The following is a 233726-nucleotide window of genomic DNA, read 5'->3' as shown; positions in this document are numbered from 1 at the left end:
GACCCCTGCTAAAATGTTTTCGTTACCTGTAAAACTAACATACAAATTATTAGTACCCCCTAAAATATTGGCACAGACTAATCCAGCTATCATTAAAAAGGAAAAGGAAAGGAAAGGAAAGGAAAGAAAAGAAAAGAAAGGAAAAGAAAAGAAAAGACAAAGAGAGCTTTTAGAGACTGGAAGATAGAATAGGCTCTGCTATAAACCAGCTGTGTGATCTTGGGCAAAACACTTAACCTCTCAAACAAAGAAACTTTGTTCCCTTTCTGGGAAATAGGGGCAATATCACTTCACTGGGTTTTTGTGAAGATGAAATAAGACAAGGTATTAAAAATGTCTCACCATGTCCCCCAAATGGAGCTCTAAGATGGTTTTCCCTCCAAGCCTAAAATCTTTTTCTTAGTCCTCATTCTCCTTGGCCTCAGTTGACTTATTTTTTGTATAGGTATACAGTGTTGTTATTCCTAATACTGTTTGTTCATTATCTTTTACACCTGCATGTGGCTTTTCTCATTTATATTGCTAGCTTCCAAAGGCAGAGGCTTTATCTATGCTTATTTATAATTAAATGAAGTCATATATTTGAAAATGGTTTGCAGACTGCCAAGTGCTTTGTTATTATTCACCTCATTCCATCAACATGTTTTGAGTACCCACTGTATGCCAGTCAATGCGCCACACATTCAGGATACAGAGAGAAGTTAAGATTTGGTCTCTCATTCAAGAGTTTAGTGAAGGAGACAGATTATGATGGTATATAAATAAATTATCATACAATGAGATGTGTTAGGGGAGGGGTATGATGGAAGGCTTTGAAAGCTCCAATAATGTAACTATTTGCCTGAGAGAGACAGTGACAGAACTGAATTCCAGTGCAACCTCCACCCTTTACTAGCATGGGACTTTGGCCAAGATACTCAACCTTTAGACCTCAGATTCTGAGAACTGAGAATAAGAATACCTCCCACACAGAATTGCCCTGAGGATTAAATAAGATGATAAATGCAAAGAATCCAGCATAGTACTTCTACATAACTGGTGTCCAACACCCAAGTGCATTCCTTTTTTTCCTTTCTTTCTAGGGAAGGTAGGAAAGGCTTCCAAAGGAAATAGCATTTGAGCTGAGCTTATCAACATGAAAACTTTGCTTTCTTACTCAGGGAGGAGAAACTAACACTAGTAGATTAGCTAATAGGAATAGGTACTCTCTCCGGGGTTTCCTAGAATGAAGAGGGGAAGAATATTCCAAGCAAAGAGAACAGTATAGGTAAAGACATAATGTTTTGAGACTATGTATGTGCATTTGGGGAATGGCATATCCTTCCAGGTGGGGTAGGGTGAGGTAAACCAGTGAACCCATGGTGGGAGATGGGGCTAGAGAGAGAGACCTGGGCCAGACTGAATACCGTTTGCAAAGTTCTTTTCCTTCTGATATCTATTGTTTAGAGTTTAAACTTCCAGCTAGCCCTGCAGAACTGCAGACACACTGTCTTTAGACAGAAAAAAGTTCTCACAGGTTCACAGGGTTCCAACCCTTAAGTGGAAGCATATCAATTACAAAGATCTCACCTCCTATCTAATTCCCAAGACTACACAGTGATTTCCAAAACATGGGCCTTGATGCATAATTTATGCATTCACTCTGTAGCTTTGTAATTAAACCTGCAGAGGATTTGGAGGTACACAGCAATACTGGTACAACTCCTTGCATAAACAAGTTTATGGTGCATAAACACACCATACGGGAGTGGAAAATTGATGATTTTCAACACTCCCCTATCTATATAGCTAATGATAGATTGTGTTATGAATGTAATTAAGTGGACCCAGGGCATGTATGTACTGACAAGATTCAAAAGCATGTGAACTGATAGACCCACACAATCCTTCCTGATCCAGAGTCTACCATAGATTCCAGCTTTCTGATATTTATTATGTATGCTCTGAACTGTTCTCTAAGACATCTGGTGGAAGAAATCTGATAGTTGTCAAGTGTTCACTGTATTCTGGCACTGTGAGGATAATTTCACATTCATATTACTGAGTGCTTACTCTTTGTCAAGTGCTCTAGGTATACAGTGGAGAACAAATCAGACTTGGTTTCTGCCCTCATGTAGCTTCTAAGTATCTCAAGTAAACCTCATAATGACCCTTCAAAATCAGAATTTTAAAGAGAAGGAAATGAGAACTAGGTGAGGTCAGTAATTGGCCCCAGAGCCAACTTATACTTTAGGCAGAGTAGACATAGTATTCAGGGCCCAAGAAAATGTTTTAACATTAATTTCTTTTTAAATCAGAATTTTTAAATGAATATAATAATAATGAATATATAATAATGAATCCAGCCTGAATTATATTTGTCTTTATGCCATGCAGTGATGCACATATATTTAAATACTTTTTTTTTTTAATGGAGTTTGGGGCCCATGAAGGCAAAAGTGCCTAGGGCCTACAAAAGTCATAATATGGACCTGACTGGCCAAAAGTCACACTGCAGGTAACGGACAGAACAAAGTCAGGCAGGCCCTGGTAAGCCTGACATCCCATTTGATTAGATGCATCTAGAGGGTAGAAACTGTGCCTTCATTCCTCTCCTGGTACCTGGTTCCTAGGGGTAGCTCAATAAATGCTGAATTAGGTTGTATTAAGTCACCCCAAATTGCTTTATACGGTGAACAATGAACAGTAAATTCTTACAGATTGAAGAAAACTCTGTGAATGCTGCAAAAATCATGTGGGCCTACCCATCTGGAAAATAAACCTGTAAATGAAGCCTATGCATTTTATCAGTTTGTAGAATCTTGGGGTCAAAAGATTAAAACACACATTTTTCTTTCCTTGCAAACAAAGATGCTTATCTTATACTATATATTGGACCTCTGACAAATCTCTGATGTCAGCATGATGTCCTAAAGATAAATATAATTATGTATATAATAAAAAAATTTAAATTCATCCATTCATTTAACATTCAGTCTGTTAGGAACGGAGAATATAACAACAAAGAAGCTACAGTGCCTCTGAGGAACACATGTTTAACTTAATCTACTTGTTTCACAAAAAATGAACAGAGTCTGTGGGAATGTTACCAAAGTAGTACGGGTGATTCCAATTTATCAGAATTGAAACATAATACAATTTCTCACATTTTGAGTATAACAATGGTAGAGGTTATTAGTGTTAAGGGAGCACTCCTAATGCTTATCATCTCACTTTCCTTTCAAAACCCTGAACCCCACCAGTGCCTAGAGCAGCAATTCTCAGCTGCAGACCAGTTTTGCACACAACCCCCAGAGGGACGTTTGGCAATGTCTGGAGATATTTTTAATTCCCACATCTGTGGGGGAGTGGAGAGTGCTAGCGGTATCTAATGAGTAAAAGCCAGGGATCCTGCTAAATATCCTACGATGCAAAGGAGAGACGCCGCACAGCGAAGAATTATCTGGCCCAAAATGTCACCAGTGTTGAGGTTGGAAAACCCTGGCAGGAAGAACCAAATCCAAACTCCTGCTGGCATTCAAGGCCTGGACCTTGAATTTGGCCCTTCCCACCTTTTCACTTTATCTCCTTGTGTCTTGTTCTCCGGACCCTGCATCTTCCCAGGAACCTTATGCTCCAGCACGATCAGACAGTCACAAAATTTTAAAGAGTGATTAAGCATTGGGCTCTAAAGTGAGGCAGACCTGGCTGTGTATCTAGGCTTTACAACCTGTCAACTGTGTATCCTTGGGCAAGTTACCCACCATCTTTAAGACTCAGTTCCTTCTTCTGGAAAGTGGAGATAACAGTAGTTATTGTTTTACAAGGATCGCAGGAGATGATGCAAGTAAAGCCATTGGACGCTGTCTGGCACGTCTTTATGACTCTGGGCCCCTGTGCTCCTGCTGTTCTTGTCTTTTGTGTGTGTGTGTGTGTGTGTGTGTGTGTGTGTGTGTGCCCGCATGACTTGTGGGATCTTAATCTCCTGACCGGGGATTGAACCCAGGCCCCTGGCAGTGAGAGCACCAAGTCCTAACCACTGGACCACCAGGGAATTCCCATTCTCATCTTTTTAAGGGCACCATACTCAGGCTTCCACATTCCTAAGTGAGTTGCCTAACGGTCTATCTCTCCAGGGAGCTCAAGAATTCCTGGAGGCCAAGGACTGGGTCCTCTCTGCCTTTGTCTCCCCTTTGGCACAGCATCCTGCCCACAGCAGGTGATCAGGAAATATTCATTGAATTGCAATTCTGGCACTCCCTTTAAGAGAAGACTGCCCTGCCAATGGGTAAAAAACCTAGAATTCTGAGGGAAGCTCTTTGAAACCCTTTCTTTAGGAGCCAGTCATGGTTTCCTTTGCTGCCTCCATTTTCTCTGCCCGCCTCTCAGGGTTGGGGTTCTCCAGGGCTGGGGTACTTGCATGATTCTTGGCCAATCTCCCCTTCCTCTTCGAAACCATCTCATCTAGCTATGTGGCCTAAAATACCACTTATATGACCCCAAATTTATACTTATAGCCAGGACCTCTTCTGTGAACTCCAGATTTATATATTTTAACTGTGAACTCAATAACCTTAATTGGTTATATATTGACATCCTCTACTTAGCACACAGCAACCAAAGTGATCTTTTTAAAATATAAATCCAACAATGTCACTCCCTTCAAGGGTTTCCCACTGCACCGGTTATAAATTTTTCCCATGGCCTACAGGCCCATTTAAAACTCTTGATTTCTCACCTCTTGACATTGTCCTCCTTGCTCACTCTGCTCAAGCCACATTGGTTGTCTTTCCAATGTTCAAATAAGACAAACTTATTCCCCTTCTCTGAGCCATTGTCCTTGATGTTGCCTCTGCCTGGAACACTTGTCTCCAGATCAATACATGGCTTCTCATTCAGATCTCAACCAGTACCAGTCCTGAAGAGGACTTCCACTCTTCTCCCAGCCTATCAGCCTTCCCCCCATCTCTCTCCAACTCTCTAAGTCATAACCTTGTTTTGCTTTTTTGAATGCCTATCATTATCTGATATTTGTTTGCTTCCTTAATGATTTTATCTCCCCCCACTAGAAAGTGAGCCCCACAAGAGCAGGAAACTTGTCAGGCTTATTCTCCACTGTATATCTTCAGCACCTAGCCCAGTGCCTGGCGCATAGTAGGACCTCAATAAATAGATATTGAACAGATAAATAGTTGAATGAAGGTGCAGTGAAGGCACTGGAATGAGAAGGCTTGAGTTCTAGCGCCTGTTCCATCTCTATGTGACCTTGGCAAGTCATTTTGTCTCTCAGAGTCCATAAAGTAAGTCTCACAAGATAATACTGACCTTATAAGGTTAGTGTGAGGATCAAATGCTATAATGCATGGCAAGTTCTTGGTACAGTGCTTAGCACACAATATGATGATCAACTAATATTGGTGCTTTTTCCCCTCTTTGAGCTTCACTTGCCTCACAATAAGGGAAATGATACCAATTGCATGGTATTGGGTCTTTGTAGAAGTGATATTAAGTTACAAGTCTTTCCCTCCTCTGGGCCTTTGCACATAGTATTCCTTTTGCTCCTCTCTCCCCATTTCTTCCTGCCTGGCTAACCTTTGTTGTCACCCACTTCAGGAAGGATCTTCCTTGAGATCTCATGCTGATTTAAGGCCTCTTCTGGGCCCCCTCGGGCCCTGGGTGTTTCTGTTAGACAGACATCCCACTGTTATTGTCCTGCATAGGCCCTGTAGGTGGATGGGTAGATGGAAGAAAGGATACAGGGATAGAAGGAAAGAGGGATGGAAGGATGGAGGGACAGAGGGATGATGGAAGGAAGCATGTGAGAGCACTTCGAAACAGGTCGCACCAACAGTGAGCAGGCTGGCGGGACCCCAGAGGCCAGCCTGAGCTGGCCCCGCCCCGCCCCGCTCCCTAGGGACCCTGCCCTGTAGCTCCCTCAACACTTGGTCACCTTCCCCCCACCTCCATCCTCCAGCACTCTCAGCGCGTGGTCCCCAGTCATTGGCTGCGGTCATTATTACCCGCAAATGAGAGACAGTCAGGTGCGGGGTGCAGGTGATCTCAGCCATCGCCCCGGGGGCCCGGGCAGAGGCGGCGGCAGAGCGGAGCACCTGGCTAGGCTAGCGGCTCTCCGAGGCCGGGCGTGGGGATCCCGAGCTCCGCGAGATGAAGGGGCTGGCGCTGCTGCCACTGCTGCTGGCCACCTGCGTGCTGGGGGCGCGGGCGCAGCGCCGGCTCTCTACCTGCGCGAGGAGTTCCAAGACGGGGGTGAGAGGCTCGGCGGGGCGGGAGGGGATAGGGGGCGAAGGTAGACCGGACCCTACCTGCTCCTCCTCAGTCACCTGCCCCAGCCGTCTACAGTTCAAATCTCTGCTCCTTCCTTTCTGGCTGTGTGACCCTGGGCTAGTAGTTTACCCTGTCTACATTTTAATTTCCTTGCCTATGAAACGAGGACAGCAAAAGGCATCTTGCAAAAATTGTTATGAGAATTCAATGAGATAAGGTATTTAAAGCATCTCCCCTGGTATATAGTAGGTATTCAATAAATGCTTGTTCCCTTCCCTTCATCCTAAAAACAGAAGTGAACTCTGGAGGGAAAATATGAGCGCTAGTTGTGATAGTAAAATTTTGTGTTTCATAAAATATCAGAGCTCAGAGGATCTAGGAGATCTCCTTGCCCAGCCTCCTCCCTGGAATGACTCAGGAATATCAGAGAATTAGGGCTTATTTACCTAAGGACAGATGTTCAATGGTACTGTTTCAGCCCAGAAAATACTCTTCGTGTGTGTAGGTGTGTATGTAAAATCTGATTAGTTCTTTGAGAGTGCAGTGGATAGGGCACTTGCCTAGGAATCAGGATTGTTTGGATTTGAGTCTATATTCCACCGTGAAAGTCTGCATAAGCCCTTTCCACTTTCTGAGATTCAATTCCCTAATATGCAATACAAGTAACATTGTGTTGAGAACAAGCTGCAGAGATGGTTCCGAGGAAGCAATGAATAAGCCCAGGCAAGGGGACCGGACAGGAAAGGGTCAGGGAGAAGGTGAAACCCAAGCAGGGCTTTGAAGGATGAGTAAGAATTTACCTAAGGGGCAGGGATGGAGAGAAGGGTGTTCCAGGCAAGAAGAACAGCACGTACAAAGGTTCCCAGTTATGACACAGTTAGCAGTGGCATCTTCAGAAAACTGGAAATTGTGAAGAGGAGGGTGGTTGAGGGGAGGCTGGAGAACAGGCAGGGGCTGGATCAAGGGGGCTAAGGAGTCTGGCCTTTCGCTGAAAGCAGTGGGAGCTAGTGAAGATGGCAAGCTGGGGAGAAAAAAGATCTGGCCTGGGTATTAGAAAGAACATATCAACAAAAATGTGGAGAGTGTACTGTGAAACTGACCAAAGTTGAGACTGGAGACAAAAACACCCCAAAAACCAAGCAAGTAAAAAAACCATCTGGGAGGCTATGGTAATCTTCTTGGTGAAAAGTGGAGAGGCTTGGGGGAGGGGGTTGGTAGGGGGTATGTGGGGAGATAGGGGAAGGGGCAGACAGGAGAGATGTTTAGGATTTGGCTGAAGGGTGGGTTGCAGGAAGCCCTCAGCTTCACTGACTGGCTGTGGCGGAACCTTTTGACAAGGCACAAGCCTCTTCCAAGTGTAGGTTGCTGGTCCCCCATTTCCTAACTGACCTCAGCTATCCTATGCAGTGAACCCTGTGAGGCTAAGCTTCTGACCGTTAGCTCCTGCCCCACCTGCCCACCCCCGCCTGCCTGGGGTGGCCTTACCCACAACACAATTCTTCCTGTCAGAAGGCAGAGAACATGCACAGGTCTGCAGTCACTTCCCCAAGGACTGAACCCTCCTTGCCCAGTGTGGCAAGGGTGAAATTCCCAAGGGTGTTATTGACAAATATTTCTGAAATACTCCTTGGAATCAAGAAAAAGGGGCTCTAAGTCCCAAACCCCAAGACAATTGATCATGACCAAAATCCAGCACCTTATGTGCAGAAAAGGCTGCTCTGCCTGATATCACCTCCTCCAGGAAGCCTTGCCTAGGCCTCCGCTAGGTCCCTCAACTTCTATGCTTTCTTTGCGTCAGCCCTACTCACATTATGGTTGTCATTTACCTGATTCTCCTCTGTTTCCAGTGTCAAAGTCAGTGCCTGGCTTAGACAGGTGCCCAGTAAAGGATTATTCAATGGTTGGGGCTTCCCTGGTGGCACAGTGGTTAAGAATCTGCCTGCCAATGCAGGGGACACAGGTTCGATGCCTGGGCCGGGAAGATCCCACATGCCGCGGAGCAACTAAGCCCGTGCGCCACAACTACTGAGCCTGAGCTCTAGAGCCCTTGAGTCACAACTAGTGAGCCCACGTTCCACAACTACTGAAGCCCACGCATCTAGAGCCCGTGCTCCACAACAAGAGAAGCCACTGCAATGAGAAGCCCGCGCACCACAACGAAGAGTAGCCCCTGCTCGCCGCAACTAGAGATAGCAACAAAGCAACAAAGACCCAACGCACACAGCAACAAAGACCCAACGCAGCCTAAAATAAATAAATTTATTTTTTAAAAAAGGATTATTGAATGGTTGAACTGAACTTACACACACACACACATACACACACACACGCATCCAAAAATCACGTCCTATGAAGAAAAATGATGTTCCAAGCAATCTTCCTACAGTAGGACTTAGAGACGTTAATTTTTGATGTTCAGTGCCTACTTTAAAGGAATCAACCCAAAATGTAATTATTATGCTGAAAGGAGAGAGATCAGAGAGATGTGCTGAGGGGCTGATGACTGCGGAGGGTTGGGTAGTGGGGTCACCAGGGTTCTGAGGCTTATCCTCAGAGTAGAAGACCCAGAAACCAAATACTGTTAGGGTACTCAGACCTGGGAAGATTTAGACGCTGGCTTGTTCTTCCAAACTCATATGAGGCTGCTATACAAACCAGATGTGCATAAATTCATGAGCATCTCAGACTTAACATGTCTAAAACAAACTCTTGTGTTCTACTCCAGACTTGCTCTTCCCCTGGTTTCCTCCATCTTAGTAAGTGACCCAACCATTCACCTGGTTGTTTAGGTCAAAAGTCTTAAGAGTCATCTTTGATTTCTTTTTTATTTATTTTCCCCTCATCGAATCTAGCAACAAGTCCAATTGACTCTACTCTCAAATTATATTCTGAATATGGTATTTTTTTTTTTACCTCTCATATTGCTGCCCATGCTAGTCCAAGCTATTATCACCACTCATCTGGACTGTTGCAGGAATTTGAGTGTCTTCTCTGCTTCTGTTCCTGCTTCTCCATAGTCTCTTCTCATCTAAATTTCAGAATGCTCCTTTTGAAATATAAATCAGATTGTAGCATTCTGGAACTTAAAAACCACCACTGTCTTTCTATTAGATTTAAAATAACATCCAGGCTTCTCACCATGAACTATAAGAACCTCCGTGATCTGATCCCTGCCTGTCTCTCCAATCTTATCTCCTGCTTCTTCATTACATTCTAGCCACACTGGCTTTCTTGCTGTTTCTCAGACACTCCAGGCTCAGTCCCATCCCAAGGCCTTTGCACTTACTGTGATTTCTGCCTGGAATATTCTCTTAGATCTTTACATGGTTTACTCCTTCTCATCATTCAGGTTTCTGCTTAAATGTCTCTTTAAATGTCGGAGGGGCTTTTCTTGTTCACTCTATCAGAAAGTATCCCCCCATATACATATCTATCCCTTTGTATGATTTAATTTTTTTAAATCAACCTTTTTGAGATATAATTTATATACATAAAATGCACCCATTTGAAGTGTTTCATTCACTGAATTTTGAAAAATATAAACACCTGTGTGACCACCACCACAAGTAATATATAGAACATTTCCATCACCCCTGAAAGTTCCCTCATGAACATTTGCATGCTTAATTTTTCAGAATACTTTTCACTCTTCGATGCATTTCTTGTTTACATGTTTATTCATTGTCTTTCTTTTTCTCCTTGCCATTAGATTCACCTCCTGAGAACACAGTGCTTCTCTGTTGTGTTCATTGCTGTATCTGTAGCCCGCAGAACAAGTACATAGCAGATGCTCAATTATTTTTGAATGAATGAATGAATTGCACTGGGAAATGACCCTTTCGAGAGATCAGAATGCTCATACTAGCCAAGGCAAACACTTCCTGGTTGTCAAGGACCCAGGAAACCAAATGCAGTGAGTCAGAACTTAATCTTTGTTGAATGCTTATTGTGTACCAGTGGATTTTTTTTCTTTATACCTTATTTTATTGAATCTCTTAACAGTTCTGTCAGAAAGATGATATCTCTCTTTCACTGATGAGGAAATTGAGGTTCAAAGAGGTTGAGTGACCCTCCCAAGTTTACACAGCTAGTGTCAAAAGTGGTTTGGAGGCCAAATAGGCAAACTGGAAAGCATTCATTGCATTTTGCAGTTAAGAGACCATTTCATGACTCAGAGGAGTGGTGGGGGTGGAAGACTGCCTACAGTAGGTTGAAGGATGGATGAGGACCTGGGAAATGAACAGGACAGCCGTGGGCTATGTTTTGGAGAATGCCGGCTGAGAGAGGAAGTCATGTAGGGCTCAAGTAGGTAATTTGGGATGCAAAGGGAAAGTGAAGGTGGAAGGTTTGGATGACACAGTGGGGCTTTTGCAGAAAGGCAAATGGGCAGGGGAGGAGTGAGCAGAAAGGCAAATGGTTGAGAGGAGTGAGCAGAAAGGCAAATGGTTGAGAGGAGTGAGCAAGGTGATGGATCCACATCTCTATCAACTTTACAACCCCTGCACTTGGTACAGTGCCCGGCTCATAGAAAATGCTCATAAAATTTTGTGGAAAGAAAGATGGAGGGAGGGAGGGAAGAAGGAAGGACTGTGAGAATTAGATAGGAAGGAGACAGTTGACTGGAAAAAAATGGAGGGGATCAAAGAACAGGTGTACTTTGAGTAACAGAGCGTGAGAGTTGGAGGATAGAAAGCCACAATCATGGAGGGGGGAGTTTGGGTTTGAGATTTCAGAGGTGGAGCAGTTTCTGGTCACGATAAGGTCCAAGGTGTGAATGTAGGGGCAGATGGCTAAACTGGAATGGATGGAAGGTCACTGGAGATGGGGTGTGTTATTAATAATTGGAAACATTCAGAGACAAACCTAAATATCGATCAGTAGGGGCCCAATGAAGTGAAGTATGATAGAGCCATATAATGTTTGGAAAGTTCTTAATGTCATGGGGAAGTGTTTATGATCTAAGCTTAGTTGTAAAAGGTACAAAATTACATATAAGGCATATATTGTCACTATGTAAAATATATTTGTGCATAGAGGAAAGGAATAGATGAAGATATACCAAAATGTAAATGGTAAATAATGGAATTTCAGATGACTTTTTTTTTTTTACTTTATTTTCTACAATGAACTTGTGTTACTCTTTTAATTAAAAACTATTAAAAATGAAGAGAACTGTTCTGTCTTTCCATTTCTTTCTGGAACTGAATTTCCTCCTTTCGAACTCTAGTTTTTACAGCTAAACTGTATCTGATGCCTTAGGTAACCTTTATTAAGCATAGTTTTACTCACTAGGCATGATGCTTTACACACTCCAATTCTCACCTTCACTCTGTAAAGTAATTATTTTTCCAGTCTACAGACAGTATGACTGAAGCTCAGAAACACTGCATAATTTGTCTGAGGTCACACAGCTATTAAATGGCAAAGTTAGGATTTGAACCCAGGACTGTGTGATATCAAAACTGATTTTTCTCACATTACTCCTGCTCCCCACCCCATTGCCTCCCATGAATCTGGTACTTGAAGGCCTTCTGGCTCACATTTTAACTAGTGCCTAGCAACCCCAAGAAAGGTAAAGCTTAGATTCTTTGAATTTCAGAACTGAAAGGGCTCTGAAAGCTCATCTAGCCCCAAATGGCCTCCTTTTCCCCATTTACAGATGGGAAAACTGAGGTCCAGAGAGAGGATATGACATGGCAGGACCATTTACGGGTTTGTGGCAGAGCTTGAGTCAGGCTCCTTTCTTTCTGCTGTTTTCCCAGACTATTTCAGGCCACATTGCAACTTGGCAACTAGAGGGTTTTTAGAATTCAACCCTCTCATTGTACAGATGGGAAAAGTGAGACCTAGAGAGGAGAGGTGGTTTCCCCAAAGTCACACAGTGAGTCAGTGGCAGAGATGTTTGTTGAACCCAGGTCTCTTACCTCCATAAAGGATGCACTGGCCACTGATGCAAGCTGCCAAGTGTCAGGTGGCCAGCAGGTAATCATACCAGTGGCCTCAGGGACAACGTGAGCTTTTGGAATCTCAGACTTCGCATAAAAAAAGGGCACATTAAAATATGTGGGAATTGTGGTTGATTGAATTGGAGAATCATTGAATTAGTGACATAAACAGGTGTGAGGGGGAGAGCTAATGGTGACGGCAAAGACCATTGTCAAAGTACAAAATCAGACAGAAAGAAACCAGAATTCAGATGAGGGACTGAATGATGCAGAAGTCACAAGGTCTGTGTGTGTGTGTGCACGCGTGTGTGTGAATGTTAATTCTGTCAGTTCTCAGACTTGACCATGAAAAGTTGGCTGAAGAGACATTCTGAGACAAAGGACCTCTGTGCCCAGCTGGCTCAGGCTTGCTGAGGAACAGCCTGCTGCTTAGGCTTATGACTGATAAGCTATTGGGACCATCTGTGGATTGTGGATACTTGGACATGCTGGGCCTGAGGAAGAATCACCCTGGACAGATGCCCAAACCCAAGAGGCCTGATCCAGCTGGGCTTTCCAGGTCTCAAGTACAAACTGATGGCAAGGATCTCTCCAGAGGCTGCAGGGATGTGGAGGTGAGAGCAGGAGCCATTGTAACATACAGAAAAGGAAAAAAAAGGCTGGAGGGAAATATAGTAAAATGTTGACAATGGTCATCTTGGGAGGTAGATTATGGATATTTTTACTGCATGTTTGCTTCCTCTGGGCTTTCTACATCTTCTACAATAAATTATTTACTTTGAAAATCCAAGAAATATAAAATAAGAAAAGCAGATGATTTATTTGTCTGTCTCTCTGTTTAGACCCTGAGCTCTTTGAGGGATTATGTCTTGTTTGTACCCTGGCCTCTAGCACTCACACTGGCACAGTGTAGGTTCTCTGCAAAAATTTAAGTGAAGGACTTAAATTCTAACATAGTTCAAAAATTTAAGTGAAGGACTTAAATTCTATCATAGTTCAAACATATGGGCTCTTGTTTAATGTTCACTTTCTTAGCAAACTTGGCTATCTGCTTCTTAGGGTATAGTTGATTAGAAATGACAGCTTACAAAATGAATAGAGTACCCACTACAATACGCATTCAATGACAGCAAAAATAATAATTTTAATAGTTATTATTAATCATCATCCTATTAATTAATAATTATTACTATTATCTTAATTAATTTGGTCCTCATGCCAATCTATCATTCAACGAACTTTTATTGAGTACCTACTACGTGCACAGTATTCCTTTCCTTAAAGAGTTTAAATATAATCCTTATTTACAGATGAGAACACAGATTCAGAAAAGTGATTGACCCAAGATTCTTATCCAGTGCTATTCACCACCTCATAAAGCTTTTTACTAGTTGATAAATATCTGAGTGACTATGGTCTATGTGGCAGACATGCAGTTAGACTGGTAGACAGAAAGAAAGGAAAGGAAGTGAACAGGTAAGTTGGCAGGCAGGTAAGAGGGATGTAGGTCCACCGGTTTCACAAGAGCTGGGTAGATTGCTAGAGGCAAACACACTGACCTCAGGGAGAAGTGAGTGCTCACAGCTGGGAACAGCGGAGACAGAAAAATTTCAAAACAAACTCACACTTCTGCTGTACATTACAGCCTAGTACAGAGCTTGAGTCTTCAAGAAACTTAAAATTTTGTTTAGGATTCTCTACATAATGGGTCAGGGTCTTCTATAACGTCTACAAAACTTTTCCATTGAAAACGGTAGACAAAATGTTGGTACCTGAAGAGGTAAGCTTTAGTTTATCTAGCAAATTCTCTTTTGCAAAATAGAATCTGATGATGTTGAATAAATGTGACAAATATGTATTTTTATCTAATTATGCAAGCATTTTCTAAAGGACCTATTCGGTTCCAGGCTCAGGACTAGGTGCTGGGGAAGGCACAACTTTTACCTTCAAGACTAGAAATATTTCTCTCTTTACCTTTGATATTATGTATCTTTGTATACATATACACATACACAGATTCGGCTTCAAGTAGTACTTATTGAGCACTTACGATGTGCCTGACACTGTGTTGCATGCTGTTTCATTTAATTCTCCCAGAAACGATGAGGTAGGTAAAACCTTTCTATAGATGAATAAACTGAGTCTCAGAGAGGCTGAAGATCCTGCTGAAGCTAGTGGAAGGTATGAGGCCCTAGCCCAGTCTTCTGATTTGAACTACACCACAAGCCAGGCATCCTGGGAGGTACATTTTGGAAATGAGTTCATTTGACAGAAGAATCATTGTTATTTGGCCTCCTTGGTTCTGCATCTTTACAGACGTGGCTGTGATTATGTGCATTTATCGGCTAGATGTGGGAGCACCCAAACACCTGTTATTTTTTGTTGGCTGGATCTCTGGGGACATACAGATATTTGAACAGTTTGAAGGAAAGATTTAACAAGGAAAAAAAGATGGTAGCATCCAACCTTGGTAAATACACTGCTCTCTTCCTCTCAATTAATAAGAGCTCTCCTTGATCTGGCCCCTCTGCCCTGCAAAACCATACAATACTGCTTGCATTTCCCTTGAAACACCATGTGTTTCATGCCTCAGGGCCTTTCCACATGCAAGACATTCTGTTTGGAACACCCACTCCTACCTTTTCTTCTTTTTCAGTTCTTCTTCAGGCATGCCCTCTCTGAAATCTACCCTGACTCTGGAGGGCAGTCAGTGCTTTTCTGAATTTCACTGTCCTGTGTGTCCCTCTATCACTCCCCTTACCACACTGTATTGTAATTGTTTACTTGTCTGTCTTTTCAGACTCTGAGCTCCCTGAAGCTCGTAGGCCCCTGGAGGGACCTTGTCAGATTCAAGTCTGTGCCCCTGGTGCCTGGCATAAAATGAAAACTCAAGAAATATTTGTTGAATGAAGGAATAATGAGCCCAGGATCAGAGTACAGTAGAACTGGGCTCTAGTCTCAGCTCTGTAACTGGCAACTGTGTCCATGAGCAAGTCACTTCCTTCTCTTGGCTTCATTTTCTCTATACACAATACAAGGAGGTCAGGTTAATGACCACGAAGGGTCGTTCTGGCTTGAGCCTTTTATGAGTTAAGATGTTATGATGTTAAGAGGAAAGTATAAAACATTAAAATGGAACTTTATTAACCAGGTGACATTATTCTCCTAACAAGAAAGGCTCCTTATTTGAGGACATCTTAAACTGTGGCAAGTTAGATTTGCATCAGTACTGTTCACCCAGAAAAAATTATTAGTGATAAGAAGTTCTGAGTTCTGTTCTAACCTCTCCTATCATAAAGTTCAAGGTCAAAGCTGTAAACTGTTTCAACATGCATGCCAGACTCAATTAACATTTGTCAAGTGGATTAATAAATGAGTCAATCCATTTGTAAGGCTGAGAATCTATGGCATAGGCAACAGGCATGACCATGCATCCATTCAGTCATTCAGCAAATGTTTTTGGTGATTTACTCTGTGCTAGAAACTGGGACACAAGGGTTAGTAAAATAGTTATGAAACTTCTCAGTCTGGTGGGGAAGACAGACATTACTCAAACTATACACAAATAACTTTATTAATTACAAACTGTAAAGTACTATGGTTGATTCTTACATTTGCTGTACACTTTTTAGGTTATAAAGGACTTTTCACACACATGATTTCATGGGAAGCCATACAGTATAGGGATCAAGAGCACAGATTTTGATGTTGCAAAGGCCGGGGTCCAAGCCTGCTTACTCATTTAACTTACAAACTTTGTTCTTGGACAAGTTTCAGAGTTCCACTCTCCTCATCTTTTGAATGTGGGAAAAAATAGGACATTTGTCACAGAGCTATTATTGGACTACAATGAGATAATGCATGTAAGGCCCTCTGCACAATGCCTGACATGTAGTTGCTAAGCAGTAGCTATTATTAAAATTACACAAGCTTTTTCTCTTCATAACACTTTTCCCTGCATTCCCCCTCTCCTTCCAGAGAAGAGGCAGTATTTGAAATCAAACAGATTTGGGTTCAAATCTCAGGTGCACCACTTACTAGATGCAAAATGTAACTAATAATCTCTCTCTTAAAGCATTATCCATGGGAGTAAATGAGGGGAAATTTTCAGGGAGCCACACAAGGGTCTAACACATAATAACAAATCTTTTGACTTTGACATAAATTCTTATCCTTCATTGCGTCAACTATGGTCAGGGAAGCAGGATCCATTTCATTCAAGCCACAGCAACTTGAGGCAGGAAGAACCTGCTGGGGTCCTTCCCTCAGGAGTGATGGGTGAGGTGGTCACTGAGACATTCTGGCCTGTGTAACACGAAGATCTTGGAAGTGACAGGGGAAGACAAGAGAAAGCAAGCCCCTGGGCCTCAGGAAGGGAGGTGTTTGTTAGACTTGAGTAATAGGAGTCAACAGAGCCAGCTCAGGGTGGCATTATTAGATGTATGTTGATATGGGGTTTTCATGGGCAGAGCTAAGGCAATAACCCTAGATATTGGGTAGTTGGATTTGAGAAAGAGCAATTCAGCTACAGGGAGGAGATGAAATAAAGGCTACCCTCAAGGCCTCTTCCATCTCAAGCTGCCAAATTGCCCCATGACTCTGGGACTGTGGTGGGTCCAGGAAGTGGGAGTCAGCAACTCTGAGGCATAAAATCAGAAAGGCACTGAATGTTTGGATGGAGTGCCAGGTCCCAAAAAGAATGCCTCTTTGTCTGTATGCCATCTATGCCAAAGCAAAACAAATTTATCACCATCTCCTTGAAACTGCAAAGGAGAGTCTAAAAAGTTTAAGCAATAAAAAAGGGTAAATGGAAATTGATTGTTCAATATCATCATTACTAATTCAAGAAGTATAAAGTGATATTACTAATCTCTTTACTTGGTAAGCTAATTTTATTATTTTATTTTACTAAACATAAATATGTATAAGGGCTCAGTCCCCCAACCATATTTTCCACCAACTTTTATGAGAGTGTCTCATGCCTTTCAAACGAACATTCCTGTAGTGGTTTTCAGGATTTCACTTTCATAGGGGAGGGTGGGTTAGAGCATTAATGGAGCACTAACCATATGGTAGTGCATAAATGGTGGGGTTCAGGCATCAGATAGTGAAGGGGATTTCAGGAATACTGGAGTAATCTATTTTATTTTACTTTTTGTTTTATTTTATTGAAGTATAGTTGATTTACGATGTCGTGTCAGTCTCAGGTGTACAGCACAATGATTCAGCTGTACCTACATATATTTTTTTTTAAATTCTTTTCCTTTATAGGTTATTGAAAAATACTGAGTATAGTTCCCTGCGCTATACAGTAGTTCAGAGTTATCTTTTGATATCCCGTTACTGTTCCCATAACACTTGATCAGCCTTGGCTGTATTTCATTGTCTTTAAAAAAACATAAACCATTTTTATATGTTGCTTTTTTTCTTCTTTAACTCCATAGATGGATGGAAAAAATGATGGGTTGTATCTAAACATAGGCTGGATTATGGTAAATTTCAGCTCACTGCAGGAAAATTTTACAGAGACAAAAAATAGGGTAAAGGTAATTACTACCATTTAGGAACATACAAATTTACTGGGAGAGTTCTGACTTTTATACAACTGTTTTTGTGATTACCAGTTCGCTTCTCTTTCTTAGAATAAAAAGAAGTAGTAGAATGTGAAGAATGAAGTCTCCACAAAAATAATAATGTATTTGTTGAGTAACAGGTATTTAAAAGTAAGTCCTTAGACACATTATCCCCATTAATCTTCCTAATAACTTCATGAGATGGTTACTATTATGTTCCCAATTTTTCAGGGGGCGTCAGAGAAGTTTAATAATTTGCCCAAGGCTATATTCACAGCTGGCAAGAGGTGGGGCTGAGACCTGATTCTAGGTCTGACTCCAGGACTGTGTTCATTACCCCGGACTATACTGCTTTCCCCAACCCTAGGATTTTTAAAAATTTAGCACTCTTCACTTGAAACAGGGGAAAGCACTATGTAACCCCCAAATACTGCTCTCCCCTGGAGCTGCTTGCTACAATAGAGAACTGAGCAGACAGACCTAGAGCTATGACTTGCTGGCTGCATAATTTAGGCAAGACTTTTCATTTCTCTTAGCCTTGATATTAGATGGAGATAATAGTCATCATTTGCCATGTTCATTAGACAGGGCTGCTGTAAGAGCCAAATAATATTAGGAGGGAAGGAGGAGCTCTAGGCAATGGTTTTTTGTCTGAGAAAGCTTCTGTCCTATAAATAGAATCCATTGATTGCCTTCTGGAGTGATTTCCCATCTTCTTTCTCCTGGCTACTGTTATGAATCTCATTTTCATGTTTAGTAAAGAGGAGAATTACGAATTGGCTTGAACATTTAAAGTCTCATTTAAATCCACTCTGGAAAATTGTTTCCCGAGGAGAAGAAAACTGGAGGCTGTCTGAGTGACTCTTCTGAGGGCTCAGTCTGCACAGCCGCCCATCTACTCTCTGTTTGTTTTTTAAATTAATTAATTAGTTAATTTTTGGCTGCATTGGGTCTTCGTTGCTGTGCACGGGCTTTCTCTAGTTGTGGTGAGCGGGGGCTACTCTTCGTTGCGGTGCTCGGGCTTCTCGTTGCGGTGGCTTCTTTTGTTGCCGAGCGCTGGCCCTAGGCTCACGGGCTTCACTAGTTGTGGCACATGGGCTCAGTAGTTGTGGCTCGCAGGCTCTAGAGCACAGGCTCAGTAGTTGTGGCACATGGGCTTAGTTGCTCCGTGGCATGTGGGATCTTCCCAGACCAGGGCTTGAACCCGTGTCCCCTGCATTGGCAGGCGGATTCTTAACCACTGCGCCACCAGGGAAGCCCCCAGACGGATTCTTAACCACTGCGCTACCAGGGAAGTCCCCTACTCTCAGTTTGATTTCTTGGTTGTTGCTCCCCATACCTCATCCTACGCAGGTTCATTAGGTACCTCCTGGTTTTCTAGAAGGGTTCTGGGTACAAATGAGGCTCCAGGGCGTGTGTGGGGGTGCGGGGGAATCACACGGCTACACAGCTAAGTTTGGTAGAGTGGAAATTCAAGACTTGGTTTTCTACCTATGGGTTCAGTGCTCTTTCCTTTGTGCCCACGCCTCCCTCCATGAAGTCTTCTCTGGCTACTCTAGCCTCCCTTGAAGTCTTTGGGGAAATAAGCATACTCTTTAAAGTATAGACAGCTCCTAATGCAATATTAGACATGAAAGTGCTTAGAGCACAGAGCCTGGTGTGCAATAAATGCTCAAGAGACATCTGAATCAGGACCCTTCTGATCCTTCTGAGCAATTTAACACGTATTTATTGAGCATTTCCTCTATGCCAGATCTTTTTTTTTTTTTCTTTCGGCCGTGCCACGTGGCTTGTGGGATCTTAGTTCCCTGACCAGGGATCGAACCCAAGCCCTCGGCAGTGAAAGCACAGAGTCCTAACCACTGGACTGCCAGGGAATTCCCCTTAGATCTTTATATTAAACATGCCCCTGCTCTTCAGGAGCTTAAAAACTATTCAAAGAGACTGAAATAAACTTCATTGCAACATAATGTGACCCAACGAAGTACAAAGAGCTGTGGGATCATGAAGGAAGGACCCTCACCAAGCATGAATAATGATCGTCCCTTGCATTTTATACTGACAGTTTACAAAGTGCTTCTCACATCTCTTACCCATTTAACTTTTTCACGGGAACCCTCTGGGGTATGATTAATTATCCACATTTTGCTGATGAGGAAGCTAAGACTCAGAGAATTAAAGTGACAGAGCCATAACCAGAAAGCTGGGCAGCAGCTTAAAATAATGAAAAGACCACTAACCTGGAAGTCTGGACACTTGGCTTGTGTGTCTGTCACTTGTGACTATATGATCTTAGATAAGTAACTTTCCCTCTCTGGGGCTTGGTTTTGTCATCTATAAAATAATGTAGTTAGACTAGAAAGGCTCTAAGACCCCTTACAGCTCCGATATTCTCTGGAGGAGGAGATAAAGTCTTGGGTTGGGGGCTCTGGAATTAGATAGACTGGTTGTGTGACTCTGGACAAGTGAAATAGCCTCAATGATTTCATGATAAAGTGGAGATATTAGTAGGGCCCACCTCATAGGGTTTTTATGAGGATTAAGAGTAGTAATACACATGAATGAAAGATATTGCCTGGTAAAGAGGAAGTGTTCAACAAATGTTAGCAACAATTATCACTTATTCTAAGAGTCTGTGCTGGGCCTCTTCCTACCACAGCAGTTGTGCACGGCAGAGCCTGATTCTGGCCACCCATGGGGTCTTAATAGAAACAGAGCTTGTTTTGTAAAGCTTCAGAATAGTATTTAAGTATCTCTTGAAAATCAGAGACAGTATGGTATAAGGGAAAGAAAGAATCAGTCAAACATGTCATAAAAATCCCAGTTTAGGGGACTTCCCTGGTGGTCCAGTGGCTAAGATTCCACGGTCCCAATGCAGGGGCCCTGGTTCGATACTTAGTCAGGGAACTAGATCCCACATGCTGCAACTAAGAGTTCGCCTGCCGCAACTAAAAATCCCACATGCCACAACTAAAGATCCCTTGTGCTGCAGCGAAGATCTCACACGAGGAAACGAAGATCCCCCATGCCATGACAAAGACCCGGTACAGCCAAATAAATAAATAAATAAATAAATAAATATTAAAAAAAAAAAAATAAAGTGGGTGCATTAAAAAAAAAAAATCCCAGTTTAGTTCCTTACTAGCCTTGTGGCCCTAGGCAGGTCACTTCACCTCCCTGTGACTCAGACTCCTAATTTGTAAAAGTGAAAATAGTACCAATTTTGCAGGGTTGCTCTGAGGCTTAATAAGATATTGTGTGTAAAGCATCCAGGACATCACCTGGCATGCAGTAGGTGAGTAAGAAGGTAGCAGAGATTGGTGAGACCAAGTGCTAGGTTTCTCTGGCTGCTCTTAAGGTATTTAAATCTAAAGATTCTGTGCTCTCTGCTCTCAGGTCTCCAGACCAGTGAAGATGCCAAATTCTATGCCCTCTCCACCAGGTTCAAGCCATTCAGCAATGAGAACGAGACCTTGGTGGTTCAGTTTTCAGTAAAACACAAGCAAGGCATCCACTGCGGTGGCGGGTTCGTGAAACTCTCTCCTGACACCCTGAACCAGGAGGATATGCATTCAGAATCCGAGTATTACATCATGTTTGGTAAGCTCTCTGACAGTAGTCGCTGTCAGCCCTGTGAGGTCTTAATGAGAGCCACTGTAGTTGTAGAAAAGGCTCAGATGGAAATTTATATTTTAAAAAATTTATTGTATTAGAGTATAGTTGATTTACCATGTGTTAATTTCTGTTGTACAGCAAAATGATTCAGTTATATATGTACAGTTTTTGTATACACACACACATACGAACATACACATTCTTCTTTGTATTCTTTGGAACAGGAAATTTCTAATGTGATAGCTCCAACTCCCTCTGTGGTAAGACTCTTAGAAGACCTGAGAAAAGCAACTCTAAACCTAAATGTTAATATAGAGGTGAAGAGTCACATGGTATTAACAAGGCTACAGTACAGAGAGACACTTTCCATTTCTAAGAAAAAGAGAAAGGGATCAGAAACTGTGTAGATACCCTCAAATGTACCTATTACAATAAGGCTTTGTGCTCTGAAGGAGGTTCCTGCCCTCAGGGAGAGAAAGGCACAGAAGGTTAGGGAAATCACCTTTATCCAATATCTGTAGTGCATCCAAGTGTTGCATCTGTAACCTCAGTATACTGGGCCTCCTTGGGGGCAGTCCAGCTCTTACTTAGCTCAGTTTCAACGTGGTTGATATTTAAAAAACCAAGAAACAACAGCAACTAATCCAACTCCCAAATCATTGGTGAAGAATGTGGACTTTACTGAAGGTTTTTGCACAAATTCAGAGGAAAGGGTTAAACTACACATCATAAATCAACATTTCCTTAAAATTCTCTCTAGATATTTTTTCTTTTCCCAGGGAGCTCCAGATATCTCTCTTGCCCTCGCCAAAATCCTCCTCTTCAGCTGCTTCGTCCTTTTTCTGTCTGAATCCCTTCTCCCTCAACTCTCTTTCTTATCTATCAATCTCTTTCTTATTTTTCAATCCCTTTCTTAGGTAGACCAATAGAGCACTATGGGGGTCTAAAACATGTGTCTGCCCATCACTATTTTTTTCAGAATCTACCCTTCTCACAAGGCGCTTATGTCTGTAATGTACACGGTGGTTGTAGTAGGGAAATTGGAAATAGGTTTTTTTAATGTGATTTTTTTCCTTTTCAAATGAATATTATTTATTTGATGCTCAAACAACCCAACAAGTTTGGGCTAATAACATCTCCATTTTACAGATGAGAAAACAAAGGCAAGAAATTTGCCCAAGATGAGTAAGTCGGAAGTCAGATTTTGAACACAGTCTGCCTGGCTGTAAAGCCTGGGCTTTTTCTACTTTACCCTTTTGCCTTCTGCTTGGTGTGGACACAGGCACATGCATCATTTTTTAAAAGGCAGAATGAAGACATACTTTTACAAAGGTATTGATGAGGAGTTATGAAATCACAAAAGATGGCATGACTCAGTCCACCTGGGGGCTTTTTGGAGAAGGTATTAATTATTCTTTGAAGAATGAGTTAGATTTTAATAAGCAGAAAAGGAGATAGAGGAAATGTAATTTGGGCATAGGAAACTGTGTGTACAAAAGCTCAGAGACATGAAATTCAAATGCAAGTAGAAAAACGATGAGACCAGTGTGGCTAGAGCACACTGAGTGTGTGTGTGTGTGTGTGTGTGTGTGTGTGTGTGGTGCACGCAGGCACATGTTTAGGATAGTCAGAGAGCAATAGCATGGGAAATTAGGTAGAAAAACTAGGTTAAAACCTATTCTTGGTGGGACCTCCCTGGTGGCACAGTGGTTAAGAATCCACCTGCCAATGCAGGGGACACAGGTTTGAGCCCCTGTCTGGGAAGATCCCACATGCCTCAGAGCAACTAAGCCCGTGCGCCACAACTACTGAGCCTGCGCTCTAGAGCCAGCGAGCCACAACTACTGAGCCCATGTGCCACAACTACTGAAGCCCACGGGCCTAGAACCCGTGCTCCACAACAAGAGAAGCCACCGCAGTGAGAAGCCCGCGCACCGCAATGAAGAGTAGCCCCCCTTGCTGCAACTAGAGAAAGCCCGCGCGCAGCAATGAAGACCCAGCGCAGCCAAAAATAAATAAATAAATAAATTTATATTAAAAAAACCCCTATTCTTGGGCCTTTGCCAGGTTAAGCTCTCTGGACTCACAAATCAACAGTTTCCTTTAAAGTTTTCACAAAACAGGAAAAGCCCCAGGCTCTGTTTCTAGTTAGACTTGGGTTTAAAGCCCAGCAATGCTACTTATTAGCTGTTTGACCTTGTGCAAGTTGCTTAACTTTTCTGGGCCACAATTTTCCCAACTAAAAGTGGAGATAGTAATACCTCCTTGTGAGAATTAAATGACGTGGTATTAAGTGCCTGGCACAGGAGGGGCTTTCAGTTGGGTTTAGTCAATGGAACCCTGGCGGAAGATCACAGGGAGGGAGGAGAGTTGTGTCCCTTGACTGAAAGTCACAGCTTATCTCCTGGCTGCCCTCTCTACTGAACTCCTTTTTTTGGGGGGGCTTTGGTAACTGCCCCTTCTCCTAGCCCCTTCAAGCTTAAGGATGGGAATAGCCTGGAGCATAGCATTATTCCTTATATTTTCTCAATGTCCTGCCCCCACCATTTACAATAGTCCCTTTACGCAGGTTCGATCCCTCATCGGGGAACTAAGATCTCACATGTCGCATGGTGTGGCCAAAAAAAAAAAAAAAAAAAAACAGACAAACAAAGAACAAAAACAGAAAAAACCCAAAACAAAACAAAGAATTAAAATAGTCTCTTTATTAAATTCTCCTCAAATAATCCTAAATTTGTGAGTGCTATCTCTTTCTTGCTATGTCTGTCTTAGCCACAAAACAGGCAAACTGCCTAAAAGTGATGTAAAATCATGTATTGGGATTTAATTTCTAGGCCCTGACATCTGTGGCTTTGGCAACAACAAAGTACAAGTCATCCCTCGTTATCAAGGGAAATACCATGAGAACAACAAGACCATCAAGCGCAGGGTGAGTGTGTGGGCTGGTCTTCAGCCTAGGGGGAAGGATAACCATTTTGCATTTGTTATCTCATTTAATCCTTACAACACCCCTATAAATTAAGTACTATCATCTCCATTTTGCAGATTAGAAAATAGACCCAGAGAAGTGCTGTAAATTACAGGATTTCACATAGAAGCAATTGATCTGAAAGCCTAGGAAGTCATGTAAGCTTATCTCTTGGAACAATGCTTGCCATGGCCCACTTCCCCACTGCTAGATATTGGAAGAGATGGGGGAGGTGGGGAGTGCTGGACTTAGAAATGGGTGGTGAGTTTACCTTAGTAACATCAGGGTTAGAGAGATCTAGGTTGGCTGGAGGATAATAGCTGGATTTCATCAGCGACTCAACAGGAAATCACTGAATGCCAACTCTGTGCTGGGCCTTGGGCTGGGGATAGAGTGAGCCAGGCATGGCCTCTAATCTCACAGAACTCAGAGTCCAGTAACGGTAAGAGTCAAGCAAAGGAGAATGACTACCTAGTCTGATTGGGGTCTGTGAGAGCACAGAGGCGGCCCCCTACCCAACCTGGTGCCTTAGGAAATGCTTCAGAGAAGCACAAAGAAGTTTTCTACTGTGCTGAATTTTGAATGATGAGCATGAATTGGTCTTGTAAAGGAAGGTGACAATTTTAGGGAGGACTGAGCTACTGGAAGAGGTAATCACATGAGAAAAGTCAAGGAGACTTGAGAAAGAGTAGCACTGCAAGAAGTTTGGCACAAGTAGAGCACAGGGGAGAGGCAGAGACTGAGTCTAGAGAAGCCCCTAGGTCCTGGCTCATTGGAGAACTTGTGTTTGGGGCCAAGTCCTTCCCTAGCAGGACTGTGCATACAGGGACTCCCTGGGATCCTGCTCAGGGTAGGCATTGTGCTGGGACCTGCAGATACAACAGATGAGTCAGAAACGATCCCTGCTGTTGAGAAGCTCAGAGTCTAGTGGGACAGACAGAAAAACAGACAAGATCAAAGAATGACCAGAGCTGTGATGAAGGGAAGGATGGGAACTAGGTGAGTCCAGAGGAGTGTGTACTCAGGGGAATGAGACCCAAAGTCTCTTTTGGGTTAGCCAGAGCAATGGGATGAGGGATGTGGTACAGTGTGTTTGTGACTGTGTGGGAGGTGGCATTCAGGAACTGAGGGTCTGTTTTAGATGGTGCATTTAATGCTTGAGGTCCAACAGGGGACTGAAATATTCCTCGTTCCCTTTCTAGATCAATAAAGACACTCACCTGTACACTCTGATTATTCACCCCAATGCTACTTATGAGGTCAAAATTGACAACCAGCAAGTAGCAGCTGGGGACCTGGAGGACGACTGGGACTTCTTGCCTCCCAGGAAGATAAAAGATCCCTATGCCCGGAAACCAAGGAAATGGGATGAACGCCTACAAATAGAGGATCCTGAAGATAAGAAACCTGAGATGAGGTGTTTCACTGGGAAGCAGGAGGGGATCTTAGCTGTGGGGATGGGCAAAGGAAGCTAGGAACAATGGGGCAGAAACGGGGAGCATCTTTCCCTCAAGGAGGTGTCCAGCTAAATATTGGTATCCAGAGAGGCATTGAGGGAAGAGGGAGGCACCTCACGTTTATTGAGGATTTACTGACCCTGCTAGAAGCCTCTATGAGGACAAGGAAAGTGATGCTTAAAAAATGAAGTGACTTGCCCAGGCACACATGCATTAGAACCAACATTTGAACCTGGATCTCTTTGATTCCAAAGTTATTGATATGGGAAATATGTGGAATATACTCACTGATTCATTATCATTCACTGGAAAGCTGTACTGGATACAGCTATGAATAGAACAATCCAGGGACTGAGAATCCTCCTGGGACTCAGAATCTAGTGAGGGATACAGACAAGTACATAGATGCAGGTCACACTGTGTAATTAATGGTGAGAGTCAGGGAAGCCAAATCCTGTGGGAGCCCCAAACAGGCTCCTAACTCAGGCTGAGTTGGGGTGCAGGTGGTGTTCTGGGAAGGAGGAGGCATGCTTCAGTGATTTGGTTAACCTAGGGATTGGAAACATAGACTTTGGGGTCAGACAGATATGGTTTGTATCTGAGCTCCACCATTTACTAACTACGAAACCCCACCTATAAGCAGTTAGACCTTGGGCAAGGAATATAACTGCTGTGAAATTTCACAAACAGGGATTATTATAATACCTATATGTGAAGGTTGTTGTGATGATTAAATGAGCTAATATACATAATATAGTGCCTGGTACATAATAAGTTCTTAATACATGGCATTTATGTGTTAATCATGTGCTGAATTTCAAACAGTAAATTCATTACAGCAAGGGAAATTGATTTGGAGGAAAAATATTCCAGACCCGGAGAACAGCAGGAGTGAAGGCACATCAGTTAAGTGGAAAGTAACATGGTTATATAAAGAACGGAAAGCAGCAGTTTAGTATTTTAGGAGCATAAAGTTCAAGGTGGAGAGTGATGGAAGATGAGTTGGAAGGGTCTGTTGGAGCCAGGTCATGGAGGGCCTCACCTGCTGGGCTGCTGCTCCTGAGGTCAGAGCAGGTTCACCCTCATGCAGAGGAGATGCTCAGGGTTCAGCAAGGAGCAGCATGGCACCCAGCAACCGGAATCCATTCCGTAAGGAGAGGCCTGTACAGAGGTGGGCAGTGGCCCAGCCATGTGTAGGGAGATTCAATGGGCTCCAAACCCAGGGGGAGGGAGGTGTAGTCAGGGAATTAAGGCAGATGATCAAGCAGTGTCTGGATCTTCAGCACCCTGGGAGAATTAGGGACTAGTTTACTTCCAGACCCAACAGGCAGGCTCAGGGCAGCAAGACTAACCATAGACTCTCCCTCCTGGTGTGGACCATGCACCTGATGTAGTCAGGGTTGGATCAAGGCCTGGGGGAGAGGGGAGAGGCTGCAGGCCTCTATGCTCCCTGTTGAGTAGACCCGGAGAAGCTGGAGACTACTTAGATAGGCTGGGATCTATCAAGTCTATAGCCCCCAGGAGAGGACGCTGACTGTTAATGTCTCAGGAACCACAAAACAGCTGAGACATCCCAGGAGCTAGGGAACTTCATGCTGCTGAATGACTGTGAGTCTAGTGGGCTTGGCAGCAAAGCCTTTAGTAAGTCTGGGAAGTGGTCAGCACCAAGGTGAACTGCCAGGTAGATAGAGCAAAACTTTGGAGGCTCCAGAGCAGAAGAAATATGAACGTTAGGACAGGCCATGACTTGGAGCTCTGTCTTAGGAAATAGAAGGGACCTGGGGTACAAAGGAGGACTGATACAGATCTGGGAGCATGCTGGGGTACAAGGCAGGTCACTAATAGAGGCCTTCAGGAAGAGGGACTCAGGCTAGAAGACTTGTTCTGACAATCGGGGCACATAACTGGGGAAGGGAGAGGGCCAGGATAAGGGAAATTCCCATCTTATTTGAGCTTAAAGTAGTCAAGGTCAGAAGGATAGAGAATATGAAGAGGCACTGGAGTTGCTTAAAGGCTTTTTCTCTCCTGTATGTTTTGGATTTGTTTGCAGAGTCCTGAGCTGGGCTTTCACAGGGGTGAGGACAGGAGAGCGGCAGGGGTAGGGCGCCAGGTCCAACCCTACTGTACTCTGTACCCCAGTTTCATTCCGGCCCACCCATCTGCCCTCATGGAGGAACATTTTGTTTTAGGACTTGGAAGACTTTGAATACATCCCAGACCTGGAAGCCAAGAAGCCAGACGACTGGAATGAGGCAATGAATGGGGAGTGGGAAGAGCCCCTGATATCAAACCTGAAGTATAAGGTGAGGGGGTCTCTCCTGCCAATCGGTATGAGAAACTAGAGAGAAGAGATGTAAATTTTAATCTACAGAACAGAAACTCTGAGATCCTGTGGTCATCTTCCTCCTTTCCCCTTCTCCATAAGACTGTAGCCTCATTTGGGCCGTGTTCTCAGGGCTGTGCCTATCTGAGAGAAGGTGGTCTGGTCAAGGTTGATGCTGGGAGGCGGAGGTCCAGGGAGCCCTAGGCAAGGAATTTGTCCGGAGTGGTGGAAATCAGTCAAAGGAACATGATCAAAACAGGAAATGGGTCTGGGGTCAGGAACCGGAAGTCTCAGAAGTGGTCCAGAAAGGGGAAGGGTAGGACATGAATGAGCCAAACATGTTGGGGGAGGGTGGGGGAACTTCTTTTTAAGGGCTAAGTCCTGACCTTATGTCAGAAATGAGAGGGAACTAAAGGAATCAACTATCAAATGGTCCAGAGATAATACTGACTGAAACAAACATTGTTTTATTTGGTCACAGTTTCCTACACTGCACACCAGGAAGAGAATGGCCCCAAGTCCAGAGTCCTTAGATTGTGGGTCCCTGTGAAGCTACATTTTCTTAACATCATGAACAAACTTATGCAGAGAGCTGGGACCAGGCTCAGAATGGGTCTCTGCTACCTTGTTCTTATCCCTCTGGGTAGAAAGGGGAACCTGGAAGAGTCTTGTGCATTAGCTTGAAGAAAGGGAGAGAAGCTCAAGGAATCCTGCTCTGAATCCTTATGCCTAGTTGATTAATCTTTCTGATTGCATGAGAAGAATGGAAAAATACTAATGCTATGTTCACTCTTTGGTGCTTTGATTAGGGACAATGGAAACCTCGGATCATTCACAATCCCAGTTATCGGGGGAGTGGATTTATCCAGAAATAGACAACCCTGAATATAAGCCCAACCCAACCATTTGTCACTATTATAACATTAGTGTCCTTGGCCTGGACCTTTGGCAGGTAAATCTCTCTGGGCTCAGAGCCAGGGAAGAACAGTCCCTCTAAAGTTTCCACAAAGTAGAAAGAGCTCCAGGCTGGAAATTACAAAACTTGAGTGAGTCTTGACCTTTCTAAACCTCAAACTGTTCCTCTTTAAAATGGGATTAATTATATTCATCCTAATAATTATAATAGCTAAAATTTATTGAGTCTCTACCATGTACCAAGCACTATTTCAGAGACTTTGCAAATGCCATTTAACTCTCACTATGAAATCTCCTACTTCTGAATGTGAAAACTGACGTTCAGCAAAGTTAGCTAACTTGCCTGAAGACACATCTGGTAAGCAGAAAAGCTAGAATTTGAATGCAGGCCTTTCTGAGGCTAGATTCAGTGTTCCAATACTTTATACTGCTAGGCCGGTCCTATGTGAATCTTGGGGTAGTTCTGGAAATAAAAGGAAATCAAGAGATGTGGTAAAACTTCGAAATATTAAAATCCCCAGATAGATGTTGGGACTGATTATCCCAGCCATGATGACAAATCCTGGCCTAGCCACCCTCTTCTCTGCCAGTTACCTTTCCTGGCTCTGATTTGAAGGAAAACAGGAGGGCTCAGATACTCAGGCCTTCACAGAGTTGCTTTCTTCCAATGAGACCTGATGTTGAAAATGGGGAGGATTCTTTCCCAACTCAGGAGAAAGAGAGCACGTCAAGTGCCTGCCCCAGAGTGAAAGCTTTAGCCCAGGAGGCCTCTTGGAAACTGCAATCTATCAATGCGTAGTCTTGGAATTCCCTTGGAGAGGAAGGGAAAGTGAGCATTAATATCCCTTATTATTACCCTGTATTATGTTTGAGAGAATTGAGAATCAGAAATGTCACACGATGTGCCCAAGAGCACACAGCTAGTGCATGGGAGAGACAGGATTCAAAGGTCTGTCAGCCCGCAAAGTCCTTGTTTATTGACTACACCCACTGTACAATAGAGCCTCTAGAAACTGCAGCCACTTGACCTTGGGTGTATCCTGGAATGTTCTACAGCCAGTGAAATCTCTATCTCTGACCAGTGATTTCTACAGTTCAAGGCTGCTAAAGGTCTCTTGAACAGACACCCCCAATTTGAAGCTTTCTTGGTTTATTTATTTATTTAGACTTTCTTGTTTTCCTGACTCAGTGAGGCCAGCACACAAGTGTAAGGAGATGAAGTATGTAAATTACCATGTGCATAGTAGGGGTTCAGGAGAGAAGGAAGAAGAGAGACATATGTCCTTCTTTTGTTCCTTTTTATCTGAAGAATGTGGATACAGTTTGTACAAATTCCCATTGTTATCTCTTTTTGTTTTCAGTTGTCCCTTTTTAATAAATAATAGGAACTTTCTACATCTTGAAAAAATATGTGGTCATATTAATATGCCTTATCTGATTGTTCCCTTAAAATGCACTGGGGTTTTTTTTTTTTTTTCCACTGAAAACATTAAGGCACACACTTTAAACAGTTTCTTTGTTCATCTACAAAATTTAAAAATTATTTGACACTAATTGCTCTGAGTTCTATCTTCCTCCTCAAGTAGGCAAACCTTTCTATTTGAGAATTTAAACCATGCTGAAGGAATGTTTCTCAAACTTTAACATGCGTATGAATCACTCAGATCTTAATAAAATGCAGATTCTGATCCAGCAGGTCTGGGACGAATCCTGAGAGACTACATTTCTGAAACTCCAGCATTATCTCTTTTTTTTTTTTTGGTCTTGTGATACAGTTCTGCACAACGCTGACATCACCCTTGCAGGCATCCTTTCCTTTTAAGTTCTAGTTGGGTCTGGCACTCCCAAGTCCTACTCCACCCTACCCACTCAGCCAAACCAACACATCCAGTTTATCACAGGGTCCCTGCACCTCATTGGAAAAGCCTAGCGACTCTCAGCATAGAGATGGGCCGGAATTCTCTCACCTGCCCTGCCCCAATCCGGGTTTCCAGATGTTCTGTGAGTCCATCGCCCTCTGCATCAGGTCCTAGCCTAGCAAGCTGCTTAATCTTCCTGCTTAGTCCCTGACCCATCCTGTTCTCTGTTCCTACACTCCCATACACAGTCCCTTTTCTTTTCTTTCCTTTTATTTCTCCCTTAGGCAGAAGATACTGCATTCTTTCATCAGGACAGAGGCTAGGAGGAGATGGCAGTGAACAAGAAAATTCTTTCTCTTAGCTTTGGGACTCCTTATGATCTTTGAAGGAGTAGTGGCTCCAATGAATATAGCCTAACAGCCATAATGCAAAGCACATTGACATTCCTTAGGTCATATGGTCTGTGTCACAGCCCTGTGGGGCTGGAGGGTAGGGCTTATCATCTCTGTTTTACTGACCAGGAAGTGGAGGGCTTAGGGAGGTGACTTGGCTTGTCAAGATCCCATAGCTAGTAAGTGCCCAAACCTATACTCTTCCCATTTTATGATTCAAGTGGGACATCACAGGAAACCAGGTAACTTCCAGTGAATTAACTTTTTAGGCTTTACAGTCTCACAAAGCTTTCTCACATATTCTTTTCTCCTGAGAACTGTATGAAGAAAGCAGGGAAATTATATTTTCTTCCATTTTCCAGATAAAAACATGGAGGCACAGAAGAGATATGAGTAGACCAAGGTCCCTCCACTAGTGAGTTGCAGGAAGCAGGACTGGCCCTCATGTCCTGATTCTCAGTTGGAGGCAGAGCCAGGAGTTTAGTGTAGGGGGGATGGGGGTAAGTGAGCACCAGAGAGAACAGGGGAGATTGGAAACATTTCTCGTGCGAGTAGAAAAAATGGAAGAGCCAAAAAACGAGCAGTTCCCTAACCAAGACTGCTGACAGCTCAAAAAGAAAAAAAACAAAACAAAAAATAAATTCCAACTCACAAAAAGAAAAAAAAAACCCAAAGAAAAAAATCGTAAAGTTGCATAAGGAATTATTAAAACCAATTTTTTAAATGGCTCAGAGGAAATTAACGATCTTTATTCAAAGTGGCTATTTTGTCATTTATTTTTCTGCTGAAGGCAGGGTTGGGGGGATGATGTAAGCCAAATAAAAGTCTTTCTTATTTAAAAAAAGCAAAACAAAACAAAACTTTTTTCAAACCCTAGAGGAAGGACACATGATAACTCATGCTGCAAACTTTCTCGTGGTCATACAACGGCTCTCACACAATTAACTTGCTGATTTATTTAACATATAATGCTAAAGCAAAAAAATCCGGAATGACTCTCCTTTTGTTTCTTTTGAAACATATCCAGATACTGAAAATTATGATAATAACTATTACCATTTATCGAATGACTGTTATCTGCTAGACACTGTGCTTTACATATATTATTTCTAATGCTCATGACAACACTTCAAGGGAGTTATTTTTAATACTTCACTTATGAGGGAATAGGCTCAGAGGAGTTGAGTAACTTCCCCAAAGTCACACAGCTAGTATGTGGTTGAGCTGGTCTGTCTGACTCCATGACTGCTGCTCTTTCTATTCTGTTCCTTTATCATTAATAAACACTGAAATTATTATATACAATTGACTTGATTCATCTTTTTCTTTAATTGTAAATATTAAATATGTTATTTTAAGAAAATAGAGAATCTAAATTGTGCTTGCACTTCTTGTCAAACCTTTTCTTTTCCCCGTATTCTTTTAGTTTTTCTGATTATATTGAGGAGAGAACCTTAAAAAGGACATCTATAAGTGGCAGCAGAGACTATCAATCTGAGCTGGGGCAAGAGCCACTGGACAGCAATTTGGAGCCTAGCAGAATGAGGAAAATTTCTTCACAACCCTATGAAAGAGTGGTCACAGGCTTGGAGAACACAGAACCTTGGGAAACAGTAAAGTAACTTCTTTCTAGAGCAGATCAGCTAAGGTGGTACAGCATTCTGGACCCTCTGTGCTCTTAATCATCTTTGTATTCCCTCACTCCACCTCAGTTATTGATTAAAATCTCTGGGTCAGTGGCCTGGGAATCTGCATTTAGCAAAGCTTCCAGGTGATTTTTAAAACCTTTTGACCTAGTTCTAATAATCCCATTGTTTTCATTTCAACAGGTGAAATCAGGCTGCATCTTTGACAATTTCCTTCTTACAAATGATGAAGAGTTTGCAGAAGAGGCTGGAAATAAGACCTGGGGAATAAGGAAAGTAAGATTTTTCCCTCACTTGGATTTCCAGGTGTCTGACTCCTCAGTTGTGCACTGTTCTCTGCATTTAAAAAATCAGTCTCACAGTCATTGTCTCATTTGCTGGTTACATGGCCCTGAGAGGCAGGGTAAAGAACTTGTATTCATTGGACATCTACAACGTTGTACTTGACTCTCTGAACACTTTCCACAAGTCTTCCCACTTAGCTCTCAAAACAACCCAGCAAGACAGGTATTGTTATTCCCATTTTTCAGATGTAGGAATTGAGATTCATAGAGTATATATAAACTGTGCAAGGTCACATGCAGCCTTTAACTTGTTGAGTTAGAATGCACACTCCTTCTGTGTCACACTCCCTGCTCACAGTGGGGTGATCTAGAAGGGAGCCACTGAACCCATTTCTGATGGATGACTTGGAGAAGGAAGCAAGATGTTAGTGCTGTTTACCAGCTTCCCTGCTCTCCTAGAACTATTTTACGGGTGGAGTGATACTTAGGACAATGGCTTCTTCTTGGTGTCACCCTTCCTCCAGACCTCCTGGTTCTGCAGGAAGGGTGATTCAAGCAGGTTTGTGGCCAATGCTTGATTACCCAAAAGGCAGACGAGGCTCCTGGTTAGAGCACCAGCAAAGCACAGGCATTAAAAAGAAATTTTTGAGAGAACTTTGATACTTAGCATTTTCAAAGAAGCATTGACACAGTCATCATGGAAAAAATAAAAATGAGACTTTTTACACTTCTTAGTCTGGTTTTGTTTTGTTTTTACTTTGAGGTTGTCATCTAATATTGTTTTCTTAAAATAAATTTATTTATTTTATTTTATTTTATTTTGGCTGCGTTGATTCTTCATTGATGCGCGCGGGCTTTCTCTAGTTGCGGCGAGTGGGGGCTACTCTCCGTTGCGGTGAGCGCGCTTCTCACTGCGGTGGCTTCTCTTGTTGCGGAGCACAGGCTCTAGGCGCGCGGGCTTCAGTAGTTGCAGCACCTGGGCTCAGTAGTTGTGGCTCACGGGCTCTAGAGCGCAGGCTCAGTAGCTGTGGCACGCAGGCTTAGTTGCTCCACGGCATGTGGGATCTTCCCGGACTAGGGCTCGAACCCATGTCCTCTGCATTGGCAGGCGGATTCTTAACCACTGTGCCACCAGGGAAGTCCCAAGGACTGTGTCCTTTCTTTGAGGCCCCTCTGAGTAGTAAAATTTATGAAGACAGCTCTAAAGATCAAATTCTAGCACCTGGATGAACACATTAGAGAATCAGAAGTCCCATTTCTGACTGCAAATTTGTATTGGCTACAGTTCAAAAGCAAATTCAAAGAGTTCCATAAAGGTTGTTTTACTGTGATATAGCAGAAAGAGGGCCAGACTCAGAACCAGAAAACCTGGTTTCTAATTCTAGTTCTACCACTCACTAACTGTATAGCTTGGGGAACTGATTTAATCAGTCTGAATCTCATATTCCTCATCTAGAAGGTGGGAGCAGTAACACTTCACACATTGCTGTAAGGAATAGAAATAATGTGTGTAGACTGTCTCACACCATGCTTAGCAATGCTGTGGGCATTCAGTAGATGTTTGTTTAATCTGAACCCATTTTATTTATGAACAAATTACACACACACACACACACACACACACACACACTTCTCTCCACCCAACACATACTGAAAACTTATAGGTAAATAAACACCATACCAGAAATCTTTAAGAGTGTGGGAAGATGCCAGACATTTCTAAAGTGAGTTAACTTTGTTTATACCATCTGTAAATTATTTTGAAATTCCACACTCTAAATAGGACATAGAGAAGCAATGGGGAGAACTGTACGAAGAAATGGAAAAAAGAAAACAGGAAAAAGAGGCCAAGAAGAAAAAGGTAAAGGAGGAGGAAAGGGAAGATGACATCTGGGGAATTGAAGAAGAGGGAAGTGAAGAGGATTCTGCTGAGGAACCAGGAAATTACAGGCAGCTGAAGGAAGATGATGATGAAAGAGCATTTCTGGGTAAAAATGTAGAAGTCCGTGTTGGTCAGAAGGATGAACTATAACTGGGTAAAAAGTGGTTACTACTCAGAGGCAAATGATGTTGCTTAGAAGGAAGAATGTTCATGGTTTGGCAAAGTCTGGGGAGCAAAATTACTTGCTCTCTCTGAATGAACATTGAATTTGGATTTCTATCCCATCTCCTTTGCTCTGTATGACCTTGGGAAAGTCCCATCACCTCTTGGGGCTTCTCTTTCCTTGTCAATGGAAAGGGAGTGATAATTCCTGTTTCATGAGGCTGCTGTAAGGATTAAATTAGCTATGTGTGCAAAGTGCCTGATATAAAAAGACAATCAACAAATAGTAGCTATTACTACTTATCATTATCATGGTATTTATAAAATTAATTGACAGTAAAAAAGCCTCTGTATAAACTTGAGCCTCACTTTCAACTTATTCCAGTATATCCAGTGATTTTATTTTGTTTAAATATCTGTATTATCTAGTATTTACTGAGCAGTTCTGATAGCTGTATTTGTGGGCGATGATGCTTGATGTTTTCTTCTTGCAGGTGTATCAAGCACTTAAAAACAAAATCAGACTTCCTCTTAACATAAACAAAGATACTTTGTGAAACTCCTTTTGCTTCTCTGCTGTTTTGTGCCATAATTTTTAATTAATTATTACTTGTTTGCAGGTTTGCTGGTTTTACAGTTACCCTTTCTGTACCATCGGCTCACAATATCATTATATGCATTCACATAGCTCTTTACAGATCACAAAGCACTTTCCTATAAATTTGAGCAACTACTGCAATGTGCTCATTTAATCCTCAGAACAGCCATTGTAGAGGATACCATTATTATCTTCCTTTTACAGATGCAGAAACTGCTAAGAGGAGGCAAGTCACTTGTTCAGGGTCAAATTGCCAGTAAGGGGCGGGACCTGTATCTGAATTCAAGTTTGTCTGGTTCCAAAGATTATCCTTCCATTGCATTAGGCTGTTTGTTGAATGAGTGAGTAAATATCTATTACGACTGAGTACAGATAGTAGGCAAGTCTCACATGGAAAAAATACCCTTTTAACAAAAATAATCATAAAGTAATTTTCCTCTTTTAAAAATTTTCTCAAAAAATAAACATACAGACAAGCAGTTGCATGAAGTGTGACAGCCTTTTCACAAGAAGCTAATGTGGTTGCCAGGTGTTCAAGGCCACCATGGTTGATTCCTGGCCCTACTTACTTATCAGCTGTATTACCTTAGGCAAGTAATCTAACTTGCCTGTGGGAGTTATTTTCTGTGTCTCATTTTTCTGTGTCTCATTTTTCACATTTGCAAACTCAGCTGTGAGGATTAAATGCTGACTCTTCCTTCCTTTATTTTACTAGGACTACACCAAGGATTAATCCCAGTCTAGCTGGAGAGTCAAGCCCAGACACAATTATCATATGATAGCACAGGGCTACAAATTTAGGTCTGGAACATTGTAGGTGCTCAATAAATATTAGTTAAAAGAATGAACAAAACTCTGACTGGTGCTTTCAGGGAAGAGTTCACGAAGGAAGTAACTTTTGAACCAGCTCTTGAAGAACACATGTGTCTGTCTTTCGGAGGAGGATATGTGTGAACCAAATTTCAGAGTCAAAGAGCAGGGCACCTGTATGACAGGAGTGGGGTGGTGAGATCAGGGAGAAGCAGCAAGAACTCCTTCTTCCTTCTTTCCCGTAGGTTGGAGTCTGCTGTAGTGTCTGGGCCTTACAATCTTTGGAATGTTCTGGTTTGGAAAATTTGCCTTTGCAGGGAGGCAAAACTTTACCTCTTCCCTCTTAGGGTCTTCAGCTGGGCCTTAGAATTTAGTTAACGTAAGACAGATGAACAGGAGAAAAACATACAAATTTATTCAATGTAAGTTTTATGTGACACGGGAGCCCTCATAAGGAAATGAAAACCCAAAGAAGTGGCAAACCCTAAATGCTTTAATACTAGGTTAAACAAAGAGAGGCAATTGTGGAAAAGTAACTAAAATGTACAGGGAGGCTAAAGGAAGATAAGAATTATTTTAACAATGTCAGTTTGTGTAGAATTCTCTTGCTCTCAACTTGATGAGTGTTTCTTTTCTCCTGGTACGTGGAGGGCAGCTCCTACATGGGAGCTTTACCTCCTGTGTTCAGGAGGAAAGGGGAGATCAAAGTATCCCTTTTGTATCTGCTGTTTTTCAAGTGCCTTTAGCTTAAAATAACCCTTATGCCAAAGTGGCATATTTTGGGGTAGCATATCTTGGCACCCTTCACCTTTATACCTGTTTCTATAACATAAGAGTCCTCTCATGGTGAAAAAGAGCAAGGCTTCAGGTACTGAGTCTAAACCCTGTTTTGGGGCTGCAGGGCTGGTGTGTGAGGAATCTATGTTTTAGGGATGCCATTGTTTACTACCAATGTCTGCTCTGATTGGTCAGGCATATGTTCTACCAGTTGTTACATATTTTCAAGTATCACCAGATAAAGATACTGATTTTCATGCAGAATTCTGAGGGAGTAGTAAACTATAAAGATCCATTTGAGGGAATTCCCCGGCAGTCCAGTGTTAAGGACTCTGAGCTTTCACTGCTGAGGGCACAGGTTCAATCCCTGGTCGGAGAACTAAGATCCTGCAAGCTGCGCCGGGTGGCCAAAAAAAAAAAAAAAATCCATTTGAATATATTTTTTAAAGTTGCTGCTTTACCTTTGTTAATTTTTTACCTTTATTTTGATTGATTGTACAAACATTATTTCAGAAATTAATGTAATTTTAACTAGAAAAAATTCATGCATAGTTCCATCCATTCTGCACACATACTGAAATTTTTGTGTTTCCTGCTAGGACTTGTCTTTTGAATACCACCATTCTGCCACTGAACCATACTCCTCTAGATTGAGTTTTTCTTTTGAACTTCTGTTCATATGTTTAATTTTCAAAAGTAACAGATGTTCAATATAAAAAAATTCATATCTACAAACACATTAAGAAAAAAGTAAAAAATTTTAATTATTCCCAAATCCAGAGACATCTGTGCAATATTTATTGTCTTTTCTTCCAGTTTTGTGTTTATGCATTGGTTGACTGGTTTGACTTTGGGTTCAAGTGGTTTAATCACACTCTTCAGTACATGGCACTTTATCCTCTTTGGTCGGTGATTATCACTTTTAAATTTTATTTGTTACTTTTTGTTTTCTCTTTTACTGCCTTTCCCTTCCCCACACAAGCAACTAAGTTCTATCGGATGTAAAACTTTTTTTGGCATATGTTCTTACAAAATATGAATTTTTGTTTGCCCTGGGTGTATTTTTAATTTATGTAAATGGTATAGTGTTTAAATCTCATTTTGTTTCCTCATATTTTTCACTATGCACTGAGTTTTTAAAATGCATTCATGTTAGAAATAGACAATCTGAAAAGACCAATCACTTGTAGTGAAATTTAATTTGTAATTAAAAAAAAAACCTCCCATCAAACAAAAATCAGAACAGAATGGCTTCACAGGGGAATTCTACCAAACACATAAAGAAGAGCTAATATCTATCCTTCTCAGACTCTTCCAAAAAATTGAAGAGGATGGAACACTCCCAAATTCATTCTACAAGGGCACCATTACCCTGATACCAAAACCAGACAAAGACACTACAAAAAAAGAAAATTACAGGCCAACATCTCTGATGAATATAGATGCAAAAATCCTTAACAAAATATTAGCAATCCGAATTCAACAATATATAAAAAGGATCATACACCATGATCAAGTGGGATTTATTCCAAGGATGCAAGGATGGTTCAATATCAATCAGTGTGATATACTTCATTAACAAAAGGAAGGATAAAAATCACATGATCATCTCAATAGAAACAGAAAAAGCATCTGACAAAATTCAGCATCCATTCATGATAAAGACTACCATCAGGGCTTCCCTGATGGCGCAGTGGTTGAGAATCTGCCTGTTAATGCAGGGGACACGGGTTCGAGCCCTGGTCTGGGAAGATCCCACATGCCACGGAGCAGCTGGGCCCGTGAGCCACAACTACTGAGCCTGCGCGTCTGGAGCCTGTGCCCCGCAAGGGGAGGGGCCGCGATAGTGAAAGGCCCGCGCACCGCAATGAAGAGCAGTCCCCGCACCGCGATGAAGAGTGGCCCCCGCTTGCCGCAACTAGAGAAAGCCCTCGCACGAACCGAAGACCCAACACAGCCAAAAATAAATAATTAATAAATAAATAAAGTAGCTATAAAAAAAAAAAAAAAAAAAAAAGAGTATTCTTTAAAAAAAAAAAAAAAAAGACTACCATCAGAGTAGGTATAGAGGGAATATATATTAACATAATAAAGGCCATGTATGATAAGCCCACAGCTAACAAATTAATGGTGAAAAGCTGAAAGCATTTCCTGTAAGATCAGGAACAAGACAAGGATGCCTACTCTTGCCACTTCTATTTAACAGAGTATTGGAAGTCCTAGCCATAGCAATCAGAAAAGAAAAATAAATAAAAAGCATTCACATTGGAAGGGAAGAAGAAAAACTTCACAATTTGCAGATGACATGACACTATATATATAGAAAACCCTAAATCTCCACCAAAAAACTATTAGAACTAATAAATGAATTCAGTAAAGTGGCAGGATACAAGACTAATATACAGAAATCTGTTGCTTTTCTATACACTAATAATGAACTATCAGAAAGAGAAAGCAAGAAAACAATTCCATTTAAAACAGTATCAAAAATAATAAAATACCTAGGAATAAACTTAACCAAGGAGAGGAAAGACCTATACTCTGGAACTATAAAATCTTGATGAAGGAAATTGATGATGACACAAAGAAATAGAAAATACTCCGTTTTCATGGATTGGAAGAATTAAATATTGTTAAAATGTTCATACTGTTCAAAGCAATCTACAGATTTAATGCAATCCCTATCAAAATACCCATTATATTTTTCACAGAACTATAACAATTCTAAAATTTATATGGAACCACAAAAGACCCTGAATAGCCGAAGGAATCTTGAGAAAAAAGAACAAAGCTGGAGGTTTCATGCTCCCTGACTTCAGACTATACTACAAAGCTACAGTAATCAAAACAACATGGTACTGGCAAAAAACAAAACAAAACAAAACAAACAGACATATAGACCAGTGGAACAGAATAGAGAGCCCAAAAATAAACCCACACATTTATGATCAATGAGTTTACAACAAAGGAGGAAAGAATATATAATGGAGAAAAGACAGTCTCTTCAATAAGTGGTACTGGGAAAACTGGACAGCTACATGTAAAAGAACAAATTAGGACATTTTCTCACACCACATACAAAAATAAACTCAAAATGGATTGAAGACTTTAATGTGAGACCAGAAACTGTAAAACTCCTAGAAGAGAACATGAGCAGAACACTCTTTGACATTAATCATAGCAATATTTTTTGGATCTGTCTCCCAAGGCAAAAGAAACAAAACCAAAAATAAACAAATGGGACCTAATTAAACTTAAAAGCTTTTGCACAGCAAAGGAAACCATTGACAAAATGGAAGGCAACCTACTGAATGGGAGAAAATATTTGCAAATGATATGACTTATAAGGGGTTAATGTCCACAATGTATAAACAGCTTATACAACTCAATGTCAAAAAAACCAATCAATTCGATTAAAAAATGGGCAGAAAAACTGAATAGACATTTTTCCAAAGACATACAGATTCCAACAGGCACACGAAAAGATGCTCAACATTGCTAATTATTAGAGAAATGCACATCAAAACCACAATGTGATATCACCTCACACCTGTCAGAATGACTATCATCAAAAAGAGCACAAATAACAAATGTTGGCAAGGATGTGGAGAAAAGGGAACCCTAGTATACTGTTAGTGGGAATGTAAATTGGTGTAGCCACTATGGAAAACAGTATGGAGATTCCTCAAAAAACTAAAAGTAGAACTCCATATGGCCCATCAATTCCACTCCTGAGTATATATCTGAAGAAAATGAAAACACTAATTCAAAAAGATACATGCACCCCAATGTTCACAGCAGCATTATTTATAATAGCCAAGACATGGAAGGAACCTAAGTGTCCATCAACAAATAAATGGATAAAGAAGATGTGATATAGCCATGATTTTGTAATAAGTTTAAATGGAGTATAATGTATAAAAATATTGAATCACTATGTTGTACACCCGAAACTATTATAATATTGTAAACCAACTATATGTCAATAAAAAATAAAATATATGCTTGTTGCTGTGTGTATATCTAATCCATTTTTGATGATTACTACATAATATTTAATGACAGAACATTTACCACATTTTAGCTGTCTACTCTCCCAGTGATAGACAACCAGGTTGTCTTCAAGTCTGCACCATCATAAATAACACAGCAATGAATATGTTTCTGTGTCTGTATAAGAATTTCTTTGGGGTATATCCCAGGAGTGCAACTGTGGGCTCATAGAATATGAGTTCTTGATTTGCATAATTTATGTCAGATTGCTTTCCACAAGGCTACACCAGTCCATACTCCCACCACCACGCATAAGGGTTTCAGCATCCCCACAACCCGACCAGCTGGCATTATCAATATTTTATAGTTTAATAGATGTAAAACGATAGTACATTGCTGTTTTAATTAACATTTCACTGATATTTTTGAGCATCTCTTCATATGTCTTTTGATTTTTGGATTTCCTCTCTGTTCATGTTTTTTGCGTATTTTCTTTCTAGGGGTTGCTACCCTCTTACTTATTTGCAAGTATTTTGTGTATTAAGTATTTCATATACCTTTTCTCATTCTCTCATCTAGTTACTTTGTCTACAGTGTCTTTTGGTGAATAGAAATCTTTATTATTCATCAATACTATTGTCTTATAGTTTGTGATTTTTATAATAGGTTTTGCTTTTCCATTCCCCTCAGTCACAAACTGTAATAGTCTCCTATGTTTTTCTTTTATAATTTTATTTTTCACATTTATTATATCTTTAATCCTCCTCAAACCAGTCTTGTATGAGGTATAGAATTGATGAAATATGGTAATTATACTTTAAGCCTTGATATATCAGTTTCTGAGAGGGAGATATTAAATCTGCTACAATTATGCTTCTATCTATTTCTTCCTGCAGTTCTCTATATTTTAAGACTGTATAATTAGGTGCATCTATGTGTTTTACCTATTACATTTATGTGTTTGTTTCTTTTATGAATATGTAATGACTTTTTATCACTTCTTATCCTTTGAGACTAAAATTCCTTTTTGACAGATACTATGGTCACAACCCAGTTCATATTTTCCTGGTGTATCTTTTTTCATCTTTTTTTTTTTTTTTAAGAGACTTTTTTTTTAAATTAATTAATTTATTTATGGCTGTGTTGGGTCTTCGTTTCTGTGCGAGGGCTTTCTCTAGTTGTGGCAAGTGGGGGCCACTCTTCATCGCGGTGCGCGGGCCTCTCACTATCGCGGCCTCTCTTGTTGCGGAGCACAGGCTCCAGACGCGCAGGCTCAGTATTTGTGGCTCACGGGCCTGGTTGCTCCGCGGCATGTGGGATCTTCCCAGACCAGAGCTCGAACCCGTGTCCCCTGCATTGGCAGGCAGATTCTCAACCACTGCGCCACTAGGGAAGCCCTTTTTTCATCTTTTTATTTTTAGTCTTTCCATCTCCTTATGTTTTAAGTGTGTCTTTGATAGCCAATTTACTGTTGGATATATTTTTTAAAAATCCAATTAGTGAGATTAACTTATTTGCATTTAACATAATTGCTATATATTAAGAGTTAATCCTACCATCCACGTGCTACACACTTTTTTTTCTTAACCTCCATTTCTACTTTCTTTTTTTTTGAAGTATAGTTAATTTACAATGTTGTATTAGTTTCTGATGTACAGCAAAGTGATTCAGTTATACATATATACATGTATATTCTTTTTCATATTCTTTTCCATTATAATTTATTACAAGATATTGAATATGGTTCCCTGTGCTATACAGTAGGAACTTGTTGTGTATCTATTTTGTATTATAGTAATTTGTATCTGCTAATCCCAAACTCCTAATTTATCCCTCCCCCCTGCTATCCCCTTTGGTAACCACAAATTTGTTTTCTATGTCTGTGAGTCTGTTTCTGTTTTGTAAATAAGTTCCATTTGTATCATATTTTGGATTCCACATATAAATGATATCACATGATATTTGTCTTTGTCTGTCAGACTTACTTCACTTAGTATAGTAATCTCTAAGTCCATCCACGTTGCTGCAGATGGCAGTATTTCATTCTTTTTATGGCTGAGTAGTATTCCACTATATATATACATATATATGTATGTATATATATATATATATATATATATGTATATATATACATATATATAACATCTTCTCTATTCATCTGTTGATGGACAATTTAGGTTGCTTACATGTCTTGGCTATTGTAATTTGTGCTGCTATGAACACTGGGGTTCATGTGTCTTTTTGAATTAGAGTTTTCTCTGGATATATGCCCAGAAGTGGGATTGCTGGATCATATGGTAACTCTATTTTTAGTTTTTTAAGGAACCTCCATACTGTTCTCCATAGTGACTGCACCAGTATACATCCCACCAACAGTATACAAGGGTTCCCTTTCGCCACACCTTCTCCAGCATTTACTATTTGTAGACTTCTTGATGATGGTCATTCTGACCAGTGTGAGGTGGTACCTCATTGTAGTTTTGATTTGCATTTCTCTAATAATTAGCAATGTTGAGCACCTTTTCATGTGCTTATTAGCCATCTGTATGTCTTCTTTGCAGAAATGTCTGTTTTGGTCTTCTGCCCATTAAACTTCTGCAGGTCTAAAATTCATACATAATTTTTTTTCTTGTGGTGGTAGCCATTCACTTCAGAATCATACCCATAGATTTAAGAGAGTTCCTCCATCTCAACAGTTTGAACAAAAACCCAAACAAAAGTTCTAAGGGTGATGCTCAAAGATCTGATGCATCATGTGCGCACGTTGATCCAATCACTGTTGCTGAAGTAGAAGGTGTTTGATCTCCAAAGGAAACACAAGGTACTGTTTTCAAAAGAAGGAGGAATGAAGGCCATAAAACAATATATGTCCACTTCTTCATACTAATTCAACTTTTTAAAACCAGTTTCTTCATCTGTGAAATGGCAATGATAATACCTATCTCAAAGGGGTGATATGAGGAGCAAACTGGGTAATAGATATGAATGTCCCTTGTGAATCATACAGTGCTGTACAAAGATTAGTTATTCCTGCTCTTGCATTCCTCACATGGTATCATTAGTTTAGATATTGGTATTTATCTGTATTGCTACATAGGGAACTACCATCCTAGCCAGCATTCTCCCTAAATTGTGCTGATGTCTGTAGAACTGATTTTCCTTTTCTGAGAATAATGAATGTACAAGATGTCAGGATCATGTTTGACCCGGGAGTCAGTTTCCACCCAAATGATCTTGAAGTTGCAGGGCAGGGTAACTCGCTAGTAGACGTGCCAGACTGCACACAGCTGGAAGCTTGTTGCAATGGTGCCAAACTGGGCTCCAGTTCCCTCTCTACCTCAGATTATATTTGTGACCTTACCCAGGTCACTTTAACTCTCTGAGCCTGAAAAATGGAGGTCATAAGACCCACCACTTAAAGCTGTGGTAGGATTACAGAAGATTATAATGTAAAATGCTCTGGCCTTGGAGAAAGTCTTAGGCTTGTCAGACACAGATTCAAATCTTTATACTGAACGCTTACCAATTTTCACTCTGCTACATTATGGCTAGGTTGAGTGCAGGTTATTTTTCATCTCTGAAGTACATTGAATTTCTCTGTTTCCTTAGAGAATAACCGTTGTCCCCCTCAAAGCCCTATGTCTTTATAATTTGGACTAGGAATACTTGCCAGCAGGATAAAGTCTCCCAGGAGGTCCTGTTCTTTATGGGCAACTGAAGTTGATAATTCTGCTTTTCACATGTGAAAATTTAGATTCAGACTAAATTGAAAGATAGTAACGAAGCTGCTATGTTTATTGGAATAGGCTATGATTGCTCATAAACCTATAATAATCCCATGAATTAGGTACTAATATCCTCGTTTTACTGATAAGGAAATAGAAGGTCACATAAATTAGGTAACTTGACTAAGGTGACACAGTTGATAAGGAGAAGGTAAACAGTCTAGTGTAATGTAAGGAGGATGGACTTTGGAGTTAGAAAGATCTAAATTAGGATCCTGGCACCGCCGCTTACTAGATCTTGATCTTTGGCCCAGGGACCAAACCCCTTAAATCTCAGTTTCCTCACCTGTAAAGTGGGGATTATGATAATATCGACCTCACCTGAATGTTTTGAGGTTAAACTGAGAGAGTATACGTAATGCAGCGTGCCTGGCACATGGTAAGCGCTCCATAAATCTTTAGGCAGTGCTTGATAAGTGTCCTGGGATCCCAGAGCCCATAGAGCTCACCCACAGTGCGGCCTTAGGCAGAACTTGAATCATCATCAAGCTCCTTTAAAACATTTCACTGGACATTCAAATGGTTGGCCTGACAATCCTTTGGGCTATGATTCAAGATGAAAGTCCCAGAAAGGAAATGAAGCAGCAATGTGCAGACCACCCCCACCCACACCCTGCCCAGCACAGCTGTTTGGACCAGGACTGGGAATCTGCCCCAAAGGCAGGCAAGCAACCAACAACCTACAAATGTGGACTGGCTTCTAAGAAATGAGTTGGACAAATCAATATCTCTCTCTCAGGGATCTGACTTAGGAAACATGAAGTGACTGAGGCAATTAACAGCAATAAAAACTATAACTAACTAAACTATGACATTGAGTAAGGATATGTGTGGGAGGAGATAGAGCCTGGGCTGTCTCTATCACAGACCAAAGTGATGAGGAAGCAGAAATTATGAGTAAACAGAAGCTATGAAGTAGAAAAAGATATATTTATTCAACAAATATTTCTAGAGCCCCTTCTATGAACTAGGCACTGTGCTAGGCTCTGAATATGCAAAAGTGACTAAGACACTGCTTCTGCCTTCACAGCACTTAATTTTAGTAAGGAAGAGAGACAAAACAAGTAAACAAACAAATAAATAATTACAAATTGTTTTAAGGGCTAAAAAAGAAAACAAGTATGGGGCTTAGATAGAACATAGCAGGAAAGGAGCTACTTAAGAAATAGCATGGTGAGGGAAATTCTCTCAGAACAGATCATTAAAGTGAGACCTGCAGAATGAGAAGGAGCCAGAGAGAAGAGTATTTGAGGCAGAGGTTGTGCAATGCCTGCCAGTAAGAAAGGGCTTATTATGTACAAGGAAGCTGGGAAACAACAACAAAACAAAACAAGCCAGGTTGCTGGAGGGAAGTGAAGGAAAGGGAAGCAGCCTGAGATGAATTTAGCGGGGTAAGCAGGAAGCATGTCACAGGACCAGCAGGCCTTGGAATGAGTATTGGAGTTGGGTATTTAGTCCCAGTGTAGAGAGAAGCCATGAAAGCATTTGAGGTTGGGTAGTAACGTGATCCAGTATAAAGTGGTAGATAAGTGCAAAGGCTAAAGATTCATTCTGGGTCCAAGCCTAAGTTCTACCATTTACCAGCTGTGTGATCTTGGGCAGTACTTAACTTCTCTGAGCTCCAGTTTCCTTTTCTATAAAATTGAGGTAAATTGGTTTTTACCTCATGGAGTGGTTTTAAAGACTAAATACATATAAAGTGCTTGTAGCAAGTCCTGGCACATAATAAACACCTCATAAATGTAAGCTTGTACTGTTATTTTGTTGTTAAAAAGGTCATGGTAGCTACTAAATGGAGAATGAATGTGTGGGAGACAAAAGAGAGGCCAGTTATGAGGCAGATGAGGAGTCTGGGTGAGAGATGATGAGTGAAGGGGTGGTAGTAGAGACAGAGAAAAATGGACTCATTTGACATATTTTTGGAGGTAAAATTTTCATATATCACAGATAGATTGGACATTGTGGTTGAGGAGCACAGAGAAATCAAGAATGACTCCTAGGTTTCTGGCTACAGCAACCTGATAGAACTGATATTTACTGAGAGGGAGGAGCCTGGGGGAAGCAGGTTTGGCTGGGAAATGAGGAGTTCTATTTTAGACCTGTTACACTGTAGATGTCAGTGAGACATCCAAGCAGATGTCAGTTAGGCAGTTCGTTATAAGTTTGGAAACCAGAAGAAAGGTCTGGGATGAAGATATCAATTTAGATGTCATTAGCATAATCAGCATTTGAAGGTTTAGAAATGGCTGAGGTTGGCTAGGAAGAGAGTACACAGAGGGAAATGAAAGGAGCCAGGAGGCCCGAGGAATAACGCATTTTAGGGTGGTTGAATAGACAAGGAGAATGAGGAGAGGCCTGTGAAGAGAGAGTAAAACCGGAAGACTAGGGGAACAAAAACCAAGAGAGGAGAGCGTTTCAAGACTGTTGGAGAGGTTTGCTTAGAGTGTGGAAAGGTCCAATAAGATAAGGATAGAAAAATATTACTCACTGATGACTTTGACAAGAGCAGTTTCAGTGAAGTGTGTGTGTCGGGGGGTCACACTTCGAACAGCATCCAACAGGTTGACAAATTAACTGGAGGTGTTCTTGCTTTGACAGCACGTATAGTAAAACTGGAACAATACAGAGAAAATTGGCATGACTCCTACATACAGATGACACACAGATTCGTGAAGTGCTCCATATGTTTTGTGTATGGATCTGACTTTTGGACAATGTTAGCTTTTACATATTCAAAAAAGAAAAGTGAACCAACAAGAATGAAAGGGATCCTAAAACTGAATATAAACAGACAGAAATAAACCTAACTATATTTAAATAAGTAATATAACCATTCTGAAGGAAAATAAAAAACTGATCAGGATAACTTTTGAACACAGTACTTTGACTATATACCCTTAGTCTAAAAACAAAACAAAAATGCAAACAAATATTGAACATTATTTAATAGATTGTTTTCGGGGACTTCCCTGGTGGCGCAGTGGTTAAGAATCCGCCTGCCAGTGCAGGGGACACAGGTTCGAGCCCTGGTCCGGGAAGATCCCACATGCCGTGGAGCAACTAAGCCCGTGCGCCACAACTACTGAGCCTGTGTGCCACAACTACTGAAGCCCATGCGCCTACAGCCCGTGCTCCGCAACAAGAGAAGTCACCGCAGTGAGAAACCCGCGCACCGCAACGAAGAGTAGCCCCCGCTTGCTGCAACTAGAGAAAGCCCGTGTGCAGCAACGAAGACCCAACGCAGCCAAAAATAAATAATTAATTAATTAATTTAAAAAAAGATTGTTTTCCTTAGTGGAATGGATATAGCAATTCTGAAACTATTTGGTGTATATCATAACACTGAACAAATGAAAATAAGACGTTGATGCCGTTGAGAGCCAGAGTTCTCACTGTGGGAAAAGGGAAATGCAAATCAGGAATTGGAGAAAGAACCCTGTGGTGTTGAACTGGAATTAGAGGTACCAGTACTGAATTCATGATTAAAAATAGTTGAACTATCTTAAGCTGCCTTTCCTCCTTGGCTCTGTTTACTTAAAGGGCCTAGAAGCAGTTACTCCCCAGTAGCAATGGATATATCTGGTGCCCAGATCTTGGCTTCTAAATAGCATTCCCCACCTAAAGGGGTGCTCTTTTGGAGAGAGGGATGATTTCCAAGGCTAGACAGGGAAAATACTAGATGAACCTGGAACACGGTATTATACCAGAAAGCAAGGAAATGCTAAAAAAAAAATGAGCATGTGTTAAAAGGACACAGAAGCCAGTTTAAAGGGGGTCTCTATGGCCAAATCTAGGACAAGTTGAACAATAAAATGAATAATGACAATGATGGATTATAACCTATTAAATAAAATAAGAATCCATGAGTTTTTTTTTTTTTTTACTGGTGATAATAAACAAATATATAGATAAATAAGAGAGAAGGGAAAGATCTTGCTTACAATAGAATGCTAACTAAAAAAATGTAGATGGACTAATGGAGTTATAGAATCACCATCTTTTTTTTGGGGGGGGTGCACGGCTTGTGGGACCTTAGTTCCACGACCAGAGACTGAACCCAGCCCACAGCAGTGAAAGCACATAGTCCTAACCACTGGACCACCAGGGAATTCCCTAGCATCACCATTTTGCAACTATCATAGTAATTGATTCAGGCAAGAATTATCGGTGAATGTGGAAACCTTTGGGCAAAAGTTTTGACGAGGAACAGGATATTTACATAGTCTCAGCATACCTCTCCACAGATTACTCATTATTTACATAGGAAAAAAATACTAACTTTTTTTTTGGTGCAGTGGTTAAGAATCCGCCTGCCAATGCAGGGGACACGGGTTCGAGCCCTGGTCCAGGAAGATCCCACGTGCAGAGGAGCATCTAAGCCTGTGCACCACAACTACTGAGCCTGCGCTCTAGAGCCTGCAAGCCACAACAACTACTGAGCCCTCATGCCACAACTACTGAAGCCTGCGCGCCTAGAGCCTGTGCTCTGCAACAAGAGAAGCCACCGCAATGAGAAGCCCCCGCTCATAGCAGCTAGAGAAAGCCCGTGGGCAGAAACAAAGACCCAGTGCAGCCAAAAATAAATTTTTTAAAAATTTTGCGCCAAAAAAATACTAACTAGTGAAGACCTAGCAGATACCACCTTAACCAACTGATCAAAATGAATACGAGCAATAATGGGACCAGGTAACTCCGTATTTCTACTCACGTGACACACCATCCCATAGGTGGTATTCCTGCCCACTCCAAAAAAAGAAAAATGTAAATCTCATCATAAGGAAATAGGACACAAACCCAAATAGAGGGAAATTCTATAAAACAATGGCCTGTACTTAAAAAAAAGTCAGTATCATGAATAACAGTCTATTTTAGATGAAAAGAAACTAAAGACTCATGACAGTTAAATGCAATGCATGATTAGGGATCAAGCACTGGATCAGACCTTGTATAGGATGGAAAACTGCTATATAGGATATTATCAGGCCAATAAGTGAACTTTGAATGTGGACTATAAATAAGAATTATATCAGTGATAAAGTTCCTGAATGTAATCTTCATACTGGGGGTGGGGGTGGGGAGAGGGGTGTATAGGTATGTAAGAGAATGTCCTTGTTCTTAGAAAATACACACTGAAGTAGTTAGTGTGTTAGGGGTAAAGGCTCCAATTCAAATGGTTCAGAACTCCCCCCCCCACCACACACACATACATCTATATATTTATGTGTGCATGTGTACACATATACACACACACAGATAAAGAGACTGTGGCAAAATACTAACTTTTGGTGCCCCTGGATAAAGAGTATATGGGAATTCTTTGTAATATTTTTACAACTCTTCTGAAAGTTAGGAATTATTTTAGAGTAAAAAGTTTAAAAATAAATTGGAGATGAGTAAGTAGAAACAGTATGTAGATAACCCTTTTGAGAAATTTGGCTGTGAAGGGGAGCAGAGAAGTAGACCCAGAGTCAGGGTTGTAAAATATCTCTTCGAAGACGGGAGAAACTAGAACAGGTTTGCATGGTGATGAGAACAATGATGGGCCTCAGTTCCTCCTTTTTAAGAAGAGAGATTTGATGATATACCCTTTCCTCAGGCCCTCTAAGACTCTCCTACCTTTAGATAATGTGAGCTCCTCTGAAAACACATTTTATTCCTTAAACTTCAACCAGGAAAAGACATTTGGGCTACCACTGGAGGGCAGTACAAAATGATGCTGCATGTCATTCTGATGGTTTTATTGTTTCAGCTGCTGGAACAAAACAAAGCCCTTTACATGATTTTCTCTCAAATGTGTTACAAGAAATAAACCTCCTTCTAACGTACAACTTTTCTTTTTTTAAACATCTTTATTGGAGTATTATTGCTTTACAATGGTGTGTTAGTTTCTGCTGTATAACAAAGTGAATCAGCTGTATGTATACATATATCCCCATATCTCCTCCCTCTTGCGTCTCCCTCCCACCCTCCCTATCCCACCCCTCTAGGTGGTCGCAAAGCACCGAGCTGATCTCCCTGTGCTATGCGGCTGCTTCCCACTAGCTATCTCTTTTACATTTTTTAGTGTATATATGTCCATGCCACTCTCTCACTTCGTCCCAGCTTACCCTTCCCCCTCCCCGTGTCAAGTCCATTCTCTACGTCTGTAACGCACAACTTTTCGCAAATGTTTTACAGAAGAAAAGCCCAGCATAATTCATAACAGGAGTTTGGCAGGCGGAGTGAAGTGGTGAGAGGGTCTCATGCTTGGAAAAACGCCTGTCACACAAGTTTAATAAAGAATAAATGATAACGGAAAATTTAGAGCATGTCAGAGTTGGAAGGGACCCTAGAGAAGGATGACTGCAGCCCCCTTTTTAAAGATAACACCTTGGGTCCAGAGGAGGGGAAGGACTTGGCCAAAGCTACAATGACAGAGAAGGTAATGGTTTCAACATTTATCTGGTTAGTCTGTGAAGAAAGATGTTGTGATATCTTCAAATGACATCATAAATATAGCTTGCAAAGAGACTGACCCCATCATTGATATTGATACTGAGTTCCTGAAAAAATTGTGACACCTCAGTTGCGAGACTGTGTCCCTTCCGTCTTCCTCAACCTTGGGAGAATATGACAATTTGCCTTCCACTCTTATCTGCTGCAACCGGTCCTAATGCTCTGGACAGCATAATTCTGATCCTATCCAGGCTATTTCCCACACCTTTCTCACAGGAGCTTCAGACCCATAAGGGATCACTGTCAGGCTTTCCTACCAACATTGGGGGGGTGGAGTTGAAGGCTATTGGAAAGAAAGTGAATGGGCATGCGGCAGTCCATTGTTCGGAAAGAAACAGCCGTATCAGTGCATTTGAGGGGAAGTGATCTTAAAAGGACAATCAGAAAATCCTAGTGAAATGTAAAAACTCTAAACATGACCTAAGTACATAAAGGAAAAGAAAGACTTTAGACTGATCAAAATACAGAAAGCAATATGACTTCATATCATGCTAATAAGTAGACTCAATTACATAGAAGGCCCCTAATGTCACTATTACCTACATAAAATGTTGAGGCATTAGCCTGGCATTTTAGCTCCCACCCCATGCTCCAGCCATTGTTTCCTGAACACTCGCTGCCATGGTACAACTGCTATGATATATCAGGCTATGCTCTATACTTGCTCCATTTTGAGACTCATCTCAAATGCCACCTTCTTTGCCTGCATTCCTTTATCTGACCCTCACACTTACTTGAAGATTCTTTTTGGCTACAGCCATTGCATGTGCCTGTCTTTAGCATTCATTTCATTCTGCCTTGTCTTCTCCACTACATAGTGAGCACTTTGAGGTCTTACTACTACTATTTTTTTTTAATTTATTTATTTTATTTATTTACTTTTGGCTGCTTTAGCTCTTTGTTGCTGTGCGCGGCTTTCTCTAGTTGCGGCGAGCGGGGGCTACTCTTCGTTGCGGTGCACGGGCTTCTTATTGCGGTGCCTTCTCTTGTTGCAGAGCCTGGGCTCTAGGCATGTGGGCTTCAGTAGTTGTGGCATGCAGGCTCAGTAGTTGTGGCTCACAGGATCTAGAGCACAGGCTCAGTAGTTGTGGTGCACCGGCTTAGTTGCTCCGTGGCACGTGGGATCTTCCCGGACCAGGGCTCAAACCCGTGTCCCCTGCATTGGCAGGCGGATTCTTAACCACTGTGCCACCAGGGAAGCCCTACTACTATTATTTTAGGGATTGTTTCCATTCATTAATAATCTACCAATAATCTTTCTTATCTTTCTATACCTCTCTTGTCTTTCCAGCTCACTCACTCCAACAGTTCTTTGGTTCCTCCCTTGGCCCTACAATCTAGTGATCCTAACCCCTGTTCACCATTCCTTACCCATTTCATGTCCTCTCACTTCTCTTTTTATCCACTTCACTTCCAAGGTCCAATGTTATCATCATTCCCTTGATATGTCCTCTCCTCTCCTGCCCCGTCTTGCTTTGTTATTTTGTTTCACAAAATCCCTACGCTGGACAATCTAACTCTTCACTTACTCTCCACCTTTGGGAAAGTGGATGAAGAAAAACCCACAACTATATCAACTGGACTCTTAAAATTCATCACCACTAACCTCATGTGGGCTGTTAGTGCTACCTGGGAATCATTTTATTTTAAAAGTCCATCCACTTTCCCTAAATGATTATTTCATACCTTTTCTTTCCTCAAACTTCTGACACCTTCCACTTTCTTTTCCCTCTCAGCAGATAGCTCACCCACCTGCATCCATGCCTGCATACCCAGTCCTCTCTTTGGTACTCTAAAAATCAATCCTTTCCCCTCTGCTCCAGCAATCCTCTCTCTTACCTACATAATTAATACTTCATTTTCCAAAGGATCATCCCATCAGCTTAAAAAAGTGCTATGTTATTTCTTACCTTAAAAAACAAAATCTCTCCTGACTCCATATCCCCTTCTAGCTACCATACTTGCATCTGCTGTTCTTTTTACCTTGATTGCCACCCATCCTAGATATACTCTTGGTCAGTCTCTTACTTTAAGTCTTTTCTCAAATGTTTCCTTATCCATGAGGACTTTTCTGACCACCCTTAGACTCTCAGCCTCTCCCATATAAGCTCATATAAGCTCCCATCTATCTTTCTTCCTTCCCAAATATATTTTTCTCCATCAACTTATGATTATATATATACATATTCATAGGTATGTGTATATATGTATACAATCATAAGTAAATAAGGAGAAAATATGATTTATAAATTATATTTATAATTTATAAATATATATTATTTATTTATAATTTTATATATAGTTTATATAATTGTCACTCTTCCCCCATTGAAATATAAGCTGCATGAAGGCAGAGTTTTGTTTGTTTTGTTTACCGTTGTATCCTCAGTACCTAGAACAGTGTCTAGCACATAGTAGACTCAATAACTATTTTTAAAATAAATGAACAAATCCTCATGATAACCCTACAAGGTAGATCTATTTTTATCTCCTCCATTTTATAAATGAGGGAACTGAGGTTCAGATAGGTTAAGGAACTAACCTTAAATCACACAACTCATAAGTGGCAGAGCTGAGGTTGGAATTAAGGTGTGTTTTCCTTTAAAGCCCACAACTTTAACCATTGTGTAATACTGCCTTCTCTATATCCCTGCAATCAGTCTTCTTAAGTCTATCACCACTGCCTTTGCCTCTCTCCAATAACTTTTTTTTTTAAATTTATTTATTTATTTTTGGCTGTGTTGGGTCTTCGTTTCTGTGTGAGGGCTTTCTCTAGTTGCGGCGAGCAGGGGCCACTCTTCATCGCGGTGCGCGGGCCTCTCACTATCATGGCCTCTTGTTGCGGAGCACAGGCTCCAGACGCGCACGCTCAGTAATTGTGGTTCACGGGCCTATTTGCTCCGCGGCATGTGGGATCTTCCCAGACCAGGCTCGAATCCGTGCCCCCTGCATTGGCAGGCAGATTCTCAACCACTGTGCCACCAGGGAAGCCCTCTCCAATAACTCTTACCAGGATCTCTAAAGCCTCCATCCTTGACCCCATTGCTCCATCCTTTTTCTTGTTTTATTTATTTATTTATTTTTGGCTTCGTCGGGTCTTAGTTGCAGCACGCAGGATATCTTCGTTGAGGCATGTGGGATCTTTCGTTGAGGCGCGCGGGCTCTTTGTTGTGGTGCTCCGGCTTCTCTCTAACTGCGGCGCGCAGGCTCCAGGTCGCGTGGGCTCTGTAGTTTGCAGCACGTGGGCTCTAATTGAGGAGCGCGAGCTCAGTGACTGTGGCGCACGGGCTTAGTTGCCCCAATGCATGTGGGATCTTAGTTCCCTGACAGGGATCGAACCAGTGTCCACTGCACTGTAAGGAGGATTCTTTACCACTGGACCACCAGGGAAGCCCCTCACCGTTCCATCCTTTACACAGAGCCAGAATGACCTGTGTGTGTGTGTGTGTGTGTGTGTGTGTGTGTGTGTGTACAGTTAAGTGGTTTTTACTGTACTCACAGAGTTGCACAACCATCACCATTATCTAATTACAGGACATTTTCATCACTCCAAAAAGAAACTGTGTACCCACTAGCAGTCACTCTCCTTTTCCCCTTCCCCCAGCTCCTGGCAACTGCTAATCTACTTTCTGTCTCCATGGATTTGCCTTTTTTGGACATTTCATAGAAATGGATTCATACAATATGTGGTTTTTTGTGTCTGGCTTCTTTCCCTTCCTTCAGTGTTCATCCATGTTGCAGCATGTATCAGTAGTTCATTCTTTTTTATTGCCAAATAATAATACTCCATTGTATGGCTATACCACATGTATTTATCTATTCATCAGTGATGAACATTTGGGTTGTTTCCATCTTTGGCTATTATGAATAATGCCACTAGGAGCATTCATTTTTTTCTTTTTTTTTTTTTAAATGTGTGTTTTTTGTTTTTTTTTTTTTTAAACTTTTGGGTTTATTTATTTATTTATTTATTTATGGCTGTGTTGGGTCTTTGTTTCTGTGTGAGGGCTTTCTCTAGTTGCAGCAAGTGGGGGCCACTCTTCATCGCGGTGCGCGGGCCTCTCATTATCGCGGCCTCTCTTGTTGTGGAGCACAGGCTCCAGACACGCAGGCTCAGTAATTGTGGCTCACGGGCCTAGTTGCTCCGCGGCATGTGGGATCTTCCCAGACCAGGGCTCGAACCCGTGTCCCCTGCATTGGCAGGCAGATTCTCAACCACTGTGCCACCAGGGAAGCCCGGAGCATTCATTTTTATGTGACTACGTTTTAAATTATGTTAGCTATATACCTAGGAATAGAATTGTTGGTGCCTATGGTAACTCTATGTTTTACTGTTTGAGGAACTGCCAAATTGTTTTCCAAAGTGACTGTACCATTTTACACATCCACCAGCAATGTATGAGGGATCCAATTTCTCCACATCCTTATCAACACTGAATATTGCAACAATCTCAACGACATCACTATTTTGCATGTGGATATACAGTTGTTACTGTCCATTTTTAAAATTATAGCCATTTTAGCAGGTGTGAAGCAGTATTTCATTGTGGTTTTGATTTGTATTTCCCAAATGAGTAATGATGTTGAGCATCTTTTTGTGCACTTTTCGGCCATTTGTATATATTCTTTGGAGAAATATTGACTCAAATCTTTTACCCATTTTCAATTGGTTGAGTTGTAAGAGTTCTTCATACATTCTGGATAGTCCACTTATCAGATATATGATTTGCAAATATTTGCTCCCATTCCTTGGATTGTCTTTTCACTTTCTTGATGGTGTCCTTTGAAACACAAAAGTTTTAAACTTTGATGAAATTCAATTTACCTATTTTCCTTTTGCTGCTTATGCTTTTGGTGTTACATCTAAGAAATCATTGCCTAATTCAAAGTCATGAAGATTTACATCTATGTTTTTCTTCTTAGAGTTTTATGGTCTTACATTTGTATCAATTATCTATTTTGAGTTGCTTTTTGTATATGGTATGAGGAGGAAGCCTAACTTCATTCTTTTTGTTTGTTTGTTTGTGGTTTTATTTATTTATTTATTTATTTTTGGTTGTGCTGCGTAGCATATGGGATCTTAGTTCCAGGGATCAAACTCCTTCCCCCTGCAGTGGAAGCACGGAGTCCTAACCACTGGACCGCCAGGGAATTCCTTAACTTCATTCTTTTGCATGTGGACATCCAGTTGTCCCAGTACCATTTGTTGAAAAGACTATTCTTGCCCCAACTTGAATTGTCTTGGCAATCCTGTGGAAAATCAATGGACCATAAATGTACAGGCTTATTTTTGAAGTCTCAATTCTATTCCATTGATTTATATGTCTCCCCTTATGCCAGTACCACACTAACTTGATTACTGTACTTTTTTTTTTTTAAGGCAAGAGTTTTATTTATTTATTTTTTTAATTAATTAATTACTTTATTTATTTTTGGCTGTGTTGGGTCTTCGTTTCTGTGCGAGGGCTCTCCCCAGTTGTGGCAAGCGGGGGCCACTCTTCATCGCAGTGCGCGGGCCTCTCACTATCGCGGCCTCTCCTGCTGCGGAGCACAGGCTCCAGACGCACAGGTTCAGCAGTCGTGGCTCACGGGCCCAGTTGCTCCGAGGCACGTGGGATCTTCCCAGACCAGGGCTCGAACCCATGTCACCTGCATCGGCAGGCAGATTCTCAACCACTGCGCCACCAGGGAAGCCCGATTACTGTACTTTTATGGTAAGTTTGAAATCAGGAATTATGAGTCTTCCAACTCTGTTCTTCATTTTCAAGATTGAGTCCCTTGCAATTCCATAGAAATTTTAGAATTGTTAGTTTCTGCAAAGAAGTTAGGTGGGATTCTGATAGGACTTGCCTTGAATCTGTAGATCAGTTTAGGGAGTATTAAGTTTTCTAATCCATGAACCTGAGAAGTGTTTCCATTTATTTAGGTCTTCTTTAATTTCTTTCAATGATGTTTTTGTAGTTTTCAGTTACAAGTCTTATACTTCTTCTTTGGTTGAACATCAGCTGAAATCTTTGACTTGCATATAGAGGCAATATTGAAAATAACAAAAAAAAACTCTCTCGAACACTGAGCACCGAGGGTGTATAATTACATTTATATACAGTTAAATGCAAATATGATGCTACCATTCTATTTACATATTTTGATTTTCTGGACTGGGGGACAGAGTGGATAGTGTCTCCAGTGCAAGTATGTGCCCTTTTTTGTCTTGTAGTACCAAATGTTGCTGTGAATTGGGACAGTCTCCTCACATTTTTAAAATTTGACAGACTTACTTCAGATCCCTGTTAGGGGTGAGACAGTGTTTATCAGTAAAACTAATGAACACGGGACTGTTATAAAGATAACCAAATCCTTAATCATCATTGTCATAATCATAATGTGATAGTCCCCATTTGTAGGGCACTTATTCCCATTCCCATGTGCCAGACACTGTGCAAAGTGCTTTATAAGCATCAACTATTTAATTTTCTTAATCACTCTGATACAGTTTGCATAAAACTGAGGCTTGATGACTTTACATAACTTGTCCATGGTATTATAGCTTAAGTGGAGACCTTGATTCAATCTCAAATTTGTCTGATTACAAAGCTCATCCTCTTAACCACTGTCCTGATGTTAGGGTTCCTGGCCTATAAACTTGACTTCCTTTTGGGAGGATAAAATAGGTTCCTGATTGTGCTTTTAAAAATTCAAGGCCACTAGATTTGAAAATACTATCAACACAAAACAATAATTGTCCCATTTGCTTCCAGTGGTGATTTTGCATCTCTGAGAATCTCCAGACAGACACATTTCTCTAAGCCTCTTCTGGCCCAGCCATGATTCCCTCTGGGTATTTCCTAAAATTCCCTCCTGCATCTTCCTCTGCTAGCTCCTCCCTCTCCCATCTCCACCATGCTCCATCCCACCAAACATCTCAACATGCCCAGAACATACTTGTTCTTCTGTGCTTTGTTGACACATACTTCACCTGGAAAGACCTGGCTCTGTTGTAGGTCAATGGTCAGGGGTTTGATGAGAAGTCCCTGGAGGGTTTTAAACAGGGAAATGATAAGATCTAATGAACATTTTAAAAAGATCACTCTGTCTATTATAAGGATAACAGAGTAGGTGCAAACATGAAATTGGGGAGATTAGTTAAGGAGCTTTAGCAGTGGTCTAGGAAAAAGGTGATGGTGGCAGTGAAGATACTGAGAAATGGTCAGATCTGGAATATATTTTGAAAACAGAATTGGAATTTCAGATATATACTGGAGGTTGAGCTAGCAAAACTTGCTGATAGTTTGGATGTGGGCTATGAAAGAAAGCACAGAATCAAAGAAGAAGAGCAATGAAGGCCTGAACAAGGCATCCTCTATTTGTGTTATGAGATGTTCAATACACAGTCATCGTTTTACACTGAGACACAACTGTGATTGTGGCTTAGAAAATCTTTGACTGAAACAGTTGTCTATTTGTCATTATGTGTGCATGTGGGGTATCTTAGCTTTCTCCATGTACATGAACCTTCTAAGAGCAGGACACTGTGCTAGGTCTTTCACAAAAGTTGCATCATTTGACTTACCCCAAACCCCTAGAAGTAGGAGTTAATATCCCCATTTTACAGAGAAGGAAACTAAGACTTAATTTATGATTTCACTGCGGTTACATATTTAGTAATGGGCTGAGCTGAGACTTGAAGTCAAATTTTAAAGCCCATGCTCTTGTCACTGCAATAATTCAAAGGTACAGAATCAGAATTCCCCAAACTTTTCTCCTCATTAATTGAAGCCTCTGTTGACCTTCATGTGCCCTACTTTAGAGCCCAAGGCTGGCAAACAGGACAGCTTTGTTCTGTCTGTAGCCCATCTGCAGACTTGCCTTGTGATTTAGGGCAAGCTTCTTAATTTGATGGTGTCTCAGCATTCCCCCATGTTAAAGCAGGACTTGTAATTAGTGATGGAGACAATTCTTTGAAATCTGCAGATGAAAGGACCTGCAGCCTTGAGTGTACATATTTTCTTTCCCATGGTGTTCTTTTTGTTTCATATAGCTTTGGGGACCCTTCATAAGGAAAGGACAAAAAAAAAAAAAAAAAAAAAAAAGAAAAGAAGAAAGAAAAAGGAAGGAAATAGGACAAGTGTAAAACTGTATTTGCTTGCTTGCTACAAGCCAGTGGAACTTTGGGGACATAAATGTAATAATCTCCCTTACTCTACAGAGCTCAGTAAACATTACTAATAAATGAATAAATTTTATTCAAAAAAACTTTAAGGTAGGTCTTTTTTTTTTTTCAATATTCAGGTTCCTTTATTGGTCTCACTGAAGATCTTTAAAAATGATTTCTATTTTGTTTCCGGCTTCTTAAATCCTAAATATTCTCCAGTAGGAAGCAAAAGGAGCTAACACTTATGTAGTGTCTGCTGTGTGCCAGGTATCAGGCTAACTGCTTTCACATGAAACCTTGTTTAATCATCATAATAGCACTATCAGGTAGGTGTTATTATTACCTTCAATTTAAAGGAGAGGAAACCATGGCTTGGTATAGTTCTTTGACTTGTCCAAGGCCACAAAATTAGGAAGTTGGACTAAGCTGGGTCTTCCCAGTTCTAAATTCAGGCTCTTCCCAGGACACCCCCTTGCCCTGAAAAATTAGCAATGACAACAATTTTGAACTGTGCTATCACACCCTGGGTGTGTGTGGCATTTAAAAATCTCTTACTGCTTGTTCTTTCCAGTCCCTGGCACAGGGACAGTTATTTGTGTAGCACAATTGTTGTTATTGTGCAGCCTCACATATTTTTTCTGCCCTGGGCAAACATGAACAATAATGGGCTATATTTATGAAACCAGCAGCTTGGAAGCATGAGCTCCAGATTACCATTACAATTGTAGTATAATTTTTTTTTCTTTTTTTGTAGCTTAGCACTATTTATATAGAAGGGCTTTCTCAAAGTCTCATGTCAATAAACTGGTTCTTTGTATACGCAGAGGGCTCCTCACAGGTTTTTTTTCCCCCATAGTTTTGATCAATCAGCCTGCATTTCTAAAAGCTGACATCACAGACATGCAGTGTTCATGAAGACCTGATATGACAGTCACCTCCCAAAGTTGGAAAATAAAGAAATAAAAGTAGCTGTGGTTTCTCTTAAGGATGGATTGGGGAGGGGGTGTGGAGTTAGAGTAGGATAGAAAGATGGAAAGATAGGCTGATGACAAAGCTGTTCATGATCTAAGTTCTCTTCTTCAAGATCATCTTGGGTTTAGGGTTACTATAAATCCATAGCCTCATCTTCAGCTTTCCATGGTCAAAAGCTCCATATTATAAAGTCTTCTTGGGAGTGATCAATGTCTGCAGGACACCAGCAACATGCCCTAGTAAAAAGCACATTTGAGTCAGAACACCTATGTATAATTCCTAGCCTTGTCACTATGAATTTGGACAAATTCCTCTTCTGTAAAATAAAATTAAATAACCCCTATAGTGAGGATTAAATGAAATAATGTATGTTAAGGCAGCAATTGTTGGCTATCAGTATCCAGAAGTAAGTCATCGCACACAACTTTACCTAGAGAAACAATGACAGGGATATATGTGTCAGCTGTTCAAAGCATTCCTTTCTAATAGTTAATGCATCTGCAAAACTGACTTAGTAATTGGAGGGTTGTTTGACAGGTAGAGAGTTAAATGGTGATGTTGAAGAATGGTATCCTTATAGGGACTTCCCTGGTGGTCCAGTGGTTAAGACTTCACCACAGAGGGTGCAGGTTCAATCCCTGGTGGAGGAGCTAAGATTCCACATGCCTCATGGCCAAAAAACCAAACCATGAAAAAAAACAGAAGCAATACTGTAACAAATTCAATACAGACTTTAAAAATGGTCCACATCAAGAAAAAAAAAAAAAAGAATGGTATCCTTATATTAATAGCTGCCACTTACTGAACACCCATTTCAGGCCAGGCTCTTTGATAAGACATTTATGCATGATTTCTAGTCCTTACGCCATCCCTACAAGGTAGGTATTATTATCTCCAATGTACACATGAAGAATATGAAGCTTACAGACCCAGAGACATTAAGTTGCCCCACAAAAAACAGATAAGTCCTTTTTGTCTGCTCCATGAAGCTCATTCGTTTTACAATGAATTAGATCATAACATATCTTCCATTAGCTACATTTTACCGTCCTAAAATACATCTGGGATATGACCCAGTGCTTTGATGAGATCTGGGACATGAATTTGCAAACTCTCATTGGTGTGCCATCTAAAAAAACATCCAGTCCCGGAAGTTCTAGGCCTTTTCCGGAGTTTGGACCATCACTCCCATCCCCCCACTATGTCAAGTTTTTAATTTAAACCAGAACCAATGAGCAAAGAAGGAAGCCAATACAAATTATTGGTGGTCTGGAAGGGAGCCTGGGGCAATTCCCATACAAGTAGTCTTCCCTTGCTTAGGGGTCTGATTATCATTATTATTATTTTAACCAAGGCCCAAACCTGCTCTAATATGGTTTGGAGGAGTCTCCTTGAATAGCAAGCGAATTTGTACTCCCAGCAGCAATTTATTCCATGACTTTAAGATTTCTTAACTAAATCCATGTAGCTACATCTTTAGGTATTTCCATATATGTTATCTCATTCATCCTCACAATAACCCTAAGGTTGTACAAGTAGTAAATAGTTGAGACAGGATTGGAACCTAGATGTTTCTGATGTCCAAGCCCTGTTTATTCCACTATGGTATACTGCTTTGGTTATTGGCTGTATAACCTTGGGAAAATCACTTCTTGTCTATGACCTTCAGTTACCTCATCAGTAAAGTGGGTATGATGATTACTACCTTTCATAGTTGTTAAGTTCAAAAGTGATAATATAAATTAGAAAATTAAAGTAGAAACATCAGTGGTGGTTATAGCTGATAAATGTACCAGGTGGAAAAGGAGTAATTTAAAACATTATTTCCCCTTCTCCCTTAAGTTAAAAAGAATAACAGCAAAAAGAGGCCAAAGGAGACTCTCTTGAGTAAGTTGTTGCTCACCAGACCTGCATGGCTGGCTCTTCGTTGGCTGGACCTTGTAAAAATGGGGTCTGAGTACAGTCAGGAATTTCTGAGGGCATTTCTGGGATGGTTTGCCTGTGGTGGTAAAGGTCTAAAACCTTACATGGGGCTAACTCCATCCTTGGCCTTGTTCAGTTGGCCCTCCTTGTGTGTCAAACGGGGACTACTACAAGAATGCTAACAGGGGTGTGGGCCTGATAGAGTTATGGTTTGTTGTTGTGGGAAGCCAACATGACTGAGAAAGGAAGACCCATTCCGGGCAAAGACGTTTATTGAGGCCTACTCTGTGCTAGGCCAGATTGTGAGAGGGATGTAGTTGTGAGTCAACCCTCTATTCTCATGGATTTTACAATCTAGTGGGGGTATAGAAAAGCCCTCAACTAACTCGTAAAAACAAGGCAGAGTGTAAGGATCATATCAGAGCAACTAAGAGGTGGGGTGGAATTTCCTAGAAGGTTTCTTGAAGTAGGTGGCATATAAGCCAAGCCTTTAAGGATGAGGATTTCAAGTAACTGATTGGTTATTTCAACTGAAGAAGGCAGCATGAGAAAGTGTAGGCTGTGTTATGTTTAACTTGGCAGGAACTAAGGCCTTGTACTGAGTACATAACACATTCTAGTGTCTGAGGATATAGAAATATATCAGAAACAGTCCTTGCCATTGAGGAGCTCTCAGTCTAGTGGGTAGACAGATGTAAAGTCATTAGAGTGATGATGACTTCATAAGGTAGAGAAGAAATGTTAAAAAGAAGAGTGTGTAACTCCGACTTGGGAGGTCAGGAGATGTTTTGCAAAGGAGGTGATACTTGAGTTGTGTCTTGAGAAAGTAGGAGGGGTTTGCCAGGTGGACTAAGGGAGGAGTTGGAGTGCTGCAGGCCCCTGAGCTTTTTTATTGAACAGTCTGAGTATGGTAGGCAGCAAGTGGGCTAGGAGAGTATTCTTTCCCCTTCCCACCTAGATTTTCATTTAAGAGTCTTCTCTTTCGATATCACCCCCTAATAGCCGATGGTTAAAATGAAAAGTATTGGAGTCTGACCTGGATTCTAATCCACCAGCTATCTAATCAGCTTTATGACCTTACGTATGACACATATTTGTGTTTCAGTTTCCTAATTTGAACAACTTATTTATGTCTCAGTTCCTTCACTTATACAATTTAAAAATAAAGCGTCCAGCACTGATTCTGGCATATGTAAAGTACCACTATTATTTCCTGTCATTATCTCATTTAGTCCTCACAAACAACTTGGACTTTGGGTATAATTTCCCCCATTCTTCCCAAGCAGAAGCTTAGAGTGGGTAGGTGACTTGCTTAAAGTTCTCAGGACAATCTGGAGTTGTCTCTGCCTCCACAGCTCGTGCGACTTAATTTCATCTCCGCTCCGGGTTTTCTCAGGCGGCCCCAGCGGCAGGCTCCAGTCCGGCGGCAAAACCTCCGGCGCCAGGATTTGGGCGCCGCCGCGGCCTGCGCCCAGAGGGCGGGGCCAGGCGGGGTCGGGCGGGGCGGGGATGGGCGGGGCCAGGCGGGGCGGGGCGGGCGAGAGGAGGGAAGTTGTCGAAGTTAGGGGAGACGCCCGCCCGCCCGCCCGGGCCTCGCCTCCGGCTGCTCCCTCCGCCTCTTCCCCGCCCCGAGCCCCCGTCAGCCCGTCCTTCCTTCCCCTCCCGTGCATGATGGAAACACCATGGCTGCGGCGGCCCAGCTCTCTCTGACACAGGTAACGCCACCCGCCAGTCCGCCTGGCTCGGACGGCCGGTGTCCCCGGCCCCCTCCCCCACCGTCCTATGGTTCACCGACCTGGGCAGTTTCTCTCCGCCCCTGGCGGGGCGGCCGATACTGAGAGCGAGCGCGCGCGCGTGTGAGTGTGTGTATGTGTGTGTGTGTGTGTGTGTGTGTGTGTGTGTGAGAGTGTGAGTGTGACTGGGGGAGGACGCCATCCCGAGACGGCAGCTCAACCGCGGCAGCCGCGACCCCGCCCCGGCCGGTCGGCGCCGCAGCCCCGCCCCACGCGGCGCCCCCTCCTCCCGACCCCGCCGTGCCCCCCGCCCTGCTTGGTGTGTGCCCGCTCCTCTCACTCCAGTTCCCCTTCACCCACCCAGGAAGTTTCCTCCTTCCAGGCCAGAAGCACCCCAGGTGAGCTCCTGTTGAGCTCTCGCGGATCAGCCTCATCCTCGGGTCAGCCCTTGCCCCACACGACGCTCGCCCTCGGGACAGGCAGAGTCACCTTCCTGAGCCAGGCGCTCAGGGTCGCCTCCAAGCCAGTCTTTCCTCTCTAAACCGGCCTTTTCCCAGCGGAGTCCGACGAAAACCCTTCTCCAGCAGATTTCTCCAGTCAGTCTCTCTTCCACATAAGTCTCATTCTACCAGAGCGCGTACTTACCTTGCTAGCCCTTCCTGGATTCAGCCTCTTCCCCTCCTGATCAGGTTTCCTGCTGGGTCAGATCCCCCGATTCAGTCTTTTCCTCCTCAGTTCTGCTACCACTCCTACCCGGTGGGCTCTATCGCTGTCCAAGCGGAAAACAGGGAAGCATCCTTGAACAGGTGTGATGGTCCCACCAGTCTTGGTGCTGGGAAGGACGTAAGAGGTCACGTGTACTGGGGGAATCTTCACCAAAACCTGTTCTCAGGGTCTTTTCTCTTGCCATTCTGCTTCCTTCAGAGTCAGTCCTCGTGCTTCCCAGAAGACCGCTCAGCATCACTCTGGGAGCCTTGTTCCTCCCTCTCTGTAAAGAAAGCCAATTGTAATCTTCCCGTGATGTCCTGAATGGTGAGGGGGATGTGCACCTGTCAGTCCCTTCCCGCTTTTGACCACCACCCCAGCCTCACCTTCTCAGCCTGTTCTCTGCAGAGCTGGTGGCCATGGACTTCTCCGTTGGGGCCCACCCCAGCCTTCCTGCCTGCCCTGTAGTATCTCCCCGCCACCTTGTAGTCTCCTTGGCCTGGATTCGTCAGGGCATCTAAGGCAGAACACTGGGATAGGTTATACATTGGGGCGGGAGAGTTTCCTGTGTTGGGATCAAGAGACTTTGGGGGTCTTTTGCCTAGCATTCAAGGATAGAGATACTGAGTGAAAAATGTTCTCCCCAGGAACCAGGAGTCACGTTAATAACTTGTGCCTCAGTTAGCATAACTAACTTCGGCTTGCAGGAATTTTCAGCTTCATAAGTGAAGTCTGTTTCTTTCCCAGTTTATTTGGTGTTGCTTATCCTATTTTGACAAGCAGATGTTGGGGAAGAATACTTGGAAAATGGTGATTTAATCTTGGTAGCCAATCTCTTTGGAAGGGTCCTCCTGAAAACTCAGATTCGGGGAATGACAATATTGACTTTTGGGTGTTCACTTTTTAAGTCTAGTTAGTGATATGCATTAAGCAAGATCCTGTTGGCAGGCTGTTGCTTTCTGGCTCTTTTGGCCAATTCCAGCGGGAATTCTCCCCTCTTGAAGATTTTGTTCCCCTGAGGACTTCTGTAGATTTGCTTCTTAATTGTGTGCATACTTTATTCTCTCCTTGGGTAAGACCATGTTTTCAGTTTCTATTTACTATCATCTCTGGATATTTTCTTCAGGCTCTGTCAATTTTATAGACAGTTAAGTAATTTAAATATGTTCTTGTGGTTATATATTTAAATATTAACATCTACACAAAGTTAATACTGAATCAGGAGTATTATCCTTCATTATTTCACATATAAGAGAACAAACACTGATGGTTCATTTATATTGAATAGCCAAATAAGTCAGTTTAGAATATTTTGATTTTAAGACATTAAGAGGCAATAAGGTATATTGTAAAGGCACAGGAAAAAGAAACTTCCCAAGTGTTAGTATATGCCTAATGTGCCTCCTTGTTATTTAAAAACTTCGCTGATTTGTGTTTTTTAATTTAATTTTTTAACTGCTTGAGGCAAATAAACTGAGATAACAGTGCACCCTGGTTTCACATTCATTATTGATTTGTTTATGTCACCATCTCCCCCCTGCCCCAGCACACATTTAGACATAGCTATACTCAAGTGAGATCCTCCAGGGCAGGGACATCTTTCAATTCATCTGTTTCCCTCAGTGCCCATCTGGAAGAAAGTGATTAATAACTGTTTGTCTTATGAATGGCTGAAAGTTCTAAAGGGCTGTATGACAGTTACAAAGATTAAACTGATGCTGAAGTTAGTTTCTGCCTCTGATCATGAGATGATAATAGTTTTGGAGTAGGTTCATTCATTCAACCAATATTTGTTAAGTACCTTTTATGTGCTATGCACTGTACTGGGATTGTCTTGTGTATAATTTTTTGCCTTTATCAACTAAGCAAAACTAACAGTTGGGGGAAAAACACCTGAAAAATATTTTAATTTACTCTTTCCTTCCTCTTTCTCCTGCCTGCCAACCAACCCTCCAACTCCCCAACCACCAAAATAAATTATGTAAATTATCATGGTCTAGCTTCTAGACAGGATAGACTATTAGAATAATGAAATGTTAGTTTCATTCCCAGCTCTGTCAGGAGCTAACTGTATGGCATTAAGTCTCCAGGCCTCAGTTTTCTTAGCTTTAATATTCATTCAACAAATATGTACTGACCATTTATTATGTACTAGGAATTATTCTAGGTACTGAGGATATACTAATGAACAAAATAGATGGTAATTCTTGGAGCTTGGAGACAAAAAACACATGGAACTTACATTCTAGTTGGAGAGTTTGAATTAGCTGATCTAAGGACCTTTCCAAAGAACATTCTTTTTTATAGATCATATTCTATGATTTGGAGATCTAGTGGTGACTTTCCTACGGTACTTTAGTGCTATATAGCCTTAGTGGTTTTTTTTAAAATAAATTTATTTACTTATTTATATATGGCTGCATTGGGTCTTGGCTGCTGCATGCAGGCTTCCTCTAGTTGCAGCGAGCGGGGGCTACTCTTAGTTTCAGTGCACGGGCTTCTCATTGTGGTGGCTTCTCTTGTTGCGGAGCATGGGCTCTAGGTGCGTGGGCTTCAGTAGTTGTGGCTCGTGGGCTCTAGAGCGCAGGCTCAGTAGTTGTGGCGCACGGGCTTAGTTGCTTTGCAGCATGTGGGATCTTCCCGGCCCAGGGGTCGAACCCGTGTCCCGTGCATTGGCAGGTGGATTCTTAACCACTGCGCCACCAGGGAAGTCCAGCCTTAGTGTTTTTTAATTTTAATTTTCTTCGCTAGGTATTCTATTCTTGTCAATAAGAAGTAAAACTTGAGTGAGAAAGATCTTGTGATTTTTGCTTATGGTGGCAGATTACAAAAAAATATTAATGCTTCCTCTTTTTAAACTTTGCTGATTGCCCATTTCTTCCTTAAGGCTGTATCTCTAATAATAATGATAATAATACTATTAGCTTCCCTTTGGGTGTTACTGTATGCCAAGAATTTTACTTCACTTAACCTAACACTCCATTTTACAAATGAGGGAAATAATTTACGTAAATTAGTAAGTGATAGATCTAAGATTTGAACCAAAGTCTGTAGGACTTCAAAATCTGTCCACTGTACTTCTCTGTGTACTACATGCCCGGCATATCCATTGCTCCCTTGTATTTTTTATTCTTTTTTTCAGTATATGCCTTGTTTTCCTAATTAGGTACTAAACTTCTTGAGTATGGAAGCATTATCTTTTGCCTCTGAATCTCCAGTACCTTTCATGGTTTCTTGACAGTACAATTGTGGGTGCGCAAGTACTGCTCTTGGTGATGAGGAAGGTTTTGTTTTATTGAAAGATGGCATAATATGAGTATTTTAAATAATCATCCATCAGTTCAGCTTTATGCTGAAGTTTTCTTGTTTTAATTTAGCAAGGATTCTTTTTTTTAATAATAAAAAAGCCTTTAGAATGGGACTTAATTAAAACAATCTTAATATTTGATCAAAAACAATACATGCTATAAGGATACTTTTTTTTTAATGCTGTTTTTAAATTGCAAGAGTGATAAAACTGCATTACAGAAAATTTGGAAATTGGAGGGAAAAAAATCTCCCATAATTTCAGTTTTTGGTGTTTATTTTCAATTAAAGTAGACAGTATGTGTTACTATGGGTATCACCTTTGCGGTCTGGTTTAACAGTTATGATGGTAAATACAGGGCAGAGTGTGAAAATTACAACATGTTCTCAGAAGCAGAAAAGGAGTATTTATTCAACATGACAAACCATTTGAGTTCCTACTATGGGAAAGGCACGATAATGATATTTTTCTTTTTTGCCTGCAATTACAGTCCAGTATATTCAGGAAATCTTTGTTTCCTTGAGCAGTATTTAACAGTTTTCAAAAATGGCTTGGAATGTTCAGCATTTGGGAGGAGCTGTCACAGTTAAAATTAATTAGGAACAGTTGGTTTGTCCAATAGAGTGTATTCTTTTGTTTTCACTCTATTTGCAGACAGAACAATGGTAACAGACTAACATGTAGTAGAAAAAGATTGAGCATCTTTATTTAGTAACGAATCATAGTTCTAATCTCCTCTCTCACTAATAGTCTAATTTAAGGTCTCAATCTAAGGTGTTTTACTTGCTCTTCAAGGAATTTTAAACACAGTTATATGCTTCTTTGTTTTGTGAATTTTGGACTTAATAAAATTGGAACTCTGGAAACCAAAATCAGGAAAATGGCTTAAGCGAGAGAAGGGGTGGGAGAGGGAGGTATGTAGGGAGGGGGGGGGGGGAAGATCCATTGATAGAGGTCTGGGTAATTTGGAGAATTGATAGAAATAAATGAAAAATTAGGCAGAGTTCGTTAGGCAAACCCATATACTAAAAGTTCATTTTAAAGTAGTGGAAGTCTCATCAACAAGATAAAATATTATATCTTCATTAAAAATTATGTTTATTAGGAGCTTTTGTTAATCTGAGGGATGTAATTTGAATGCTGTATTACAGTACAGTGGAAACATTTTATTTAGACAAATAATCTAATCCACTTAAGCATCATAGAAAAAAGACTGGAAGAAAAAACACCAAGATTTTATGATAGCATGGTTATAATTTTTACTTACCTTCTTTTCAACAGTGAGCATGTATTTCTTCTGTAATCAGCCAACTTAGCATTTCTATTTGACAACGTTTTTGAAAATTCACCCTTTTAAATTGAAATCAATAACTATATGTAATATTGATATCAACTATACTTCAATTAAAAAAATAAATAGCTATATGTTAGGTAAAAATTTGTGTTCTAAGATGGCATCTATCTTCACATTTCATCTTAAACATTCCCGTGTTTGGGTTTAGAGAAATTGGCCAGAAGAATGATAAAAATTATTATCACAATTGGTTTGGAGAATTCAGTCAGAGGACTAATTTATAATTTTGTGTGCTGCTTTATAATTTACGAAGCATTTTATGCTCTCTCATTTGATCTTCACAATAATCAGTAAGCTAGACTATTATTATCATTATTTCAAATTAGAGAATACTGAGGCTCAGAATTTTGACTTAGGTTTATGCTGGCTCTTTTCCTTACCGACTGTAAAACTTCTGTTAAAAAAAAAATTCACACACACCAGTGAAAGTCTCCATCCTGCTCTTGGCCTTCAATCCCATTCCAAGAGGCAGTCATTCTTGATGTTTCTTGTGTGTATTTCCAGCAATAGTCTGTGATGTAGTTGCAAAAAATATATATATATATATACACACACACATATATGCACACACACACATATATATAAGATATGCTATATATATAGTGTGAGTGTATGTATATTTCTTTTGAATAAGCTGCGTATTTTGTGGCTTATTATTATTTAGTGTAATTGATCTAGGAGATTGTCCTGTACAAGCACATGCAGATTTCCCTCATTATTTCCAACACTTGAGAATATTCCTTTATATGAATATACTGTAATTTATTTAACTAGCCACCTAATGATGGACTTTTATATTGTTTCTGATCTTTTGTTGTTACCAGCAGTGCTGCAGTGAATATTCTTTTATACATCTTTGTGCACATGTGTATGTGCATTAATTTTTAGTAGGTATAATTTGGGGCCAAAGGATATTTTTAATTTGGATAGATACTGCCAGTTTACATTCAGAAAGGTTATACCATCAACAGTGTTTGTACCTTTTCCCCATCAACGTGGTATATTATCAAGTTTTGGTCATTGTTAACCTGGTATATAATAATGATGTTTGTTGAAAGTTGGCCTCATGCACTGTGCTTCCCTATCACATAAGTGTGAGCTTTTTAATGTTTTGTACAAAAGTAAGATAGAAGTGAGGTATAAGAAACTTTGTGATATAAATAATGCTTTAATGAATTGCAAGTGCAATTAAAAAATAATGGTTGGTACTACAAAGCTACAGTAATCAAAGCAGTATGGTACTGGCACAAAAACAGACACATAGATCAATGGAACAGAATAGAGAGCCCAGAAATAAACCCATGCACTTATGGTCAGTTAGCCTATGACAAAGGAGGCAAGAATATACAATGGAGAAAAGACAGTCTCTTCAGTAAGTGGTGCTGGGAAAACTGGACATCTACATGTAAAAGAATGAAATTAGAACATTCTCTAATACCGTATACAAAAATAAACTCAAATGGATTAAAGACCTAAATGTAAGACGTAAAACCATAAAACTCCTAGAAGAAAACATAGGCAGGACACTCTTTGACATAAATTGTAGCAACATTTTTTTGGATCTGTTTCCTAAAGCAAAGGAAATAAAAGCAAAAATAAACAAATGGACCTAATTAAATAAAGCTTTTGCACAGCAAAGGAAACCATCAACAAAACAAAAAGACAGCCTACTGAATGGGAGAAAATATTTGCAAATGATATGACTGATAAGGGGTTTATATCCAACATATATAGATAGCTCATAACTCAACATCAAAAAAAACCCAACCTGATTAAACAATGGACAGAAGAACTGAATAGGCATTTTTGCAAAGAGGACATGCAGATGGCCAACAGGCACATGAAAAGATGCTCAACATTGCTAATCATAAGGGACAATGCAAATCAAAACCATAATGAGATATCACACACCTGTCAGAATGACTATCATCAAAAAGAACACAAATAACAAATGTTGGTGAGGATGTGGAGAAAAGGGAACCTCCATACACTGTTGGATGTAAATTGATGTAGCCACTGTGAAAAACAGTATGGAGGTTTCTCAAAAAATTAAAAATAGAACTACCATGTAACCCAGCAATTCCATTCCTGGGTATATATCCAAAAAAACACAAAAACACTAATTTGAAAGGATACATGCACCCCAATGTTCATAGCAACATTATTTACAATTGTCAAGACATGGAAGCAACCTGTGTCCATCAACGGGTGACTGGATAAAGAAGATGTGGTATGTATATATATGCAATGGAAATATTACTCAGCCATAAAAAAGAATGAAATTTTGCCATTTGTAGCAACGTGGATGGACTTGGAGGGCATTATGCTAAGTGAAATAAATCAGACAAAGACAAATACTGTATGATAGCACTTATACGTGGAATCTAAAAAATACAAGCTAGTGAATATAACAAAAAGAAGCAGAGTCACAGATACAAAGAAGAAACTAGTGGTTCAGTGAGGAGAGGGAAGGGGGAGGGGCAATATAGTGGTAGGGGATTAAGAGGTACAAAATATTATGTATAAAATAAGCTACGAGGATATATTGTACAACATGAATATAGCCAGTATTTCATAATAACTATAAATGGAGTGTAACCTTTAAAAATTGTGAATCACTATATTGTACAATTGTAACTGATATTGTACAGCAAGAACACTTCAATTTAAAAAAAAGAATAATAAAGGTTGGAGGTCTTTTAAAAACTTGTTTTTATGCAGTACAACTATGCAAAGAAAAGTAAGCCTCACTTCCTCTTTAGATTGGGAATTTTGTAATGGGGATTTAACAGTACCAGGAGTTTCCCATCTGAAATAATCAAGCTGCTTATTTCTTGTTATGTCTTCAGTAAAAATTTGGCCAAGAACATACTTTTGGGGGGAAAACTTCTATATTACAATACTTTTTTTTTTTAAGATCATGGCTTCTCAACCTTGGCACTGTTGACATTTTGGGCCAGATAATTCTTTCGTGTGGGGGGCTGTCCTGTGCATTGTGGGATGTTTTGCAGCGTCCTTATCCACAAGATGCTAGTAGCACTCTTCCCAGCTGGGGCCATCAAAATATTTCCATACATTGCCAAAAATTTCCTGGGGCACAAAATTGCCCCAAGTTGAGAATCACTGATTTAAATATACTTTTTAAAGTTAGTGATCCACTAAGGCATTTGGGAATTACAGAAATATGTGCTTTCTTGGGATAGGGACAGAGGGAATAGTTTATCTTCATATTTTAATTTCTAAACCTGCCATGAGCCATGAATGACTAATTTTGCATGGATATTGAGCTTAAAAAAATGATAAGACAACTGAAAATTGTGAACTTAATTAATTTTATGTGTGATTTCTCTGCCTTTCTTAGTGTGGTCTTACTTTAGTTGTGGAACAATTCTATCTAGTGGGCTAAATATTAATGCAAAGATCCTGGAAGGAAAACATTCTTATGCCACTATTGAGAAGGAATAGGACTGATGTAATATAAACTAATAAGCAGTAGGTACTTTTAGGTGATTTACATATATTATTTCACTTAATATTCACAGCCTTTCTATGAGTAGGGATTAATCTTCTGCATTACTTACTCAGGGTTGTGTTGTAAGTGGTAGATTTGAGATTTGAACCTGGGCACATCTGTTCTAAAGCACATTTGCTATGCTGCTTCCTGTAAACAGCCATTGACAATATTTCAGACAAATTTAGGGATAAAAATGAACATTCACATGATATTACATTCCTCTATTGTTATGTAAAAGGAGCAAATTACTCAGTGGGATCTGTGTGTGAGTGTGTGTGTGTGAGAGAGAGAGAGAGAGACAGAGAAGAGGTCAGTTTGAGGATAATAATAATGCATATTGAGAACTTATGATTTGTCAGGCACTGTTTTCAATAATCCTTACAACCTGTTAACCAGATCATCCTTATTATTCTTGTTTTATAAAAAGAGAAAACTTAGGCACACAGGTGAAGTAACTTGTTCAAGGTCAAGCTACTGTTAAGTGGTAGAGCCAGGGTTATAACCTAGGTAGTGTAAACAGCTTATATAAATTGAACGAGTCTGTATTTCTGAGGGCAAAATAGCTCTGACAGAACTAATTAATGGTGCCATTCCTTGGTTATAACTGAACATATGTTCTAGGCTGCAACATCTTACGTGAAAATCAACTTTTCATTGCATAGACCACATCTCTAGAAAGTGATTGTTGTACCAAGTTATAGTGGAGGGTTTTTGTAGACATGATAGAAGGTAGTTTTACATTTTGCTACCTCTAGGAATTTATTGCTTATGAAAACCTAAGCTTATTTAGGTTAGTGTACGTCACGCCAGTATTTATGTTTAAGCTAATAGTCTCTTGGACATGGTAGTTTGGACTTGGAGTTCCTTCAGTATCGTATTACTAAAGATCATACCGTGTATCAGAGAAAATTTTCCCTAAAAAACAAACTATTTTACTAAGTAAAATAGAACTGCTAGGTCTGGGGATTTCTGGTGCTCCAGATATGAACAATTGTTGAGAGCTAGGGTGAAAAAATGGGAGTCTCGGGCTTTGCAGTCAGAATGTCTTGAGGTAAACAAGACTTATTTTCCTTTAACCTAACTAAAAAATTAATTATCTTTTGAACTATATCTGCATTTAGAAATATGAGCCATATCAAGTACTTTTATTTTATTTATTTTTTTAATACTTAAAAAATATTTTAATTTATTTTTGGTTGCGTTGGGTCTTCGTTGCTGCGCGTGGGCTTTCTCTAGTTGCGGTGAGCGGGGGCTACTCTTTGTTGTGATGCACAGGCTTCTCATTGTGGTGGCTTTTCTTGTTGCGGAGCACGGGCTCTGGGCATGCGGGCTTCAGTAGTTGCAGCATGCGGGCTCAGTAATTTTGGCTCGCAGGCTCTAGAGCGCAGGCCCAGTAGTTGTGGTGCACAGGTTTAGTTGCTCTGTGGCATGTGGGATCTTCCTGGACCAGGGCTTGAACCCGTATCCCCTGCATTGGCAGGTGGATTCTCCGCCGCTGCACCACCAGGGAAGTCCTCAAGTTCTTTTTTTTTTTTTTTTTTAATAAATTTGTTTATTTTTGGCTGTGTTGGGTCCTGTAGTTGCAGTGAGTCGGGGCTAGTCTTCATTGCGGTGCACGGACTTCTCATTGTGGTGGCTTCTCTTGTTGCAAAGCACGGGTTCTAGGTGCCCAGGCTTCAGTAGTGGTGGCATGAGGGCTCTAGAGCGCAGGCTCAGTAGTTGTGACACACGGGCTTAGTTGCTCTGCGGCATATGGGATCTTACTGGACCAAGGCTCGAACCTGTGTCCCCTGCATTGGCAGGCGGATTCTTAACCACTGTGCCACCAGGGAAGCCCCAGTCCTCAAGTACTTTTAATAAAAGTACTAGAGGTACTGAATTTATAAAATGTTTAAAAATTGTTTTTTTGTTAAGAGATGTTCTTTGAGCTTCCTGCCCTATTATTTCATTCTTTTTATTTCTTCTTTGGCTGCATTGGGTCTTCGTTGCTGAGCGTGGGCTTTCTCTAGTTGCGGCGAGTGGGAGCTACTCTTCGTTGCGGTGTGCCAGCTTCTCATTGCGGTGGCTTCTCTTGTGGTGGAGCACGGGCTCTAGGTGCGCAGGCTTCAGTAGTTGCAGCACACGGGCTCAGTCGTTGAGTCATGTGGGCCCTGGAGTGCGTGGGCTTCAGTAGTGGTGCGTGGGCTCAGTAGTTGTGGCGTGTGAGCTTTAGGGCGCTCAGGCTTCAGTAGTTGTGGTGCGCGGGCTCAGTAGTTGTAGCTCACGGGCTTTAGAGCACAGGCTCAGTGTTGTGGCTCATGGGCTTAGTTGCTCTGTGGCATGTGGGATCTTCCCGGACCAGGGATTGAACCCCTGTCCCCTGCATTGGCAGGCAGATTCTTAACCCCTGCGCCACCTGGGAAGTCCTATTTCTTTAAAATTAAAAAAAAATTACTTTTTAAACAGCCATATTGATGTATGATTCACATATTATACAATTTATCCATTTAAAATGTACAATTCAGTGGTTTTTAGTCTGTTTATAGTCATGTGCCACCATCACCATGGTCAATTTTAAAGCATTTGTATCACGTGAAAAAGCAATCCCTTACCCTTTAGGTATCATCCCTTCTCCTCCATGCTTCCCCCAGCCCTAAGCAACCACTAATCTACTTTCTGTCTCAATAGATTTTCCTATTCTGGACTTTGTATGAATGTAATCATATAATACGTGGACTCTTGTTGCTGGATTCTTTCATTTAACATAATGTTTTTGAAGTTTATCCAAGTGTAGTAAGTATCAGTACTTCATTACTTTTTATGGCCGAATAATACTCAGTTTTATTGTTAAACCACATTTTGTTTATCCGTTGATGGACATTTAGGTTGTTTCCACCTTTTGACTATTATAAATAATCCTGCTATAAACATTCATGTATAAGTTTTTGTGTGGATACGTGTTTTCATTTCTGCTGGATATATCAGGTCATATAGTAACTCTATGTTTAATTGCTTGAGGAACTGCCAGACTATTTCCAAAGCAGCTGTACCATTTTATATTCCCACCAGCAGTGTGTGAGGATGTGGATTTCTCCACATCCTCTCAAATAATTGTTACTATCTGATTTTTCAATTCTGGCCATCCTAGTGGGTGTGAAATAGTATCTCATTGTGGTTTTGATTTGCATTTCCCTGATGACGAATGATGTCCAGCACCTTTTCATATGTTTGTCAGCCATTTGTATATCTCCTCTGGAAAAATGTCCATTCTCATCCTTTGCCCATTGTTTGTCTTTTTATTATTGAGTTGTGAGAGTTCTTTATATATTCTAGATAAAAGTTCCTAATGAGATAGGTGACGTGCAAATATTTTCTCCCATTCTGTGGATTGTTTTTTTACTCTCTTGATAATGTCCTTTGATGTACAAAACTTCAAAATTTTATGAGCCCAAGTTATTTTTTTTCTTTTGTTACTTGTGCTTTTTGTGTGATATTTAAGAATCCCTTGGCAAATCTCAAGTCATGAAGATTTATCCCTGTGTTTTCTTCTAAGAGTTTATAATTTTAGCTTTTACACTTAGGTCTTTGATCTGTTTTAAGTTAATTTTTATATATGATGTAAGGTAATGCCTTCTTTTGCATGGATATACGATTGTCACAGCACCATTTGTTGAAAAGACTATTCTTTCCACATTGAATGATCTTGTAAAAATCATTTGACCATAGATGCGTGAGTTTATTTCTGGACTCTTAATTCTATTCTGTTGATCTGTATGTCTCTCCATGTGTAGTATAGCACTGTCTTGATTACAGTTGCTTTATAGTAAGTTTTGAAATTGGAAAGTGCTAGTCCTTTAACTTTGTTTTTCTTTTTCATGATTGTTTGGCTATTCCATGTTTCTTGCAATTCCTTATGAATTTTAGAATCAGCTTGCCAGTTTCTACAAAGAAGTCATTTGGAATTCTCATAGAGATTGCACTGACTTTGTGATTAGTGGGAGTAATGCTGTCTTAACAATGTTAAGTCTTCTGATCCATGAACATGGGATTTTTTTCCATTTATATATATAATTTTGTTCAACAATGTCTCGTAGTTTTTAGAGTATGAGTTTTGTACTTCTTTGTTAAATTTATTCTTAAATATTTTGTTCTTTTTGACTTATTTGAATGGAATTGATTTCTTAATTGCATTTTTACATTGTATATTGCAAGTATATAAAAATACAAATAATTTTTGTATATTGTCTTTGTATTTTGCAACTTTCCTGAACTCATTTGTTAGTTCTAATAGTTTTTTAGTAGATTCCTTGGGAATTTTTATATATTAGAGCATGTCATCTGTGAATAGAGATAGTTTTACCTCCTCTTTTCCAATCTGGGTGCCTTTTATTTCTTGTTCTTGTCTAATTTCCCTGGCTAGAACCTCCAGTACAGTGTTGCATAGAAGTGTTGAGAGTGAACATTCTTGTCTTGTTCCTGACCTTTGGGAGAAAGCATGCATATGTGTGTGTGTATGTGTGTGTATATATATATATATATGTTCAGTGTGTATATATATATATTCAGTGTGTGTGTGTGTGTATATATATATATATGTTCAGTGTGTATATATATATATTCAGTGTGTGTGTGTGTATATATATATATATATATATATATATATATATATATATATATTCAGTACTTTGAAGGTGCCTAGTTCAGCCATTGATTGTTTAGGAAATCTAGTATTATTTGAAAGGGGTTTAATTCACATTTTGGTTATGTAGCTCAGGGTTTCTTTTTTTTTTTTTTTTTTAATTAATTAATTTATTTATTTATTTTTGGCTGTGTTGGGTCTTCGGTTCGTGCGAGGGCTTTCTCCAGTTGCGGCAAGCGGGGGCCACTCTTCATCGCGGTGCGGGGACCGCTCTTCATCGCGGTGCGCGGGCCTTTCTCTATCGCGGCCCCTCCCGTCGCGGGGCACAGGCTCCAGACGCGCAGGCTCAGCAATTGTGGCTCACGGGCCCAGCTGCTCCGTGGCATGTGGGATCTTCCCAGACCAGGGCTCGAACCCGTGTCCCCTGCATTAGCAGGCAGATTCTCAACCACTGCGCCACCAGGGAAGCCCCGCTCAGGGTTTCTTGAGAGTGGTCCTGTACTATCAGTGTCACCTGAGAACTTCTTAGAAATGTAAATTCTTAGACCTCAGCCCAGTCCTATTCTGAATCAGAATCAGAGTGCAAGGGATGGGGAATTACTTAGCTTTTTGCATGGTAAATGTAGTTCATATTTTAAAAAACTAATAATGCTACTAATGAGTAATACATATAGGGTTTTAAATATATGAAGCATGTAATATTCACAAAGACTGCTTATAGTAGGTATTCCCTCCCTTCTTCCCTTCCTTCCATGGAAACAACCCAGAGAGGTTGTCAGTTTCCTATGTTTTGGGGCAGTGATTAAAAGAGTGAGCTCTGGCATTGTTCTGCATGGCTTGGAATTCTAGTTCTACCGTTTGCTAGCTGTGTGAATTTGGGCAAGTCATTTAATCTCTTTGTGTTTAAGATTCTTCATATGTAAGGTGTAAGAGTGTCCATAGAATTGTGAAAATTAGATGAGATAATACAAGTAAAGTGCTGAGAATAGTGCCTGGTCCATAGTAAGTCCTTAATAAATATAAATATTTGCAATTACAGTTATTATTGGTTAAGAGCACCCAGCCATGGTCCATTTCTCATAACTTTCTGCTATATGTTTCTTGCTGTACCTGAAATTCATTCCTTTCCTTTGCTTCATTCATTTGACAAATACTCAGTACCTACTATCTGCAAAGCACTGGTGTCCGTATTATGACATTACTTGGTGAGCAAGACAAGTCACTGGCCCCATGGGTTAATATTTCTAGTCAGGGGTCTCCCAATAGAAACAAATAGATAATAAATATGTCAGATAGTGATAAGAGGTAGGAAGAACAATAGAACAGGATTAGGGAAGAGAGTGCCATAAGGTGGCACTTTAGATAGGGTGGTCAGAAAGGCCTCTCTGAGGACGTTATATTTGATCAGAGATCTGAATGAAGTAAGAAGTGAGACATATGAATGAATATCTGTGGGGATGTTCCAGGTAGAGGGAACAGCAAGTACAAGAGTCTTGAGATAGGAGTGCTCTTTGCAGCTGCTTGACTGGTTCCTTTATGATTTAGTTTAGGTGTCACTTGTAAGTGACTTCCTCAGCTTTTTCTTAGTTTGTTATGAAATAATTCAGACATGACTTTTCTTTGTATGTCTCCCTTAGGTGTCACTGATGCCATAGCAACTGTGTTTGCTCCCTCTTGATGTACTTATTACAATGAACTGTTACTGTCTTTTTTTTCCCACTGGACTGAGTTCTCAATGTCAGGGATGATAGTTTCTTATTGATACTTATTTTATTATTCCCAGTATTTAGGCATATAGATGTACAATAGATGTCTGAATGAATGAGTAATGAATGAACAGCCAAGTTTCTTACCTTCTTATTTCCTCAGTATATTTCTCTCTGTACTTGTTTCTGCTTGGTAATAATGATAGTAAGTACAATTTATTTGAATACTTTTTTGTTTGTCTAGAAGTCAGCTTTTAGTGCATCAAATACATTTTTGTATTTAGCCATTGTGTTATAATTTCTCTTTTTTTTTTCTCTATCTTAAGACTAAGGTCCGGGAGGGCAAAGAAGTTGTTCTGTTTGTTCATCTCTGTATCAGAAGCGCCTAGTGTAGTAACATATCAGCAATTGTTTGAATGCGGGATATGTTAGTATGCTAATACATTGAGTCTTCTACTGAATCCCGTAGACTATATAGCATAAACCATATTTGTATAATATTCCAATAGACCCTGAACTAGGAGCTTTAAGCAAAATAAATCATATTAGATATTCTTAACCCTCCTAACTGCTTTCCCTCAGCAACACCAATGTTCATATAAGTGCTCCAACTAGAGTTACATTTTCTCAACTAGAAATTGAGATATATGGTCCAATAATTATACAGAATACTTGAAATTCAGACTGGATGAGTATTTTTTTTAATACATCTTTATTGGAGTATAATTGCTTTACAATGTTGTGTTACTTTCTGCTGTACAACAAAGTGAATCAGCTGTATGCATACATATATCCCCATATTCCCTCACTCTTGAGCCTCCCTCTCACCCCTCTAGGAGGTCACAAAGCACCGAGCTGATCTCCCTGTGCTGTGCAGCAGCTTCCCACTAGCCATCTGTTTTACGTTTGGTAGTGTATATAGGTCAGTGCTCCTCTCTCACTACGTCCCAGCCTCCCCTTCCCCTGCTGTGTCCTCAAGTCCGTTCTCAACGTCTGCATCTTTATTCCTGCCCTACCACTAGGTTCATCAGTACCATTTTTCTAGATTCCATATATATGTGTTAGCATAGGGTATTTGTTTTTCTCTTTCTGACTTCCTTCACTCTGTATGACAGACTCTAGGTCCATCCACCTCACTACAAATAACTCAATTTCGTTCCTTTTTATGGCTGAGTAATATTCCATTGTATATATGTGCCACATCTTCTTTATCCATTCATCTGTTGATGGACATTTAGGTTGTTGCTATGTCCTGGCTATTGTAAATTGTGCTGCAGTGAACATTGTGGTACATGTCTCTTTTTAAATTATGGTTTTCTCAGGGTACGTGCCCAGTAGTGGGATTGCTGGGTCATATGGTAGTTCTATTTTTAGTTTTTTTTAAAGAATCTCCATACTGTTCTCCATAGCGGCTGTATCAATTTACATTCCCACCAACAGTGCAAGACGATGCCCTTTTCTCCACACCCTCTCCAGCATTTATTGTTTGTAGATTTTTTGATGATGGCCATTCTGACCATGTATGATACCTCAGTATGGTTTTGATTTGCATTTCTCTAATGATTAGTGATGTTGAGCATCTTTTCACGTGTTGGTTGGCCATATGTATGTCTTCTTTGGAGAAATGTCTATTTAAGTCTTCTGCCCATTTTTGGATTGGGTTGTTTGTTTTTTTGATGTTGAGCTGCATGAGCTGCTTGTATATTTTGGAGATTAATCCTTTGTCAGTTGCTTTGTTTGCAAATATTTTCTCCCATTCTGAGGGTTGTCTTTTCGTCTTGTTTATGGTTTCCTTTGCTGTGCAAAAGCTTTTAAGTTTCATTAGGTCCCATTTGTTTATTTTTGTTTTTATTTCCATTTCTCTAGGAGGTGGGTCGAAAAGGATCTTGCTGTGATTTATGTCATAGAGTGTTCTGCCTGTTTTCCTCTAAGAGTTTTATAGTGTCTGGCCTTACGTTTAGGTCTTTAAGAGACTGGACGAGTATTATCTCCATACACATGTGCCAAAATTATCCCTTCTTCCAATTCCACTGTAGAAATTCTTGTTCCTACTATCTTTCAGATAGACGTTAAGCAATTGCAGATTCTGGTCGAAGTAATTCTCTACAGAGACTGCATGAATGATTAGTAGACAACCTCCAGAGCAATATTTAAAAGAGGAGTTTGCTAAGTAAGCCAAATAACAGATTGGTGGAATGTGTATAGTTGAAGGTAACACACTGCTAGTATTTTACTAAACTATGGATTGAAATGCTACAGATCTTTCCACATTATGTTATAGGTAAGCTGACAGTGCTTTTCAGTCAAAGGTTCAATTTAGCTGAAAAAAAATGCTTTGTGTTTCCTGGTTTTTCAGTTTATTTCCAGGAAAAGACAATGAAACGTTTGTAAAGATGGTTCATCATATGAAAGTTGGTCAATACACCACTTTAATAGAATGAAGGAAAAAAATCGTGATTATCTCGATGCAGAAAATGCATTGACAAAATTCAGCACCCTTTCATAATTAAAGTATTCAATAAACTAGAAATAGAAGGGAACTTCCTCAACATGATAAAGTTCATGTATGAAAAACCCACAGCTAGCGTCATACTGAACGGTGAAAGATTAAAAGCTTTTCCCCTATGATCAGGAGCAAGATGAGGAGGCCTGCTTTTTCCACTTCTTTTCAACATAGTAGTGGAAGTTCTAGCCAGAGCAGTTAGGCAAGAAAAATAAACAAAAGGCATTCAAATTAGAAAGGGAGAAGTAAAATTATTTGTTTGTCAATAACATGATTTAAAAAAAAATTATTGTGGTAAATAACATGAGATCTACCCCCTTAACAAAATTTTAAGTGTATAGTACAGTGTTGTTAACTATAACCACAGTGTTGTATAGCAGATCTCTGGAACATGGGTTCTTTGATAACCCAATATCAATTCTTTTGGATAAACACCAAGAAGTGGGATTGATGGATCATATGGCAGTTCTATTTTTAATTTTTTGAGGAGCCTCCATACTGTTATGTTTTTTTATATGTAGAAAATCCTAAAGATTCCACAAACACACTTTTAGATCTGACAAACAAATTTAGCAAAGTTGCAGAATACAAAATCAACACACAGCTGTATTTTTATACACTAGAAGTAAACAATTCAGAAAGGAAATTAAGAAAACAATTCTATTTATAGTACCATCAAAAAGAATAAAATACTTAAGAATAAATTTAACCAAGGAGGGAGAAAGGCTTGTACAATGAAAACTGCAAAACATTGCTTTGACTTAATGTTTAATTAAGAAGGAAAATGGTGGGTAAATGTGTGCAATTGTGATACTATAGGGAAAATGGTGGATAAATGTATGCATTTGTGGGCTAATAATAAAAAATTATTCTTTTAAATTATCTTTATTTTGATATTAAGTTGTGTTAAATAGAAGGTGGCCCTTACAACTGAAGGTGTTTTAGAATTGGAAAATATGGTAATACCTGTTATGGAGGTTCAGATGATACAATGCATATGAAGGATGCTAGTAAGATGATGGTAAAGGTAATAACATTGATAATAAAGGCAACAAACCTAAGAATTAAGAGCAAAAGTCCTGCAATCAGACTTCTTGGATTTGAATGCTGGTGCCAACTCTTAAATAGGTATGGGAATTTGAGTCAGCTACTCAACTTATTGATGTCTCATTTTCCTCATCTGTAAAATGGATATAATAGTATGTGCCTTGTCAGGATAAATGGACTCAGTGGGTAAAGTGGTTAAGACTAGTACCTGGTGTATAGGAAATGCTCAAAAAGGATTCAATATATGTTATTTACTATGAAGCTGTAAAATGACGACGTTTGTGTATATATGATTTAAAAATGTAGTGTATTTAAGTTCATACTTTATAATTTAACTTGCCTTTTTTATTTATTTATTTATTTATTTATTTTAAAGGATATTTATTTTACTTTTTTTTTTTAAAGGAATTCCTTTATTTTTATTATTTATTTATTTATTTATTTATTTATTATTGGCTGTGTTGGGTCTTCGTTTCTGTGAGGACTTTCTCTAGTTGCGGCGAGCAGGGGCCACTCTTCATCGCGGTGTGCCGGCCTCTCATTATCGCGGCCTCTCTTGTTGTGGAGCACAGGCTCCAGACGCGCAGGCTCAGTAGTTGTGGCTCACGGGCCTAGTTGCTCCGCGGCATGTGGGATCTTCTCAGACCAGGGCTCGAACCCGTGTCCCCTGCATTGGCAGGCAGATTCTCAACCACTGCGCCACCAGGGAAGCCCATAACTTGCCTTTTTTAAAAGCAACATTTCATTACTGATTCTTTTGGGTCTCTTGGAACTCCATTAACTGAAAATTTTCTTGTCTCATTTGTGCAAAGCTTATATTTTTTTCCCTATCTAATCTACTCTTCATTTGTCTGTATTAAATTTCAGCATGCTTGTTTACCTTCAACTAGCACAGGTCAACTTAACTAATCAAATCTATTAGTTCTGGCCTATTAATCATCCTGCTCAATTGGGTGTCAACAGTAATCTCTGAGGGTTTGCCCTCTCGTATTTTGTAAGTTACTACATTGATGAAAATTCTTTTTACCAAATTCTTTTCTGTTTTGAAAAGGAGTAACGGAACAACTAATAAACATGGAAAAAAATGTTTTCTCAATTCATTTTAAGAAATTAATTTATTTAGGAAATGGTATTTACTTCAAATTATACTTGAGATAAAAAAGGTTGTGTGGATATATTTTTGAAAATGTTAGGTCTATAACATGAAAAGAATTGAAATAGCAAACATTACTGTTGGTTTATATTCTTTGGTTGGGTCTATATGGCTCCAAGTACCAGTCAAGAAGTATAAAACTCACTTTATCAGCCAGTTTTATTCATTCTTACGTCAGAACTTTTTCGTGCAAGTAATAGGAAATGGCAGTTCTAACTGTCTTAAGTGGAAAGGAAGTATGTTAGTTTATGGAATCGATAGGTCCAGGAGTAGAGCTGGCTTCAGATGTGTTAGCATCACAGTGATACCACTACTCAATTTTTCCTTCATATCTTGTCTCCAGTCTCAGGTAGGCTTTCCCATTATAGCAGTAAAATGAGCACTAAAACTTCAGGTTTGTATACTTTATAACTCCAAATCTGTTGGAAAAGAGAGCCTCTTTTCTGGTAGCTCCCACAAAAGAACTGTGGTTTTCTCTGATTGGACTAAAGTCACATTTCTACTTGGGATAGTTGTTATGGAAAGTGGGTTGAAGAGTAGGTTTGGCAGAAAAATTTGAGGTTACGCATTGTTATGGGTTGAATTTTGTCCCCCCTCCCCCAATTTATATGTTGAAGTCCTAACCTCCCAGTACCTCAGAATGTGACTTTATTTGGAAATAGAGTTGTTATAGATGTAATTAGTTAAGATGAGGTCATACAGGAGCAGGGTGGGCTGCTAATCCAAAATCACTGGTGTCCACATCAAAAGGAGAAATTTGGACACAGACACACACACAGGGAGAATGTCATGTGGAGATTGGAGTTAAGCTGTCACATGCCAAGGAACTACCAGAAATAGGAGAGAAGACTGGAGCAGATCCTTCCCTAGTACCTTCAGAGGGAGCTTGGCCCTGCTAGCATCTTGTTTTTGGACTTCTGGCCTCCAGACTGTGAGACAATAAATTTCTGTTCTGCAAAGCCACTCAGTTTGTGGTACCTTTTTATGGTAGCCCTAGCAAACTAATACAGTGATCACGAATTTATAGTTAAACCAGTGTGTCCTGTTGAGTGACTTTTTTAGTGGCAGCCTTAAAGAAGGAGGATAGTTGGGTTCATCCAGGTTTGGAGTTTTGCTATCCTGGTGTGTTCTAAAAGAGGAACAAGGGAATTTAGGTTAATGACAAGAGGGTTATTGATGTGATACACCGTAAAATATAAACTGAATGATGAGGAAAGTAAAGCCAAAGAGACGGTCTGCTCTGATGGATCACAGTCGAAGTAAAAGGGTCCATGGATAAGAGGCCTTGTAAAGGTCAAAGGATGATAACTTGAAAGAGAAGGTTATGGTTGGAGAACAAGATGCTTGAAATAGTGGTTTGGGATATAGAGGAGTTTTGGATAACGGTAAAAGGGCCAGAAGTGATGTTACTATGAGAGTAACAGGATGACTGGGCCATAATATATCCATGTTGATGGTACATTGTATAACTGTTTTGGAGAGACCACTGGTGTTAAGGACGTCAAGGAAGTAAGTAGCCAGGTTGTTGGATGGGTTGTCCAAGTCCATGGTGAAGTCATCCAGTTTGATGGAGGTTTAGGGTGCAGAGGAAGACAATGAGCCATGTGCCAAAGCCTTAGATGAGTGAAGTAGAGAGACCAGGAGGTTAAAATATAACAGTGATAAGGAAAGGGAGACAGTAATTTTGCTGAAAAGAGAAGAGCCTCAAAAGAGTAGAGCTTTATTTTTTCTTTGTTTTTAAAACAAAGATAATGTGGACAAGCTGCACAGGTGAGCAAAGAGGGTTTTAATCCCATTTCTAGAACCTGAGATAGGCAGGAGGTTAAAACTGGACAGCAGCCATTTGAGAGGGCTTCAAGGGAGGTGAGAGATTGTTTCATTTAGAGCAGGGGGTTGGAGGTAACATTCTGAGGAAAGACTGTCAGGCTTTCTCTTCAGGAGAGGACCAGCTGTTATTTCACGTAGGGAGGTGGAGGGAACATTCTCAGAAGAGGTTGAGGAAAAAGGGGCTTGCTTACTTCCTTCTGTGCTAGACTGGTAAAGCCCTTGAGAGCAAGGGATGTATAATTCATCACTGTGCCTGTCTCAATCTTTGGCAAGTAATAGGTTGTCAATAAATGTTGAATCAATTAATTTATATTCCCAGCAATGTTTGAGAATTTACTGTAAGAAGGAATTTCACTAATGATCATTTATTCAACTCATATTTTTTGAGGGCTGTAGGTATTGCAGATTTGATGGTGAGCAAGATAGATGTGATTTTCTGCTCTCATGGAACAAATATTATAGCGAGGGCAACAACAACAAGAAAGCAAACAGACAAAATGAAAACAAGTTGTAACAGGTCTCTGAAGGAAACAAGCAAGGCTGAAGTAGAAAATTTAAAAAACGGCCTACTTTATGATGATCCAAAAAAGTCTCTGAGTGGGTAACATTTAAGCTGAGTCCTAAAGAAAATGAAGACACCACCTGTGCTTTTCAGGAACAGAGAATGACATGTGAAAAGACTGAATTGGGACAGAGCTCTTTTAGAAGAACTGAAATATCAGAGTGAAGTTAGTGGCCTTAAGTGAGTCTGGAGAGGCGAGCAGAGGCTGGATCGTGCAGGGACTCAAAGCCACATCAAGGAGTTTGGATTTAATTTTTTGTCAAATGAGAAGCCATTGAGGGGTTTAAACAGAAGAATGTTATATTCTTATTTATATTTACATATACTCTGCAATCTGTGTGGAGAGAATAGAGAGAAAAGAATAAAAGCAGAGAGGATGGATTAAAGGTTCTAATAGTCAAGATGAGATATGAACTATGATACGGAGAGAGGTGGATGAGTTCAACATATGTTTTGGAATTAGAGTTGATAGCATTTGCATATGATAGATTGAAAATTGAGAATGAGGGATATTCTGACTCTTAGGTATTTGGCTTGTGCACCTACCTAGTTGGTGGTGGGAGAGGAATAGATTTTTGGAGGAAAAAAAAATACAAGTTCTATTAGATGTTTGGGAGACATCCAAGTGGAGATGTAAAGTAGATGGTATATAAGTTGAGAGTTCAGAGAAGAGGTCAGAACTAAAGGTATCAATTGATATTCATCAACATAAGTGTAGTATTTGAACCATGGGAATTGATGTGATCATCTGGTTGTCCAGATGTGTAGAAAAAGGACATGAGAGATGAAGTTGTGAATGTCCTTTGTAAAAAGTAGGGACTTCCCCGGTGGTCCAGTGGGTAAGACTCCAAGCTCCCAATGCAGGGGGCCTGGGTTCGATCCCTGGTTGGGGAACCAGATCCCGTATGCATGCTGCAACTAAGAGTTCGCATGCCGCAAGTAGGATCCCACCTGCTGCAACTAAGACCCAGTGCAGCCAAAAATAAATAAATTAAAAATAAATATTAAAAAAAGGTAAAGTGCTGTAAAATGCAGGAAGTGGTTATTTTGTTTCACTTGTTCCTTATTTGAATTTTTATAAATCCACATATTAGTTATTCATGCTTAAAAATAATGCTTCTCCCAGTGATTTCTGTTTATTTTGGGCTGGCTAGAATGACTTATGTAGGACTCACTGTCTTCTGACGAGAGACCAAAACTAGTCTTTGTATTCATTCTTTGACACTTTGCCACCCAGATTTTTGGTCAGGTTGAATTGGATTTAACAAAAGCTAGTCCATTGTTGCTTTGAGTTGCTGGTATGGTCTCTTTACACCCATTGTTTTTCAGTAGTATACAGCTGTACTGTCTTTTGAAATTCTTCTGTCTACTTAAAGTCCCTTTAATCTTTCAATTCTGATAATCTCCAAAGCAAATGTATTCTTGTATTCAGAGTTTGAAAGCTTTCTTTAGAATACTGTTCTTAGAGTGTTCCTAGGTCTTTGCCTGCTAACTATGTTATCAATTTATAAGGGTTTGTTATGGAACAAGCATGAGGTGTTAGCATGTTTGCAGAATGGAGCATTGCAACTTTTACTAGAATATAAGCTGTTTAGAGGGCAGGAACCCTGTGTGATTTTTGTAACCCCAGATATCTGAGCCTATTGTTCTATACTTAGAAGGCATCCAGTACATGTTTATTAAATTATTAAATGAGTTATGAATAACAGAGCTTAGGGTTTATACTGTTCATTCTTTAAGGGAACTGCTCAGATGGCTGCTTGTGTTTTGTTGGGCTCCTCCCCACCGGCTCTCACAGTGAGGACTGCTCAGATGACTTGCTTTTCTCTACCCTCTATACCCAGCTCCTTTTTAAAGTTTCTTTATTACTGACTTGCTCTTGACTCTCCAGACAGCTTCTGATTGCTATTTCCTTTGTCAGTTTGGATTGCTGTCGATCACTGTCGCTCCTCTTTATTTTTTCATTCTTGTCTTCTTCCGTTTACTGTTTGTTTCCGCTCTGTTTTCCTTTGTATTGTGAAATACACAAGTCTTTTTTAGACATCACAGTCCTGTCGGAAGGTTTTAGTCTCCTTCCCTGCAAGCCGGTCACATGATGTGTGTAAAAGCACAGGCTCGTCTGGTTGTATTCAGTTGGTACTTTGGTGGTAGGAGTTGCTGTTCCATTATTGGCAGGGTGGTTGGGGTGGTTGTGGAGGAACTGAAAGGATGTAGGGGCTAGTTCCCCTTCCGGTTCCTCAGATCTCTTGAAAATGGAGTATTAGAAGGCTGAGTTCTAAATAGCTGAAGTTTTGTGTGTTAACATGTCAAATACACTTGCATGGCAAATTACCCAGAAAATCGTGTGCTTTATAACGCTTATTTGTTTTTTATGTTCACTAGTACTGAGTTGTTAATCATTTCTTAAATTTTTAGAGAGAATAAAAAGATTTTGAGTGGTTTATTTGAAAGAATAAAATCTATTCCTTTGTCTCCATTTCACTACCTGGACTTCTGTATCTCTTTGCCTTTATACACAGTATTCTTTTTGTCTGGATTACCACCTTCTCTCTACTTCATCATGGTCTTTGACACCACCTTTTCGTGGGAAGTTGCAGAAAGTAGTACAGAGAGGTCCCATATACCCTTCATCCAGTTGTCCCTAATCGTTGTAACACCTAGTATTCTTATAGTACAAGAGCAAAATCAGGAAATTGACATTGGCACAATTCACACACTTTATTCAAATGTCAACAAATTTATAGATACTTATTTGTGTGTATATGTGTTGTTCTGTGCATATGCAGTGTTTTCATGTGTGGATTCATGTAGCTATAACCATAATTAAGATAAAGAACTGTTCCATCCCAAAGATCCTTCATGCTACTCCTTTATATTCATACTCACTCCCCTCTTTATTTATTTATTCTTTGGTTATTCTCTGTATCACAGGACCTTGTGATTAACTGAGAAAAAGATTGGCATTTTGTTTTAGAGAATGTCTGTCTATTTTTACCTTTTCCGCATTGTACTATAACCATTTACAATAAGCCTGATACTATTTAAAGTTTCAGTTCATTTTGTGCACTATAGAGTCATAGACTCTCAAAGTCATATAATCCAGCACCTCCTCCCACCACATAACTCCTGCTAACATGAAACTAAAAGTTTCATGTGAAGCAACTCTTGATACTTGTTTATTAACTTGTGAATTTCCCTAATAACCAAGACCTCTTCTTTCTCCCCCCCACCACTACCTGGTATACTTTGGTGTTAGATTACCTATGTGTTAACTTTTGCTAGATTATGCTGCACTAAGAAACAACCCAAAATATGAGTAGCTTATAATAACAAAGGTTTGTTTATTGCTCACATTATAGGTTCCCTAGTAATCAGCTATGGTTCTACTCCACGATTCTTTTTCATTTCAGGATCCAGGCCGAAGGAGCACCCCCTATTTGTGACTTACTGTTCTCTTGGCAGAGAGAAAAGAGCAAGAGCTGGTGGAAACACACAATAGCTCTTAAAGCTTCTACTTGGAACTGGAACGTTCTCATATTTCATTGGCCAAAGTAAGTCACATGGCCAAGCCAACAGTAGGGTATCCACAGAGAGGCACTACAAGTCACATGGCAACAGGCAGGACTGTTAATACTCTTGTAAGAGGAGAATAAATGATTGAGGATGATAATACAACCTACCAGACCTTAGGATGGTATAACTTTTTTTCTTAGTAAAAAAAATTTTTTTCTGCCCTGCGGCAGGCATGTAGGATCTTAGTTCCCCGACCAGGGATTGGACCCTCACCTTGCATTGGAAGCACAAGAGTCTTAACTACTGGACCGCCAGGGAAGTCTCCTTAGTAAAATTTGTTATACTTGATTTTTTCTTAATAAAAATAGCAGCCCCACCCTTTTCTTTTCTTTTTTGTTTTTTGTTTTTTTGGTTTTCACTGCATTGGTTAGGATCACAGTGGCTTAAACAAGAGAGAATTTATCTCTCTCAAGTAACTGTCCAAGTAAGATAAGTGGTATAGGGCTGATATGGCAGCTTCATGATAGTGTCAGAGACCTAAGCCCTTTTCTCTATTGCTCTTTTATTCTCAACCACGTTTTCCATCTGTCAGTCTGGGTAGCTGCTCCATGTTTCACCACCAAATCTGCCTTCTGGACAGCTGGAAGAAAGACCGTGAGGTAGAACGCATTCTCCTTCCCTGTAGGTGCACAACCTGGGAGTTGGGCACATTATTTCCTTTCACATTTCATTGAGGGGAACTGGGATTGCAAGAGCGGATGAGAAATATAGCTTTAGGTAGATGTCTACATGTTCAAGTAAGATTTAGGGGTATTATTACTAAAGAAAGAAGAGAGTAAAGGATATTAGGGAACAATGAGCCATCTCTTTTTTTTTTTTTTTTTTTAGCGTTCCATAAGCCAAATATATAATAGACACGACCTACTCCTTAGCCATCTCTTTTTAATTCAATTAATTTAACTCATACAAAACCTATGAAGAATAGGTGTCATTAGCACTTTACAGATAAGGATGCAGGCTTTGCAAAGAGGTGAAATAAGTTGTTCAAGATCATACACCTAAGAAGTAGTGGAATGGGCTTTGAATTTAGGCCTGATACCAAAATGTGAGTGTTTTTTTTTACAAAACTATATTGGCATTCCAACATCTCTTATTTTCAAGCACTTAACATTTTTTTCAGAGTAGTAATAAATAGCTATTGACTCTTTAGAAGGAATTCTTCTTACATTTATGAATATTTTACTTTATGACAACTGATAGGTGTTTATGATCTAGCCAATGAATAAATAATTGCTTTAAATTATAATAGTGTTAGAATTTTTAAAAGTCAGATTTTGATTTTGATAACTTTAGTTTAAAAGTTTTCCTTTAGAAATTAGTTACTAAAAATTTATATGTAACTTTGCATACTGATGTCAGATTTTCGGATTTTTACATTTTTCCCCAAACTGAAAATAGCTTTATTGTTTTACTCTAATTATAAAAGTAGGAAGTGCTTATTATAAAAAACGTTTTCAGAGAACACAGAGTAGTATAAAGAAGAGTGTAAAAATCATTTATAATTCCATTATACAGAGATAATTACTGTTACCATTTTAGCTGTGCCTCTCAAAATTTTTTCTCCGTGCATTCGCTATGCGTGTTGTGTATGTGTGATGTTTTTTAAATCTAAAATGATCATATTTCAGTTAAAAAAAAAAAGCCAATTTTACCAAGATACACCAAACACTCTTTGATCATCTTACTTTGAAGAGTAAATTGGCAATTTGGATGGCTTTTTCCATTCTCACTTAGCTGTATCGTATTAGTATAGTTAATTAGCACAGGCTGTACTTAACTTATTCACTTAGTGAGCTAATGCTTTCTCAAATGTATTTATGTAGTAACCAGTGAGTCTATAATGTGATGATTAATAAGGTACAGTTTGGAGTTCAGAATTTCTTACTATTTATCAATTTTTTTCTGGGTACTAAAAATTCAACTGAATTGTCTTTAAATAACTCTTTGTTATTGATGGAATGTATTTCATTTGCTTTCTCTAACAAAGTATTTATACCCTTCTCTGGGTGTAGGGTGAATATGTAATTTTTTATTCAAACTGGGACATGTTTGAGAATGAAAGGGACATTACAAATATTTAAAGTTTTATATGTTTTTTGACTTTTTTTTTTTTTTTTGGCCATCAAAATGGTTTTATTACATTGGTAGATCAGTAAAATAGTTCTGCTTTCAGAAATAAAATTTTATAAAATATTTGTTCTATAGTACAACAAAATAAAGTCTTTACATTGATTATGAGAATATTTAAAAACAAAAGCAGAATAGTTATTCTGGGTAATAGTCATATTTTTTGTCAGCTTCTTAGACATATCTGTCTCTAATGTTGTGTCACTAATACTTTTCTGAACAATGTCATTATTTTCCAATGTAGTTTATCTAGTTTTAATTTTTTTCATAAAGTTATCTGCAGCATTTTTCAAAGTCATTTTATGGTGTGTAGTTGTTAACCCTTACAGTTGACTCTTCTCTGTAACCAGTGCTATATATATATATTTTTTGGCCATGCTGCTTAGCTTGTGGGATCTTAGCTCCCCGACCAGGGACTGAACCCGGGCCTACGGCAGTGAAAGCACCAAATCCTAACCACTGGACCACCAGGAAATTCCCAGCAGTGCTATTTTTAATTGCTAACATACTCTCTCTATATGTTGTGAACTACCTGGCTACCTCAGAAGCAATTTTGCTAAATGGAGAATATTGTTAATTCTAATTTTTTTCTTATTGAAAACTGTAAATTTATCAGCCCCAGTATTTTCACAGGCATTGTCTTTTTGCCTCTATTAAAGGTACTCTTTGACAAATTTTTAATAAGACAAATCTTGTCATATAATTTGTCCCTATTTATGATTATTTTACATGTTCCACTAAATTTAGATGCTGTGAAATCATAGGCTCTCTGTAATTTCATGTCATTCCAGTATAGAATATACATTTATCCAGTTAAAAATAGGAAGACTTTTGATGGAACTTCTAGAATTCATTACAAAGTGTAATGATAGAATTTCAAAATAAAATCTTGTATTCTGTTTGAACTCTCATCATTTAATTTGTTTAGTACTTCCCTTGCTTTTGAGGGATATGTTTCAATGTCTTGGCAAACTTTCTAATAATTGATATTTGCTAAAAGCTTCAATAGCTGAAGTTTTTTTTTTTGGATTTTTATTCATTGAACTTTAATCTTTGATTAAAAATTTCCCACTGATTTTGAACAATATGCAACCAGTCATTAGAGGACTTGTTTTCAAAAAGATTCAATACTGAGACACTTAGGTTGGATGTATAAAGTCAGTCTTTCAAAGATTCCAGCCTTTAAAATCTGATGACAGGTTGCAAGTAGGGAACACATATTGCCATGTTTAAGTATTTTTTTGTTTTCAATACCATTTTTATACTTAAAATTTAAACCAGGGATATGTGAAAACATTTGTAAATTTTGGCATTTGCAGCTAACTCATTAACAGTGATGCCACTATAGCTCTATGATAAATAGAAGTAGCCTTAAAATTTTTATGCAAATTGTCTATCCATTTTCTAGAGAAATGAAAATTTAGTACTTAATTTTGTATTAAACATATAATTTCTTCTCTTTAGCTCATTGTTCCTGAAAGGGTTTACTGGATAAAAAAAAGAAAAAAAGATTGTCAAACAACAAAATAAATAAACAGTTGTAGAATTATACCATACAATAAATGACAAAACCACCTCGAGTTTTTAGACTGTTGACTCCTCACGCATACTTCATTTGCGCCTAACCTGTAATTTCTCACTTACTTGGCCGCCTAGTGGCCTGATGGATCTCGCAGGTCATTGCACATGTCACTGTACTGCCTGGCACATCAGTCAGTAGCACCAGGAGCCAGCAGAAGCACCAGTGTAAAATATTTCTGCCACAATCTCAAACGGATATAGGGAGTTACCTGTCCTTGGTTGCTTGTGTCTGAGGATACTTTTCACTGAGTCTTTTGCATGGTGTCCTTGAAAAGGTGTTAGTTGTGTTTTATCTGTAAAGAGTCAGGAAAAAAGTGGACTTATCGTTAGTCCTCTTTACAATTTCATCACTTGTTCAGTGGTTAGAGCACTTAGACACTACTAGCTTGGCCAGAAGTTAGATGTATACAGTAGAGGTGTACTAAATTCATCCTGGTTTATTTTAGTGTAGTGATTAATAAAAAATAGTTCATTTAAGAAAGTGAGAAATCTGAGACAAGTGGTAAACTGGATGGGATGCTGAGACAACAGATTGTACTGTCCTGAGCAAACCAGGGCATATGGGAAACAGCATGGTAATGTGAAAGAGGATGGAGCTTAGAGTGAGACAGTCCTGCATTTAAGTCCAGTCTCTGCCATTTAAAAGCTTGGACAAGTAACCTCTCTAAGACTAGGTATATTAGGGTTCTCCAGAAAAACAGAACCAGCAGGACAGACACACACACACACACTGATTGATTAATTTTAAGGAATTGGCTCAGGTGATTGTGGAGGCTGGCAAGTCCTAAATCCGCAGGGCAGGCTGGAGACCTAGGGAAGAGTTGATGTTGCAGCTGAGTCTGCAGGCGTTCTGGAGGCAGAATTCCTTCTTCCTTGGGGGGGCCTCAGTCATTTCTCTCTTAGGGCTTTCAACTGGCTGGATGAGGCCTACCCACATTATAGAGGATAATCTGCTTTACTCAAAGTTTATGGCTTTAAATGTTAATCACATCTTAAAAAAATACCTTTATAGTAACATGTAGACTGGTGTTTGACCAAACAACTGGGTAGTTAATGGCTCTTGAATCTGTCCCCTTTTCCATCCTTGTTTTCTTTACTTTTAGCATGGCAGTTGAACAAGTTGTCTTCTATAACACTTTATAATCTTATCTGTAATCCTTATCTCCATTCAGAACTCCTTACTATTCTCTTCAAACGTAACTGAGATGTCCATTGATTGCATGCATTTTTGCATGCTGTTACCTTTGTATAGAATCACCCTCTCCTCTTCTCCCTTACACCTCAAATTTCTGTACTGATGTCAACCCTATGAAGCCTTCCTGGACTTCCTTCCTGGTTCCAGAACACTCTTCACATTCATGTACAGGCGAACCTGAGCCTTCAAACATCGATACTCCTAAGCTGCCTTTCAGATATTCATCAGCTGACCAAGGAGCCCTTTGAACTGTGGTATGAATTGAATAGCACTCCCTTCCTGCAAGCATTTCAGATCTGATATCAGTATCATCTTTTTGTTCATTAGTTTGTGTATTCATTTGATTATTTTACTGAAGTGGTTTTTGAATCGTATTCATAGGTACCTTGGGCACTTCGGTAGAGGATGAATGCTTAAGGCTTTGGGCTTTTCAATTCGTCTTTAACCAAACCATTTCACCCCTAATTTGTTATATGTTGGGTTTCTGAGTAAAATTTTACATGAGGAAAAGAGTTCTGATGTCAAAAATAATTTTAAAATTCTTGTTTTATTTCTTGTCTACCTGATTCTTGGTAATCCATGTGGCTGCCTTTATTCAATTTCCCTTCCTGCCCCCAGAAAGAAACAATACCAAACTTTTTGAAATCAAGGATATTTTAATCGTATTTATCTTTATTTCATATATCTGTTGGATGAATGCAAATATATTAATAGAAGTCATTGAATAGCATTTAATTTCTAATTATTTATTTATTTTAGTTATCAAGTGGGAATCCTCTATATGAAAAATACTATAGACAGGTAAGATGTTTGTTTCTTTGTCTTCTTAGATTGAACATAGAATATACTTTCAACTCCTGATTGTATATATGCAGATTACCATCCAGATGAATAAATTTGACATTTCTTGTTTTCATTTTCTTGTGCTTTAATCTCCTGCTTTGATTAATGCTTTTAACAAGCTCCCAGAAAAATGAAGGAAAGATAATTAAGCCCAAACACTTAATTGTCTTAAATATCTATCTTAAAAATCCATGTGGCATTAGATATATTCATCCAGATATAAACATCCAAATTAATTTATAAGCTAAATAGAAATGACTTTTATGTTGTTTTTAAGACTTATTAAAGTTTAATTTTCATGAAGTTAAAACCGTGACTCATACAAATATAAAATGAACGTGTGTCAAGGATTTTTTTCAACTCATTAATTATTGGGAGAACCAGTGAGGTGTAAAAATGGGACTATGAGTTACAGAGATTTATATTCTCTATCAGAGAAAATTAATTTCATTGGTATGGATAGGAATCATTTGCATTGCTATCAGTTTTATATAATTTAACCTCTACCCCTACAGAGTGTAAAGTAGCCGAGTTGATAGAAAGTCAAAGGTGCAAACCATAGATCAGATTATCTAATCTCCTGAAAGTGTAGACAGTCTTATTTGCCCATTTCCCAATATCAGATCATTTTTCTTGATAATCTCTTCACCTTGTGATCATAATTACAGAAAAGGCTGGTCTCCTTATACAAAGAAACTGGATAATCTACGTATTGCAGCAAGTATTAATGAATCACTATAGGTCTCCTTGTGTGACTTGCAAATCTAAAGCCATACACTTACTATTTAACAACTTCTAAGGCCAGCTGATTAATTTCTGCTTGAAATTTCTAAAGAATCTCAGATTGTACTTTTTAAAGCCTCTTCTGTTTTAAGGCTAGGATCCAAACTTTAGAAATTCTCTTCTTCATATTTCACATGCAGTATAAATTTGAGTGCATTTACCTCATCTTGAGGTTTCCCATGTCTGCTAAGTTTTCTAGCCTGTTACGTGACCTTGCTTTACTGCTTGAGTGACTGGGATCTTACAAACATGTTGCAGGCCAGTCTTCTTGTGGGGCCTTTGTAGACATTGGTTGTACATAAAGTCAATCCCTGATCCTTAATAGCGGCTTGTTCTATCTGAATAAAGGAGAATCATTCTCAAATATGGCCTTGTTTTTGTACAATTGGTTTACTCAACTATAACCTGATAAAAAGGAGAATAAATTGTTATTTAACTTATTTGATAACTATATGGCCATACAAAGTAAGGACATTCAGTTAAAGGATTTGGTTTTGATTTCTGAAGGGTCAGTGAGAATCAAATACCATTGAAAACTATTTCATTCAGTTTACAAAAGCAGAGCCTACTAAATTGAGGGATGGATATAGAGTAAGAAAGGGCTTTTCCACATATCCATTAGAAAATAGAATAGTAAAAATAATACCAACAATATTCCACGTAAATAATCATAATTGAATTTTCCCTAACACTTCATTCAGCCCTGTGTACTTAATTCTTGTTCCCCTGCCTCTTGGGTCAGGAGTCTGCTTTCAAGAGATATATCTACTTCTAGAATGCAGAGTCCTGGAATTTTGACTTGGTCTAACAGTACAGTCTGAAAGTTGTCTAAGTGATGTCAGCCCAGAAGTCTTTACCCACAAGTCTATCTTTTGAAGTGTTAATAGTTCAGAGTATGTGGTATCATACTTTCCATGAGGCTCTGAGACTCTTTCTTTGTTAACAACACAGATTGTGGCCTTTAGCATATGGCAGAGCCTTTAGGCAGGCATCAGAGTACAACAGAAACTGCCTGTAGATGACAGAGGCTAAATGGCTGTGTTTAATTATTATAATAACCAAAAGAATGGAAGATAGTAAAATTACTTATTGGAATATACTACATAAATATGTCATAAGAGCTTGGTCCGGGTTTCCCTTTCCCCTCAGTGCCTCTGTTTCTAGGCTATGGGGGGGTAGTTGTTCCTTTTTTATCCCACCCTGGTCAAGGGGTAGGCAAAGAAAAGGAGTTGTGGAGAATTCTAGAGGCAGAGTTCCCAAGGCATCAGGGAAAGAACGGAAGACCATATTCTTTCTGTACCTCCTTGTTACCCCAAATTTGGATTGGGCAATTCTTTCCTTTTTGCTGAGTGCCCGATTTATCCCATGTTCTAGCACTTGAAAGAAAGGATTTCTCTTTTGCTTCTTTGCTGGGATTGGTCTGTCTGGAATGCTTTGTATATGTTTTAGCAAGCAATTTTTTAACTAAAGTGGAAAAACAGCTAGCTCACAAATATCCTCGTATCATGTTACTACTATTCCCATGACTTTTAAAAATTTACTTTTCATTTTTACAAATAGAACTTTACTTTAGGAAATCTCTACGGAAGTGAGAGTCGTTATTTTTTTTGAACTGTTGTTTTGTTCTTGGTGACCTCGTTCTGTCTTAAAGGAAAGTCCGCATCAGTTAAAATGATGTGTTTCCCTTAATGTGCTTTAGGAACTTAGCAGTTTTAAAAATTTCTTTTAAGTTTATACTGCAGTCACTGCTGGTTTTAGAACTGATATTGCTTTGATTTTTTAAAAAAGTGTTGCAGTTTCTTAAGAGTAAGTATAAAAGCAGAAGTTAATTATTTAAAGATATTTGAAAAAAAACAGATAACTGTGCAGCTATTCCCATTTATCAGAAGACCTCTCCAGGAACTATTGCCCTTTTCCTCTATTGCCATTTAAGTTTATTGGAATTTAAATGGCAGCTGTAGAAGACTTGGAATCAGAAGACATGTATTAATGTTATGACTCCACTAATCTGTTCTACTTCCTCTGAGCTTCAGGGGTTTTTTTTTTGTTTTTTTGTTTTCTTGTTTGTTTTTGTTTTTGTTTTTTAATTTGGCCGCGCTCTGTGGCTTGTGGGATCTATGTTCCCTGACCAGGGATTGAACCCGGGCCCCGGCAGTGAAAGCACTGAGTCCTAGCCACTGGACTGCCAGGGAATTCCCTGAGCTTCAGTTTTATCATGTGTGTAATGGGCATGATAAAAACAACACTTTGTAGGTTGACAGTGCTGTCTAGATGGTACTTTTCTCATATGGGTCTCCAATATTCCATGGCCTTTGTTAGTCAAAGGATTCCTGTTCCCTTTTTGAAAAAGTCAGTTCCCAAATTACAGGGAGAAAGGCAGGTAAATAATCATAATTTTGTCTTTATGTTTGTTGTCAGCTTATGGTTTGTATCTTTTCAGGTTGATACGGGCAATACTGGAAGGGTATTGGCTTCTGATGCTGCTGTATTCCTGAAAAAATCAGGACTTCCAGACCTGATACTTGGAAAGGTAGTATTTGTTCATTGTAACTAGATATAATGAATATTTATTAGTGTAGATAAATTGGGAGCAAATTCAGAAAGATAACCATTAAGAAACTTAGAACTGTCATGGAAGCAGTTACAGTAATGCAGTGGAGGGAATTTCTGGTGTAGTGATTTACCCTCTTGAAAAATAAGGTGTTTTTCAGATTTTTAGAAAACAAATTACTTTTTAGTAGGATGAAATGAGGAAGTAATAGTACATTTGAGTGATGTGGGGAGAAACAGTGCAGGCTGGGAACCTTGCCACCCACTCAGAATTGGCTCTTTCCCTACTTCCTCTATTAGAACTGTCTCTGTGTTTAATATGTGGTAAATAGAGTAGGGGATGAGAGGCTTAGGAAGGAGCACAAAGAGGTGGAAAAGTCCCTCTCTTGGCTTGATCTCCTTACAAATCCTTATGTATGATATTGATATGTATTCAAACCTGAAAAATAATCATTAATAATTTAATTACTCACAAATAAACATTAACTAAGAATATCATCTTAATAAGGATCTAGAATCAAGGTAGCATGTTCTAGTAGAAAGAGTATTGGACTTGGAGTTAGAACCTGGGTTAATAAAAAAGTCATTGCATAGAGAATGGACTTGAGGACACGGGAAGGGGGAAGGGTAAGCTGGAATGAAGTGAGAGAGTGGCATGGACATATATACACTACCAAATGTAAAACAGATAGCTAGTGGGAAGCAGCCGCATAGCACAGGGAGATCAGCTCGGTGCTTTGTGACCACCTAGATGGGTGGGATAGGGAGGGTGGGAGGGAGACGCAAGAGGGAGGAGATATGGGGATATATGTATATGTATAGCTGATTCACTTTGTTATAAAGCAGAAACTAACACACCATTGTAAAGCAATTATACACCAATAAAGATGTTAAAAAAAAAAAATAAATAAAATAAAATAAAATAAAAAAAAAAAAAATAAAAAAAATAAAAATAAAAAAGTCATTGGACTGGAAGTTAGAATATGGTCTTCAGTTCTTTCCCTGATGCCTTGGGTATTCTTGAGTAAGTCACTTAACCTCACTGGACCTTAGTATCTTTGTGTAGGGTTGCACTAAGTGATCTTTAAGGTTTCTTTCCACTTTTAATTCTATGATTCTTAAATCTGACTACCAAAGAGCATGGGGTTGTAAATTGCAGGGATTTAATTTATCTTTAAGGTGATTTTTGTTAAATTTTTTTTTTCTAAATTTCAGATCTGGGATTTAGCTGACACAGATGGCAAAGGTATCCTGAACAAACAAGTAAGATTCAGAGATTGACATGAAAAATTTTTGAGTGATTCAGAATAAAAAATAGTCAGCAATTTTTTGTATTTTTAAACTAAAAATTGGTTTTTACCAAAATTAGGGTTTTGCAAGGGCAGGTGTTATAACAGTGAAAATATTTCCAATCAGTAGGCATTAAAATACCTAATTCCCAAAGGTTAGTGTTAGTTTGGTGACATTTAGTTCTCCTGGAGTGTTGTAGTCTGTTTGGGCTGCTGTAACGAAATATCACAAACTGGTTGGCTTGTAAACAGCATAAATTTATTGCTCACGGTTCTGGAGGCTGGAAGTCTGAGATAGGGTGCCAGCATGGTTCTAGTGAGAGCTTTCTTCTAGGTTGCAGACTTCTTCTTTATTCTTACATGGCAGAATGTGCTAGCAATTTCTCTGAATGCTTTTTTGTAAGGCACTTATCCCGTTGATGAGGGCTCCATCCTGATGGTTTATGCACTTTCCAGAGGCTCTACCTCCTAATGGCTCTACCATTATTTTTGGGATTTTGAATTTCAATATATGAATTTGGGGGGACACATTCAAACAATAACATGGGATTTATTTTTCTTAGTTATTCAGGGAGACTTTGCTCGTTGTATCTTATTAATTAAGTTTCTTATGTGTACAGGGTTATAAATAAAAGTGGATTTTATTTTATTTTATTATTTTTCTTTAAATTTATTTATTTATTTATTTATTTATGGCTGTGTTGGGTCTTCATTGCTGTGCGCGGGCTTTCTCTAGTTGGGACGAGCGGGGGGCTACTCTTCATTGCGGCGCGCAGGCGTCTCATTGAAGTGGCTTCTCTTGTTGTGGAGCACGCGCTCTAGGCACGCGAGCTTCAGTAGTTGTGGCATGCGGGCTCAGTAGTTGTGGCTCACGGGCTCTAGAGTACTGGCTCAGTAGTTGTGGCGCACGGGCTCAGTTGCTCCGTGGCATGTGGGATCTTCCTGGACTAGGGCTCGAACCTGTGTCCCTTGCATTGCATTGGCAGGCAGATTCTTAACCACTGCGCCACCAGGGAAGTCCAAAAGTGGATTTTATTATTCATGTGTTAAGATGGTATTGTGCATTTGAAGGGAAGCTCTTGGCTAATCAAACCTGAGTACAGTGTATTCTGGTCTAGGTCTTATCTCTGACATATAAACCAAAAAATGGTTTACAAGCCAGAAGTAAACCTTAGACCAGAAATATGTGAAAGTGGTTGTGGGCATTGGACACCATCAGAGAACTTTAAAGTTCTGCTTGTTGGGGATGGATTTCAGAGTTCTACAGGATTAAATTCAAAGCTTGCTACGTGCTAATACATTGGCTGAGTACTACTACTCAAAGCTAATTTTCCCTATGGGGATAGCTGAAGCTAACTCAGAAAAGGGATGGAAAAAATTAGATGAGAGGGTCAGAGTACCCAGTCTCTTATTTAAGATTCCAAGGTTAGATTGTGGTCCCCATTGGACCCCTGGGCAGAAGGGCCAGTGTGGTACATTGGAGACATAGGAAAACTAAATTCGCATGGGCATCCAGGGTGCTCTGTACTCAGTCAGCAAATATTTGTTGAGTACCTGTTTTGAGCCAGGTTTTGGCAATGCAGAGGTGAACGTGACAGGATGTGGTCCCTATCTTCATGAACTTACAGTAAAATAAATTCTTCACTGCTGTTCCTAGACTTTGGATGTTTAGTTTGAGTTGTCTTTGTTATATCCAGGTGGCTGGATTTATGGATCTGCAGTTATAAACTTTGATGTTTGCATTGGAGGAATAGATTTTTGAATTAACATATGAAATTAAGAAAATAAACCAATACTTACTGAGTTTCTATGTGCCAAAAATGATAGTGTTTTCTTCCTATAGTGTGGTTTTAATTTTGTTCCTTAAAATACATTGCAAGGTAGATATTAGCCCCCCTTTTAAAGAGTTTTTTTAAACTTGCCCAAGGCCTCACAACCGGTAGCAGAACTAGAATTCAGTGCAATACTATTTCACTTCAGAGCCCATCCATACTATGGGAGTGGACCTGATTACCTAAGAGTAATTGAATTTCATTAGAATGAGAAGAGAAAAAGGGTTATTTAGAGTTCAGCATTTAAAGGATGGGAGGAGACATTGATTTCAACAAAAGATACTTGAAAGGTCAGAGGAGAACTAGGAGAGCTTTATGAAACTATGCCAGTAGAGGAGAGCTTCAGGGAGGATCATACTGCCTAGGCTGCCAAAAGAACAAGTAGGGGGTGTTTCCCTGGTGGCGCAGTGGTTAAGAATCTGCCTGCCAATGCAGGGGACATGGGTTCGAGCCTACTGGTCCGGGAAGAGCCCACATGCTGTGGAGCAACTAAGCCCGTGTGCCACAACTACTGGGCCTGCACTCTAGAGCCTGGGAGCCAAAACTACTGAGCCCATCTGACACAACTACTGAGCCCACGCGCCACAACTACTGAAGCCTGTGCGCCTATAGCCCGTGCTCTGCAGCAAGAGAAGACACTGCAATGAGAAGCCCGCGCACTGCAATGAAGAGTAGCCCCTGCTTCGCCGCAACTAGAGAAAGCCTGCGCACAACAATGAAGACCCAGTGCAGCCAAAAATAAATAAGTTAAAAAAAAAAAAAAAAAGAACAAGTAGGATGAAGCTTTTTTTTAAAAAATTTATTTTAGAGTCTATTGTATTTGGCAGCTAGGAGTTTATTTGTAACATAGGCAGTTGTTTCTCTAGCTAATGGTAGGAGTTGAAATCAGATTGCATAGAAGCTTGTGTGGTGAATGAAAAGAGAAGGGGTGATCTTGAAATAGCATTTTTTCAAGAAATTTATTAGTGAAGGCAAAGTATTGTATAAACAGACAACGTGCAAGTTTCTAGGAACAGGTTAAGTATTGAGTAAGAAAGGTTGTAGGTGAGAACAGATGTGAGAAAAGCAGTAAAGGGTTGATTGCATCAGCAACTGTACTGGAGTATTGACAATTTGCAAGTAATCATAACTGGAGTAAAGGGTTTTGTCATGCTTATTCTCAGACCTGATTTTAACTCAGAACAGCTGAAAACAAGTTGCTTCAGTGTCATTCCACTAATTAAATTTTGGACCGAGGCTTCAAATGCCAAAAACCCAAGGACCTTTGGGAGAGATTTACAAATATTTTGAAGTCAAGCAGTTATATATAATTGTTTTAGATGTTGCATAGTTTTTCTTTGTAGCTTTTCTGGAATAACAGTGACTGAGTCACTTGAATGATTGGTCTAGTGTTAAAATTTATAATCTTAAATCCAGAGACGACTTTTGATAACCTTTTATTTATTTTCTTCTAGGTGCTATTTTATTCTTGACTTTTTTTCAAGATTATTTTTCTCACTTAAATTATAAAAATCATTTAACATCTTTAAATATTCTTTGAAACATGATTATTAATTTTGGTATATTTCCAAATATATATATTTATCAGTATATCAGTTTATTTAATTATTTTCCCATTTATATTAATATTTTTTGCTGTTTATAATATTAGGAATATCTTTGTACATAGATCTCCTCTTGATTTTAGAGCAAGTGTTTTTCAAGCAAATGTGCTGTTATATTCACTGCAACATAAAAATCTTGGAGTAGTTGTGAATTGTTTTATATTTTCAGATTAAAGGTATGTGTGTAGATAAATGGATAGATGGATGAATAGATAGATAGATAATGCTTTTAACATTCATACTTTTCTTTCTCAGGAATTCTTTGTTGCTTTGCGTCTTGTGGCATGTGCCCAGAATGGATTGGAGGTTTCACTGAGTAGTTTGAACCTGGCTGTTCCTCCACCAAGATTTGTAAGAAATGCTTTTAAATTTAAATTGTATTTTAAAAAATGATACCACATGATTTGAAAATTAAAATTTACTATATTAAAAAAATTTTCCCTCAACCCCTATCACTCAGCTACCCGATTTTCTTTCTTATGGCTGCTGCTGTTATTAGTTTCTTGTGTATCTTCCAGTTATTATATGTGTATATAAAGACATAAATACCTATATCCTCAGTTTACATGAATTGTAGCATACTATACACATGATTCTATGCCTTTTTAAATAACTTGATATGTTTTGGAGATCTTTACATAAAAGCTTCCTCATTCTTTTTTACAGCTGGATAGTATTTCCGTACTTCTGTTTACCTTAATTTATTTAACTTCCTATTGGTAGGCTTTTAGCTTGCTTCCAGTCTTTTATTATTTAAAACATGCTGCAATGAATAATAACCTTGAATCTGTGTCAGTTTGCATCTGCAGAAATATATGTGTAACCTCTCAGAAGTGGAATTGCTGTTTCAAAAGTTTGTGCATTGTAATTTTCACATATAATATCTACTTGTCTTCCATAGTGGTTGTATTAGTTCACAGTCCCACCAGCAATTGGTTGAGTGTACTTCTGCTAACATACTGTTGTCAAACTTTTGGTCCTTGTCAATATGATAGGTGACAAATGGAATGTAAGTGTAGTTTTAATTTGTCCTTTTGGTTTTATGGAGTGAAGTTGAGTAGTTTTTCTCATGCTTATGAGCCATTTACATTGCCTTTATGTGAAATGTCTGTTTGTAACCTTTGTCCATTTTTCTTTGGTTGTTTGTCTTTTCTAATTGAATTCTAGAGCCTTTTTATATATTAGGGAAACAGTTCTTTGTCTGTATGAGTTGCAAATATTTTCTCCCAGTTTGCCATTTGTCTTTTGACTTTGTGGTGATTTTTTTTTTTCCATAAAGAAGTCATTGTTTTTAATGTAAATTAATTATTAGGATTTAAGTTTTTTAATGGTTTCTTTGTTCACATTTACATTAGTCCTGATGTAAGGTATGTGTATGGATTCAAATTTATGTTTCTTCAAGATGGCTACCTTTTAGACTTAATACAGTTTATTGAATAATCAATCTTTTCCATACCGATTAGAAATGCCGCCTCAATCATGTGCTGAATTCTCATATGTATTTTGGTTTTTTTCTGGATTTTTTCTGTTCATACCCATTGATCTGTTTATCCATATGCTCATCTCACATTGTTTCAATCATCATATTTGGTAATTTATATCTGATAGGGCTAGTCCTCCCCACCCTACTCCTTTCTTTTCAGAAGTTTCACGGCTCTTCTTGCTTGGTTTTTTTAAAAAAATTATTTATTTATTTATTTATTTTTGGCTGTGTTGGGTCTTCGTTTCTGTGCGAGGGCTTTCTCTACTTGAGGTGAGCGGGGGCCACTCTTCATCGCGGTGCGTGGGCCTCTCACTATCGCGGCCTCTCTTGTTGTGGAGCACAGGCTCCAGATGCGCAGGCTCAGTAGTTGTGGTTCACGGGCCTAGTTGCTCCACGGCATGTGGGATCTTCCCAGACCAGGGCTCGAACCCGTGTCCCCTGCATTGGCAGGCAGATTCTCAACCACTGCGCCACCAGGGAAGCCCCCCTTCTTGCTTGTTTTTAAATTCAGTATTTTAGTATTTGGTCTGAGTATTAAGAATTTAACTTCAGTTTTGAGAATTTCTGTACTTTGAAGTTTAGTTGTGGAGTCAGAGGGTGAATTTAGGGATTTGTTGCCTAACTATACTATTATAAAAAATTTTCAAACATATTCATCTGTCTCTGCAAGCAAATAAACATAATAACTTGGGCATGGTGTTGATAGATTCATGTACTTGTAACTTAGAAATCTTAAGTTGAGTTCTTGTTCCAGTCAGCTTTCCTTAAATAGTGTAGGGAAAATTGATCAGTTAACAGGGCCATAAATATTTTTGTTACATTCAGATATCTTTATCTTGATTTCAGTTGTAATAGGATTTCTTCTATAAGACTTAACATGTTTTAGTTAGTGCTGCACAGTCATTTAGTTAGCTCCGCTAACTCAGCTTACTCAGTTTTTGTTTCATTTGTACTCAGATGAAGGTCTAATAGAGTTAATGTATAATAGTGTCCTTTGTGCATTGAGATCCAACATTTTGTCTGAGTATTTTTAAATCCAAAGATTATTTTCTCTTCATTGTTTATTGATGTGAGGATTTCAGCCCTTCATGTGCTATATTTTCCTTTTTAGCATGATACCAGTAGTCCTTTGCTAATCAGCAGAACTTCTGCAGCTGAGCTCCCATGGGCTGTAAAAGTAAGTAAACTTTGTAACTGTTCTCTCTTTTACTTCACTTTACTTCCTACCTACATAATCCTTTCCCCCTACTTCCAAAATATATTGCAGTCTGCGTTAGACTTTCATTTTTTACTGTGGAGGAAATACTGGTACTAGAAATTGCTTGAGGGATGTTACAGCTCTGTCAGTCATTTTACGACAGTTAGTATTGGCTTAATCTCATTTCTGTTATAGTGTAAACTAAAAATGGTGATCTCATAATCTTGTATTAACTAAAATATTTGATGAATAGGTAGTTTACCCCACTGGTACTATTTCTTGTTTGAAAAGTTCTACTTAACTAGATATTCTCTTTATGGCTCTAAAACACTTCTTTATGAAATCTTTTTCTAAAATGGGTATTTTGCATTACAGTTATTTGGAGGCACCAAAATGGTTATAGCTATCTTATCAAATTTTAAAAATCATAATTTTAAAATAGAATATAACAGATCAAATAACCTGTAATAGATGTGTACAGTTTTATCAGAAAACCATTTTCGTTTGTATGCCTGTGTATGCTTGTATGCTATTAACTTTAAAAAGTGTAAGGATCTGGCCTTGACTTGGAAAATCATGAACAATAGCTTTTTATGTTACACAAATAACTTTCTGGGATTTTAGAAATACCTTGTTATTGATAAAAAGAAATCTTGCTTTGGGAAAAATGGGGGAAACTTGATGTCTATTTCTGTGGCAATGATTTCCTTTTTTTTTTTTTTTAATTTGTTTGAGTTTGAAATGTAACTAAATACCATGTTTAGAAAGTCATAGAATGTCACTAACTAGCTGTGTGTTCTTACAAAAGTTACTGTTTTGCTTTGGATCTGTTTGAGTGAGAGGGTTGGACTAGATGCTCTTCTCGAAGCCCTTTGATCACTAAAATCTTTTGATTTTAACCTAACAGTAGAAAGGCAAAGATAGTATTCCAGCTACAAAAGGGATGGAGGGGATTCTAGACTTTTGAGTGGAGTAACTTTTAAATTATTATTTACTATAATATATTTTGATGAAAGTGAAAAATGTTTTTTAAATGATAGTTTTAAAAATGTTGTCTATTCTTTGAGGACTCGATTTTTAAAACTGCAGTTAAATTCCTTTCACCATTATTTGACTTTGATCTTTTTTGTATTATAGTCTGAAGATAAGGCCAAATATGATGCAATTTTTGATAGTTTAAGCCCAGTGAATGGATTTCTGTCTGGTGATAAAGTGAAACCAGTGTTGCTCAACTCTAAGTTACCTGTGGATATTCTTGGAAGAGTAAGATATTAAATTCTAAATGTAACTTTTATGTGTTTTAATTTTTTATCTACCAGGAACACTTAAAACTACATAGATCTTATTTTGAAGTTGTATTATAGAATTTTTTGTGTTTTGACTTAATATATAAAATTACTGCCAATTTCTTTCTTTCTTTGGTTATTCCCTCTAACATATGAGTGTTTGAAATTAGCTATATATAATCCTTTTAGGTAGGTCCTTTTTTCTTTGAGCTGTATGCTCTGACCTCCGAATTCCTTGATTTAATTTCCAGAGACCATCACTGCATCTGCCATTTACTCTGCGGCTGTATCATACAGCCTGGTTAAAGCAATAGTTTCATCTCTGAAATCATATATTCTACTCTCTGAAGAGAACTTCTTGTCTTTCTAGATTTCTTTGCTAGATACTTGCAAGACTAATTCTTTGACCTCATCAAGACCTTTTTTTATTTATTTTTATTAATTTAAAAAAATTATTTATTTATTTATTTATTTATTTATTTTTGTGTGCGTTGGGTCTTCGCTGCTGCTTGCGAGCTTTCTCTAGTTGTGGTGAGCGGGGTCTACTCTTTGTTGCAGTGCACGGGCTTCTCATTGCGGTGGCTTTTCTTGTTGTGGAGCATGGGCTCTAGGCACGCGGGCTTCAGTAGTTGCAGCACACGAGCTCAGTAGTTGTGGCTCAAGGGCTCTAGAGCGCAGGCTCAGTAGTTGTGGCGCACAGGCTTAGTTGCTCTGTGGCATGTGGGATCTTCCAGGACCAGGGCTCGAACCTGTGTCCCCTGCATTGGCAGGTGGATTCTTAACCACTGCGCCACCAGGATGCCCGACCTCATCAAGACCTTTAAATCAGACTCTTTTATTTTCCCCATCTTTTGAATTTACTGTTTTCCTCATCTGTCTTGGATTTTTTTGGTCCACTGTTTCATGTCAGTATCCTTAGCTTCCTTTGCCATGTTTTCTAACTTTTCTCCTGCCTGGTGAAAATCCAACCTTGCATGAAGCTAATTATCTGCCTTCTCTCTGGTTGCATTCAGACTACTGAGAAAGTCTAGTAAGATTGGTATCATCATAATTTCATGATCTTCAGCTGGGTTTTCCATACTGCAGCCACTCTTGTGCTGTTTCCATTGTGATTTCTCAATACCCCTCTTTATATTTCAAACCTTATCTACTCTCATTAAACCTCTAGTCCTTTCTTTAATTCCTTGCTTAGTCAGACTACATGGGGTCAAATCCTGGTTACACCATTTCTGAACTGTATGACCTTGGGCAAATCATTAGAAAACCATGTCTCAGTTTTCTAATCTTTAAAATTAGCATGGTTCCCAGTTTGTAGGGTTATACAAATTAAATGTGATAATGTATATAAAGTACCTAGCACAGTGCTTGGTACATACTCTTTGATCGCTGCTACCATGATCATGATGATAACGACTCACCACCACAACACCAGTACTACTGGATCAGTGTTGTATAGTTTAGGTGCTCAATAAATATAATAAATATTAATTTAAAAGCTATTTTCTAATATTGTTTTTCATTAATTATTTTTCTATTGTGTGATCTGTGTGAGATTTCTAAACTATAAATATAATCTTGTTATTTTTTACTTAAAAGTTACCCTCTTAGGTAGCTTCCCATTGCATTTAGGAAAAAGTCTAAACTCCAAGGCATTCAGTGACCAGGCACTTGCTTGTTTTCACTCCTGTCTCTTACCAGTATACCTTCTCTTACTGTCCCAAGTAAAATTTTGTTGAATATCTTAAATACCTTCATTTCAAGGATTTAACATAGTTTATAGCTGGTCTAAAGCTATGGATTCTACTCTAGAGTTAGACCAAATATACCAGGGCCTTTTAGATTTTATATTTAGTTTGTATGCCCTGGACATTAGTTGGCTAATGATTAATAATACAGTGTTCATTGGACACTTATTTCAGATGATTAGAGATTCTGTATTATAGGGAAAACAATAATGGACTTGGTTGGAAGTCTTCACATTGAAAACTGATTCTGTTACGTAATAATAGTTGCATGATCCTAGATAAGTCATGTAGTCTCAGGTCTAAAACAGGTTTTATAGTACCACATGGAGTTGTTGCATGAATTAACTGAGATGTTGTTTTTGAAAAAGCATTATAGTTGTTTAAAGTACTGTGTTACATAATTGTTTTCTTACTTGAGAGGAACAAAATATTTTCTTTAAAAATTTGCAAAGGAATTTCTGTTTAAAAATACTTGGTATTAAGAATTATTATTTCTTTTTACAGTAATGTTAATATAGCATATAATAGTGATTTAATAAAATGGTCAGCATAAGTGAGATTTCTCAGAGAAATAGATGTTATAATGTTTAGGCAAAACTTTTTCCTCCATTTAGGTATTGGATGTATACAGTTAGCACGTGAAATGACAGAATGTTAATCTTTCCTAATTCTTTTCTTTTTAAGGTTTGGGAGTTGAGTGATATTGACCATGATGGAATGCTTGACAGAGATGAGTTTGCAGTTGTAAGTAACATAATGCTTTTGAAATCTTAAACATCTTAATGGTTTTCTCAAGTGAAAATTTCCCCTTTTTGTTTATCTTTAGAGGTAAACTACATTTCTCTTAAAATTGATTGTATGACTGTATTTACCTAGAATTTATAGGTAGTCAATAAATATTATTAAACAAATGGATAATGAATGTTTTTGCCATCTTCATTTTATTTGACTTTAAGGTACATAAGAATACATGCTTTGGATAATGTACTCTAAAGATGCTGAGTATAATCTTTTGAATCCCAACGTGACCAGGCATCTCAGTACCTACTTCTGCTGTGGAATGACTTTACTTCAGATATATCCCTGAATTTTCACATTTATTTGATTAAAGGAAAAGATGAATAACATAATAGTTTCACGTCATTTATGAAGGCAGAGAAGGTTTTGACATCTTATCTGAAGACATGTTATCCTTAGTAACTGGTTAGTTAATTCCGCATAGAGTTGTTTTCATGGCTTCCTTAAAGGTTAGATAAAACTCTGATGTGAAACTCATGAATGGTAAATCTCTAATCCCCCCCTTGAATCTCTTATTTGGAAATTAATATTTTCAAATTTTCTCTATTTTGCTAAGAAATTGTCCATTTCTTTGACTTTCAGATTTGCCACAGATTTGCACTATTCTTTAATCTCTTCTGGGTTTATGGTTGGGTTCCTTTCTGTTTCCAAATCTTATGTGTTTTTTGCTTCTTCTCATTCTTTGTTTAATTGGATTTTTTCTGGCCTATTGATCTTTTAAAAGAGCCATCTTTTGGATTTATTTATCTTTTCTATTATGTTTTGACTTTCTATTTCACTCTTTTCCACTTTTATCTCAATTCCTTCTATCCAGTTTGTTTTGATTTACTTTTTAATACATTTCTGAAGATAAGTACTAAGTCCCTTTGTTTTTTATCATCTTTAATATTGAAAACATTTAAAGGACGTATTTTCCTCTAAATACAGATTTAGCTGGATTCCATAGATATTGGTACAAAGTGTTCTCCTTTTCACTCCTTTTTAGATAATTTTTAAATTTTCCTTGGTCATCTATTTAGGAATATGCTTTTTAATTTCAAAGTAGTTAAGTTTGTTTGGTTTTTGTTACCTTTGTATATACTTTCAGCTTGATTAGATTTTGGCTGGTGAATGTGGTCTTTAAAATTTTGTTAAGGTTTTCTTTGTTGCCAAGGTTGCAACCTGTTTTTACATGTGTTTCCTGGATATGTCAACATTTCTGTTCAGAAGATATTAGACTTCTGTAAATCCATTTTAGTGATTTTATTGACTACACTTCAGTTTCTCTTTGTCCTTACTTTTCTTTTTTTTGCCCTTTCATAAATTTTATTCTGTTTATATCCTAGGAGCGAAACAAAATAGGCAGAGCACATTTTATCACATTTGAAAAAATATATACAGAAATAGAAATTTTTTTCCTTATAAAGACAAAAATTAAAAATTTCAAAGGAGCATTTGTATAAGCATAGTTAAGCTAGGTAGCCAATAGCATTATCTTCATTTGATAAAACAGTAGTATTTCCTAAGGTAAGTGAGCAAACACAGTTTATCTTATGCCCTGAAGCCTTCTCCTAGGCAACTTTTTTTTTTTGTAATGAAAGTAAATTTTCATTAAAAGAATAATTTAAGAATAAACACACATTTGTAGGAAATTACTACTTTAAAAATTAATGAACATCCATATACCTTCTCCTAGATTTACTAATTTTAACCATTTTGCCACGTTTGATTTCCTTCTATGTGCGTTCCTCAGAAATTTTTTCCAACTTTATCCTGCTTAGTGCCTTTAATTTTGAATTCCAGCTTGTGTGATATTAATACTGCTTCTGCTCTCTTTTTATTTGGATTACTTGATATTTCTTATGCTTAAAATGTCTCTCTTAAAAATGTCACTGCTGATTTTAATTTTTTACCTAATTTGACAGTTTTTGTCTTTTAAGATAATGAGCTGTGTATTGATTTTATTCCCCCTACCAGATCCTGTTTATTTTACATTATTATTTTCTCTTTTTTCCTCTTCCTTATTGTTCCTAGTTATCAAGTTGTGATTCATTCATTTCCCCCCTCTAATTAATTTGGAAATTCTGTTATAATGTCTATTCCATTAATGGTTAATACACCCTTCCTTGTACTTACCATACTTATTGCTCCAGTATTTGAAAAAAAAATTGTTAGCCCTCATTCAAGTAAAATAAGACCTTTAGATTATTTTCACTTCTTTCTCCTTCGCCTCCCAACCCCAGAAGATTTTAGAACATTTTTTGTAACTAAAATTCTAGATTTTACTCAGTTAATTTAATTCTTTTGGTTCTAGGATTTCCTTTGTCAATTTTAATTTAATTTCCTTTTGTCAGTATTAATAGTCTCACTAGCATTCTTCTGGTAGAATTTGCCTGATAAATCTTTTTCCATCTTTTTACTTTTGTGACTGAGGCAATATAGTCCACACTATTTTAAAAAATTATAATTACTACAACATAGCCAGTGTAACTGAGCCTGCAAGTCATTGATCTTTATTTATAAGCATCAGTATTTTTAAAAACTGAATTTTAAGGGTTTCTTTGAAAATTGAAGTAATTTTTTAAATGCTTTTGCAACAGTAGAATAACTAAACTCTATAAACATTTTAAATTATGTTCCTATATAAGTAAAGATAATGTACTTATTCATATGATCAGTTCTTTTGGATTATGACAATTTATACTTTGTCAATTTTTGGTTTGTTGAAGTATAACAGTATTTTTTCCTTTCTTGTTATGTATTATTTTACTAATTAATCAAAACTATTGAACATGAGAGTATTTATGCTTAAGATTTAACTCTAAAATTCTTACCCATTTAAAAAAAATTTTATTTATTTATTTGGCTTGTGGGGTCTTAGTTTCAGCGTGCGGGATCTTCACTGTGGCATGTGGAGTCTTTCATTGTGGCATACGGAGTCCTTCATTGTGGCGTGCGGGCTCTTTGTTCCAGTACATGGACTTCTCTCTAATTGTGGCATGTGGGCTCAGCAGTTGCACTCATGGGCTCTCTAGTTGTGACGCACGGGCTCTCTAGTTGCGGCACGCAGGCGCCAGAGCGCGCAGGCTCAGTGGTTATGGCATGTGGGCTCTCTAGTTGTGGCACATGAGCTCTAGAGCTCATGGGATTAGTTGTCGTGGCACGTGAGCTTAGTTGTCCCACGGCATGTGGGATCTTAGTGGGATTGAACCTGCGTCCCCTGCATTGGCAGGTGGATTCTTAACTACTGGACCACCAGGGAAGTCCTCTTACCCATTTTCTTTTAATATTTATTTATTTATTTGGCTGTGCTGGGTCTTAGTTGTGGCACACGGGATCTTCATTGCTGCATGTGTGGTCTTTGTTGCGGCACGTGGGATCTTTAGTTGTGGCACATGGGCTCTTAGTTGCGGCATGCGGGATCTTTTTAGTTGTGACATGTGGGATCTTTAGTTGCGGCATGTGAACTTCATTGCAGCATGTGACCAGGAATTGAGCCCCCTGCATTGTAAGCATGGAGTCTTAAGCACTGGACCACCAGGGAAGTCCCCCCATTTTCCTTTAGATAAAATGGTGCTTTATGTTTGTTTTAAAGATCCAGTATCTGCTCTGTGTTTATTATATTTTATTTTAAAAAAAATTTTTATTGAGGGATTTCCCTGGTGGTCCAGTGGCTAAGACTCCATGCTCCCAATGCAGGGGGCCTGGGTTCGATCCCTGGTCAGGGAACTAGATCCCACATGCCACAAGTAAGAGTTCGCATGCCTCAACTAAGAGTTTGCATGCCGCAACTAAAGATCCCACATGCCACAACTAAAGATCCCGCATGCCGTAACGGAGGTCCCACACTGGCAATGAAGATCCCACGGGCCGCAACTAAGACTCGGCACAGCCAAATAAATAAATAAATATTAAAAAAGAATTTTTTATTGAAATCTAGTTGATTTACAATGTTGTGTTAGTTTCAGGTGTACAGCAATGTGATTCAGTTATACATATATATATATAAAAATATATATTCTTTTTGAACATTCTCTTCCATTATAGGTTATTACAAGATATTGAATATAGTTCCCTATGCTATACAGTAGGTCCTTGTTGGTTATCTATTTTATATATAGTAGTGCATATATTTTAATCCCAAACTCCTAATTTATACCCCCACCTTTGGTAACCATAAGTTTGTTTTCTATGTCTGTGAGTCTGTTTCTGTTTTGTAAATAAGTTCATTTGTATCATTTGTTTAGATTCCAGATATAAGTGATATCGTATGATATTTGTCTAACTTACTTCACTTAGTATGATAATCTTTAGGTCCATCTATGTCACTGCAAATGGTATTATTTCATTCTTTTTTATGGCTGAATAATATTCCACTGTATATGTACACCACATCTTCCTTATCCATTCATGTCAATAGACACTTAGGTTGCTTCCGTGTCTTGGCTATTTTAAATAGTGCTGCAGTGAACATTGGGGTGCACTCATCTTTTCAAATTATGTTTTTCTCCAGATATGTGCCCAGTAGTGGGATTGTAGGATCATATGGTAGCTTTATTTTTAGTTTTTAAGGAACCTCCATACTGTTCTCTGTAATGGCTGTACCAGTTTACATTTCCACAAACAGTGAAGGAGGGTTCTTTTTTCTCCACATCCTCTCCAGCATTTTTTATTTGTAGACTTTTTGTTGTTGACCATTACGCCCAGTGTGAGGTGATACCTCATTGTAGTTTTCATTTGCATTTCTCTAAGAATTAGTGATGTTGAGCATCTTTAAATGTGCCTTTTGGCCATTTGTATGTCTTCTTTGGAGAAATGTCTGTTTATGTCTTCTACTCATTTTCTGATTGGGTTGGGTTTTTTTTGATATTGAGCTATATGAACTGTTTGTATATTTTAGAGATTAATCCCTTGTTGGTCACATTGTTTGCAAATATTTTCTCTTATTCCATAGGTTGTCTTTTTGTTTCTGGTTTCCTTTGCTGTGCAAAAGCTTTTAAGTTTCATTAGGTCCCATTTGTTTATTTCTGTTTTTATTTCCATTACTCCAGAAGACGGATCCAACAAGATACTGCTGCGATTTGTGTCAGAGTGTTCTGCCTGTGTTTTCCCCTAGGAGTTTTATGGTTTCAGGTCTTACATTTAGTTCTTTAATCCATTTTGAGTTTATTTTTGTGTATGGTATGGTGTTAGAGAATGTTCGGATTTTTTAAAAAATTTATTTAATTAATTTATTTATGTCTGTGTCGGGTCTTCATTGCAGCACATGGGCTTCTCTCTAGTTGTGGTGTGTGGGCTTCTCTCTAGTTGCAGCATGTGGGTTTTTTTCTAGTTGTGGTGTGTGGGTTTTCTCTCTCTAGTGGCGTGCGGGCTCCAGAGTCCGTGGGCTCTGTAGTTTGCGGCATGCAGGCTCTCTTGTTGAGGCACATGAGATCAGTAGTTGTGGTGTGTGGGCTTAGTTGCCCTGCGGCATGTGGGATCTTAGTCCCCGACCAAGAATCGAACCTGTGTCCCCTGCCTTGGAAGGTGGATTCTTTACCACTGGACCACCAGGGAAGTCCTGAGAATGTTTTAATTTCATTCTTTTATTTGTAGGTGTCCAGTTTCCCAGCACCACTTATTGAAGAGACTGTCTTTTCTCCATTGCATATTCTTGCCTCCTTTGTTGTAGATAGCTGACCTTATGTGTATGGGTTTATTTCTGGGCTTTCTACCCTGTTCCATTGATCTATATTTCTGTTTTTGTGCCAGTACCATACCGTTTTGATTGCTGTAGCTTTGCTGTGTAGTCTAAACTCAGGGAGCCTGGTTCCTCCAGCTTCGTCTTTCTTTCTCAAGATTGCTTTGGCTGTTTGGGGTCTTTTTTATTTCCATATAAATTAAAAAAATTTTTTTGTTCTAGTTCTGTAAAAAATGCCTTTGGTGATTTGATAGGGATTGCATTGAATCTGTAGATTGCCTTGGGTAGTACAGTCATTTTAACAATATTGATTCTTCCAATCCAAGAACATGGTATATCTTTCCATTTATTTGTGTCATCTTTGATTTCTATCATCAGATACTTACAGTTTTTGGATTACAGGTTTTTTGCCTCCTTAAGTAGGTTTATTCCTGGTATTTTATTCTTTTTGATGCAATAGTAAATGGAATTGTTTCCTTAATTTCTCTTTCTGACCTTTCTTTGTTAGTGTACAGAAATGCAATGGATTCCTGTGTATTAATTTTGTATCCTGCACCTTTACTGAATTCACTGATGAGCAGTAGTAGTTTTCTGGTAGTGTCTTTAGGATTTTTCTATGATAAATGTATGATATGTATGATATGTCATCTGCAAACAGTGACAGTTTTACTACTTCTTTTCCAGTTTGAATTCCTTTTATTTCTTTTTCTTTTCTGATTGCTGTGGCTAGGACTTCCAAAACTGTGTTGAATAACAGTGGTGAGAGTGGACATCCTTGTCTTTTTCCTGATTTTAGAGGAAATGCTTTCAGCTTTTCACCATTGAGTGTGATGTTGCCTGTGAATTTGTCATATATGGCCTTTATTATGTTGAGGTAGGTCCCTGCTATGCCCACTTTCTGGAGAGTTTTTATCATAAATGGATGTTGAATTTTGTCAAAAGGTATTTTGGCATCTATTAAGCTGCTCATATGGTTTTTAGTCTTCCATTTGTTAATGTGGTGTATCACACTGATTGATTTGTGTATATTGAAAAATCCTTGCATCCCTGGGATAAATCCCACTTCATCATGGTTTATGATCCTTTTAATGTATTGTTGGATTTGGTTTAATAGTATTTTGTTGAGGATTTTTGTGTTCATCAGTGATATTGGCCTGTAATTTTCTTTTATTATTTATTTATTTATTTATTTATTATTTTGGCTGCTCCAGGTCTTAGTTGCAGCATGTGGGATTTTCATTGCAGCATGCGGGCTTCTTAGTTGTGGCATGCAGACTCTTAGTTGCAGCATGCAGACTTCTTAGTTGCGGCATGCGAACTCTTAGTTGTAGCATGCATGCGGGATCTAGTTCCCTGACCAGGGATCGAACCTGGGCCCCCTGTATTGGGAGCATGGAGTCTTACCCACTGGACCACAAGGCAAGTCCTGTAATTTTCTTTCTTTGTGGTATCTTTGTTTGGTTTAGGTATCAGGGTGATGGTGGTCTCATAGAATGAGTTTGGAAGTGTTCCTTCCTCTGCAATTTTTTCGAATAGTTTCAGAAGGATAGGTGTTAACTCTTCTTTGAATTTTTGGTAGAATTCACCTATGAAGCTATCTGGTCTTGGACTTTAGTTTGTTGGGAGTTTTTCAATCACAGATTCAGTTTCAGTATTTGTATTTGGTCTGTTCATATTTTCTGTTTCTTCCTGGTTCAGTCTTCGGAGATTGTACCTTTCTAAGAATTTGTCCATTTCTTCTAGGTTGTCCATTTTATTGGCATTAGAGTTGCTTGTAGTAGTCTTTTATGGTCCTTTGTATTTCTCTGTTGCCTGTTGTAATTTGTCTTGTTTCATTTCTAATTTTATTGATTTGTGCCCTGTTCCTTTTTTTCTTGATGAGTCTGGCTAAAGTTTTATCAATTTTGTTAATGTTTTCAAAGAACTAGGTTTTAGTTCTGTTGATCTTTTTTTTTTTTTTTCTTTTGGTCTCTATTTCATTTATTTCTTCTTTGATCTTTATGATTTCTTTCCTTCTACTAACTTTGGGTTTTGTTTGTTCTGATTTCTCTAGTTGCTTTAGGTGTAAGGTTAGGTTGTTTATTTGAGATTTTTCTTGTTTCCTGAGGTAAGCTTGTATTGCTGTAGACTTCTCTCATAGAACTGCCTTTGCTGCATCCGATAGGTTTTAGATCGTCATGTTTTCATTTTCATTTGTCTCTAGATATTTTTTTATTTCCTCTGTCTTCTTCAGTGATCCGTTGGTTGTTTAGTAGCATACTGTTTAGCCTCCACGTGTTTGTGTTTTTTGCAGTTTTTTTCTTGTAGTTGATTTCTAATCTCATGGGGTTGTGATTGGAAAGATGCTTGATACAATTTTCAGTTTTCTTAAATTTACTGAGGCTTGCTTTGTAGCCCAGCATGTGATCTATCCTGGAGAATGTTCCATGCCCACTTGAGAAGAAATTGTAATCTGCTGTTTTTGGATGGAATGCCCTATAAATATCAATTAAATCTATCTGGTCTGTTGTGTCATTTAAAGCTTCTGTTTCCTTATTTATTTTCATTTTGGATGATACGTCCATTGGTGTAAGTGAGGTGTTAAAGTCCCCCACTATTATTGTGTTACTGTCAATTTCCTCTTTTATAGCTGTTAGCAGTTGCCTTATGTATTGAGGTGCTCCTATGTTGGGTGCATATATATTTATAATTGTTATATTTTCTTCTTGGATTGATCCCTTGATCATTATGTAGTGTCCTTCCTTGTCTCTTGTAACATTCTTTATTTTAAAGTCTATTTTGTCTGATTTGAGTATTGCTACTCCAGCTTTCCTCTGATTCCCATTTACAGGGAATACCTTTTTTTATCCTCTCACTTTCAGTTTGTATGTGTCTGTAGATCTGAAGTGGGTCTCTTGTAGATAGCATATATTTGGGTCTTGTTTTTGTATCCATTCAGCCAGTCTTTGTCTTTTGGTTGGAGCTTTTAATACATTTTCATTTAAGGTAATTATTGATATGTATGTTCTTACTGCCATTTTGTTAATTGTTTTGGGTTTGTCTTTGTAGGTCTTTTTTCTGCCTTTCCTCTTTTGTTCTCATCTCTCTTGTGATTTGATGACTTTCCTTAGCGTTGTGCTTGGATTCCTTTTTTCTTACATGTGTGTATATTTATTATAGATTTTTGGTTTGTGGTTACCATGAGGATTCAGTATAGCAGTCTATATATATTTCCATGATTGTTTTAAGTTGCTGATCTTTTTATTTCAAGTGCATTTCAGATATCCTGCTTTTGTATTCTCCTCTTCTCGTGATTTTTGTTTTAGATATCATATTTGTGTGTGGATGATTTCCTACCTTTACTGTAGGTTTGCTTTAACCAGTGAGCTTTCCCATTTCGTAATTTTCTTGTTTCTCATTTTGGCCTTTTCTTTTCCACCTAGAGAAGTTCCTTTAGCATTTTTCATAAAGCTGGTTTGGTGGTGCTGAATTCTTTTAGCTTTCGCTTGTCTGTAAAGCTTTTGATTTCTCCATCAAATCTGAAAAAGAGCCTTGCTGGGTAGAGTATTCTCAGTTGTAGGTTTTTGTTTTTCATCACTTTAAGGGTATCATGCCACTCCCTTCTGGGCTGCAGAATTTCTGCTGAAAAGTCAGCTGATAACCTTATGGGGATTCCCTTGTATGTTATTTGTTGCTTTTCACTTGTTGCTTTTAATATTTTTTCTTTCTCTTTAATTTTTGTCAATTTGATTACTGTGTGTCTTGGCATGTTCCTCCTTGGGTTGATGCTGTATGGTACTCTCTGCGCTTCCTGGACTTGGGTGACTGCTTCCTTTCCCATGTTAGGAAAGTTTTCAGCTATTATCTCTTCAGGTATCTTCTCAGGCCCTTTCTCTCTCTTCTCCTTCTGGGACCCCTATAATGTTAATGTTGGTACATTTGATGTTGTCTCAGAGGTCTCTTAAACTGTTCTCGTTTCTTTTCAGACTTTTTTCTTTATTCTGTTCTGTGGCAGTGATTTCCAGCACCCTGTCTTCCAGCTCCCTTGTCCATTCTTTTGCCTCATTTATTCTTCTGTTGATTCCTTCTAGTTTATTTTTTATTTCAATTATTGTATTCTTCAACTGTGGTTGTTCTTTATTTTTTCTAATTCTTTGTTAAAAACTTTTTTTAACTTCTCACTTTGTGCATGCATTCTTTTCCTGAGTTCTTGGATCATCTTTACGATCATTGCTCTGAACTCTTTCTTGGGTAGATTGCCTATCTCCACGTCACTTAGTTGTTTTTCTGAGGTTTTATCTTGTTCCTTTGTCTGGAACATATTCCTCTGCCATCTCATTTTGTCTAAGGTTCTATTTGTATTTTTATGTATGTGGAAGGTTAGTTATGTTTCTTGACCTTGGAGAAGTGGCCCTCTGTAGGGGAGGTCCTATGTGTCCCAGCAGTACACCCCCCTCTCATCACCCAATGACCAGGGACCAGTTGGTCCCAGGGTAGGTTCTGACCTTTGTTTGCAGGCTGAGTTCCACAGGCACTGGGACTGTATATTTCTTGCTTCTGGTGTCTGCCCGCTGGTGGGTGAGGCTGGTCTAGCTTCCTTGTGGGAGGGGCAGATCCCTGCCCGCTCCACTCCGGTGGAGTTGGATCTTGGCCCTCTGGTGGGCAGGGCCATGTCAAGGGGCGTGTCTGGAGGTGGCTGTGGTCTCAGGAAGTCTTTAGGCAGCCTGTCTGTTGATGGGTGGGACTGTGTTCCTGCCCTGTTGGTTGTTTGGCCTGAGGCATCCCAGCACAGGAACCTATAGGCTGTTGGGTGGGGCCAGGTCTTGGTGTTAATGTCCCAAGTAAGATGTCAGCCTTCACTCCTGGGTATGTTTGCCACCAGCTTTGATGTCCCAAGAGAGAGTCATAGCCACCACCCACCTCTGCAGGAGACCATCCAAGACCAACAGGTAGGTCTGGCCTAGGCTCCTGTGAATTCACTGCATTTGCCTTGGTTCCTGGTAATAAGACCTTGTGTGCATCCTTCAAGAGTGAAGTTTCTGTTTCCCCCAGTCCTATGGAGTTCCTGCGATCAAGACCCGCTGACCTTCAAAGCCAAGTGCTCTGGGGGCTCCTCCTCCCGATGCCAGACCCCCAGGCTGGGGAGCCTCTTGTGAGGCTCAGAACTCTCACTCCTGTGGGAGAACTTCTGTGATATAATTATCTCCAGTTTGTGGGTCACCCACCTAGGGGGTATGGGATTTGATTATATCACAAGTGTGCCCCTTCTACCATCTTGTTGTGATTTCCTCTTTGTCTTTGGATGTAGCATATCTTTTTTTGGTAGGTTCCAGTCTTTTTTATTGATGATTGTTCAGCAGTTAGTTGTGATTTTGGTGTTCTTGTGGGAGGAGTGAGCTCAAGGTCTTCTACTCCACCATCTTGTCTTGTTTTCCTCACTGGGCGCCCCAGCAGGAACAGAGCACAGAGGTCCCGAGAGCCCTGTTACCAGGTCTTGTTAATGCAGCTTGTATACAGTCATCTTTGGTAAACCCTGAGAAAGTAGAGAGTAAATGATGTGGGAGCATTCAGAAAAAGGAAGGCTCTGTGCTGCTATTTAAGAAAAAAACATCCTGGATAAAAGTCAGCATGGCCCTCCTCAGATGTTGGGACGCATACAGGAGCTCTTTTCTCCTGCACACGTGACCACATGCAGGCATTTGTCCCAAAGCCAAAGTGTATGTTTATTTTTTGAATGGGAATAAAAATGAAGTTAATGAGAAATTCTAACTTGGTTTCTTGAATTGCAATATGGATTTTTAAAAAGAATAACTTCTTATTTCACTAATGAACCAAAACTTGGTTGAACCTGAGTCTTTATGTTGAAGACTTATCTTTAAAAATTCTTAACCAAACCAAATTCTTTCTTTCCTTTTATAGCGTAGATGGGATTTTTGGTCGGTTTACTTTTTTAATTGGAATAAATAAAGTTGAGGTTAGTGAGATATTCTAACTTGTATAACTTCTCTTGCTTTGTGAACCTTTACTGAACGGTCCTTATTTCTTTTCAAATGTAAATGCTTTTTTATATTCTCTGAAACCTAGTGGTTTAATTAAAAATCCAGAATCTAGAATATCTTGGAGGTTTTTTGGGGTTTTTTTAACTGAATTTGTAAAGGTCAAGCCTTAGCCTGCCTTGGGTGTTCTGGCCACAACTAAAATGACTTTTGAAGACTTACTTTCAGGAATCATTTCTGTAGTTCATAAAATGACTTTTGAGAGGGGCATGTGTGTATGTATACACACAAAAATAAAGTGGATTTAAAAAATAATTTCTATATCCTTGAATGTTGATTTTTTTAAATGTCTGTGACTATTATTGGTATTCTATTTGCTCATTAATGAATTCTATGATTAGAGAATAAGGATATTGGAAATACATCTTCCTGAGTTTTACTTCTGACTTAGCTTAGGAGAGAGTCTCTGACAGGGTATTAAGGGGACATTTTGCAAATGGGCCAAATTTTCCTCTCTGGTATTTGTTTGAAAACTCAAAATGTATATAAAATTATGGTATTGGTATTGAACCAAGGGAAGTGACTAATAATCATGTTAAAGTTTATTGTTCCCTTTGTTGGGATAAGTTCCACCAGTATGCAGTCCTATTCTATGAAATAGTTCTTTGTTTTATTGAGCCTGAAACCATGGCTTTCAAACTTACTGGGAAGACCCCTAAATCTAGTAATTTACTATTTGGTAAATGAGCTTATGCTTATGCTTTTTCATAGATTTTTAGAGTTGGACAAGATTCTGTAAATTAGCTCCTCTAAGCAGATCAGTTAGTGGCAGAGCCAGGGCTGAGCCTGGGCCTTCTAGATAATGCTGGGTTTTTTTTGGTTTGTTTTTCTTTTTGGCTGCCTTGGGTCTTTGTTGCTGCATGTGGGCTTTTCTCTAGTTGTGGCGAGCGGGGGCTACTCTTTGTTGTGGTGCACAGGCTTCTCATCGCAGTGGATTCTCTTGTTACGGAGCATGGGCTCTAGGTGTGCAGGCTTCAGTGGTTGCAGCACGCGAGCCCTAGAGGTGCGTGAGCTTCAGTAGTTGCGGTGCGTGGGCTTTGTAGTTGTGGCTAGCAGGTTCTAGAGCACAGCCTCAGTAGTTGTGGTGCACAGGCTTAGTTGCTCCACGGCATGTGGGATCTTTCCGGACCAGGGATCGAACCCATATCCCCTGCATTGGCAGGTGGATTCTTAACCACTGCGCCACCAGGGAAGTTCCAATCATGCTGTTTTTGTTTTTGTTTTTTTGTTTATTTGTTTTTTAAAAAATAAACTTTAAATTTTGGAATGGTTTTAAATTTACAGAAAAGTTGCAGATAGAGTACAGAGATTTCCTCAGTACCCCTCATCCCACTTCCCCTACTATTAACATATTACATTGCCATGGTACATATGTCAAAACTAAAACCAACATTGGTACATTACTGTTAATTGAACTCTAAGCTTTATATGCATTTCACCAGTGTTTCCTTTATGTCCCAGGATCCCTTCTAGACTACCACACTACATTTAATTGCTATGCCTACTTAGTCTCTCTAGTCTATGATAGTTTCTCAGTGTTGCTTTTTTTTTTTTTTTTAATAACTTTGACATTGTCTAGGAGTACTAGCTGGGTATGTCTGATGTTTTTCTCGTGATTAGACTGGGGGTATGGGTTTTTGGAAAGAGTACCACAGATGTAGAATATCTTTCTCATCACATTTATCAGGGGTGGGGGGGGTACATGATGTCCACATGCCTTCACTGGTGATGTTAACCTTCATCACTTGGTTAAGGTGGTGTTCGCCAGGTTTCTTCACTATAATTTCCCTCTTATCCTTCTCTACTCTTTGGAGAGGTAGACTCATGCTCCTTTTACCTTGTATTCTGTCTTCCTGTCTATCTATTGGTTTTTACATTCTTACTAAGTCTTAAATTTTTCTGTCAGGTAAGTTCTTAGACTGAAGGTGGTCTAAATTTTTGTCAGTAGCATTTGTTGGATCCTCATTATGTGAAGAGTTTTTGGCACTTGGAGATTTATTACACATCTCTCTTTCTTTCTCTCTCTTAACATGTTCACATTGCACTGAAATTAACTTTTTACATGTTTGCTGCTTCTTCTGTTGGGTTGTAAAAATGAGAGATCTCTTCACTTCTGTATTTGTAATGCCTAGCACAGTGTCTGCTGGCTAGAAATTTTTCAGTAAATGTTTTGTTGAACTAAATTGATGAAGGAAACCTGTATTACTTGGAAAACACAACAAACATCTGATAGTTTCATCCTAGTTTGCTATTATTAGAAATTAAAACTGGGAGTTCAACTGATTGAATAGACCAACAAGCAAACAAAACTCCTTAGGAAACTCCTAAAATACTGGTTCTCAAAGTATGGTCTCCCATAAACAATGTCAACATCACCAGTTAACTTATTAGAAATGCAAATTCTCAGGCTGTACCTCAAACCAACTGAATAAGAATCTCTGGGGTTGTGTCAAAAAACCTGTGTTTTAACAAGCCCTCCAGGTGATTCTAATGGCCAGAAATTTGAGAAATACTCCCTAAAAGCATAGAGGATGAAAAAAATCAAAGAAAGAGAACAGCTAGTGGTAATTGACTGCAACAGTCAAACTGGTCCCCTCTTTCCCTGCTGTCTCTATCCATGAGTAAGCTTAGGTTTATTTTATTTTATTTTATTTTTTTTTTAAAGGTTTTATTTATTTATTTATTTATTTATTTATTTATGGCTGTGTTGGGTCTTCGTTTCTGTGCGAGGGCTTTCTCTAGTTGTGGCAAGCGGGGCCACTCTTCATCGCGGTGCGCGGGCCTCTCATTATCGCGGCCTCTCTTGTTGCGGAGAACAGGCTCCAGACGCGCAGGCTCAGTAATTGTGGCTCACGGGCCTAGTTGCTCCGTGGCATGTGGGATCTTCCCAGACCAGGGCTCGAACCCGTGTCCCCTGCATTGGCAGGCAGATTCTCAACCACTGCGCCACCAGGGAAGCCCCTTAGGTTTATTTTTGATGCATTTACCTTGAAATCATCAAAAAGATATATGAAATGCTTCTTAGTTAAGTGTCTATCTCTAGCTGTGCAAATGCATTTGCCTAGTACATAGTACATATCAGTTTAAAAACTAGTTGCTGGCCAGGGTTTTTTTTTTTTTTTTTTTTTTTTTGGCAAGCGTTGTACATCATTTGATTTAGTTGCTGTATTTGTTTCAATGACATGCTTTGATTAGGATAAAGTACAATATAATAAGAACAAAATCATAATTCAACCGTATACTGTTCACTTTTTCTATTTTATTTGGTGGAAAAATTTTTGACTTCAGTTTTGTCAGGAAAATTATTTTCAAGGCAACATGAACTTACTAATATATTTTTTTAACTTTCAAAAACTGTGTTGTCTGTTGGCAGCAGATGGCTGACATAGCTTTTTTGCTTCAAGTGTCCACTCTTCCAGGAAATGACTCCCATCTGTAGCAAGAGGAATGCTGACCTTTAGTGTGCATGTTAGTCACTTCTTTTAGCTCAGTGCCAAGCTAATAATATTACATATATTGTGAATTTGGTTGAAAGTATGTGCTAGCCAGATTGTTTTCTTTCTGGAGTTTCAAGCTTTTGGAAATAGAAAGTTTGTGGGGTTTTTTGTATTTAATAATTAAAAATAATTTTAATAGGTAATACCTTCTCATGGTTCAGAAATCAGTACAATATAAGAAGATATTCAGTGGAAAAAAATGTCAGTCCCATCCTTGCCGTCAACTGCTCCATTTACACCTACTCTATATATTCTTATTTATCCTGCCTTTCTTGTTTATCCTCCTAGACTTTCTTAATGGAAACAGAAACAGATATGAATAATTATTATCCCCTTACCATAAAGGTTACACATTATTATTATACATACACACTGTTCACCGCTATACTTTTTTCATGTTAACATAGTATCTTGGATATCTTTTCACACAGAGGGCTCCATGATTCTTTTTCTGGTCAGCTTTATTAAGGACGACTTTACATACAATGCACTGCATTCCATTTAAGTATATAATTTGATGAGTTTTGACAATTGTATATATCTGTGAAGGTACCGCCGCAGTTAAGATACAGAATATTTCCCATGGATTTGCTTTTTTTGGGGCGGGTGGGGGGTTTGTTTGTTTGAGAGTATTTCATTGTATGGGTATACCATAGTTTTTTAAACCAGTCTTTGCTGATGAGCACTTGGGTGCTGATACAAACAATTCTATAATTAAAAACCTATTTCATACAGCATTTCCTATGCAGGCAGGTAGAGGATATCTGAGGATAGACTCCCAGATGTCAGATTGCTGAGCCAAAAGGGAAATAAATAATTTGGTAGATGTTGCCAAAATACGCTTCAGTAGTCTTGGTACCAGTTTGAGCTCTCACTAGCAATGTACGAGAGTGCCTGTTTGCCTAGTCTAGCTAACAAATTGTGTTATGAAACTTTGGACTTTTGCAATTAGAAGGAAAATGGTATTTTCATATAGTTTTAACTTGCCATTTTCTTGGGAGTGGAAGTGAGCATATTTTTGTAAGTTAAAGGATGGGCCATTTGTGATATATACTTTTCTGTAAAGTATCTGTTAATACTCTTAGCCCATTTTCTTACTGGATTTTGTGGGTTTTTTCTGTTAATGTCTAAGTATTATTTATATATTAGGGAAGTTAATTCTTTCTTTGCAAATATTTTTTTTCCCAGGTTGTTTTCTTTTGACATTACAAGACCTTTACTTGAAGGGTGTGTGTCTAAGTTTTCACTGCTTAGGATATCTTCCTAAAAGTTGCTTAGTTTTGATGTATTTCCTTTTCTCCGTCCTTCCTTTCATCTCTCCCTCTTTTCCTCTTTCTTTCCTTCCCAGCCTTATTTCTTAATAAAAGGATTTGAGGCAGCTTGAGGATGCTTTTTTGTTGAACAATAATCAGTTCATGGGTGGATGTTGTTAAATAATTTTAATATATATGACCCTGGTTCATCTGTTTTGAAGGCCATGTTTTTGGTATACTGCGCATTGGAGAAAGAACCTGTGCCAGTGTCCTTGCCTCCAGCCTTGGTGCCACCTTCTAAGAGGAAAACGGTCAGTATATCAGGCTCTGTGCGGTTGATCCCCTCTTCAACATCAGCCAAGGAACCTTACCACTCCTTACCACCTGTAGGCATTTTACCTACCGAAGCACCATTAAGACAGGTATAGATTTATCAGTGTTAAAGGACTTTTTTTAAAAAACAAAATGCATGGCATTTAACAGTTGATTGCTTGATGAAGATGGAAGGAGCAATCAAAGGGATCAAAAATTCAGAGCTCCCTCTGGTTGAACCTATATAATGTGATGTCCTAGAGAAGACAGATAATCCTCTCCTGCACTTGGCCTTACTTAGGTCATATGGATGTTTCATTGGCTTTGCCTTGATCTACCTGGAATTAAAGTTGGAGAAAGAAGATACTCCATGTTAATCCGGCATGCTTGCCCTGGCAAAGTTAATAGATGTTTTGTTTGTTTAATCTCTAGTTAACTCTTGATTCTTTGGGATCAAATTTTCCAATTTGGGGTTGTTCAAGGCCTTTTTTTTCCTACAACCTGCTTCTTGTTAGGTTGAGTAAAGGAAAATAATGACAGAATATGCAAATCAGCCAGTTTGGCTACAGTTAAGAACGGGGAATGAAACTATAAAAAAATGGAGATTTAGAATTATCTGAATCTTTTGTTTATGTAGACTCTCCTAGTTACGCATCTTAATGTGGTCATTCGTAAGTCAAGAGTTAACTGTGCTTGAATTTACTCATTACTTAAAAAAAAGTAAAATGGGCATCTTTAAGTATAGTCCCTATAGCTAACCTATATTTTTATTCTGTAATTTTCTCTTCATCACAGCATTTCAGTTGGGGTGTGATGGAAGTGACACACTGTTGCTATAGTTAGTGGGGCAGAATTGCAGAGAATTTGTGAAAGTTACTGTCATGGGCTGAAAGAGGGACACTTCAAAGTTTGTTTCATTTTGGTGAAAATACTATATATATATTTTTTTCCTGTAGTGGGTTGTATCCCCTGCAGAAAAAGCTAAATATGATGAAATCTTCTTGAAAACTGATAAAGATATGGATGGATTTGTGTCTGGATTGGAAGTCCGTGAAATCTTCCTGAAGACAGGTTTACCTTCTGCCTTACTGGCCCATATTTGGTAAGACTTTATTTAAGTTGATTTAAAAAACAAATATGGTTTTGTATCAACTCTAGTTTTGTAGATTCTTATTTTTAGGCATTTGTAAGTAGGAGAGTTTTTGTTTAGACTCCTTTGTAGAGAAAAATTTAAGTCTGATGATTTCTTCTGGACAAAAGCTTGAGAATGGGTTACCTATAGTTTTATTAGATTGACAGTGTCAGTTAATGGTTATTAGAATGTTAAAATCCAGCATTGGTTTATATCAACTAATTAAACTTCAGTTTTTAAGGGAGAATCCAAAATTCTGAAATTTAAACAATATAAAACAAACCCAGAATCTTCAAGGTATACTTGTATAATTCTTTCTATAGGGTATATGTATACTTTTATACCTTTACGTGGGAACTATACACTTGGTCCTTAAAAAATGACAAACTTTAGTGTCTCTAGTGAATTTCACATTAAATGAGATAATATAATGAAAATGCTTTTTATAATGTGCCTGCTGCCAATCCACCTGACTATACCGAGGTTAGTTATCATGAGGTTTTCAAGGGGCAGCAAACATCAGAAGTGGAACCATATAGTTGCAAAGAGGAACTTAGAAAAGAACAAAGGACAGCAGATCTGCCTTAAAAGGAACAAGAACCCAAGACTGGGAAAGATTAAATATATGTAACTAGTGATAGCTGCCACTTTCAAGTGCCTAGGCTAGGCACTATGCTGAATAAATGGCAGCTGTCATGGGTTTGCTATTATGCCCAGACTTTTTATGTACTTTGTCTTTAATTCTCACAGTAACCTTGCAAGATAGGTGTAATCTCTACTTTATAGATGAAGAAATTAAGGCTTGGAGAGGTTAAAAAATATGGCCAATGTCACAAGAAGAAATAAGTAGAAAAGCTGGAATTTAAGGTTTCTTTGACACCGTACCCCATAGTCTTTTCGTCAGGCCACATTGGTTTTCAATGAATCAAACAGATCAGGACTTTAGAAAGCTGACCTTAAAAAAAAAAGGGGGGGGGGCGGAGCAAATAGAATAAAACATTTGCTGTTTCTCTTCAAGTGATTTTTGTAAAGGTTTCCAGATTGCTGCCTTCTCTCCACACGTGATCTCCATTTGCAGCTGTTATTTTTCTTTGACGGTGATCCTGACATCCTCCTACTTCAAAAGTTGTAGGAAACAAGCCGACATGGAGTATTTTGCTTGTTTTAGAATCATTCTAATGCCACTAATGAACCAAATTTGTTGAAACTTAGGTTTCATTTTTAACATCTTTTAATGTTGAAAATGTTGGGAGTAGAGAATGTTGGAATTCTTTGGCCCACCACAGCTTTTACTCTGTAGCGGTTCTGGAAATCGGTAAGAAAGCACAGAGCAAACCCAAATTAGAGGGCCCTGCTCAGCACCAAGGTGAACAGTCTCTTTTTCTTACCATTTTAGCCGATATCTCTCTTCCAACATTTCAGTGAGTTTTTGGCTAGCCATAAGTTGGTATGACTTTATTTTTCAATTTAACTGGTGATTATTTCAAAGCTACATAGTCATATTAATTTTCCCCTGGATTTTTAGAATGGTAATTGTGACATTTACATACTGTTCATTTTGTTTATTTGTACAGGGCATTATGTGACACAAAGGACTGTGGGAAGCTTTCAAAAGATCAGTTTGCCTTGGCTTTTCACTTAATCAATCAAAAGTTGATAAAGGGCATCGATCCTCCTCACATTCTTACTCCTGAGATGATTCCACCATCAGATAGGGCCACTTTACAAAAGGTAAGACAACTTAAAAGAAAACCTTAATGCATTAACAGAAAAGAACAAATGCTATATCAGGTGACAGAATCGATTTGTATGGAATAGTGGAGAAAATGTATCTGGCTAGAAACAGAGCAGTATACTGTTTGCGGTTTAATTTGTGCCTATAAATATGTTGGAATACCTTGTATGATACCCTTGGGCTACAGCTCATTTATCCCACCATTCATTACACATATGACAACCATACTTTCCGGTCTTAAAACTGGAAAATGTGGTCTTGTTTTTCCCCCGTGGATTTGTGAATTAATTTTTATGAATAGAGTGTAAATTTTAAATGAAACCTATAAGAATTAAATTATTGCATTTCATTTGATAATTCACTCTTGGAGAAAACAATACAGATTTGAAAACAAAATCTAGGAGATTATGATTGCTTGTTGTCAATTTTACATAAAAAAAAAAAGAAAAGAAAAACTTGTTCAGGAAAAGTCTGTGTGGTTTTTGCCATATAGATGACCCTCTATTCCTGAGCATACAACCGAATTTCATGTCTGAACAGCTAGGAACAGGTTTTAGCTACTTTTGGTTCTGGCCAGCAGTGGGAATTTTCAAAACTACATGTTTCAGTAATGCTGTACTTTGATTTTTCTCTTCTCATCTAGAAACCCTTCCTAATATTGTGGTCTATAATATCTTGGCCTTATATTAGAGCTTTAAAAGGACTTGCATGCTCTAGTGGCTGTTTGCCCTCCATACTTTGTGTCTTTAAGTATCTTGTGACCTACAAAGTAACCATGGATGTGGTGATTCTTCAGAGTTACATATATAGGAGTTGTCATGTATTTGGTATCAGGAGAGTTCTCTTTAAAATGTCAGCAGAATGTCTTGCATTAATTTTGTCACATAGGTTAAAAAATCCCATTTTAACAAATCTAGTAACAGACAAAATTGGATTTTTTTCCTAAGTCAACTAAATGGAAATTTATAGCCACTAAGTATAGAAGTTACATATAAGAGTTTTTATTCTTATTTTCACGTTAAGTAACTACTTGATTTTATCTGCTTTGTAAGTGTTTTGGGGGGAGCATTTTGTGAATTTCTGAAATTTCTTTTGATGTAGGACATGGGTTCCCTAAGTTGTAGAGAAGGCTAAAAGTGATGCCACCCAGAAAGATAAAGGTTACAAATTTGTATTTATGCCCCCTGCTCTAACTGTATCTCAGTTATGGAACGCTGTGTTGTTTCATCTTCTTTCACCTATGTAGACTGCTTTTTTTCCTCGCTGCCTTCATTTTATACCCACTGAGTCTCCCACCAACACAAAATACACATACAGCAGAACTTTCTGAAGCAAATTGTTTGTTCATTGAAGTCTCTGTAACATTAGTAGACACTTCGAGTTGCATCTGCTATACAGAATTTTCAATTAAGTAGATTTACTGAAGTCCATTCACTAGAGCATAGATACTTTCGTCCATGTCAGATATCAGTATTATTCATTAAAATGGGATTTTATCACTGTTGTCTTATCTATAACCAAAAATTTTAACCTTAAAAATTAAAATTTGCATTTGTTTTGTCTTTCAAATAATCTCTTTTCTCTTTATAATCTAATTTTTTTAGAACTGCATTTTTTTGCAGCTTTGACTAATCCTTTTTTGAATGTTGCTTTCCTTTCTGTGTTTTTTCTAGTTTGGACTATTTTTTCCATTCTGCAGCACTCTGCTTTTCGCCTTTCTTGTACTGTCAGTTTCTTAACTCTACTCTCTCAAGGTTAGAGCTTTACTTTATGCCTTTTTTAGCATTATGGTTTTTGGTTTACAAGATACATTTTGAAATTAGAGGTTGTTTATGCCTCAAAGTTAATGCAGAGAAAATACCTAAACAGCATGCTTTTGTCACATGTCTGTCACTTGGTCCTTGTGTGCATTTTAACTTGCCTTCCCTAAGCTCTCTGATCCACTTAAAATCACCAAAGTGGAATTTTTGTGTAATACACAAAACAAGGTGAGAGAAAATATTTTGCAAGAAGGGGACATGGTACATTTTTCTTCATATGCCCTTCTTATACTTTATATACTGTTAGCCGAACTTTTTCTGTGCTTCCTGATTGCATGTTATTTTATTGCTCTAGAACAGGAGTTTAATTTTTGTGTCAGCAATTGAGAGTGACACAAGTACACTTATCAGTACCAACTAAGTACATTAATCTTCATTCTGGAGTCATCTATGGTATTACCTTATAACTTGTTTGAAGTTAAACTTATTTGTCTCACTCTTCTTATTTGATGATATTTTTAATAGTGAAAGACTGTCAATGTGAGTCACTTTTTTTGAGTTAGAGTGACAGAACAGGTATGGGAGTCCTGAGTTTCTTGGTTTGCTTGCACCTCTGATAGCAAATTTCTCAGTAGCACTTACGTGATGTAAGTTACTCTTGGTGATAAAAGTGAGACTAAGTGCTAATTTTTCATTTTGTTTGCCTTTCAAATTGTCTGGCCAGGCTTAATTAGCTCATAAGTCAAGTTTGGGCAGAGTTAAAATCCTAGTAAATACTTGTCACATTCAGAAACCCACTTTAAAATTTCTGACTTTTTAGAATGATAAGGGTCTATGTGTCAGTGAAACACATAATAGTAAAACATAGTAAGAGGTATATTTGGTACAAATCTGTAATTAATATAAAATTGAGAATAGAGTTAATTGAATCCTAACGGATGAGTTTTGGTATTGATAGTCAAAACAAAACAAAACATATGAGGATGGTTATGCAGTATAGCATAAAGAAATACAGAAGGAATTATTTACCACATTTTATTGATGTACCTGTTTATCAAGTTGGCTTTTAGGGTAATGGTTTCATTTACCTAAATGATCTTAATATGCAGGTGCCAAGGGGCATGATGTGAAATAGCACTTGAATTTGATTAGAAGTCTCCTGATCAATATTGCCTATTAGCTAGCTGGGTTCAACTTTAAGCAAGTCATTTAATATGTTTCCTTAGCTCTAAAATGGGGTTAATAATAATATCTGCCCTACCTACAGACCAGTTTTCAGATTAGTACTTAGTAAATTTGTAAACCATTATATAAATGTGAGCAGATAGGATACTGTGAACTTTTAGGTTTCTTCTTCTGTTGTGCAAGTTGGTGACATACCTTAAGTTCACAGCAACATAAGTATAATACTAAGTTTTATGTTCTGCTAATAAGGTCCTCAACATATTTTAGTTTTACATGTTTAGGCCTCAGTTTTAACATTTCCTAATGATGATCATCCTGTTATTTGTCAGTTTGGTTGTAGCATTGGGTGTAGGTCAAGTGTTTGAAGGAGCAGTTGTCTTTTTGTCTTGACTTCAGCCAGGTATATAAGGCATCAAAAATGGTTCACAAAGGGGACTGAGCCAGGGTGGAAGCAAGTCATTGGGAGCCTTTCCAACTTTCAAGAGCATATTCTGTTGAGGAATTTAAGTATAATAATAGCTTACATTTATAAAATATCATAAAGTTTGTAGGGGGACTTCATATGCAGTATTTGTTTAATTTTTAAAGTGGGCAGGGCAGAGATTATTTCCCTGTTCTGCAGTGAAGATCATGCAGCTAGTAAAAGAGCAGAGCCCAGAATAAACCGAGCTAGGTTTTCTAAATACAGATACCATTCAGAGACTAATTTTGACACCTCCATTATTGAAAGAAAACCATATGTAAAGGATGTCATATAAGACAGTTTCATGTATGGTGATATTAATATTTACTATGGAACATGCTGAGCGGTTGGTTTTACTTTAAATAGACACTGAAAGTATTTAATAAAAGGAAATACTTGTTGAATTAAATAAGATCAACCACCATTTATTTAATACAAATACAAATAAATCACAATTCACCTTCCCAAGAAATTTATGCTTCAGTGGAGGAATTAGTTTATAAATCTGATATCTGCTTTACTGCAACATTCTAGACAGGCTAAGATCACGTGATGAAGACATTGGGATCTCAAGTGGTGGTATATATTATAGAGCAACAGCTTTTAGAGAGTTTAAGGGAAAATGTCTTAGTATATAACTGCCTGTGTGTGTGTGTGTGTGTAAAATTGCACTAGATAGGGTTTTCTTAAGTGAATTAGAAGTGTTAGTAATACCATAAAATATGTATCCATATAGTGCTTTTAAACATTTTTAATGCTTTGCCACATGCAATTTTATAGTAATAATGTTATAATTGTGAACTCTTTGTTTTTAGAACATCATAGGATCAAGTCCTGTCGCAGATTTCTCTGCTATTAAGGAGCTAGATACCCTTAACAATGAAATAGTTGACCTACAGAGGTATGTAAAGTAAAATTATACCTGATTATATAAATACATGCATACACTCTTTTCTGTTTCTAATGTATATCTTGGGTAAGTACTACTTTATTTGGTTAAGTACTGTGGTTCTTAAAATGGGAATCAGTGTACCTTATTAAATCTAAGGCAAATAGAAAGCCCAGAGATAAACCCATGCATATATGGTCACCTAATTTACAACACAGGAAGCAAGAACATACAATGGAGAAAAGACAGCCTCTTCAGTAAATGGTGCTGGGAAAACTGGACAGCTACATGTAAAAGAATGAAATTAGAACACTCCCTAACACCATACACAAAAATAAACTCCAAATGGATTAAAGACCTAAATGTAAGACCAGGCACTATAAAACTCATAGAGGAAAACATAGGAAAAACTCTCTGACATAAACCACAGCAAGATCTTTTTTGACCCACCTCTTAGAGTAATGAAAATAAAAATGAAAATAAACAAATGGGACCTAATGAAACTTAAAAGCTTTTGCACAGCAAAGGAAACCATAAACAAGATGAAAAGACAACCCTCAGAATGGGAGAAAATATTTGCAAACGAAGCAACAGACAAAGGATTAATTTCTGATATATACAAACAGCTCATGGAGCTCAATATCAAAGAAACAAACAATACAATTAAAAAATGGGCAGAAGACCTAAATAGGCATTTCACCAAAGAAGACATACAGATGGCCAAGAGGCACATGAAAAGATGCTTAACATCACTAATTATTAGAGAAATGCAAATAAAAACTACAATGAGGTATCACCTCACACTAGTCAGAATGGCCATTATCAAAAAATCTAGAAACAATAAATGCTGGAAAGGGTGTGGAGAAAAGGGAACCCTCCTGCACTGTTGGTAGGAATGTAAATTGATACAATCACTATGGAGAACAGTACGGAGGTTCCTTAAAAAACTAAACATAGAACTACCATATGACCCAGCAATCCCACTACTGGGCATATACCCTGAGAAAACCATAATTCAAAAAGAGCCATGGACCAAAATGTTCATTGCAGCACAGTTTACAATAGCCAGGACATGGAAACAACCTAAATGTCCATTGGCAGATGAATGGATAAAGAAGATGTGGCACATGTATACAATGGAATATTACTCAGCCATGAAAAGGAACAAAATTGAGTTATTTGTAATGAGATGGATGGACCTAGAGTCTGTCATACAGAGTGAAGTAAGTCAGAAAGAGAAAAACAAATACTGTATGCTAACATACATATATGGAATCTAAAAAAAAAAAACGGGTTCTGAAGAACTTACCGGCAGTACAGGAATAAAGATGCAGACATAGAGAATGTACTTAAGGACACGGGGAGGGGGAAGGGTAAGCTGGGACGAAGTGAGAGAGTGGCATGGACATGGACATATATACACTACTAAATGTAAAATAGATAGCTAGTGGGAAGCAGCCACATAGCACAGGGAGATAGCTCGGTTCATTGTGACCACCTAGAGGTGTGGGATAGGGAGGGTAGCAGGGAGACACAAGAGGGAGGATATATGGGAATATATGTATATGTATGGCTGATTCACTTTGTTATAAAGCACAAACTAACACACCATTGTAAAGCAATTATACTCCAATAATGTGTTTAAAAAAAAATAATAAATCTAAGGCAACCTTTAACTGCAGGATGCACTATTATGTAGCACTGAAAAAAGAAGAAAACACTGCCAAATAAACAATGGCATTCCAACAACTATAAGGTGCTATTTGATTTTGGACAGTGAAATAGGTATCAATATATCTTGGAATGAATGAAGTACAGTTTTCTTTTTTTTTTTTTTTTGAAGTTTTTTTAAAAATTTATTTTATTTTTGTTGAAGTATAGTTGATTTACAATGTTGCGTTAGTTTCAGGTGTACAGCAAAGTGGGTCAGTTATACATATATATACCTATTCTTTTTCAGATTCTTTTCGCTTATAGGTTATTACAAAATACTGAGCGTAAAAAAAAAAAAAAAAAAAATACTGAGCGTAGTTCCCTGTGCTATATAGTAGGTGCTTGTTGGTTATCTATTTTATATAGAGTAGTGTGTATATGTTAGTCCCAAACTCCTAATTTGCCCCTCCCTTTCCCCTGAAATACAGTTTTCCTTCAACTTCAGACATTTGAATAGCAATAGGAAAAAATTATTATTTAATACATTGTATGGAAGGAATGTTAAATGCAGACACCATGCCAAGAGCTTTCATAACTTGTTATCTCATTTGATCCTCACAAAAACCTTGTAACTTGAGATAGATATTACTGTTCTGTTTTATAGGTACGGAGTTAAGATGCTTAGAGAGGTTATTTTACCCAAAGTCATACAAACCTGTAAGCAATAGAACTAATACTTGATCTCAGGACTGCTTGATTTGGAGTTGGATTTTCTTTCTTATACTCACATACTGTGTAGAAACAGACTTGAATACAATTAGATTTGAATCTAAATACAGCAGGTCCTATTGGTATTTCCTAATTCCCTTGTTCCCTAGAAACTTTTTATAGTAATACTCATTGTAAAAATGACCTCCTAAAATTACTTTTTAAAAAGTGAGACCATTTTTCCATCTACAGGGCATTGGATTTAAATATCATTTTACTTACACAAACATTTTTTTTTTAACCTTCACAATACTTTAAAGCAGATAATGGCTGATACTTTATTTTGTTGATGATATTGAGACATAAGGGGATTAAATGATTTAGCTGGGTTATATGGCAAGAACTTGGGAAAGATCTTTCCTCATCCATGAGACTACATTGAGATTATTGTAGAGAAACTTAATTATGATTTTTTTTCAGTTGCAAGAAAGAACTCAACCCAGACTAAGAGTGAATTTATTTACTTGTGAAACTAAGACCTCCTAGAGGTAGGGATGGCTTAAAGCATAGCTTCGTACTGGGGCTCAAATGATATAATCAGTTCTCTTGCTCTCTCCATGTCTTGTTTCCACTTCCACTGCATGGTTCCATTCTCAGATAGGCTTTCCTGTTATGTTGTCAAGGGGGTTATTGCACATCTGAGTCTCATGTACCTATTATTTCAGGTTTAGTGGAGTTACTCTCTTGTGGCGGTTCCTGAACAAATCCTAAGATTCAATCTGATTGGACTGGTTTAGGGTCCTACCTACTGAAACAGTCAGTGGCCAAGGCTGTATTGTTTGCTGATTTGTCATGAGCTCTGTCCTGGGCTGCGGGGTCGGGGTGGGGGTGGCTGGTTTGCCACCGAGACCACATGGAGGAGGGGGTATCCCCACATGAAAATTCTGCCAGAAGGAGGAATGAATTCTGAGAGTAAATGTCTATAGAAAGCAGTATAGCTTCAAATCCACAGTAATTTCAGTGATCGCCCTTAGTATCATCTGCCAATTTGAACAGTATGTCTTGACATTCTGTAACCTTAGTCTGGGCACCTTTTTAAACGGGATTGTTCAGTTTTGACTTATCTGCCTTCTACTGAATTCTACCAAATTCTATTTCCAGATCAAAAATTGGCCTTTGCCTATTACATAAAGCTTTTAGTATTGAAATCAAAAAACAAATGAATGAAAACAAACCCTTGGAGATTACATAATCCAATTTCTTTTTTACTCATGGGGGAAAAAAATCAAAGTCATACATCAGGTCAGCAAAAGTGCTGGCTAGCACCCAAACCTGGTTGTATAGTTCTAGTTCTACATTTTTTTCTAGACAGCTTTTCATTAAGATTTAGAACATTTTTACTTTGGTTTGAAAAAAATGTAAACATTTGATTACTCAGTCTATAATGGTGTATAGACTTCATTTCATATGGTCTATAAACGGCCCATTAGCATTTTTGCTTGACTTATGAGAAATGTGCATTTAATAATAGCTAGATTTGGGGCTTCCCTGGTGGCGCAGTGGTTGAGAATCTGCCTGCCAATGCAGGGGACATGGGTTCGAGCCCTGGTCTGGGAAGGTCCCACATGCCGTGGAGCAGCTAGGCCCGTGAGCCACAATTACTGAGCCTGCGCGTCTGGAGCCTGTGCTCCACAACAAGAGAGACCTCGATAGTGAGAGGCCTGCGCACCGCGATGAAGAGTGGCCCCCGCTTGCCGCAACTAGAGAAAGCCCTCGCACAGAAACAAAGACCCAACACAGCCAAAAATAAATAAATAAATTAATTAATTAAAAAAAAATAGTAGCTAGATTTGAAAATACTTGTCATCTGTGCCTCTCAAGCCTATGAAAATAGACACATACCCCAGTATTCTAGGGCTTGCTTGATTTCAACAGTAGTTATTTTACTTATGAAATGTTTTTGTAATGAGTTTTAATAGGAAGTAGAGCACCGTACATAAAATGTTCTTGCCGATACAAACATTTGTAATACAGTAAGTCCCCTACATACGAACCTTCAAGTTGCGAACTTTCAAAGATGTGAACATGTGTTCACATGTCCAGTCACATAAGTTAGTTCACGTGTCTGGCGTACATTGACACGTGTGTGCATCCTCTACAAGTGGTTGTGCTTCTGTGTACTTTACAGTACTTACAGAGTACAATAGTACAGTATCTTTATTTCAAGCCCAGGATGTCTGGAAGCAAGTGTAAAAGCAGCAGTGATGTAGCCGGTACTGCCGACAGCCCCTGTATGCCAGCTGTTGTACTGTACTACTGTACTTTTCAAGGTACTGTACTGTAAGATTAAAAATGTTTTCTTTATTTTTTGTGGGTTTTTTTGTTTTTTATGTATTATTTGTGTGAAAAGTATTATAAACTTGTTACAGTACCGTACTATATAGCCGATTGTGTTAGTTGGGTACCTAGGCTAACTTTGTTGGTCTTACGAATAAATTGGACTTACGAATGTGCTCTCGGATTGGAACTTGTTCGTATGTAAGGGACTTACTGTATTAGTTACGTTTTGATAAACTGAGCTTTCAGTAACTTCTAGTTACCATAATGTTAAGTTGTACTAGTGGCAGTCTTATATAGTGAATTACAGCTAAACACATAAAAAAAAATCTAACATTTTGTGACTGTCTTATTAAGAAAATCATAGTGCTTCAAAACCTTATTAAGTTTTAAATTGTAGTCACATTTTATAAATGTGTAATATGTTTATACTTGACACTTGTGAAAATATTTTCCCTAGGCTTTTATTTTAGGTGAGATCTACAGTGTAGGCAAACTTCCATCATCTGTCAACTTCAGTAATGTCATAATAAGGCTCATCTACCCATGCTAAAATTATGGTTGTTAAAATTCAGTTTTGTAAATGGTTGTATTAAATCACTACCACCAAGTCTTTAACACATTACATTATAAACCTTGACTTTTGTTACTGTGAATGACTATTATTTCTGTGCAATGGTATTACTCTTTAGCCTTTAAATCTTTTATTAATACATCAGGCAGTGACGTGTATAACTACAAAATAGGAAAAAAGAATTTAAACAGATTTTGTTTGTGGCTTTTACTAAATTGTCATCTGGCAGAAGATTAGCTCCTTCTTATTTGTTTGGTTTTCAGATGAAGATATTTAATTTTAGTCCAGGGATCAAACCTGCAAATAAATGACGTACATAATATGGTACTGTAATGAGAATGTAATGAATATGGTGCTTTACAAGATTTGCTTTTTCCCCCTCAGTGATGGTTATAATACATACTCATAAAAATTTGGAAAACACGGAAAAGCATAATGAAAAAAGGAATGTTTATTTTGTTTTATTTATTTATTTACTTTTGGCTGCGTTGGGTCTTCGTTACTGCACGCGGGCTTTCTCTAGCTGCGGCAAGCAGGGGCTACTCTTCGTTGTGGTGTGTGGGCTCTAAGCTCACAGGCTTCAGTAGTTGTGACATGTGGGTTTAGTAGTTGTGGCTCACGGGCTCTAGAGCACAGGCTCAATAGTTGTGGTGCACGGGCTTAGTTGCTCCGTGGCATGTGGGCTCTTCCCGGACCAGGGCTGGAACCCATGTCCCCCGCATTGGCAGGCGGATTCTTAACCACTGTGCCACCAGGGAAGCCCCAAGAATGTTTCTTAGAATAATAATTTGTTCTGAGCGTTGAAAATCAATGGAGATATAAAAAACTATATATAACCTCAAGAGTTGGTTGGGTAAAGAATGTTCTTTGTTATCAGTCAGAAAATGAGATGTTGTTTTCTTCCCTAGTTCACCAAATTGTTTCTAGTTGAAAATATAGGACATTGGGAACTTGAGGCAGGATGACCTTCTGTCATTTGTTTCTTTAAGTTTTTTATATGATTCCTTCAACATTTGCTATATAGGGATTTAATTATATAAATCAGATTAAATTAGTATATTTTTAACTTAAGGGAAAACAATGGTTATAAAATAATCTTGTCAAATACCTGGCTCTCTCACCTGAGCTGAACACCTATATTTTTCATTGCCCAACTAGTGTTTTCATCTGAATGTTCAGTAGGACCTGACTTCCTAATTTTCCCCTGACCACTATCCTTGTCTCTTTTATTTCCCTTTCTCAGTGACATCACCCATTTATTGTCACTCAAGCTAGAAACCTGAGATTTTTCTTCTCATTTTTATTCTTCTATTTTTGAGATGTTTCTTGAAATCATTCCTACCTCCTCACCTCCTTTGCCTGATCAACTCCTCCTCATCCTTCAGATCTCACCTTAGATGTTATTTCCTCTGGAAACCTTCCCCTTCCCAACCCCCATACCTATCAAATCTTATTTAAGAGCCTATCTTACATAGTTTTAAAATTTACACTTGTCATAGCATAATTGTCTGTTTTATTTGGATATCTCACTAGACTATGTACTTCTTAATCATAGGGACTATTTGCTTGCTCATTGTTAATCCCTACTGCTTGGCTTATGTAATAGATACAATATATATAGCTTATATAATAGATATATAGAGAAAATAATTTGTTCAGTATTGTTGAAATCTGTCCTGTCCTTTCTGCTTTTTCTGTCTAGTTTTAGCCCTTACCTCAGTTCACTTTTCTGAGTATGGTGTAAAATCTCTTCCTTCGCGGTGCTCTCTTGGCATCCTGACCATTCTTCTGTCTTAGCTACTTCCCACAATAAAGTAGGATCATCTCCCACTATGATAATGTAAAGCAGCAGTCCCCAGCCTTTTTGGCATCAGGGACCGGTTTTGTGGAAGACAGTTTTTCCACGGACCCAGGGTTGGGGGTTAGGGGGGGATGGTTTCGGAATGATTCAAGTGCATTACATTTATTGTGTACTTTATTTCTATTATTATTACATTGCAATATATAAGGAAATAATTATACAACTCAACATAATGCAGAATCAGTGGGATCCCTGAGTGTGTTTTCCTGCAACTAGATGGCCCCATCTGGGGGTGACAGGAGACAGTGACACCCGAAGTGTGTTGCTTATGTCCAGTCTACTCCGTAATCTCGTTTTGGCTGCTGTCACTGCAGAAAACCCTGCTTCACAAAGATAGGGTGTTGGAAATGGAAGCAGCCTTTTCAGTGCTTTTTGTGGCAATCTCAGGATATTCCGCCTTAGCTTTCATCCAGAACATATGGAGATTTGAGGTTGTCTCAAACATACTTTTAAGGCCAATGTCATTTGCGATCTCAACCAGTTGATCCTCTTTTAGCACGGACAAATTCGATTCACCTGGCTTATTCACAAATGGGTCGCAGATCCATTCCTTCCCAGTTTGGGGGTCTTTTGTGGTTGGGAAGTAATGCTCAAAGTCTTTTGAAAGCTGAGATAGGTGATCATGCACCAGCTGGGAGAAAGAAGGCCCTGGCTCAGTCTCTTTCAAAATCTCTGCCAATGTTTGAAACATGTCAAAAATCCCAGTGTTCACTCGTCGCCCCCATAATTCCAGTTTGGCTTTGAATGCAGCCACTTTATCTGCCGACTTGAACACAGTTGTCGTTCTCCCCTGAAGTGACAGATTGAGTTCATTGAGCAGGTTGAATATGTCACACAAGTAAGCAAGTTTTACGACCCATTCTGTGGCACTGAAATGTGCTTCCAGTGGTGACTGTTTTTCTAAAAGAAATCTCTGGAGCAGCTCTCTTAACTCAAAAGCTCTGGCCAGTGATCTACCTTTAGAAAGCCATCTCACTTCTGTGTATAAGAGAAGACGTGTGTGCTCTGCGTCCATCTCCTTGCAGAGCTGTGCGAACAAACGTGAGTTAAGGGCGTGTACCTTACTTTGGTTGATAATTTTAATGATATCCTGCAAAACATTGTTAAGCTCAGGTGACATTTTTCCGCTACCCAGCGTTTCTCTATGGATGACAGAGTGCGTAGACTCACATTCAGAAACGACCTCTTTGACCCGAGTAGTGAAACCAGAAGGCCGTCCAGTCATGGCAGCTGCTCCGCCCATGCATATACCGACACAAAATGACCCATTCAGTTTTCCTGATATGTAATCATTCAAAGACTTGAATAATTCTGCAGCTGTAGTGTTGGTTGGCAGTGAAAGTGCACATAACATATCCTCATGCACATCCTCCTGAAAAATATATCGCACAAAAACAAGCATTGTTGCCTTGTTGTCAACATTGGGAGACTTGTCCATCTGGATTGTGTACCACGGTGACTCATTAATCCTCTCTAACAATTGTGCCTTAATATCCTCTGCTGTTTCATCAATTTGTCTAGTTAGGGTGCTAGCCGAAAGAGGAACATGTGCCACCTTTTGAACTGCAGCCTCTCCTAAAAGTTCATGACAAATGTCCCTAGCAGCAGGCAGGATCAACTCTTCACCAATAGTAAAGGGCTTCTTAGCTTTAGCCATGCGGTTAGCCACTAAGAACGATGCTGTCAGTGCAGACACATTTGATGAAGTGGTGGCCTTCAGTAATTGCTTCTGTTCTTAGTGTTCACATTTTTTCCTTTTGAAAAACTCCAAAGGCTTGTTTTTTAATGCAGGGTGCTTGGTCTCCATGTGGCAAAGCAGTTTTGAAGATTTCATGGCTGTGTTGGATAACCGGTCTCCACATATTATACAAAGCGGGCTTGGAGAATGTCAATCACCTGTTGCAATGAACCCGTAATTTAAGTAGGATTCTTGGTGCTTTCTTTTAAATACAGTTTTCTTTTTGTTGATAGTCTTTTTTTTTTTTAAATTTAATTAATTAATTTATTTATTTATTTTTGGCAGTGTTGGGTCTTCGTTTCTGTGCGAGGGCTTTCTCTAGTTGTGGCAAGCGGGGACCACTCTTCATCGCGGTGCGCGGGCCTCTCACCATCACGGCCTCTCTTGTTGCGGAGCACAGGCTCCAGACGCGCAGGCTCAGTAATTGTGGCTCACGGGTCTAGTTGCTCCGCGGAATGTGGGATCTTCCCAGACCAGGGCTCGAACCCGTGTCCCCTGCATTGGCAGGCAGACTCTCAACCACTGCGCCACCTGGGAAGCCCCTGTTGGTAGTCTTAGAGTTTTCTGCTGTTTCATCATTGGGTCTGTCCCCCTTTTCAAAGAAGCTCTCTAGTGACATTTGTTTTTTACATTTTGGCTAGGGTTAGCTTGTGGGCTTACCACAACTGTGACCGAGACAAGTGTGCACTGTGGGGAAAGAGGTGCAGATGGAAGTGGTAAATAAAATAATGGGCGGGCCACGCGCAGACTAAAACAAGTGTCGGATTCTGACTTAAAGCCTGCTACCACATGCAGCTGTACAATTGAAGTATATCAACTCACTTGCCACTATAAAACCTGCCACCACGTGCAGCTTGTCACTTGCCACTCACTGATAGGGTTTTGATATGAGTCTTCAAGCAGTTGATTTATTATGGTCTCTGTGCAGTCAAACCTCTCTGCTGATGATAATCTGTACTTGCAGCCGCTCCCCAGCGCTAGTATCACCGCCTCAGCTCCACCTCAGATCATCAGGCATTAGATTCTCATAAGGAGCGTGCAACCTAGATCCTTCGCATGCGCAGTTCACAGTAGCGTTCGCGCTCCTATGAGAACCTAATACAGCCGCTGATCTGACAGGAGGTGGAGCTCAGGCGGTAATGCAAGCGATGGGGAGCAGCTGGAAATACAGATGAAGCTTCGCTGGCTTGCCCGCCGCTCACCTCCTGTTGTGCGGCCTGTTTCCTAACAGGCTACAGACCGGTACCAGTCCGTGGCCTGGGGGTTGGGGACCCTTGCTGCGAAGCTCCTAGAACAGATACCATGTGTTTGCTCTTGTACTCTCTCTCAGTGTTCAACATAGTGCTCTAATCGACCATTTCAGTTTCATTCCTCTTCTCTAGCCATATGGTGGGTGGGCTTATTACCTCTCAGCTCAACACGCCACCGGTTTTTATTCTTCTGTGCCTCTGATCCTACTCTTCCTCTTTGCCTGAGCATACCTTTTACCTTGTAAAGTTTTATTCCTGCTTTAAGGCCCAGCTTAAATATCATCTCCTTTGTCAAACCTTCCCTGAAACCTTGATTGCTAGTTCCTCTTTCCTTTCTACTTACAGAGTCTTTATTCCTTTATAATAGTACTCACCACATTTTAGTGTGATTTTTTTTTTTTTTTTTTTAATTTTTTGGCTGCATTAGGTCTTTGTTACTGCCCATGGGCTTTCTCTAGTTGTGGCGAGCAGGGGCTACTCTTCGTTGCAGGGTGGGGGCTCCTCATTGCGGTGGCTTCTCTTGCTGCGGAGCATGGGCTGTTGGCACGAGGGCTTCAGTAGTTGCAGCACACAGGCTCAGTAGTTGCGGGAAGCAGGCCCTAGACCACAGGGTCAGTAGATGTGGTGCACGGGCTTAGTTGCTCCACAGCATGTGGGATCTTCCCAGACCAGGGATCAAACCGTGTCCCCTGCATTGACAGGTGGATTCTTAACCACTGTGCCACCAGGGAAGTCCTGATCTTTTTTTTTTAATGTGTCTTTTTTTTGTTTTAATTTGAACTCCTTCAGTACAGGGTCTCTGTCTTATTCATTTGGATATGTCTAGAAATTAATGCACACAGTGCCTGACACCACAAAATTTCAGTACAGGTTAGTTGGTTGAATGAATAAATCAAAGTTTGTTACAAATATTAGAATATTTCCCAGACTTAATTCCTGCAAAGTTTATGGCAGACTAGAAACCATCACTAAATGTTGAAATAAAGCAAATGATCTTCTGAATAATAGCTTATTTTGGAGACTATAGAAGAAGATTTTGTAGGCAAGAGGATTTTTAATCCTTACAGGGACCTGAAGGTTAATGGACTGATTTTTCGTATTTTGCCAACCTGTTCTTGTGTCAGGGATTTCCTTTGAGAATCTGATAAAGGCTATTAGACTCTGCCTCCAGAAAAAAAGAACATGTTTATCCATGTACACCATTTTGCATTTATTTCAGGAGTTCCTAGACCCTTAAAAACTATCCATGGACCAATTTTTAAGAACCCTTGTTCTGAAAGTAAAGTGGCTCAAATAGAGAAGTTCGTGGCAGTGAAAAGGCAAAACATACCAAGAAATTGCTTCAGTCTCTTAGATAGTGTGGTGGTGGTGGATTATGCTGAGGCAGGAGTTAATATTTATTTGTCTTCTACCAGCTTCTACTTCCTTCCTGTCTTCTGTCCTGTTAGCAAGAACATCAGGAAGTAAAAGCTACATCCTGTCAGGCCAGTTTGTTATCCTGGTCTTGGGCCAGTAAACAGGATAGATGATTACAATGATAGTTATTTGGCATTGTGCTATTCCTGCTTTATATAAATTCTCTTACTCAATTCTTGCAACACGGCTGAAGGGTAAGCAGTTTTATTCTGATTTTTCAGATGAGGAATGGACAAGTTTTCTAAGAAGTTTTCCTTGATAGCCACTTCAGCTCAGAGAACACTCAATATCCTTCTCTCCGAACACTTACAATACTGAATTGTATTTCTTTCCCCAGTAGTCTCTGAGCTCTGTGTGATAGTACCAACTGTCTCTTAAAATTTCTGATTAGGCAGTACAGTGTAGTAGTATTTCAGAGCATGGGCGTTGTAACCAGATTGCCTGGTTTGATTACTGACGTGACTTAGACAAGTTACTTAACTGTCTGTGCCTCAGTTTCTTCATCTGTAAAATAGAAATATGAATAATCCCATGTAAAATGCCTAGTACAGTTCCTGGAACATGGTAAATTCTCAATGCATGTTAGTAATCATCATCATCATCCCCAACACCTAGCTCAGCACTTAGAGCACAGCATTCACTGAAAGGTGCTCAGCAGACATTGGTTGGAATAGCTGAATGAGCACTCTCTTCCCTAGTTGGAGACTGGAACTGTGTAGCTGGGCAGCCAGAATCTGGGTTCCTAAATATATAGATCTCTACCTCAATCGTATATAAGAACTGATTTTTTTTTTTTTCACACACACACACACACACACACACTGTATTTTATTTTTACAAGAGATAAATAGACTGACACCAAGCATTGTACATGGATGACCACAACAAAAGCAACGATTGCAATTACCAAACATGAAACACACTCATACTATGTCATAATATTGACATTCAGTCCAGTAATCCTCCACTGTAACAGCTCCTTTACTTTGCAGTGAAAATTGATTTGTATATTCTTTTCCTCTGAGTCCTTGTGGGATTTTTTTTTTTTAATTCAGACAGAAAGTCACAAAAATTATACTCATCCTCATCAGTTCACTCAGTCCCATGTAATTAATTTTTTTTTCATCTTGATCTTTTGTTAGCACTTTTATGAGTTCATCAGTTTTTCACTAGAGTTCTGAAAATGCTTATTCATTCAGTTCAGCAGTACAGTCAGTTACCAGAAACCTGTACTTGTCAGAGTCTTTTCCATGAATTTCTTGAAGATGAAACCCTTTTATAGGAACATATTTGCAAAATCATCAGAGTACACCCAGAACTGTCTGTAAGTGACAAAAGACTTAAAAATGACCACGGTTAAAGATTTGATGAAAGTTCATAATAATGCAGTTGACAAGAAAATTAGTTATTTCTGAGATATACATTTTAAAGTAATAACTAGGATTATTACATATAACATTATACCAGAACATATAAGATTTTTAGAAATTTCATGTAATGTCTGAAACATTTATAATATTTCCATACACATACAAATATAAGATTTTTAGAAATTTCATGTAATGTCTGAAACATTTATATTGACATATTTCCATACAAATAACCCAATGAAAGTTTAGTATTAGTTGTTTTGTTTGTTTTTTTATACTGCAGGTTCTTATTAGGCATCAATTTTATACACATCAGTGTATACATGTCAATCCCAATCTCCCAATTCAGCACACCACCATCCCCACCCCACCGCAGTTTTCCCCCCTTGGTGTCCATATGTCCATTCTCTAAAGAACTGATTTTTTAAAAACTATTTCAGGCAATGTTAGCATATGGTTTGAATTTTTTTTTAATTATGTTTTTGGTTTAGTTTAGTTCAAATACTGTGAGAAAACATTAGCTCTGGAGAGAGCATTGCTTATACTGTCGAATCTGGAATTCTTCTGCTTATAAAATCCAACATGATCTGTTTCTGGCCCTGTGGTACTGATACTAGAAGGTCTCAATTGTGACTGCCTCAGCAATGGCGTTACTGATTGAGTAATCGAACCTCTACATTGTAGTATGCGTTTGTTTTTGGTAGTAAGGAGGCACCTTAATTAGTTTTCACATAAAGTACATGGCTCGTCATTTAAAACCTCTGCTTAGGGAGACTTCCCTTATTTGAAACCCGCCTTGCTCAAGTCTGAGTCTGTGCTAATACAGCAACCACTAGCCACATGTGGCTATTGAGCACTTGAAATACGGCTAATCCAAATTAAGCTGTGCTATTAATATAAAATATACTGGATTTCAAAAGAAGAATGTAAATATTTTGGATATCTTGGATTAAATAAAACATATTAAACATATTAAAATAAATTTCACTTGTTTCTTTTTAATATATAGCTATTTGATCATTTAAGATTACATGTCTGTCATATTTCTCTTGGACCGCTCTGGTCTGAATCAGTTGTTTTCTATAAAAATTACGGTTTTTTTGCTTGTATTATTTTGTGGCACTGGTAGCTTATTAAGGGACACTTACCTCTTTTAAGAGAGCAGTACTTTTTAGAATGTGTTTCAGTTTGTCTTTGGGAAACAAAAATATCTACCAAGAAATTTCAGCTCCTGAAAGATTTAAGAGTCAGTCTCTACCAACATACTTAAGTCCTAACTGCCATCACTCTGGATGCTTGATTACAACTTTCCAAAAAGCCAGTAAATGTTCTACTTTTATACTAGTAAATTGTGTGATGATGATGATGATGATGATCGCTGACATTTACTAAGCACTTATTGTGTGGTAGGAATTGTGCCGAAGTATTTCTAGATATAATATAAATTAGTCATCCCTATCAAGTTTATTATCTCTTTTATTTAAATTACGAAAACCAAGTTCTAGTCTTACATTTCTTAGAGTTTTTTCATCTCATTTTGTCCGCTAGATAAGTAGAATAAATTAATTATTTGGGGTTTGCAAAATAAACTTTCATTTCTCCTTTTAAAAAGTGAAATATCTAATTTTGGATTCTGCCACTGACATGGCAGTGGTCATGTGAGCCACACCCCAAAGTTTGTGTTTTCTCCTGATTCCAGTTAGGCTTTCAACAGTTTATGCCCATGAATATATTCGGACTTTTTTTTTTGAAACTAAAGCTCATTTAAAAAGCCAGCCTCTTAAAAAAAAAAAAAAAAAAAAAAAAAAAAAGCCAGCCTCTTAGAACTAGGAAGTTTAGTTTTTCCCATAGGACCGAATGCACTTAAACTTTTATAGCAATTATCTTTTTTTTCTTTAAAGTCTTTATTGAATTTGTTACAATATTTTTTAAAATTAATTAATTTATTTATTTTTGGCTGCGTTGAGTCTTCATTGCTGCGCACAGGCTTTCTCTAGTTGTGGCAAGCGGGGGCTGCTCTTTGTTGCGGTGCTCAGGCTCTAGGCGCACGGGCTTCAGTAGTTGTGGCACACAGGCTTAGTTGCTCTGCGGCATGTGGGATCTTCCCAGACCAGGGATCGAACCCATGTCCCCTGCATTGGCAGGCGGATTCTTAACCACTGCGCCACCAGGGAAGTCCCTATAGCAGTTATCTTAACAGTTTTATAATTAATGGCTATGTTTGTTTTCCCAGCAAGCTGTAAGTAGGGGCCCTGGTTTAATCTTTTTTGGCATGTAGTAGATACTCAATAGCTGTTTGTTGAAAGAATGAAATAATATATAGTTATATAATGATTATATATTTAAGGCAAAGAGAAATTAAAAACTTAAGGTACAAATCAATGTCTTTACTCTCAAACTTTAACTTAAGTTTTTATCAACTAAATATGAATTCTTAGAGTGAAAGACCATCTAACTTTCAGACTGGTTTGAATTACATGCCAGAACTTTCTTATCAACTGTCTGTAGTTGTTACTCTAATCTAGCTCAAGACTTCTGACAGTTCCCAAGATAAGCAGAGTCAGAGTGTTCTATTGCCTTTCTAGCAATTGTCATCAGCTTTCTCAGTAATAAGAGCCTCTGCTTCCTCTCTTCCCCCACAGAGCAGAAGCCAGCAGAGAAAGAAGAGCTATGTTGTTAAATAATGCCATTCAGAGTTCAAAAAAGCACAGCTCAGAAATCTTTAGGGACTCCCATTGCCAGTGAATTAAAAGTCTGTGTGTCTTTACCCAGTACTGAAGTTCTTTTATAATCTTACCCTGATCTACCATTCCAGCTTTATTTACCACACATAAACCCTCCATCTTAGATAAATTAGTCTGCTGTCTAGAATTTTCTCACCTCTGTGCTTTCTTTTTTATTAATTTTTTCACGTGGTAAAATATACATAGCATAAAGTTGACCATTTTAGCCATTTTTAAGCATACAGATCAGTGGCGTAGGTGTATTTACGTTGTTACACAGCTGTCACCACTGTTCATCCCCAGAATTTTATCATCCCAAACTGAATGATTTAATTGGACTTGATATCAACTTAACTTCGATGGTATACAAAATCCTACCTTCTGTAAATTCTGTCCCTTCCACTTTATGTTGTTGATGTCATAAATTACATCTTTATACATCATATATCCACTAACATAGCTTTATAATTATTTTTTATGCATTTGTCTTTTAAATCTTACAGAAAATATAAAGGGGAGTTGTAAAGCAAAATTACAATAGTACTAGTTTTTGGTTTTGTCCATGTATCTACCTTTACTGGAGATCTTTATACCTTCGTATGGCTTCAAGTTACTGTCTAGTAGCCTCCTTTCATTTCAATCTGAAGGACTCCCTTTAGCATCTCTTATAGCACAAGTCTAATGGTAATGAAATCCTCAGCTTTTGTTTATCTGGGAATATCTTAATTTCTCCCTCATTTTTGAAGGACAGTTTTTCCAGATAGAGTATTTTCAGTTGACAGTTTCTTTTTTATTTCAGCATTTTAAATATGTCATCCCACTGCCTTCCAGTCTTCAAGGTTTCTGCTGAGAAATCCAATGATAACCTTATTTTTGATCCCATGTACATGAAAAGTCTTTCCTTTCTTATTGCTTTCAAAATTCTGTCTTTGTCTTTCAACAATTTGACTATAATTGTCTCAGTGTGAGTTTCTTTGGGTTTTCCTGCTTGGCGTTCGTTGAGCTTCTTGGGTTGTAGACGTGTGTATTTCATCAAATTTGGGAAGTTTTCTTCTTGGTTTACCTCTTAGTCTGCCATTGTGCTGACATGCTTTTTGCTTTCTTGCATAAGCTCTCCCTTGCATTTGACATGCCATTTTTCTACCCAACATTGATTCTTTCCTTCAAGGCTTAACTGAAGTCTCACCTTAACTGAGTCTTCAAGGTTCTCTGTCACAAAGCATTCCCAGGCTGGAATAATTTCTTTTGAAATACCGTATGATAAATATACCACTTACTGTCTGCACAGCTTATTTTTGCAATTCCATAATCCTGCCTTCACTGACACCAAGGAAGCCTTTTTAGACCCTCTCCAGAGTCAGGTACCCATCTTCTGTGTTCCCATAGCACCTTGTACTTACCTGTTGTAGCACCCAGTACCCTTCATTGCAGTTATCTTTTTATGTTCTCCTGCCCAACCCCTCACATACACTTAATGGAAAGTGTCTGTCTCATTGTTTTTTTTTGTATCACTGAAGTACAGCACAGTGACAGGTATGTAGTAGAATTCAGTATTTGTTTGTTAAATCAATACTTAGGTTTTAAAGTTGCATAGGGATATATTGGGTACCGTTGTGTATTCTCGTTTTTACTCCTCACAACAATCTTTGTGTATGATATGTAAAGTAGATATTACCTTCAATTTACTTTAAGGAATTAGCTTACACAGTTGTGGAGCTGGCAAGTCTAAAATCTCTAGAACAGGATGATAAGCTGGAGACTCAGGTAAAAGTTCATGTTGCAGCTCAAGTCTGAAGACAGTTTGGAAATAGAATTGCCTCTTCCTTGGGGAAGTCTCAGTATTTTTCTCTTAAGGCCTTAAACTATTGGGTAAGACCCACCACACTATGGAGGGTATCTACTTTACTCAAAGTCTGCTGATTTAAATGTTAATTTTATCTTTAAAAATACCTCTATAGCAACATCCAGACTGGTGTTTGACCAAATATTTGGGTACCATGGCCTAGCCAAGTTAGTACATAAAATTGGCCTAGCCAAGTTAGTACATAAAATTAACTATCACAGAGGGTGATAGCCAGGGCTTAAGCCCTTCCAAATTCTCTGTCTCCTGCCTTTCACCTCTGCTGCTTTGTATGAAAATTTTATTGTTCTTTAGACAGAGACAGCAAATGCCAACAACATCTAGACCTACATTTGCCCATCTTCATCATTTCACAGGAATGATTTTTCTTGAGAATGAATGAAATAATCCATGTAAAGTTCTTATCACATAACACCTATCATGTAGTAAATACTTAATAAGTTCTAGTTTCAATAATTGTTATTGTTAGTAGTAGTAGTAGTAGATATGGTAGTGGTAATAGTGGTTTTCCATTAATTCCAAATAAAGGCATCCTTGATAAAGATTTTAACCACCTTGGCTTTGATCTTGGGCCCAATATTGAGGTAATTCCTGTTATTATGAGGTGGGAAGCTGTGACTGGTTAAGCTTTGGTCAGGAGCTAATCCCTGGCCAGTTATTACTCAGAGAGTTTGAGTCTGTAAAAAGATGGCATTTTCTACTTGAACTATATGGGTAGAAAGATAATAGGGAGAGAGGAGCAGTCTCCTAAAAGAAAGATTGCTGAGTACTAGGAGAAGGGAGGCTCAACCAGAACAAATAGCTGTTGCTACAGTGATTTAACAAAGATGACCTGTGATGAAACCAGTATTTGAATTCTGGACTATATTTTACTCCAAGTCTTATGCTTTGAAAGTCATAAAATAAGTTTCTAAAAGTAGACAGCAATTATTTTGATTATTAAGACAAGATCAATGTTTTATAAACTGTCTTGTACCCCATAATTCCTTTTAACAAATTTAAAAATTACTCCATCAATATTATTTAAAATTCTAAGTAGTATTAATATTATGAGTAAAACAAAACCATAGCATAGGCTCAAAGCCTGCTTTTTTCTTAATTACTTGATATCTTGTACATTTCACCTTACAGATCTTGAGATGGTAGAGAGATCAGCATCTGCAGAGGAAAAATAATAATCAGAGTCAGAAAAACCGTTTCATGGTAGAGCCAGATTAGAATCCTGGTCTCCAGTCTTGTGAGTGGCTTTTGCCTACTTCATAGTAGGTTTATGCAGTTACCAACTTCAGGCTTCTGAAAGCTTAGCTTGGGCTTTGCATTTCTTCCTGGTTCAGATACTAGGTTCCGTGGAATCAGAGCAGTCAACTTTTGGAACACCAGGGAGCTCTTTCTGTGGCCTTTCTTTATAGCTTTGGTATTTGTGGATTCCTCAGGATGTGCTATCATCTTGGGAGTGAATAGGGCCAGAGAGATAGTCTAAAATGGAGGGTGTATAGGATCATTTCCCTTTTTTAGAAGTTACTAAGGTGAAGGGAATAGCTTTTCCTGATGTCCAAGATAAGTGGCAAAATGCTCACACACCTGAAGTATATGAAGTAAATGCTCACACACTTGAAGTAAATGCTCACACACTTGAAGTATATGTCTGTCTTATCCACATATATTGGTGGGCTCCTTAGGAAACTGCATCTAAATGTCTTTTTATTGTGGCACAGAATCTTGAAAAGAATTACAGTTTTAAATTACTAATGTTAAACAGAATGCTTGGATATTCTTGTATTGACTATGTATCCATCACCTTTAGAAAAATATACTTGTTTGAAAGAGAGGAGAATGTAAAGAACATGGTCAACCATCGTTAGTGTACCTGAATGTGTGTTTAGATATTTTTACTTGCCTGAAATGAGAAGGATAGCTATAGAGGTTAAGTGTCTATGGAATACCACAGTATAATAATTTGGTATCTCTGAAATTATAATCTAAATTAATGAGAAAATTATTTGATTTTCAGTCTGGTTTATAGGACAGATTTTCATTAATAATGTTTTGTATAGAAAGTAATATAACTGATCATTTTGTTATTTTTAAAGTTTTCTGTTTAGTACTTATGTTATACTACTTGGTTTTGGTAATAAAAGGACTTATTAGACCAGAATTTTACTAGATAAAAGTGGATTGAAAGTTAAATTTAATTGATCTCAGACTAAGAGAAATTAATCCCTAATGATTCACATATTTTATATTTAGTTGAGAATGGTCTTCAGGATGTTTGACATCACCACTGCTCCGCACCCCTGCCACACCCAAAATTATGAAGAGAAGTTTGTACTTTCTAAGCTTCCTCCATTTTAGCCAAACATAGACTGTTTGCTGGTTAGAGCTGAGTGTCCTTTGTAATCTGTTTTCTTTTTTCACTAAGTGAGCTTCCTTCTTTTGCTCTCCCATTCTTGTATCTTGGCTGTGTTAAGTCAGCTCACGGCCTTCTTGCAGCCCTGTTTTCCTGCATGCGCACTTTATCTTCTGAGCAGACACAGTGACAGCAGTTAACAGGGGAGCCAGAAAGGACTGAATACAAACATGCACATTAGTGTGTGCAGTTTTGGTCTGTGATACCATGTTGCGTCTTCTGTTTTTGTCATTATCTACTGTCAGAAAGGAGGAGCTGAGCTGATATTGACCTAGTGTGGAATGCCTGAGGATTTGGGATGAAGGGAGGAGGCTGGTGTTTCATGTGACTCATCCTTGACCTGCTGTGGCAGGACTGAAAGCACTCTCCTGCTCCCATAAGGAGGAAGGAAAAGATTTCCAAGATTGCACTTGCAGAATCTGTGGAGCATATTTAGATGTTTCTTCCTGTGTTTTTCTAGTGTTCAATTTTATCTAATTTTATAAGGATTGGAAGTGGGGAATGAGCTTTGCTTAATAAGTAGATTGAGGTATGGGAGTAACGGGCTGCAACAATGACTCTCATGGTAAGAGAATGTTTAAAATCTCCACTGACATCTTGACCCACATTTTGCCCCATCTGACGAACGGTTAGTGAGCTCCTTGGCCATCTCAAGTATTTAAAAGTAACAGTATACAAATAGCTTTATTATTGTGCTTTTTTTCCTCCCATATAAATCTTAAGAGCATTGCACCTGCATATCCGAAACAGTTGACTTTTGTCTACATTTAAAATCTCACCTCAAAAAAGGTGAGAAATATAAATGTAGCATGTAGTTGTCCCTTAAGTATCTCTTGGTGTAATTTTCTCACTTTATGCCTCAGCTTAATGGAGGCTGAGCCTCTGTTTGGGTTATGTCTGGGATGAAACTGAAATATAGTCATGAAGCTCTAAGAAGAAACTCTGCAGTACTAATCTGGAGGACTTATTGAATGGCATCCTCCCTTCTTATTGCCGCCTTTTACCTTTCCCCCACCCCAAAAATGTATTGCTGCAGAAATCTATGGCTTTTTCCTCTCATTTTGTGGAAAAAGAAAGTGAAAGGAGTCAGGGTGGGGTGGGTAGATTTCAGTACAGACGGGCACTTAAATTTATTATGTCAAAAAAAAAATAGCTCTGTTTTGTAATTCTGAATCTAAGGTTGCTTAAGATTCACTCATTAGGAATCCAGCTCTGATGGAAGCATATAAGACTTTAGATAATGATGTTTCAAACTAAAAGTGGATCCTAACATGTTTGACCTGAAGAGTAGAAAGAGATAAATGCTAATGTGATTCTTTTTTTACTTAGTGTACATTGTCTTATATATTTGATCAATTGGTATTTATGGGTGGTCCTAAAATAGCTTTTGAGCAGATGTGGTATTTAATAGAGCAAATGGCCTGTGTATTGACAGTCTTTTTCTATTTTCTCTGTTGTTTCATTCTAAAATTGGTGCACACAAGTGAGATTTAAGAGGAAATTAACACTTCAGTAAATGTCCTTTTCCCTAATATTGTTGACTGTTTCTATTAGCCATTTTCATTTTATTTGACAGTGATACTTAAGGGTTAAGCTTCAGAGCTGATGCAACTCCTCCTTTTTTTCACGAGCAATTTTCATTGGGCAGCATTTCCATAGCAACAGTGAGATCAGTGAAACCTGAGTGTTTCATTGATTATTTTTCTCCTCTTCCTTTTTTAATCTATTCTCTCTTCACCACATTTTAGTGAGAAAGCGATTTTTTTTTTTTACAAACAGAGCTTATATTGATTTCTGTTGCATAAATAATTAAAAGAGGGTAGAAAAATCTGCCCTTCATTTAAAAATTGAATGTTTCACTATGTATTTAAAAAACGATTCAGGATTAGGAGGATGGATAACCATACCGGCTGTAGCTGATGTTCTCAAATATTCTTGCATTGTTTGCTGGTCTTCTAGGGAAAAGAATAATGTGGAACAGGACCTTAAGGAGAAAGAAGATACTATTAAACAGAGAACAAGCGAGGTTCAGGTATGTGAACTGTAAAATTCAGTATTCCATATCTGATTTAGGAGGATTCATTTTAAATGTATGGGGTCGTTTACTATGTGATGGTTGTGGTGTTGATGAGTAGGTCAAGGGAATGCCTATTATTTATGTGATATAAATCTTTATGTTTTGCAAAATGCTTATTTTTCTCCTAATTCTGGCCTGCAAAGATTACACTACAATGATCAAGCAGTATTTTTCAGTGTAAATTTCTAGCTTTAAAGGTATTTTAAGATGATATTTATCTGCATATTATATCCTTAAAGGTAAGTTTGAATGACTTATGATATAAATATTATTACGCTAATAAAACTGAATATGTGAGATCATCATCATCACCATGAAAACGCAGATTGCTTTTTCATGGGTGTGAGATTTTGTTAGCTAGGAGACCTAGTATTTTAAAGGACTGTCTCATAATGATAGGGTGGGAAATGATATGGAACAATTTACAATAGTATTTTATAAGTTGCTTAGTAGCCAGGATATCTTAAACTTTGGCATAAAGAGATTTAATTCATTTTCACTAAGTGCTAAGTAGCTTCATTTTACAAATAGAAAAGACAATAAAACTTCAGTTTCTGATTGGGAAATGACGCAAAAGAGGTATTTCAAACATTAAAAATACAGAAAATTGGGCAGTGTTTCATTTAGAGAAGTAAGCAATGCATGTGATCATGTTATTGGAGCACCGTTTCTTAAATGCCAGACCAGCACATACAGGAGGTTGGATGTTGAAGCACTGGTAGCAGTTGCCAGTAAGAGCTCATGGATGGGCATTTCTTAACATGTTACTTGTATGTTGGATTTCCTTGTCCTGATAGTTTGAAATGGGCAAAAGCTCTAAAATTGTTAGATCCATTATTTTGTTTTAATGTAGCACATTCACCAGAGATTGTCTGACAGGTGGACCATGCTAGGGTGGAGAGAATGATTTACTGAGGGTCTGAGGAAGAAGCCAGAGAGAGAGACTTCTTATTAGAAGTTGATTCTATTATTGTACTTATTATACTGGAATTTTCTTAAAGGTGATACAAAGTTAAGAGGTCATCACTAATATATTTCTCTTTGTGGTAGTGAGATATGGAATGGTTACCTCAATTACATTATTTTTGTGCAATTTTTGAGCTTCTTAAATGCAAAAGAGTCATAGACTTTAAGCAGTTATTGCTGAAAATAGCTTAAGAATGGAAGATGAAATAATCTCAAAAGTTTTCTCAATGTGAAGCTATAGATATAGTTACTGATATAATATTGGACAGCTTCTAAATTTAGCTAGATAACGTTTCAAAGTACAAAGGTTTTTGCAGTAGACAAGTTTTTTTATTTGTGTACATCTATCTATGGTTTTTCACTATTGCATCTTTTGAGGATGTGAATTTTAAATAGCCGCTTTGGGAGAACACTAAAATTTACATTGTTCTTTTCAGGCTAAATCGGCTCCCCTCAAATATTTGATTTCTTATATTTATAGAAGTTTTATTATCAGTCAAAATTGCTTTGTTATATGCTTGTCCTTCTTTCACTTAGTGGTGATGGTAAGGTATATGTTAATTCTTAAGCTTTGCTGAATCCAAAATGTGTGCTTGGCAGAGGAAGTCTAAATTGTTGAATTTTTTTGCATAAGGTGCTGTAAATAAAAGATACCTTGGAGCGTGGTTAGTATAGGCCAAGTTCTAATGGTTGAGCATGCAAGTTCATTGAAAAAAAACCATAGGATTAAAGCTTTGCATTAGTAGATTCATTACTCATTCCACCCCAATACAGGTGTTGTATTGTCCATGGTAATGAGATACTAGATTAAGAATAACATGGATAATTGACATCTACAAGTAATTAAAACTTTTCATTTTAGTGATTATTTTCAATTTTCTGGAGCAAGACAACTTACCTGAAAATGGTAACAAGTATATTGTATTACCTATTGAGTTAACTCTGATTCAGCCATTGGTAATGAGGCACAGACTAGGAATAACATGAATAATTCAGATCTGTAACTAACTTGAACTCCTAATGCTTATCTTCTAATTTCTCTGGCAAAAGGCAGTTTACTAGAGCTTATTAATAACTATCAGAATCAAAGAACTTCACTGCTTCTTTCTGACCCTGCTTTCTAATGTAGGTGCTAATGAATAATGCCAAAATGAAGACATGAAGGGAATATTGACCATCAATAAATGTCTTTCTGCCTAATCCAAACTTGGCTTTTCTGAGTATTCTTGCTTTTCTCCATATTTATAAAGTCACAGATAGTGATTATATGAGCTCATATCTCAAGCACAAAAACCAAACTTTCAAAGCCTCTTTAGATGTGACCAAAGTGCCAAAAGATTAGTTTTTTTTTTTAGCATTTATATAGTCTTCCTAATTCAGTTAAATTAGAAATTCTGCTACATAATTAATTTCTACATGTTTGTTTCCTGTGTGTATTCCCATGAATTACCATCTTGAAAACTTACAGTTCAACACTTTTTTCTTAAAGAGCAAACCAGCGATTAACTTCCTATTTTATGTCGTGAGATGCTCACTTAACTCATATGATATACACTGCTAGTTTGTCAAGTTCCATGGAGAAATTAGGCCCAAAATGATCCAAGGAGGGGAAACTGTAAAAGGATGTTCTATCTCAAATGTTTACGGTTTGAGCTTTTTGTTGTTGTTACAGGGAGAAGGTAGACCCACATTCTTTCCTACCTTAAACTGCATATGTACAGTTTTATTAAAAATTTTCTTCAGGGTAGTCAACAGATATTTAGGAATTCACCCTCTCATATGTATGCTTTTCAGTTTTGCATAGAAGTTTATAGGAAACGACTTGGTATCAGACAAACTTAATTCAGTTCCTGGTTCTGGCTCTTCCAAGGTTTGAGATCCTAAGGAAGAAATTCAACCACTCTACACATTAGTTTTCTCTTCTGTAACATGAGATAAGAAAAATACCAAACAGAGTTTGCTGTTAGAATAAAATGATATAATGCAGGTAAAGTGCCTCAGAGTGATTGGCACAAGGTAAGTGTTCAGTATATGTTCTAATTAGTAGTAGTATTCTATACCTTACTGTCATCTCTTTGTTACTCTCCCTTCATCATCATGCTCTTTCTTCTCTGACTTCTATCTTCACATGGCTATCTGCATATAGGACTAACCAATTTGAAAATACCTTTTTTGTTGTTGTTGTTGTTGTTGCTGTCACTTTAGCTGCCAGCCTGTTTTTCTCTATTGTTGTTTCTTTGTGTGGCCCTTTCCCCCCTTCCTAGCTTTTCAGTAACCCTACTTAGTTTCCTGTTCACCCATACCATTGTGCTTAATTTATCTCCCCCAGACCAAGAATAATCTTAAGGCCAAATCCATTGGTCCTTCCTACATTGGTTACTGATTTCTTGGGTTGCATTCTCCTAGATATTCATAGCCCTACCTCTTTGACCTTTTGCTTCTGTTGCCTTTGCCAGGGACTGACGGACACACTCTGACCCCTTCTTTCCTCCTTTTTCCATACCCCCTGTCATCCATGTGCTGATAACTCACAAATATTTGTCAAGCCCTCAGTTCTCTTGAGTGCCAGTCTGACATCTCCAGTTAGGCATTTTGAGGTTTATCATTTCAAAGCCAGTATATCTAAAATGAGTCTCATGTTGTTGAAAAAAATTGGCTTCAAGTTTTGAACTTTCCTGTTTCTGTCAGTGTTTTTCTTTCTCACTACTGCCGCCCCTATCACCTAACATCTGAAATTTTGACGTCAGATGTAAGTGCTTATTACTCCATCCTCCTCCTGCCTTTCTTCCTCAACCAATTTTAGTTATGACTCTCAGATGTGAAAATCTTCACTGCTGCCCACTGCTACTGTTAATAATGGGAGGATGTCATCCTCATGGATATATTGGAATTGGAAAAAAAAATTATAGGCCATCCTCTTGCATTACTTATTTTTTGATTGCCTGCTTCGGAACTGTGCGCAATACACATGCTCTTTTTTATTCCCACCCTTATACCTTTTGTTGTTGCAATCTAGAGTGTTCCTTACCCCCCCTGCTTATGTGAATTCTACCCATGCCTTAAAGTCCAGCTCAAACTCACCACTTTTCTAAACTTTCTCTTCTCTGTCCCTTCAGTCCATGCCTGTCTTTCCTGTGTTGGAACTCCCAGAGGAGTGTGTATACACTTATATGGCACGTTCAGTACGTTACCTTATCAGACTATTTTAATGTGTATGTATACAGATTGCAATATCTTATAGCTTATATTGTGAGCTCCTTAAGCTTAGAAATTGTACCTTGGATCTTATCTTTCACCATGTATGGTAATATATTCTTAGATGGAGGTAAATTTAAGGAAGATATTGACAGTAGAAATGAATGAACTTCCATTTTGTGCATGAAATTAAAAATAGGGCAACACACACCCAGAAACCACAGGCAGAATGGATTGGGAGCACAGTTGGTATCATGAAGAGTCAGACATTTCCATATTGTTCATTCTACCTTCATGAGAGAGAAGCTCCCAATTATTTAAACTTTATCAGTAAAGATTTAGTAGTTCATAGTAATTGCCCATATTTTTTTTCCCTAGATGAAGAAGGATGACTTATTTTGGGTAGAAATAAAATTAGATACATGAGCTCAACATTCTTTTCCTGGCGATAATGTTCTTAGAACATGCTGAGAAGCATATGATTGAGAAATAAAGGCAGGCTGTTAGTAGGGTTTTCTAACATTTACCCTAGTTTAATAGACTCCCTTTCTGGTCTTTGACTTAAACATCTTGCTCTATAGTTGATACTTTTTTATATGAAGAATATTCCTAGGGGCTTCCCTGGTGGTGCAGTGGTTAAGAATCCTCCTGCCAATGCAGGGGACACGGGTTCGAGTCCTGGTCCGGGAAGATCCCACATGCCGCGGAGCAACTAAGCCCATGCGCCACAACTACTGAGCCTGCACTCTAGAGCCCGTGAGCCACAACTACTGAGCCCATGTGCCACAACTGCTGAAGCCCACGTGCCTAGAGCCCACGCTCCACAACAAGAGAAGCCACCCCAATGAGAACACACCGCAACGAAGAGTAGCCCCCGCTCGCCCCAACTAGAGAAAGCCTATGCGCAGCAACGAAGACCCAACACAGCCAAAAATAAATAAATTTTTAAAAAAAGAGAGAATATTCCTATAACTTCCATTTTGAGAATTAGGCCAACGTAATGAATGTACCTGATGATTTCTAGTTTTGGATTAGTCTGTAGAATTTTTTTTTAATCAATTAAATAGCATTTTCTGTAAGATTACCAAAATACTTCAAATTACCTTTGTTCTTTTTAATAATTCTTCAAGTATGGATATACTAGTGTACAAGTATAGATATACTGTATATATGGTTTGGGATTTTTTTTAAGTTTTATTCATAAATTAGTGTCCTGTTGTTTATTTTTTACTCTGTATTTATATGAAACAGATACAAATGTATTCATGTTTCATAGATTTACCTCTTTAGTTGTACAACTGACTTGGGTTGCTAAAATGAATTATTTTATTCTTAAATATAGCTGAGAATTTTTATGTATTTGTTTAAATTTTATTTCCACTACCCCCCGTAGGACTTGAGGGGATATGGGGGAATGGGGACAAATTTATCATTTTCTTTAACTTATGTGATTTCTAGAAAATAGGACACTTTCCTTGAAATTTATTTTTATTTTTATTATTTTTTTGAAATTTATTTTAAAATAAAGCCAAGATCCCAGTTCAAGGATCCCTTCATTCCTGGATGAGGAACCTTGGATGTGGCTTGCTTTGGTATTTTTCTAAAACAGACCTTGGCAACGCATTACAGTAGTCTTGTTCACTTTATCCTTGCCATTTTCTAGTTGCTGCTATCCTCTTTTCTTTTGTTGTTGATGACACAAGTGAGCAAGTAGAGCGTGATCATGGAAAATAGAGCGTAACTAGGAAGGCATCTGCAAATGTCTTTAGTCACTCACTTGATGAGATGGCACTTGATAGTAACTGAGGTTGTGCACTAATTCAGGAGAGGATTTTCCCAAAGGGCTACCTTAAGATTAAAAGAAAGTTATCCTAGTTTAGTGGAAGACACTGTTTGCTAAGAGAACCTGCTGCTGCCCTAGTCAAGGGTGGGCAGGAGGTGGGGGCAGGGAGGGAGATGTACATCTGTTGCCTTTACTTAGTCTCAGGATAAGCAAATCTGTACCAAAATAAAATAGCCAAGTATATTTGGATATTGAAATTGTTGTGAAAATGCATTACAATGGTGGTAGTCTTAACCAAGTAATTTTACAGTGAAGTTTGATTCTTATTCTTGTTCACGTGTATGTTTGCATCTGTTCATTTTGATTTTGTGCAGTTTACTAAGTTTGCTTACTGAAAAAGAAGACCTTTGTGTGTGTGGATTAATGTTGGAATTTTTTTTAGAGATCTTTTTCATATTTAGATGAGACATGGAGAAACATTAATTATAATTAATTTTAATATGGACATCTATCCAGCTTAAAATATGTCACTAATGTGAGGTAGTTTCTCAGTAACCTTTCACTTAAGGCCTGTATTTTTGTGTTACTATGTGGATTTTTACTATAGCTAAGAAGTGAGGTTGGGAAATTTGAGTGAATGTGTTTGCTCTTTGGAAGAGAAAGGGCAAGAATGAGTAAATATTATACTGGCTTGTTTATTCCCTTTCCTCTTGCATAAACTTTTCTTCTAGGGGTGCGTTTAAAGTGACTCTCTAAAAATGCAAGTTTTGAAGTCTGGTTCATTTTATTAAAGGAAACCAGCATCAATCCCACTATTGGTAGTTCGTATATAAAAATTCAGTTGCATCAGAATATTTTTATATTGGTATGAAGCCATGAGAGGTATGTGATACTTAAAAAACTGCAAACTTGACATTTTATGATTATAAAAGTAATATGGGTCCCTAGTAATCATGTAAAATAGAGAAAAATATAAAAAGAAAGAAACCCTACAATTTCACATTCCAGGGAGAGCCATTGTTAACCATTTGCTATATTTTCTATGAATGTATATAAATGGCTTTATATTTATTTGCCATTATACTGTATATGCCTTTGTATTCAACTTTTAATTTTTATTATTTATTATTTTTTATTTTTTGGCTGCGTTGGGTCTTCGTTGCTGTGCACGGGCTTTCTCTAGTTAGGGCGAGCGGGAGCAACTCTTCGTTGCGGTGCACGGGCTTCTCCTGCAGTGGCTTCTCTTGTTGCGGAGCACGGGCTCTAGGTGCGCGGGATTCAGTAGTTGCCACGGGCCCTAGAGTGTGCGAGCTTCAGTAGTCATGGCTCGCGGGCTCTAGAGCGCAGGCTCAGTAGTTGTGGCGCATGGGCTTAGTTGTTCCACGGCATGTGGGATCTTCCAGGACCAGGGATGGAACCCATGTCCCCTGCCTTGGCAGATGGATTCTTAACCACTGCGCCACCAGGGAAGTCCCTGTATTCAACTTTTAAAAATTAGCATTATGTCCTAGACATTTTCTTACATTACGTGACCCTTTTAAGGCAAATTTTATTTTTCTTAATTGTACTTACAATGTAGGTAGAGACATCATAATTACACCTATTTATAAAGACTAGGTATTATTAGTGATGTGAAGTCCAAGATTTTTCTTCAGGGTTTGGGAGAGGGTAGGAAAGTAGACTAGGATATTTGAAGATGGGAATAAGTAACATATTTTTCCTATTCCTATTAAGCATTTCTTAAAAAATGCTTTTTGGATCAGCATGTCATTATATATAAACCATATAATAATTTTATGAACAGAGTATTGACAGTGGATTGTTTTCCCAAATATAAAATTACTTTAGATCTGCAGGTGGCATGCTTTCAAAATATTTTATAATTGAATTATGAGAATTTTTCAAACCACTGTAGTTTTTCAAGCTACTGCATTAAAGTGAAGCTGTTACTGTACCTTCCTGAAGAGTAAGAATAGAATATAATATAAATGTAAAAAAAAATTCATAAGTTTAAAAGCATGAGAAAGATATATGCCACAGTGACATGCTAAATCAATAAAGATTATTTCCATATAATGGAAATTTTATTATTAAAAAAATTTTTTTAAACGTTTTGGCTGCGCCACGTGGGATGTGGGATCTTAATTCCCCGACTAGGAATTGAACCCGGGTCCCCTGCATTGGAAGTATGGAGTCTTAACCACTGGACCACCAGGGAAGTCCCTGGAAATTTTAAATGTCAAATCAGTCTTGGTCTATAGATTGTACAAATACTGAATCAGTATAGAAATTTAGATATTATTTTAATTTAACAAAATGCATTTATTATAGGTCAGAGGCTAGTTTTAATATTTTGCTATAGTTTAAATACAGAGTGAAGCTTTCCCATAGTATGTTGAAAGAACATAAAGCCCTTTCTGTCAGCCTCAGGCACGTTTCCCACTGGTTTCTCCCAGATACTAGAATCCTTGTGATAGTTAACGAATCATTGCCTAATTAATCGCCTGGAATGTGCAAGGCATTGTACTAGATTGTGGAACCTCTAAGAAAGATGAGGCATTGGCTCTGTCCTTCAGCAGGTTATTATTTAGAGGTAACTATAATACAGTGTAGTAAGTGTCATAATAGAGGTTAGGTACAAACTGCTGTAAGAGCACAGGTAAAGGAACTTCAAGGTGGGTCAGAGGATATTAAATTTGGCTGGGCCTTGAAGAATGAAAAGTGAGCTTCCAGATAGCAATGGTGTGGAAGGGCATTCAAGGCAGAGCAGATGGTGTACGAAAGGCACACGGACATTGAAGTATATTGTCTATTGGAGAAAGAAGAGGGTCTATTGAGGATGGGGCACAGGTGACCATTGAAGAAAAGAGGGTAGTAAAAGAGGAAGGATAATGTGGGGCCCAGAATTGAAGGTTCTAAGGTATCTTGTAGCCTGTTTTACTTTATCCTATAGATAAGAGGGAACCATCGTATATTTTTGAAATAGCAGAGTGATTAAAGAAATCTCCTTTGCAATGAGTTATTTTTTTAAGAAAGTTTAGACATTTGGAATAGGAAGAAACAAAGGCAAAAAAAAAATATGAATCAGGAGAGGGACAGTGAAAACTAGCATGTGTTTATTGAGAGCCAATGTGAGGTGCATATCTAATATCTCCATTTTGAGTATGGATCAGTTAACAGTGTAGGCAAGGTTAAAAGTTTAGGCATAAAAAAAATTTAGGCATGCTGCTAAATTAATAATGAAGTACTAGCAGAACTCACCATTATGAATCTGTAATCACCTAGACTCATGGAATGTTAGCCCAAGAAGAGTCTTTCATTGATCATCCATTGTGTTGGCTCTTTTAAGGGAATTTTTTAAGGAAAGCAGCATGGTAGTAGTTGTACTTTTAAATTAATCAGTTGGTTGAGAAAATATAAGTTAAAAAGCAATTATTAAAAACATTGTTCAGTGTCTTATTTAATCACAGAAGCATCTGCATATATTTGAAAAATAGTGGCACACGTGTGAAACATTTAGTCTACAGGCAGTGTGTAACATAGCATATAGCAGAGCTCAGACTCTGGCATGAGAAATGAGAACCTACTGTATTGCACAGGGAACTTTACTCAATGCTCTGTGGTGACCTAAATGAGAAGGAAATCCAAAAAAAGAGGGGATATGTGTATATGTATAGCTGATTTACTTTGCTGTACAGTATAAACTAACACAATATTGTAAAGCAACTATACTCCAATAAAAATTAAAAAAAAAAACCTAGTTTGAATTTATCACTTGATTAATTGTATCTTTGAACAAGTTACTTGCTCATCTGTGCCTCAGTTTTCTCATGTGTAAAATGTGAATAATAGTATCTACCTCATAGATTTGTCATATGGGGTGTAAATGAGTTAATATATATAAAGAGACTGTAACAGTACCTAGCACAATGTAAGGGCCATTGAAAATGTTTGCTATCATTATGATGATGCTATCTTGTATAAGTCATGCAATCATTCAGAGACCTTCTTCTGATAAGTTTTTCTTCTATTTTCTTAGATTCTTATTCTGATGAATGATCATTGGGGTCTTTGAATAGTATGTTATTTAAAAGATACTGTTACTTTTAGAAATTTGTGTTCACAATTTTACTTCACTCTCTTCGAGATCTCTGCCCACCTCGTGAAGACACATGCCTTAGGAGTTATCAATCCATTCTTCTTTCTCACCCGTGATTCCTGGAGACAATCAAGTCCTAATTCCCTATGGAATCCTTTGTATATAATGAATTAACCTCTCTCCTGTGCATCTGCAGTGGTACTAGTAATTTACCATTCTTCAGAGAATTGGGAAAATAGTCATTCAAATGATCTTCTCTGGTTCAAATGAGGAACCCCAATTGTCAGAGGATATGTAAATTTGGCCATCTTGGCTGCTGTGTTTCATGGTGGTAATGATAATGGCAAGGTTGCATTCATCTGTCTCTCAACTCTCCCTTGTACAGAGATTTCCCATTGTATTTTTTTTTAATCTCTGTATCCTTTTTTTAAAAAATAAATTTATTTATTTATTTATTATTTTTGGCTGTGTTAGGTCTTTGTTGCTGCACGCGGGCTTTCTCTTAATTGTGGCGAGCGGGGACTACTCTTTGTTGCAGTGCGCGGGCTTCTCATTGCGGTGGCTTCTCTTGTTGCGGAGCACGGGCTCTAGGCTCATGGGCTTCAGTAGTTATGGCGCGTGGGCTCTAGAGTGCAGGCTCGGTAGTTGTGGCGTACGGGCTTAGTTGCTCCACGGCATGTGGGATCTTCCTGGACCAGGGCTCGAACCCGTGTCCCCTGCACTGGCAGGCGGATTCTTAACCACCGCGCCACTAGGGAAGCCCCTAATCTCTGTATCCTTTATCATTAAGCATAAGGTCTAGCACATAGATGAATAAATAAACATGTCATTTTCAAAATGGTTTATCTTTTTTTGTTTTAAGAAATTCTTTCTTACACTGAGATCTGTATTTTCTTCTGCACATTTTAAAGTTTTGTCTTTCACATTAGGTCTGTAATATACCTGGAATTAATTTTTCTGTTTGGTATGATTTAGAGACTTATAATTTTTCCTTCTTGCCATACGGGTATGCCCAGCATCATTTAACGAATAGTTAGTTCTCTTTTCCTCCAGTCAGTTTTAGTGTCATGCCTTCTCATCATTTTTTCTGTATATCTAGATCTGTGTCTAAGTTCTGTTTTCTCTTCCTTTGATCTATTTGTCTATCCTTGCATCAAACCAAACTGTCTTAGTTATTTTAGCTTTCCAGTAATTCACAATATCTTACAGGGTAAGTCCTTTTTACATTTTATAATGCTGTTTTTGGTTTTTTTCTTTGTTCTTCCAAATATGTTTTAGAATATGTTCTTCCAAAGCTTTTCAAGTTCCTTGGAAAATCTTGTTAGGATTTTCATTGGAGTGTATAGATTAATTAGGAGAGAATTAACATCTTTATTATGTTACTCATCATGCACTAAATAGTAATGGAGTACCTCTTGTATACTGGGAACTGGGAATATAGCAGTGAACAAAATTTGCAAATATCCCTGGACTCATGGAGCTTACGTTCTAGTAGAAGGAAATATGTTCTATTACTCGTAGTAGCCAAAACTAGGATCAGTCTAAATGTCCATCAAATGTATATCCATACAATGGAATACTACTCAGCAATAAAAAGGAACAAACTATGTATACATGCAGTAACATGGATGAATCTCAAAATATACTGGGTATAAGAATACAGTAGACTACAAAACAAAAAAAAAGAATACAGTAGACTACACATTACCATAGACTACATATTATATGATTCTATTTATGTGAAATGTCTATAAAAGGTAAAATTATAGCAACAGAAAGCAGGTCACTGGTTGCCTGGGGCTTGAAATGGGAATGAGAATTGACTCCTAAATGGTATGAAGGAACTTTTTAGGTTGTGGAAGTGTTATAAAACTGAATTGTGGTGATCATTGCACAACTGTATATATTTACTAAAACTCACTGAATTGTATACTTACAATGGGCAACTTTTATGGTTGTATAAATTATATCTCATAAAGCTATTTAATTATTTTATACCAACTCAGATGTAACTTGAAAACATGCTAAGTCGCAAAGAAGCCAGTCACAAAAAAACACGTTGTATGAGTCCATTCATATAAAATATCTAGAATAGACAAAGCTATAGAGATAAAAAGTAGATTGGTGGTTGCCTAGGGCTGGGGTGATTGGGAGGGAAATAGGGAGTGACTTGCTAATGGGTATGGGGTTTCTTTTTGCAGTGACAAAAATGTTCTAAAATTGTTGTGGTCATGGTTCCACAACTCTGTAAATATACTAAAAGCCATTGACTTGTACACTTTAAATGGGTGAATTGTATGGTATGTGAATTATCTCAATAAAGCTCTTCTAGAAAATAAATAAAATTATATGCTGTATATGAAGGAGAATCAGTGGAGGGAGATGGTGGTGGGTGGTGGTGAGGAAGGCCTCACTGAGAAGTTACCAGTTGGGCAAAGACTTCAAAGAGATGGGGGATTGAGGCATGTGGATACTTGGGGGAAGACTTTCTAGGAAGAGGGGATAATCAGTGAAAGATCCTGAGAAGGGAGCATATCTGACATGTTTGAGAAGCAGCAGTAAGGCCAGTGTGGCTGAAATAGAGTGGGCAAGGGAGAGAGCAGTAGGAAATGAAGCTGGGAGATGGGATCACGTGGGGCCATTGTAAAGACTTGGGTGTTTACAGTAAGGGAGATGGGGAGTCAGTGCAGAGTTTTGCGTAGAGGAGTGACATCATCTGACGTAGGTTTTTAACAGTGGCTGCTGTGCTGAAAATAAACTGAAAGGTAGCATGCGTGGAAGAAGGGAAACCAATTAGAAGGCAGCAGTCTAGGAGAGAGAGAAAAGTGACTGGGACCAAGGTTGAAGAAAAACGTGGCCAGTTTTTTAAATATATTTTGAAGGAAGGAGCAAAAAATTTGCTGACAGATTGGAGATGAGATGTGAGAGAAAGAGAAGAGTCAAAGAAGATGCTATATTGTTTGGCCAGAGAAACTGAGAGGGGGGAAGATGGAGGATAAAGCAGATGGTGGTGGTGGGGGAAATGCCAGGAGTTCTGTTTCTGATATGTTAGAGAAGCCCATCAGACATCCAAGGATGGATTTGAGTAAGCAAATTGAATTTCTAAATCTGGAATCTAGGAAAGAAGTCCTCAAGTAAAGATTGTATTTAAAGCTATGAATCCTCCAATCCATCAACACAATATACTTAATGAGACTTTACTTTCCCTTAAGATAGGCTTTTATAAATTGTTAACCTTCCCCTGCCTCCAAAGATAATAAATACGTTAATTTTCCTGTATTTCAGGATCTTCAAGATGAAGTTCAAAGGGAGAATACTAATCTGCAAAAACTGCAGGCCCAGAAACAGCAAGTACAGGAACTCCTTGATGGGCTGGATGAGCAGAAAGCTCAGCTGGAGGAGCAACTGCAGGAAGTCAGAAAGAAGTGTGCTGAGGAGGCCCAGCTGGTAAAGTCTGGCGGTTTACTGCTGCCTGTGTCTGTACCTTAGTTGCTTTTGCTGGCTTAAGATGGAAACATTCTCTGCTTCTTGTTGCTTTTATTGTTAGGTGGCAATCTAGTCAACATGAAGTTCAGGGAATTGAAGGAGATGGGGCATGTTTCATCCAGAAATTACAGGGGAAATAGGACACTTCATATATTTTGTTTTCCAAATTTTAGTTGGAGGTATGGTACCTATGCTTTCCACTCTCCTCTATCAGTCCCCTGATGGCCCTTTTCTACAAAAAATACATCAAAAACCCACCAAAATAGTAAACTAAACAAATAAACATAATGCATTATGGAATGTTTTAATGACATTTCTTTTTTTAATCCCCCTTTCTTCTCATTCACCTCCATGTTATAGATCTCATCCCTGAAAGCTGAATTAACTAGTCAAGAATCACAGATCTCCACTTATGAAGAAGAGCTGGCCAAAGCTAGAGAAGAGCTGAGTCGCCTACAGCAAGAAACAGCAGAGTTGGAGGAGAGTGTGGAGTCAGGGAAGGCGCAGCTGGGACCTCTTCAGCAGCACCTGCAAGATTCACAGCAGGAAATAAGTTCAGTAAGTCTTTGTGGCAGTGAAAAATACACTCAAATGGGCACTCACATATCCTTTTAGTAAATAATATTTTCTCGATCTGCTTCTTCTCCCTCTGCCTAGTTTATTTTTCATTTTCAGTCACTTTATATGAATAGGCTTCTTGTCACCTGTCATAAGTTAAAACTGTCATGTATCTTGTACATCTTATGGTTATCACTGGAGTCTGGTTGAGTGTGCAGGATTTGTAGTTAGATGGTTTAGGTTTAAATGCTGGTTCTGCTTCTTACTGCTTCAGTCTTCTCAGTATCAGATTCCTCATCTTTAAAATTGGAGGACTTGGGGGACTTGCCTGGTGGCGCAGTGGTTAAGAATCCACCTGCCAATGCAGGGGACACGGGTTCAAGCCCTGGTCTGGGAAGATCCACATGCCGCGGAGCAACTAAGCCCATGCGCCACAACTACTGAGCCTGCACTCTAGAGCCTGCAAGCCACAACTACTGAGCCCACGTGCCACAACTACTGAAGCCCATGTGCCTAGAGCCCCTGCTCCACAGCAAAAGAAACCACTGCAATGGGAAGCCTGCACACCGCAACAAAGAGTAACCCCCACTCGCTGCAACTAGAGAAAGCCCACGTGCAGCAATGAAGACCCAACGCAGCCAAAAATAAATTTATTTTTAAAAAATTGGAGAATTGGGAATTCCCTGGTGGTTGAGTGGTTAGGACTCTGCCCTTCCACTGCCGAGGGCCCAGGTTTAACCCCTGTTCGGGGAACTAAGATATCCCGTAAGCTGCGTGGTGTGGCCAAATTTTAAAAAATAAATAAAATTGGAGAATGAACAGTACTCCTCTACCTCCTAGAGCTGCTTGTAAAGTTTAAATGAGGCAAAACCAGTGAGACATTAGAGCACAGTGTTTGGTAAATAATTGCTCAGTATGTGTTGCTTATAATAACCCAGTGCCTTCCCTTTTGGGATTCTTAAAATCAGTTTTGCTCATTTAGAGACCTGTATTTTTTGTAATTAGGAAATTGTTTTTTATATAGATAAATATGCAGTGTTACGGTAGGTCCAGAATATAGATCCTTCGCTATGCTATTTCTTGACGTCCCTAAATGGAGAATAATATTTTATAGAATGATGGTAAGATGGTTAGATGTGCATAGAGTTAATGTAGCCCATTCCTTTCATTTTGAATTTGAACAAACTGAAGCCAAGGAAGGTTAAGTAACTTGCCTATGGTTACATAGCCTTCAAAAGAGCCACAGCCTAAAAAATTCAGATCTTCTAAAACCTGGTCAGTTAATTATTATACATAATGAAGTCCTTCCCCTTGATATGCTTCCCTCCCCCCTCTTGTCTGGCAGGTGAATACCTGCTCACTCATCTTGCAAGACATAGCTTAACCTCTTATTTCTTTGTGGCATTTTCTGAACCCTGCCTTTATTGGACATTGTACTTCTGTTATAGCAATCATAACATTTCCCCCTGCACATTTGTTTATGTGTCTATCTCCCTCAGTAGATGGAGCTTTTTGGTCTAGAAACATACATTTTTATCCTAACATTTAGCACAGTTCTTGTCCCAGTGTAGGTACTCAATAAACAGGTAGGAAACCCAAAAGAAAGTCATCCTAGTGGGAATGGTACCAGATAAATGGACAGTCTTTAAAATAGTTTTCTTTGAGTTTTTTAAAAAACTGTTGTTTAAAGTATAATTTATAGACCATAAAATTAACCAGTTTTTTCAGTGCTCTTTCTACTCTGCCACCAAACACCACGACAGTCTCTGTCATTGGAAATCGAAATGAACACGGTGCACTGGGCGGTGTTTCCTTTTCTTTTTTCCTTCAGTAATAACAAACACGATTGCACAGTCACTCATAAAATGTTCGTTACTCTCCCCACCCAACAACATCCTGATGTTTAGTTTAAACTGTTAGCTTGAAGCATTAGGCATTTCAACAATAAAAAACCATTCTCTTTTCAGTATACCTTCAATTTTTTATTTCTTATAAATATTCAATTGAATATTTCCATTTGTGGTGGAAGTTTGCTGATTTACTGGAAGTTCATTCTGTTCCCCGGAAATGTCACTTGGGTGGCCCTGCTGGGCTAAAATGCAAAGTCCAAGTACTGATTTTTGAACCCAGAGTTCTGTGTAAGATCCAAAAAAGAAAATTAATCAGTTTTAAGGATCCAATTCAATGATTTTCAGTAAATTTTAGAGTTGCTCAAACATCCCAGTCCAGTTTTAGAACATTTCCATCACTCCCAAAAGATCCTTGTGCCCATTTATAGTCAGTCCCCACTCTTACCCCTAGGTAACTACTAATCTATGTTTTGCTTCTATAAATTTGCCTTTTCTGAACATTTCATATAGAGAAAATCAAGCACTGTGTGGTCTTTCTCATGTGGTTTCTTTCACTTAGCATAATGTTTTTGAGGCTCATCCATGTTGTAGCATGTAACAACATTATAGTCCATTGTATAAGGTATTTTGTTTATCCATTCATCAATTAATGGGCATTTGGATCCTTTCCACTTGTTGACTATTACAAATAATGCTGCTTTGAATTTTGTATTTGCATACAATTCTTTGTGTGGACATATGTCTTCATTCCTCTTGGATATGAAAGTTGTTTCTATTGTAAAGTTATATTAAACTTTTTTTTTTTAAACTTTAAATTGCCAGACTTTTCCAAAGTGGCTGTACCATTTTATGCTCCCCCTAGCAGTGTATGAGGGTTCCAGTTTCTCCACATTCTTACCAACACTTAATTGTCTTTTTGATTATAGTCATTCCTGTAGATGTAAAGTGGTACTTCATAGTTTTTAATTTGTAGTTCTCTTATGACTAGAGATGTTGATCATCTTTTCATGTGCTTATTAGCCATTTGTATATCCTTTTGGATGAAACATCTGTTTAACTCTTGCCCATTTTTAAAAAATGGGTTCTTATTATTATTAAATTATAAGAGTTTTAAAAAATATATATGTATTCTGGAGATAAGTCCTTTATCAGATAGTTAGTTGAATTGCAAATAGTTTCTCCCACTCTCTGGCTTGTCTTTTCATTTTCTTTTCTTTGACTTTTTTGAAAGAGGATTTCTTTCAAAGGAAGGAGCATAAATGAGAAAAATAGAAAGGACTCCGGATATTATAAATTATCAGAGAGAAAATAAAACAGTGTTTTTGAGCATGGAAAATAGTTTCAGCAGGCTGTACTACCAAGTGTGCCAGAATATATTTGGTATCTGTGAAAGGAATTAGATCCTTGTGTCTGATCTCCAAACCTTAAGAATAAACATACCAAACTGTTACACTTGACTCAGTGACTATATGTCTTTCCACAGAGGGCCTATAAAAAAGAAGTTGCTCTCGAAAGCTTAACTATAGCTTTTCTGGGAAAAGAAATAACTAAAGAAAAATTTTCTGACTTGCTGAATTTTTATTTTTACTTCTTACCTTGTATTTGCAAGAAAACAAAGAACCTTTGACCTTAACTCTATGTAACTTACTTATACAATATATACTATTTATCCAAGTATTTCTGGCACTCTAAATGTTTATTGTACTTTTCTTGCACAATTTGCAAAGAGCTTGTGTTAGTTGTGTGATTTTTTTTTTTTTTTCTTCCGTATTCTCTAAGTTTACGTAGAGAGTAAGGCTTAGTGACAGGTGCATGGGAGAACCAGACACAGGAAAGCCTAGTTGTGTTCATGATTCTATTGATTGTCTCAGAAATAACTATAAGGAACAAACTGTCCTAAATAGAACTTTCTGATAGGCAAGTATTTAACCCTACTGTTTCATCTGTATGATGGGTATTATTTAGTATTAATGTTTTAAATTTTAAACTGCAAGGTAGTAGTGGGCATTAAAATTGATTTAATGGTCATGATAAATTTTTTAAATGAAATAAGGGAGACCAGGGAATATCAGCATGCATTACACGCAGTAAGGGTAAGTATTACTTCGTGGAACTTGTTTTACCACTGTATGTGCGTGTGTGTGTGTATAATTATATATATGATGTATGCATCTATATATGTGTGTTTATGTATATAAATACACACAGAGAGACATGTTCAAACGTATATATTTACTGGGTCAAGGAATCTATTTCTTTCTATGGATGAAAGTAAAAGTAAGTTTATAAGCCACTGCTCTGTAACACTAGGAATATACAAGGCCTATGCTGTGTATTAATAAATGTGTGGTATTTTTGGATTGTTAGTTTAAATCCTAAATACAATGCAGTTTGGTAGATATGTACATATATGCTTACTGATGCCCACTGTTTAAATTTATAAGCATAATAGTTGTGTTTTTCAGTGAATGTATATTAAGCACTTACAGTATGCATCATTGTGCTAGATGTTGGAGATACAAAGTTGATAACAAAAATTGTGGTCTCTACCCTCAGGCTCAAGTCTTTAACTTTTTTAAAATAGAGTGAATTAGTGGAAAAGGAACAGGAAAATTTAATTGCTATAATAGTGACAAATGCAGTGTGCCAGGCACTTTTACACACATTGTCCATCTTTTACATAGGCCTTTACATTTTACAGAGTTCTTTCAAATCTATCTTTTGCTACACTTAACAGTCGTCTATGGAGATAGTTCTTACTACCTTTATGGATTAAGAAATGGAGGCTTGGAGAGGTTACTTTGACTAAGATCACCTAACTAGAAGGTGATAGAGCTAGATTTACATCTGTCTCCCAGTCCAGATGTTCTTTTCCCAGGTTATGACCCTGAAAAGACCTTTGGTAAATTACAGATTCCAAATTGAGCAACTTAAAAACCTTATGGGGAATGTTAGGGGAATAAGATTAGTTAACAGAGCCTTGATTTACAAAATGTCAATAGGTAATTTTTATATTTGCTAAAAACAAAAAATACAACATGCTAATAAAGAGGACTCCAATATAATTAAAATATATATTTTTTTTGTGAAAATGGGTGCTATTCAGTAAAATTCCATTTATTATTCCTTTTCACTAGAAACATTTTTTGATCCTGCTATCTCAGTTTCTTTGAGGTATATGTAAATTTGCTTTTATTGTAGACGTTGGTATAAATAAGCATTTTTTCCTTCCTCTGGTGCCCCACATTTTTCTTTTTATATATATTACAATTTATTGCATACCACTTTTTGTCCCACTGTTGTCCCAGGTGTATAAAGTCACTTGGGTACTGAGGTAAAAAAAACGTCCTTTATTTAACCTGTTTGGCATACCTTAGATTTAGAGACTACTTCCTAGGGCTCTAGCCCATTAATAAGTAATGCCAGAGGATAGGACACTAGCTTATTTCACCTTTGTCTTCACTTCTCTTCTTCCCAATAGGAGTATGGATGGCTCCAAAGTCTTGTGTACTCTCCCTCAACTTCCTTTATCTCTCCTAAAGCTTCATCACAAAATCTTCTCTTCCTCTGCCACTGTGCTATCTTTTTCCTAGTACCCTGACCTTTTTTCTAATTATATTCTAAAAGACTGCCAATTTGCAGATATTTGAATTAAAATTCTTAGAGCGTCAGAAGATGTACAAAAAGCAAATCCATATATATTGGAATTTCAAGAGGAGAACTTGCTGGGATGGATTACTAAGTCATGCTGCATTCCTTAATGGAAGCAAATTTATCCTTGACCAAGTCTAAGCATATAATTATTTTTACATTACATGTCTTTCTATTAATAAATTCTATTTTGTATTTCTGCTTTGTGTTGACAGATGCAAATGAAACTGATGGAAATGAAAGAGCTGGAAAACCATAATAATCAATTAAGTTGGTGCAGTAGTCCACACAGCATTCTTGTGAATGGCGCTACAGATTATTGCAGTCTCAGCACCAGCAGCAGTGAAACAGCCAATCTTAATGAGCACACTGAAGGCCAGAGCAACCTAGAGTCTGAGTCCATACACCAGGAGTCTCCAGTGAGTCTAATAGTTCCTTAAATTTCATAATCAACTTCAGAAAAAAAAATTGATTCAGATCGAAGTTTTGTTGACATCATACCTAATGTAAATATGTGGCCTTGCCTTATCTGAGACAGTTGAGAGGCGGAGAATGGGTTATAACAGTTTTAACTAGCGTAAAAATATAATTTTAACTGATCTATTGTTATAGAGCATGTTTTCAGAATAGTAGTTCTGTAGATAGTAACTTTTAAAAATAGTTTTTAAGTACTCTTGCCCAAAGCTGAAAGTAATTCTTTATTTCATAACATTGAGGACATTTATTTACTGGTTTTTTTGGAGAACACCAGCTAATGCAAGAGTGCTGCTGTTATGTATGAGAGCTACAGAGACAAAAGACCTTTAACCCCGTCTTCAAGCTGTACACAGTCTAGTCATGTAACACTGTGTTAAAAGGCTGTGATAAAGTAAGCATAGGATATTCAGGTAGGACAGCTTGGAGGAGGCTCAGAGAAGATGTCATAGGGAAGCTTTACAAGTGGCCATTGAAGTGAGAAGGGGTTAAGCAACAGAGGAGGTGGTACATTCCTAGCAGAGGAAACAGCATTAGCATAGGTATGAAATGGGAGAAAACATGCTGCACAGGATCATGAGAAGTTTTTGGAGGATATTTTGTGATGGTGGGGAATGTATTGGTAGGAGATGAGGCTCTCTCCTAGGGGGTTACCTGCATTACCTCTGGTACTTTTTATCAAGATAGAGATGTCTGTGCCCCACTTCAAACTTGTTGAACTAGAGTTTCTGGGTTGGAGCCAGGTACATATATTTTAAAAACAAATCCCATGGGTGATTATGATGTGTACCTAGATAAAAATGACCACTTTTAGGTCAGAAAGGACCAGAGAGTAAGAAATTTGGATTCATCTTGAAGCATTGGGGAATTCATCTTACTACAGTGAGTAGCTATTAAAGAATTTTTAAGCAAGAAGTGACAGGATTGAGTTTACCTTTTAAAAAATGTGGATAGGGAATTCCCTGTTGGTCCAGTGGTTAGGACTCGACACTTTCACTGCCGTGGCCCAGGTTCAAGTCCAGGTCAGGGAACTAAGATCCTGTAAGCCATGCGTTGCAGCCAAAAAAAAAAAAAAGTGGATAATAGATTGAAGAGTAGGACTGGACACATAGCCATATGGTAGGAGACTGTTGGAATGGTCTGTGTGAGAATTGTTTTAACCTAGACTTAACCAGTAACAGGAGGGATGATGATGAGAAGAATACAAATTTGAGAGATATTAAGGATGTAAAATTAACAGACTTAATATTATTTAGACAGTGCAGTCTTGGATATATTATACAATATTTTTTTAAGCACAAAATGCAGATTACTAGGTTATCCTTCAAAGACATAGGGTGGTATGAAATGGAGATTGCCCTTTGCACTTCTTAGATCAGAAATTTAGATCCAGAAAACAATGGGAAGCCATTGAAGGACTTTTAACCAGAGAGTCACGATCAGATTCACATTTTATATCTATTGCTTTGGCTACCATAAGAAGGTAGATGGGAAGGACACCAATTTGGAGGCAGAAGGCAGTTGGAAGGTTATTACTACAGTAACACAGACCAGAAATGATGATACTGTAAATGAATGATAGTGACAGTGAAGATGGAGAAGAAAGGAAGGATTTAAGAAAGAGATAGGAGGTAGACTCAGCAAGACTTGGAATATAGCTGGGGGATGACCAAAGGGAAGTAGTTAAGAAAGACCTGAAGTTTTCTGGCCTTGAGTGGCTTTGATGCTTGGTAATACCATTTTCTTAAGAAAGATTATGGGAGAAGTCATTCACTGAATATGTTCTGCTTGTCTTTTAAAATTTTTTAGTAATATTTGACTATTCTTTGTCCGTTTCCCCTGCCAAGTAGAAAATACATTGTAAGTCTATGAAGAATTAATATTTTGTAGGCAAGAAGTAGTCCTGAAATACCGCCTTCTGGTGTCACTGATGAAAACGAAGTGGTGACTACAGCTGTTAAGGAAAAAGCTTGTCCTGAATTTAATAGTGACAGACGTTCAAAAGAGGTAAAAATAATTTTATAAGTAAATGTTTTTATCACTGTCTTCTCAAGATGGGCTGTACACTATTTTAGGCTAAGGAAAGAGAAAAATGTGTTAAGTGGACTTTATGACCACAAAAATATTTGTTATGTTACCATCAGTTGATTTTTCAAACATGTTATTTTATTTTTAAATGTTACCTTTTAAAACTTTGGTGTCTAAAACTTTTTTTTTAATTTAAATTTATTTTTAGGAAGATCCATTTAATGTAGAATCAAGTTCACTGTCAAATCCAGTTGCAGATTCAAACTTGGATTTTTTCCAGTCTGATCCTTTTGTTGGCAGTAAGTACTCTTATATTTATATTATAGATTTACCAAAAAGGGTTTTAATACAGAAGCTGTATAGGAATTTGGGCTTTAGTTTTGAGAGCCTACTCGTTATAACAAAAGTAGAAGGGAGAGTGAGGTTTTATATAGTCAGATTTTAGTATTTGTCCCCTTCAGGCAACTAAGTCCTGGAACTAATAAGCCTTTGCTTATGTCTCAGGGACCCCTAATTAAGAGTATGTTTCTTCTTCAGAATAGGAGCCCAAAGAAAGAGAGGAGATTGGGCACTCTTAAGTCAACCAGCAATTATTTACCAAAAGTGCCAACACCATGCTTTTAAAAGAGTGGAAATTGTAGTAGTTAGTAGCCCGATCACTGCCCTTAAGGTGCCTACAGTCTTATTGAAGAAATATGAGTTTAATAAATTAAAATGTCTGATGTCATTGTAAACTACGTTAAATACCATTTGTGTCAATGTTCTTCTTTCTTTTTACTTATTTCCAGACTCACCTTGCGAAACTGATAGGTCAGTTTTTATCAGTTTTAAAGATGGGAAACTGAGGTACATAAATGGAATAATTTATTTAGAGTCATGGCAGAAATGAGCCTAGAAATTAGAACTCTTTTTAAAAAAACTTCTTTATTGATAAAGTGTTAAAAGATATATAAATTGAACATTTAAAGTATACAATTAAATTGTTTGAGTACATTCACAGAGTTGTATAATCCTCACTAAAATCTAATTTTGGAACATTTTTTATCACCCCATAGAGCAACTCCATACCCATTATAAGTCACTTCCCATTCCCCTATCCCCCAGCTCTATGCAACCACTAATCTACTTTCTGTCTCTGTAGATGTGCATACTTATGGAATTACATTAATACATGTTTATGTCTGGCTTTCATTTAGCCTAATATTTTCAAGGGTTACTCATGTTGTAGTGTGTTTCAATATTTCATTTCTTTTTATCAATGAATATTATTACATTGGATGGATATACCACGTTTTACTTATTCATTGGTTGATGGACATTTGGGTTGTTTCCACTATTTTGGCTCTTTTGAATAATGCTATTTTGAACATTTATATACAAGTTTTTGTGTGGATATATGTTTACATTTCTCCGGGGTATATATCAGATCATAGTACTCTATTTAATCCTTTGAGGAACTGCCAAACTGATTTCCAAAGTGTCTGTACCATTATACATTCCCACCAGTATTGTATGTGGGTTGCAGTTTCTCCATGTCTTTGCCAACACTTGTCACTGTCTATCCTTTTGATTATAGCCATCGTAGTGAGTGTGAAATGGTATCTTATTTGGGTTTGATTTGTATTTCCTTAATGACTAACATTGTTGAACATCTTTCTTTGTGGTTATTGGCCATCCATAGATCTTCTTTGGAGAAACATTTATTCAGATCATTTACCCTTTTTTGAATTGGGTTGTTTGTCTTTTTATTGTTGATTTGTAAGAGTTCTTTACATATTCTGAATATAAATCCCTTATCAAGCATATGCTTTGCAACTATTTTCTTGTGTTCAGTGTTGTCTTAATTTTGATGAAGTCTAACTTACCTATTTAAAAATTTTTTTTCACTCGTGCTTTTGATTTCATATCTAAGGTCCAAAGTCATGAAGGTTTACTTTTTCTGCTAAGAGCTTTATAGTTTTAGCTGTTATATTTAGGTATTTGATCCATTTTGAGTTAATTTTGTATATGGTGTGAGATAGGGGTCCAACTTTATTCTTTTGCATGTGGATATTCAGTGTCCCAGCACCATTTGTTGAAAAGACAATTCTCTAACCCCGTTGAGTTGTCTTGGAACTCTTGTCAAAAGTCAAATGACAATAAATGTGTAAGGATTTATTTCTAGACTCTTCAATTCTATAAGCACTTTTTTTTTTTTTACCTCAGTGAAACTTAGTGTCTTTGTTTCTAAAGTGTTGATGGTAATACCTATCTAGTAATCCATTGAAAAGTAGAGATTTTATTAGTAAAATTCTTGCTGTCATGCCTGTCTTTTCCCCTCCATCTGTAATCTGACCTTGTGGTCAAGAGGTAAGTATAGTTGGCTCTAATTCGGATTTGCCTCTTTTATGAGGTGTATTGATGTTCTGCCCTTACTTATTACTTTTTAGAAATATTTCCTAAAGGTGGATGGCATTCATTGTTTTATCTACTTTGAGGTAGAGTTAATGAAACAGACTTTGCTTTAAGAAACTTTGCTTTTGTTTTAAAGTTACCCTTTAAGTAATGGTGCCACAACAGTGAATATTGTGATTTTGATTTCTGCTTATTTATTTTATCACAGATGATCCTTTCAAGGATGATCCTTTTGGGAAAATTGGTTAGTATATTATTGAGGTCCTTCTTAGCTTTAATTTGATTCTACTTAATTATAAGCTCATGTTATATTTAGGAATGAGATCTCACAGTTGGGTAGTTATAGGAAATGGACTTCCTTTTGATTCAGTTTTAAAATTGACCCAAGCCCTCACTAAGATGTTGTATGTGCCTGGCATTTTCAGAGAAAAAGTGGTAGATACTTGTGAATTTGCTTAATAAACTGTTAGCTGTACTTTATAAAAAAAGATATTAGTGTGCTTGTACTTTGATGCTTTTAATAGTATTTACACTGATTTCTCCTTATTAGCCAAGGATTAGATAAACAAAATGATCTACATTACTACAGGGTTTAGAACTTCTGTTTTCCTAAGATTAAAGCCTATTTGAATGAATGGGTGAAGAGTAAAGATCTTAAAGAATTACTAAGTGTTAAGCTTTTTAAGATATTCTTTCTCTGGGATTTTTGCATTAGAATAAAGCAAATCTTGTGTACCATTTAGTTATGCTTCCCAAACCTGTTCCAAACTATTGGCTGTTACCCTTGAGCTCAGAGGGAGAAATACATTTAGAAGTTTTTGTTGTTTCTTTAGTTATGATAGCATAGAATAAGGGTCTCAAAATGGGATCACTTGATATTATATGCTAATTAAAAAATAAGTTTATTAGGTGAAAGACTGTCTTTTATCAAAGCCACAAAGGAAACTGTGATTCTGTCCACCCCCCCCAAAATTAAAATCACCAGTTTAGAGGAATTATTTAATCCTAGCATGTAGGCAACATTTGTGTGGTAAGTGTTGGAATTACTGATTTGCTTTGAATGAATGATGAACAAGTAGGAAAGAATGTTAATTAAAGCTATTTAACTAGATGCAACTGCCTATACTTTTTTCTGACCAAATAAGTAGTCAAAATATAAAGTACCTAACTTAGATTCTACAGGAGTTCAAAATGCCTTTTAATTAAGTCAGTTGTCCTGCCTTTGGTGACAGGAAATTTAGAGTAATAATTTTGTAATCTCTCATATTTGTGTTGTATTTTCTTAGATCCATTTGGAGGTGATCCTTTCAAAGGTTCAGATCCGTTTGCATCCGACTGTTTCTTCAAGCAATCTTCTACTGATCCTTTTGCCACTTCAAGTACTGACCCTTTCAGTGCAGCCAGCAATAGCAGTAATACGTCGGTAAGTAGGAGGGTTAAAAAATGTTAAATGGATAACAGATGTTCTGAAAGAGTTTCTTTTTTTAAGAGCAGACAGTTTATTGAGCAGAAAACTAGTGAAATAACACGACCATTAATCATTGCTAGATAGTAAATTCCTTGAGGGTAGGAACTATATCTTATAAAACATTTAGCACACATACCCTGCCTGTACTGTGGTTAAGTGGTCAATAAATATATGTTAACTTCGGTTTAATGGTCAAAGAAGAAGTAGGGAAAGAGACAAATGTAGAAAAAAAATGGTAAAAACAATTTACCTATAAAGTCATACACTATTTGAGTCATCTTTCAAATCCGAAGGATATAAATAATTCAGTACTCTAGACAAGAAAATTACTTGCCAAACTGCCACTAACTCTTGGGAATGAGAATCAGACACCTTCCTGGTAAATCCTATTCCTTCCACATGGCAATATCAGGCATATACGTTACAAGTGAAGAACTAATTGGCCAAGTATATTTTATCTTTAAGAGAATGGGTATACAGTGGATCTTTTGGATTCTGTCTGCAAATGAGTTTCTTGAAATACACAGTGATGAAAGAATCCTCTTGTAGATTACTTCTGATGGACCATATAAAAATTTCAGTCTCATCGAACCCATCTCATTTTTGGTTCAGACTGGTATTTCACACCTTGATCACCCATTGGAATTGACTAGAATAACTCATGTCATCCAAATATCAAGTCCACCCTTCAAAGGATCAAATTTTATCCCATTGGGGATATTAAAAATAAATGATTAAAAATCCATAAGCCAGTGTTCAGTAAAGCTTTTTAAAAATGTTTGGTATGCATTATTGAAATAATGAAATCAATTTAAAAGGAACAGCATTGATTTTTTTTAAAAAAAATCATTTCTGTTATTTTATAGACATATCTGGAGTGTTATTCTTGTAAAGAAGTATAAATTCCCACTAAATGTCAGACTCTCTTGATAACATATACATAGAACAACAATTACTATTTAATAACCATGAACTATGATCCCGGTACTTCTGTGTGCTTCACAGTCATAATTTCTAATCTCCACATCAATCTTGCAAAGTAGGTGTTGGTGTCCCTATTTTAATAGTAAGGACACCGGAACTCAGAAAAATTAACGAAGTTCAGACAACTAAGTGCTTTATCATCTGGAGGCTTTGAAAACAAAATCTTTATGTTATGGATATTTAAACACATGCAAAATAGAGTAACATAATGAAATATTTTAACTCCCATGTATCTATCACCCAATTTCAATAATTATGAATGGTTTTAGAGGGCTTTTTAATTGCTTTTTTTCGTGTTTGTTTGGTTTGTTTTAAAGTTTTTATCTGAAGACTTATTTTTTGAGGCAGGATATTTCACATCTGTAAGTAAACCAGACCTAGAAAGGAACAGTTGATTGACAGGCATGTGAAGCAAAAATTTTGTCTTTTAATACTCTTAGATTAAGAAAACTTAAAAGAGTAATTGATTCTTTTAAAGATAATAGACTTTGGTGTTCTTGAATTACTTCCTTATTGTATTCTAATACAGTATTCAGTACTGTATTCAGCTACTTGGCCAGCAACTGGTTTTTTCCACTGATGTAAAACTAAGCAAATGCCTCTGTAACTAAATATTTGTGGTTTCCACAGGCTACTGGATACTCTGTTTTCCTACAACACTTAGTTTGCAGTGTGGGCCCATTTGCCAAATTTTTTTCAAATTGGCTGCAACCTGAATTCTTTTCCTCTCACCTTATTTTAGCCTCTCATTATCCACTCTTATTGTTTAAAGAGCAAGAAAGCCAAAGCAGCTCTTCCTCATTTAAAAATAAACAAGTTTCTTTTGTTCCTCTTCCCTGGTGAAACTTTTCTACCATTCATTCTACTTCCTTTTTCCCTTTTCTCCCCAGATTTTGAAAGCAAAAATGCCCTTGCTGACAGCTCTTAATTTCTCCATTCAAAACTAAACTAAACACCAAATTTAGTGTTTGGTGGCAATATAACAATAGTTACTTTTATCTAATCTCTTCTATGCTCCAGGCATGGTGCTAAATTCTTTTCATGTGTTACCTCATTTAAGCATCACAGTAATCCTATGAGGCTCATGTTTCATCCTCATTTTAAAGATAAAGATCAATAAATGAGAGGTTAAGTGTAAGTGAGTAAGTGATACAACTAAATTCAGACCGTGGTCTACCTGACCAAAATCTAAGGTCTTCACCACTGTAGTCTAAAATTTAAACTCATTTCTTCCTAGCTACAAACCCCTGTTTTTTGTCATCTTCCTTCTTTTCAAACGGGCCTCTGTTAATGCCTCCAGACATGAATCTCTCCCCACAAATCTTTCCTATTCCTTCAAGGATGGTCTCTGTTCTCAGAGGGACATAATTTTAAAAACCAAACCAAAAAAACAAGTGCCATTTCCTACTATTCTAGCTAGTGTATGGTAGCTACTGTGTACGTGCTAGGTCATACTGTGAAATGAGGGAGTGGATGGCTGATGCAGAAGAGAGAATTTCAGTGATAAATTCGGTGACTTTGTAGGAGGATTTTGGAACATTAATTCTATAAAATTATACCATCTGTATTTTAGTCATGAAAATTACTTTTGTGTACTAAATTGCCTAATTATCAAACTGAACATAACATAAAGAGTTTTGTGGCCACTTATTCCCTCATGGGCTGCACAGTCCATCCTGTTCCCCTTGCTGTCCCAGTGGCCTTTTAGGTTGGTTGCACAGTGTATGATAAAGGAATAGAAATAAAACCTGATGCACAGGTAGGCATACTTTTTCTATTTCTCTCTGTGATGGTACATAAAATCTGCAAGCTATTGTTAAAAATCAGGGCTGTTAGTTTTTCCTTCTCTCAAAGTTTAGAAAAGAAGCAGTAATAGTTGGTGACTTTAGTTATCGTGTCTGTGACTGTCTCTCACACTGGCATTTTAACTATTAGGAACCATGGAGAGTTACTTTGCTATACAGACCAACTTGATATTTTTCCCCCTTGATGGCTATTTATTCATTCAGCAGATAGAGTATAAGGTAGTGTGTTCATTTTATAAAAATGTAAGTTAAGGTAAGCATCAGTTAAAATAAGTACTATCATTTTCAGTTCTGAAAACATCACTAGCATTTACTTCTTTCTGCTAGTAGTTTTGTTTTAATGGGTCCTCTTTTATAAAAAGAGAATATACTCTAAGTCCCAGTTAGCATTGCTTCTCTCTTTTCAAATACATGTTTTACTAGAGCTCTCCAATATCCTTTGACATTTAATTGTTAATACCCAATTTCTTGATGATTAGAAATGGATCCTGTAATACAGATGACATTGCTAGTCATGAGTCAGAGTAGGAGATAAATATTCCAAAGCTCTTTTCATGCCCCTTTTATCTAACTGTATGCCAAGGCTTTTGGCTGGCCTCTTAAAAAGAGCCTGATGCCAGAAAGTTAGTTCAGTTATCTTCTTAAATATACATTTTGTTTGACTACGATTTAAAAACAAAGTAAAGTAGGAAGACAGTTCAGTAGTTAGAATCTCTGGCTTCTGGTGAAGTCCTCACTCCTTGTAGCCTCTCACCCTTGCCATTTGATCCAGATTTTTACATGGCTTATTATTGAAAGCAGCTGAATTTTTTTAGCAGAAAGCACTCTCCCTCGCTCAAATTCTCTTTCTCTGCCTCCCCCTCTCTTTCTCTCTCACACATTAACGTTAGAGGAAGCTGAGTAAAGGGCATATGAGAAGTCTCTGTATTATTAGGGATGGGATTGTGATTGGAGCGGGGCACATGAAGACTTTTGAGATGTTAGCAGTTTCCTGGGAGGTGATTGCATAGGTGTTCACTTGATACTTATTTATTAAACTGTACATAATGTTCCATACATTTTTCTGAATATATGTTATGTTTCACAGTAAAAGATTAGAAAATGATATGTATCATTTCAGTTTAATAAGTTTACAGATCAGTAGGGGTAAGCATTTGCTCCTAATTGATTTAGAGTTTGTAAAAAATATTTTCTTTGATGTGGCAGTGAGGTCTCAGCTCTGAAATGTCACCTCTGAGTCATGACTTGTGTAATTTGTTTAGGTGGAAACATTAGAGCACAATGATCCTTTTGCTCCTGGTGGGACGGCTGTGGTTGCAGCCAGCGATTTGGGTAAGGAGATAATTTATCAGTCTCTTTCAACAGTAAACACCACCCTCTCTTTAAGCATCTTTCTTTTCGTGTCCAAATATATTCATCCTGTCTACTTATTTATGGCGTTAAAATTATCGCATAGCTATATCCTGTTGCATTCTACCAATAATAAGAATGGTGTTTTTGTATCACTTTCTACTTATCATTCATTATCTCATTTATTGTTCTTATTAAACAGCTTAATATGTACTCTAGCCAATGTCAGTAAAACCACTAAAAACCCTTTTTGCTTTATAAAAGGCAGCGTTGCTTGGCAGTTTCAAACTCAGCATTAATTCTTATGGATCTTGACCTATATTTAAAAATTAGTGGCTTCCCATAGGTACTGATATTAGCTTTACAAATAGTACATAGGTCCTGTTAATAAGACAGAGAAGAACTAAATGTTATTCTGGTACCCAGTTTTCATGCTTTATTTATGAAATCTAATTTTCCATTTATCCTTTTTTTTCTTTTTTTTTTTAACTTGTATATTTATTTATTTATTTATTAACATCTTTATTGGACTATAATTGCTTTACAATAGTGTGTTAGTTTCTGCTGTATAACAAAGTGAAGCAGCTATACATATACATATATCCCCATAACTCCTCCCTCTTGCGTCTCCCTCCCATCCTCCCTATCCCACCCCTCTAGGTGGCCACAAAGCACTGCGCTGATCTCCCTGTGCTATGTGGCTGCTTCCCACTAGCTAGCTATTTTACATTTGGTAGTGTATATATGTCAGTTCTACTTCTCTCACTTTGTCCCAGCTTACCCTTCCCCCTCCCCGTATCCTCAGGTCCATTCTCTACGTCTGTATCTTTATTCCTGTCCTCCCCCTAGGTTTTTCAAGACCTTTTTTTTTTTCTAGATTCCATATATATGTGTTAGCATATGGTATTTGTCTTTCTCTTTCTGACATACTTTACTCTGTATGACAGACTCTAGGTCCATCCACCTCACTACAAATAACTCAATTTCATTTCTTTTCATGGCTGCGTAATATTCCATTGTATATATGTGCCACACCTTCTTTATCCATTCATCTATCGATGGACACTTAGGTTGCTTCCATGTCCTGGCTATTGTAAACAGGGCTGCAATGAATATTGTGGTACATGACTGTTTTTGAATTATGGTTTTCTCAGGGTATACGCCCAGTAGTGGGATTGCTGGGTCGTATGGTAGTTCTATTTTTAGTTTTTTAAGGAACCTTCATACTGTTCTCCATAGTGGCTGTATCAATTTACATTCCCCCCAACAGTGCAAGATAGTGCCCTTTTCTCCACACCCTCTCCAGCATTTATTGTTTGTAGATTTTTTGATGATGGCCATTCTGACTGGTGTGAGGTGATACCTCATTGCAATTTTGATTTGCATTTCTCTAATGATTACTGATGTTGAGCATCCTTTCATGTGTTTGCTGGCAACCTGTATATCTTCTTTGGAGAAATGTCTATTTAGGTCTTCTGCCCATTTTTGGATTGGGTTGTTTGTTCTTTTGATATTGAGCTGCATGAGCTGCTTGTATATTTTGAAGATTAATCCTTTGTCCGTTGATTTGTTTGCAAACATTTTCTCCCATTCTGAGGGTTGTTTTTTCATCTTGTTTATGGTTTCCTTTGCTGTACAAAAGCTTTTAAGTTTCATTAGGTCCCATTTGTTTATATTTGTTTTTATTTCCATTTCTCTAGGAGGTGGGTCAAAAAAGATCTTGCTGTGATTTATGTCAAAGAGTATTCTTCCTATGTTTTCCTTTAAGAGTTTGATAATGTCTGGCCTTATATTTAGGTTGTTAATCCATTTTGAGTTTATTTTTGTGTATGGTGTTAGGGAGTGTTCTAATTTCATTCTTTTACATGTAGCTGTCCAGTTTTCCCAGCACCACTTATCAAAGAGGCTGTCTTTTCTCCATTGTATATTCTTGCCTCCTTTATCAAAAATAAGGTGACCATATGTGCATGGGTTTATCTCTGGGCTTTCTATCCTGTTCCATTGATCTATATTTCTGTTTTTGTGCCAGTACCATACTGTCTTGATTACTGTAGCTTTATAGTATAGTCTGAACTCTGGGAGCCTGATTCCTCCAGCTCTGTTTTTCTTTCTCAAGATTGCTTTGGTTATTTGGGGTCTTTTGTGTTTCCATACAAATTGTGAAATTTTTTGTTCTAGTTCTGTGAAAAATGCCATTGGTAGTTTGATAGGGATTGCACTGAATCTCTAGATTGCTTTGGCTAATATAGTTATTTTCACAAGGTTGATTCTTCCAATCCAAGAACATGGTATTATCTCTCCATCTGTTTGTATCATCTTTAATTTCTTTCATCAGTGTCTTATAGTTTTCTGCATACAGGTCTTTTGTCTCCTTAGGTAGGTTTGTTCCTAGGTATTTTATTCTTTTGTTGCAGTGGTAAATGGGAGTGTTTCCTTAGTTTCTCTTTCAGATTTTTCATCATTAGTGTACAGGAATACAAGAGATTTCTGTGTGTTAATTTTGTATCCTGCTACTTTACCGCATTCAGTGATTAGCTCTAGTAGTTTTCTGGTAGCGTCTTTAGGATTCTCTATGTATAGTATCATGTCATCTGCAAACAGTGACAGCTTTACTTCTTCTTTTCTGATTTGGATTCCTTTTATTTCTTTTTCTTCTCTGATTGCCATGGCTAAAACTCCCAAAACTATGTTGAATAATAGTGCTGAGAGTGGACAACCTTGTCTTGTTCCTGATCTTAGAGGAAATGGTTTCAGTTTTTCACCATTGAGAATGATGTTGTCTGTGGGTTTGTCATATATGGCCTTTACTATGTTGAGGTAAGTTCCCTCTATGCCTACTTTCTGGAGGGTTTTTATCATAAATGGGTGTTGAATTTTGTCAAAAGCTTTTTCTGCATGTATTGAGATGATCATATGGTATTTCTCCTTAAGTTTGTTAATATGGTTTATCACATTGATTGATTTGCATTCACTGAACAATCCTTGCATTCCTGTGATAAACCCCACTTGATCATGTTGTATGATCTTTTTAATGTGTTGTTGGATTCTGTTTGCTAGTATTTTGTTGAGGATTTTTGCATCTATGTTCATCAGTGATATTTCTTTCTTTGTGACATCTTTGTCTGGTTTTGGTATCATGGTGATGGTGGCCTCGTAGAATGAGTTTGGGAGTGTTCCTCCCTCTTCTATATTTTGGAAGAGTTTGAGAAGGATAGGTGTTACCTCTTCTCTAAATGTGTGAGAGAATTCGCCTGTGAAGCCATCTGGTACTGGGCTTTTGTTTGTTGGAAGATTTTTAATCACAGTCTCAATTTCAGTGCTTGTGATTGGTCTGTTTATATTTTCTGTTTCTTCCTGGTTCAGTCTCGGAAGGTTGTGCATTTCTAAGAATTTGTCCAGGGCTTCCCTGGTGGCGCAGTGGTTGGGAGTCTGCCTGCTAATGCAGGGGACACGGGTTCGAGCCCTGGCCTGGGAAGATCCCACATGCCGCGGAGCGGCTGGGCCCGTGAGCCACAACTGCTGAGCCTGCGCGTCTGGAGCCTGTGCTCCGCGGCGAGAGAGGCCGCGGCGGTGAGAGGCCCGCGCATCGCGATGAAGAGTGGCCCCCGCTTGCCACAACTGGAGAAAGCCCTCGCACAGAAACGAAGACCCAACACAGCCAAAATCAATCAATCAATCAATCAATCAAAAACATACGCATCTGATTCAAGATCCTCATTAAAAAAAAAAAAAAAAAAAAAGAATTTGTCCATTTCTTCCAGGTTGTCCATTTTATTGGCATAGAGTTGCATGTAGTGATCTCTCATGATCCTTTGTATTTCTGCAATGTCAGTTGTTATTCCTCCTTTTTCATTTCTAATTCTATTGATTTGAGTCTTCTCCCTTTTATTCTTGATGAGTCTGGCTAATGGTTTATCAATTTTGTTTATCTTCTCAAAGAACCCACTTTTAGTTTTATTGATCTTTGCTATTGTTTCCTTCATTTCTTTTTCATTTATTTCTGATCTGATCTTTATGATTTCTTTCCTTCTGATAACTTAGGGGTTTTTGTGTTCTTCTTTCTCTAATTGCTTTAGGTGTAAGGTTAGGTTGTTTATTTGAGATGTTTCTTGTTTCTTGAGGTAGGATTGTACTGCTATAAACTTCCCTCTTAGAAATGCTTTTGCTTCATCCGTAGGTTTTGGGTCGTCGTGTTTTCATTGTCATTTGTTTGTTGGTACTTTTAGTTTTCCTCTTTGATTTCTTCAGTGATCTCTTGGTTATGTAGTAATGTATTGTTTAGCCTCCATGTGTTTGTATTTTTTACAGATTTTTTTCCTGCAATTGATATCTACTCTCATAGCGTTGTGGTCAGAAAAGATACTTGATACGATTTCAATTTTCTTAAATTTACCAAGGCTTGATTTGTGACCCAAGATATGATCTATCCTGGAGTATGTTCCATCAGCACTTGAGAAGAAAGTGTATTCTGTTGTTTTTGGATGGAATGTCCTATAAATATCAATTAAGTCCATCTTGTTTAATGTATCATTTAAAGCTTGTGTTTCCTTATTTATTTTCATATTGGATGATCTGTCCATTGGTGAAAGTGGGGTGTTAAAGTCCCCTACTATGATTGTGTTACTGTCGATTTCCCCTTTTATGGCTTTTAGCATTTGCCTTATGTATTGTGGTGCTCCTATGTTGGGTGCATAGATATTTACAATTGTTATATCTTCTTCTTGGATTGATCCCTTGGTCATTATGTAGTGTCCTTCTTTGTCTCTTGTACTAGTCTTTATTTGAAGTCTATTTTGTCTGATATGAGAATTGCTACTCCAGCTTTCTTGTGATTTCCATTTGCATGGGATATCTTTTCCCATTCCCTCACTTTCAGTCTGTATGTGTCCCTAGGTCTGAAGTGGGTCTCTTGTAGACAGCATATATACGGGTCTTGTTTTTGTATCCATTCAGCCAGTCTGTGTCCCTTGGTTGGAGCATTTAATCCATTTACATTTAAGGTAATTATCGATATGTATGTTCCTATTACCATTTTCTTAATTGGTTTGGGTTTGTTATTGTAGGTCTTTTCCTTCTCTTGTGTTTCCTGCCTAGAGAAGTTCCTTTAGCATTTGTTGTAAAGGTGGTTTGGTGGTGCTGAATTCTCTTAGCTTTTGCTTGTCTGTAAAGGTTTTAATTTCTCCGTCAAATCTGAATGAGATCCTTGCTGGGTAGAGTAATCTTGGTGGTAGCTTTTTCCCTTCCATCACTTTAAATATGTCCAGCCACTCCCTTCTGGCTTGCAGAGTTTCTGCTGAAAGATCAGCTGTTAATCTTATGGGGATTCCCTTGTATGTTATTTGTTGCTTTTCCCTTGCTGCTTTTAATATTTTTTCTTTGTATTTAATTTTTGATAGTTTGATTAATATGTGTCTTGGCATATTTCTCCTGGATTTATCCTGTGTGGGACTCTCTGTACTTCCTGGACTCGATTGACTATTGCCTTTACCATATTAGGGAAGTTTTCAACTATAATGTCTTCCAATATTTTCTCAGTCCCTTTCTTTTTCTCTTCTTCTTCTGGGACCCCTATAATTCGAACGTTGGTGCATTTAATGTTGTCCCAGAAGTCTCTGAGACTGTCCTCAATTCTTTTCATTCTTTTTTCTTTATTCGGCTCTACGGTAGTTACTTCCACTATTTTATCTTCCAGGTCACTTCTCCGTTCTTCTGCCTCAGTTATTCTGCTATTGATTCCTTCTAGAGAATTTTTAATTTCTTTTATTGTGTTGTTCATCATTGTTTGTTTGCTGTTTAGTTCTTCTAGGTCCTTATTAAACCTTTCTTGTATTTTCTCCATTCTGTGTCCAACATTTTGGATCATCTTTACTGTCATTACTCTGAATTCTTTTTCAGGTAGACTGCCTATTTGCTCTTCATTTGTTTGGTCTGGTGGGTTTTTACCTTGCTCCTTCATCTGCTGTGTGTTTCTCTGTCTTCTCATTTTGCTTAACTTACTGTGTTTAGGGTCTCCTTTTCATAGGCTGCAGGTTTGTAGTTCCCATTGTTTTCAGTGTCTGCCTCAGTGGCTAAGGTTGTTTCAGTGGGTTGTGTTGGCTTCCTGGTTGGGGGGACTGGTGCCTGTGTTCTGGTGGATGAGGCTGGATCTTGTCTTTCTGGTGGGCAGAACTGCATCCAGTGATGTGTTTTGGGGTGTCTGTGAACTTATTAGGCAACCTCTCTGTTAGTGGGTGGGGTTGCGTTCCTGTCTTGCTAGTTGTTTGGCATGTGGTGTCCAGCACTGTGGCTTGCTGGTTGTTGAGTGGAGTTGGGTCTTAGCGTTGAGATGTAGATTTCTGGGAGAGCTTTCGCTGTTTGATATTACGTGGAGCCAGGAGGTCTCTGGTGGACCAGTGTCTTGAACTCGGCTCTCCCACCTCAGAGGTACAGGTCTGACACCCAGCTGGAGCACCAAGATCCTGTCAGCCACATGGCTCAGAAGAAAACGGAGGAATAAAAGAATAAAAAAAAGAAAAATAAAGTTATTAAAATTAAAAAATTATTAATAATAAAAAAATTAAAAAGTAATTTAAAAGAAGAAGGAAGAGAGCAACCAAACCAAAAAACAAATCCACCAATGATAACCAGCGCTAAAAACTATACTAAAAAAACAAACAAACAGAAATCAGACAGAACCCTAGGACAAATGGTAAAAGCAAATCTATACAAACAAAATCACAGAAAGAAGCATACACATACCACAAAAAGAGAACAAGGAAAAATATATATATATCTATATATATAAAAAAAATAAAGGAAGAGAGCAACCAAATCAATAAACAAATCTACCAATGATAATAAACTCTAAATACTAAACTAAGATAAATATAAAACCAAAAACAAATTAGATGCAGAAAGCAAACCCCAAGTCTACAGTTGCTCCCAAAGTCCACTGCCTCAATTTTGGGATGATTCGTTGTCTATTCAGGTATTCTACAGATACAGGGTACATCAAGTTGACTGTGGAGATTTAATCTGCTGCTCCTGAGGCTGCTTGGAGAAATTTCCCTTTCTCTCTTTGTTCGCACAGCTCCTGGGGTTCAGCTTTGGATTTAGCCCTGCCTCTGCGTGTAGGTCACCTGAGGGCGTCTGTTCTTTGCTCAAACAGGACAGGGTTAAAGTAGCAGCTGATTAGGGGGCTCTGGCTCGCTCAGACCGGGGGGAGGGAGGGGTACGGAATGCAGGGCGAGCCTGCGGAGGCAGAGGCCGGAGTGACATTGCAACAGCCTGAGGCACGCTGTGTGTTCTCCCGGAGAAGTTGTCCCTGGATCATGGGACCCTGGCAGTGGCGGGCTGCACAGGCTCCCGGGAGGGGAGGTGTGGATAGTGACCTGGGCTTGCACACAGGCTTCTTGGTGGCTGCAGCAGCAGCCTTAGCATCTCATGCCCATCTCTGGGGTCTGTGCTGATAGCCGTGGCTCACGCCCATCTCTGGAGCTCGTTTAGGTGGTGCTCTGAATCCCCTCTCCTCGCGCACCCCACAACAATGGTCTCTTGCCTCTTAGGCAGGTCCAGACTTTTTCTTGGACTCCCTCCCGGCTAGCTGTTGCCCACTAGCCCACTTCAGGCGTGTTCACGCAGCCAACCCCAGTCCTCTCCCTGGGATCTGACCCCCGAAGTCCGAGCCTCAGCTCCCAGCCCCCACCCACCCTAGCGGGTGAGCAGACAAGCCTCTCAGGCTGGTGAATGCTGGTCGGCACTGATCCTCTGTGTGGGAATCTCTCCACTTTGCCCTCCGCACCCCTGTTGCTGCGCTCTCCTCCGTGGCTCCGAAGCTTCGCCCCCTACCACCCCCCATCTCTGCCATTGAAGGGGCTTCCTAGTGTGTGGAAACTTTTCCTCCTTCACAGCTCCTTCCCAGAGGTGCAGGTCCTGTCCCTATTCTTTTGTCTGTGTTTTTTCTTCTTTCTTTTGCCCTATCCAGGTATGAGGGGAGTTTCTTGCCTTTTGGGAAGTCTGAAGTCTTCTGCCAGCGTTCAGTAGGTGCTCTGTAGGAGTTGTTCCACATGTAGATGTATTTCTGATGTATTCGTGGGGAGGAAGGTGATCTCCACGCCATCTTGAAGGTCTCCTATCCATTTATCCTTTTAATAACCTTTTAAATAATATTCCCATTTTAAAAATCAGGAAACTGAAGACCAGAACATTAAGTAACTTGATCAAGATTTACAGTTTACTAGATTTGAACCAGTTAAAGCCAAGATTCAAACCTAAATCTGAAAGAGTCTAAAAGCTTTTTCAACTAAGTAACTGTTTATTTCTCACTATTCATTTGGAAATAAAACAAACCAGCTGTTGGGTAGGAGAGCAGGGAATTAGGGGGAAATAGACTCAAACATGTAAATGCTTCAAAAATAATGACTTATTTTTCCAGATGAAAATAGAGTGAGTTATTCAGTACAGAAATTTGCTGATTGTGACAAATTGAGGATTATGAGTGTAAAGAAAGATAAGTAGAAATTCCTTCACAATTTGGATTTCTTGTGCAAATTTTGTAACAAGATGAGATTTAACAGTGTGAATTATTTGTTTTCAGCTTGAAAATTAACTTCCAACAGGAGCAGCTAGAAGAAGGAATGTAAAAAAGCAGATATGTAGAAAATAAGATTTAATGTAATGCTGGGTTTTGATTTAAACCAAAATTTAGAATGGCAGCAAATAAGATTTCTAAAAGGCTTATTGTAATAAAAGTAGTTAAATTATATCTTTTTAAAATACGTGTGCTCTTTTAGATTCTCATTATTGAAATGATGAATTAATATATTGCTAGGGATGTTATATGATTAGAAAGGGTAAGCTAAGAGAATAAAATGAGAGGTTAATACATTTTAATTAACTCTTGATTGCCCACAGGAAGGAATGGTAAGTGCCATGAGAATTCATTAAAGCTGCAAAAATTTAAAGGAAAGGGAGATTGCCTCCATTTAGGGCAAATCTTGAATGTTTTCAGAGCAGAAGGTGGCCTTTGTGGTTTGCCGTGAAAGAATGGGCTACATAAGTAGATATGGAGAATAGTAAAGAAAACAAAGAGAGTAACATGAGCAAGGAATGGAGGTGGGACATATAGGGCATGTTCAAAGAAAAACAGACATTATGATAAAGCTTATTTATAGAGAGAGGAATAGGTTAAGGCTGAAATGGTAGATTGCCATCTCACTGTAGGTTTCTATTGCCTTTGTTGGTCTCATCTTTCAGTTCCAGTTCCTAGCTCGTTTTCTGTAAAGTGGTAGAGGAAAGGACTATAATAGCCTGGAAGGGGGCTAAGGTTTGTTGTTGTTTATCATCATAGTAATAGATACCATTTATTGAGCACTTACTTAGTTCCGGCACTCTACGTGCTAACCATTTTCCTGTATTTGGTCTCGTTTAATTCTCAGAGCAACTACCTGAGAAAACTGGTATTATGTTTATTGTACAGACAAGGAAAATCAAGAAATGGAGAGATGAAGCCAGTTCACAAGGTTAAAGAAGTAGTAACAGATTGACTCACATTCAGATGTTGTCTCTGGTTTTCCACCAGCCTCTTTGGTCATTCCTTCTGTCTCCTTTGCTGATTCTTCCTCTTTTCCCCAACTTCTTTATGTTGTGTTGCTCCAGGTGTCAGGCTGTGGACTTCTTTTCTTCTCTGTCTCTACTCCTTGGGGATCTCATCTGGTTTCATGGTTTTACATACTCTCTATATGCTGATTTTTAACTCTAGCCACATTTTTCCCTTGAACTCTAGACTCATATATCCAACTACCTATCCATATCTCCATTCAAATAGCTCATAGATATATCTAACACAACATGTCTAACACCAGACACCTAATCTTCCTCCCCAAACCTGCTTCTCTTGAACCTTTCCCCATCTTAATTAATGGTAATTTCATCTTTAACACTGCTAAGACCTAAAAACTTAGAATCATCCTTGGTTCTTTTTTTCCTCTTATTCTGTCTCTAATGTATCAGGAAGTCTTCTTGACTTCCTATCAGGTTCTACCTTCAAATTATGTACAATAAAAACCTTACAGTGGCCTAAACCTTTCTAATAATATCTCATCATTATTCCCTTTACTCGCTCTGCTCCAGCCACACTGACCTTCTTACCATTGCTCAAAAAACAGGCTCATGAACCTTAGGCCCTTTGCTCTTAGCTGTTCCCCATTCCTAGGATGATTTTTCTTCATATAACCACATGATGATCTCCATAACCTCTAACGAATCTTTGCCAAAATGTCACCTTCTCATCTAGCCCAGCACTCCCACCGTATTGTTCCCTACTCTTTCTTATTTTATTTTGGCTTATTACTTTCCAGCATACTATATAAATTACTTTCTTTTTCTCTTATCTGTCTCCTCCTCCTCCTCCCACTAGATTTTGAGGTCCACAGGACCTTAACTTTTTCTTCACTGATGTATCCCAAGAACTTTAAACCATACCTGGGTACATAGTATTACTTAATGAATGGGTGAATCAATTACCATTCTCACAGAGCGTGTGAAAGGAGCTCAGTGGATGAGAATCTTTGTAGGGGGAGGGACACATTGTTTATTTTTTCTGATAAGTGGGTTTTTTAACATTGTGGTAAAATATACATGACATAAAATTTACCATTTTAACCATTTTTAAGTATACAATTAGTGGTATTAAGTACCTTCACATTGTTGTGCAACCATTACATTCATCTATCTCCAGAACTTTTTTGATCTTCTAAAACTGAAACTCTGTACCAGTTAAACAAGAACTCCCCATTTCCCCTTCCCACCAGGCCCTGGCAACCACCATTTACTTACTGTGTTTATGAATTTGACTACTCTAGGTACCTCACATAAGTGGAATCATATAGTATTTGTCTTTTTGTGTATTGGGCTTATTTCACTTGGCATAATTTCCTCAAGGTTCATCCATGTTGTAGCATGTACCAGAACTTCCTTCATTTTTAAGACTGAATAATATTCTATTGTATGAATATACCACGTTTTGTTTGTCTATTCATCCATCAATAGACACTTGGGTTGCTTCCACATTTTGACTATTGTGAATAATGCTCCCATTCCTATGAGTGTACAAATACCTATTCAAGTCCCTGGTTTTAGTTCTTTTGGGTATATACCAAGAATTGCTAGATCATATGGTAATTCTATTTTTAATTTTTTGAGAAGCCACTGTACTGTTTTCCATGACTTACTATTTTACATTCCCAGCAATAGTGCACAAGGGTTCCAAGTTCTTTACATCCTTGCCAACACTAACTACTTTCTGGTTTTTTGATAATAGCTGTTTTAATGGGTGTGAAGTGGCAGCTCATTAATTTGATTTGCATTTCCCTAATGATTAGTGGTTTTGATCTTTTTGTGTGCATATTGGCCATTTGTATATCTTTGAAGAAATGTCTGTTCAGGTACTTGGCACATTTTTAAAAATCAGTTGTTTGCTTTTTTGTTGTTGCATTGTAGGAGTTCTTTATATACTCTGGGTATTAACCCCTTAGGAGACATATGATTTGCAAATGTTTTCTCCCATATCGTAGGTTGCCTTTTCATTCTGTTGATACTGTCTGTTGGTGCACAAAACTTTTTAATTGTGATGTAGTCCAGTTTATCTACTTTTTCTTTTGTTGCCTGTGCTTTTAGTGTCCTATCCAAGAAAAGTATTGCTAAATCCAATGTTGTGAAGCTTTCACTTAAGTTTTCTTCTAAGAGTTTTTAGTTTTAGATCTTACATTTAGGTCTTTGATCCATTTTGAGTTAGTTTTACTTCATTCTTTTTCATGTGGATATCCAGTGTTCCCAACACCACTTGTCCTTTCCTCACTGAGTGGTCTTGACATATTTGTAGAAAATCATTTGACTATACATACATAGGTTTATTTCTGGGCTCTCTGTTCTGTTCCATTGACCTAAATGTCTTAAGGCTAGTACTGTTTTGATTATGATAGCTTTGTAATAAGTTTTGAAATCAGAAAGTTTGAGACCTGTAACTTTGTTATTCTTCTTCAAGAATGTGTTTGCTATTCAGGGTCCCCTGAGATTCCATATGAATTTGAGGATGAATTTTCTATTTCTGCAAACAAATGTCATAGGGATTTTCACAGTGATTACATTGAATCTATGGATTGCTTTGGATGGTATTAATGTCTTAACAATACGAAGTCTTCCAATCCATGAGTGTGGGCCATTTTTCCATTTATCTGTATCTACATTCTTTCAGAATGTTTTATAGTTGTCAGTATACAAGTCCTCCTTGGCTAATTCCTAAGTATTTTATTCTTTTTGATGCTATTGTAAATGACATTGTTTTCTTAATTTCCTTTACAGATTGTTCAGATTATCAGTATATGGAAATGCTACTGATTTTTTGTGCATTGATTTTGTATCCTGCTACCTTGCTCAAGTTATTTATTCTAAACAGGTTTTTTGTTTGTTTGTAGAATCTTTAGGGTTTTCTGCATGTAAGAGCATGTCTTCTGCAAACAGAGATAATTTTACTTCTTTCTTTCCAGTTTGGATGCCTTTTTTTTCCCCCTTGCCTAATTGCTCTGGCTAGTATTTCTATGTTGAATAGAAGTGGTGAAGGTGAGCATCCTTGTCTTGTTAAAAATTTTAGAGAAAAAGCTTTCAATCTCTCACCATTGGTATGATGTTCAGTGTTGGCTTTTCATATATGGTCTTTATTATGTTGAAGTAGTTTTCTTCTTTTCCTAGTTTGCTCAGTGTTTTATCATGAAAGGATTTTGAATTTTGTCAAATGCTTTTTCTGCATCAATTGAGATGATCACGTGGGGTTTCTTTTCCTTCATTCTGTTAATGTGGTGTATTAACATTAGTTGATTTTCCTATGTTGAACCATCTTTACATACAAAATGAGAGCCTGTATCTTCCTCACCGATGATCTGGCTGACATCATGATTTGAATGAGGATCTTAGAACTAAAACTGTTTAGAATTGAATGGGCTTCGTGTTAGTGGCGTCTGGGGCTGAGTTATACAGACTTTCCACAGACTCAGAAATATCAGAGGTCTGAACGTTCTTTCCCTTTCTGTTTTTTTTTCAAAGCTATATACAAGGTCATCCAAACTTTGTTTTTGCATTTTTCTCATTTAATCTTTAAAATGGTTATATGAGACAGGTGCTATTCTTTCTCACTTTAATAATGAGGAAAATGAGACTCTGACCAAGCAGTTTGCCCAAAATCACAATAACTGTAGCAATGCTCAGTTTCTAATCCATGTCTTATTTCAGAGCTCATGCTGTTAATCACTTTGTTACCATGCCTCTGCCTTATATCTTCTCATCCAGTTCTGACAATATAAAAATTGGCGTAGGGTGATGCCACAGATTTTTTTCTCTCTCAAACTTACATTACTGCCTTTGTTAGAGCAGAAGGAACCTTAGACATGCTATGGACCAGAGTTTTCACATTATTTTCCACGAAACCAGCTTCCAGAGAGGTCTTCAGGGAATTGGCAGAATCTAGTTTCATTATTTTTTAAGTGTCTTTGAATTTTTAAAAACTGCAAGTTAATTAGGTATATGCATTCATATCTGTTACAAACCAGATTTTAACATATTGGAATGCACTGGTGCTTTAAAGAACTATCAAGTTAAGTGGTTTTTGTGCAAACCTCTGAATAAACATTTATTTAAACCACCCTGAGATTACAAGACTGTTGTTCAAAACTGTATGTTATAGCTACTTTCTTGGATGAATTATGTTTTTCAAATAGAGCAACCAAAACCAAGTACAGAAATAAGTTTGATCCCTGACTTTAAACATTTGTGTTAATCAAAATTGCTTCATTGTCGCTGTGATAAATAAATGTTATAAATTTGAACTTAAAAATGAATTAAGAGGGCTTCCCTGGTGGCACAGTTGTTACAAATCCACCTGCCAATGCAGGGGACACGGGTTCGAGCCCTGGTCCGGGAAGATCCCACATGCCGTTGAGCATCTAAGCCCGTGCGCCACAACTACTGAGCCTGTGCTCTAGAGCCTACGAGCCACAACTACTGAAGCCCAAGTGCCTAGAGCCCCTGCTCCGCAACAAGAGAAGACACCGCAATGAGAAGCCCGCGCACCGCAAGGAAGAACAGCCCCCGCTTGCTGGAACTAGACAAAGCCCGCATGCAGCAACGAAGACCCAACGCAGCCAAAAATAAGTAAATAAAATAAATAAATTTTTAAAAAATGAATTTAGAGTTAACTCTTAAAATCCATCTTACTTGTCTTATATGTTGGAATTCCATTTAAGGTTTGAGAACTATTATCTAGTCTGATTTCCTGATATACGGAAGGGAAGCTGAGCCCCAGGACCACATACCAATTTACTTCTGAATCCGTGTTGATTGATTTTTCCACTATATTATCCTGTCTCTTTACTTATTTACTATGTAAATGAAAAAATTAAGGTATCTTTGGAACCCAGAATTTGATGAAGGGTACTGAGAGCATGGGGGAAACAAATGAAAAATGTTAGGTAAATAGATGAAAGAATTTTAGTAAGAAACTTATAAAATGTCTATAAAAGGACTCTTTGGGGTTGAGGGAGAAAAATTCAGACTTCAACCTTATTGGGCTCTTATTCCAACAACAACAAAAAATAATTAGGAAAAAAGTCGTTGTTTTTTTTTTTTTTTAATTTTTATTTTATTTTATTTATTTATTTATGGCTGTGTTGGGTCTTCGTTTCTGTGCGAGGGCCTTCTCCAATTGCGGCAAGTGGGGGCCACTCTTCATCACGGTGCGCGGGCCTCTCACTATCGCGGCCTCTCCTGTTGTGGAGCACAAGCTCCAGACGCGCAGGCTCAGTAATTGTGGCTCACGGGCCCAGCTGCTCCGCGGCATGTGGGATCTTCCCAGACCAGGGCTCGAACCCGCGTCCCCTGCATTGGCAGGCAGATTCCCAACCACTGCGCCACCAGGGAAGCCCAAAAAGTCGGTTTTTTGAAGCAAACACAGGCAGTGACTTTGGAGATTATCAAGCTTTTTGGTCTCAGGACCCCTTTTAAAATAAATGAAGACCCTCAAAGAGCTTTTGCTTACATGGGTCTTATTTATCAGTCTTTACTATATTAGAAGTTAAAACTGAGAAATTAAAATTTTTTAATTCATTTAAAAACAAAAACAATAAACCCATTACATATTAACATAAATAACATATTTTTCAAGAAAAATAACTCCAAACCAAAAAAAACTGTGAGAAGAATAGCATTGTTTATACATTTTGGCAAAACTCTTTGAATGCCTGGCTTAACGGAAGACAGCTGAATCCTTATATCTACTTCTGCATTCAGTGTGCTGCACTATGTGTTTTGCTTGAAGCATGTGAAATGAAGAAGATCTACCTCACACAGATACGTAGCTGGAAAAGAGACGAGTATTTTAATAACCTTTTCAGATAATTGTGGATATTCTTCTTTGATACTGTACCAAAATTCAACAAATTTTAAGTTCAAAGTTAGTTACAATATGGAATATGAAACTGTTATCAATGAACTTTTCATACTCTGTTATGTTAAACTCCATTAGTCTTTCTTCCACATTGAATGAACTTTTTATCCATATATGATTTTGTAACATGCATTGGTCATTTGGAATTGGTTCACTGAGTTATGCATGTCTTCCAAATGTTGACACATTTCATTATAAATAGTTTTTTAAATCATCTTTATTGATATCACCATCCATCTCATGAGCGTCTTTTAAGTATTGGTATAATGTTAAGCTTACGAGGCAGATAAAACTTTCCAAGATTCCGGTTTTTACTTGAAAGCTTGAATTTTCATCATCCGCAACAAATACAGTTGTTTTCCTTAAAGTGACAGATTCACTTTATTTAGGAAGAAGTGTTGCCCAATACCTAAATCTGAATAGCCATTGTTATCTGTCACTTCTTGCAAGTAAAAATGGTGTTCCATGAAAAAAGCAGCTGGTTCACCTTGTTTCTCAGACCATCATGTAAGTGCTTTTCCTCCAGATAACTGATTATACTTTGGTACTCAGCAGAAGTGCCTTGTGTGTATTTCTCCTTTTGTCTTCCATAGTTTTTAAAAGAACCTAAGGATCACAATTTATTTTAAATTAATAGTTTTTATTGATTCATCAAGGACAGACGTTCATAAGTGCAACTGGCCTTTTTTTCCCCTTGTGAGTTTGTGATAGTGAACAGTACAGTTGCTACCAACCAGTACAGTTTGGTGCTACTGCCTTGATTCCTGCTAAAGCACCCACCACTTTTTTTTTTAACCCACCACTGGTTTTGCAACATTGTTGCAGATAATACAGTGAGAAAGATAAATAACATCTTCATAGTCTGAAAGTAGTTTTGACCTTACAGACCTCCCTTAAGGGGTCTTGGGGGACTTTTGGAGTGCGTGGACCACACTTTGAGAACTGCTGATCTAGTATGTTCTAAAACATTTTCCTGTTGCCCTGTATTGCACTGGTCTCTGTTCCCTCAGGCCAGTTTGCTCCCAGGAGGTATCTGGGACAGATGTCTCCTTTTATTTAGAACAAGAGCAAGAGAATAATCTCAGTGTTCTGGAGAAAAAACTGAAGAGCGAGGCTATCTTTTTAGTCCCGTATTTAGGCTGGTCCTTCTGCTCTTCTCTGAATACACACTTCCTGTGGTGGTGGTGTCCAGTTCTGTGCCTTCAACTACAGCCTGTTTCCTGATGACTCCTAGATTTTGTCCTCTATGCCTAACTCTCTCCTGAACTTCCAGTAGTTTCAAGTTGCCTGCTGGATATTTCTCCTTAGGTGTCAAGCTCAACAATGCTTAAAGTTAATAGTCATCTTTTCCAATTAGTCTCTCCTTCAAAGTATAGTATAAACAATAACAAAGAGCCAAGCTTTACCTCCTTCTACATTGTACTTTATGTACTAATGACACTATTATTGGCCCTCAGCCAATCGTCCTAGACTTTTTCTCTATCATTCCTCATCTCCAATAAATTGCCAAATCTTGTTCTTTTACCCGCAATTGGACCCTGATTGTCTGTTCCTCATTATACTCAGCTTTGTTTGGGTCCTCATCATGTTTTACCTGGACTATGATATCAAGTCGCCTCCAGTCTCTTTACCTGCTGATCTTGCATGACTGCCAGAATTGTCTTTGTTAACATTTGATCATATTACTAACCACAAATCTAAGTCACTAGCCCTGTGCTCCAAATATATGTGTGTGGGTATGTATATAATTTTTTATTATTTATATTTATATATTATATGCTATTTATATTGTAAACATTTATATATCATATATTATTATATGTTTTTAAGTATATTGTCTGTTATATTTATATTATTTATATGTGTATATATATATATATATTTGATGGTCTTTTACTTAATGTGTCACAGATATATGTCTGAAAGTAAAGTTGTCCACCTTATGAAATGTAAAACAATACTAAACATCTGGATATCCCATCTCTGCTAATAGCACTACCGTCTACTCAGTTGCCCAGGCAGAGACCTGCGAGTCATCCCAGAACTTTTGAGACGTAGCAAAGGCTTACAGAGTGACTGCTGAAAAAATGAATAAATGATGTGTCTCAAATCTGCTACATTGTCATAAGATTTTGAATTCAATGGAAACATAAACAGTCGTGAGAGGAGTTGTCATCAATAGGACATGGATGCTTGAGTCCAGCTGCCTGAACTTATTCAGATAACATTGCTAGTTCCTTAGGTTTTCTAAGTCTCAGTTTCCTAAACTATAAAGTGAGGTTAATAATTACACCTCAGGCTTTGTTGGGTAGATTAAATGAGATAATGTATGTTAAAGTATTTATTGTGGTTCCTGTCGTAGTAAATGGTAGTTGTTGTTATTGCTGCTACTGCTTTTTAGTTTAATGGTTTCCAAATGCAGACTAGTTACTTGTAATATACTCTTCATTAGTTCCAAATGAAATAGAGACAAGGGAGAGGGAGAGAGTGAGTGAGTGTGTGTGTGTGTGTGTGTGTTTGTGTTGCCAGCTCTTTTCCTGGAAAGGATTCTTTTAGTCTACAATTGTTTTCTCTTCTCTTTAGTTTTTAAAGTTCTTTTTGTTTGACAAATGAAAGCTGGACTTTTTTTTTTTTTTAGTTTTCATGGTTAAGTTGGTAAATATGTGTTCTCCGCCAACTTATATATAGGCTCTTAACATATTTATTTAGTTTACTTGTTCATAAACTCTCAACATCTGAAAACCACGGAGACTCAGAGAGGTGGCATGACATACCCAAGGCCACAAACACAGGACATTACCTTCCTTACTCACACCTCTATACCCCTGTCCTTTTTCACTGGGAAATTTAGTCAGCAAAAAGATTAATCCCACAGAATAGGAGAATTGTAAGCTTTCAAAATAAATTAAAAACATAAGGGTAAATTTTTGTTATTAAAAATCAATCACTCTACACCTACCTCTAAAATATTGTAGTTATGATAGTAATAGGAGGAGGATGTTAAATATTTTTAATATTTTCTCAATTATTTTAGCATTTCCTCCTGGTGATAGACACATTGCAAGACTAATAAAGAAAACTAAAGAAAGCAAATTCAGGTCACTCAGTTTCTACATATATTTTATTTTGACTTATAAATGTTCTTTTTACGCTTCATTATAAATGAGATTAGTTCTGGTGCCAGAAAATTTTTTGCATGGAATATTTTACTAACTCCTAACTGAGAAAATGCAGAATCTTTCCAATTCTTTTTTTTTTTTTTGATAATCTTCTGTTACTTACTACCAGCTACCTGTACAAATGAAAATTGCATTGATGGTGACTATCAAGAATGTGAAGAATTCTTTTTTTTTATTTTTTAAACTTTTTGGCTGCACTGTGTGGCATGCGGGATCTTAGTTCCCTGACCAGGGATCAAACCCACACCCCCTGCAGTGGAAGCGAGGAGTCTTAACCTCTGGACCGCCAGGGAAGTCCCTCCAATTCTTAATTAAAGCTTTATAACATTCTGAGGATATAGAAGGGAACTCATGGTGTCCCCAGAGCATCTTTGACACCAGCATTAGTAAAATGCCAAGTAGGTCTTCGTTTTTACAGGCGGTGACTCAGGCTAAGCATGCAGATGTTCATATATTTTACAATTCTTAGCCTCTGCTTTCTTTCATGTTTCTTCTCTAATTTTCTCCATTTCCACAAACCACAGGTCATGAATGTTTCTTCAAGGCCACTTAATTTTTGAATGGAAAAATGTGTGTGCATGAGCAGGTGTATATTTGGGTATAGTGAGTGTATATCTCTGTCTCCTCCCACCTCCTTTCTGTCCACAAGTAAAAGTGTGAAAGCTTTTTTGTAAAGTTTTTTTTTGCCCCTTCCACATAAATCTAGGTGTTATTTCTCCTTTACTCTCTTTGAATTTTAACACTTACTGTGTAGCAGTTGTGTACATGTATATCACTCAGTTAAATCATGAGTTCCTTGAAGGTAGATGTTGTGTCTTATTTCCCCCTAAATCCCTAGTACCTAGGCTTGAACATAAAAGATGCTTACTAAATGTGAATGGATTAGTGGGTCAGTGAGTGAGTGAACTAATTGAAGACCAGCTTGAGAAAGTAGATCCTTTACTAATGACTGTGATTCACGAGTATCTCTTGAAGGTTTTCTGTGAGCTTGAGCTTAATTATTTTATGGATTGTGAATGGGTCATGGAGAAAAAAAAGCTTTCTTCTTCCTCCCAGGATTCTCTGGTAGACAGCTGTTCTTTGGGATTATTTGTGAGCCTTAAGGTTTCCGTTATTCCTTGTTGGTCAGCTGGTTGTACTAAGAAATGTTATGGTATCTGTTTGGAATATCCTTAGTAACTAGATGGTTTCTTTCCTTTTTATCCTTTAATATTTTCAACAAATATGAGTGTTCTTGACCTTGAGGATACAGTAGTGAACAAAACAAAGTTCCTGTCTTTTTTAGAGCTTATGTAAACAAATATATAACATGTCAGGGATGATGATTGCTATGAATTAAATGAGGGTAAAGGGGTAAAAAGTGATATGCCTAAAATGTAGCTTTATCATTCACACCTCACAAAAAAGCATGTCAGCATAGTATGATCTCAAATATGTAAGGAAAAAAATACCAGGGAAAAAAGCTGGAAAATAAGTATGCTAAGATATTGGTATAGGTTCTTTCTTTCCTTCTCTCTCTTTCTTTCTTTCCTTTCTTTTAAATTGAAGTGTAATTGACAAGCATTATGTTAATTTCAGGTGTACAACATAATGATTCAACATTTGTGTGCATTGCAAAATGATCACCTCAATAAGTCTATTTACCATCTATCACCATACAAAGTTACAAATTTTTTTCCTTGTGATGAGAACTTTTAAGATTTACTTTCTTAGCAACTTTCAAGTTTGCAATACAATATTACTAACTTTAGTCCCCATGCTGTACATTACATACCCATGACTTATTTTATGACTGGCAGTTTGTGCCTCTTGACCCCTTCATCCACGTTGCCCATTCCTCAACCCCTCTCCTCAGGATTATTTCTGCTAATCAGATTATAGATGATATTTTAAAATTATGCTTTTATGTATTTCTCCAAAGTGATCATTACCTTTATTCTTGGGGAGAAGAGGGTGCTAATCAGATTACCTTTGCATTCAAAGTCTGATCTGCTGACCCATGGCTCCTGTGTGCCTCAAGAAAAAGAAAGCCACCTACTGAGTTCCTCTCCCAGTATTTCTGGGACTCCTCAGCAGGCGTCTCACACATAATGTGAACAAGTTCATGATCAGTGAGTCCTTCCAGTTTCTGGACAGGTCTCTGCTTCATATCAACCATGATCAATATCTGAGAAAGTTCTTTCCAAAGTCTTATTTTCCCAATTTAGGCAAAAGTGCTTTGTCATTCATCTAGGATACGTTCCCCAGTGTTTGGACCAATGCTGAATAGATCATTTCTTATGATGAAGGACGTATAGAAAAACTCTAAGGAGACCTTCAAGATGGCGGAGGAGTAAGACATGGAGATCACCTTGCTCCCCACAAATACACCAGAAATACATCTACATGTGGAACAACTCCTACAGAACACCTACTGAACGCTGGCAGAAGACCGCAGACTTCCCAAAAGCTGTGTGGCTGACAGGGTCTTCGTGCTCCAGCCGGGTGTCAGACTTGTGCCTCTAGGTGGGAGAGCCAAGTTCAGGACATTGGTCCACCAGCGACCTCCCGGCTCCACATAATATCAAACGACGAAAGCTCTCCCAGAGATCTACATCTCAACACTAAGACCCAGCTCCACTCAACGACCAGCAAGCTACAGTGCTGGACACCCTATGCCAAACAACTAGCAAGACAGGAACGCAACCCCACCCATTAGCCTAAAATCACAGTAAGGTCACAGACACCCAAAAACACACACTGGACGTGGTCCTGCCTACCAGAAAGACAAGATCCAGCCTCATCCACCAGAACACAGGCACCAGTCCCCTCCACCAGGAAGCCTACACAACCCACTGAACCAACCTTAGCCACTGAGGGCAGACACCAAAAACAATAGGAACTACAAACCTGCAGCCTGTGAAAAGGAGACCGCAAACACAGTAAGTTAAGCAAAATGAGAAGACAGAGAAACACACAGCAGATGAAGGAGCAAGGTGAAAACCCACCAGACCAAACAAATGAAGAGCAAATAGGCAGTCTACCTGAAAAAGAATTCAGAGTAATGATAGTAAAGATGATCCAAAATGTTGGACACAGAATGGAGAAAATAAATACAAGAAATGTTTAACAAGGACCTAGGAAAACTAAAGAGCAAACAAACAACGATGAACCACAAAATAAATGAAATTAAAAATTCTCTAGAAGGAATCAATAGCAGAATAACTGAGGCAGAAGAACGGAAAAGTGACCTGGAAGATAAAATAGTGGAAGTAACTACCGTAGAGCCGAATAAAGAAAAAAGAATGAAAAGAATTGAGGACAGACTCAGAGACCTCTGGGACAACATTAAACGCACCAACATTTGAATTATAGGGGTCCCAGAAGAAGAAGAGAAAAAGAAAGGGACTGAGAAAATATTGGAAGACATTATAGTTGAAAACTTCCCTAATATGGGAAAGGCAATAGTCAGTCAAGTCCAGGAAGTGCAGAGAGTCCCACACAGGATAAATCCAAGGAGAAACATGCCAAGACACATATTAATCAAACTATCAAAAATTAAATACAAAGAAAAAATATTAAAAGCAGCAAGGGAAAAGCAACAAATAACATACAAGGGAATCCCCATAAGGTTAACAGCTGATCTTTCAGCAGAAACTCTGCAAGCCAGAAGGGAGTGGCAGGACATATTTAAAGTGATGAAAGGGAAAAAGCTACCACCAAGATTACTCTACCCAGCAAGGATCTCATTCAGATTTGACGGAGAAATTAAAACCTTTACAGACAAGCAAAAGCTAAGAGAATTCAGCACCACCAAACCACCTTTACAACAAATGCTAAAGGAACTTCTCTAGGCAGGAAACACAAGAGAAGGAAAAGACCTACAATAACAAACCCAAACCAGTTAAGAAAATGGTAATAGGAACATACATATCGATAACTACCTTAAATGTAAATGGATTAAATGCTCCAACCAAAAGACATAGACTGGCTGAATGGATACAAAAACAAGACCTGTATATATGCTGTCTACAAGAGACCCACTTCAGACCTAGGGACACATACAGACTGAAAGTGAGGGAATGGGAAAAGATATTCCATGCAAATGGAAATCAGAAGAAAGCTGGAGTAGCAATTCTCATATCAGACAAAATAGACTTTAAAAGAAAGACTAGTACAAGAGACAAAGAAGGACACTACATAATGATCAAGGGATCAATCCAAGAAGAAGATATAACAATTGTAAATATTTATGCACCCAACGTAGGAGCACCACAATACATAAGGCAAATGCTAACAGCCATAAAAGGGGAAATCGACAGTAACACAAACATAGTAGGGGACTTTAACACCCCACTTTCACCAATGGACAGATCATCCAAAATGAAATTAAATAAGGAAACACACACTTTAAATGACGCATTAGACAAGATGGACTTAATTGATATTTATAGGACATTCCATCCAAAAACAACAGAATACACTTTCTTCTCAAGTGCTCATGGAACATTCTCCAGGATAGATCATATCATAGGTCACAAATCAAGCCTGGTAAATTTAAGAAAATTGAAATTGTATCAAGTATCTTTTCCAACCACAACGCTGTGAGACTAGTTATCAATTACAGGAAAAAGTCTGTAAAAAATACAAGCACATGGAGGCTAAACAGTACGCTACTAAATAACCAAGAGTTCACTGAAGAAATCAAAGAGGAAATCAAAAAAATACCTACAAACGAATGACAGTGAAAACATGACGACCCAAAATCTATGGAATGCAGCAAAAGCAGTTCTAAGAGGAAAGCTTATAGCAGTACAATCCTACCTCAAGAAAAAAGAAGCATCTCAAATAAACAACCTAACCTTACACCTAAAGCAATTAGAGAAAGAAGAACACAAAAACCCCTAAGTTATCAGAAGGAAAGAAATCATAAAGATCAGATCAGAAATAAATGAAAAAGAAATGAAGGAAACAATAGCAAAGATCAATAAAACTAAAAGTGGGTTCTTTGAGAAGATAAACAAAATTGATAAACCATTAGCCAGACTCATCAAGAAAAAAAGGGAGAAGACTCAAATTAATAGAATTACAAACAAAAAGGAGAAGTAACAACTGACACTGCAGAAGAAATACAAAGGATCATGAGAGATTACTACAAGCAACTCTATGCCAATAAAATGGACAACCTGGAAGAAATGGACAAATTCTTAAAAAGCACAACCTTCCAAGACTGAACCAGGAAGAAATAGAAAATATAAACAGACTAATCACAAGCACTGAAATTGAGACTGTGATTAAAAATCTTCCAACAAACAAAAGCCCAGTACCAGATGGCTTCACAGGCGAATTCTCTCACACATTTAGAGAAGCGGTAACGCCTATCCTTCTCAAACTCTTCCAAAATATTGCAGAGGTAAGAACACTCCCAAACTCATTCTACGGGGCCACCATCACCATGATATCAAAACCAGACAAAGATGTCTCAAAGAAAGAAAGCTACAGGCCAATATCACTGATGAACATAGATGCAAAACTCCTCAACAAAATACTAGCAAACAGAATCCAACAACACGTTAAAAGGATCATACACCATGATCAAGTGGGGTTTATCACAGGAATGCAAGGATTCTTCAATATACGCAAATCAATCAGTGTGATAAAACATATTAACAAATTGAAGGAGAAATACCATATGATCATCTCAATACATGCAGAAAAAACTTTTGACAAAATTCAACACCCATTTATGATAAAAACCCTCCAGAAAGTAGGCATAGAGGGAACTTACCTCAACATCATAAAGGCCATATATGACAAACCCACAGACAACATCGTTCTCAATGGTGAAAAACTGAAACCATTTCCTCTAAGTACAGAAACAAGACAAGGTTGTCCACTCTCACCACTATTTTTTTTTAAATTTTTATTTATTTATTTATTTATGGCTGTGTTGGGTCTTCGTTTCTGTGCGAGGGCTTTCTCTAGTTGCGGCAAGCAGGGACCACTCTTCATCGCGGTGCGTGGGCCTCTCACTATCGCGGCCTCTCTTGTTGCGGAGCACAGGCTCCAGACACGCAGGCTCAGTAGTTGTGGCTCACGGGCCCAGTTGCTCCGCGGCATGTGGGATCTTCCCAGACCAGGGCTCGAACCCGTGTCCCCTGCATTGGCTGGCAGATTCTCAACCACTGCGCCACCAGGGAAGCCCATCTCACCACTATTATTCAACATAGTTTTGGGAGTTTTAGCCACGGCAATCAGAGAAGAAAAAGAAATAAAAGGAATCCAAATCAGAAAAGAAGATGTAAAGCTGTCACTGTTTGCAGATGACATGATACTATACATAGAGAATCCTAAAGATGCTACCAGAAAACTACTAGAGCTAATCACTGAATGCGGTAAAGTAGCAGGATACAAAATTAACGCACAGAAATCTCTTGCATTCCTATACACTAATGATGAAAAATCTGAAAGCGAAATTAAGGAAACACTCCCATTTACCATTGCAACAAAAAGAATAAAATACCTAGGAATAAACCTACCTTAGGAGTCAAAAGACCTGTATGCAGAAAACTATAAGACACTGATGAAAGAAATTAAAGATGATACAAACAGATGGAGAGATAATACCATGTTCTTGGATTGGAAGAATCAACATTGTGAAAATAACTGTACTGTCCAAAGCAATCTACAGATTCAATGCAATCCCTATCAAACTACCAATGGCATTTTTCACAGAACTAGAACAAAAAATTTCACAATTTGTATGGAAACACAAAAGACCCCGAATAACCAAAGCAATCTTGAGAAAGAAAAACGGAGCTGGAGGAATCAGGCTCCCAGAGTTCAGACTATACTATAAAGCTACCGTAATCAAGACAGTATGGTACTGGCACAAAAACAGAAATATAGATCAATGGAACAGGATAGAAAGCCCAGAGATAAACCCATGCACATATGGTCACCTTATTTTTTTTTTTTTTTAGTTTTTATTTATTTATTTATTTTTTATTTATTTATGACTGTGTTGGGTCTTCGTTTCTGTGCGAGGGCTTTCTCTAGTTGTGGCAAGTGGGAACCACTCTTCATCGCGGTGCGCAGGCCTCTCACTATCGCGGCCTCTCTTGTTGCGGAGCACAGGCTCCAGACGCGCAGGCTCAGCAATTGTGGCTCACGGGCCCAGTCGCTGTGCGGCATGTGGGATCTTCCCAGACCAGGGCTCGAACCCGTGTCCCCTGCATTGACAGGCAGATTCTCAACCACTGCGCCACCAGGGAAGCCCGGTCACCTTATTTTTGATAAAGGAGGCAAGAATATACAGTGGAGAAAAGACAGCCTCTTTGTTAAGTGGTGCTGGGAAAACTGGACAGCTACATGTAAAAGAATGAAATTAGAACACTCCCTAACACCATACACAAAAATAAACTCAAAATGGATTAACAACCTAAATGTAAGGCCAGACACTATCAAACTCTTAGAGGAAAACATAGGCAGAACACCCTATGACATAAATCACAGCAAGATCCTTTTTGACCCACCTCCTAGAGAAATGGAAATAAAAAGAAATATAAACAAATGGGACCTAGTGAAACTTAAAAGCTTTTGCACAGCAAAGGAAACCATAAACAAGATGAAAAAAACAACCCTCAGAATGGGAGAAAATGTTTGCAAACGAATCAACGGACAAAGGATTAATCTTCAAAATATACAAGCAGCTCATGCAGCTCAATATCAAAAAAAACAAACAACCCAATCCAACAATGGGCAGAAGACCTAAATAGACATTTCTCCAAAGAAGATATACAGGTTGCCAGCAAACACATGAAAGGATGCTCAACATCAGTAATCATTAGAGAAATGCAAATCAAAATTGCAATGAGGTATCACCTCACACCAGTCAGAATGGCCATCATCAAAAAATCTACAAACAATAAATGCTGGAGAGGGTGTGGAGAAAAGGGCACCGTCTTGCACTGTTGGTGGGAATGTAAGGTGATACAGCCACTATGTAGAACAGTATGGAGGTTCCTTAAAAAACTAAAAATAGAACTACCATACGACCCAGCAATCCCACTACTGGGCATATACCCTGAGAAAACCATAATTCAAAAAGAGTCATGTATCACAATGTTCATTCCAGCACTATTTACAATAGCCAGGACATGGAAGCAACCTAAGTGTCCATCAACAGATGAATGGATAAAGAAGGTGTGGCACATATATACAATGGAATATTACTCAGCTATAAAAAGAAATGAAATTGAGTTATTTGTAGTGAGGTGGATGGACCTAGAGTCTGTCATACAGAGTAAAGTAAGTCAAAAAGAGAAAAACAAATACCGTATGCTAACACATTTATGTGGAATCTAAAAAAAAAAAAAAGGTTCTGAAGAACCTAAGGGCAGGACAGGAATAAAGATGCAGACATAGAGAATGGACTTGAGGACACGGGGAGGGGGAAGGGTAAGCTGAGATGAAGTGAGAGAGTGGCATAGACATATATACACTACCAAACGTAAAATAGATAGCTAGTGGGAAGCAGCCGCATAGCACAGGGAGATCAGCTCGGTGCTTTGCGACCACCTAGAGGGGTGGGATAGGGAGGGTGGGAGGGAGATGCAAGAGGGAGGGGATATGGGGATATATGTATATGTATAGCTGATTCACTTTGTCATAAAGCAGAAACTAACACACCATTGTAAAGCAATTATACTCCAATAAAGATGTTTAAAAAAAAACTCCAGTAACCTACATGTAGCGTATTCTTCATATACAAGTGTCATGTTTTTTATTAATGTCTTTCACGATGTACACTTCATAGTATTTCAGTCAAACCTGACCTAACTCAGTAGTGTTGTCACATGTATTATGACTGCTTGTAAAAGCTGTGGTACCATGGCAGAGCAAAAGCATGAAGCAGATTTTTCAGTCCGTCAAGTGAAATGAGCCCAACTCCTTTTCCATCATTACCCTTATACCAATCAGGAGAGCGTCTGCATCCTGCTCAGGCTGTATCTCAGCTGCCACTGCATCAGGAATTACAGGAAGAGGAGGAGAAAGAAGGGAAAGCCTGAAACAGCACCCGTGACTAGGCCGGGCCTGAGGCTGTGGGACGCAGCAGATATGTAGTAATACAAAACCATCTTTTATGGCTAAACCTGTAGGATTTCCTGTAACTCTGGACTCTCAACATCCTCTTCAGGTTCAGAGTTATTGGTGTGTCCCTAAAGGACTGATTTTCTCTGTGCTTCTACCCACCTCATGACTGTCTTGGTGACAAGACAAAGATAATGTATATCTTCCTTGCCCCTCTTCTGTTTATGTCGATCGTGTACTCACTGTTAGAGGTAAGGGCACACTTTACACATTTAAATGAGTGGGTGAGCACACTTTGTCCTAAAACTGATTTGATGTAAAGATGAGTTAAGGAAGAACAAGGAGCATCTTTCTGTGCCTCTTTGCTCTGTCTTACCCTCACTTTTGAGATTCACTTTCTTCTTCCTTTGTTTCTTTCTGCTTTCTTATATCAAGCAGCAATTCCTATAAATATTCTTTGACCTTATTGGTAGCCTTTATGCCTGAACAGACAAAGCCTATCTCAAAGTAAGTCAGTTTGTTCCAGCTGAAAATGTTAATCTGTTTGTTAAGTGCGCTATGATGGAACAGATAACTTCTCATGCCTGTGGAGCAGGGATTAAATACTGCTTTTGCAATTACTGTTCCTTCTGCCTGGAATAGATTTCTCTCCCCCACCTCCATCTATTCAGCAGACTCCATCCCTTATTTAAAAGACCTAGGTCAAATGTAATGGCCTATTTGATGCTTTTCCCGATTCTCCCAGTTAATGGCTTCTACGACAGGTTTTTTATACCTCTCTAATAGCTCATTTAAGATTATTTTATTATTGTTTGTGTATATGTCTGTCACTATACTATGAGCTTTTCAGACGTAGCAACTCTATCTTCTTATTTTCTTCAGTTTTATATATGGCCAGTGAATCTTTTTTGACCATTCGTTCTTTATTGGATAAGTGTTATTCCTTGTTTTTAAGGACCTTACAATCTAGTAGGGGTGAGGTATCAATCACAGATAACCATAATACAAACTAGAATGCTGTCAGTGCCACAAAGAAGGAAGAAATCACTTCTTGCTGTGTGAATTAGAGACACCTAGGTTATTCTAGGCTTTGTGGATATGGTAGTATTTGAAATGGACCTTGAAGGGTGTGTGTGAAATGTGGAATTAATGGTGTGTAGTTTTTTTTACTTCATGATGTCTTTATTAGAAATAGTTTAAGCACACGGGAGCTATATTTGACGTGTATTCCAAAGCCTTAAACACTTTACCTAGAGTTAGTTCACTTGTTTTTGATTCTTAAATCATTCATCAGTGTGCTAAACTGTCTTTGTGGACTTAAATTCAGGGACTAATATTTGGGATTAGAAATTTTTCATTTGTCTGATGTTGCTAACCAAAAGAGGACATGAAATTTGATGTCTTTCTGTCCTATTGCATTGATTTTCTTTATTCATTTTAGCCACAGACCCCTTTGCTTCTGTTTTTGGAAATGAATCATTTGAAGATGGATTTGCTGACTTCAGCACATTGTCAAAGGTAATCTGCAGTAATTAGTAGGAAAGTAAAATATACTGTGTTTCCACCAAAGGAGTGATCCTTCCTTTCGATTTTATAACCTGACCCTCTCAGAGATTGCAACTTGATTTCAGTAAGGCACAGCAGACATTGATTTCAGACAGAAATGAAATATAAGATGTAATCAAAGTAGACATTTTGGTGCACAAAGACAATGGTGATGGTACAGATAATTATAATTTTCTACTGGCAGGTTTGCTCAACAACTTTAAGAGTCTTCTGTCTCTTTAAACATGTTTCTTCCAATTGATACATTTTTCCCCTGTTGACTGTCTGGGTCAATAGCTGTAAAATCTGGGCATTCATTCCATCCTCTCTGTACTGGTTGCTTGATTTTATGTTCTGAGACTGTTAAGGTTAGTATTAAGATAATTAATAGCCCAGCACTATATGTCCACTACCTATTTTCCAATGTAGCCCTAGGATTGATTCAGGCCAAAGGAGTAAAATTAGAGTATATGTCACATTGTCTCTATCATTGGTTCTCAACTGGGTGTTATTCCCCCCACCCCCACCCCTCAGGAAACATTTGGCAATGTCTAGAGACATTTTCGGTTGTCACAGCTGAGGAGGAGGGCTGTTCATATCTAGTGGATAGAGACCAGGGATGTTGTGCAATACCCTGCAACACCCTGTCCAGCGCCACAACACAGAGCTATATCCAGCCCAAAATGTCAGTGTGCTCCTTTAGAGAAACACTGGCCTAAACTGTAATATCCGATTCGTTATAGAAAAGTGAATCTTTCATTACTCCATGTATTAGAGAGGCCAGGTCTTCAGACCCACAATAAGACTTATGCCATGGGATCAGTTTGCTTTAAAAAAAAATTGACTTTCAGGTTGTCTTTAATGTTTTTTAAGATGCCATTTTCTTTGACTTTAGTATTAAATCTTTCCTATATTTAAGTGCATTGGCAAGTGTGGAATCGGTATTTTTTCCTTTATCATTTGGATCAGATATTCACTTGAGGAAAAATATATTAGTCCCTTTATAAAGGGCCTCAGTGGTTTTGTATCACCTGAATCTTGATAAACCTTTAATCCAGAGTTGGCTTGTTTTGGCATGATCTGTTGCTCTTAATAAGTAGTGATGTTATAATCACTACTCATATAGAACAGTTAAAAAACTTTTTCCATTTTGGTTCTGAATGCAAAGGTTAAAATGTTAGTGCTCTCAGAATTGAAATAAATAAAGCTGCGTAATACTGAAGATCACTCTTCCAAATGCTCCATAACCACGTACAGTTTGGTTGGCATAGTATATATAATCATGAGTAATTTCTTTTCAAACAAAGGTCAACAATGAAGATCCTTTTAGTTCAGCTACATCAAGCTCCATCAGCAATATGGTCATTACAAAAAATGTGCTTGAGGAAACATCCATCAAAAATGAAGATGAACCCCCAGCACTGCCACCAAAGATTGGAACTCCAACAAGACCCTGCCCACCACCACCTGGTAGGAGAGTTGATACCTTTCCTAAATCAACTACTTCCTTTTTCTTTCTGAAAAGTATTGTGTGGGCCTTATTTGTAGACTTTATATAAAGGGCCTTAAACAAAACAAGTCTAAAAACACAGCAGAAGCCTGCTGCTATCATCTGTTCTGACCTTAATGCAGAATTACAGATATGTGCCTAAGAAGCCAGCCTGTGTAACTGTCATGAACTATTTTTCTAGCAAGAGCTAATTTCTCTTTAAATCATTTTAGAGAGGCAGTAAATGAAAAACGGAAAGTACCAACGAAATCTCTTACTTTTTGGAAGCTCATTGATTACCATTTGAACAACAGTTTCCTGCGCTTTGGTATTTTAATAAATTTCTATAAGCGAAGATTAATTCTAAGTCCCTTTCTTTTTCCTGCTAAATGTGAAGTCTTCCTTAAGTCCTTTAATGTGAGAATATATGGCCTTTTTGGTATCCGGAATTCAGCTTTTTGGTATCAGAATTTTAAAAGAAAGTATTGTTTTTCTTGGAGGAAAATATTATTTTACTTGACTTAATAAGAGACTCCTTTATTTTATAAAAATGATGTTTTGGGTCTAGAAACAAATTATTACTATTCTTATTTTTTTTGTTTTGTTTAGCACTATAGAAAAGTAAGGGGTTTTGTTTGTTTGTTTTTAATGAAGATAATAAAGTTCATGAGAAGTGGTAAAAAGGCAATCTCCTGAATAGTTGTAGTGCTACTTGTGAGAAGACGCATCTGGTACATTATTGTTTTAATCATATATCATTCTGTGGTAAATTTTCAGCCTCAGTAGTTCTAGAATATTATTCTTGCCTTTTCATAACAGCCTCCCTATGGTATTTCTTGGGCAGATTTTTTTTTCTTCTTTGATTTAAAGAATTGCAAATAAAATTGTTAATACCCAACTACCTGTTGAAAAATCAGGTGAGCAAGTTATTTTTATCTTTTAAGGAAAAGTAGCCTGTATCATATATCACTAGAGAGTAAGGTTGTCAGAATATATTAAAAAAAATGATAGTTAATTTGCTCATTTAAGTTTTATACCGGTAAGGTGCCAATAGTGAGGTTATTTTTAACATCCTAAGTAAACTAATATACTAGTGCTGTAACTAAATCTAAGACTTCAGCAAAGTGAGTATATATCACTGTAGAAAAATCAAGGAAAGAAGGATGGTTTGTTGAACTGCAGCTTAAAGATCTGGGTTCTAATTCTGGATATTCTCTGATTAGCTCTGTGATCTTGAGTGTGTAACTTCATATGTCTGAACCTCAGCTATCTGAGCTATTAGATGGTGGCATTAATTCTAATGTTGCCTACCTTCACAGGATTGTGGAAGGATCCTTTGAGATATGAGATGTGAACACCTTTTGTAAGCTGCTACAGTGCCAGAAAGAATCTGTTGTTATGATTGCTCTTACCAACTTAACACATCTTTAGGAAAATATATATATTTGAAGATATTTTAACACCTGTTCTTATTATCCCTTCTTCAGGAAGTACTGAGTTTAAGTCTTTAAAATTAGAAAACTTGTTTGAAAATGGTGCTGAATTAATGAGCAACAGTATGCTGTTTGGTAAAAGATTTAGTTGATCAGCAGCCACAAAGATTTAGGGCCTGGGCTTCAAAGCATTTTCTTTATTCTTCAGTTTGAAATATTGTAATAGCAAGAAAAAGGTGGGCTTTACCAAGGTAGTTTTTAATTTCATGCTCCCAGGTGTTACATATAGATCCAGAGAAAAATCAGAAGAATATTAGTATTTTTCAAAGCTCATTTGCTCTTCCTGCCACTAGTGGATAACTGTATCAGGCAGAGGTTATCACAGCAGAGGCCATTTTTGTCATTATTCTTTGTCATTCTCCTGCTGTTTTGTCCATTCCTCTCTCTTTTCTTGGGAACATGCTGCTTTGGAGAAGAGAAGGTCAACTCTCTGGGCAGATAAGATTCCCGGCCCATTTCCCCCCTTCTTTGCTATTTTTCCATTTAGCTACATAGAGCTAGAATGTATTTGAGAGGTTGTGTGTGAAAATTTGAGGACAGAGTGTTGGTTGTGATAGTTTAAGACCATATTAAGAATGTGTTTGAGGTACTGACCCCCATTCCCCACCCCCAGCTCTTTAATGCTCCCTGTGTTCATGTTCTTGTGTGTTTGTGTTTGCCATATTTGCTGGTTGAGTTAATTGTAATGATTTTGATCCAGGGAAAAGACCCATCAACAAATTGGATTCTTCTGATCCCTTTAAACTGAATGATCCATTTCAGCCTTTCCCAGGCAATGATAGCCCCAAAGAAAAAGATCCTGATATGTTTTGTGATCCATTCACTTCTTCTTCTTCTACTACTACTACCACTACCAATAAAGAGGCTGACCCCAGCAATTTTGCTAACTTCAGTGCTGTAAGTACTGTGAATGGGCTGTTTGGGGGAAAATCTTTCCATTTACAGTTTAAAGAGTTTTCAAAGATTATTTTGGAGTCTGCCAAATTTGCATTATTTTAACTAAATTTACCAACATGTTAAAAATGACCTTTATCTTCCCCCAACCAAAAAATCTCTGTTTGATTCTGTTTGCTGGTTCTAAAAGTATTTCATTGCTCAGATGATTTTTGTAGTCTTAATTCTTGGGATATATACCAGTTGTTTTGCAAAACCCCTCTCTTGATCTTGGTAAACAATATAAATAAAATTCTGACAGTTATTATTTTGCAAATTGTTATGGATGATGGGCCATTAGAGAGTCATTTGCTGTCTGCCCTCTGGATGAATAATGCCAATAATGAGTTTGTGTATTTGTAACTGTGTTTGTGTGTTTGCGTATAAAGCCTTGATGATTTCTGGAGACCAGTCAACAACTATGAGAGGATAGGGCCAGGAATTCTTTGAATTGAAAATAAAACTCTGGTTTCATATAATAGTGTTCCTAACAAGTAAATGTTGGTTTTATTAAATAAATATGATTGTTAAGAGCTAAACAGTCTTTAATTATTTGGGGGGCTCTAATTCACTAGCATTCCATATTTACTCTGCATCCTCCCAGAGCTGACTAACATAGGCTGGCCAGTAAAGACAATCGAAGAATGCTGTGACAAGACCATAGGCAGGGTCTATAAGATCACAGAAAGGGGACAACCAACTTGAAGTGTCACTCTGGAGGGGCATTAAGCAATGACATGTATTCCATCATTATTTAGATAAAAACAAGGCTTTTTTTTTAATTCTTAGAATAACTAACAGTGTTTCATTTTCCCAGATGTTTTTTCAGGTAAAATGACCTTCATTATCGCTGTCTATTTTATAACAAAGTAATTTTCCTCTACTTAATACCTTAAGCACTTGAGATGATTTAGAAATAAGAGATCTAGTGGCCAGGTGACTCTGACCACAATCTGCCTAATGTCTCCCTCAGTGTAGCATTGGGTCCCTCAGCCTGTCACTTTATCCCTGCAGCCATTTCTAGTTAGAAAGGAGGTAGGCAGGAATCTGTATGCAACTAAGGCAGACAGAATTAGTCTCAGCTACCCAGCTTTTGAATCGGTACTCTTAAGTTTCAGTGGCTTCCTCTGAATGTAAAGGAGCAGAATAGGAATCAGTATTTTGAATACTGGAAAATGGAGAGTGTCAGAATTATACTGCCTTTTATTAGACGGAATTTGAGTTGTTTCAAGCAGAGAATCCAGAATTGCTCTTCTTAGTATAATCCTCTTAATATAAAATAACCTTCTGGCAGTTTGTGGCATTTAATATCTTAAATATGATTTCAGCAAGTCAAAACCTGGTTGGAATGAGTCTTGAACAATAACTAAGGCATTTTGCTTATTTCATATTCCAGAATCTCAGTATAGTATAATATTAAGCAGCTCATAATAAAGATGTCTTCTTTTTTTAATTATGAAAGATTTGTTAAGTGTTATAAGTTTCAAAGTCCCTCTAATTCCCTAGGGAAAAGGCTACCATTTTCAAAAAGCCTGACAGTTTCTTTCACTTCATCCTATTATGGTATTCATCCTATTATGGTATTCCTCTATATGACAGGACTTGAAACCAGGTAGAATTTTTTTATTTAGTATCTGCCACGGTTGCTCTTTCGGGTAGATAAGTGTATTTCCTTGACTTAATAATTACCAGCATTAAGGTTTTATTTAGACTAGGTCAAAAAGTTCTCAATGTCTACTGAATTCTTTATAATGCATTAAAAAAATCGATTAGGTTCCCATCTTATTTAGTATATCCAGTACTCTTATTTTATGTATGACAAAATTTATGTATGTATAGATATTCTTCTTCATAATTTTTCTGTACCTGAAGGGCTAGGATAAGGTAGGAAATCACCAGTGGGATTAAGTTGAAAATGATTTATCATGTGAGGATGCTCACTGAAGTTGAAGTAGTAAATGTTTCACATTAGATAAAAATGCTAGCCCTCTCCTGTTTTTAAATCTCCTGATTCACCTTAAGAATTTCCACTTTTTAAAAAAATGATGTTTTAATGTTCAGTTTTATAGACTATCTGTAGACTGCATTAATTTTTAAGATTAAATCATATTTTAATAACTGATTAAATGTGTTTTCAGAAAAAAAAATTAACAAGTAACAGGGCTATTTACAGAGTCCTTCAGAAGGTGAAACAAATAGTTAAATATCATTTCGTAAAAGTTCTTTTTCCTTCTTGTGTTTGTTCTGCTCATGAATTTATTCGTTTGTTCATTTGTCTTTTAAATGGCAGTATCCCTCTGAAGAAGATATGATTGAGTGGGCCAAGAGGGAAAGTGAGAGAGAGGAAGAGCAGAGGCTTGCCCGACTGAATCAGCAAGAGCAAGAAGACTTAGAACTGGCTATTGCACTCAGCAAATCTGAAATATCAGAAGCATGAAGAATTTTCCTGTTCTTTGTCAATCACACAATACTCTTCTTCCTGAATACTGAAGCTATTTACAGTGTGTATCAAAACTACCTATGAGCATGGGAATACAAAAGGTTTGAGATTCCTGTAAATGTGACAAAAGTTTTTGTTTTTTTTAAACTCCATTTCAGATTTGTCCTTTTTTTCCCCCTGTAAAAGCGGTAACCCAGATAACTTCACCTAGGCCCCCGTTCTGGTGTGCATTTAGTGTGAGCTTTTGCCTGCTTGTGCTACTTTTACTTGGAAAGCTGGAGCACCCAAGCTTCTGCCTTCTGGAATATAGAGAAGTAGTTCCATCCCTTTGCTACCCTTGTTCTGTAGTTACTCTGATGATAGCCAGTGGGGTTCTTAAAGTTGGCAGTATTCTCCCCTAATTTAAATGGTTGAAAGAGGGGAAGGGAAAGAACATCCTATTTCTTTTATGATAGAGCAAATTGGCTAGTTTAAAGTACATGTTTGTATTTCCTTATAATCAAAATACTGTTCAGTTTGTTTTTTATAGACAAGAAAAAATATTTTGCATAAATTGACTCCACTCTCGAAAAAGGGATGCTTTAGATTGAACCATTATAGCTTCAGACTCAATCTTTTCCTAAATAAAAACTTTAAAGCCTCATGTGTGAAATATATTTAAAATTTTCTTCTCTGGATTTAGGGAATTTTAGATAAACACATACCTCTCCATAATTTTAAGCACTAGAGAGTGGAGAAAAATTACCACTTAAAATATACCCATCAATATAAGGTAAGCAAAAATCTTAACCTGGCAGCCATTTTGCCACTGCCATGGCACTGTTGTCCTCTTTAGTTCATGGTAGGTTTATTTTTCTACTTTTGCAGAAGAAACTTTAGCAAGCTAGAACTGGAAGGTACTTTAACTTTTTGTATACATATATATTTTTTTTTCTTTAATGAAGGTTCAGTTACTTGAAATGTAAAAACATTCACTGAATACAACTGAAAAAAGTGACATGTATTAAATCATATTATTGCTTTTTGTCCATTTTTGTGGATTAAAATAGTTTATTCTCTTTGTGTTTTTCACCTACAAAACTGACAGGCTAGCAAAAAAATTTTTTGTTTTTTTTTTAATTGGGAGAGAAGAGACCTGCCAAATTATCGAACCTCTTTATGTGTTAAAAGCCTATCTCCTGTAAAATTGACCTAGCAGACAAGCTGAATTTAAAATGGACTGTGAAGTAGGCTGTAAATTGTAATCTTAATTTTTTTTAACATGAGTTAGTGATTTAGATAATGTATTGAAAACCAAGATAAAGGAAAATGCACCTAAAAACTAATTAAATATCTCTATGGTTACCAAGTCAAGGTGGTATTGATCTTTGTTAATCAGAGTAACTTGCTGCCTAGCCTATGAATAAATTCCAAAATGTCCAGTTCATTTCATCTTGAAATGGTGCTTTTTTTCTCTCCACACACAATTGGATTGCTGCAGTTTAAAACAAATTTGAACCACTTTCTTGCACTGCTAGCTTTTTTCTACTTTTATAGATTAAAACATTTCAGCATAAAAGTCATACATATGAAGCAAGGGCTGAATCATAATCACAAGGGTTTAATTTTGATAAACTAATCCAGTTATAAGGATATACTGCAAAAGTTGATTGAGAAGGTAGTATTGGGAGTTGCGAATGGTAGTGAGTTTTGGGTTTTTTTTTCTTCCCCTTACACTTTAGGAAAAAGGTAAGTTGACTTGAACAACCTTCTTTTGCACTGGGAAAATGAACAGATGTTTGAAATGGTTTTAAAATATTTTTTTTAATTAAAAGAACACTCTGGAAAGTACTAAATATCTGTAACTTATAAACACCAACTTTCGATGTAATAAGTGTACCTTAATCTTATGTGTGTTTAACTGGATTACATAGATTCTTATCTTTTATTAAAATATGTATACTCAGTGGACCAATATAATATTAAAGTATGTATATATTATATAAATATATATATATATCTATCTAAATCTCCATGCTCAATTGTGTAGGATGAATGTCTTAGAGTCATTTATGATTATATTTTATGTTGTTGACTCTGGCTCCAGAGCCTGTGCTTGAAAAGGACAGATAAGTATTCCTGAGAGCTAAGTGGCACTACTTACGAAGCTTTAACCATCTTCTACCTACTTGTTCAGGTTTATTTGAGTTCTCTTTAGAGAATTTTCTCTTATGTTTCAAACTTCTAAACTGTAGCCTGTAATTATGAGAACAATAAACTTTAAGTTATAATAAACCATACTATCCATACATCCTATCTGAAATGGAGTTTTGCACGGTTCTCTGTTATGTCCATGCTGTGTCCAAGGAGGGGTAGGCATACAGTCAGCACAGATTAATATGTGTAAAGTGCTTGAGACAGTACCTGGTACAGAATAAAATACTCAATAAATGTTAACTATTTTTTAGTTGACATGTCCTGTTTTTTTGAAAGAAAGATAGGAAACGGGTATGCATAGAGACAGTGCCTGAAACGTGGGTGGTGTGTATATATTCGTTGAACGAGGATTTGTGACATGGACCCTAGGAGGGCACTGTGATGTGAAAAATTCAGACAACCGTGGTCTGTCATTTTTAGGAAAGATGACTTTGACAAAGTTACTTAGCCTCCCTGAGCCTCATTTTCCTCTTCTAATGAACATCATAATACCCAACTCACAGGATTGTTCTGAATGATTTGAGTTTGACAGCTTTTTAATATTATTTATTTTAATCAAACAAATGTAGCCATGTTATTATTAATAGTGAAAATAGCTATTGGTTATTGAATGCACTATACTAAGCACTTTATGTGTGTCTTCTTGTTTAATCTTCACAGAAGCCCTAAGTAGTACTATTATTATCACCTGTTTTAGAAATAGGAAAAATGAGGCTCAAAAAAGTTAAAATAATATGCTTCAGATAATACTGCTAATAAGTAGATGAGCCAGGAATTGAACTCTGGTCTCTCTGATTCTAAAACATGATACTCTTTCCAGTTTACCGTGCTTTGTCTCCTTTTGTGTGAAAAAAATATTGCCTATAGGAAATGCTAGGAACAGGGCATGATAAATAATAACAGATAACATATATTGAGCTTCAGGCAGAATCCTTAGTGCTTTACGTATATTATTTCATTTAATCCTTAGAAAAGTAACCCTGCAATGTATAGGTACTATTTTTGTCTCCATTTTACGGAGGAGGTGCCCTAATTAGGCCACAGTTATGTAGCTAGTAAGTGACAGAGCTGGAATTTGAACCCAGGAGACTGGCTCTACTGTTTTGACCACTGCTCTCTATTCCTGTTAAAGGTGAGAAGCCAGAGGAGAACTGTCATAAATAGAATAATCCATGTAATCTCTGCTCTTGAGGATTAATGAAATAAACCTACTACATAGCACATGGCATCTTATAAAACATTTCCTAATTCATTTTCATATTTAATCTTTACCAGGATTTAGAACAGTTTTGTTTGTTTTTTTTCTTAAATTAATGCTTTCATTTATTTATTTATTTATTTATTTATTTATTTATTTATTTATTTATTTTTGGCTGTGTTGGGTCTTCGTTTCAGTGCGAGGGCTTTCTCTAGTTGCGGCGAGCGGGGGCCACTCTTCATCGTGGTGCGCGCGCCTCTCACTATCGCGGCCTCTCTTGTTGCGGAGCACGGGCTCCAGATGCGCAGGCTCAGTAGTTGTGGCTCATGGGCCCAGTTGCTCCGTGGCATGTGGGATCTTCCCAGACCAGGGCTCGAACCCGTGTCCCCTGCATTGGCAGGCAGATTCTCAACCACTGCGCCACCAGGGAAGCCCTAGAACAGTTTTTGACACATGAAAGCACTTAACCATTGTAAGTTATCAATATTAATGTAAATGATAAATCGGAACTTAGGGGAGATAGCCAACCTTTCTTTTATTAAAGAAATACAAATTTTAAAACCACAAAAGCTGGCAAAAACAAAAAATAATTTATTAGTGCTGGCAAAGCTCTGGAAAGAATACATTAAAAGGCAGGCAAAGAGTAGATTTTGGAGAGTTTGCCACACAGACGGAGGGACAGGGCATTCTAGGCAGAGGCCATGGTTGTATAAAGAAAAAGTGGTAGGACACGACATAGTGTGCTAGCACACAGCAAGTATTGAAGTAGTTCAGTGTAACTAGAGTAGGTTTGTGGGCAAAAGAGTGAAGTATTTGTGTGTAAGAAAGGTCTCACTGGTAGTGATTTGGAGGATTGCTTTAGAAGGAAACCAGGTAAGGCAGGGAGAGCAGGTGAAGGCTGATGAAGTCATTCAGGTGAGATGGTAGATACCTAAAATATGGCTGTGGCTGAGGCCCGAGAAAAGGGGATTGATTGAAGAGAATCATCAGGCCTTAGAGTCTGATTAGATATGGGTGGTGAGGGGAAGGGAGTGGTTGCAAACTTCGGCAAGCATCAGGATCACCTGGAGGGCTTGTTAAAGTACAGATTGTGGACCCCATCCCCAAAGTTTGTGATTTCAGTAGGTCTAGAGTGGGACCTAAGAATCTGAATTTCTGACAAGTTCCCAGATGATGCTGAAGTTGCTGGCCCAGGGACCTCGCTTTGAGAACCACTAGAATAGAGACTGGCTTCCAGGTCTCTCTCTGTTCTTCTGCACGTCTTATTAGATGTACTCATTTTAGTTTGCAGTGCTGTGGCACCTTGTCATTCTGTACTTGACCTGTCGCTTCTGCTTCAGAGTGTAAAGCACCTCTTAATCTTTCTTGTGGATAAAGAGAGTTTTTAAAAATAATAATTGCAAGCTAACAGCACTTATTCTGTGCCAGTACTATTTGAAACACTTTAATATACAGTCCCCAACTTAATGATGGTTCGACTTAGGATTTTTTTACTTTATGATGGTGCAAAAGTAATGCATATTCAGTAGGAAACATACCTTGACTTTTGAATTTTGCTCTTTTCCCAGGCCAGCAATGCGCGGTACAATCCTCTCTCATGATGCTGGGCAGCGGCCTCAGCTCCCAGTCAGCCGCACAATCACAAGGGTGAACGTCCAGTACACTTACAGCCACCCAGTACCCAGACAACTGTTCTGTTTTTCACTTTTACTAAAATATTCAGTAAGTTACATGAGATAGTCAACACGTTATTATAAAATAGGCTTTGCGTTAGATGATTTTGCCCACCTGTAGGTTAATGTAAGCGTTCTGAGTATGTTTAAGGTAGACTAGGCTAAGCTCCGATGTGGTAGCTTAGCTGTATTAAATGCATTTCTGACTTATGATATTTTCAATTTATGATGGGTTTATGGGGATATAACCCCATCGTAAGTCAAGGAAGATCTATATGCTGATTCATTTTAATGTCCATAACAGTCCTTTAAGTTAGGTACTGTTATTTGCAGTTTACAGATGAGAAAGCTGAGGTACAAAAAGGTTAAACAACTTGCCCAAATCACAGAGCTAAAAAGTGTCAGAGCTAGGATTCAAACCCAGGCAGTCTAGATCCAGAACCCATGCTCAATCACTCTGATCTACTGAAGAAAACTTATATTAAAATACTTTTGATGTATGGCTCAATATTGTACCTCTTACTGCCAGAAAGCCCTTTATTATCTGAGTTTTGGGAATGCACAGAGAAGATCATTATCATTCCGTTCACCTTTGCTGAGATGTATTGTGTTCTGGGTACTGTGCTGGGTCAGAGACAGAGAAAACTCATATGAGGCCATCAGTGGTATAGTGGGGGAGATAGACATTACTTACAGTTAATTTCACAACACTGCACATTGAAGATTATGATAGGAGTGCTGGGACACCCAGAGGAAGGAGAGAATAGTTCTGGCTGAGAGGACTGGGGAAGGCTTCCCAGACGAGGTGTCCCTAGGACACAGTATTCTGCTCCTAGCATTAGTAAAAGTGTAGATGGCAACTGTCAAAATTAAAACAACAACCAAAAAAACACAGCTTTCACAAGGCCACATTATTTGATGTCAGAGCTCTGTTGACTGAAAAAGGCTGCCAGACAGTCTCCCAGGAAGCCTCATTTAAGTGACATTCATTACTTAGTGAATTCAACCTTATCTAAGGTCTGACCTTCAAGTTTGGAAACCTAATTTTCATCAGTAGAAGAGAGACAAAGCTCCCATTAAGCAAGTTCACAGGGACTGATGTAAAGACCAAAATGTCAGTTTCCAGTAAAAGTTGCCATAGGGCTTGAAGTGCTCACAATTGGTTGAACAAGACTCCTTCTCCCTGCCGGTGCTTGGATGCCTCCTACCTGTGAGGTTCCTCACTCTCTGCAGCCGGGGCTGCCTGGCCCCTCTGATGAACACGTTTTTTAGACTAATATGTTTGATCAGGTTACTGGCTGGTTGGGTAGCTATAAAGTCTCTTAGGGGTGACTTTGCATATCTTTGTTTTCATCACGTATGTAGACTATATTTAACTCCTTCTAAGGCAGACTTTCCCCAGTTTATGAGTTCTTAGTGAAACATCTCACTCCCTGGGCTCTGACTTCACCCTTTCATTGATCATGTCATTTACTGAGGGTATATGTGCCAGGCCTTCTCCCTGACTCATCCTCCTCCAAACCGTCAACATGACCTAACAATTCTGCCTTTTAAGTATCTCTCAAATCTGTCCTCTCCATCCCCAGTGCCACTCCCCCAGTTCAGGTCTTCATCATCTCTCTTCAGGCTTTTGCCAAAGCTTCCTAATATCCTTGCTGCCAATCTCTTGTTTTTCTCTCTGCTTCCAGACCATCCTCCATGTTGCAGTCAGATTCTTCTAGAATCGAAATCTGCCCTATCACTCCTGTAATAAAACATGCCACTGATTCCCATCACATTCAGGTTAAAATCCTAACCCCTTAGAAAGCTTGTCCTTCATAACCTTAATTTCTGATTGATATTCAATCAGTAATGGCTTGAACATGTAAGCTGAGTTTTTTTTTCCTCTTTAAACAAATCTTGAGAAAATGCTACCTTAAGGAAATAAAGGCACTCTAATATGATTGTAGCATATGGAATTATTTGGGGATGTGCATAATTTTACTCTCTAACTTGATGTTTTTCAATAGGCAGGTTGTAATTCCTTAGTTGGGTTGTGAAATCAGTTTAGTAAATCGAGCAACATGGAAAAAATGTAACCAGAATAGTACAGGCGTACCTTGGAGATAGTGCGTGTTCAGTTCCAGACCATCGCAGTAAAGTGAATATCACAATAAAGTGAGTCACACGTTTCCCAGTGCATATAAAAGTTGTGTTTACACTACATTGTAGTTTATTAAGTGTGCAGTAGCATTATGTCTAAGAAAACAATGTACCTACTTTAATTTAAAAATACTTTATTGCTTAAAAAATGCCAGAATAATTACAGTAACATCGAAGATCCCTGATCACAGATCACCATAACAAGTGTAATAATAATGAAAAGTTTGATATTCCAAGAATTACCATATACACTAATATGTCTAAAATGGATAGCTAATAAGAACCTGCTGTATAAAAAAATAAATAAAATTTAAAAATTCAAAAAAAAAAAGAAAAGAATTACCAAACTGTGACACAGAGACATAAAGTGAGCAAATGCTGTAGAAAAATTGTGCCAATAGACTTGCTCAATGCAGGGTTGCCACAAACCTTTAATTTGTAAAAAAATGCAATATCTGCAAAGTGCAGTAAAGCAAAGCACAATAAAATGAGGTACGCCTGTAAAGCAGAATCAACACTCATGTACCAATAATCAGCTTCAATAAATACCAGTTCACATCCAATCTTATTTTATCTATATTCCTACACACTTCCCTTTCATGTCATGTTGAAGCAAACCTTATATTTCATTTGTAGATTTTTCAGTATGTTACTGATCATTTTAAAAATTACGAAATAGAATTTGTTATTGAATACATACTGGGTCACAAGATAAAATGAAAGCCACTGATTTTTTAAATTATCTCTTTTCAAGTAAGAAATGTGGGTCCTACTGTTGTGTATACGGGTTACTAGTGTAAAGGATTATCTCGTGGAGGGAAGGTGTGTCTTTGCTGGAAGACCCCACCTATTTTTCTTCCCCACTGCAGTAAGTGTATAGAATGTGTTCAGTTGCCCAAGACCTAAGGGCTTAGTTTCAGCCTCTCCTTTCTGTTTCCTCTGGAGTCAAAACTTGAGAGGACTGAGTTATTTTGTAAAAAGGAAAAGAGACAAGGAAAAGTAGCTGACACTTACTGAGGACCTTCTCTGAGCCTGGCACTAAGGCGCTTAGTATACATTACCCTACTTAATGCTCACAACACTATAACAGATAGAAAACATGAGGTATAGAGAGATGGAAGTGACTTGGCCAAGACCCCAGCCCAGGTGCCTTGGCTCTGAGACCTACTCTTCCAGCACACCAGGCTGCCTTTTGCAACCCTGGCCTTAAAAGCAGCCCTTCGAGCCTAAGCATCAACAGAGATCAAACAGAGCAGCCCTGGGCCCTAAGCAAGAACTAATGTTCTCAAAGAAAACCCTGATGCATCGCAGCTTCCTGAGAAGGTTCCTGGCCTTACTGTTTGCTAGCTGTGTGACTCTGGGTAAATCTCTTAACCTCTCTGATCCTCAGTGGACCAGCGTTGGGGAGCATCAGGTGCGTGAACAGCGCTACTGAGGGGAGACGTAGCTGCCCAAACCTGACTCCCAGCCCACCTGAGGTCCAGCTCACCTGAGTTGCCCTCCCAGGTGGCTCACAGGTTGCGGTCCTGGTGCTGCCACTGGCCCTCTGTGTGACCTTGGACAAATCCCTGGCCGTCCTGGGTGGGCCTCAGTTTCTCCTTGTGAATACTGATGAGTCTCGACGGCTCTGGACGGTAGTGGTCTTGCCCTGATTCTTCAGGTCTGCTCGTGGGACACCGACATCCTTGCCAGTCAGGGTTGTTGTGAGGATTAAAGATGATGGATATAAAGTCTTCATTCCTGTTACACGGCAGATACTCACCAAGTAAGAGCTGTCATGTCTGTGTTTAAGAAGACAGAAAAGGAAAATATTTTAGGAAAATGTCTATGTAAGATTAAGGGAATAAACTTAAGTTATCTTGAAAGTTTATTGATACTAAATGTTCCCACTGATTCTGGATAAAACTATCACACACACTGTGTGTCCAACACTATTCTCTTTTGTTTGCATTAACTCATTTAGTCCTCACAACAACCCTTGTGATAGGTGTTATTATTATCCTCATTTTACAGATGAGAAAGCTGAAGCACAGAGAGGTTAAGTAACTTGCCTGAAGTCACAGGCAGCTATCAAGTGGTGAGGCCAAGATTCTAACCCAGGCAGTCTGGCTCCAGAGCAAGGGAAAGAATAAAACCTGCTGTACCTTGGGAGTGTTGTGAGATTCAAAATAAGCTAAGCTTTGGGAAAGTGGTTCATAAATGCTGTGTGCATTCTAAGAGCTTGTGTAGCAGGCAGACTGGGGCTGGCGTTAAGATACAGACTCTAGTCTGGCTGCTTGGGTTGAGTTCTAGCTCCTGCCACTTAACTAGCCTTTGTTATCTTGAGCAGATTGCTTAATCCTCTGCTTCACTTTCTCAACTATAAAAATTGGGGTTGTAAAAGGACATACCTGATAGGATTATTTTGAGGATGAAATGAGTTTGTACACGTGAAGGATTTAGAATAATGCCTAACAAAGTTCTAAGCAAATGATGGTGATGAAGATAAAGAAAAACATGATGATGAAGATGTCCAGATGTCAAAGAAAAAGAACAGGAAAGAAGCCTTGAAGTTTGAGAACCCTTGGATTGAATCCCAGTCCATAATTTTTTTTCTTTTTTTTTTGCCGTGCCGCTTAGCTTGCGGGAATCTTAGTTCCCTGACCAGGGACTGAACCCGAACCCCCCAGCAGTGAAAGCACCAAGTCCTGACCGCTGAACCGCCAGAGAATTGCCCCCAGTTCCTAATTCGATCTCAGGAACATTTCTAAACTTCTGACTCAAATATTCTCAAAACAAGAGTTTCCTAGATTAGAGGTAGTGTATGTAAAAGCCCTCAGCATAGTGCCTGCCACTGAGTAGAAACTTGATAAATATTAGGTCCTTCTCCATTCTCTCAACACTAAACATCTACTATGTGTAACAGTGGTGCTAGGCTCCATGGAAGACACAAATGTGAGACATTCTCTGTACCTTCAGATAGAAATCTGAAGAGTGAGACTAATACGGTCGTTGATAACCAATATAAGGAGTAAAAAATATATAGTGCTAAATGCTTTGAGAGAAAAATGTAATCTCTGAAGAAGGAGGTAGTCCTCCACTGGGGAGATACAGGAGGGCTTTCTGTAGGAAGTGGTGTTGGTTGTGGGCTTGGAGGCTGGGTGGGACTTTAATTCCACCCAGGATTAGACTGGGCTCGGGGGCCTATAGGAGACCAGGCTTTTGAGGCCCTGTGGTATTCATGCCTGTGAGCCTAGGAGGAAGTTGGCTATCTGCAGTGCCCAAAGCTGACAAACTGGGCAAAGCTCTGTGGGCTGAGGAGTTTGGGCCCATGTGAGCACTGTAACTGGAATTTCCAGATCTGGAAGCTCCAGCTTTGTGGTCAAATAGGCAGCATTCGCTGGCCCTTGTTGATCTGCCTAGACCATGACATGAGTGCTCAGAGAGAGGGGGAAAGGTTGTATTTTCTCTGCTGCTTACCAAGGAAAAGTGAGAGAAAATGCCCAGATGATCCTTGAGGCTTCTGCCCTCTGCTTTAACCAGGCCTCCCACTCTATGCCCCGCCCACCTGCAAACCACAGGCAGGGTTGGGAGGGAGCAGCAGATGGGGCAGACAGATCTGGGTGTGAGGCTTGATCTCAGGGAAGTCAGTTAACCCCTCTGAACCTCAGTTTCATCAACTGTGCAATGGGGGTGAGTATTTAAAAGGGTGAAATTAAATGAGAATTTGTGTATAACACCTGGCTTAGGGCTTGGCACATTACAATTAGTCACCATTTATTGACACGTGATTTGTGTTGCACAAGACCTAGGATACAGACCCAGCCCAAAAGGAGACAGCAGTGGTCCCATTGCCACCGTGTCCCTGATCTGCGTTCAACCCCCATACTCCCTCACAGAGAGAAGTCTCCAGGGACCCCTGAATCCATGCTGCACACTGGACCTCGGAGTGATCCTTCTCAGATACCTGCTCAAGGTGCTCCCTCGCTCTCTGCCTTTGGTTGCGCCTCCCACCGAAGCCTGCTAGACTGCACTGCCAGGGGCTAACCTTGCTCCAGAGCTGATTCTTCCACTTGTTAGTTGTGTAAAATAAAAAGTAAAAATGTACATGACCTAAGGCAAAATACGGGGTTTCAAAGAAAGTGTGAACTGGAGACAGGTTCATCCTCCTCTGCCCCCCGTTCTCCGCTGGGAATCAGAGGTCTGTGGACGGGGCCATGTCC

At 38.2% G+C, this 233726-nt stretch overlaps 1 protein-coding gene, 1 non-coding gene and 1 pseudogene across 5 annotated transcripts; all 3 read left to right on the top strand.

Moving 5' to 3' along the window:
* Positions 1–6005: 6005 nt before the first annotated feature.
* On the top strand, positions 6006–35827 carry LOC103004330 (calreticulin-like; annotated as a pseudogene).
* A 12001-nt stretch (positions 35828–47828) lies between these two features.
* LOC114236571 (U6 spliceosomal RNA) lies at positions 47829–47937 on the top strand. The gene has a single exon (XR_003622495.1). It is a non-coding gene; the product is annotated as a U6 spliceosomal RNA (small nuclear RNA).
* Positions 47938–64330: 16393 nt separating this feature from the next.
* On the top strand, positions 64331–224751 carry EPS15 (epidermal growth factor receptor pathway substrate 15). Of its 4 annotated transcripts, none has more exons than XM_057556973.1 (25): positions 64331–64505; positions 96055–96096; positions 99362–99451; positions 100687–100734; positions 104452–104547; positions 106791–106856; positions 108015–108140; positions 110593–110652; positions 127372–127461; positions 128419–128564; positions 130169–130325; positions 134553–134638; positions 156484–156556; positions 169930–170091; positions 170491–170688; positions 176405–176608; positions 178554–178670; positions 178900–178990; positions 181294–181329; positions 182372–182508; positions 186605–186674; positions 215857–215933; positions 217268–217430; positions 219643–219839; positions 222166–224751. In XM_057556973.1, the coding sequence occupies exons 1-25, from the start codon at positions 64473–64475 to the stop codon at positions 222310–222312; spliced, it is 2712 nt and encodes a 903-aa protein (XP_057412956.1). In that variant the 5' UTR covers positions 64331–64472; the 3' UTR covers positions 222313–224751. The 4 variants fall into 4 exon arrangements, with proteins under 4 accessions (XP_057412956.1, XP_057412950.1, XP_057412953.1 ...); XM_057556967.1 differs by having other exon boundaries at positions 127372–127572; XM_057556970.1 differs by lacking the exon at positions 181294–181329 and having other exon boundaries at positions 127372–127572.
* Positions 224752–233726: the final 8975 nt, after the last annotated feature.

The sequence above is a fragment of the Balaenoptera acutorostrata genome, chromosome 1 (genome assembly GCF_949987535.1).
Source record: "Balaenoptera acutorostrata chromosome 1, mBalAcu1.1, whole genome shotgun sequence".
Lineage (NCBI taxonomy): Eukaryota > Metazoa > Chordata > Mammalia > Artiodactyla > Balaenopteridae > Balaenoptera > Balaenoptera acutorostrata.
This window is presented reverse-complemented; position numbering and strand designations above follow the sequence as displayed.

What these genes read in the sequence shown, in the direction of transcription:
- EPS15 (XM_057556967.1), top strand. Translation starts at nt 64,473, where the DNA reads ATGGCTGCGGCGGCCCAGCTCTCTCTGACACAG. An exon ending in CCGAAGCACCATTAAGACAG is followed by an intron (nt 127,573 to 128,418) that starts GTATAGATTTAT and finishes TTTTTCCTGTAG; the next exon opens with TGGGTTGTATCCCCTGCAGA. An exon ending in AGAGAACAAGCGAGGTTCAG is followed by an intron (nt 156,557 to 169,929) that starts GTATGTGAACTG and finishes CCTGTATTTCAG; the next exon opens with GATCTTCAAGATGAAGTTCA.